The 277,071-nt window shown below is 38.9% G+C and overlaps 4 protein-coding genes and 1 long non-coding RNA gene across 15 annotated transcripts; 1 reads left to right on the forward strand and 4 right to left on the reverse strand.

Annotated features, from left to right (window-relative positions):
• Positions 1 to 38,207: 38,207 nt before the first annotated feature.
• On the reverse strand, positions 38,208 to 73,088 carry LOC109144044. Its single transcript, XR_002044524.1, has 3 exons — positions 72,161 to 73,088; positions 40,117 to 40,195; positions 38,208 to 38,370 (listed from the first exon to the last, which is right to left on the reverse strand). It is a non-coding gene; the product is annotated as an uncharacterized LOC109144044 (long non-coding RNA).
• A 10,949-nt stretch (positions 73,089 to 84,037) lies between these two features.
• Positions 84,038 to 166,362, reverse strand: IPO11 (importin 11). 7 transcript variants are annotated; one of them, XM_039567147.1, is made up of 34 exons: positions 166,262 to 166,362; positions 165,710 to 165,777; positions 161,421 to 161,518; positions 161,186 to 161,324; positions 158,461 to 158,545; positions 158,030 to 158,173; positions 154,577 to 154,677; positions 149,144 to 149,216; positions 145,619 to 145,822; positions 143,870 to 144,002; positions 142,871 to 142,929; positions 142,003 to 142,051; positions 140,723 to 140,793; positions 139,252 to 139,444; positions 138,299 to 138,451; positions 137,991 to 138,034; positions 136,999 to 137,089; positions 135,503 to 135,550; positions 134,821 to 134,926; positions 130,860 to 130,986; positions 129,130 to 129,163; positions 128,932 to 128,972; positions 127,754 to 127,870; positions 126,259 to 126,372; positions 124,955 to 125,070; positions 123,395 to 123,471; positions 118,390 to 118,469; positions 117,713 to 117,793; positions 115,264 to 115,359; positions 113,655 to 113,768; positions 112,650 to 112,771; positions 92,900 to 92,995; positions 89,372 to 89,456; positions 84,038 to 84,352 (listed from the first exon to the last, which is right to left on the reverse strand). In XM_039567147.1, the coding sequence occupies exons 6-34, from the start codon at positions 158,165 to 158,167 to the stop codon at positions 84,188 to 84,190; spliced, it is 2,928 nt and encodes a 975-aa protein (XP_039423081.1). In that variant the 5' UTR covers positions 158,168 to 158,173; positions 158,461 to 158,545; positions 161,186 to 161,324; positions 161,421 to 161,518; positions 165,710 to 165,777; positions 166,262 to 166,362; the 3' UTR covers positions 84,038 to 84,187. The 7 variants fall into 7 exon arrangements, with proteins under 7 accessions (XP_039423081.1, XP_039423084.1, XP_039423083.1 ...); XM_039567150.1 differs by having other exon boundaries at positions 166,278 to 166,292; XM_039567149.1 differs by lacking the exon at positions 166,262 to 166,362 and adding an exon at positions 166,201 to 166,219.
• Positions 99,935 to 103,436, reverse strand: LRRC70 (leucine rich repeat containing 70). Its single transcript, XM_010395314.3, has 2 exons — positions 103,040 to 103,436; positions 99,935 to 102,541 (listed from the first exon to the last, which is right to left on the reverse strand). Exon 2 carries the CDS (start codon positions 102,528 to 102,530, stop codon positions 100,605 to 100,607), a length of 1,926 nt encoding a protein of 641 aa, XP_010393616.2. The 5' UTR covers positions 102,531 to 102,541; positions 103,040 to 103,436; the 3' UTR covers positions 99,935 to 100,604.
• Positions 166,363 to 167,251: 889 nt separating the features above from the next.
• DIMT1 (DIMT1 rRNA methyltransferase and ribosome maturation factor) lies at positions 167,252 to 174,549 on the forward strand. Of its 2 annotated transcripts, XM_039566706.1 has the most exons (12): positions 167,252 to 167,455; positions 167,583 to 167,656; positions 168,094 to 168,180; positions 168,563 to 168,624; positions 168,735 to 168,828; positions 168,929 to 168,978; positions 169,799 to 169,922; positions 170,039 to 170,131; positions 170,852 to 170,916; positions 171,212 to 171,275; positions 171,773 to 171,879; positions 172,585 to 174,549. In XM_039566706.1, the coding sequence occupies exons 1-12, from the start codon at positions 167,401 to 167,403 to the stop codon at positions 172,625 to 172,627; spliced, it is 918 nt and encodes a 305-aa protein (XP_039422640.1). In that variant the 5' UTR covers positions 167,252 to 167,400; the 3' UTR covers positions 172,628 to 174,549. The 2 variants fall into 2 exon arrangements, with proteins under 2 accessions (XP_039422640.1, XP_020439878.1); XM_020584289.2 differs by lacking the exons at positions 167,252 to 167,455; positions 167,583 to 167,656; positions 168,563 to 168,624 and having other exon boundaries at positions 168,093 to 168,180.
• On the reverse strand, positions 174,503 to 231,073 carry KIF2A (kinesin family member 2A). 4 transcript variants are annotated; one of them, XM_039566703.1, is made up of 21 exons: positions 230,820 to 231,073; positions 208,754 to 208,848; positions 207,388 to 207,507; positions 206,728 to 206,782; positions 204,609 to 204,674; positions 203,896 to 203,996; positions 201,391 to 201,486; positions 200,564 to 200,618; positions 197,439 to 197,601; positions 194,027 to 194,117; positions 193,816 to 193,879; positions 193,318 to 193,409; positions 192,938 to 193,080; positions 192,015 to 192,219; positions 188,981 to 189,091; positions 185,306 to 185,373; positions 183,505 to 183,618; positions 182,220 to 182,370; positions 180,237 to 180,338; positions 178,096 to 178,231; positions 174,503 to 176,268 (listed from the first exon to the last, which is right to left on the reverse strand). In XM_039566703.1, exons 1-21 carry the CDS (start codon positions 230,881 to 230,883, stop codon positions 176,183 to 176,185), a joined length of 2,178 nt encoding a protein of 725 aa, XP_039422637.1. In that variant the 5' UTR covers positions 230,884 to 231,073; the 3' UTR covers positions 174,503 to 176,182. The 4 variants fall into 4 exon arrangements, with proteins under 4 accessions (XP_039422637.1, XP_039422636.1, XP_039422639.1 ...); XM_039566702.1 differs by having other exon boundaries at positions 204,552 to 204,674; XM_039566705.1 differs by lacking the exon at positions 183,505 to 183,618.
• Between the last annotated feature and the right edge of the window lie 45,998 nt (positions 231,074 to 277,071).

Consider the following 277,071-nt stretch of genomic DNA (forward strand, 5'->3'; position numbering starts at 1 on the left):
CTCAGTAAATTCACATAGATACATATGGTTTTTTCTTAGAATTCTATAAGCATTTTTACCATAAATTTTTTGAATGGGAGCTTCATTTCAACCTTCCAGACAATAAAATCTTCCTAAAGGACAAACAACTTCCACAAGCCAACACATCTCTGCTGCACGCCACAATTTTCCAGAAGTCTCTGCTCTTTTAATGGCACTAAAGGGCAAAAATAATGACAAGAGAAGGTTCTCAATCATGAGGAGCAAAGCAGTTTTGTGGCAATGTACTCACATTTGTTCACAACAGAACTTATTAAAAAACAAGAATAAACAGTTACAGAGCTAGAGCCAGGTAATATGTATTTTAGTATAAAGTGAACTAAAAGTAACTTGTGTTTCTCCTTCTTTACAAAAATAGATGTAATGGAAAAGTTTCATCATTCTGGAAGCCGTACTTCCAAAACACAAGGCAATATTACTTTAACCATAATAAAATCATGTAATAGCAAAAAACTACAGTCGACTGGGCTTTATCAGCTTTTCTCAAAAGAAGGAGCTCATAAAAATGCAGACTTAATGAAACATACATTTGATCCCCATCATAAGTACCTGGATGAAAAGCAAAAATCACATAGGTAGCATGTATCACTAGCTTTCCACCAGTGTGCAAATACCTAGCTCTCAAGAACACTATTTCATTTCTCCCCCCTTTCCACTGCTATTATCTTCTCTTCTTCTTCTTTCCTTGCAGACTTTTTCATTACTTCATTTTTACAGTCACAACAAAGGTGTAATTTTCACTACTGATGATCTTATTTGCATCGAGTTTATCTGTGCTATAAAAGGATCAACAGAGAAACAGCACCTAGAAGGGCAGTCATTCCTTTAATTTTTCCAAGTGGGTACAACTGAGAAGGACAGAATTCCCTTTCAGGTCCCATCCCTTCATTCATATAGCACTCACTGGTGTAACATATCTAGGATTTACATAAGGAACAGTAATCTCTTCCCTCCAGATTGGTGAGGTGGGAGCAATCTGAAAATCCCTCTCTTGGTTACATCCCACTCAATCATCCCACCCAACATGTTTATCCTTCCTCTTTGCCCTCTGCCTTGCTCTTTTACAGATATTTCATATTTTTAGCTCAGTTCAACTATTCTAACTTTAATTTCTCCCTTTTTCTTTAACTCACAAGTGAGTTTTGAGTCAGCTTTATTCTTTACTCTTGTGCTTACCTTCTGGGCTCTGGAAACTATAGAGGGAAAAAAAGAAAATAAAAACAAGAACCTAACCACCCAGCAGAAATAAATACAGGTTTCTCTAAAAGCCACAGGCACAAACTCACGTTTCTCTAGAAGACATAGCTATGAACTGAGGCAGAAAATGAAGATCAAGGGTAAGGATGAGGGGAATTTGGCTGCAGCACACAATATTCCCCAAAAGATGTTTTTTTCTAACATTTAATTTTGTTTGCTCTTGGCTTATTAGTGTTTAACACAGTCATCCTTCTATAATCCTAGAAAAAACATAAAATATTGTGACAGGCTTTCTTTTTTTTTTTTTGCCTCAGAGTGGCTACAAAACAAAAAGCTTTTTTTGTATTAAAGATATTTATCACAAATCACCAACAGTATTTGAAGTATATTTGCATAAATATTAAGTCTATTTATCTTAAATGATCCTGTATGCAAATATTTTAATTCTAAATATAAATGGATTTTTTTTCTGTGACATAAACATATCCAGTGTGCAACTTCTACATTTATTTAGTCGAATAATAGGTAACCATTTACCATGCTCACCCTTGCAGCATGAATATTGATAAGAAAAAGTTACACTATTTCTGCTGCTTGCTTCATTCCCAACAAATCAGCCTGACATCTCTGTCTTCTCTTAACTTTCTATTGTGAGTTGTTTTAAATAAGCATGAATGAGGTACATGGCAGACAGATAAACCAGTTCTTCACTTCCAAGAGCTGTGTGCAAGCAGATACTGGTAAATGCCTTTTTTTCTATTGAAAGAAAACCCCAAAACAGAGAGAATGAACCAGATTTATAAAGGTTATTTTTTTCCCTTACTTTAAATTACTTGCCTTTTACAAAATGGGGCATCAGAGAGAAAAATTTCTTTTTCCCCACTGAAAGCTCGTGGTTGTACAACAGTGTCACAAACACCACCACTCTGAAGAGCTGAAGGACAGAGGGACAGGATGGGCTTTCAGGTACTTACTCTATCTCCACTGGACTCAGAGGTCTGAATATCTGAACTGTCAGTATTAAACACTCGACAGCTTCCACAATGACCTCTTGTAACTGGATAAAGAAAGCCTGAAATTAACAAGGTATGATGTAACTAGCTGATTTAAAACAATGGGTAAGCAAGTTCGTGAACAACAGCATCCATAAATTTATGTTTACATGGGAAGAGGATCTAGAAAATGTGGAACAGTTTTAAAGACTATTCCTACACAGGGAAATGTCTTACTACACAACCATATAATCAGAAAAATCCTTTCAGGTTCTGCTTTTGCAAACAGATATACAGGGATGATATTTCACATGGGAACACCACAAAACTAGAATTCCTCACTTGCACTAGTGTCAGTAAGGGGTTCCAGGGGCTTTTTGTAATACTATTATAGAATTCATGTTAGGATGCAATTTTCCAGATGAAAGTCACATCTGAGAAAGAAATGGGGGAGAAGAAAGAAATATTATGTCTGCTGAATCATCGTCATCAAAAGAGAAAAATTAACACTCTTTCAAAATGGTCAGACTACTTTCCTATCTAGCTCATCATAACAAGATGACCTTTCATCAACCTCAATAAGGGCTCATTAATCCCATGGACTAGTTTATTGGTATATTGCTCCAGTAAGTGATTAGGCAACAGACGGAAAATAAATAAAATTGTGAAGCTCGATTAATGTGGAATAATTTACAGTAGACTCCATAACTGTAATTCTTTACTGGTTAGAGAGCCAGTGTTGCTAGTAGAGCAACAGCTGAGGGGAAAAACCCTGTCACAAAGAAAGCTTGCTGCAAATTCTACTTTCCCTCAAATATTTACACTTCAGTATCTTTTACATAAGCTCAAATATCCACATATCATAGACAAAATAATTTAAAGGAAATTATTTACTGTTTGAAAGAAAAGCATGAATCTATAATTTAAGGTGGTCCTCTTATGCTGCTCTCATTGAAGAAAAGTTTGTGTTTAGAATATAAGCTTCAAAAAAGCCAACATGATCTCTCCACTGGAGATCCCTTTTCTGCTGCCTAAAATAAAGTGTCCTTTTCCTGGACCATATACGTGGAACATGGATACTTTGTAACATGCTTTAAGAGAAACTGTCTTTGCAACTTCAGCACAGTACAAGAATCTAGAATTGAGCATCGGCATAAGCCAGCAGCACGCTTTGCAACTTTATTCAGAATCTAAACAAATACTGACAAAAAACCTGTTCCGTAAACTATCCAGACCAATTTAATCCCAAAAATTTAGAGTTCCCACAGCACTGGAGCAGGAGAGGAATAATTTCAGAAAGACCCACAGTAACAGACTGCTCCATCTCACCACTGAGATCAAACCCTCTGAAAATTTTCATGTGAGAACAGAATTGGACTTAATATCAAATACATAACTGCAGTGATCATCAAGTGCTCATAAAAGTTCCTTCTCTGTAATGAAATTGCACACTATTTTTGTTCAAGAAGCTAAGAATACCATGCACAACTGAATTTAACTATCACAGTGTTGTGTCAAAGGGACACATGGTATTAATCAGAAATGCATTTTATTTGCAGTTTATAATACTCTGCATTCACCAAAAAAAGATTGCACTTTGGCAAGGTCTTGGAGTGCCATATAAAACTTCCCTTTGCAATATAAAAAATTATAGATCCATTATAATTGGGAAATTAAGGCTGTTTTCTAAATTACTTATTTACATTAAAAAAAAAATCTCCTGGGCTTACCATTTGACTGAGAAGGATCTGTTTAAGTATTAAAAAAAAATGCAAAATAGGTTACTTGCTGGTCACTTTGCATAGGAAAATAAAAATTCAGAGTGAGATTTTGATAATTATGTATAATGTGTGCATGCCTATGTGATTCCCTGAAGTATATTTCTCAATTCTATTAGCAGTAGAACACGTTTGTGTTACCGTAATTTTCTATTTATGTATCCAAGGACTCAACTCTGGCATTTTGCACAATGCAATAAAGAGAATCAATTCAACTGAGGGAAATCAGAAGTTTCAAAAACTGGAATGTAGGAACTATATAAATGTGAGTGAGTCTTACAGAAAAAAGAGCAGTGGCCTTGACATGGTTCCTCTGGATTTCTTCAAAGACCATCCCTGAGATAGATGACTGCTGGCAAGCTCTTTCACAGGCACATGCAAATGGTGATCACTGAAAATGCACAACAGGAACTAGTTGAACTTGGTACACAATGACATTTCTCAGCATAAATTACAAACGGAAGTCTCTCTGGTGAGATTCAGAGCAGTTGTGTTAGTGCCCTAGTAGGAGTTTAACATTCAGTGTGCTGTCCCGAGACCTCCACACAGGCATGCACAGAGTTGCTGTGACAGCAAGTAGCTCTTCTGCAGAGCACAGCAGACTGCAATACAACACCTTGGATGCTCTATGGGGGAACACACACTTCCAGCAGCAACAGTACCTTAGTAGTGAGATGGAGGCCTGTTTGGAGAAACAGGCTGGAGAACAGTCACTCACCAGCATTGCATGCCAGAGGAACACAGCTGTCAGTTCAACAAAATTTAAGAGTAGCTCCTACACAATGTTTTTTTTTTTAATTTGCATTTCTATGTAATGGTAGACAATCATCACCACACAATTTATCATCATTAATCATCACCTCCTTATTTTATGAGAAATCATTGCCTCTTTTTAGGAATCTTCAGAATGGGAGATTGAAGCAACCAGAAACTACAGCTTTAGAGAATGTACTCATCTGGAAAAACAGAAGAGAGAGATTGTTATGAAACGGTCCTCAATACCATTTATTTAGACCTATCTGCTGGATCTGAAGAAACCTAACATGTCCTTCAGCTTTCACAAATTTGCAGGCATTTCTGTATCTCACATTTCAGAGCTCTCCAGAACAACTTTACAAAGAGATGTGTAAGTTGTTCTACCTCTAGAAAATCCAATCCACATGTGATTGTGTATCTGGCTCTTAGGATCCTTCCAGGACCAGCTTCTGAGCCTACAGGTACCTACAAACACACCACTGCACTTTTTCAGGGATGTACTGATCTTCATGATGATGGTTTCTGTGGTGGGGATGGGAAGGGTATGTCACCAAAGAAGGAACGCCCAAAAGCATTTATACTTTCAGGATATTCCTGTGTGACAATCTAACTTGTCTCTAGTTATAAACAGAATTCCGTCTTAATCAACTGATGAATGTAGGTAAGTATCCCTACCTTAACTCCAAGTCTTGCCATAACCCCATTTTTTTTCAGTTTTTATTTAATGCAAAAGACCAATTTTTCAGTTCATTACTGACACTCCTTGTGCTGATACAACCAGTGGAGCAATGACATCCTGTGAGTGGGTGTCAAAAGGCAGAGAAGGCAGAATGAAATCTGCTCCAACCTGCCTTTGTGGTGCCTCCACACCAGTGTCCGTGGCACACTCTGTGGGGTGTTACTGACACCTCTCAGAAATGTCTCAAGATAGCTGATGAGTAGCCCTCTGGAGCTCCAGTTACAGCACCACTGTAAGGGAGTTGAGTGGCACAGCAGCAGCACACAGAGCTGATGCAGAGCTTGGTGCTTGGGCTCGCAGCCCTCATTTGTGTAAGGGCTCAGACACCCACCTAAATCAGTCTCTGTGAACACAGAGGGTGCAGCAGTGTGGCAGTGTGACACCCTCCTTCCTTTGCTGCCCCTGGCTTATGCTGGAGCCACCAGTGGGGGCTGGGATGGCTGCATCCCACTTGTTTTTGGGGACAGATGGCATATAGTAGTCAAGGACTGTCTGAAACTGTGTCCCAGATAACCTGCAGGTGTGCAAATACGAGTGTAAATCAGTCATCTAAACCCTTAAATAGTGGACACTCCAGGGTCCACTGAGCTCTCCTGCATGTAAAGGGCAGGGTCTTCCCTTGAGAGGGGATGCCGTCTCAGGGTTATTGCTTGAGGTTGAGTGATTCCTTGCAGCAGCACATTATCAGTAAGTGATTAACAGCATGCTAAACTTTGATATCTCAAGTAAGCGATACCAAGGAATGATTGTGCACATACAATCCTTTAGACATTAACTGTTGACCAAGTCTAAGTCTGGAGTCAGCGTCACCTAAACTCCTCTCTGAACGGACATTTAGGATGCAAGAGGATCTTGTCTAAACGTCATGACCCAGTGGAAGAATCTCCGTGACAGCTTTGTCAGACCTTGTCCTCTATGCAGTAAAGAGTCAAGCATACTTTGTCATAAAATCTTGTTAATCCACTGTCATATTTGCCACTGAACTTTGTAAACTCACTATTTTATATCAATAAAGTGTATTGTTGCTTCTCTGAGTGAAGTGCACCACTCCATCCATGACACACGGAGAGTAAGAGCTCAGTACAAGGCACCATCATTTCACACAGGTGGATGAAAAGTGTAAATCATATAGGAACCTATAGTAATTTTTTGCATGGTTGAATCCCGAATATGGGGGGAAAGCACTTATTCACAAAAAAGGGTCTTATTCAGAGGTATTTATACTTTTTCAACAGCAATGTGGCACAGGTGGGTATAAAATAGATGCACAACATATTATTTGTAATACTAGTAATCATTATACTCTGAAAAACAGAAAGCAGCAAACAAACATAATGCACTTCAGGATTCCAGACTGAGAAAGGTATGCAGACCAGTGCAGCAGCATTTTAAAGACATCTGTAGCCTGTGTTATCCATCATACAGTCAGTTTAGCCCCATCTCCTGAAATCTATACTGAAAATTATTCCTGTTCCTACTCCTTAGAGAAGTATCCACTCTGGGGTTCTTTGTGGCAGTTTTAGTCTGGTGCTTCTGCAGGACACGGAGCAGATCATACAAAATACGTAGTCAGCCTTATGTTGCATGTTCTGTGTTCAACATACCCAGTTGCAACAGAGGCAGTAGCTGGAGAATCTAAACCACTGTGTCCTCTCTACAGCCTTATCTTTGTGTTGGAGTCTTGAGAAGGACCAATATATATATATGCTTCAACATACGTGACAAATGAGGTGAAGAAAAATTCCTATTAAAAAAACTGTTGCCCTGTGTTGCCCTGGCAGCCAGTCAGGGTAGACTGGGTAGTTTCCGTGATTAGACTGCGAGCAGTTCCCTGCCCCCCGGCCCCCGCGCTTGCTGGTGAAGGCGAGTACCCGAATGCCCGCCAAAAATGCCCGCCAAAAACGGGCCCGCTAGGCCGAGTTTGGGGGAGGAGTTGGCTAGCCGCAACACCACGAGGTCTGGCTTGTCTTTTTGCTTTGGGTCGCTTGAAGGGTCAGCTTGACCCCTTCTGCTCCCGTCTTCGCGCCCTCTTCCCTGTGGTCCTGTTTCCCTGCCCGTGTCTGCTTCGCCCTGCTGTGCCAGTTCTAGGAACTGGCTTGTCGCCGAGAGGACCTCGTGCCCGCAGCCGCCGCCCTCACCCAGCCCGTGGCCGCCGTCCCAGCTGCTGCCTGCGCCCAGTTTCCAGGCGCTGCCCACACCCAACCTGCAGTCGCCGCCGCTTGCGTGTAGCCGTGACCGCCGCCGTGTTCCCCGTGTTGCCGGCGGCAACGAGCCCGAAGCACAGCCCCGCGGCCTGCAGCCACAGCAGCCTCTTCCCCGCCGACAGCAGGGACGCGCAGCCTGCTGCTCTTTAAAAATCGCACCCAGCCTGCCGCTGCAGCTACGCAAACGCACCGCGCTTCGCAACACGCTCCGTCTGCCGAACCGATGTTGACAATAGCCGGGGTTCTGTGGTAACGCTGTCCCCTGCCCTCTTTTTCCCCTCTCTGTCTCTGCTCCTTTTTCCTGTTCCCTCCCCGGTTTTTTTAATAAGAACACCTAGGTCTTTGTTTTTTATTTCAATAAGCGGTTTTCAGATATAATATTGCCATGTTAGTGCTTGATTTTTCGTCAGAAAAATCTATCAAAAGAATCTTTCCCGGCTTCCCCTTTTATAGTGTTTGAGGGACAAGTTTCAAACTCATTCCCCGTGAATGATTTTGGGATTGCAACTGAATCAGGGGGATGGGAAGCAGGAGAATTAGTTTGTCAGGAACAATGCATCCAGCTTGGTCAGCATACCAGGGCAGGAAGAAAAGAGAACTCTGATAAAACCAGGGGGGTCTCAGGCAGACATCCTGCGAACTAGCTCAAACCAGTCTCAAAGGCCAGGGATACAAAAGAGCATGCGTGGGGAAGAAAGATTAAAAGTTCAGGACGAGGAAGACCGTCAGCCTTCCTCCAAAAGACCCCCGAAGACCCCTACCGAGAAAACACCAAACCACACTGCGCAAGCGCAACGCGGATGTAAATGACTTTTGGGTTCATTATAATACGAAGCGAGGCTAGGCGGGGCTAGGTGATGAATATGTATAGGCGTGTTGCGAAACTTAATGAATATGGAACTTGTAACCTGGTAAATACCGAGCTGAATGCAGCTGTCGGCACGCATGGCTTTGGAGGAGCGATCCCCCGTGCGTCCCAGCTGGAAATAAACATACCTACTTTACTACTTATTTAGTAGCGGAGTTCTGTCCGCTCTTCACAACTGCTGTGCAAAATGGGTCAGCTGTAGGAGCCCTTTAACAGGATACTGCTTCTTATATGTTGCATTGGATTTCTTATTCTTCAGATAAATGCCCGCTCTTGACTGTAAGTCTAAAGCAGTGATGAAGACCATGAGCAGAAATGAAATTTGCTGAGTATTATAAAGGGATTATTAATGGAGAGAATGGGATGCAGTCATGCATGGCAATCTAAAGTCTTTCATAATAAAGATCTTTAACTAAGCATAAAAGCCAGAGACTAAAGCCTACTTGATGTGCTAAAATCTTAGTAAAAGAAAGTACTCATCTTCTATTTAATCAAAGAATAATCATGAAACAAAATAATCATCAATGCGGGGAAAAAAGCAGGCCACACTACAAAAGAAAGACTGACTGTAGGACTGAGAAAAGCTTAGGAAATTTTAAACTGGCACTAAAGTTAGAGTCTGCTTTTCATAAATCATGAGTATCAGCAGAGACACGTATTAGAGCAGTATACCTGCTTATTAAGCTACTGGTAAGAACACATTCATTGCTAATCTCAAAATAGAAATACTGTGCATTTTTAAGTTGCAGTATAACATAACACCATAGGAGTACTTCAAGCCTATAACAGCAACAGCAGCTCTTCAAAGCAGACAAGTGATGCCTGCAATAAAAGCTGAAAAAAACAGATATGGTTTTCTCCATCTTGCTTCCTTTAAAGGAGGCAAAATACAGATGTATATCATGTACGTTAGATATATATATATAGAGAGAGAGATATATAATAAATTTAAGTTAAAAAAATTGGAGAGGTAATGCTCTCTTGAGGAATTGTTTTCTTTTTCTGCCGTTTAGTGAGCCTGGAATTAAGTCCTTTTCAAATAGTAGTTAGCCTATGAGTAGCAGTGTTACTGATTCTGAAATACAACTGGTTCTGCCTGTAGCAGAGACCTCTGTAGCCTGCCTATGGGTTCTCATGCTGTATACAGCCTAATTTACATGAGAAAACTGAAAGGGTGACACTATTTATATGTTGCTCCTGCAATGGAATAAAAGAGAAATGAGTGTGTCAGTTAGAAGTACTCAAACAGACCAGAAAAAGTATCTTTAAGTCACTGTTTTATAAATAAGAAAGGGGTTTAAATCAAACCTGAAATCTCATGTGTCTTTCTCTGTCTCTCAAAATTATTTCTCTTACGGCAGCAAACCACTGCCCTGCAGTCAGAATGGCATTTTGCTAACACCATACAAACAGTGAATAAAATGACCTCAGTGAAAACGGGCTAAGAAACAAATGCAGGGTTCTGGAAGAGTACAAAAAAATGATGCACACACCTGTGTCCTATGGTGGAAAATCATGGGCAGGTCAGAAAGCAGACAGCAAGATGATAAAACAGTAGTACAGCAGCCTGGGCTCGTGTGTCCATAGGGGCTGGCAGCACAGCAGGCACTGCTACAGCTGCCATGTTAGGAACAGGGGAACAGCAACCCACAGCAGCAATGCCCGGCAGTGCCAGCCAGCCCATGCAGAGCTTGGCAATGCTGCTATAGCACACAGCTCACAGATCCCATAGAAACCTTCTCCTCAATAAAAAAAAAAGAGGGAAATGAAATAAAAAACATCGCCACTTCAGGATATCAGATTTAAGTACCCTCTGTGTGAATATAAATCTTCAAGAAAAGCTTCTGAGTATTTTTCTTCCATTGCAGAAGGAGACTAGACAAATATTTGTAATTTGCCTGAAAAAACCATGCATCTGATAGGCTATCAGCCAGCTGTTGTTCACAATTTTACAGGAAAATAACCTCCAGGGTTATTTTCCTCACTGTTAGTTTTGACTGCTCACTCCTTGTGTGAGGAAACTCTGGGAAGTTTTAAATGCTCTGCAGTGAATGAACAAGATGACCACTTCTATCATTTCTTGCAACAAAGTTATGGGAGATAAAAGGAAAAATAGGTAGTGAATATTTCTGAAATATTACATATACAGCTTGGCATCCAACAGTGCCCAAGTGATGTGGTGAAGTGGTGGATGGTGAATAGATGCCATGTCCCTCCTGAAAGCGTCCCACAGGGGATCTGCTCAGGGGTGCCACACACACACACTGAGACACACCCAGACACACAGTGCTGTGGAAGTATGCAGCCATACACACTCACACAAAAGTAGGATAGCTCTTCTAGTGCAGCAAGAGACAAAGAGGCAGGAGGGATCCTTTGTATGGAGTTCCAAGGGATTTATTCATGGAGGCATCCACAGACAAAGGACCAAGAACACAGAGCAGTCCAGGGTTTTATATAGGGCTGGTACAAGGGGTGGGCAGAGCATCGGAGCCAACTGACTGAGGGCCAAAGGGTGGAGAGAACATGGGGCGACAGAACAGTAACCAATGGGGAAGGCAAGGAGAAGGACAAGGGAACCAAGAACCAGTGGGGTACCAAGCAAGGGAGAACTTTCCAGAACATGAATTTATAGGGAGTAAAAGGGGTGGTAGGCCAACAGGCCAACCAAAGGAGAATGATCTACATAATAGAACAAGGGACTGTGGGCACTCGCCATGCCCACGAAGGTGTCTTTAGACACCCACCAGCAGACCTCAACTGTCTTTGGGGCCTTGTGGCTCCTTGGTCACTCCTGTGGTGGCCTCAACCACCACAACACCCAAGTGACTATAATCCATAAAAGTTTCTCAGTAAGTGGAAAATGAAGATTCATCTCAACCCAGGAAGAGGAAGCAAACTGAAGGTCTTTACTGTTGGTTTTCTCTGCTTGTTAGCTATTTCAAGCAATTTGTCCTTGGCTGTGCGACCTCAGAAGGTGTTCACGCTTCACAGTTCCCAATTGCAGGAACACATTTTTCCTTTCAGTCTTTCAGATTTTTTAATGTAGGGTTCATTTTTTTAATCTCACAGTGTCTTCCAGTGACAGAACATATATCTTTTAGAGTGAAGAACTGTTTTTATTCTAGGTTGGATTTCAAATCCTATTGCCACAGGATGATGTCTCCTGCTGCACTGAGCCACTTGTTTTCACTGTGGGTCTGCTCCCATCCTGTATGAAAATGCAAATAGCAGTGGGTCAGTGCAGATGGAGATATCATCCCATTCCTTTATATCAAAGTGTAAAAAATAAAAGATATATTCAGGTCACGATGGAGGAGAAATACCTTTCTTAATGCTTCCTGTCTGAAGACTTAGAGACCACTACAAAACAACACAACTTTCATAGGGATCTATTCATACCAATACTATGTAGAAATATTCACATACTCAGTTCATCTTGACACTGAAGTTACTTGAGAATGCTTCTATTCCCAGCTATGAAGATGGTTAAGAAACTGGAGAGTTCTTCAGTGCAGAGCCTCATGTACTTTCTTAACTGCAATACACAGAAGAAATGCTATGCATGTTAGGGACACAGACTCTCACTAGCGCTTTTCCACACAGCACTCCAATAAGTTGCAGGCCCTGCAGCAGGCCTCCTATGCAGCAAGTGAAAGTATTTTTTCATAAGACAAACCTTAGCAAAATAGCCCACTAACATTCTTTGTGCAAAACATGCAAGATGCTTTTATACGAGCACCTAATATATACTTAATAGAGTTGGAAATTACCTCCACACAAAGAGCGAATCATGTAAACAAGAACACAGTAATTGATGGATTCATGTGGCATTACCTTCAGCAATCACCTACGTGTTGGACAGTGTTTGCCCAAGTGACCCAGTAAGTCCATACTAAAAAGGGAAGTGAACTTTTCACCTTTTACAACATATTGCCTCCCAAAGATTAGATTTCCCCATCAGTTACTTCAATACAGAAGACGAGATAGAAGGTGCATTCCCTTCTGTTCCATTAGGAGGTCTGTAAGTTTGGATAATGTGTTATTTCATTTATGAGGAAAACAGCATAATATCTACAAGGAGCTCGACAGTCATAAGTTTTCAGATCAGACAGGCTTATAGGGAACTTTGCCTCTGACAAAGTATCAATTGATAAGTCATGTCTGTATACAAAAGAAAGACTTGTTTAAGGCTGAAAAGCATATATGCCTCGGGTTGGTGACTCATTACTCCCTCCATTTTGTAACTATAGAGTAAAACCAGAGGAGCATATAAAGGATGTCTTCCTAGAAATATTTTCACTTAGAAAAGTTAGAAGAGCATTGGTAAATAATTGTTAAATAATCTCAACTCTGAAATGCAACTTAAACACACTAATTATTTGATAAATATTGGATTATTTAAGCATTTGAATATTGATATAGTTAAAGTACACAGTTTAGCACAAATTTGGAGAGCAGAAACACATGGCTGAAATGTTCTGTAATAGTGTAAAAGCAGTAAAAATCTAGATATTATAGAAACTAAATAAAATTTTATACTCTTTGATGAAAACATAATAGAACCTTTCATATCCCATCAGGATTGATCTTCAGTACTGTCAGTAAAACATTTTCCCTGAATATATTGTTGTAAAATCACAAGATTCTCCTCAAGAATGTCAAAGACTTACACCTTAAAGCTGAAATTACCTTTTTGTCAATAGAAAATAATTTGTAAGCATTTCATATGATAGGCTTTCTTATAGAAGAGGGCACCTAAGACTTCTTCTCATACTTTTTTCTGCTGGAGTTACTTATGTCAGGTGCTTCAGTAGAAGGCAGGACACTTCTACAGCCCTCTCCAGAGAGGGATGCTGTACCGTAAAAGAAAATAATGTCTTCCAGACTGTCTGATGATTAGCTTAGGTCATGAAGCTTTTTGCTTCTGTAGTGCTGGAAAGATAGGTTCATCTTTAGGAGAAAATTAACTTATTCCTAGGTTCTGTATCTGCAATTTTTTATGGGAAATATTGAAGACTCTTATTTTCATTATAGCAGGGTACCCAGACAGGGAACTTCTCAGCAGCAGTAAAATCCAAACATGTCTTCTTTAGTACACTCTTTCCACCCATAAAAACACACCATACAGGAACAGGTGCAGTTTAGAGCACAGACTAGCATTCATTTTATGTGTTCTTCTCCCCAGCCTCTCCTTTTGCAGAAACATAATAGTAATGCAATGTGGTTTCCAAATAATTTCTAACATGTATGGCACGATATTATCTATAGCACTGCTCATTAAATAACTTCACAGTTTTGACTCAGCACACAAAATTAAATTCTAAGAAATAAAAATAAAAAGAATTAAGCAGTGTATAAAAGTTCTCACAGTGACCAAAAAGCACCCTCTACTTAAAGTTGCATTTGCATGTTACTGAGCATCTCCATTCCTTACAAAAACTCCCTATTAGTTCAAAATCAGAAAAAGAAACTCACTTTCTAGAACCAATAACACTCTTTTACACCTTAGCTCCTGGAGAATGACCATCCCTACTATGCAGCTTCACCTGGTGAAGGCTCTTTAAACCACTTGCACCCTGCACTAATAAATAACTCACAGCAGACAGTGACACTGCCAGGAGTAGCCTCCAGGCCAATGCCGTTGCAAGGGACCAAATGGGTTGGTATGTCAGTGATCAATAGTACAGCCAGAAATCCACAGCTTTTCAGCCTCTTACTCTAAAAATCCTGGAGAAGTCAGAAAAACAAAAGCTTTGAAAAGGCTGATCTTCTTTCCTGTTCCCCATTAATGTATGCAATCTGGAATGTATTATCCACCCACAGTTCCTGCTCCATACAGAAATCCATGGGATCAAGTAGATAAATTGGCATATGGGTACTGAAAGAGACTTCTTTATTTCTTAAGAGCTGCATGTGGCAAGTGACAGGATGTAAATGTGGATACAAGCGTGTAAAATATGACAAAAACCAATTCCTCTCCTGACCTCAGCACTTAAAACACTTAGAGCTTCAGTACAAAAAATGTGTTCATTGCAAGGTAAGTGTGCTGCGCAGTGTACAGAGAAAGGAGATGGGGGAGGCACTTCAGCCAGAAGGCACTGGTACTGGAGACCATCAGCAGCTGTGGCAGAAGGGTGCTTTACTTGGGCTGGTGTTAAAGGCTGCCTCCAAGCTACCATGGACATCGTGTCTGCTCACGAGGGCCTCTGAATCCTGTTGTTGTTTGAATACATAGCAAGGAGCTTCCTGCTTTCCTTCCTTCCTTCCTTCCCTGCTTTACTTGCTGTCTGACATAATATACATCTGTTCAGAAGATTATTTTGGGAGCAATGCCAGTGGTACTGCTGTACTCAGTTGAGGTTGTTCTAAACCAACACCATCACAACTCCACACCTCTAGAACTGACATAAAATAGCAGATTTCTGCTATTTTCTCTCATAAATGTTTTCTCGTAAAGTGCAGAGTATGTATGATGTTTACACTGTTCCCCTGGTGTGCATACAATGCTATGGGAAAAAAAGTCTGCAGACACTATGCATTTTCACTTTTACTCTTCTAAATAATTCCCTCTCATTGTATCTGGGCACTTCTGCAACACAATACTTACTGTGAGTGTTGCTTAAGGTTCTATACTATGGCAAAATCATGTTCGTGTTTAATGCCTGCTAAATTAAGAATCCTATTCCAAAGTTGGTATAATGCATACACAGGCATCCTCTCACTAGTAATTGCAAAGGATTTTATTCTTGTTTGGTTGATTGCTAGGTTGCTTGCCTCGCTTTTTAAACACAGCCAAAGGGAATTAAAGGACTGTTCTATAACAAATTTCAAACCATGAGTATTCAGCAGAGAAATATGTATTTTAAAACATTTATATCCTGGATTAACCAGGGGAAAATCTTACCTCTTTCAAGAATAAGAGTACTTCTCAAATATTTATCCGCTGCCACTGCAGAGCTGGTTAGCAGCAAACTTTTGCAGAGTTTAATTCCTTTCTTAGCGAGATAATACCACAGTTTTTGAGCTTGAAAGAGAAATGTTAAATTAAACTGGTTTAATGTCATAGGTTAGCAAGCATAGTCCCAGAAGGGATGTCCTTGCTAAGGGGTGCTTACAGTTTCCTCTGGGAACTGACAGAACCTATCAGCTGGCCAGTTTGAATATGGACAATTCTCTAAGCCACTTAAAGTTGTGACCACCTCTGTGATCCACATTTAAGAATAGGCAAACTCCCCCTCCAAGCTCTCTCTCATTTCCAGTGCTGGGACAGGTGGCTGCAGGCCCCGTGTGGGGGCCAGCGGGCCCGGCCAGGCCCTGCTCGGGCCAGGCCGGGCCGGGCCACGGCCATCCTGGAGCCGATGGACCTGTTCCAGCCATGGACCCCCCCCACTGCCTTGCCGTGGGCAGCCGGAGCGGCTCGGCTCTCCCCCCTCTCCACTGCGATAAGAAAAATTCAACATTCCAGCTGCAAAGCTGCAAGGCCAAGGTGAGATTAACCCTTTTATTGCTGTGAAGAGCTGAAAACCTGAGGGAAGAGAGAGAGGAGATGCTTAAAGCTGAAATTCTGTTGTGAAGCTATGATATATCAGAGTATCCTGTTGTAATTTCATGAAGATATGGGGGGTGGAGTGTTCAACTCGTAAGCAAAAGCACCTGCGCTGAGATAGGCAGATGCTGACGCAGCTGTAATTTCATGAGAAGTTTGGACAGGGAGAGATGAACCAGATGAGGACTTTTGCTCCAAATGGGAAAGGAGAAAACCTCAGTTCCTAGAGATGCTCCCAGAGATAGTCCTAAAGATGAAGATGATGAAGACCCTTTGCTCCCAGGGAAGGAGAAGGGCCTCTGTTTTTGTTTCTGAACAGCTCAACCTTAAAATTGTACCCCAAAAAACTTCAAGAGTGGACCCTTGAAAGCAGTTGTGGGAAAAGCTGCAAGTCGGGGGAAAGGACTCACACGCAGGCAGAGAGACTCCTCTTCCTGAATGGACTGAACGATATTTGGAAGTGGGCGGCTGTCTCGTTGTGATAATGTTTTCATAGCATGAGCAAGAAGAGACTTCTCTTTCTAAATGGACTAAACAAGGTTATTATGGAAGTGGTAAACAGACTGAACATCTTAAGGGTTGTCTTTTCACATTGTCAGTGGGAGAAGGGAGGAAGGTGGGGGGAGGAGGAGAGTTCTGAAGGTGGTATAATTTTTTTTTTTCTTCTTTTAGGTCTGTTAATAAACTTCTTTATATTCTTTCAAGTTTGGTGCCTGCTTTGCATTTCTCCTAATTCTTATCTCACAGCAGATAAACAGTAATGAGTATTTTGGACCAAACCACTACATTTAATTACATTCCTTTTGAAAGGTTAATTTTTATTCTTAATGCAATTAAGTGCATTTTTGGAAAGAAAGCATCTCGGCACATGCAAGATGATGATGTGATCCGAGACAGCCAGCATGGCCTTACTAAGAGCAGATCATTCCTGACCAGTCTAGTGGCCTTTTATGATGGAGTGACTGCAACAGTCTACAAGGGAATACTGACCAGTGTCATCTATCTAGACTTCTGTCAGGCCTTTGAGAGGGTCCCATACAACATGCCTATCTCCAAATTGGAGAGACATGGATTTGAAGGGTGGACTTTTCAGTGGATAAGGAATTGGATGGATGGATGCAGCCAGAGAGTTGCAGTCAATGGCTCTATGTCCAGGTGGAGGCCAGTGATGAGTGGTGTCCCTCAGGGCTGTCTTGAGGCTTGGGCTCTTCAGTATCTTTATCAGTGACAGAGACAGTGGGACCGAGTGCACCCTCAGTACGTTTGCAGGTGACAGGAAGCTGAGCAGTGCAGGTGACACAACGGAAGGATGGGATGCCATCCAGGGGCACCTGGACAAGCTTGAGAAATGGATCCATGAGAAATTCATAAAGTTCAACAAGGCCAAAGCAAAGCTCTGCACCTGGGTCAAGACAATCCCAGCAGACATGAGTACAGAACTGGAGACAAACTCACTGAGAAGGTGTATTGGGTTGAACCTGAGTTGATGGACAGTCTTTTAGACCAATGACGCTTCTCGCAATTTACTTATTTAAACCGCACGGAAAGTTGGGACTCCTCCTTTTGCCGGAGCTCACCTGCTGGAAGGTGGGGGGCCTCCGAGCCTCCAGGCCCCGCCGGGCCAGGCTGGGGCCACTGCCCCTTCCCCCTTTTCCCAACGCTGCGGCACGGACCCTGGGTTGCTGGGGGGGACTGTCCCAGAGCCACAGGCAGCTCAAACCAGCCATGGACTGCTCACAGCTAAACCCATCCAGCACGGCTTCTGGGGACAGGCGGGTCCCTCTCCTCTCCATGCAGAGCTGGCGGAGTCAATGGGAGCCGGCAGAGCCTCCTGTCTGCTGCCAGCACACTTCGTGCTGAACTGGACACCACGCAGCCAGCAGCACAAAGGGAGCGAGGCTTTCTCCACCATAGAGCCCGAACAAGAACACTCTTCAACATGGCGGCTTCAGAGCCAGAGAGAAAGAGAAGTGAGTCACGTGGGACGGAGCTGAGCATGGCAACGGGAGAAAAGAGGGCGGTGCCGCGATTCTCGAGCGTAGCTTAAAAAACCTTCTTGCATGCCATGGTAAGAAACTGTAATACCACAAACTGTTTGTCTCTTTAATCCATTTGAAGAACATGGGGGGATGGAGAATCCTCATGTGGCCTGTGAAGATTGTGAAGAGTGCCTATGCCAGGCTATATAGAAGTAGTAAGAGGCTGTTAGAGACTTGTGGCGAAGAAAAGCCTTTGTGTACAGGCCAAAATAACTTATCCTTAAAAAGATGTGATGGCCCATGTTTTGCAGAGTGAAGGAACTGTGAGATTTTTCATGGGAGAGATGTTCTACACACAGCAGATTGATTGTTTCCGGGTGGGTCTGCTGTTAGTAGCAGTTTGGGAACCACGTGCAACTGAAAAAAACCCCTTTTTTCCTTAAGCATAAGAGAGAGACTTTTCAAGAACTGGAACACTGACTAACATCCCATGTTCTGTTATCCTTGTGCGAGCTGGGTAAAAGGAGAGAAGTGCTGGAGGGGGGGCGGGGGGGAGAGGATTTGCTTTAATTTTTTTTTGTTATTTTCTCTTTACTTTTAATTCTATTAGTAATAAAACTCTTTCATTGTACTGCAACTGTTTAAGGTTTGTGCCTGCTTTGCTTTTCTTCTAATTCTTCTCTCATGGAAGGAAAATAAGTAAGTAAAGAATATTTTGAACCAAAACCACTACAGTTAATTGGTGTTTCTGCCTGGTTTCGAACTCAACCCGCTACAGAAGGACTTGGAGGTTCTCATGACTGAAAAGCTGGACATGACCCAGCAATACCTTCGCAGCCCAGAAAGCCAAACATGTCCTGGGCCGCATCCAAAGCAGCGCGGCCAGCAGGGCCAGGGAGGGGATTCTGCCCCTCTGCTGTGCTCTGCTGAGACCCCACCTGCAGCGCTGCATCCAGCTCTGGAGTTCCAGCACAGGAAGGACATGGACCTGTTGGAACACAGCCAGAGGAGGCCAGAAAAATTATCTAAGGGCTGAAGCACCTCTCCTGTGAGGACAGGCTGAGAGAGTTGGGGCTGTTCAGCCTGGAGAATAGAAGGCTTTGTAGAGACATTACAGCACCTTCCAATACCTAATGGGCACCTACAAGAATGCTTCTCAAGAGCATAGGGGCAAGTGTTAGGACAAGGAGGAAGGGCCTTTTAAGCTAAAGGAGGGTAACTTTAGATTAGCCATAGGGCAGGAACTCTTTACTGTGAGGATGCTGAGGCACTGTAACAAGCTGTGGGCGCCCCATCCTTGAAGGTGTTCAACACCAGGTTGGATCAGGCTTTGAGCAACCTGATCTAGAGGGAGGTGTTCCTGCCCATGGCATGGGGATTGGAACCACGTGATCTTTGAAGTCCCTTACAACCCAAACCATTCTAGGATTCTATGGATTTGACGGTTTTCACATGAAAAGAAGCCTCTTTACGATACAGGAGCTTATGAAGTTTCTTTCCTGACTCTTTTTCATATCATAAGTTTTTGTATAAGCCAAACTAAAGATAATATTGAGCTCTTATTGGGCTTCTTAAATAACTAGTCTGTACATGCCATCTGCCATAACATTATTATAGAAGGCTATTCTATAAACTTAGCCAACCAATTTACATTTTTTCTCTCGTGTACCTCTTCCAGACTTTAAACCAAATAATTCCCTGTTTTAGAAACTCCATCTGCCATCTTCTATCATCTCTTCTTTTACAACCCTCTTCAAAATGCTCTTACTTAATCAGACCTGAAAATGCCAGTCTGCCCTTTTAAGATATAGTACGGCAATTTATTTTTGCTAAACACATAAAGTATGTATCGCTCATCTATGCCAAAAGGTGAAGTTGCTCATGGCCACTTTCTCACATTCTAGTAGACTTCTAAATATTTTTTTAATTCTCTCATTTTCTGTTCACTTTTATCATGGAATGAACTTTTTTGAAGTTTAATTATCTGAAAAAGTATTTGCTAGAACCAAACATTGGTTTGCACAAGACCTGAATAAAATATTGCCTTTGTCAGAAAGAACTAATAGAATAACTCGGATTTTCAAAGACAAATATTTGCATTATTATGGTGTTTAGTCTATAAAAGCCCACACGTTTTTGTGCTCTTCCATCAGAACCATTTGAAATTTGCTTGTTTCAGATCTGAAGGGGCGTTGCATGGAAAAGTTAAGCCAATTTTTTTTCAGCACTACCATCAATGTCCAAAGGATACTCCCTCTCCCAACATCCCTGCTTTTATCACAACATTGCTGAGAGACTGCTAGTTTACGTACAAAAATATAAAATTTAAAAAACAAATTAGAAAGACATAAGATTAAATATTACTGCTTGTGGCAGTTTGACACTGGTTAAGTGCCAAGCACCATGAAAGACTATTCACTTTTTTGCCTCTGCTGTAGCTGAGCAGAGGAGGGGAACTTAAAACTTCATTTTCATGAGGTAAAGTAAGGATTGTTGAGGAAGAAGGAAAACTTCAAGCCAAAACAGGTCCAAACTCAAACAATATGAAGAAGATTTGTTAGTGAAGTAAAAACAGCAATGAGAAACCAAGGCAAACTTTCATAACACCTTTCTTCCCCAATCCTCCCTCTTTCCACTAACCACGCAAGGAAATGAACATGGGGTTTTGGTCAGTATTTAATTTCTTAAGTCTTTCTTTACGTTTAAGGAAAAGAGTTTCTTCTGATGTGCCACGGGATCCTTCCCACAGGAAATAGTTCTCTGTGAACTTTTCTAATGTGGTTTCAACTTTCACAAGCAACACCCCACCCAAATCTGCTGCAGTGAAAATCCCTCCCATGAATCTTGCAGTCTTCCCCCAACTGCCAGTGTGGGTCATAACAGTACATGGGGTATAGTCTTTTAAGGATGAGCTGTTCTAGCCTGGAAGCAAAGGTTCTCTTCTTCAATCTTTAATCTTCTCTCAGCATCTGTGTGCTCTAGGGTGAGCCCTCCTCTTCACGGGCTGCACATGAATCTCTGCACCCCTCCATGTACTTCAATGAATTATAGGGAAAACAATTTGCTGTGTTATAGTCCTCACCAGGGCTTGCAGGAGAATTTCAGGTCTGGTGCTGGGAGGGCCTCTGCCCTCTCCCTTCCCCCACTGACTTCAGTGCTGCCATGTTGGTTTTCCCTCACATGATCTCACTTTTCCTTTTTGTCTGATTTGGAAGAAAGTTAGTGTCTGTAAGTTGCAGCTGAGAAGTTGATCTTCATCGGGGAAAGAGTTGCCCTGTCTCTCGCTGCTGGCTACGTGGTGTTTCTTGCTTGGTTCGGCGCAGGCTGCTCTGGCCTCAAGGGCCTTGGCAGCTTCAGAAGAATCTTGGTTGTGTGGTCCCAGCCTCAAGGTGGGGATTTTCTGGCTGCATGGCTGCTCATGGAGCCGGGGTGGCTCCTCGCAGCGGCCTAGCCCTGGCCACCATGCCAGGAGGACCAAGGGTCCTTCTCCAGGAAGGGGCCCAGCCTCGTTTCGCCACCCCTCACAGGGGAACAAGAGAAATAGGAGCTTCTCATGGTCTCTTCTTTCCTAAATATGTACATCACAGAGGCATTTCCAACTTGTCCAAGTGGTCTCGCAACCTGCCCATCAGCTATTGGCTCTGTGCTGGTCACAGAAGTCTCGAGCAGATGTTTTTCCTCTTTTTTTCCTTTGTTGCCACAAAAATTTAGAAATCAAGTTTTGCTAAACCACCACACTGCGTACGCATTTTCTGTTCCTTGGTCAAGCTGGCAGCTGAACACATCTGCTGCTCACTGCATACTTTGTAACATGCCTATGCAAACGCTACTGCAGCTCTTGACCTTTAAGGACTTTGTGGCATCTTTATATATTTTTCTGCATTTACTAACCAAAATCCAGTGTAATTTGCTTCTATACAGGCATGCTGCGTTTCTCCAGAAAGTGAAACCTCCATAACAGCCACTCCAAAGAACTGGGGAGAAGAAACATGCCTATTACCTACTCATCTCTGAGCACCACCTTAGCAGAGCTACTGCATACGCTAGCCTAGAGCAAAGCACTCACTCAACAACTTGAGTAGATATGCTCATCTCATACAGTCAAGGATCCACACAAATCCTGTATGGTGCCATGAGCCTTGTTTGGTCTTACTTAACACACTAGAAGTTATGCTTTAGTTGGAGACTATTTTCTGGGAGGCTGAACCAAGCGGGATCCAACATGGATAATATTGAGGTTACTCTCTGCCCAAAAACTACATCTTTAACATTATACACTTTTCATCATATTGCATGCATAATGAAAAATGCAGGGGGACCCCAGACGTGATTTTCTGCTTTCCTTGCCCTAAAGGACACATTTAAGGAGGATTTACACACACATGCCTTCATGAGATGCTGAAGACTTTCGTGCAGTAGAGATGATTTCTAACAGAGACATAACACAGAAGAGACAGTGGGAACAATTTTACCCTCCTCTACATTTAAAGTTCAAAAGCATTTTCTCATTCATAAATTTCAGCTGCTTTCCCTATAAGTCAATGAAAATGCAAGGACTCAGTGCTTGCTCAAGTTTCCATCCAGTGTCCAGAATTCATGGCTGCATATACTGTTGGCTTTGTTTTCCTAAGGAAAACCCCAGGCTTTTACATTTTTTGTTTGAACTGAAGATCACAGAAAGCCAAAAAAACTGCACTGTTATAGGTGTAAAAACTGAAGTGCACGTGGAGACTGACTCTTTTGCACTTCATAGTATGGAAGTGGTAACTATTCCTTATTTTTCTGAGTCAGCATCCAGTATATGCAGTGTAACACAGACAGAGTTACATCAAGCTACAATACAAAGTAAACATAGCTTCATGGTTCAGCAGTACTTTTCCATTGGCTATTTTTATATTGAGAATCACATGTAGGCTGCAAAGTTATAAATTAAAACATACACATTGCAAAATTGTCTATTCGACGCTTAATTCAAAGGTAACACCATTCACACCTCTCCCTGTCTCACACAACTGTTATTTTGACAGAGATACACCAGACCACACAGGAAACACACAATTTCCCCATCCAGTCTTCCACATGATGCCTGGCCACTTTGTTGACTTGTGCAGCATTAGGTTAAGCACAGACAAAGTATTTGGCTTTTACCAAGAAACAGGACAAGTTCCCAAAGCTATTATCCCAAGTATCTCCACTTGATAGCTCTGTAGGTTTTCTGACTGGGTTAATACAAAACAAATTCGTCCCATCATCAGGGATCATTAATAAAAAAGTAATGTATGAATCACCAGACATGATGCAAAGTTTATAAGGTGAGCAACTTTATGATTTCCCTAGCTTTAATCACAAAATTTGTACAGAGGCACAGTGAAAATGAATAATGAGCTGCCACTAATTATCTGAGATCTTACATGTCTGTCTGTGTAAAAAAAATCCTGAAAGAGGAAGATGAAGAAAAAGTACTTGTAAAACAAAGAAAGAAATACAGGAACAAAAGCATAAATGCAAAACCATTTAAAATTTTACAGAATTAGGAAAATTTTAACAAATAAGAAATCTGCAGGCCATGAGGAAGAAAGGATGTAATAGTCTCTCTAAGGAACAGATAAAAAATGCCAACTATCCAAAATGAAGAGAAAACCATGCAAAGTAGCTGCAGAAAGGAGTTTATTGGGAAAATTCACAACATTGACTAAAAGACATCCTAAGCATTGTAGAAGATAAAAAGAATATCTTCCCATCCTGAGCAATACAAATGGAGAGAAAAAGGAGCAGATGTGCCTTTTTTGTTCTTAGTACAAAGTTAAATTGTGCAAGATACTGATGAGCATTTTACATTGCTATTTCTCCTTCTGTAGTTTTACATGTTGAGCTTTTGAAACTGGACAGCAATTATTTTCTTCTTCCATTTTATAATGGAAAATGTGTAAACTGCAAAATTGATTAAAACATTCTTAGAGCTTCAGTCTCACAAACTGCAGTACAGACTAAGAAAAAACCCCTTGCTCCTGTAGCATCAATGCTGCAGATATCTGAAGAACCTGTTTTTACCAAAAGTTGGTGTTCTGCCTGAAGTTATACAGCAGAGTTAGGAGCGTGTATACGTGAATCACCAGTAATAAGCTTTGCTGCCCTTTTCTTCTGGGCAAGTGAGAAAACCGAAGAGTTCGTATCAGTGCATGTGTATGCCTGAGTTTCTGAAAGGCCAGTGCTGGTTCTTGGTACAAAACAGATAGTTTTCCTGTTTTCACTGGACACAGAGACCAGCAGGTTCCTTAAAGGGACTATTTGTAAATTAAAATATAATTTACTCTACAGGGCTCAGCATTTGTAATACACACAGAAAAATGTTGCATTGCATAATCCCTTAATATAACTAACGTTCCTTAATACTAAAATGCTCTTAAGATAGACCAATTGCCATATTAAATAGCTGGGTTTCTTGAACAAAATGTGGCATTAGTTGTTTACTTGCATTAATCCAAAGGGAAAACTGAGAAACACCCCCTAAAAGTGAAAATTCCATTCCCTATAATATTTCATTAGGAGGACTCCTCAGACATCAAATGCAATTTCCTGCACTTACCCTGAGGCAGTATGATCTGCGTTATTTGACCTGTGACAATGGCTTGCATCCCAATTTATTTTAGGGTTTTTTTATATCAAGATGAAGTTTGACCCATTCATTGTGTCTGTGCCACCTGGGATATGTTCTCTACTTTCACAGTCAGCCTCAGGGCGAGTGAATTGCAGCAATCTCTTCTGAAACCTATTGTCCTTTTGGGAGAAAGGAAGACAAGTTTTGTAGCAAGCTGCAGGTCAGATGTGACACTTCTGGCAGCTGCATCTTGGCCTCACATTGCACAAATGTGACAAATGGGGTTGTGTATCTTCTAAAAAAGCTTTTGACCTTGCCCAGGTCACCAACAATTGTGGTTACACCTAGGAGATATACTAGTGAGCAGTGAAGCACAGTAAGACACTGAGGAATCAGATCATGAGGAACACGTTTCAGAGAATGCATGCATTTCCACAATGCATGCTAACCTCAACACCACAGTCATGTATGAGAGCTAAATATTTACAATTTATGCAGCAGATTTAAGGCTTTTTATTACTGAAGTATTTTTAAACTTTATCCTTCCTTCATTAAGTGGATTTAAAATCTGAAATACAAAATTTAAAAGTTCAATATAAAAAGGATTTTGAAAGTTTTTGTGCAGCATTAGCTGAACAGTGTTTTGTTCCCTCACGTCAGAAGAGGCCTAAAGCAGCTCATAGCAACCAATCCCTCAATTACAAAGGGCTTTGTCAAACTATGCATGTCACAAGGTACACGAGTACTCAGAGATTATGGAGTAATAGCATCTCAGTCCAATGGTAATGAAAAAATGTGCCTGTTCAGAGGATGTGTTCAGGCATTGTGCCCTCCAGCAGCAGCAGCAGCTGAACCGGCCAATTCAAGACAGAAGAAGGTGGGCCAGATCTTTCTTATCTCATTTCTGTACATTCAGCTCACAGCCTGCTCCCTGCACACACCTGCTTTGGCAACCTCTCAGAGAGCCCATTTTAAACATCTACCCAACCCCCCTCCCTGCTCAATGCAGTGCTTCTCCCAGAAGTTCAGTGTGTTAAAACAGTTATTAGAGATTAAAAACCTGTCCAAAAGTTCAGTTTTAAATGTTTGAAAGCTCTCCTGGAGATGAGCGGCAAGCCCATTTTGAGACTGTAAGGAATGTGCAAAACTAGGGGAGACATTGGGAAGTGAGAATGGAACAGCCTGGAGACACACTGGATATGCACAAAGGTGCCAAGAGGTGCCAGTGGGACATAAGCCTTTAACTCATGAATTAAGAGTAAGTCAAAGCTAGCAAATGTCATGCGGGACCAATAAAGAGCAGACAGAAGAGTGGATTCACCCCTCAGCAGAGATCTGGCACTATGTGTGCTTGGGTATTTGTCAGGTGCCTTTCCAGAGAAAGCTGCTATGACAAAGCATCATCCACAGTGTTATCTACAGCAGTCTCCTCTGCATGTCTGCTGAACCCTCACTGTGTAGAATATAAGGAAGAGAATAGCCCAAATTAAACAAGCAGGCAGTTCTCCCTTACCAGTTTGAATAAATGACAGCTCTGCCTAGCTATATCAGAACCCAAATCTATATTAAATTCTTACCAATATCTTTTAGAGCAGCAGTTTCATTTACTGAAAAAGAGGGAGGAAATCAAAGGAGAAAATTAATTATACAGACTGTAAGGTTTGCATTCACACTGCAAAGAGCAAAGTACCCCAGCCAAACAGTTGTCAGGCAATGCAGGAGAAACATGGGATGTTGCAAGATAGTTTGCAGGTGAAGAATATGTCAGAGCAGCTCAGGATGCAGTAACAACCCAACTCATGCAGATGAAGAGAGCAGTGCAAACTGGCCAGTATAAGCAATCTGAGGTCAAAAGGAAAATCTTCATCGCTTTGTTTTTCAGTGTTTTCTACTCATTCAGACACAAGGCCAGTATTTCACAAGGAAGCAGGACTTGTTTGGGGAATATGTAGACAAAAAAAAAAAAAAATTCTAATATAAGCTGAAAAGTGTGTTCTTATTTTGCTCCTAGTAGTGAATGACAACTCACAACCTGAAAAATGGTCATACGAGATGCAAAATCATGATCCCTGATATTTCACCTGCTTCAACTCAAGCCAGATCTACTAGAGCAGGCAGCTTAGGGCAGGTTTCCACAAACCTTCTTGTTGGGGTTTTAGTTTAGTCCTAGGGTTTTTTTTCTGTTAAAGGAATTTTCCCCCATACATGTTGCTAGGGGAACAAGTGGCCGAGTAGTTAAGTAAAACAAAGGACCTGGCTGCTCTTTTTGTTTCACCTGGGTGTGTGGGCAGTCAGTCTCGGAGTTCGGAGAGAGAGAGAGAAGCTGCTTGTTCTTTTGGCTGTTTTTCTTTCTGCTGGAGCAGCCCCAGGACCCCAAGCCTGCCTTCCCTGCCCCGCTGGGAGCCGGGCTGTGGCCGTCCTGCCCCACCGCTGCTTTGAGCCTTTGCTATGTTGTAGCCCTGCTTGCCCTGCCTGCCCCAGCCCCCGGGGAGGGGTCTCCATTTGGATACATCTCGTCTGCCATCCGGGATTTGTGCTTTCCCTGCCGTTCCAGCCTGCTGTTCCCAAGGGTCCGGCCGGACACCGGGATCGGCTGCCCAGGGGTTTGTGAAGCCTTTGTCCCATCCCTTCCCGGGATCCCAGGGCACCGGTGCCGCGTGCTCCCCAAGCTCGCTCCGGAGCGCCCCCTGCAGCCGCGGGGGAACCATCGCACCTGCCCTGCTCACCGGGAGCCGCCAGCGCCCCTGCCGGCTGCGAGCGGAACTGCACCCGAGGGGAAAGGGCCCGACAGCCGAGAAGGCTGGGACTGGGTTTGTGATTGTTCGCTGTTACTGCCGTAGTTATTGTTGTTTGTTTGACTGGTTATACACATATAGATATATAATAGTAAAGAACTGTTATTCCTATTTCCCACATCTTTGCCTAAAAAGCCCCCTTGATTTCAAAATTATAATAACTCGGAAGGAAGGGGTTTGCATCTGCCACTCCAAGGGAGACTTCTGCCTTCCTTAGCAGACACCTGTCTTTCAAACCAAGACACTTCTAAATTAAATGTAAAAAATCTTTGAATGAAATGCAAAATGAATGTTCAATATGTCTGATGAAATAATATTATCTGTATTGATTTGAAAAATATTTGTTTGGAAGTTTCTAAATGTTCATTAAAATTATAAATCTGGATTGCCCAGTTTGAAATTAAAATTAAAACAGCTTTAAAGAATTTCCATTTTTATCAGTTTACATCATTTCTTTGCCCACTATATTATGACACAATGGTTAGAACCTTTTATTTTTTGGTTAATGTTTGCTATCTGTTTTTAATTTTAAGGTTAATTTCTATAAAACTTTGAGACACTACAGCAAACAAAGGAGGAACGAAGATCCAAATGAAAAAAGTATATAATTAGCAGGTAGCAGCAGCTCTAGGTAACTTTTACAAGACTGAAATCAGAGCAGGTAATGATTATATGCCAGCATGGTAATAACATAACATAAAAGAAGGCTTTTGTATAGGCTTAACATCCTTCCAATAATAAAAATTAACACTTTACACAGAATAGAAAATGGAGAAAACTTTAGTGTATCTTCTTTTATTTCAAAATGTTTCTGTTTGGAATTTTTTGTGAATTTCCCAGAAACTCACAAAACACTACAGTTCAAGTGCTGGAGTTTGAACAAAATAACATACTTGTCCAAAATCAACCACCCTGTTACTTCATAAATAACCTAAGATCATCAAAGAACATCCATGTTTCTTCAGTATTTTGTTTTCTCTTTGTAAAGCATGTAAAGCAAAGCCAGTTGAGAGAAAAGTTCACATTATTTCTTTCCATAAAATATTAATTCTAAGATGTCCAGGAGAAGGAACAAGAGAAAATGTTTAATTCATTGCAAAACTACGTATCAGAAGCATTTCTAGCTTAGAAAATGCATCTACAGTTTTAAACAACATCAATCCTGTCTGGAAAGTAAGGAAGCAGATACTTATGCAAGTAGTTTTCGCTTTTAATGAGATGTAATACACAATATTGATGTAATACACAATATTGAAATATTGAAAGACATGATAATCCAGACATACTGGTTTATCTATATCACTTAAATTTACTACTTCATTCTACTTGAATCTATTTCTCTGACTTCAAAAGCTGAAAATAGGGTTTATATTTGCAACCGACTTTCAGGAGGGCTTAAGACAGTGGAAATAATAGCTATGACCTGTATAAGTAACAGTAGGGCTTCTCCTCAAGTGACAGGATGCACCAGAGCAATCTGTGAGAGAGCACATGAAACTAGGCACAACTGGAGCTCTCTTTCCATTTCACTTCTTGACTAAAACTCCCAGACTATATTTCCACTGTCATAGTTTCCTTCTATTCAACATGATACCACAAAGCCACCTTTCCCCTTACTAGTCTTATTACAAGGGAAAATCATGATTACTTAGTTACATGATTTAGTTTTACGTTAAGTTTAAAATTCTGTTTTTGTTAGTACATGTTGCAACCTCATTGGTGACAAGACTGGATTCCTGTATGCATTTTTTGCCAGATCACTGTACTGATGACATCATCTAATCTTCTCCCTATAATATTTTTTAAGATTATCATGGTAGATGGACTATTTTTTTTATTTGGTCACATGAGAGAAGACATGATCTTCTGAGAAAATCTCTCAGAAAACAGAGAAGCTCTGTTTTTCTCCTAGGTTTTGTCTTCCTACATTAATATTTAGGTAATAGTAAGATAGTTTTTTAGACTGACAGTTCAGCTGCACTCAGCGATAAACTTCTATTTCAATTTTATATGTGAAAATTTGTGCTTTTCCCTATATCAGAAAAATTTTGCTAAAAATAGATGGTTAAATACCTGCTCAGTTCCAGCTTCTCACTTATGTCTCTAATGATACTTTGATACTACATTTATCCAGTAAATGGATGTGTTCTATATGCAAAGCTGTAAAATAATCCTACCCATTCCAAATGAATTATAAAAATAGATTTCCCCAAACATTTTTTTCATAAATCGAACTGAGAAGTTTTGTGTTGATGACTTCATTCTAGTTATTTTCAATCCTCTAGCAGAAAAAAAAAGGTCTGAAAAGACTTTCAAGTTTAAAAAATTATACTGGAATTCAATTTAACTATAACATACTGCATGAAACCATGATAAGGGAAGGATCCTGTTAAAAAAGAAGAAATTCACTTGTCTGCTTTTTGGTCCCATCTGTTGGGGTTTTAGGAGCTCTCTTGGTTTTTTTTTTCTGTTAAAGGAATTTTCCCCATTCATGTTGCTAGGGGAGCAAATGGCTGTGTATTTAAGAAAAACAAAAGAGCTGGCTATTTTTTTTGTTTCACCTGGGTGTGTGGTCAGTCGGTCTCTGGCATTTCGGACAGAGAGGGAGGCTGCTTTCTTCGGCCACTTTTCCTTCTGCTGGAGAAGCCCTGGGATCCCGGGGTGCGCCTTCCCTGCTCCGCTGGAAGCCGGGCTGTGGCCGCCCTGCCCCGCGGTTGATTTGAGCCTTTGCTACGTTGTAGCCCTGCTCACCTTGCCTGCCCAGACCTCCGGGGGGTTCCCCATTGGATACACCTCATCTGCAACCCAGGATTTGTGCTTCCCCTGCCGTTCCAGCCTGCTGTTCCCGAGGGTCCGGCCGGACACCGGGATCGGCTGCCCAGGGGTTTGTGAAGCCTTTGTTCCATCCCTTCCCGGGATCCCAGGCCGCCAGTGCCGCGTGCTCCCCGAGCTCGCTCTGGAGCGCCCCCTGCAGCCGCGGGGAACCATCGCACCTGCCCTGCTCACCGGGAGCCGCCAGCGCCCCTGCCGGCTGCGAGCGGAACTGCACCCGAGGGGAAAGGGCCTGACAGCCGAGAGGGCTGGGACTGGGTTTGTGATTGTTTGCTGTTACTGCCATAGTTATTGTTGTTTGTTTGACTGGTTATACACATATAGATATATAATAGTAAAGAACTATTATTCCTATTTCCCACATCTTTGCCTAAAAGCCCCTTGATTTTAAAATTATAATAACTCAGAGGGAAGGGGGGTCGCATCTGCCATTTCAAGGGGGGCTCCTGCCTTCCTTAGCAGACACTGGTCTTTCAAACCAAGACACCATCTTTCACAGAGGGTGAGGTGGGTCTTCACATTAGCAGCAAGCGAGGAAAACATCGCTAGTTGAGGGGGACCATTTCATCAAACAGAAGTGGACAAAGGAGAAACTGCCCCACTCAAGACACATGGGCACAGCACCCCCTGCTCTCTTGCAGCACTGGCATTGGTAATGCACACAGCCGGCCTGCTCCACCAGAAGTCCCTGCCCCAGAGCCTCACATCCCCCACACATGGACCTTCTTCCTTACACTCTTTCCCCTCTACGTATTTCAGAATTCTTGTCACAGAACCTTAGAGTATGGGTTTCTGAGAAACAGGTGTATCTTGGACTCAAATCTTGTGGAGGAAAAAATTAAATGTTTATCCTAGTTTCTGACAGAGAAGCCACCTAAGCAGGACCTCAGAGGGGTGGCAACTGAGCTCTCAGTGGCAGGTGCTCCATGAGGCTGGTCTTGCCTGCCACTTGGGAAGTCAGACCACAAGGATGAAGGAAGTTCTCCTCCTTCTCCCTGAAAGTTGCAACTCTTTGCCAGTGTCCTGGGTTGCAGTGTATTCTATTACCATCCTCATGAGCTGTTGAAACCAGGAGGGGCAGTGTTTCCTTGCCTCCTCCCCCCCAGACTATCTTTCTGTTAATGGCCCATCAATGCCTGGCCTCATGACTCATCATTCCATTGTGAGATGCTCCACCCAGAGGGAGGAACCAAGCATTTCACCCTGGATATAATCTGAGATTCCAAACACCATAGACGCCTTTCCACTGGATTTCCAGAGGACAGGAGCTACATAGCCACTACTGGACCTTCCGAGGAAGAGCAGACCCTTCTACAGGATCACTGCTTTGACAGAACCACATCCATCACTTAAGGAGGACTGCAGCCACCATTTTATGGGACTGCCACCACCACCCTGACTAACAGGGTGTCAGGTTGCATCCTGACTCTGCCAGTTTAAACCAGTGTTTCCTGCCTTTTTTTTGTTTTGTTTTAATTTCCCTATTAAATTGTTATTCTGACTTGGTGCCTCCCACTGGTTTGTTTTCAAACTAGTACATCCAGCAACAACCTGATGCTTCATGGGTTCTCAGCTCCATAGCCTGCAAAGTTCATTTGGAGAAGCAAGGGGTTTGCAAAACAGGCCTCTCACCTACAGAGCTCATCCCTGCTAAGCAGATTTGCTGCAATGCACAAACTGGATAGGTAGCTGAAAGGACAACTGGATTACTGCCAGAAGCTGTGTACCCTAAACTTCAGGTATGTTTCCTTGGTTACAACAGAAGGGGGTTTTTTGCATGTCCTTGAAATCGTCTAACAGTTGCCAACATAGACATTCAGAATGCTTATTAATAATTAGAAAATGTGGCAAGAAAATGTTTGCCATTATTCTCTCCAAGCTGCTTGCCTGTTTTTCCCTTACTGCAGAAGTACACCCTATGGTTCCCTCCAGAGTGGGAGTTATCAGCCAGCCTCATCAACTACCTCCGAAGTCTTGCCATTTCAATTTCCTCTCCTGTTTCTTGATGTACCCTTGCACAGCCACTCAGGGAAACTCTGTGTCTGCAGCCCAAGTCAGCAGCTGCTGTGTGCAGTGGAGATGATAAATCTCAGAGCCAGTACATCAGATTAAAAAGGAACACATGCATGCAAGGGAAATTATTAATTGTCAAGCTGAAGCACTTTCCCTATTCCTCTTAATATCAGTGGCGGGTGTTACAACGTTCTTTGGCAGCTGGCAGTCCACATTGCTGTTTGAAGACATCACTGGACAGTGAGCATAAATGTCCAAAGGCGCAGCTGACTAGTCAGACACATCACTGTACAGTACCAGCAACCTCCACATGGCTGGAAAAACAAGAGTTACTCTACACAAACTCCTACTTTGTAGATCCTACCTGCTTCTTTCCAGTCCCTTCAGAAACATTAGCTGAAGAAGAACAGCACCAAACTTGATGGCAGAGAGGAATAGGAATTGCATTAGTATCTTCTGTGTTGAGTTTACTTTGGAGAAATAAAATTATGTGCTTCTCATGCACACCACCTTTTTATAGTGGCAATTTAGTAAAATGAAGCTTCAAAGGTTCACTTGTATTCAATCCAGTTGGCTTGTAAGAATAAGTTCTTAATTTATGATTCTTTCATTCGACCATTCTGTAAGTTTTCCCTTGTAAATTAATACTGGGCAATGGATGTGTACAGCGTCATTAATAAGTACATGGATGCAGCTTAGAGTTACCATTATTAAGTAGTCAGAGAATAAATAAGAAACACAACAATGCTTCATTTCAACATAATTTTCTTTCCTTGTTTATTGTTTCAATTTTTTTTATTCTCTGCTGGCCCTTTTGCTTTTCATTAGAATATGAAACTATACTTTCACTCTAATTAAGACATTCTAATTTTTTTACTTTAAGTACTGCAATAATTAACTATGAAAACAATTCCATCCAGAATTACATCCTCTGACCATGAAAGATGTTAGGCATATTCTGATAAGTTTACATTCTTGCTGGTATCCTTGACTGCTATCCCACAGCCACAGAAATTAAGCTGACTCCAAACACAAAGAGAAATACACTGTATCTCATGCATAATACATGAATGACATTGTATTGGCTATAGATTTTTCAGTGTTTGTGGAACTGAAATTTTAGCTCGAACTGAATTTACAAAATGATGTTGCCTTATAGGTAGCTAATTGCTTTTACTGAGTCTGACAACTGCTTCCTATCAGCATTAGCTCTATGTTAATTCCAGGAAGCATGAACAAGCCAAAGCAGTTAAATATCTTGAACTTAAGTATGGTACAAAATCCCAGAAAGCAGAAACACTTACTTTCCTTACATCTGGAAATCACAGCTCACATGGCTAGCAGACAGAGGGCCACAGTCCATGCAAACTCTGTTTTCCTTGTGGAGCACAAAGCACTTACACGTCTCTATGATACCTGCCACGTCACCACACACCTCTGCAGCAGGATGGTTCAGTGAGGACAGTGCCACACTTGCACTGTGATGTGCAAGGAACAGCAAGTCCTTGTGAAACTGCACAAATAAATCTGCTCAGTTTCCTTGAAGAGATTTTATTATCCCTGCTGAATGAATTTATTTTTGTTTTGTTTTGCTCTTTAACTTGTGTTTGTCTTGTTTTAGATTAAATAACATCAACAAGAGAGTGTTGCGTGTTAAAATATCAGAACATCCTCACTGATCAAGCCTGCTTGTGTTATGAATGCTAGAGGCTGTGACATCTGCCAGCCAAAGCGTTAAATCCTGCCTGGCTGGCACAGGATTTTTTGCTGCTATTTTTTATCATGATCACACAGCTGCTACCTGCTGTAGCCATACTCTGTATCCCATGTAAAACCATGACAAATTTAAACCAGAACTTTTGGTCTAAACACAGAAATTCTGCCAGGAAGTTTCTTCTAAGCTCAATTCAGGCTGAGTTTATTGTAGCAGAAAGCTATAGTTTGCACTCTATACCGAGAATCAACAGGGAATACAACACAGTATGTGAGTCAAGATAATAATTTGCCTTGTGAACAAGTCTAGTACTTATTATGCAAACATGCAAAAGAATTACTAATGGCAACACAGTTTCATTAGTCTAGCTACAATTGGATTCAGTGTGCAATTTCTAAAACCCTAAAGCCCAAGAGATCGTATCAGGTATGACGAGAGAGTTGAGATTTCATTTGAACTCCAGCTTCCCAATTTGTAGTGTTGCTTTTTTTTTTGGTTTGAAATTTCAAATCCTAATTTTCAAAAATGCTATTTCCAAATACCAATACCATATTTCACCTGAGCAGTGAAATGCTGAATCCTCCCAAGAGCACAGATCAATAAAGTAAAACTACAATGTAATCCCAGAACAGAGGGTTTATCTCTTTTTCTAAATCATTAATTACATTTTGATAGTTGCTATATTTGCTTGTGCACTGTTCATTTTAAGATCCAGGGGGTTTTTAACACATTACTTCATGTGCATTACCATGGATGTATCATATGACTAAACCGCCATGGAAATGGGCCTTGTTATAAATTTTGTGAGTTTTTTGGAAGCCTTACCTGAGGTACTTAAAAAAAAAATACATGCCACTAATAATTCTATTGTCATGCCACTGTAACCCCTAGTCTGAGATTCAGCTACTATGACCTTTGTGGCACAGCTGTTCACCCTTGGCTTAGCTTTATTGAAAAAACAATTATTGAGCTGTGACAGAATATAATAAAGCTAATGACAGGCTTTTGTTACAGTGGGGATTCTGTAACACGATGTATCAAACAAGGAGGCCCGTGGAAAAGAAATATATATATGGACGCATTCTTGGTAGATGTTTCAGAGAGATGTTTATTTCCCCAGCCGCATGGCCGGGGCTCTGCCCAGGAACTGTTCCAGTCACGGGACCAAGGGTCCTTCTGCCCGCGCAGGGAACACAAACCAACCAATGGGAACGAGGCTGAGCAGGGACAGGGAAACCCCGTGTCTGTGCCCTCAGGGCCCCTCTCCCAGGGCTCCATGGCGGGGGTGGGACCCAACATTTCACCCATTTATTTTTAACAAAAGAGATTTAAAACTTAACCTTGAAAACAACTGGATAAACATGACAAGAACAGTTTTAAAACGAAATAAGCCACCCTCCTGAATCTTTAAATGTCCAGACAGATTCTCTGGAACATCTTAAGGCTGATGGAAGGGAGACAGGACTCTCCGGGCATGCTTTGAGGGGAAACTGAGGCAGGAGAGGGTTTAATTTCTTCCTTCCCCTTTTTCATCCCCCACTCAGCATTGGAAAGGGATTTTTGGGGAAACAATTGGCAAAGGCATGGTTTTGTGAGGGAAACCATGGGTGGAAAAACAGATTGGGAATACACTGGAGGTAATAGGATATAGGGTAAAAGGGAAAGGTGGGATTAGGAAAGGGAGACTCTAGGGGGGGCTTATAATGGAGATGTTGTCTAACACGACTACGATTTTTAGCATATATACTGCCTTTTACAGAAACACCATCAGGCCCAGTGACTTCTGATGCTTGTAACGCTTTTCTACCTTGTACAACTTTGAATTCCACCACCTCTTCGTCTCCCAAGCTTGGGATGCATTTTTCAGGGTTATTCTTTTTAATAGCAGTTCTATGCACGAATATGTCTTGCTGGTTGTCACATCTCGTTATAAAACCATGATTTTGTTTAACATTATACCATTTTACTATTCCTAAAACCTTAGCTACAGTGATCTTACCCTTTTTGCGAGTGGCTGCTGTTTTCTGTCTCACTGCGTTTTTGCTTTCTCTTTCGCTTTTGGTCGCTCCCGTGTTGGAGTTGTTGGGGCTGCTCATGCCTGCGTGCTCTTCCCGGGGTCGCATTCGGGGCTGCGTGGGCCGGGCCGGGCCGGGCCACGCCGCTCAGTTCTCCATGTGTCACCTCCTCTGGTGGCAGCTTCACTGCTGCTGCCAGGCGCTGTACCCACGTCTCGGCCGGACCCCTGGGCGACAACCCCCTTGCGCCCTGCTCCAGCACGCATTTCAGCTAGGCGCAGCTCCGCTCCACTGCTGCCAGCGGCTGCCCACGTGCTGCCCCTCTCGGCCGGCCATTCACGGGGCTCGCTCCACCACGTGCTCCACCACCCGCCACACCTCGCTCTGCCGCCGACACTGCAGCTCACGTGGCTCTGCCCACACGTGGGAACTGCCTCGCTGCTGCTCAGAGAGGGCTCGGTCCATGTGGCCTGGGTCGTATGGTCCCTGAGCCAGGCTTCCCTTCACCAAGACACAGCTGACATTGCTCAGCAGTCTTGGTAATTAAATAATATTCACGAAAATATTCTTCCATCAGCATATATTTTGACTCAAAAACTAACTGTGTCCAAACGTTGTTCCAAAAGTCTTTGGTAAGAATTAAATCCCAAGAAACATAGAAAACATTCTTAAACAACCATGAAAGGAAATGTTTCAGTTCCTTTTGAGCTTGAATTAAGCTAAAATTTACAAATTGTTGCTCAAGAATCTTTTCAAGTTTAAGGTAAATGTCCATATGCGGCTCTGAGAGCCAAGAGTCCTTCCATGGTTCCTCCATAGTTTAGATATGGAATAGCAAAACAAAAACAAGAAGAGGAATCCAGAGTTTCTTAACTCACAAATCCGTCGCTGTAAGGATCGGGGATCGTTCTGCTCGCAATTCTCCACCATTTTGTTACAGTGGGGATTCTGTAACACGATGTACCAAACAAGGAGGCCTGTGGGAAAGAAATATACATGGCCCGATTCTTGATAGATGTTTCAGAGATGTTTATTCTGCCGAGGAGCTGTTACAGTCATGGGACCTGAGGGTCCTTGCCCGTGCAGGGGAACACAAAACAACCCATGGGGAACGAGGCTGACCAGGGGCAGGGAAACCCCGTATCTCCCCCCCAGGGCCCCTCTCCCAGGGCTACTTGGCAGGGGGGAGGGACCCCGACAGGCAATGTATGAAACATTAAAAAACATTTAAGAAAGAAAAAAGGACAGAACTTAAGTCAGTATCTCAAGGAGTAAATAGTAAAATGCAACAGGAATAGGATAAAGGAAACAGCATGAAGGAAAAACAAAGCTAAGGTGGAAGTAAGTTAAGCAAGGCTGAGGATCACCATGTTTCAGCGTCGATGAAGACAGACACATCCTCACCTGACTGACAATTGTCCAGATAGCAAAGACCCCCTAGGTGACTGCAGGTGGAAACATTGTGTCTTTGGTCCCAGCTGGAACCAGTGCTAGATAAATATTAAATACTGGCACAAGGTCTCTGGCAGAATTGGTGGTCGTTGTTTTTTCTTCCCAGATGATGATTCTCATATCCTTTTCTTTGGTTCAGCTATAACTATATGCCCTAGGAAAGATCAGGCTTGGTGAGCAGCAGCTGAAGATGCTGGTTGTGGAAGACGTGATCAATGTATTGTCTCTACATTTGCTGATGGTAGGTATCCTACACATCAGCATTGTGCAAAACCCTGAAGACCTGCTGGACTTCTCCATACATTGGGATCAGTAGTATCAGTGTCCAAGTATTTGGGCCTTACTTTGTTTCCATGATTTCTGTGGTTTTTTCCTCTCCCTTTTAGATGGGATCTGTGCATTTCCATCTCCACCATGGGCTGCTGTGACCCTCCACACCTGAAGCTGAACATGAGGAGGATCCAGTTGTAACATCTGGAATTGGATGGGGCTGCCTGACTTCCCCATGTTTGAACCTGCTGTGGATCCAACATGCTTGATGTCTTGTTGCTCCCCAGGGACATTCTGATGACATTTCAAGCTTTTAACTTTCTTTTTCACTGATATTAATTTATGAAATGCAAGCAGCATCAAAGAGTCCATTTTTACTCTGTGAACCACGCAGCATCTGCACTCTGACAGGACAATAATGATAAAGCCATGGATAAATCACATTACATTTGAGACAAGCAAAAGTACCTTATTTCATTTCAACTGATGGAGATTGCAAGGTCCAATCTAGTTTTCTGCTGATGAATATGCAGAATTCCCTTTTGTCTATATTTCAGTTTTTTCTTCATTTTCTTGAGGCCTAAAATGTTAAGTCAGACAAAACTCACGTGAGCTTTGTAAATGTAAACACTTAGTACAGACCTGAGAATTCTTTGCACACACTTGTATCAAAACAAAACTCCAAGGAGGGCTTGAGTCTTGAAAAGCACCCTACAGTAGCAAACAAAAGAGGGTATCCACAGTGAAGGAAAAAATAATTTGTGGAGGATGGTCTGTTATTCTACAAAACACTTTACCAAAAGTTTTATTATAGTATTTAATGTCCTTTGTTTTCTTGTTTCACTTTACCTGCATAACGATCTGAAAATCATCCTTAAATCCAGTAATATCTACAGTAGACTGTTAAAATATCTGTGTTTGAACTATGGAACTCCTAGATTGATAAACACAGCTCTATGTGGGCACTGTCACAAATGAGGAAACTCAGGAGGCAGCTTTCCACCCAGCCACAACTGCATGTGCCTATGCACATGGCCTCACCTGAAAACCCTCCACATTTTCTTTCTTATCTTTCCTTCCTCCAAATCATCTGAGTGCACCACATGATTCCTACAAAATTATCTAACTACTTCATTCTGTGGATCAACAAAGATTCAGAATAAACTTTCTGCTTGTTTAGATTGGTTGTTTTTTTTTTAATATACACCACTATTTCATAGCAAGTATTTCCCATATGATTTGAATAACGTCAGTCCTGGCAAGATCATGTGTTGGTCACATGAGGTCATCATTAATAGTAGGTTAATCAGCTTTCAATTTGCCACATGCAACACCTCCTGTTTCAGTTCCTGTATTTGTTCAATTGTGACAAGTTTTATATATGTAGATATTAAAACTCTGTTTGTAGTTTGTTCCTTTGCCATTTTTCCCCCAATGACAAGACAAATTCCAGTGCTTATAAAACAAGAACAAAAGCCCTTAGTAAAACATTCAGAAATCTATATAAAATTATTGTAACTCAATCCAGGAATTGTTTATGACTACTTCTTGCCTTGGTAATCAAGGACTCTAATTACAAATTTAATATCAAAAGAGTAACTAAAAGAGAGGAAGATGGGGATGGGTGGTTCTGGTGCATTTTCACCATCAGTAAGACTGTCATAGTTCTTTGGGCTTCTCGTTTTATTGGCAAAAGGAACCCCTAGTGCTCTGATTTCACTGATTAGACATTTTTACAAGATAATAATTTGAAAATGATTGATCACTTCATTATCTGATTTTCACTGGTGTTTATAAATTAAACACAAAAATACACTTAAAATAATGACTGTTGCTCTCATTAGGACTTGTATTTCAACTCATTTTCTGATAGTCAGCACAAAGCAAATATTGGCCATGCTTTGGAGTGAAACAAAATTAATGACACATTAGGATCCGATCAAGAAAGTTTCCACATATACATCTCTTTTCCTAATGTGGAAAGCCAAGCATGTAAAGTGTTTTCTATTAATAGATCTGCCCCTTTCCCAGGAGACCACAGCTCTCAGCTTGGGAAGGCAAATAGTACCAGGGTGCCCAGGGACCACAGTGAGACAAAGACTGGATTTCAGCTGAAGGCAATACAAAGAGGAGGAGCAGGAAGAGCTCAGGACTTCTGACCCTCAGAACACTGTCTCTCAGGCTCTCTCCATCATTTTCCATTGCCCTGGGATCTCTACTAAGAAGTAAAGGCACAACTCCTGCAGCAATGAGATTCAGGGGTGCCCAGAGCCTTCCCTTCACTGTGATTACATTACCAGTCATTCTCCGAGCCACCTCATTTTACCTGCTTCAGGTCTTCACTCCCAGATGGATACAGCACAAGCATCAAAGGTTTTTCTCAGCAGGATGCTTTTCTGGAAACACTAAATAAAAGCCCAAACACTTCAACTCATTAATAATTTTGTTACATATATATATAGGAAGAGATTTGTGAAGAAAACAAGACAATAAATTGAGAAGTGCTCTAAGGTGGCACCATTTCATTCATCTATCACTAACGGATTTTTTAAATAGTATCTTATAATTTCCCCAATAAAAAGGAGAACATATATAAAATAGTGATCTCAATTCCCAGCAGCTCCCTAAAGCTTGCTCTCAAATCTTTATTCTCATTTTAAAATCCTAAACCATATTTATGCTGAACACAGAAACATGTAAGTTGTTTTCGCTGACATACATCAGCCGAGCACTAGCCGGATCAAGTCTAAGTATCTCAATTTAGCAGGAATACATGTACTAGAATAACTCTTATAACACATGATAATTAATATTATTATTTTTAAACATCATAATAACATTTAAAATCAAAATCTCAATAAATTTGGGGCAGTAATGAAATAGTAAAACATCAGTTTGCTCTATGATATGGTTGAGAGTCATTAACTTTCACTTGGAAAACAAGGAGACCAGTATAGTTATAACCTACAATCTTTTGATAGCTTTTACCCTTTTTCCGCCTTAAAAACAACAGAGCTAGAACAGACATCACAAGATAGGTTGCCTCAAAAAAGCCCTTGAAAAACTACCAGTCCACAACAAGAGCAACTTCAGCTATCCCTTATCCCCAGCATTTTCTCAAAAGAACAGGCTTTGTGATGTACCCTTAAGAGGTACTATTTTAATGCCTGAAAATAAATGAGCCGCACAGACTGGACAGTGAAGCAGAGATTGCACCTCCTTCTTCTGTGCTGTGCGGTGTTTGCAAACACATGCCATATACTCATTGCTCATGCTATACCAGATAAAAATGAATAGTGATCATGTACCAAGACAACAGTTTAGAGGACATCAGAACCTCCAGCATGACTTGTCACAAGATCAGCAGTGTTTTTTAAAGTGGGTTCATTATTATTCACACACTGTGCCCTTTCAAGGTATTAGCCATTATTCCGGGTATTCTTTTTGGTAAAACAGCACTGTTGCTGACAGCTGGGAGGTTTAATGTCAACTATTTCAGGACTGTAATGCCTGTATATGGGGGTTTAATGCAATCTTGGCATCGATGTAAGTATGGCAACACCCACACTGTCCTAATAACTGTCCGTTAGCATTTCCATAAATTTAAAGATCAGCTGTGAGAATTTTAAGTGAAATTTGACATAAAATTTGGAAGAAATACTCTGTGCAAATTGTAAGTCAGAGAGCTTGATCTTACCTGATTTCAGAAGTTACAGTCTATAGGTGTGTATACCTTTGGTAGATAAGGAGGACATGCTGCCCTCATATCAGTCAGAAAACCGCAGTGCAAACTGAAGCATATGAGATGTACATTAAACACTTGCAAATGTTTATGCACAGTGATTCTTAGTTCTTAAAAACAAAGCCAAGATATTTGTATGGCTGAAATCATGTGAAAAATTTCAGCTCTCCATGAAAGTATGCAGGCTTAACTCCTAGTGTGTTAAATACCATGCACATATAAATGGCACATAGTCTCTAAAACAAAGGTCATAATCTAATAGTCTGATCCACGGTGAGGTGCAATGAAATCCTAGAGGAATTAAGAAAAGAAAAGGTAAAAAAAATGAAAGAACAGCTAAGCACTTCTGAATAGGCAGTGCAGTGTCTGTACTAAGCAATGGCATCACTGTGAAACGTCATTAGATAGCACCCAAGCAGAACTTTTTCTTGTAATTAAATGCAGCTTTCTTCTGTATACTGACTTATACCCATGTTCTTTTGAGGACAGCTGCATTCTGAGACTCTTACAGAGTCTTTCTGTATATTTCTCCACCAAAGACATGTTTTCTATTTCTTGAAGAATTCATTGAATATCATGATGACAGGAGCAACTAGACCATATTCAGCACCTAGGAGTGAAGTTTCAAAGAACTCACCACTTCTTTTTTTTTTTTTTTTTAATGTATACATGAATTTTCATAAAAAGTTTTGGAACGTAACTGCTTTTCTCCTGAAGAGAATTACTCTACTGAAAGGTAGAGTAGTAATTTATTTTAAAAGCAAACACATGGAGATCCTTGGAAAAGTAGAGGCTTGTTTAACAATTCTGTGGTTTTTTTATCACTTAAGATATTGTAATAAGGCTTCTTAACTTCTTCAGAAAAATTAAAGAGAGCCAAATTATTTTCTGGAGTGCAAATCATCTTCTGGAGTGCTGACAACTTCAGCTGTCTACTGATCTCAGCAGCCTTTTAGCTAGCAGTGCCTGCTCTTCACCATGGAGAAAACTCCCTTGTTGGCTCAGCGCGGAGTTCATGCCCTCTCCTTACTCAAATTTCTCAGGTACCTAAATCCAAAATGGAGTTAAAGAAATTCTATCATTGGAAAACTGACTCCTTTGGAAGATAAATGCTTTTTAATGATTAATAAGCTTTAAAAAAGATCTCCAAAAATCAGTGACTGAGTTATGCACACCCCAACCTACAGGCCTAGAGGTGAACTGCACCAAGCACCATCTCATCCTAGCACATTGCTCAGTGTCTCAGGTTTAACATTAGACTGTGTGTGCAGCTACTGCATGAAATGAAACATGTGCCCTCTCAGTTTACCTTTCACAAAGGCTGGACAGAACAGTGACTGCACTGCTCTATCTGCTCTGCAAAAGAGACAGAATTCCTTGGGTTGTTACCCTATTATGTTCTGCAGAAAGTGTCCGATTTAGCAATCAATTTGAAATTAAAATAAGTGAACTAGATCAAGTATAAATAAAATTGCAAAACTGGAAACAAAATTACAGAGCCATTTCTTAAAATTTTCTCACTTATCTCAGCCTGGCTGTTCCTGGCCCAACAGTCAGATGAGTTTAATCTTCTTTACAAGTGAACCCTGAAGGGATATAATTACACCTAATTTGTAATAAATTACAGAAACCTGGGCATTAATTTAATACTGCATCACAATTTTTATTCTTTAACAACTAATTTCCAAGATAATGGTTTTATGGACCTTGGAAAGCAAAGTTGCTCACTTAGCCACCACAAAACTAGATTTTAAGGACTTTTCTTGCAGGATGAAAACAGCTGAGGGAAGGGAGCTTAAACTTCTTCATCCAAGCATGATTTCATCAGAGTCCTGGCAATCCATCAGTTGCACGGCACTGCTGGGCTGCAAGTGCATGAAAGCCAGAAAGCAAGAAAAGTATTAATTTACTCTACAAGCTGATGAAAAAAGAGCTGTTGGCAAACTGATGAACATGAAAAACCAGCTGCAAGAATACTTCCACTTGTAAACAGGAAGTATCTCCTTTCCCCTCAAATACAACAAAGATTTGGCAAAAAGTAATTTTTTCTCTATAAATTTGGTCATGTCACATGGTAGCCATGGTATTCAGAAGTGTCGAGAACTAAATTGTGAGTCACTCTGTACCAATACAAAGTTCTGGAAAAGTATCCAGCTAGGATGTTATTATACCAGGTTCATGTGATTTATGTTTGTGAGGGGTTTTTTTGCTTGTGTTGGATTTTGAGGGTTTTTTGGGTGGGGGTTGTCATTTGTCTGTTGGGGTTTTTTTAAAGCGGATAATGCTACTCCAGTAGTTCCGTAGATGTCCTTTAGAAAATAGTTAACCTCTGTGCTCCTGGCCCTACCAGATCACTTCCAGACAAATTAGGGTTTAGTGACATAGGTGTAAACACCCTCGGGCTTCAAATTTTTGACTTTACCCAGTGCAGAGGAACTCTCTTAAGGAAAAGAGAACTGACTCATTTTTCACCAAAAAAAGGTGAGGTCACAGAGGCTCAGTCTTTGAGGATTTAATCACACACGTTTCCAGACTGAAGAAATACTGAAGCTTTACTTCTTTTATTTTCTTTAGGTGTATTGCAGTGGTGGCAGATCACTTACCTAACAGTGCTTTTCCCACCAAGAGGTCATATACCAATTCAAGTTTTAAAAAGTTCTTGTTCCTTTTTCCATGCCCCATTATTAGGATAATCTTCTTTAATATATTCAGCTACCATATATTTAGAACCTTCATTAAGAGTACTAGTCCATGAAGAGATTTCTATTCAGTACATAGATCATAAGAAAAAGAAACATCAGAGATCATTTTTCAAGCAAGCCAAGGTCTTTAATAATACAGCCAAACAATGCTCTATATACAGTGGAATAATCTTTTCATTATCTTTGTATGAAGGACACTGACATCTTCTCATTTTTCCCAGTGACACGAATCCTGACACCAAAAAATTCTAAAAACTCTCCTTCATATATTCTTCCTTTGATGAAGCATGTCCTTTGAAGCTCTGTTCTGTGAGTGCTTTTGGCTTGTGCTCAGTTCGGCATAATTAACCAATGTATTATACTTGTGTATGCAAATAATCTCACTCAAAGTCAATGAGCCAACTGAAATATCCTCGGCACTTGGGATCAAACCCCTGATTTGGAGGAATGGAGGTAATTAGTGCTTTCTTGACAGGTGTACTTGTGAATGTGAGGTCAGAAGCAATCCCCAAAAGGTTTAAAATTATTACACATCATTATCTGAAGAGTCTGTACCACAAGTAATAACTGTATATTAATAAATTCATTTTTATTTTCTTGTTTGTATTTCTGAACTAGAAGGAACTTGTTATGTATCTCGTTTTCACAACTAAACATTTAGACCTTCAAGTGATCTACAAGGAATTTTTCATTTGTGCCCACATCCTGTCTTGCATTGACTTGCATCTAATTCACTGATTTCAATAAAAGTCTCTAAATCTTAGAAGACATCCCAGAATGACATTTTAATTAGTTTTTGAGGAAGGTTTCATAAATTATGAAATGCCTCTTTTTTTTTTTTTAATTGAATTGTTCTTACTTCCTGACATTTTTAGCAGTGAGAACTGAATAGCTTAATTTGGGCAGAAACATCTAAGTCCTTTACCCTAGAAATTGTTCAAGTTTTGTTTCATTCTTGTCATAATTTCAAGCGTTCATCAAGATGTGCATCTTCCAGCCAGGAAGAATCTGAGTGTCAGAACAAAGAGGTAATAGCCCAAAAAACGGTATTACCAAGAATGTTTGGTTTTCCCCTACAAATTAAAAAGGAGATGAAAATTATGTCACATCAATTACCTTTTTCCTTTCAGGTCATCCTTGAAATAAAGAAGAATAGAATGTGATTCAAGTAAAGCAAGTAAATAAATAATAAATAAAATAATTTCACTTTATAAGTTATACATATTGTCTTGAAACACAATGAGAATTCTTTTCAGCTGATCCATTTCCATACTCATCTGCTTCCTGCTAACAGCTTTTGTAGTGCAACAGTAATGAAGTAAAAACATTGATGGTCATAGATGAATTGGATAAGGAGGACACTTTTTACGCAAAAAAGGTACTCAATAACAAAGACATACACTCATTGTTAGACAGTTTGGATATTTACTGTATGTATTATCATTCTTGTCACATTAGTAACTATAATTTTCAGAGTCACTGCCATGTTTCATATTTGTTTTTAAGATGAAGTATTGTGTACTTTTTTTTGTACAGTATTTTATGTTCTGTACAGTTATTTATGAGACATTCTTACTGCAAAGGCTGATCTTGATCATTTTAATTACCATAGGATTAGTTTGGCAATAACTGAACTGTATGGTATTTGACCACAGGTCCCAAGGGGCGTCTTGGTTCCTTAGGACCCAAACTTGCTCTCTAACCTTGAGATGCTTCGTTTGCAAAAAAAGGATACACAGTGTAAGTAGTCATTCACAACTGAAAATCAGTTGAGGTTTCCTAACCTCTGGTATATTATTACACCACCAATTTTGAACTAACTAGCCACAAAACTTGAAATTTCTGCACTAATGAGGATACAATGTAAAATATTCTCCTATAGTGTAATACACAGATGAAAAGCAAGCCATATCAAAAGGCTGTACAGAAAAAAGAAGGGGAACATTTTTCCAGGAACATGAAAAAAGCCCCAGCCACAGAAGATCTATTTCTTCATAAGAGTACTATGAGAAGAGTTCATTCCTTGTTTGTGTGACCAAAGACCGAAAGCCAGTGAGACCAGTGCAGAGCTTTTACCCTCTCATGGAAACTAAAGGAATTTCTCAACCATAATACCTTCTGGGAAAGAAACCTCTCTGGCTTCAATTTAGGTGGATACTATTGGGGAGTTGGTTACATCCTTATAGGAGTTTCATCTGAACATCCCTGGAGGGGGATTTCCTCCTCCTCAGTCAAAGAGTATTTCTCAGGCGTTTCCCTCACCTGCACTATTTCCACTACAGACTGGCACGGTCGAAAAACATCTAACAACCTGGTGCCACTAGAGAAGGACAGACACTGATTCAACAGTTACCATCTACGTGTTCTGTCCAAGGCATTTTATACCCTAAGCTTAACGCAACCGGGGGCTTGTCAGCACAAGCCCCGGCGAGCCCTCGGGCAGAGGGGATGCAGCGTTGGCCTCCACAGCATCCTCGCTGCACGGCTCAGTGGAATCGGCGTGGGATGGGTGCGTGCCTGGCTCCTCCTCAGAGGAAGCACATTGTCGGGCAGCCGATGATCAGGCTCGCGTTGGCCCGGAGGCAAAGAAGGAGGGAGGGGCTTCTGGTGTGAGTTCCAACAGGTTTATTTGCAGGAGGGACCAGGGACCAGCAAAAGCCCCGAGGAGACGCGGGCTAGCCCCCTTTATGGGGGGGGTGGAGTAAGGCAGGGAGAGGGAAAACAACCAATGGGGTAAAAGCAGAGGGGAGGATACAATTTTTCAGAACAAATGGGGAAAACAGGGAGGCAGGAGTCATAACTAAATTATAACTAAAAATGGGAGAACTTTCTGTAACAGGGGGAGGTAATTTAGGATTGGGAGCCACCCAGGGGCAGGTAACCTAGACCTCAGTGATCTCTTCTGGTGACTGACATTTGATGGTTTCAGCCCGAGAGCAGGCTGAGCCACCCCAACATAAGCTTTTACTTTTCCATAAGTGGGAAACACATATTGACAAAAGATTTTGACTCCTATTTAGAGATTTAAAAACTGAAGTTCGACTATTTAAAGTTAACTGCTCCATTCTCTTTCTGTAGGTAGGGTAGTAAGTTTCTTGGGAAATAATTTTTAAAATCTCCTATACAAAGCAAAACCTAAAAGTGTAATTTTATGTTGGGGTGGTTTTTTATATTATTACTGACCACATCTACAGAGTAGAAATGACCTGGTTTCTTTAGGCCTCCATCAAAAAAACTCACATGAAAAATATTTGGAATTCCATACCTGTTATACAAAAGCAAATGTTTTAAAACAGCTTGAAGGGGATTTTTTGCTGTGTGTCATCATTCTTCAGAGCATGATAGAGCCCAGAACAGTGGTCATAATGTATTTAATAGAAATCTATCAATAATAAATATGGATGGATTATTGAGTTGGTCACAGTGTAATTCATACTTAGCTTTTTAAACAAACCCTTCATGCAAGTAAATGTGTTTCCTTTATATTAAGCAATAGTGTAAAGATTTTCATATACCAGCATGGGGAGCATATGAACAAACAAAAAAAAGGGTTGTACTGAATGCATGTGGCCTACATCGACTTAAACCAGTCACATGCTGTGGACTGTGGCAGGAATATTTCACATTTTATTCAAAGGGAAGCCAGAGGATCATGAACCGAACAGCTGCTGAAGAGAAGCTGTGGAGAAGAAACATAATTTCAAACATGTGACATGCTTCCTAGCTGCAATTTTTTTTTCAGTAGCCACTTCCTATATACAAAAGAATAATCAGAAAGATATGAGTACTGAGTAGCACAGTACATATCAGTGTGGCAGTACCACTCACTATAAAATGTCTCGAAGCTTGCTGTGGACCTTTGCCAGAGTACACTTTATGCACAAAATACTATGCTCTACATTGGAAGGCTTGGTGCTCAAACTAAATATTAACATTTTCTTTGTTTCCCATTGGGATAAATAGATTTCATCTCTTAAACACACCAACTCTTTACACAATTTACATAAATGGGAGAAGAGCAGTCTGGATTATAGCCTCTGCAGTAGTTTTGTCATCTGGCTCAGTTCCAGGCAGGCTTAGATATCACTATTCAATGTAATTATGCATTCAGATAAAGTCAATTTTGCTTAGCCTGATGCAGAGTCTAGCAGCAAGAAAGTTAAGAGAATCATTCCACATAACATTGCTACTAATACATCCATTCTGCAAGACTGAAATGGGATTTAGATGACATACAGGCACTGGCTTGTTCCTCTGGACATGGGTAAATGTCTTTGTGGTGCTGCTGGAAGGAAAAAGCTCACTTACCACAAACAGCCTCAGTGGTATTGTCAGAGACCAAGAACTGCAGTCTGGTGCTGTGACAAGTTGCAGTGTTATATGTTCCCTCTTGCACAACTCAAGCAATGATACAAACCCCAGGCTTTTGATAACATTTTAGTAAAAACTGCCAAAGTACACAGATACTTGGGTGTATAGCATGAATTTGTGGTTATATTGACAGACCTACTTACTCAAATAAGTCATCCTACAGTGTTCTTCTGAAAGCATACATACGGGAAAGCTGATATCCGCCAAATGTTTCAGTCACAGGACGCCACAATAAGCTTTACTACCCATTATCAAACATTGATTCCTTATTAAAACATGCTGTTTAGTGATTTAAATAAGATACATTAATTGTCAGAGTCCTAAGCACTCACTGGTCATTATTGAAGGGCCAATCATCTCAGAAAATGTTACCATTTTCTCAATGATAATCCATTGGCTTAGGCATCCAGCTAAATATCAGCAGCCTGTTTCTACAAATAAGGATTTTTAACTGAAATGGAAATGTAAGTTTCTGAACAAAACAATATTCCCACAGAAAAAAAGAAAAATATTTACTGCTATTTTTTTCTTTCAAGTAACTAATGATTTGTTGTAATACTTTTTTTTTGTTGTTATAAATAAATTAATTCAAAGGTGGAATAAAACAGCTATTCTAAATTACTAAAAAAGGTCTTTGAAAATGAAATGGCATCACAAACAAGTATTGTACATATCATAATTTGATACAGTTGAAGTGAATATGATGGCACAAAAATTTTATTTTCCACTAATAAAAAAGACCAGAGCAAGAATCAAAATGATCACCTGACTGACCAGAAAGAACTGGAAGAACAAGAATCAAGAGGGGACCTACTTTGGTGTGAGCTTCCATTTGCTACTTTAGAGCATTTACAGTGTGGGATTTAAACAATGACGAAAGAATTTCAGCTTTAACTGAGTACCGTAACATCAGTATAATTTACTAATCCTGAATGCTGACATTACTTAATGTCCCTTTCTAACTTCAAGTGTTTATTTCAGTTCTTCAGGACTGGAAGTTTTCTTACTTTCTCTATGTTTTTTCTTTTAATTCAGAGAGGTCAAGTATCTAGAGAAATATCTCTGTGAAAAGGCATCTATATTTCTGGCAAAACACAAAATCAGAAGCAATAAAGCTTTTTCTTTGTTCACAATCTCAACAGCCATCAATCTCTGATTACTATTTAAACATCTCTGTAGGTCTATACTTCTTCTGAACAGCCTCTGCTGAGACCAAACTTTTAGGAGCTTTTATAAATAGTGTAGCTGTGCAATTTTATTTCATTTCCAATAAAAATCCAACCACCTTCAGCTGACTCCCTGGACATACATTATAGACATCAGTTATAAAAACTATATGCTCCACTACAATGTCTGGAATGGATAGCTGGATGCTGGGAATGAATGGCTAAGTGGGAATAAATTATTTAGTAGCCAGTATACAAAACCAAATGGCTGTGATTCATTCCTGTCCTGGGAATGTGAAGAGTATCTTTGAACAAGAAAGCGTTGGGGCAATAGCAAATGGAAATTATATGTCAAATCTGCATGCTTCTTTCTGGTGGTAGCCTTTGTGCCCAGGGACTTTGTCTTTGCATTAGCATTAAAGAAAAAAGATATATTTAGCCTTAAGAATAAGAAACCATAACTCCCCTGTATTACCCAGTGTTGTAGACTAAAGTACTGCACCAAATAGCTAGTAACAGCTAATTCCCCCTAAAGCGTTCTAGGTTCCAACAAGACTATATAAATTCCATATAATCCTTTGCTTGTTTTACATAAGTTTTACATAAGGAAAATATAATTGTTTATCATATGCAAGTCTCTAGGACCAAGGAAACTGGGAATAGGAAAGTAAACTTTCATACATAGAAACCAAAACAGAACTGGAGGGAGCAGCAGGTGAGATCATCCAGGGTGCCAGTAATGCAATAGCAAAGGGCACTCAGGAAATGAGCCTTTGAAAAGAATGCACTTGTATTTAAAATTATACATGTGGGTTTTTTCTAATTACACAGAAACTTTCCGACTGAAAACACACCTCCTTTGTACTGTTCAGTTTTTAATAGCTGCACATTTTAAATCTCCAAAGTCAAAACCATCTCTGTTTAAATTATGTAACCCATTGGTGTAAGATGATTTATCCTAGGTCATAGCTCTACCTCTCATTTTGCTTTTTTTTGTTGTTGCTGTTGTTTTGGGGGATTTTTGTTTGGTTTCTGTTGGGGTTTTTGTTTGTTTTGGGGGGTTTTGTTAGTTGGTTAGTTGTTGGTTGGTTGGTTGGTTGGTTGGTTTAGCTTGGTTACGCAATAGTGATTTTTTTATTGATGTTATTAGTGGTTGGGGGGGAGTTCCTTGTTTTGTTTTTCTGTGGGTTTGGGTTTTTTGAATAATCTAACTTACCCTATGAAATTTGTAGCAACAATTTGAATAAGAATTCTCTACTTGTCAGTTTTCCCTTCAATCTTCTTTCCCTTTGTAAAACACCTCATCCCAGTATTTCAGTGAGGCAGCTCAGATTCAGGGCTCCTTCTGCTAAAAGCTGCCTTTGTTGTGCCTCTGTCAGCTATCTTTGCAGCTGTCCTTCCAACTGCCTGCCACTCAGTCATCTGGTGCAGGAATAACTAGGTGCAAAGTGGGCCCAGAGCACTTGCATCCAGAAACAACTTTTCAGTAGAACCTAGACAGTAACATAAAGCTATGAGGTGTACAAAAAGAAAATTTGACAATGTTTCTTAAAAGGAATTGTCAGAGGATTTCTGGAAAACCATTAGCAACCTCTGACATCTCAGATGCAAACTTTATTACAAAAGATGGCATATTCTGAAAATATACGTCTGTGGGCATTACTTCTGTTTATACCACTGCTGTGCAGCAACTAGGGCATTGCAAGGTCAAAAATATTACTCAGTATAGTAACACATGAAGAAGAACTATTTTATATAAATTTACTATCGTAACAGCTTCCAGTAAGACAGGTCTTAAACATGGAAGCAAACTCCAAGATGCAGCTTTCCCTGCACAAATGTATTTTTCAAAACTAAAATATTAGTCTCTTGTACATTATAGAAGTAGGTCCAGCTCTTAAAAACGAGCCCAAATACCAGGCAGTAGTAGTTTAAAATTACAAACAGCTAATCCACAAGCAACCAAGCTAAAAAGGCTTGCAAATGTTTGCTGTTCCTCAGGAAAGATTGAGGAATATGTATAGCAATATATACCTCTGCTACAAGAAAAGTTGTCATTTTAAAGATGATTTCTGATGTACTAATCCCTTAAAACACTTGACTTTAAAATAGCATGGGAGTCTTTTCAGAGAAGCTAATGTTCCTTAAGTTGGTCCCCTTCTATATAGTCTTTAAAGGCCTAGGAATTTCACCTACTGAGAATTTTATATCATCTGTAGTTTCTAATTCTTAAACGTTAATTAGAAAATACTAGCACTTAGGTACCATTTTCCACTCTGATTTTTAATCTTCTACTGGTGTGCACATAAAGATAGAAAAATAGCTTTCTCTTTTGAACTGCTTTGAAGCATGCTAAGAAAAAGTTCTTCACCCAGAGGGTGGTTGGACACTGGAACAGGCTTCCCAGGGCAGTGGTCACAGCACCAGACTGACAGAGCCAAAGGAGCGTTTGGACTCCTGGGCATGTAGTGTAATTTTTGTGGCATCCTGAGCAGATCCAGGAGTTGGACTCAATGAGTCTTGTGGGTCTCTTACAACTCAGAATATTCTGTGAAGTGGTCAAGACCATCAGAGCTGCTGCTTCCTGAATTACTTATAGCACCTTCAAAGGTGCTCCTTCAAAGTAGGTGTTTTACCCATAATTACTACACTGAATTTTTCAGAAATGGTTCTACAACATTTTGTTTATATGTTCAGTCAACCTAGGTCTGTAAGTGGAATTTGTAATGTCATAGCTCTTAAAACCTATTATTAAAAAAAAAAAAGCAATAGTAAAAAGATACACCCACAATGAAACCAAAATTCATTAGAGAAAACCCTTTTCCTTCTAACTCTTCAGAGCCTTTGAACACTACTCAGAACAAGTAGGCAAAGCAGCCACAGAGCCAATGAATGATTTCTAAGGACAGGTTAAATATCACCCCTTCTTCTCAACCAATCATTACATAGGTGTAGGTGAACATCACCTCTATCCACAACTGACTTATCCTATTCAACAGTCAAACAAAATTTATAGTACATTTTGGCAGAGCTGGATCACTTCACCAAGCCTGATTTCTCAGCACAGAAAAGCATTTAGCTGAAGATATTCACAAAAAGACAGATGGTCTTGCAAACTCTGCCAAGCCAATGGGTCTTACTATTAATAAATCAAATACAGAAATGATGAAAATTAATTTACCTACTGATAATTTTATCTCTTTTAAAGGTGAAGTCTCAGCAACTGCTAATAAATCTACTTATACCAGAGATTTTGTGTTTAATGGGAGGTTCCATACAGTGAAGACAAGTGCTGCATTTCAAAAACTCCCTATGTAAGGAAGGTCCAGTGTGATTCACAAGAACATCAAATTAAATACATGGAGCAGTGACATTTTAACCAGCGTCCATACAGCACAATTTTGAAGTGTGGTCTGTATTGGAAGAACTTGCAATGGAGACAGCTGTGCAGAGCAAATCAAGACAAATGGATGTACAAAACTCTTCAGTGTTTATCCTAAGCACAGTTACTACAAGCACAATCCCTTTGACACCCACAGGCAGGTTACCCATGGCAAGGACAGGCTTCAGCTGCTGTGCCTCATGAATTCTGCTGTGCTGATGGCCAGTCATGGCTCTGGCAGCTGCTGGACAGAGAAGAAGAAAACCTGTGCTGGCTGTATGTAGGAAGATGTCCAGCTCAGTCTTGACCAACCCTTCTCAGCACCACCTTTATGATCTACAGTTGATAAGGGGTCAATAACAGGGGAACATAATGTATAGGTGTTGCACAACAGAAAGGTGTATGAGCAAGTAGGCTTATAGGAGAAACATTAGATCTGCAGTTTGCTCAGTGGCTGTAGAAGAAAACTGGAAGATGAAACCTGGCACTTTGAAAATCAGAAGACTGCTAGGCCAAATTTTCTTTGGGTACTTCAGTGTTCTACTGCCAGGATCTCTGTCAGACTACCAGGGCAGCATTTAGTCCATGATGTCCATTGTTTTCACTTCTCTTTTCTGCACAAATAATTTTATCCTGTTCTGAATTTTTTTTTAATAAATTTTAAAGGTCAGAAAAAAATGTTTATGCACCATAGTATTGACTGAGGAGTTGAAAAATTTATGATCTTCCCATATGGAAGAATTATTTTTTAGATTTTGTATTTTGTTATTTTAAGTGAAATAATTTTCTGCTCTAGATGATGAAACACTGATATTTCCAAGTATTACTTCTACATCTTTAAGTTTTAAAAGGCTACAAATAGGAATAAAGGCTCTGGTAGGTTTGACATCAGCTGAAGAAGAAAAGACAGCTGACTTCCCTTAACAATAGTCACAGCAGATGCAATTTGCAAAAGATGAAAAAATAAGGGTTTCAAAATCTAAGAAGCTAACACCATTAAAGATTTCCAGTTTATATGCTTCCAGAGCTTGTTTTATGTATCTCTAAAGAAGTGTGTCAAAAATGGGGTTAATGTCTTGCAGCTGAATAACTTCTGGTTGCGTCATATTAGATATTTGGTTTTTTGTCTATTCCTCATATAAGCTTGTTTAATTCACAGATGCCATAGACTTTGGATGGAAAATGTCAAAGGGAAACATTTGTATTTTGGTAATACTGAGGATATAAGTTCACAGTGTAGAATATGCTATTACTCATTTGAGATAGATTTTAGGGGAAAGTCTAAAAAGCTTACTTTCCCTAGGGGGTTTTAAAAGATGTGTAGCTGTGTCACTTAGGGAAAAGGTTTAGAGGGGAATACGGTGATGCTGAGTTAATGATTGGACTTGATGATCTCAGAAATCTTTTCCAAATTATTCTATTCTATGATTCAAGAATAGCAGCAGCCAGAGTGGAGGTACCACCATCCTCTCTGGCTACGGGCTCTTGTTCCTTCCACCTCTCCCTACTTTCTCCATCAAGGCAGTGGGTTAGTTCCCAATGCCACCTTCACCCAACCAACATCTCCTCCCTTTTTTCATTCCTGTTTCCCAACAGAGCAAAGCCTAATCTGGGTCTTGTCTTAAAGCAGGAAATTAACAGTGTTGGATCAATCCCTGGACAAAACTCTCCAAGCACAACTGTATCATAATGAAGCTTTACCACTAAAATCCCAGAATTATGACAGTAATATTAATCAATAGTTTTAGTAAATGGTGAGAGAACTTTTAAATAACTTTTTCTTCATCACAGCTGAAGAACTGCTGATGGTTGTCAGGACAGATTAATTTCCTTAGATATACAGTATGGACTACCTCTCAGGTGCCTTATCTATGTTCTTAAGTTACAAGCTTTTCCCATATCAGCAAAATTGATTGCATAGCTACAAATTAAAAAAAAAACTTTCTGAACTAAAATATGTTTACCTAATATTCTACCATAACATCCACTCAGCCTAATTAATTACTTTAGTTCACTTGCATCAATTTTATTTGCATTTGTGTTTTGCAGTGTTAAACATTCACTCAATCCTGCTAATGCAAATGAAATTATGCTAGTAAGGGCTGCCTAATGACCCGTATCTCAGTCTTTACACCCACAACACCAGTAGGATGGCCTGGGGAAAATGTGTTCCTTACCATAAAGGCAAGGTCCTCAGCAGAGCTGCTCAGGGCTGTGCAGGACGAACTCTGAATTTAAGAGCACCATTAAAAGCACAGATTAAGAAGTTAGCCTTTTACACTTCATTAATGGAGAGAAAGGCATCATGTCAAGGAAGCAGAGTCATGACACTTTTGTAGAGGGTAATATGAGGACAGCTGATGGACTCATTGAAACAAAACCCTCATCACAAATTTGTGAACAATTCTTGCTCTCCAAACTAAGCCCAAGTCATGTTTCATAACCGTGTGGTCATTTCCTTCAGCCACAGAGTAGATTTCCATGATCCTTTTCTGCAGTACACCTCTGTGACTTTCTCAAGGACAGTTTCAGAGCCAGCAGGAATGCAGAAGCCCTGTGGTAAGAACTGGCAGTCTTTTGGGTAACATTTACTTGACAGATCTAAACATCAGATTTCTATTATTGCAGCAGAACACAAGCATGACACCAGGGCCTGCTCTTCCACGCACAGTAAAGATGATAACTGCAGGAATGGTGGTGCTACCATCATGCTAAGGATGCACCTGGAGGAGGGCAAGCTGTGCATTTGCTCCCTCAGATGGATAAAGCTGCACTGCTTCTCCCTCACTGTGCAAGTCAGAGAATATGCTGCAGCTGAGAAAGCAATAGAAATTCTACTTTCTACAGTGAATCCATTCTTGCTCAACACTAACATAAAAATAACTGCATGGTGAAGGCTGATCCATGATGAATCACAGAATATTTAGGGTTGAAAGGGATCTCTGGAGATCATCTTGTCCAAATCACTGCCAAGGCAGCGTCACCCAGAGCAGGTGACACAGGAACATGTCCAGCTGGGTTTTGAATTTCTCAAGAGAGGGAGACTCCACAACCTCCCTGGGCAGCCTGTTCCAGTGCTCTGCCACCCTCAACACTAAGAAGTTCTTCCTCAAGATGAGGTGGAACTTCTTGTGTTTTTGTTTATGGCAATTGTTCCTGATCCTGTCACTGGGCACCACTGAAAAGTCTGGTAGCATCCTCTTGGCACCCATCTCTGAGATATTTATATGCATTAATGAGATGCCCTTTCAGTCTTCTCTTTTCCAGACTAAACAGGCCCAGCTCTTCTGTCTCTCCCCATAAGAGAGATGCTCCAGACCCCTCATTATCTTTATGACCCTTCGCTGGACATGTTTCAGAAGCTCCATTTCTCTCTTATACTGAGGAGCCCAGAACTGGACACGGCACTCCAGATGTGGCCTCACCAGGGTCCAGTAGAGGGAGAGGATCAGCTCCCTTGACCTGCTGGCCACACTCTTCCCGACGCACCCCAGGATCCCACTGGGCCTCATGGCCACAAGGACACACTGCTGGCTCATTGTCACCTTGTGATCCCCCAGAACTCCCAGGTCCTTCTCTGCAGAGCTGCTCTTTAGTGGGGCAGCCCCAGCCTGTGCTGGTACTTGGGGTTATTCCTCCCTGGGGCAGGACCCTGCACTTGCCCTTGTTGAACCTCACTGGGGTTCTCTCCATCCAACTCTTCAACCTACCACAGTCCAGCCAAAAGACAGTAAACCCTCTGGTGTATCAGCCACTCCACCAGTTTCAAACCATCAATATGAAATCAACCTTGGCTAAAAAAGAAAAATTTGGAGAAATCTGAGAAACCTGTATGTGCATACATGGACACAAATAATATTGTAAATGTATATATCTTGCCAGTAAAAGATGGTTAAGTGATAAATTGATTCCAGCTAGCACTTGCAAAAGGTTAGATATTCATGTGATTAAATCATGTTTAACTAAATATAAAATTCATTTTAGCCTAATTCTCCAATTGAAAACTGATCATCACAAAGCAAAATGCATACTCATCAGTATGTCTGAAGAATGGGTATGCAAATTTAAGATTTGATGCTCATAGCTTGATAAAAACAAATATTACTGCAGACATACCTTTCAATCATACTGGTTTTCCAAGCACAGCCCACAGTTACCACTAATGGGTAATCTAACCACAGTGCTTGGAGCTGGCAATTTAATACACCCTTACTCATCCTGCTGAGACAGATCAGTAAAGAACATGTTTGTGAGCAGTGAAGGCTCAAGAAATGCCAGACCTCTGAACCAAATATCTCAATCAGAGTCTGGTAGCAAAGCAACAGCAGCCAAAAGTCTACAATCATAGAGATTAGAGCTATAATGCCCTATTCACTCATTCCAGCTAATTCCCCTGAAAACTCAATATCCTTGCCAGCACCTTGCACCATTACCTCTCACTACTTTTATTGTTCAGGTTTTTTCTTCACCTTTGAGGTCAGAAGCACACTAAGGAGTAATGACTTGGAACAGTAAAAACTATTTGTACTTTATCTATAGAGAACTGTCTGCTTTCCCTTATAATCACAATCTCAGTTTATCAGAAAAATGGTAAGGAAATTGACTCAGAACATTTTCATTTTCAGAAATCATTACTATTGTTTATATTTCTGAGCTGAACAAAAAAAAAATCCAAGTTCTTTTGAGTGAAAATGACTTGTTCTGTACTGATGCTTTCTGACCTTTAAACTAATCATTTGTAAAAAAGATAAGGTATATCTGCTCTGGACACTTCTTTCTGTAAGTTGTTCAGATCTGTGGTTTACATATTTAATTTTATTTTCACTTATAAATAACTTAATCTGCATATAAATTACAGGAAAAAGAAGATGGTGAGTTATGTCAGCCAAAATATACCTTCAAAATGAAGGAGCCTAGTGACCTAAAATACCTAACCAATTTGTTATTCAGACAATGCAGATACATTAAAATTATAGAAAACTACACTGAATGTACAGGCTGTTAAGACAGGTATCACAATATTAAGAATTCCCTGGTGGGAAATTTCTAGCTTTGATCTGAACCAATCCTCATAGGAACAAAATGCAATTCTCAGACAAAACAAAAGACACAACTCTAAGCCTAATTTTCCATTTCAAAAGAGTCCTCTGTAAAGTCAACATAACACTTGAAATGCTTAATGAATGCAGATGCTTCATTTCTGAGAGAAAGTTAGAACTGGTACCCAGGGGTACAATGAAGAAACACCACTCTAAGTTGAAATATAGGCTCAATAAGCCCACAAACAAATGGCCGAATACATGTTACTCGTTGCTTCTGAAATATCTTAAATTTCACATTAACAACCAAAAATATTCATCTCTAACAAGAATTGCTGGTTACCTCTCTCCAAAAGCAATGATACAAAAGAATGAAAGCTGGTGTTCTTTAGGGGTCTTTTTTGTGGAAGAGGAGTCAAGTTTTGTTGCACCTAAATTCTTTAAGCACAACATGAATTTCAGATATGTCAGTAGTCAGATGTGTGGAAGAAGAACCAATCTTTGCAACAGACAATTTTTCTGACTGTATTTGGAAGCAAAAGTGGGGACAGGGAGAGCGAATGACTATTCCTGGATATAGGAACAGAAACAGTTTCAGCCCTAAAAGAGAAATTGCCTTTTAGAAGTAAGGAAGTGAACAAGAATACTAACTCTAAGCAGTGTTTTTCTCTCTCAGTGTACCCAGCACAGGGGCCTCCCAACTGCCTCATGGTGACAGCAAAACTGTGCATGGTAATAGTAAAGCAGGAAAAGTCCTGTTCAGTCTGTATTTTTGGACAAGCACTGCCTCCCAGATGTGGTCTCAGCACCAGAGGAAGCTCCTGCACCAATTGCACACCACCCATCCAAAAGCCAAAGTCACCCTTGTTCACTTCTGAGCCAGCTGCTCTGGGAGCTCTCCCTGGCACCAAAGCCATCAGTCCTCACTGCTCCACGGACAACAACACAGCACTTGGAAGAAGGCAAGTCAGTCTGGGATATCAGCTATCTCAGCAGGAGCAGGAAACCCTCTACAGCTTGGGAGCGTTCCTTAGACCATGCTAATCCACAGAGGAAAATTTAGAAGGGATATTAAAAACACAGGGACAAACCCACAGCTGAGGTCTGTCCCACCCCACCTCTTCCTGCTCCCTCCCTTGTACTAGTAGCGCTGCAGGAGCAAAGCCGTTTGCAAAAAAATCCCAAATCACAGAACAATAAAGTGAGCTTTCAGCTGAACCAGGGTGACAATATGGAGGCACAGATAGTATGACAGGATCAGCCTGACACTTTTTCCGTGCTTTCCAGCTTTACAACCTGTTTCCTAGACAACTGCATTGTCGCCTTCACACTTTCTACCTCCGTGCACAGCCCCCTATTCAACATAAAGAAGCCAAAGTATTTGTAAGGAGGTGTACCATCTGCAGTGCTAGTTTCTGTAACATCTAGATTTAGTTTGGCAGTCTTACCCATTCCTTGCCAGCTGCAAACCTAAGTGGGTTTGACAAAATACAACCAGAACTCAGCAGCACAAATGAATACAGGGGAAAACAGAGGACTCACCACTGGCTTGTACAATTCTTGTTCCTAATATTCCTCCTATATTGTGTTGTGTCATCAAATAAACCAGATAATAGAAAAGCATTCAATCTCTATAATTACTTTTTATATACCTTTGACTCATAGAACATTGTTTTTAAAATCAAGACAATTTGAGAGAGAGAAATGTATATATGTGTCTCTATATATGACTCAACCAATTAAATGCTTCTTGCTCTGGCTCTAGGGAGCATAACAACAATTTCTTCAGCTTTAACCTTCAAGGCATTATTTGGTATGAGAAGCATTGTAAGAAAATAAAATTTTATCCAGGCAAAAGCGTTACAGATTGAAGAAGTAACCATGAATGAAAGTTACCACACATCATAAGAGGCAGTGAGAATAATTTGTATTTTAGAAAAAAATGAGGAGAAACCGCACTTACGCATATTTTGTGGCATCCCTGGAAAGTTTTGGTGCTAAATCCTGAGTCCTGCTGACCTAAACTGGTCTGTCACAAAGACAAATGTTCATGATTCAGCTTCCATACTTAAAAAAACCACAAGGTTTTACTCAGTGAGTTTTAAGTAGTTTAGGAAATGAACCCAGACAGAGATCACAAAGTTCGGATGACTATGTAAAATTCACCGCAACCATACTCTCTGGAAAAACAGGACTCAAATCCCAATACAATTTGCTATAACTAAAATTCTTTTTTTTTCTATCGTTACCCAGACACAACTTTAAATTTTCTCCTTTCTCCTATCCCACATTACCTAGAGCAACAGGACATGTATTACAGCTGGTGAGGGGTCAGTAGCTCTGACCGAGGAAGAGGTGACCTGTCCGGAGGGATGGTCCCAAAAGGAATTGCCTTCCCAAGGCCCGGTGTCTTCCCTCAGCTGCTGGCAGGAGGGCCCGTGCAGAAGCTGTCAGCTCTTTAGTGATTGTCAGCTCGTGATTTCAGCTCAGCTCTGCAGGGCAGCCTCCAGGCCAGACCAGAGAGAGATGAGAGGCTCGTGTTGCTGGTTCTGCATGAAGGTAGCTTTATTGTTGGCCCGTACACCTGGTGCGTACTCCGGCGAAGGGGAAGCTAGGGACGAGCCCTCTCTGCCCTCACTGGGACAGAAGGCTAGCTTTTATAGGGATACAGAGGGTGTCAGAGGGTAAAGGCCAATGGGTTACAAAGGATCTGCACAGGGTCTCCCAGAGGATTCTGGGTCTGTCTTTTCTCGCCATGAGTAAAAAGGTTAGCTGCCTTCCCAGGGAGTCCTGCTGGGGATTGTGCAATCTCAGCAGACATCCCCCCAGGGCAGTGGCTGGGCATACCCTACAGACATGTATAATTTTTATCTCCGTTTTAGTATCCTCTTTCTCACTTCAGAAACCCTACCCTACAGACAGAATATAGCATTGCATCGTAACTTCTTTTGCCTGTATTCATCTTTTACTATTTTATCAGCCCAGCTCAATTTTTACTCAATGTGAACATAAAGTTCAACAACAACAAAGCTGATTCTGGTTCCTTCAGACCTTGTATTGCCTTTTGAAATTTAGTGATCCCTGAAGTCCTTTAGTCAAAATGAGGCTATTTTGAAGCAGCATCATCAGCAGTAACTAAATTAATCTCAGAACATGATACAAACTATGCAGTCATTAACACCATTCCCTAGACACTGCAGATGATGAATAGGACTTTCCTGAGGTTTGATGACCAAAAATAGGACGAAGACCCGATTCATTAAGGCTCTATGCCTCCTGTTCTTACCTGCATAACATAAAAACATTCAGAACAAAGCAAAGACACAGAAAATGGTTTAGAAACTTGCAGAAAGCAAAGGCACAGAAAATGGTTTAGAAACTTGCAGAACTACCTCCGGCAAATAAATGCAATACTATAAAAATAGGAGTGTTCATAATAGGTAATTGAGGAACAGCTATGAACCTCCCACTCAACATATGCACAAACAGACACTGTGATAATTATAGAAAAGCTGCAAGTGGTAAGAAGACCAAAGTGTTTACAAAGTTTTTTAAAGGATTGACCCTTAAGAAGAATCATCCCATAAACAGGTGCTAGTGCACCACAAGAGCTGAACTTCCAAATCTCCAAAAACTGTCTTGTTCATCCTTTTTTAAGAATTATATGAATATACTGGCCCAAATAAATAACTGATGGCAAATTCCACCATCTCAAGTGCAATTTTCCATTGATACCTAATTTTTTTGCTTTTAAAAAGGGCATTTTATTTGTCTTGACTTTGTTCATAAGCACATTTAAACTCCAGCATTCCCACCAAAACACCACATCTTCTTTGTATCTACATGAATACTTTGAATTAAGCTTTGTCATCATTACACAGTCTTCTGCAACACCATCATATTGTCACTAAAAGCCTATAAAAAACCTCCCTGTTACTAGACATGAAAATCAGCTTTTGTTCACTGAAGAAGATTAAAACCCTTTTTGAAACCCTTGAAACCCTTCATGCCATTAGACCTGCCATCAGCATACAGATTACTTTTCTCATTTTTACAGTACAATGCCTTGAAAAGAAGAGGATTCAAAGCAAAGGAAACAGAAGAGAAAAAGAAATTAACATGAAGCAGCCAAAGTATAGTAAAGTTGCTGCAGAAATCTCTGTATGCTAACAGAAACTGGGGGGTTTTTTAAGCCTCATGTTTGGCTCAGCAATCAAATACATTTCATCAGTATGAGGTGAATGCCTTAAGGTTTGCGCAGGTTTCAGGGATGCTGACCCCAGGAAATCCCAGTTTCTGCATGAAAGAACCTCAGGTCAACTCAAAACACATTTGTGCTAATGAAGAGAAACTATCACCTTTGCATGTGATTTACTTATTTCACACTCTCCCTTTCTGGGGACCTAAAATGACTAATTCTGATGTAAGCACATCTACTCTAGGGGTATTTATACTTCACAAGACTCACCTCACTCTTTGTGCCTGTAATAAGAATTTAGCAGCTTCACAGGCAATTGCATACATGGAAACTATTCACACCTTTCAAAAGGCTGGCCAGATAAGTCATAGCCAAAAATCAAGTAAACTAAGACAATTCTTGTTTTAATACTGTTAAGCTTATGATGGAAAAAATATTATGCAAAGTAAAACTCTTTCCTGACAAGCCATGTACTGGTTCTAAATCTGTACAAATACACACACATTGTCCCAGGGTTCTGAGTCATGAGTCTCTGAAAATGAAAAACAACTCACTCTCCCTTGCAACAACCTTCTCTTCTCCCCAGTTGTCAGGAACTCCTGAGTGCAGGGGGTGGCAGGGGAAAAAGAACGCCTGACATCTTGGTCTAAAGTGCTTTGCCTAATGAACACCATCTCTCTGATTTGTGACAGCAGTAGACTTAACAGGGATCCAGCCTTCATCCAGGGTTTATCAACAAGGCCGTACAGAACAGATTCCCCCTGAACAGTGCAGACACTCCTGAATGTCCATTGTATTCTGTGGGATGCTACCTTCTATTTTCAGTTTATTGTTTTTAAGTACGTTTTCCAAAAACACATGCAGGTGGTGAAAAGCTTAGTTCACATTGCCTAATGTTTTTTCTGACACAAATATTTTTTCCAGAGAAACATGTCTCCTACTTCCACCCAACACAGCCCCTTATATTTACTTCAACTATATCACCAGAATTACCAGAAGCTTTGTTCTCAACCTAGTTATTGCCTCATTAAAGCTCAGAGGACTGACATTTGCAAGGAGCCTAAGCAAAGTGCTGAAATCTTCTTTTGAAAAACTCAGAGACACATTCTCATTGTGTGTAGAAATATCTTACACCATTATAGCAGACAGCTCAGTATCTCTAAGCCCGTTTTCATCATTTGTTTTCACACACTGTGTGCAAACAGGCCGTGCAAGTGAATGAGATGGGAAATCCTTGATGACAGGAATTAAAGATTAAAAATGAGATTTGTAAATATACTGAGGATTTTAAAAGTTACTATCAAGAACAACTGTCTATTCTTTGTATATTCTGTCCAAAGTTCTAGGATAAACAATGACCCTGCAGTAACTCAGACACTGGAGGAGACCTGGAGCAAGGGGAGTGATAGACTTAGTAATTTGTGTTTCATAGAATCATAGAATGGTCTGGGTTGGATGATGCTTTAAAGATCATATAATTCCAACACCCCTTCCATGGGCAGGGACATCTCCCACTAGACCAGGTTGCTCAAAGCCCCATCCAGCCTGGCTTTGAACACTGCCATGGATGGGGCATCCACAGCTTCTCTGGGCAACCTGTTCCAGCGCCTCACCACGCCTCCAGTAAGGAATTTTTTCATAATATCCAATCTAAGCCTGTCCTCTTTTAGTTGAAAGGATGCCTAGTCCTGTCACTGCCTGCCCCTATTAAAAGTCTCTTTGCAGCTTTTATTGTAGGCCACTTTAGGTACAGAAAGGCTGCTAGAAGGTCTCCCCAGAGCCTTTGTTTTTTCTCTGATTACGTGACTCATCCTACCTCAGGTAATACAATAGTGTTGCAAACATATGTATGCTACAGCATATATGTATAGCCATATCTCCACAGCCCTCCTCTCATTGCTCACAGCAGATGTTTGTATATATATTTGTTATATATTTACATATAACTCCAGTAAAAGGATATATGTGGAACTCACACAGTTCAGTCTTGAAAGAGAAACAAATTTAAAATTGAGTCTCATGCCATTTGTTTGAAATTAAAAACCCAAACTATGATACTTCATGTGAAACACAGAGCTTTCTTTTTGTCCCAAAATATCAATTCCTAAGGTAATTAAATCACTACAGAAAGAAAAGAAAAGAAACAACAAAAACCAAGCTGAAACAGTTGAACAATTGAAGTTATATCAGCTAGTACATCTGACCTTCTAAATAAAATCTAAAAAACCCCAAACCAAAACTAAACCAAGTACATATATTCTGCAATATAATTTGCATAATACTTGCCTTTTTCAAATATTAATTCCAGAAAAAGCAGTCGTTTTGATACTTACAGAGCCAAACCAAACCCCTACCCATGAAATCTTCATGAGACAGTTTTTCATTATGTACTTTTCCCCTATATGAAAAAATTACTAATTTATGACACAAAATATTAGATAGAGGAAAGTATGTATAGGCTTCTAATATTGATGCTTTTCAGAGACTGGTGATGTGTTTGTTTAATTAGCAGAACTTCCACTCTGCCAACAGCCTCTATATTACTGCAGAAGCACAACAGCAGTAGTGCAGTGGAACACATGATATGATGGATTGGTAATATTTGAGGTTAATGGAATTGTCCACATTCAGCTGTCGAGTTGAATAACGAGGCCTGGTAAAGCCTGCTAAGGTAAGCAAATCTGTAAGATTTATCCCCTTTCCTCCTTCCTGAACACCAAAGCAATAACCTCTCAGGTAAAATTTTTATTTTGTATTTGGAAAGATTCCACCTGAAAAAAGAGCATTTATCAGTTACAAGGACAGAAAACTACATTGTTCTGTTAGGGTGTGCATTCATCTGTTATGACAATTAATACAGGATTAGACCTTCTCCTTCTGTGTACTACCATTAAAAACTACTATTATCCCATTTATACTGCTTTTGTTCTTTTTTTCTTCAGGTCCCTCAGCAGAAAGCTTTGCTCAAGTGAGGCTCTCCTGCCACAAGAGAGGTTGTTCTCTGCTTATGCACAGTATCACCAGGCAAACAATATGCTTTCAGCAAATTGTACAGCATCTAGCTAAATCCAGGACAAATGTGTATGTCACCCCCTAAATCAGACACTCTCTCTGTAATTTACAGTCTGGTCAAAATTATAGCAATTTAAACAAAAGAGGAATTTGCCTTAGTACTTCTAGCTTTTTCAGTAGACATCATTAGTGCCACATCATTTAATAGCTCTTGAGTTAACACACTCCAGTTCATTTTTGCTTGTCAGTTTAATGTGATAAAAAGCAAAAATCGGATGAGAAGCAACTGAGTAAGCTGGGGTTGCTTATCCTGTAGAAGAGAAGGCTCAGGAAGGACCTTATTGCCCTCTACAACTGCCCGAAAGGTGGGCGTAGCCAGGTGGGGCTCTTCTCCCAGGTAGCAAAGTGGCAGGACAAAAGGAAATAGCCTCAAGTTGCACCAGGGGAGGTTTAGACTGGATATTTGGAAAAATTTCTTCACAGAAAGGGTTGTCAAGCATTGCCCAGGGAAGTGGTAGTGTCACTGTCCCTAGAAGTGTTCAAAAAACGTGTGGATGTGGCACATGGGGACATGGCTTGGTGGTGACACAATGGTGATATGGCTGGACTTGATGATCTTAGAGGCATTTTCCAACCTAAAGGATTCTATGATTCTATGAAAGCAAGAAGCATCATCAAATAAGAGTCTCATTGTTTTAGTTAGGCTATCTTTCTTGAACAGTAATGACCCTTACTATGAAGTATGACACACAGAAGACCGCAACATACTATTCCCAGGAACAGCTATGAGATCCAAGAAGAATCTGAGGCCAAAGAAAAAGATGAGGAGAGCAGCATTTCTGTCTGCTGTACAGCATCTAGCTAAATCCAGGACAATCACAGTGAGGGTGAACCACATGGTGCACTACTCTGCTTCTGCCTAGCCTGAGGCAGCAGTGCCCAACACATGCCTTTCTGAGAGCAGCAGCAATGAGTAAAATATTCAAAAAAAAAAGCTCCACACAGCACCGGTCTGAGTGAGCATGAAGCAGTGTTCTAATTCTCTGCCCTGTCCATCCAATCCATACTGCTTGTGTTTCTCCAGGAAGGGTGTCCTACCTTAGGAGCTGAGTCATGACTGCTCTTCACAAACCTCCCACTCATCTCAACACCTTCAAGCAGCCACTGTACAGAGCTGGTCTTCTAAATTTCAGTGTGCTTTCTGGGGAAAAGAAATAGATCCCGAACAGAATTGGGCAGATGAAAGGACTATACTACATGTTATCTGGACCCCTATGCCCTACAAGTGCAGGTCAATTGTGGACAAGTTAGACCCCTCAAGGTGCTTTTAACTGGGCTTTAGTGCTGTTGAGACACCCCTGAAACATTCAGGCTGCAGATTAAGAAGGCAGCAGGAATAGAAACACCCTAATTGCCATGCTGTTGACTGAACGTGGTTTGACAAAGTCTTATTAGCTCAAATATGGACTAATTTGAGCATAATTTATAAATTACTGGCTAATTTACGTAAGTATGGCTGCTGCATCAGTGCTGTGAGGAGCCAGAACAGCCCCTGTCTGAGCCTGTGCTAGCAGATCCAAACATGGTGTTCCTGGTCACCTTTCTTCTCTTGGGAATGCTGCATGCAACAGCACAAGGGTATCTGTAGCAAAGCCAGCTCTGGTGCAACAAAGATCATCAGTTTTGGCTCAAGCTAGAGCTGTGTTAATTCTTGCAGAGTCTGTTCATATGAACCAGGTTCTGGGAAAGCACAAAGCAGTGGAGGCTGTGTCCAACATGGACACAGAGATAGCAGAACTCCAGAAATCAAGCCCTAGAAGGACAGCACACTGAGCAGGCCTGCAGAAAAAAGAACAGCCAGCTTTGAGTTGGAGCCTTAACACCCTGCTAAAGCTCCACATGGTATAACCAACATTTCTGCACCATTTCTCACTATGTTCTCCAATAGTAATATTATCCATGCAGTAAACTACAATTATTCTGTTATATGGGCCACCTAAACAAGTTAATGGGAAAAAAATCAAATCCTCACAGCTCTTACCCCAAGAACACACAATTTGCCTATACCTGACCTACGCTTTGTACTTTCACATCATAAAGGACTGGAGAGGAAAGGATGCCCTGGGTTAGGTATCATTTGCCTCTAGTAGAGTACTTAAAAATTTCTTATAAGTAGGAGTGTATGTTAACTTATTAATGTCAGAGCCGTTCACTTTAAATTGTGTCTCTAGAGCCTTGACTAAAATGTATCCTATTTATGGGCACTACAGCTTATATTAGTTACTTTATCCAAATTTACTGCAAAATGAAGTTGAGTTAGAACTTCAATTTAATCTGAAGTTGCACACAAAGTCCCTTGTACTTGCCTGAACTTAAGATTGCTCAGGATTTTATTGCTGTAAGATTTTATTGACTTTGAAGTGCAAACATAACTGTGGGCAAAGGGAAATAATATAGATTTTAATATAATTTCTACCGAAAGAAGTGTTAAAGTAATAACTTCGAGCAAATTTAGTATTTGGTAGACTGACAACTCCAGAGATAAGATTACACAAAAAACCCCACTCTCTGAAGGGGAGGCAGATGTACTTCTGGGGTTTGTTTGTTTGTCTTTTCTTAATCATAACTTCAAAGTCACATTTTACATTGGTGATGCCTACAGTAAGGCTTTACATCTATATTTAGGGTGTGGAAAAATGATCAAGAACAATTGTGTTATTGCCACTTGGTGATTTACCACTGATTTGCTGCTGTTAAGCTCTGAAGATTCAGTCCTATGCATCTTTAGTATGAGTTCATGATGTTTTAAAACAATTCATTGTGTTTCTTATTTAAAACAGGAGGACAACTTACATCAATAGCATACCAGCTCTGCCATGATTTCTACTGCTACTCTAAAATATGGCTGCAAGCAATAAATAGCTTCTTTCTCCAAAGGAGAAGTTCTGGGAAACTTGAACGCCCCAGATGCAAACTTCAGGGGCCTATTTCACCAGGCAAGCTCTGAGAAATATAATAATCCTGGTAACAGTGATAGAAACACAGGTCAGTGCATGCACACTGAACAGATTATTACCCTGACACTGTTACCTGTGTTTTTCCTGTTTTCCATCCATTTGTGTTTATCACTTTCATAATTTAGTATCATTCACTTCTTATCGCTCATGTCAACATCTCTCATGTCAACTCTCATCACCTTTCTCTCTCCATTTCCACTACATTTTTTCTCCTCAACACACTTTTTCTATTCTTTTCCTCCCTAAGGCTGTCCATTTCTCTTCAGCTCCTACTTGAGGGAATCTTGTACTCACCCATTTTCTGTAAGCAGGCAGTTAAAAGTGTCCTACCCCAAAGCTATGCAGAGAAATCACATAGCAGACAATATAACCTGGTTGTGGTCAAACTCTGCTGAGTCACTCACACTAATGTGCAATTCAGACAAAATTAATCTGCATGAGTGACACTGTGAGGTCCATGCTATCATCCCAGTCTCCAGGCCAGGGAGAATTCTTTAAAAAATACAGTAAATACAAAGGCGCACCTGAAATCTAAGAACTGTAGAATTATAGAATGGCTTGGGTTGGAAGGGACATTAAGAATCATCCAGTTCCAACCCCCTTCCATGGGCAGTGACACCTTCCACTAGACCTGGTTACTGAAAGCTCCATCCAACCTGGCCTTGAACACTTCCAGGGATGGGGTATCCACAGTAGCAACCAGGTTGCTACTCTGAGCAACCTGGTTCATCACAGCAAAGAATTTCTTCCTAATATCTTATCTGAACCTACCCTTTTTTTGGTTTAAACATATTTTCCCTTGTCCTTTGACTACATGCCCATGTGTCTTGGGGTGACTGTATGATGTGTATCCCCTATCGCCGCTCTATGCCCAGACACGATTCCTGTGCCTTTCTGTGTCTTTAAAACTAGGTGTGAGAGAAAGAAAAAAAAAAGCCAGATGAACTTTTCAAAGCACTTTGTGCTCCAAGGACACAGAGATAGCTGCTGCTGCTGCTGCTGTCAGAGTGGAAAAAGCACCTTCTGGTTTTTCTCAGCTCTTGGCTCCTTTTCTCAGGAGAGAGACGGAGAGTTAAACTCCTTTGCTTTTCAGCTAGTCTGCAAGCTGAGGCAAGAAAGTTTTTTCCCTGGGACTTTTGCTTCTTCTTCTTCTCTTCTGAGCTGTTCAACAATATCAGAACACACTGGGAGACCCTACACCATTGGCCCAGAGGGGAGCTTACGCTGACCCAGCTCCAAAGAGGAGGAGAGAGACCACGCCCAAAGAAAGGACTCTAAAATCTTAGCAGGTTTCTCTCCACAGCGAGAGGTTTTATTATTTAGCATTATTATTCTTTTCCCGTGTGTCTGTTAAATAAATAGGTTTTTTCCATCACGTTCCTCCAAGAAAATTTTTTTTTCCTGAACCTGGTGGGGGAGGGCTGGCTGTAACCTGCCTTCTATCCAAGGATGTTCAAATTTGGATATTCCTCCAAATTTGTCTCAAACCAAGACACCATGTAAAATGTCTCTCTCCATCTCTCCTGTAGGTTTCCTTCAGATACTGGAAATCTCCAATTAGGTCATCCTGAAGACTTCTCCTTTCCTGGCTAAACAATCCCAATTCTTTCCTCATAGAAGAGACGTTCCATCCCTCTCATCAACTTGGTAGCCTCCCCTCTGGACTTGCTTTAGCAGTTCCATGTCCTTCCTGTGCTGGGACCCCAGGGCTGGATGCAGCACTGCAGGTGGGGTCTCAGCAGAGCAGAGCAGAGGGGCAGAATCCCCTCCCTGGCCCTGCTGGCTGCGCTGCTTTGGATGCAGCCCAGGACACGTTTGGCTCTCTGGGCTGTGAGTGCCCATGGCTGGGTCACGTCCAGCCTCTCACCCACCAGCACCCCCAAGTCCTCTCAGGGATGTTCTCAACCTGTTCATCCCCAGCCTAGATTGATACCAAGGTTTGCTTTGACCTGGTGCAGCACCAGCACTTGGTCTTGTTAAACCTCATGAGGTTCCCATGAGCCACTTCTCCAGCTTGTCCAGGTCCCTCTGGATGGCATCCCATCCTTCAGGAATGTCAACTGTACCACTCAGCTTGGGGCCATCTGCAAATCTGCTGAGGGTGCACTTGACCCCTCTATGCCATTAATGGAGATGTTAAATAACACTGGTCCCAATACGAACCTCTGACTGTCACCACTTGTCCCGGATGTCCATTGGGACTTTGAGCAGTTGGCCACTACCCACTGGATATGACCATCCAATGAATTCCTTATCCACCAAACAGTCCACCTATTGAATTCATCTCTCTCCAACTTAGAGAGAAGGATGTTGTGGAAGACTGTGTCAAAGGCTTTACAGAAGTCCAGATAAATGACATCCATAGCCCTCCCCTTTTCCACTGATGTGGAAAAGTCACTCCATCATAGAAGGGCATTGGGTTGGTCAGGGAGGACTTGCCCTTGGTGAAGCTAAGCTGGATGTCCTGGATCACCTCTTGATTTAAGGCATGTTTCCATGTACGTTAGCGCAGCTTCCAGGAAGATCTGTTCCATGATCTTCCCAGGCACAGAGGTGAGGCTGACAGGTTGGTAGGTCCCAAGGTCCTTTCTACCCTTTTCTAGGATTGGTACCATGTTTCCCTTTTTCCAGTCACCTGGGACTTCATCTGACTGCCATCACTATCTTCTTCAAGTGCCAGCTGAAGCAAACACAGAACACTTCTGAAAGCCTGAGAAAATAAATCTTCTCAATTTCTACCTACCAGTTCAAAGTCTCCCAAGATTTAGGGCCAGCAGAATTCTTGAATGCCACTGGGTTTTATTTAGTTGCAGCTTCTGACTAAGTTGCTTATTCTATATGTCTGTAAAGGTAATGCAACATACTAACAATGGCCTAAGAAATACACATTGAAGGTAACTCTGTTTAAGAAAAAAAAGGCTTTTGAATATGGTAAATAGAATAGGAAAATGCCTAACATAGTGGTCAGTTAGGAGCAGTGTCCTGGTATTTTTCACAATAAATAGTAAAGGAGGTTAAAAATAAAATATAAAAATAGAACAGCCTCTGATATGGTCTGCTAGGTCCAAGTGTTCTGTACCACTCTGATGTTATTTTGAAACAGTGAAGAAGTGACTCAACACAGTAAAACCGGTAAGTTTCTAAAGCCAGTTTCTGTCACCATTTTCCTATTTACAAACTGATTTTACGTGAAGTGCAAATTAAGATAATTCCACTCAATGCCTGTGGGCAATAAGACATTAAAGACTTCATTATGTCTTTGGTGCTTAATTCAGACTTACATGCCTATATATTAAAACAAGAGCCTTGAACTCCAGATATCGTGCTATCATGAAAAACAGTCAACATCCTCATCTCAAATTAAGGTAAATGTCTTCCTTGCTGTTTTACAAATGGTCCAAGCCAACATTGCTGGTTTTTCTTGTAATACAATATGTACATGGCTGGGAATTTGCGATGCTTCCAAACTAATTCAGGATTCATCTGTCTCCAGTTGTGCAAGTTTACGTAAAAAAATGGGACAAAATGGTTCTGTCCTTCATTCTTCAATCTCAGGGCAGATTTTGTGAGCAAATTCAACCTTAAACATTACAAGACTGGATCACTTATTGCACAACTAATTTGCCAGCTGTAGGTCTCAAGGCAGAAAGTCTCTTCAAATTCTGCCTTTCTCCAAATTAGCCCTCCCTTTACAGGAAACCAAAATAAACACAATCTCATCCTTCCCAAAGAGATCCTCACCTCCTTCTGGTCTTGCTCCTGACATATCCTCTTTGTGAAGGTTCAGATATTTCTACTTCCTCATGACAGAGTACCTGTAAGACCTCTCCAGTCTGTGGAAATCCATATCCTCTTCTTATTATGGGTCCATCCAGTCTCCAGTTCTCTGTTCTAGCCCATGAACAATCCTGTTTCTTTTCCACACCAAGTAACATTAGGATCCACTGAGTTTCACCATTTTATCTTCCTTGAGAGAATTTTTCCCGCAAACCAACTCCACAGAAAGAGACTGTCAAATCTTGAGGGATCTTAGCAGTAAATAGAAATACTCAACAAGAGACATGAAGAAAAGGGAGCTGAATTCCTCTCACGGATGCTCACTGACAGCACAAGAGGCAGTAGACAAAAACTGAAATGTGAAATTTCATTTGAACACAAGATATGAGGGTGGTCAAAGAGGCTGCCCAGCAGGCTGTGGAGATCTCATCTGTGGACATACTCAAGAGGCAACTGGACATGGCTCTGGGCAAGCTGCTGCAGCTGACCCTCTTGAGCAGGAGGGTAAACTAGATGACCTCATGAGAATATTCCAACCAGGATGATTCTGTGAAATCTCATTTCCAGCTGTGTGAGCTTGTTCGAATGCTCTCCCTCAACAACGGGACTCTCTAGATTTACATTTCACCAGCCCCAAGCAAAACATGACACACAAGGGCTGACTGAACCATCTGTCATGAGGCAGATCAGCATTTGCCAGCACTACACTTCATCCACCTTTATGTTGCTACTTGCGTTGGTTTTGCATGGCCTGTTTTTTGGTAGCAGGGGAGCCACAGAGGTGGCTTCTGTGAGAAGCTGCTGGAAGCTTCCACTGTGTCCAGGAGAGCCAATCCCTGATGGTTCTGAAGATGGACGTCCTGCTGGCCAAGCCTGGGCCAATTAGAGATGATGGTAACACCTGTGTGATAACATATTTAAGAAGAAATTAAAACAGAAGTAGTTTTTGCACAATTTTTATTCCATCCAGAGAAGAGGAGGTGAGAACATGTGAGGGAAAACAACATGGAGACACCAAGGTCAGTGAAGAAGGAGGGGGAGGAGATGCTCCAGGCGCCGGAGCCCAGGTTCCTCTGCAGGCCGTGGTGCAGACCATGGTGAAGCCGCTGTGCCCCTGCAGCCCATGGGTCCATGGGGAATGCAGAGATCCACCTGCAGCCTGTGGGGGACGTGCCCCTGCCGGAGCAGGTGGATGCCTGGAGGTGGCTGTGATCCAGTGGGAGACCCAGTGGAGAGAGGGCCCTTGCTTCCAGGCTGGAGCAGCCTGTCCTTGCAGGACTGCACCCCGTGGAAAGAGTGACCCATGCTGCAGCAGTTTTGGGAGGACTGTGCTCGTGAGATTGGGGCCATGCTGGAGAAGTTCAGGGAGAACTGTCTCCTGTGGGAGGGACCCCACAGTGTCACAGGGGAAGGACTCCTCTCCCTGAGAAGCGGAAGAAAATCTCGGGTGATGAACTGACCAAACCCCCATGCCCTGTCGTTGGAAAGGAGGGAGGGGATGGGGGAAGAAAAGGTGTCTTTAAGGGCTTATTTTACATCTATTTATCCTCTTCTGAATTTTTATTAATAAACTCACTTTGTATCTCTAAGTTGAGCCTGTTTTGCCCTTGGAGTGTTTTCTCCTGCTACTTAACTCAGGAACCCTTCGTTAAATTTTCCTCTCCTCTGCCCAGCTGCAGCAGGGGAAGGCGAGTGAGCAGCTTTCATGGGTGCCTAGCATTTGCCCAGTGTCAAACCACAACAGTACTCCACCCTGCTCAGTTATGTTCCTTGCCATTTCACAGGCAATTTTTGCCAGTTCACTATTCATCAGTGCTCCAAAACCATCCATAAAGTTTGATAATACTTAGTCCTAATACAGAAGCTTTGTGGAATCTTGCTTTAGCCAGGTTGAAAACTGCTTATTCACTCTCTTGATTTCTGCCTGTTACTTAGATGTTAGCATTTAAAGTCTGACTGCACCACCACCCAGCTTCCCTGAGAGCCTCTGCACTGCAGCCTTCTGAAGGACCAACTCCTCTCATTCAGCCATGCATTTGACACTGTACTTGCAGAATCTCAAGAAAGAGGCTGAAATAAATTTGTTGATTTCTTCACAAGTCCTTCAGGAGGTGGAGGATGAAAAGGAACTTCTGCAGAGCAGAACAATTCCTCAGGAGAGGAAATACATCAAAATGCTTCAACAAATGAGTACAGCTAGCAGCAAAAACCTAGATGAGGACTCCTGGGATCTGGGGTCTATCGGCACATGAGGCATTACAGTAACATTGAATAAAATGCTTCAAAGCTTTAAAGCCAGGTAAGAGAATATGGGACTCTCACCACTTCCTACACCCACAGCCGTTCAATAAACAATCTGCATCTTTTATTCCTGACCAGAGTGCTTGATGGCCAACATACAAGGATTTAATTTATGTATTTAAGAACTGAAAAACACAATTGCTAGTGAAGCAGCAGGCACTTGCTACAGATACATTAAACCAAAAAGCAACACCTGCTAACACAGAGTGTGGGAAAGATACAGGGCAGAGCATTTCAGCAGCTGAACAAGGTGAAAAGCTGTTTGTGCATGTAGTTGTTGCATGTAAACTTCCTTGCATACCTGCCTGAGGTTTAAAGTTGAGTTCGTAAAGCATCAGGGTGAAAGTATAGTTTTTAAAGTCTCTGTTCCTTTGCAAGCTCAGTCAGTGAATCAGGAGTCATTCCCACAATCTAGATGTATGAGAATTTCTAGTTTTTCTCAGTATCCTATAAAAATATCTGCAAGATATCTTTGTCATTTTAGTAAAAAAAAAAACCAACAAAACCAAAACCAAATTGAAACAGTTAATAAATAGATTACTTCCCATTAAAATAAAGACTACTTGGTTTAAAATACTTCTGAAATTACTCATGGTGTAGTTTTGAGACACTGCCATGCAACAAAATAACCAGCTGTACACTTTCTCTGCTCAGAATTTACCTATCAGCAATTTCCATTTTCTCAAAGTGCTAAGTTATTGGATATTGTCTATATCATATGACCAATTCAATTGTTTCCTGAATAACTCATGAAACATTCTTAGTTTAAATCACAACTACCAACCATCAGGCAGGCCCCACAGCCTTCTGTTACTTTCCCTGATTAACACCAAAGATTGTTCTGGTGCAAATATCAGAAAAACAAATGTAACTTTTGGGTCAAATATTCGCTTCACCTAAACATTTTCTGTTGCTTTTTAAATGCTGCTTTAATAATAATTTTTGCTGGTTAAAACTCCAGTGGGAGGGGATGACAACCTGCAATCACAGTCAATATGACTAATTTTTTGTCCTCGTTTTAAGCAGTGTCTCTTCATTAGCACTACACTCCATTATAGAATTGGATAAGCTTTCCAGAGATTAATATAAAACCTGAAAACTGAAAACTTTCCTACTATCTGAATATGCACATTCAGCGAATTGTTTTACCTAAGAATATTAATTGTGAACGTTTTGGACTTTTCACAGGTTTAGAAGTGACAGCTTGACTTCAAAATTGGCTTGTACTTTATTAAAATCAGGTTAAGAAATCTTTAAAAAGAGAAAAATACAGCATTAAACCTTAGGTCAAGTAATATACTTCTGTTGAGCATTTTCCCTTCTTCAGAAAGAGAACAAAAAGTCAACTGCCTGCACAACTCCAGCCCAGGTAAACTTCTTTGCCACCTGCCAATATCCACTGCTTACTTCAGAAATGACACACACCTTGATGTGGGTTGTGATTTTGTTCCCTATAATCAACTTCTGAGAGGCATGCTCTACTTACGTTTATGTATTGCTGGTGGAATTTGTTTGTTTGCAGCAAATTCTTTTACTTCTTTTCACTTCATTTTAGACCAAAACTGATCACCCATTCTGTGTAAATTTGAAAACTCATTCCTTCATGATAAGTATTTTCAAGCATGCAATATAAACTAGTTAGTGCAGTAGTACACACTCAGCCTAACAAACTGCTGCCCTGCCACTGTGAGGAGCAGAGGATGTAACACTTGTAAGCACTTCTTATGAATACCCAATTAAATTTTAAAGGGGGTTTGTGGTGATCTGTTTACTCACTGCTTTTTTAATCCCATATTGCTCCCCCACTCTCCCCTGCTCTAGCCCTGGCCACTCCCTCAGGTTCTCACTATTGGTTCCTGTACCCCAACTCCGCCCAGGGACCGCCCCTGAGCCCCTGACAAAACCCCCCTGCGCCCGGATCATGAGGTCTCTCTGCCTCTGGGGGTCGCTGGGACAAGATGCGACTGTTAAAAGATCCTCTTAAACCCCCATGGAAAGACCCTTCTCACCTCCTTCACCATCACTGGTTGTAAGGCTGACAGCTGCCGGAGCAAAACCGCGGAGCCGTCCAAAATGGACTGCGGGAGGGCAACCATGGTCGCACTGCCCTGAGCAGCTCCGCTGAGCTCTCAGGGAAAGCTGCAGCTCGCTAAACTAAACCTAGCACTACTACAGGGGTTGTCTCCACTTAATTTGATTTCATTTTCCCAAGAGTCAGCAAAATGTGTTATGAACAAGCTATTGAACCTTATGAAATGTTTCTACTGAAGTAGTCAAATCTGATTACCTGGTGATTAGTCATCATTATTAATTGCAGTTAGCAGTAAGCTGGAAATTATGAACATTTTAAAATTAGTAATCATTTACTTGTTGAAGCAGCAGCATTGAAGCAAGACAAGTAAATGAGTCTGAAGAGCCTTCAAAATGTGTATGTGTTACAAAGGTGTTGCTTCTGCTAAATGAAGATGTGCCATGTTCACTGTTCCATATGTGAACTGCAATTTAGGAGCATTACTAGAGTTTGGAATTGAATAAAAACTAAGGAAAAAAGGCAAGCATACTAAACACTATTGAATATTAACTGCAAACCTGGTATCTGCGGTAATATGATGTAAAGAAGTGATTTTATCATTGCTGAATCATCAGAGAAAAGAGCACATCTGTTACAATTTGTAGCTACAAGCTAGGATTCTGCTTAGGACTTTGGCCTTCTCTCCAGATACCCTGGGAGAACATGTCTGAATACCTGATTTTCCCTCCTGCAAATCCTCTAAGGCTTATAATCATGGAATCACAGAATGGTTTGGGTTGGAAGGGACCTTAAAACCACTGTTCCAACCCCTCTGCCATGGGTACAGACACCTTCCACTAGACCAGGGTGCTCAGAGACCCATCTGAAATAGTCTCTAAATTTAGGGGAAATACACTGGAAAAAGCTGATGAGTCATTTGCCTATGCAAAGACCCTGAGGAGAAAGAACTAGACATGAATGGCCTGCACGTGTGTTCGTCCCTGGAATGGTGGAACCCCTTCTCAGTGAAGGAACTGTTGGAATCCTGAGTTCAGAGAATTTCAGTCTTTCAGTGCTGACAGGCAATGATCCTCAGAAGCACACTGCATTTGACATGAGGCCTTGGGAAAGGTTTCCCAAATTGTGTGGTAACACTGAGGTTGTTGCTGTGTAATTAAAGTTATATCACTGGGTAGAATATGTAGAGATGTAGAAAAATTAGGTTTATGGGATTTAGTAACAAGATGGAGGATTTTGGGTGTGGGTTTGTTCTTCTTTCCTCCTTCTTCACAAATCTGGGTGTTCTGGTATTGGTTCAAAAAACCCGCAGTGCAGATCATGAATAATTAGTTATTAGATTATAAGTAAAAATAAATTAGTTTGCATTCCATAATTGGATAGTGTGGACTTTAAATGGCCTTGGAAGTTAGAACTCGGGGCCATTTTCTGTTGGGGCCCTCCCCCCGCCATGTAGCCCTGGCAGAGGGGCCCTGAGGGCACAGACACGGGGTTTCCCTGCCCCTGCTCAGCCTCGTTCCCATTGGTTGGTTTGTGTTCCCTGCGCGGGCAGAAGGACCCTTGGTCCCGTGACTGGAACAGTTCCTGGGCAGAGCCCCGGCCATGCGGCTGGAGAAATAAACATCTCTGAAACATCTAGCAAGAATCTGTCTGTCCATATATATTTCTTTTCCACGGGACTCCTGGTTTGGTATATGCGTGTTGCAGGATCCCCACTGCAACATAATGGTGGAGGAATGTGGGCAGAACGATCCCCGATCCCTAAGCGACTGATTTGTGTGAGTAAACCCTGGAAACTTTTGATTCCTCTTCCTGTTTTTGCTTTGCTATTCCATATCTGGACTATGGAAGAATCGTGAGAAATGTGGCTCTCTGAGCCACAGAAAAAAATGTATCTAGAAGTTAAAGGAATCCTTGAACAACAAAACAAGAAAGTATTGGAACCAGGAGATCTAGAACTTTTTTTTAACTGGCTTTTAAAAATTTCTTCTATATTTCTTGAGACTTACTTTTTGATACTGAACCTCCTGGAACTAGTCAAGAGTGTTTTTGGCACGAGATCTGGGATGAAATAAGGGATCAAATGAAACATGCATTAGTGATTGAACCCTTGCGTGGATCCCTCGTGGTCAGTGAAGCTATTCAGGGGCATTTATATGGTCCCATTACCCCTAAAGCAAAGGATGACCATAGTCCCGCGGCCGAGGCCGCGCGGCCGCCATCCCGGGAGCACATGACTGCAGCCGTGCCAGGGGAGGTACCTGCGCTGGATGTGCCCGGCCCCCTCAGGAGCGCGCGCCTTATCGCGGACCCCATCCCTGTCTCGGGGTCCCCGGCCACGCGACCGCGAGTGAGGGAGCGATGCCGCAGGCACCACGGGTGCCGTGGGCCACGAGGAGCCAGGAACCGGGCATCGGCGTGGCAGGCCGCTCTGAGCACACAGCTCGGAGAGCCCTGCAGAGGGAGAAGCGGCGGTTTCCACAGCGACACGAGAAGCCGCGCAGCGCAGCGCCGAGCAGAAACGGGGCCGCTCTCAAAGCAGCGTGGAGTTGGCGGAGCGGAACCACTCACAGGGCACGGGGCCGGCGGTGATGGCAACGCGGGGCCGCGCATAGCCCGGACACGCGCCGGAGCAGCGCCGCTCGGAGAGCGCGGAGCAGCCGCAACGTGGGGGCCCAGCTGAGACATCGGAGTCAGTGAGGCAGCGGCCACGCGGGACCAGCAGCCACGACGAACATGCAAGCACGTGATAGGAGGAGTTGTAGCCATAAAAATCACAGGAACTGTGAAATGGTACAATGTAAAAAACAACTATGGATTTATAACACGAGATGATACAGGGGAAGATTTATTCATCCATAGAACTGCCATTAAAAGGAATAACCCTAAAAATTACCTGCAAAGTGTAGGAGATGGGGAAGTTGTACAGTTTGATATAGTGCAAGGAAAGAAGGGTTTACAAGCAGCGAATGTTACTGGGCCTGGAGGTATTCCCGTCAAAGGCAGCCGTTATGCACAAAATTATAAACAATATCCATCCCAGCAACTTCCCTACCCGCAACCTACTTTCCCCTTTTACCCTACACCCAATATGAACCCTTTCCTAAGTTCACCCTATCCCCAGTTTATTCCTAATCCGTATGGCTTCCCTATACAATTCCATTTCCCTACAATTCCTTTCCGATGCCGAGGGGGGGATGAAAAGAGGGAGAGAAGAAATTAAACCCTCTCCTGCCTCAGTTTCCCCACAAAGCATGCCCAGAGAGTTCTGTCTCCCTTCTGTCAGCCCTAAGATGTTCCACAGAATCTGTTTGGACATTTAAAGACTCAGGAGGGTGGCTTGTTTTGCCTTGAAACTGTTCTTGTTATGTTTATCCAGTTGTTTTCATTCTCCTTTTATTAAAATAAAACGGGTGAGATGTTGGGGTCTCCTCCCCTGCCATGGAGCCCTGGGAGAGGGGCCCTGGGGGGGAGACACGGGGTTTCCCTGCCCCTGGTCAGCCTCGTTCCCATTGGTTGGTTTGTGTTCCCTGCGTGGGCAGAAGGACCCTTGGTCCCGTGACTGCGGAGTTCCTGAGCACAGCCCCGGCCATGCGGCTGGAGAAATAAACATCTCTGAAACATCTACCACGAATCTGTCCATATATATTTCCTTTCCATGGGACTCCTGGTTTGATAGATGCGTGTTGCAGTATCCCCACTGCAACAATTTTCCACCTTGTTAATTTAAGAGGCACACTCTGTGCAGCTGTGCTAGAGATAAGAAATAATAAACATCAAATCAGAAGAACAACTCAGCGCCTCCTGCGTTTTAATCAGAACTCTGAGTACAAGAACTCACGAAACAGAGGCGAAGAAGAAAAGAAACGAAACGGAGAAAATTAATAGGCACAGTGGGCAGAACGCCTCCTGCCAGTCTGCCAGCTGTGCCGCAAGCAGTCACTTCACTGGTAAGGAGCAGGGTTCTCTCCAGCAGCCCTGCCCACAAGGGCTGCTGGGACAGGCACCCTGCACTCCCTCTGCACCTCCTGGGACACTACCATGGCTGACGTCTCCAGCACACAGCCTGGCCCCTGCACTTGCTCACAAATGATGCAAAATTCTCCACCACTTCACTGCAGGGAGGGTGGGAGGCCATGGACTCACTCCTGGCACAGCAACGAGCACTGCGAGAGCACAAGGCCCTGCCCACACGTTATCTAACCTGAAAACATCCTTGTAAGTTAATCTAATTGTATTTTTTATTAAACAGAAATAAGTTATAGCTTGGATAAGTTTTGTTTCTAAAGCTGAAAAAGATTTAACAGATTGCAATGAGAGCACATGAGTTATTAACACTTCAGTTAGGCCAGAGGCTAAAAATGGTCATCATTGATACACCAAAGCTAACGTTTTGAAGATGGAAGCAGCAGAATTAGTCCTGTCATTTAACTCTTATCAGAAGCAGAAAGTTTGTCCTCACCTTTATCATTGCCTTTTCTGAAAAGTAAACTGATACCATTTGTAAATATTCAGTTGTGCCATAGGAAAAAAAAATACCCCAATTTCAATTACTTTTCTCCTGAAAATTAAAGCCTAGAGAACAAGAGAATCAAAGATCCTTCCTCACGAAATTTCAGGAACTGTATTTTACCACTTCGGTTTAAGGCTAATTGCTATATTTGGTTTCTGTTCTTTCCCTAAAGTTAAAAATTTCAACATCAAAGTCAAAAAGGGCTATAGCTTGCTGCAGTCCAAATCCATACCCTTCCAGTGAAAATTTAATCCTATGTATAAGGGTTTAATATATAATGATAGTATGTAAAAGCTTTTCTGCTGTTTCAAGCTGAAATTTCTCAACTTTGATCTCCACTAGATCGTTGCTGGCTGCAGATGGGCACTTGTTTGGCATTGTGCTCATTGACAATGGTTGTCATATAAACAGTTATGATAATGATGATTGTTTTCAATTATAGTCCCAAGCCTTGTAGGAAAATCTTCCAAGATGAAAAGCCAAACACCTAGTAACAAATTTAACTTGTTCCCTAATGCATATGAAAGTGAACACATGCAGTTATTCAGAGACATTACTCAGAAAGTTAATCACAACTTATCGTGCTGTTATTAGCCAAAAGTATGTCCATCATTCTTGACAGGGTCTCTGCCAACATCGTGCATTAACATAAACTGCAGTTAGCATTCCACCCGGGAGGTAATGGGGGTGGAGTTGCTCCGAGAATGACGCAGGCAGGCAGGTCTGTCTCAGCTGTGCACAGCCGTGATGACAGATCTGACCTCCAGTGAGATGCTGCAGGGGAGCTGGATGGCTTGGCCACACAGCAGAAAGCAGCCTTTAGGCCAGGGCTGGACTAGAGCAGGTAGGACCTGCCTCCCTCTGAAAATCGGGGAGCACCACTCAGCACTGCGCAAGGGATTTTGCAGAATGGTGGTAGGCCAGTACTGCTTCTTGCCAGGATGTGCTTCTGTGTTTCTGTGTTTCTCCAGGTAGTCGTCCCAGGTGGAGTCAAAGCTAGCAAGGGTGACCAGATCTGCACAGGTTTTACATTGAGCCAAAAGCTTAGGGTGTCTGCAGATTAACTGTGCAACAAATCCAAATTTAGTCAGAAGGCACCCGGTTCTGGTAATTGTGTGTACAGCTGAATGGGACCATCAGCACACTGAGTCTCTTCCCTTGCAAGTACCAAATGTAACCAAATAAACATCTTAATTATGAGATTATGTTGGTGGATGATTGAGGAAATGGCATACACATAACACACAAACAAATAGTAGCAATTCTTCTGGCAGTCCTCCCTATGCCAAGGTAAAATGCAGGAAACAATGACTTATCACACAACTTCTGCTGACAGATGCTGGCAGCAGGGGATAGGGGAGGTTTTGCATTCAGAACTGTGAGAGCCCGAACAGCCTTTGACACTAATGCCAAAGGAGGAGAGAAAGATTAGCCTGCCTCTACAAACAGAGGGAAGGTTTCAGAAAAGATTACTCCCCAAAAGGTCAGTAAAAAAAGCCCCAGATTTTTAAAAGCATCTGGTTATCTGGTAAGATAGTCAAAAACTTGTAGGTGTCTTTAAAGAGATAATCCCCTCTGGAAAAAAAAATTGATTCAACAGCTGAATCATCCCTTAGTGAAGCAAAGTTAATTTCAATTTTGAAGGTGGAAGATCAGTACTTAAAAGCAAAAAACCGAAAATGGAAACCAGCATTTTCTTGCCCCTTCCACCTGCAAGGTACAAAAGACAAAGGCACATAGAAAGGAGCAGCTTTAACCTGTGAGTCCTGCAGGTAACTAGTAAGTAATTAAAAGTAAGCCTTATGTTTGCAAATGATTGTTTTAACTGTGACCATTTGGGCTTAAACGTTTTAGCAACAATTCTGAAGTATCCTCATGACATGTCTTTGATGAAAAAACACAAAGAATTGAGATATTGTACATGGTAATTTTAAGTAGTCCAGGTACAGCCACAAATTAATTAGAATTAATTACTCACCTGCCTCCAGTGAGTTTCTCTGTTATGACAGGTAAAAGTGAAATAGGAGGAACTCAAGAAAGTAATTTTTTCATAACAGAAATAAAGAAAACTTGGTGATAAAAATGAAAACTCACATCTTCAGATAGAAAATATACATGGATGTTCTCTAACAGTTCAAATACAATTTAAGTGTTACAATCAAAGTTTCTTTTTCTCTCAGACGATTCAAATGGGAATTATCTTTCTCTCATGAAGGACTGACTATTTCTGCTCACAGTCTTACTGCTTTCCTAAGTCCTTCTGTTTGTATGGTTGAACATACAGTCTAGAAAGAGCAATAGAAAGGGAGAAACCTGCAGATCTACAGCATTAAAGGAATCAGCTCCTGATACTGAATTACAGTGCTGCATTAACAGATGGTTTCCATTAATATACATTAGTAAGTTCCTTCAGACCTCTGACTTTGTGACATACCTTTGTGAAGCAAAAAGACAGTTAAGGGTGTGGTAGCCTGTTAAGCCCCCGATTCTGTGATGCCATGTTCCCCCTGTTGCCTGCCCTAGCCTTGGCCACTCCCTTGGTTTCTCCCTGTTGGCTCCTGTACCCCAACCCCGCCCAGGGACCGCCCCTGGGCCCCTGGCAAAACCATCCCGCGCCCTGACCACAAGGTCTCTCTCTCTGCCTCCAAGGCACAGGGATAAGATGTGAATAAAGCCATCTTACCACCCTCATGGGAGACCTTTCTCTATCTTCTTCATCACCACTGCATTGTAACGCTGCTGGCTGCCAGAGCCAGATCGAGGGGCTGTCCGAAATGGACTCCAGGATGCGACTGGTCGCACGGCCCTAGGAAATCCTTGCTGTGCTCTCAGGGAGCTGCAGCCTGCTAGGCAGAGTCAAGCGGTTACAACATAAGGGTACTAAAAAATGGTACTACCTAGGGCAGCATATATCAAGTTACGAATCATGGAAATGCTAGCTTAATGATAAAACCCTTAATTGACCCTTTATTGTTAAAAAAAACCCCAAAGAGCATAGTTTAATAGCAACAGCAGAAACTTATTTTTATTCTATTGTCACAAGTTATTTTCACCTTTCATCAGACTCATCTATACAAGACAGAAGGCTAGGGTCTTTTCATATTTTTTGAAAGAAAAATTTGACATAGAAAATATTTTTCCTGCTTATTTAGAAGACTTGTAAAAATTCTTGTAGTTGGGCAACTATTTCTGTATCCACAGTTTCCATAAGGGCATGAAAACCTTGTTCTCCCAGTAATTCCTGCTGTGCCTTTAACTTCTCATAGATGAACTGCTGCAATGACACAGTGTGTACCGGGTCCTTCAATGCAAGCTGTGGAAAACATGTAAATGAAAAATATATAATAATGCATTAAAAAATATTCTATGACTAACGCATTTTGATTATAACCACAGCTCAAGAAAGAAATCTGCTTTTATTTTCTTTGTACTTACTTGAGAAACAAGAGGAAAAACTTGTGCAAAACAAAGATCAAATTGATTATTATCAAGGCAAATATCAGTTTAAAACTATTTGAAACCATGTCAAATCATGCGTCTTACACTTTAAGGTTTCACACTTCTACAAGATAAAACAATTTTAAAGCTGCTTTATTAGTTACTGCTCAATGAGGTTCCTGTAATTCCTAAAAATCAGATCAGATCTTACCAAGGACTTTAGTGATGGCATGCACTATGGTCAGTTTTATTTTATTAGAAAACAAAACACTGAAAAAGCTGAACTTGTTTAGACCACATGACAAAATAAAATGTTCATATGTATAAAGAATAGACACACTTCAGTACTGATATCTATAACCTCATCAATCCAGCCGGATTATACAATTTTCTTTTGGAAAGGGAAGGACAGAATATTTGTCACTATTTTCCCACATTAGCTGCCTTTTAATGGAAGTAAAAATAGGTAAAAGAGACTACATTGACAGAGGATGTATTGCAAATGTCAGTGTCAGCAGACACGTGGGACACGTGGGCAGGGCTCAGGATACCGATAGTTATGCCGCATTTGTCCCTCAGTCCACCAGGCTGGATGGAAGGGGATGGGAGATGGGGACACCTGGTACTTCCTGCATCATATAGAAGTAGGATGTTGAAATCAATGGCAATTAATGCAGACCTGTGATCCGTTCATCTTAGTGTCAAACCCAAACAACACTACTGTTTATGCTGGAAGGTCAGGAAACTATTTTGCTGTTTCAAGGTAAAACATGATCATTTTATTACCTATTCTTACCATTGCACTCTTTTCAAAGGGGAAGTAATCACAGTAATAGTTTGGTACTCTGCAGGGGTTTTTTTAGCAAATGTATTTTGAACCTCTAGAATATAATAGACTTTTCTAACAAAATTCCTGCATCACAACTACTCTAACCAAGATTTGTTGAAGTTACTGGCATCCTTTTGTAATTAAAAATAAAAAGATTGCCTTGATCAGGAAAGAATCTACCAGTTTCTGAATGATTTGCATTTGTTCACCTAAAATCGTAATTTAGGACATACAATGCATTTGTAGTTAGTTTCTGTAAGTTCATAGCTCTGAAGAGTCATGTATAAAATTACTCTAAGGAATTTTGCACAGAACAACAGGTATTTAAATACAAGTGTTCTTATCCTTGTGACCCTGACCAAAGCCACTAAATCATACCCTCCACAACTGGAGGGTATGATTGAGTGGGACACGGGAGAGAAAATATAACAAAAGGCTTGTGGGGTGAGATAAGAACACAGAGAGATCACTCACCAGTTTCTCCTATGAGCAAAACAGCCTTGACTCAGGGAAATTAATTTATCACCAATCAGATCAGGGTAGGGTAATGAGAAATGAAACTAAATCTTAAAACACCTTCTTCCCACTCCTCCCTTCTTCCTGGGTTCAACTTTAACACTAAATTCTCTACCTCCTCTGGAGCAGCTTGGGGCTGGACAGGGGAATGGAGACTGCAGTCAGTTTATCACATGTTGTTTGTCATGCTCCTTCCTCTTCACACTCTTACCCTGCTCCATCATGGGGCCCCACCCACAGGAGACAGCCCTCCATGAACTTCTCCAATATGAGTCCATCCATGGGCTGCTGTCCTTCACTAACTAACTAATCCAGTGTGGATCCCTTTTTTTCCACAGGGTGCAGTCCTTCAGGAACAAGCTGCTCCAGCATGGGCTCCTCTCTCCATGTGCCCACAGGTCCTGACAGAAGCCTGCTTCAGTGTGCACTTCCCCCAGGGTCAGACTCCTTTGGGTATCCACCTGCTCCAACACGGGCTGCAGGTGGATTTCTGCTCCCCCACTGACCTCCATGGGCTGCAGGGGCACAGCTTCCTCACCATGGTCTGCACCACAGGCTGCAGGGGAACCTCAGCTCTGGCACCTGGAGCACCTTCTCTCCTTCCTTTCTCGCTGACCTCGGTGTCTGCAGAGTTGTTGCTCTCACATATATTCACTCTGCTCCCTGGCCCTCACCATTCAAAGCAGTAGCACTCTAAACCAGCAGGGACTTCTGTAGTATGATTAATGCTTGCTGCTGGAAGCATCAAGTACTGTCTGTAAACCAAATGTGACTTAGAAGTCTTCAGACCTAATTAAGGAGTTAATACACTAACTTGTTTTCATTCAGATAGTCCCATCAGGATTTCAAGTAAATGAAAGAGTTTCCTGCAACAACAACAAAGTTGATTTTCTTTCGATCTACTTCTCTGGAACTTGTATTCAGAACTAACAAAACAAATGAAATAGTTTGATATAATGAGTTTGCCAACAATATTAGACAGAGAGCTGCAGTCTTCACTGACTAAGCAAACAAAATTTTAAGTTTGGAAGAAGAGTAAGCATAGCGGGCGAAGGACTATATATTAAGTATGTATGCTGAGCTCCTAGGCATGTGGCCATAGTTGTTTTATTGAAATGTGCCTGATTCTGATAAGGCAAAACAAATCTATTTTCCAGTTAAAAAAACACCAGAAAATTCCAACAGCTTCTTAGTCAAAACAGCTACAGACAGGAAATAAAAATTCGGCCAGTAACTACATACTATTGAAATGTGCTTTATGCTGCTCAGTGAAAACCTGGATTTGACTAGCTTTTCATTATCTTTACAGATTGATCTTGAAACTGGATACAGGTGCCCACCTTGGGGCTGGACTAAAGAAACTTCCACCTCACGGGTTGTAAACACTGGCTTGAAGCAAACAGTTGAGAGGTTTTGCTGATTCCCTTTAGGTTGTTCTTGATTTTCTTATCACATTACATTTTCGTTCCCTCTTTTACTTTACCAGCGGTATCTGCTACTATAGTTTTCAGGTGGGTGTGTGGACTGGTGCTCCTACAGAGAGGAAGAAACTTCCATCATACGTAGGTAGGAATGGGCCCAGGTGATGTTTTGTTTTTAATCCAGTTTTTAAAATCAAATGCTAGCTGTGCTTTCGAAGCCATGATTAACAATTCTGATTATTATCTGACACTTCTGCTACTAGTGACCTACCCAAAGGACCTCTACAATTTTGAAATTAATAGCCAAGTGTCACATCTCAATTTCTGCACCATCTACAAAGCTATATACAGAGCTTTTTCAGTTAGGATTCAGAATGAATTTATAGCAAACATTCATAACAACTACAGCCCACTTGCTTTAACAGCTGCAAGAAATTGCATTTGAAAGAATAAGAATATAGTGTATACTAGAGTTAGCTGAAAAAATGACAGTGTAGAAGGCTTAAGTCAGAAATATATCAGGAAAAATTAACTAAATATAAGAACAAGACTAAAATAGACAGTTACTCTTACAAAGGAGGCTTGAAAGGAGAAAAACAAAGGATTTCCATAATGCTTAGGAATCTAGAAAACACAGCAACCATGGAAATAGTTAAAATTTAGACTATGAAATCCAAAACGAAAATGAAGCTTTGATGTTCATGTATGATTATTTATTCTCTGTAAACCTTCCAAGAAAACAAAGGCTGAAAAAAGGTCTTTAAGCCTACTGTTAAAGAGCAGACGAGGAACAAATCACAAGCAATTCCTAAGAGAAAAAAGGTAAGTGATATGCAAAGGAAGATATATGCAAGGGAAGTAAACCAAGACCTTCGTTGTGGTGTTGTTATCAGTTTGGTGAAGCTCCTCCTTATCAAAGCACATTTATCTTCATGCAAATGGCCAATAACTCTGTATCACGTGTGATTCCCAGAACAGTTCCCTCGCTATGACTGTGTTCATTGACAATATATGGTGTGTTGTATCCTTTAATGATACAGGATAATTCAGTGTACCCTGCTTTTCATTTTGCCTGACATACCCACACTGAAGGTAGTCCATAGCAAATCTAACAAGTCTAAATTCCTCAACATATATCCAAAATATTGAAGTTAACCTGCAACTGAAAAATTAACATCTGCAACAAAGCCATTAAAACTTTAGCCAGGCAGCAATGAAGTCTGACTATATTCAAATAAAACTAGGAACAAAAAAGCATTGTAGATTTAAATTTACTTTGCTTTTTAAATCTGATTAACAAACAAAACATCCTTCTCCCTGTTGATATAGAGATATATATTGATCCCTATTGATAATCATATATACATTATATATCTATATTGAGAGATTATTCAAAACCACTAAGTACTATAACTCTGCAACAAACAGCTAGAATTTAAGCCCACAAGCAAGAAGATAATTTAACAGAGTCCAGAGATGCTTTTAAGAGTAACAATTACAGAACTATGTAATACATTTTTAAGGACCACAGAAAATATTTCTGCATTTTGTTTAAATCTGAAATTGCAAGTCACTAGGAATTTCTCTTAAGGCATTTCTAATAGCAGAATAATATGGAAGTATTTTTGCATATTTTTAAATATATAGATATATTTTTTTATATTGCTTTTATAAATATATTCCTATATATTTATTAGTATTTAAAAGAAAAATCTACTAACAAACCACAAGTATACACTGGCTTCTTTGCAAGAGTTCTTTACATTAGAAAAAAATTCTATGCAAGCACATGAATTCTTTTAAATATGAGAAATTTAGCCTGCCATGACATTTCAATAAAGTTTAGCTCTCTGGTTTTTTCAATAAATTCTTTCTATATTGTGTTAGTATTGTAATGTTTAGATTTTGTGAACAGATGGTGTTTATTTTGATAACAGTTACCAAGATGCAAAAGGAAAGCAGAAGCATAAGTGCTGTTGTTGCAAGGTTTGGCATTAAATTTTCTTTTTTTGATCCAAAAGATGAATTTTCCAAGAACAATAGATCAACCAAACCTAAAAACAATTTAGTGTAACATAAGTGAAGCACATAATCAGGTCTATGACTGAATAACAGATCCAAAACTTACCATTTTTTTCCTTTTATCTTGTTCTGTGGGAGGTTCCTCATCTTCTGTAACCTTCGGCTCTTCAAAATGAGACATTAACATGCAGCTAAAAATGGGAATAAGAACTGTTTTAACATATACTACCATTAAAAATAATTTTAAAGCACTTTTGAAAACACAGAACAGATAAGAGAGTTTTCTGAAAGTCAGGCAATCTAATAAAAAGTAATTTTTTTCTGAGAACAGTGAATCTAATGAAGCCTGAATGCATGTTCTCTGTCACCTCTAACCATGTAACAATCTCAGTTATCCTCCATATTGTAGCTTAAGTTGTGGGTTAAAAATGCATTTGTGCACATATAAAACAGACTACATATGGCTTTAAAGAAAATAATATAGAAAAACCTACTATTCCTAGCAAGAATTTTCCCCCCTTTTCAAGAAAGTGCTAGACAAGCACTCTATGCTAAGTCAAAGTGGTACATATACAAAGATTGCAAAGATGTCTCATGGCATTCATGTTTTTCTGTGAGATCTTTAACAAAAGGACCTGGAAACTTACAAGGACAGTGCTATTGGTTCTGCAATAAAATCTGCAGGACACTGAACAAAGGTTTTAAACTCATTTTTTGTTTTGCTTCACCCTCAGTTGGCAAGTACAGCCATATTTTAACTATTATAACTATTATTTTTGAAGTAAGTATAAAACCAGAAAATATGAAGAAAAAGACCCAGTTTGAAAGTCAGAGGTTTTCCTGTCTGTTGAAACAGTCTGAATGGACTTTATAAAGGCACTGACAAAAGCTTTCCTGTAGCAAACATGCCTTTCATTCTCTTTACATGCTCTATGCTGAAAGAATTGACAAATATTCCACCACTTTATCAAATCTTTTCCTGGAATTTCTACCTTAAAAACCAAAAGGATTTAAAAAATACTCAGGCAATGACTACTTGCCACCATGCATCAGGTATGATTTAAGACACGAAGGACACATAATTCACATATTACAAAGCACCAAGACAGATGCAGATTATTGCTCATTTTCAGTCCTGCACATTTTTAATTGCTGCATTCCACTAGCATGTGAAATGCTCCATCAGTTAAGATGAATAACCCATTTTGAAGTTACTAAAATGAAAAAACGGTTGTGATTTTTTTACGTGGTATTACATGATTTTACATGAAAATATTCAGACTTACTCTGTTTACATAGTTAGTTTACCATTAACATGTGTTTAGAGCTGTATGAAACACTTGCCAAAGACCATGGCAAGCAGAGTCAAATGCTAACACAGAAGCCATTTCTAGTAAAGGGATTAGTTATTTCAAAATAATACAGCTAATTGCCTATCTCCTCTGCTCACAAATGGCTGCTTACATCTCAGTTTATTAAAGGAAAAGGAGATAAAAATGTCAACTATCAAAACATACAAGATCGACTTAACTTTTTCAGACCTTCATAAATTTTAGGTACCATAAAATTCAAAACACAAGGAGAGGAGAGAATAAAAGAAGAGATGATGATAAAATTCGGAAAAATCTGGGTATTGGTGAGACAAGACCAGAGCAATGGAATGCTCCCCTTTCCAAAATATATGAGGTTTGTAAAGCTCTCTTGTAATTATCCCTACAATGAGAAACATGAACACTAGGAAACCTGAGTGTAACCCCTTTGTATTGTAAGATAGTATAAACATTTCCATAACCTGATTAAAATCCAATCTAAATCTAAAACATGACAAGACTTTTACCTCTTCCAAAATCTCACTGCTTTAACTACAACAGTTTCTTTAAAATCCCAGTTTAAATGTAGTCATTTAAAGTGGTTAAGCCACTTAAGCCATTGCTGTTGTTTACAATTTTCCCTGTACATGTTTACCCTCTCTTCATCCTTCAGTGGCTGAAGTTCTATATTGCTTCAGCCTTGATCTTCCTGTGTTAAACACACACATCATTAGATTTCCTGCACTACAATAACTAGCTAATATGATAATCAGTGGACTATACATTATCTTTTTTCTGAACCAGTGTGGATTTAAGCCATTCTTCTTCAGTCTGGAGAGCCACAACAATGCACATGATTTCAGATGACTGCTCTCACTTTACTTCCAAATGATGTCAAAATATATTACACAAGTGTCAGACTCTTTCAAACAGCTCTTTCAGTACCTGTCAACATAAGTATGTCCTTGGTTCAGTGTGGCTATATTTTATGAAGTAAAAACAATGCCCAGAGTTCGGAAAAGTAGTGACAAGTTCTACAAGCCTTCAGGCTTAAAATATGAAATAAACTAAGATGAAGTTTATTTATTTCTCAGTGAGAACTCTTTTCAACAAGTGCTGGCAAAGCAACATGTTTAGAAATAAAAGGGACTCTGTAACATTGTCTCCAATGGTAAACAAAACACAGTGCCAGACATTTTGCATATTCCCAGACTTTGGAGTTACATCTTCTTTACTGAGAGTCAAGAGTTTGGTGGGAAGTACTTTGGCAAGCAGTTCTTAGGCACAGTTCAGGCTCAGCGTGAGCGTGGACTGTTCTCAACACACAGCTGTGTGCATACCACCTGTTCAAAGTGGAGAAGAACTTAATACATTGCATTCTGGCTGTTCTGTGCCACCTGGTTTCAGTGGCAGCAAACATCCCCTTAAGCAGTTAATTAACTAGCTCAGATACAGTCTGTTCCTTCAGCATGTAATGATCAGAAAGAAAATGCTTGATTCTTAGCATCAGAGCATCCATAAATTCTATTATTAGCATATACTGTCTGTAAGAATATCCTGCAGGGCATCTGTTTTTAATGTTTTACAACTCTCCATTCTAAAAGTGTATAATCATTACAGAGATAAAAATGACATTAAGATCTCTGTCCAAAAAATATCTTACTATTCATTAGGTTGTTTTTTTTTTCCAGCTTTGATGGACTACCACCAGTAACCAGAGAACCTTCAGGAGATGAATGAGTGCGGTGCTGGGAGGCATAGCACTGTGGACACCCCCAACACCTTCCTGCCACAAGCAAGCTCCTGCTCCTAGCTCGGGAAACTGTCTTTTGAGATATATCCTGTAGCAGCACATGTGTTACATGGAACAACTGGAGAACTGTCCTTGTGGGATATGCTTTCAAGTTCTCCAGGACATGAAATATTGTACACTAGCTAAACTCACATAAGGTTCATGTCATACTCAAAGAAACTCTGAGCTACCTCTGAGCTAGGGTGGTCCCTATCAACACACAAGCTTGTTGTATTGAAATTTTATCAAGTAAGCAAAAAGCAAATCTAAGCATATGAATGTTTTAAGACATCATTTAGTAGATAACTTAATGGACAATATAAAACTATACTGTCATTTTAAGCACTCTTTCCCCATTGCAATTGTTCTCTTTTAAGACCAAAAGTTTCCTGTCTTCCTAAAATACGCACTCTTGAGGAAACAGAACTCTAACAAGCACGTTTTAATTGCCTACAGATTTTTCAAATCAAAACACTTCATATAAAACAGTATTGCTACTGTTAAACCCAACAAAATTAGATGTTCTGCTTACTCTTTGTATGTTCCTGTTTCAGAATCTTCAGTCATAACATCGTGCAGTCCTTCCACTGAAATGTTGATGATACCACAAAATTTATCTTGGATAACACTGTAAAAGAACAAAATTTATTTTGGATAACATTGGGAAAGAACAGGAAAGTGACTTAGCTAAAGGAACTGCACAGGAAATTTGCTCAGCTGTAGAGTACATTTACTGAGAGGTATTTTCCTTGCTTACTGCTTAGCTGAGCATGCTATCAAGCAACTAATTCAGTATTTTTCTTTAATTACAAAAAGGCTTCAAAATACACAAGAAACATTATTCTTAAATATAATAAAATGTAATGTGGCACTGAAAACCTAGAAGTAACTGCAAATGGAATAGAAGAAAATAAACATTAGCACAGGAGTCAAGAACTGAGTGGGAAGGGCATGCTCCTGCCAGCAGGGAAGAGAGTAGTAGCTTCTATTCCCAACACATTTACACATTTTCTACTGTCACTATTCAATGCATAAACCTACACAACCCCTGAGCAATGGCTGCTTGTAAAGAAGATACACTCCCCTATTTACCAGTATTTCTTCACCCTCTTAGGCAGCCAACTCCTCAGAGAGGGTGGAAAAACCCTGCACACACCCAGTTCTACAGGAATGTCACTTTCCTGACTGTACAGAGCAAGATCAGACAGGATTTATCTGTTTAAACACAGGCACCTCCTGCCATTTGACACACAAGGCTATTTAACACTAATGCAAAGGGCTGATACGTATCACTTGGGACTTAAAAGGCATGAGCACCTTTACTCAGCATGACCTGAAGGCCTAGATAGGTCCACAATGCCCAAAATTGCACTAAACATATTTACATTTGCCCCTGCCTCAAGAAAGGATGTGCCTGTAGGGTAAGGGTATAGAAACATGATCTCCCCATGATGGATAAAGTCGGTGCCACCAGGTGCTAGTTAATGGAAAGCAGCCAACTGCTGCTTCTGCTCCATTTCCTGCCGCTGTGGATTTAATGCCAGAGACATGCTATTGTGGAACCTTGGTTCTTGGACTCCTACTCTGGGAACTGCGAAAGGGTAAAGACAAACTGCAAGTGAAAGGATGTTCATCTCAGGAATACCTCTAGCTACATGCAGCAAAGAAAGAGAAAGGACCTAACTGGTGATGGTAAACTACAACTCTTTTCCTGGGACTGCCATTGACTGAAGCACCTTACTGCTCCATTTGGATTTCAGGCTTAATTCTCCCAAAAAGATGCTGCTGCTCCCTAAGAGGCAGATGCAGAAGCAGACACATTCCATTTATTTACAGGCACTGAACACAAAGTTCATATATTGTAGTTTGATTGTAACTGATCATTGTTTTAACACTGACACATCAATTTCTTAATATTCTTCCATTTCCTTTTCTTATTTGGGATGAAAACTGAAGACATGCATAAACTGTAGCTTCTTATACAATAGCAACTGCTTTTGAAAAATTTCTTGTCAGACACACAACAGAATTTTACACATATGACAAACAGTTATATAGCAATAGATGCCTTGGAAAAAGTGCTTATGAAGTTAGAATACAAAGCATAGAAAATATTTCTTTATATTTGTTTTGATAAAATTGTAATTTCACTCATGATCATTTGTTTCAAAGGGATTAGTTTTTTTCTGCTTTTTAAATTCAGCTACTGTTGTATGCCAGGATCTGAAGTGTATTTTGTATCATCAGTCTTGCAACTCCTGATTTCCACAACATGAAAACTGACATAATTTTTACTGCCTGATTGTCAGCTATGTATTTTAAAAGACACTCCTTTGCCAATCACATTCAGAAGAGCAAAGTATAACATGTTGTGAGACTGAATCCCTGTGAGGTTCTGCAGACAGCAAGCAAACAACCTACTGACTTCACAGCACAGCTGAGAAAGCTGAACAGTACCTCAGCTGCCTGCACAATGAACCCTCCAAGACACAGCAGGTTTCTTCACCAAGTCAGAGGTCCTGCCTAGCACACCTCCCATTAAGACTCTTTTGCCTCATCCTCCTCTTTGAAACACATCTCTAGGAAAATGCCATTAACACGGTTAGTGTTTTCCAACATGAGTAAGGTTAATATTTTCCAACAAGCTGCCCTCAGATTCACGTCAATAGTAGACAAGAGCCATTCAACTGAGAACAAATGTGAACATTTCGCACCCTGGAAAAGTAAACTATGCCCCATTCATACGCACTATTTAATAATAGAGGTTGCTGTCCACTACCTGTATTATTTCTTCCTTCCAAGTTTCATGAATCCCAGAATGGTTTGGGTTGAAAGGAACCTCAAAGGTCACCTAGTTCCAACCCTCCTGCCATAGGACCAGGCTGCTCAAAGCTTCAACCTGGCCTTGAACACTTGCAGGGATGGAGCATCCACAGCTTCTCTGGGCAACCTGTTCCAGTGCCTCAGCACCCTCACAGTAAAGAATTTCTTCCTGACATCTAATCAAAACCTACTCTAAGTTTAAAGCCATTCCCCCTTATACTATCACTACAGTTCCTGAAGGAACAGTCCCTCTCTGGCTTCCCTGTAGGCCCCTTCAGATACTGGAAGGCTGTTGTGAGATCTGCACTCAATCTTCTCCTCTCCAGGCTGAACAGCCACAACTTTCTCAGCCTGTCTTCATAGCAGAGGTGCTCCACTCCGCTTATCAACCTTGTGGCCTCAGGACTCGCTCCGGAAGTATCCTGTCCTTCTTATATTGAGGGCCCCAGAGCTGGATGCAGCACTCCAGGTGGGGTCTTGTCAGAGCAGAGCAGAGGGGCAAAAACATTTTTCTTGGTAATCCCTCAAAAGCACATAGGGAAATCATTAATTTCTTGGAAAGGATATTCTTACTTTATGATATAAATGAGAAATAGTATTTCACTTCTTTCTTTAGTGGAAGATTCATGACAGTTTTTCTTTTTTTTACGGAAAACAAAGTATGTAGAACACCTTTCAAACTGCTTGCCTGCAGTTTTCTCCCCTTTCTTTTTTCCCCCTTGCAGGAACCCAGAGTGCAGAGAATATTTCTCTGCTTGTTTTGAAGGGTTTTATCCCACTGAACAACACTGTTTTTGACCTTCGTCCTTGGAAAAAACTGCCTACTCTTAGAGAAGAATTAGAAATTACACTAGTGTAAATTAGGTGATAGGCTACTATGTAAGATTCTCACAGGGTGAAAAATTTAGAGGTTTTGGGTTTGTTAATGTAGTAAATAAATAAAAGCAAAAAACATCAAAATGGAGGATTGTTGTTGTTCTCCAAACCTCCTCCTCCTTCTTCTTCATCTACTCCATACTCTGCCGTAAAAGTGGTTTGGGATGATTGGACAAAGAATTCTGCAGTTCCTGGCTGTGTTACTAAATAATTGGTAGAGAAGTAAAAATAATGTACGTTTTTAGTAACCATTGGTTGATTTACCTTTAAAAAGGCTGTTTAATCTTGATAATTCGGCTTTTCTCCTGCATTCTCTGCTTTGTGCTATGTCTGGATCATGCTAGAGACTGTTTCTCTGGTAAGATTTAATAAACAACTATCAAGAAGTAGCGAAGGCTGAGAGTCCCGTTTGTCTCTCAAACCCCTGGCAAGGACTTTAAAAGATCTCTCCCATCAGGAGAGGCATAATTATGGCATGGTCAGTGTCACCCCTTTAAATGGGACATACAGTTTCTTTCTACCAAAAACCCACTGAAATATTTACCAAGCATGGAGCTATTAAACAGTGCAACTATTTCTAGAAAAGAAGACACATGCATGTGAAAAATAAAGATTCCATAGACTCATGCTTTAAAAAATGAAATCTCAATTAAAGTTCAGTGGCAATATAAAATACATCAGGTCTTATTTTCATAGATGAGAAAGCAAGTCATGCAAGTCAACGTAATACCTTTTCAAAGAGACTAAAATTAGCCTGCTTATTTCAAGAAATAATTAAGAAGTCATATGAGCAGATTCAAAGAAGACAAACGCTGTATTCAGATGAATTTTCAAACAGTTAATATGTTTCATACTAAAATCTTAAACCTGGAGGAAGGCAGCATTTAAGCAGTTCCCCCCTTGAATTGCATATAATCCAGATTAGCAGTGAAACAAACAAAAGCATCAGGCTGTAACTGGTTTTATAACTATGCAGTTTTCCTAAATTATTGGGACAAAGCCTCATTTGGTATGCAGCAAAAATAAAAGACCCACAATTAGGACCTAAAACACTCCATAACCCAGTTTCAAAGATACAATGACTATATTTTCTTTTTATTACAGAAAGGATATTTTATGCTGCCTGTTAATAAAATTCACCTTACCAGTAACAAAAACAAAATTTAGCATTCAGTGCAGCTTCCATATGAATAAACTCAAACCTTCTATTTCAAACTTTGCATACTTTTTAGATAAAAGAATAAAAGCTTTGCATAGGACAACACAGACCACATCTGTTCTGAAAAAAAAGGCAGGATTTTTTTTCATTCTGTCTATAATTTCTAATGCACTCAGCTACATATACAACTTTTTTATTATCCTGAGGTTTTATGTGAAAATTCAAAATTTTACTTCAATTATATAGCTAACTACTGTAGATAAAGCTCTATCACCATGTTAAAACATGTCTTGACAAATTTTTAGTGGTGCCTAAATAAAATGGACCCCCTATCTGCTTTGCACATCCCTCAGAGAGGGAGAAAAAATACTTTTTTGGAGATTAAAAGAAAGAGAAAATGTTTTCTGCTTTTCTACATTCACCAGGATGAAGCAATAAACACCAAGAAGAGTTTCATTTCATATCTTTACTAGTGTACATATTGAGAAAGCTTAATTAATTCTTTATTCTTATCTCAGCCAAGGAAAGAGGTGGAGCGGGACAAATAGAGATTACTTTGCACATACTGTAAGTGACGTAAATGATTATTACACCAACACCCCTTAGGAGCTGCACAGTACTAAGGAACTCCTATAGCAGTAAAGCAGCAGCTAAGACAATCTTTCAAGGGGAGTCCTATGACTGACCATAAACCTGATCTTCATGAAGCACCACTTTGCTTCATGAGGGCAGACTCAACTAAGTCTTCTAATGTATTCCCTAATGATTTTAATAGACATATGAACCACACATATACATGAAAGGGTCAGTTTCCTGGAGTGAACATTTAAATACAAAAGATACTGACTGCTAAAAAAAAAGGCATTTCCCTCACAACTGCATAATAAATCTCTCAGTTCCTTTTCAGTCTGATCCTTGTGTTGGCAAGCTGGATATTAGAGAATGTCTCCACTCCAAAGGATGGCTTTCAACTGCTCCAACTCAGCTTGCACAAACAGCTACAACACCAGTTTCCTTTCATGCTCCATCTACAGATGGTGAGACTCATACTTGGCAAACAACTCCCACAACAGCTTGTCAGTGAAAAAGATGCACCTTCTGAGAGAACCTCTCATGCCTTTCTGTAGGAAACCAGAGCCTAAAATAACAGCTGCTCCCTGCCACATTTCTTTAAGTTTATTCAGTTTCAACCTTTGTGCACACCCAAAACTCCTCTGTAAGAAAGGCATAGCAGCATTTTTAGCAAGAAAAACTTAACTAGTTTCTATTGCATTTGAAGTCCATTATTTCTGAAGGTGCCCATGTAAAATTAAAAATTTAGAAATATAGCACATAAAATTGCTGAACCTACTACTGTGCAACCATTGATTGTGCAGCTGTTACTAAATGAAAACAAAATTAACATTTATCACAAGGAATTATGTAGGACAGACATAAAGTAACAAAAATAGGTTAAAGAGGAAGAGACTGCAGTGGATTAGCCTCTGGAAAAAAGTGCATAGATTACATCCAGTGTTTTCCCTTCTTAAAAGCATTTGCCCATTATATTTAACATCTGATCTTAAGTTAGAAAATTATTTTAAAAAATAGTTTCTACTCAGGTAGTACAAAACAGTTCAAGCTTTTGTCCAAAGTGTTCCCTAGAAGTATTTGATCTATTATACAGTAAATTACAGTTAAATACAGTATTATTTCATTACATTACTAACAAACAACAGTGAAGGCACACTTGCACATTCACACCCATTCAGAGCAGTCAAGATTTATGCATGTCCTGGTAGCAGATAATAAATTTTCCCTTCTGGAAAAGAACTGCAGATGGACAAACAGGATAACTGGGAGCTGCACAGCCTGGATACGCACGAGTTACACGAGCAGGAAAGAGAGGGGATAGAATAAGAATGCTGAGGGCAGTTCTGGCTCAGCTGGAGAACACCACAGGGTCCAGGCTGAAGCCTGGAACAGCAACATTCTTCTACACAACTTAAATCAACACCATGGAGGAAAGTCTGTCAAAGCATTGTTCCCCATTTTTTCTTGAAGAAAATGCTCTAACTGTAAACTGTGTAACTTATAAGCAACACGGCTGAAATCTTAGGGCACACACCTGGAGAAGATAAACAGTATCTACAAAACTAAGTCCCATTAGTTGAAAATTTTACAATATTGGACTATTTGGAACATAGTTTTATGACTTTTAATTCCTGAATAAAGTATTAATTACTGAAGTAACAACCAGGAAAAAAAAAATCGCAGAAATTCGGGTTGAAAATAAAGCTACAACATACTAGACATAACCTGATAATAACAGAACACCAATATTTGAAACAGAAGTAAAAAGTTAAATGCAAACTATATAAGAAAATATCTGTATTTGAAGATGAAGCCTTCACTAAGAACACATACCTTGACCTAACACTTCCAAATATAAACCAAATACGTAAATGTTTTCAGCCATTAATTTAGCATTATGTATTTACAGTGTAGTGTATTTCTTCAATTTGTACCTCTTATCTAGCTAAAACGTCCCTCAAAATATTACTACGTAGATGCCAAAGTATCTTTTATTGACAATAATTAACCAGTGTCTAAGGTAATTATGTCTTAGACATAATAAATTTGGTCATTGAACTTTGGTAAATTTCAACAGAAATTTAGTTTTTCTTAACTCCAGTTTGGGGTATTTCATAAAATGATACAGATACACACTAATAAAAAATATTTTTATTTATATATTTCTATATTTATTTATATTTATATAAATTTATATTTAGTATATTCATTACACAGACTGAACACACAACTTCGTATATTAAAATATGCTATAGGTATTAATAGAATTTGTATAGTTTTAAATTTTTCTCTTACTCAAGAGTTTGAACATGCTAGCTGTAAATGTACTTTTTTCTACTGCGCTTTATTTAATAGAGGAAGAGTACAAACTCTATTACAATAAACACATGAAGCACTGTTTTCTCATTCTCCAAGATTTCTTGGCTTTGTGATCCTACTAAGAACTGATGTCTTGCTTGCTTCACAATAGCTATGGAATTTCTATAGGAATTTACATCATTATTAAGCAAAATAAATTACAGGGTACTTTATACTGCATGTATACTTGAGCCATAGGTGAAAGATTCCTACAAATAGGGACTGAGGTTAATAAACTTATCCATGTCAGATTTAAATGACATATAATGAAATAATCCATAAAGTTGAAAACATTCAGGAAGCAAATGATGATGCAGAACCCAATTGTGCCATTTTCCACAGTTCTATCAAGCAGTTGATTTTAATCAGTGGAAGTATTTTTACAAAATTGAGTTCTTGATTTCTTGACCTTTCATATGACAGTTAACACTAAATCAAATGAGTTAAATTACAATGATGAATGTTCAAACAAGATGACCTGTGCCTGACTTTCTGATGCTGTTCGCTTGAGCAGCCTTATTTGATCCAGTTCTGAATGTCCCACTGATTTCTGAGTTAGGGACTGCACTGAGTCAGTTATGTTGTATCTGCCAGGCTGATAAAAGCCATAATATTCTATACTCTTTTCCCCTGAGTTTTCCAGCACCTTTAGTTTCTGCCTAAACTGAATAATTTTACAGGTTAAGAACAGGATAACAGCACAAGCCAGAATGAAAAAGGCTAGTAAAATGTCAAAAGCTTGATTCAGCTTTTCAACCTGTTGTGTACAAATCAGGGTTGTTTTTAATGATACAGGAGCAGCATCTGTTGTAAATAACTGTTCTCCTTCTACAGTTCTATTAGAAGGTATAATTTCTGCTGGTATTTGCACTGGTAATGTTGATAATACTGTAGTTGCCTGTGATGGAATTTCAACAGCATATTTGTCATAGGGCCATGGGGTAGAAGATGTAGATGTAGCTCTTTCCCAGAAAGTAACATATTTAGTTTCTGCACTGACAAACTGTTCCAGTGTGTTGTGCCTGTTGCCTTTATGCCAGGCCATCATCACAGCGGTAGTGCTGTGACGCACCCCGAAGGATCCCAGACTCGGGGTAGAGCCCAAGCCGGCTGTGGGGCCAATGCAGTTTGAAAACCGAGCCCACTTCATATAATGCAAAGGTCTCCCACGCATACTCTGGGGATTCTGACAGTGGATTTTTGCAGAAACAAGAGATGATGCTAGCCAATTAAGTAACCCAAGCATTTTGCAGCTGCAGTTCCAAGGATTAGAACTTACCTGTAGATGAGTTAAAGATACTAAGGGCTTGAGCACTTCAGGTTGTAACTCTGTGATATTATTAAATGCTAAACTGAGTACTTTAAGTGACTGCCCCATTTTTTTAAAGGTACCATTGCTAATAGTGGCTATTTTATTTCTGTCTAGCTGTAGATACATTAAATTGTTCAATAAAGTAAAAGTGCTGGAATTTATATTTTCTAAATCATTATAACTTAAGATTAGCTGGCTAAGGTTGTTTAATCCAAAAAATCCATTTACAGCAATACATTTTAGCTTGACATTTTTCAAAGACAGATATCTAAGCTTGTTAAGTCCCTTAAATGCAAAAGGCTGAATTGATCCAATGGGATTGTGAGACAAAGAAAGTCTTTCAAGATTTTTGAGCCTTCCAATAGCATTTGATGGCACAAGTGTTAAGTTGTTACCTTCAAGAAACAAATATGCAAGATTTTCAAGATGATGAAATGCTGAATCTGATATCCATGAAATCTTATTATTGGCTAGGTTTAGTGTTTGGAGTCTTATCATTCCCAAGAAAGTCCCACTTCCAAGGACACTGAGACGATTTCTTTGAAGTGTTAAATACCTAACAGAAAGGAGATCACTAAATAATCCTCTGGGAAGAAAAGCTATTTGATTATTCTGAAGGTATAAACAATGAAGATTGGAAAGGCCTTCAAAGATTCCTGGATCCAGGTGTTTAATATTATTGTTATTTAGATGCAAGTAGCACAGTTTGGGGACTTCCATAAAAGCTTTTGGGTGTACATACAAAATACTGGAGTTATCCATGTAGAGTGCAGCAAGCTTCTGAAGGCCTCTTAGTCCATTTGGAGTGACATGTGATATATTATTTCCACTGAGATAAACAAGAATTGTTGTTTCTGGAAGGTTCCAAGGGATGCTTGAAAGCCCTGCATTACGACAGCTAACTTGTCTCCCTGTGCAGAGCTGACAAGCAGATGGACAGCCAAAAGCCTCCTTCTGAAGCAGCAACAAAAGAAAACAATTAAATATATACAGGAATGCTCCTGGGCAGGGTGGAGAACTTTGCAGAACACACATATCCCTGTCTTTGGCCTTCTTACTCATCTCTGACTTCACTATTAGAGATAAAAAGAAGTATATAAATATTATTAATTCAAATATATTCATTATATTTATTAATTACTATTAATTATTTAAATCTATGTGTACAGTTTTTAAAATATTAGCATTGCTCTCAAGATTGGTATTTTACATATTATCCTTTCATGCCAAAAAGCAGTTTAAAACTTAAACTTACTAACTGAACTACACAGAAAAAACTTTTCCAAGTAAATAGACAATTAAATAAATGTACTGCCAACATAGCCAGAAAATATTTAATTGGCTGCAGCATAAAAGCATCTAAGCTGTCAAAATAACAGCTTCTATTAAATTAAAAATACTATTTATCAACTATTTCTTATAGTTAACCATCACTAAGAAATGTTTCAAAAGCATTCAGGTAGAAATGCCAACTGTAAACAAGTTAGCTTTCACTGGCAGCTCACTGACAATTTGAATTTTACTTTTATAAAGCTGAGTTACATTTAAAATAAATAAAAGCAATTCCTTACCCCAAATCTGAAGTTCATTGTTTCCGTTATTTTGCTGTTGGCAGTCCACTGGACTAAGTTATAAGCTGACTGACTACACTTATCTGTGAAACCTTTGGAAAGGCAGTATTGCTGCGTACTACAGCACTCACATTTTTGCCCCAGGGTTTGCAGCAGTTTGCTCAGGAAACTAAGAAAGAAGTGCCTAAAGTCAGGTTGCCATGGATACAGGAAACCCTGGGACAGGAAGCCATTTTATCTGTGCTTCAGAAGTATTGTTGGAAAGGAAATCTCAATGATTTGTTTCTAGAAAACCAAGAACTATCTTAGTCTGTAACTGCTAGGTTTTGTTGTTTGGTTTGATTTTTTTTTTTTTAAACTGATTTAACTAGGAGAGCTCGAAGGAGTTTTATCTTAGTTAGGTATAACTTTCAGAATAAAGCACAACTATTTGTAACAGCACTATTGCATTACCTGCAACTCCCTTATCTTTCAGCCAGAATCTGAAACCCTTTATTAAGTCAGTAGCAACATGTACACTGTTCTCTGCCTACAGAGCCAAACTGCTGCCACACGCACACACATTCCAGTGGTCCAGCTAAGAGGGAAAAGAGACACTCTGGAGGGAAGAGCCCAGTGCCTCCTGTCCCCTGGCAAGGCACACCCTGCCAGCAATCCCAGAGAAACCTGTGAAATCTTAGAATATGAGACCCATATGATGTGGTACTAAACTGCTATGCACTTGTGTTATTTCCAACTTGACCCAAGCACTATGTTAAGTCTCACTTTAGGCCACCCTTTTAAAAGCAAATTTATCCACAGAGGACTATGGGACGGTTTCTGATTCTGAGAGCCACACCTTCAGTGCACAGCTTTCGTTTCCTGCAGTGTCCCCTTTGCAGAAAAACGCTACACAAGCTATAAATATCCCTCTTGCCTAAGCTCCAGAGATTACACCCTCAGTTTACCCATCACAGGGAAGAAACACTCACAAAGTCCAGTCACATCATCAAAGGAGGAAGGGGGACATTAAGCCTACAAATAGCAACGTAACTGTAATCCCATTATTTTACTTCAACGAGACCTTCTGCTCAGCAAAAGAAAGATGACAAAGCCCATCAGTAGCCATAGCCAAAAAAGAGCCACAACACAGCAGGAGAATCAGTGATCTCACACAGGAAGCATGAGTTCACGTACGGGGTGAAATGTAACCCAAATGCTTTTGCCTATATAATCCAATCTGAAATGCAGGAAACACATGAGAAAGGGACGCAGAATAGACATGGACATGCTTTTGTAGAAGCTTTCTTGCAAGTATCTTGTCTAAAATAAGAAATTAGCAAGTAAAATTGGTCTATGGGCCATTTCAGACAAAGCCCGTATCAGTTACAACCCAGAAATAGAACTGTATTTGTTTATTTTTTTCTGAGACCAGTAGATCAATAGGAAAACTAATTGCTCTTTAGACTTGAATATTTATTGTCATGCTTACATTTTTCACAGTATTTAACATAATTGTTGACACAGAGAAAAGTAAAATAAGATGTCATGTCATTTACCTAATGGGAAAACACTGTATAGTTCCCAGGAAGATTGGTGAAGTATCCTGGATGTGGGGGACAGAAGAGTAACTGAAAAGGATTATCCAGATCAAATGGAGTCAGATGAGGGGATAATCAGAGATTGACCAAAAATAGAAAGTGACTTCAAACGCTTATTATCTTCTACCTAAGCTTCACTACCTATAGTCTATTTATACGGATACCTATATGTGTAAAAAAACCCAAAAAACCCCCAAAAAATTATTCTTCCAAGGTGCGCTATATGAAACAACCCTTTACAGCTAAGTAAGTCAAATTAAAAAAAAAAAATTTAAAAGGCAAATGTTCATAGAGCTCTCTTTTTGCAAAATGTCAGAAGCACCACATTTTGAAAAACAAAAGGAATTAGTGAAGCTCTATGGTACATCAGCATGAAAATTTAGAGGAACCAGTAGAGCAGTGGCCACATAAAAGAAAGCTGATAACCAGTGAATGTCTCTGTGGTCTTGTACTGAAAGTACCTTATGAATAATGACAAAATTTTTGTTTGAACCATAGCTCCACTGTCGTTCTGAGCACATCGCTGACCCTTCTGCTGTTGAATCCCATGCCCAAAATGGGGGAAAAAAATGTCCTAATCAAGATCATGGCTTCTTCCATTCTGCACTAGGAAATCTAGAGAAAGTCCTGGTTTACACTTTGTAAATACTGCACCTGAAGGCCTGCAGGTCTGACTGCAATGTAATTTAGAGATACTATTTTGTTAATACTACATATTGTTAAAGTATCTGAAAGCAGTATCTGTTAAGAACAAGATGCAAAATTATGTGCCACATAACTGATACCATTTTGGGGAAAATCATAAAAAAGGCTGGGATACACGTATAACTTGGATCAGCATTTCTCAAACTGGCTTGTACTTAAACAATAAAATTCATTACTTTTTGAAAATTGTATGAAAAAACCCAGGAAACACAACAAGCTTAGGCAGCTCTCATAGTAGTACATTTTATTCACTGACAATTTTGTTCTGCAGTGAGAGAACTGCTAGGTTTGTACCTGAATACAGCTTCACATGGTTAACAGAGAATATTATTTTTGAACCCACAAGTGAATTTTATCTTAATATACTAATATTGTTGAAGTTACTAATGCTATTGGCTTTTTAACAAAAAAATCTCGTTCAACAGTGATTCCTTATAAATACAAGCATGAAGCTTGAGTAACAGCAATTTGTCAAATTGTGCATAAAATTATGGGTTCAAAGTAATTGAAAGAACATACAAGCACTCCACCCAAGTTATATTAAAGCCAATATAATGAATATTAGGTAGCACAAAATAATCATCCAAATCCCATTTACGTATAGCAGAAAACATGCAAAAAGTTCAAAAACCAGGTTAAAAGTCAATTTCTGAGAAGGGATTTCATGCTCATAATAACTACAAAATTATGGTAAAGCTCATGAATGAGGACAACCAATTTTTAGCACTGTAGTTATTCTTTTAAGCTTGCAAGAGTGAATCTATCTATTGTGCCCTCCCATTGTATATTTAGCAATTATCTCCTCTTGCAGGTCTTACTTTTATTCCCCACAGGTAGGCTATTGTACAACTTTATTTTTCAAATACCTACTTCCTTCTGCCCACACTATCTCTAGATACGAATACAAATCAAAGTAATTCTGGTACTAAACTACTGCTTGGGTAGCATAGACATCAACATTTAATTAACATCCAGTAGGCAGGTGAACTGTTGACACCTTATTAACTTATCAGATCCCAAAACACTTTTCAGTTTCTCATTATCTAGTTTATCTAAAAATTTATGATTGTTTCCAGTATTGCAGATTGCTTCTAGTATTTAATATTTCTGTTTAAATAAGAACCCTGACTTGCTGCTCTGTTTCCTGAAAATTTCTCTTCCACAGCATGAAAACTACAGAATTATTTTTCCCATTAAGGATATGAAAAGAAGTTTCCAGTCTATAAATCTAATTTGACCTTGGACTCCAGTAAAATAATATGACAGAAAGCTCTCGTGAAACTAAAAGCTCACTTTGAGAAATTGTTAGAATTAATTTCTTCTCTTTATTCAGAAAACTAAGTCTTCTATGGAGCAACCACTAAGTTTGTGAACAAAACAGTAACATAAAGAAGGTTGGCCATGAATGTAACCCACAGATGTGATATGCTGACAATAACACTATAGCTTTAGCCTTTACTATTCACGGCAACATTTAGCAAAATCTGTTTGAAGTATAAAAGCATTAGTGTACTCAATATGAAAGCAATTCAAACCAACAGGTCCAAAGAACTCAAAGTAATTTCCTAAATTTCAACTTCCAGAAATTTAATCAAAACTAAACCCAATTGCAAAACCACGCTCTGCCTGCTAGTTTAGGAGACAGGATGGGCATACACTTGGCATTAGCAACTGATAGCTCCAGATATTTAACAAAAAGAGAAAATTTCAACAATTCCTAACAACTACTACAGAGACTACCCACACACAAAATACAAAAGCTGTTTCTTAAAAGTACAAGCTTTCTTTATACTTAGGCACTTTTTTAATATCAAAACTTGATGCTTTGTTTTAAACCCTCACTTTCTCATTAAATTGTCTGAATATGAAACATTATTGTTTCAAGACAGTACTTATTTGCAGAAGTTCTTGTAGAGACATGGGTTGTAGTGTTTATCACTTCTGGTATCTTATCATAATAGTCTGGCACTGTTAAAGAAAGTCACTGAAAAATCTCAGCTGCTCTCTGGCAGTCTCAAATTTCACAGAGTATAGCACAGAGAGATAAGCAGAGATACCAAAACAGCTCAGAACAAACCCAGCTGCAAAAACAGCTGTAAATCTATGCTTTGGGTGTTTTTTTTTTTTTTACTTTTGTTAAAATCTTGTGATTTTTACACATTTTTAGCAGTATGCTATACTTCAGTCACTACTTACTCAATATTTAATTTGCAAACATGTAAATCATACATTGCAAAGAGTTTGAAGAAAGCTAGTTAGTCTGTTATCTTTCACTGTCTTTTATATAATTAAAATGTTAAATTTTAGGGTAAATCATAATTAAAATAGTTTTAGGATAGACTTCTGAAATTTTTTATATAGGCCATAAACAAAAACCAGATAGCAGCAGCCACCAAACCCTTATGACTGCAGTTTAGTTTTTTGCAACAGTTTAGTTGCAATTAGTGACATAATTCTTTGCCATGACTTGGTACAATTTTCCTTGAAATCAAGGCTTAAGGGTCTTAGAGGAAAAGATAATGTGCTCCTGACCAGACCATATTAGCAATCAAGTGTAGGAGAAAAAATGATGGACACTGTGAACAAGAAGTTTAATGAGTGCATCCTTTTGCCAGTGCCATAATGTGACATGCAATTAAAGAAGTTGGCAGTGCTCCATGTAACCTTCTGAATTATGCAGACTCTGATAGTCAGACTAAGACCAAAGCCACAATTTTCACTCTTATCATTAAAACTGCACTGATACCTGTCAGGCAAGCTAAATAAATCCAAGGCCAAACAGTGATGACAATTGCAAAATCATAATTTAAAGAGCTCCTTTAAATGCTAACAGTCTATTAGAGGCGTGGGTGAGCGTACCTTTAACTAGAGGGATTAAAAAAATGGAGAGGAAGATAAAATAGCTTCAGAGTATCATCCCTATAAAGAAAGGAGGATGTACAAGTAATTATGTAAGAAATTCTGACTTTATAAATGAGGACATAACTATCCTAAGGAGAATATGACATTTTATTAGGCACTTTCTTGCCATCTACTAACATTACATATAGACAACTTTTTGAGAGGAAAATTAAAATTTCTAACTAATTTTAACAAATGACAGAGGCAAAACTCTATAATAACCTAATGAAGATTTATAATTGCATACTGCAAGTACCTACACTCACAAAATGCCAGTTATCTAACTGGCAGAACTCATACTGGCTGACATATCAGACTTGATACACAATGAGAAAAAGCAGACATTCATTTACATAAAAATTAGAAACCTGGAGCACCTCTTAACCCTTTCCCCACAATACATAAACATATTTGACTCAAAGGGGTAAAATAAAAACTGCCACTACTCATGTAGCAGAAATCAAAATGAAGAAAGATAAATTAAAATACTTTGTATTTTAGAGTCTCCTCTACTTTAGAGTGGTACCACTCTACACAGGTAGGTCCACCAAAAATGAACCTATCCTCAAGGACCAAAATTAGTGGCCTATTTTGGAAAGGACTGACTTTGAATAAAAGGAAACTTGGCAACCTCCCATTCAAGAGTGACAGACATAGCAGAAATAACACTCACCTGCAGAAGGGGAGTGCTTAGCTTTCAGCATGGTGTCAAATGCTACCTGTGGGTACAGTTAGGTACCACCCCAAACCAAGCTGATCATTGACACTATAATCTTTCCAAAATCTCTTTCCGTTTCTTTATTAGAAAATAAAGGTTCCTATCACTCTTTAGCATCCTTCAGTGTTGTTTGTGTTCTACTAAAATACACACAACTGTAGGAATAAAAAAGATACCTACTTAGCCAAATAAATCATTAAAAGCTTTCAATATCACCAAAGAAGGACATTCCAAAACACTAGTACTGACATTATACTGCAGTAAGCAAGCTAATTATTTCCATATATATACATGTAGGAGAAGGGAACATAATACAATTTTAACCACTTTCGCATCAGGAACTACAAAGGATGCTGAAAATCTCAAAATGCAGAACCCTAGATAGTGGTGGGGGCCCCACACATTTTCCACAATAAATAGGAGGTAGAATGCTGCTATTGACCATATTCACTAGGCACTATTTTAGGGACCAGGGGCACATCTAATAAAACTCAATTCAGTCTTGAAGAGCACTCCTGAAGCTGAATGTTCACAAGCAAGCCATTAAAATTGTAGACAAGCTTGAGTATGACTTAACTAGACCAGGAAATCATGACATTTGTGAATTTACTCATCCATGTTGCTGTCACATTGCATGTCTAACACTCTAGCTCAGATACAATTTTCCTCCAAAAAACTTCAAGTCCTCACGTGTTTTTCCAAAAGCCATTCCTGGTAGAGCTACTGTGTTGTCTATCCACACTTTCCTCATGTACTGAACATGGAGACGCTGTAACTCCACAAGTGCATCCTTACTGCCTGAATATTACTGCACCCTACTGTTATATACAACAGAGTAAAGGCAAAGGTCTTTAACCTATTTTTTGAAATAGTAAGATTTTTTTAAATAAATGAATGAAAACAGACATGGATGGATATGAGTGACAAACAGGCAGTAAGAATACAAAATGTGGAAAATACTGCCAATGCATATATCTGTTAAACACAAAAAAGTGCTAACATCGATTGACCGCACTTGGATAGCAAATGCAGACAGTTAGGCATCATTTAATTTGGGGAAACCCCTAAGTAATACCAGGAAATTACCATTAAGTGAAAAGGTGCTGCAACACACTAAACAGGAAAGCAGCAGTTATTGTTCTTTTTTTAATATGCATTTCTAACCACTGACACAATGTGCAGCTGTGGGAAGATAAACAGGATGCTAGATCGAAGGACATGCATACATGATTAAAATGCAGCACTACTGTTGGTACCAAAAGCATGTCATTGCATCTGTCTCTGGATGGTATTGCCTACATGAGAAAATTACAGTGTGGCTAATAATTTGTCACTTTATAACCTGCTTAGTCAAACTAGTCAGCCCAAGAGCCACTGTGAACAATTGCTCTGCAGTGAATCCTGTATTATCTGCTCTAAAATCCTTCACTCATGACACTGTCAAAGATGCTGTACTTGAAACAGAAAATTATTTGTGTCATACTGGTTTTAAATTAATAACGATGGAAGTTTTACCTTCCCCTAAAATGCAGAAAATCCCAAGTTCCACATATTTATAATTATAAACATGATCACTACCTAGAGAAATACCTAATATCTATGAAGTAATACTATAGAGTTTAGATGGAGAATAAAAAAGGTCACTGTTTAATACTTCCCCTAACATTTTATCCATAAAACAACTCTGAGGGAAGAATGAAAACACATGTTACCTTCATTTCCCCTCCCACTATTTTTGTCTGCTCCCTCTCTTTCCTCCCAAAAATAAACCAGTGCTTCAGCTATAGGCTAGAGGAAGCAACTGGCAAAAGGAGGAAAATTCTCACAAAGTGCTAGACACAGCACAGATGCCTGTTTTCCTTACAGCAGAACTTTGAAAGTCTGAGCTTGCTACTGGTACCAATCTTGACCATCACAGAGCAGAAAGCTGAGGGAAGAATCTCACCCTCACCTTGGCCTTCCCAAGACAGCCCATCATTCTCAGGAGACAAAATTCTGTTCTGCCTCTGCAGCTGAGAAATCTTGAACTTACTTTTGATATCCAAAGCAAAACCTAATCCGGAACTTGCTTAGTGAGGCATTCCAACAGGAATAATTACTTTAGCTCTTCTTGAAAACACTTATATGAATCAAAACATTTTGTTTAAATACTATATTATATTTAAAACATTTTTGCTTCAACTGTGCAAATGGACTTGCACAAGAAGCCTACAGATACAGGATGCAGCAAGTATAATCCCTGTGATACAGCAAAACCAGAGTGACTCACATTGTTCTAGTAAAAGAAACAATCAATTGGCAGAATCCATTTCACACACTCTGTCTGAAGGTAGGTTTGGCAGTCTATCAATTGTATAAGTGAAATTTTCATAGCTTTGACATAAATATGTCCACTAAAGAGAGGCTTTTTATTTAAGAAGCAGCTTTCTTAAATGATTTGAGTAACTGGAAAATAAAGCTGTCATTTGCAGAAGGTTTTATGATGTTAAGGACTGCCAGAAATAATTGGCTTTTACAGCAGGAAATCTGGAGCAGCTGAAGGTAGTCCAAAACAACATGGTTATCTAAAGGAATTTCTTTTTTTCCTTCCTCTTTAAAAGAAACTTCACAGGAAGACAGATATAGTTCAGCACCTTAAATTTTAGCTAACACCTCTTTAAACACATTTCAAATATACTTATAGACAACATAATACTGTTACATTTACTGGGAAAAGCCTCTCATAAAGCAACTGCTTGGTTCACCTTTAGCTAGGTGGTTACCCTGATTATCTACCTGACAAAAAAAGGGAAAATTTCTGTGCATATAAAAAGCAATGAAGTCTCTAAGTTACACGTAAGTGTTCCTTCATTTTTTTTAGATAGTGACTACATAGTCTACAGGTTTGACAGCTATTACATATTCTACAGATACTAACATAGCTTTTAGGATTTGGGAGCAATATCTAAATTCCCAACAGACAACACTTAAAGATTGCTCAGGAAACCCAGCAGACTAAAGGTAAACTCATGCAGTTTTGTCTTCCTGAATGTCAAACAGTTAAAAATAATCTAAAGGTAACTATGGACTGAACTCTCACTTAAACATGTGTTATACATGAATTCTAGTAATGACAACTTACAAGTCAGTGTATTCAGCATTTGCATTTAAAACTTTCCTTTTCTATGTACATCCAGCAATGATGATGGCTACTGAAAGGACAACAGTAACATCTGCTTGCTAAAAAATCTACAGTGCAAAAACTGTTTCACAGCAACTGTTCCTTTTAACGTCATGAAGGGGAAAACCAGGATCAAAGTTCAGATCACCCACAACAGGAAAGAAAACTGAACATTGTTCCCTGGAAGGGACACCAAAATACTAACATGCCAACTAAAGCAACTACTTAATCACAGATGAGAGAAGCAGATAGTTCAGAGTTAATGAGAATCGACAATAAATCTGCAGTGCTAGTTCCTCACTTTTACTAAATGACATTTCCTATAAAATAGAAGAAAGGTTACTATAATGCTATGAAACCAAATAAGAAGATAATATAATGTAATATGGAAATTCCATCTTTTTAAGTTTCTCTCGGAGGGAAAGAAAAAAGAATAAATAGAACTACTCATATTGGAATACTTAGCTGCAGAATTGTGAAATACTTTAAAAACCATACCAAGGGCCTTTGAAGCATTCTTATTTAAGGCATTGTACATTTGCTTACCTATTCAATGATGGCAGAAGAGAAAGCAATGCTAAAGCAGAAAGTTTTCTTCTTTCTGGCTGAGTGATGTTATCCATCCGATCAACCCACATTTCAATCATGTTACCAAGAATTTGGTCCACCTGCAACAGGAAGCACAACGTTCCTTTTCAGTTACGAGTACATGAGCATGTTTAGGAAATAATTTATTTTAATTTTTCTACCAATTGAATACATTATTTAGTCTTGGAAAGACACTATACAGTTGTATATCTGACAGAAGTAGCAAGTGACAGGTACTTTTTAAATTTTCTATGACAATGCTTCCAGGCGCTGAACCCTCCATACCATTAGTTGTAACCTAGATGTTTGAACTGCATTTCATTTATGGAGAGGGAACTAATTCAGGACAGTGAATTATTCAGTTTTCCCCTAACAGTCTCATACAAAGCACATGGACTTATTCTGTTTTACTTACACAGTGACAAGTTTAAAAAGAAAAAAAAAAAGACTTGTCATTATCTGTTTGAAAACTGTATTATACCCCAGAAAAGAAAATTATTAAAATTTCACTTAAAGACATAATGCAACACTTGTAGCAAAAGAACCTCAGTAACTTCAGCAGGGAAACTGTAGTACAATTAACCTGATACTCTAGAAACTTAAGGGAGAATGATTAGACCATTCTCCACCCTGCAAGACCCATCAAGATGGCACAGGGAAAGAAATTCTCACCCTACAATTGCATGTGAACTAAGGGGGTTTACACTGTGCGATGCAACAGGAAGAGAATTTAGGGACTATATAAAAATTTTAACGGGATGTTTTAAGTAATTACAGGAACATGTAAAAGTTGTTACAGGGTGTTCAGGGAAAAGAGAACAGGAAGGGGAAGAGCCCCTTTTCAAGGAGCTTGGATAATCGAGGCAAAAGTTTCTTCAGGTCAAAAGAAGGCAAAACTTCCCTATGTAATACAGCTGAAATACTGAGATAGAAAAAACCCAAAAGGATAAAAAAGGACCTTACCTCCTGACCCAATTCACATGCCATCTGGCTCAAAAGTAATGAAAAAAACCTTGCATTTTGTAGTAGAACTCTACCCATGATCCCCAAATAAGTAGACATCACCACTGGGTATCTCTGAAACAAAAATGAACCAAAACAAAAGTTGCTTAGTTTAACTAAAAGAAAGTATTTGACACACAGTGCAGCAATACATGGAAAATACTTGTATGCAGCCCTTATGTCTTTTACTGTATTTTAAATTATAAATTGCAATTTAAGAGCCTCTAGGAACAGAAAACTGAGTGAGCAATCTTTACAGAGTTCTCAGTTCTTACAATATCAAAACCATGGCAATTTCAAAGTAGATTTTGTCCAAACAGTCAAGAATACTTGCAAGCTGATTTCACTTTAAATTTTAAAACATGTATCTTAAGGAAATAACAGTTTATACTGTTAAAAAATTACTTTTGAAGTTGATTATTTCAGTAACATTAAGAACAATTAGTATTACTGAAGTCATTACTTTTTCCAGATAGAAACTATAATACATTTGCCAATAACTAATCTGTAGGTGTCTTAAAAATAACTGGATACAGTAATAAGTTCATTAGTTTATTATATTTGGTTATTACTTTTAAAAGAAGCTATAGATTTTTTCATATTAAATTCAGCCCATAAGAATATAACTGTATTTTGTAGAATAGCCTACTTAAAAAACAAAATGCCAACATCTACCTGAAAATGCTAACCCAAATTAATACATTTTGAATAAGGTATAGTGAATTTATTAGTCTTAAATCAGAAGACATTTTAATAATCCACTCACTATCTTTGTGCTTTGTACAGCAAAAAGTACTTTGCTACATAGTATTACTTGGCTAAAGTTTGGAAATCTTATTTAACTCAATAATTGGAACCACATATTGATATTTGAAAGTCTTCAACTGGAAAAAAACAAAGGTTTTGATCAAAGAAGCCAAAAAACATGAAGAATTCCACCCACTCATTCCTGCTAGAACTGAAAGGTTCAACACAGTTAAAGCATATTGGATTTTACTCAGTTTCATCCAACATGGAAGTTTGTTAAATACACAGAGAGAAAAGGGAGAAGTTAAGACATCTAAGCCAGCAAAATCTTAAAACCTCTATTTCACACAAAGCATTCTCACATCCTTCAGCTCTTCATATTAGATATGCCAATTAGGAATAGAAGGTCAAGTTGATCCTCTCCTGGTCCAGTTTGTTTTTCTCTGGTCCAGGTACACTTAAAAAGGAATAGTATGTATCTTTTAAAAAAACACAACAAAAAACTCCAACACCTAGTAAGGATTAAACTAGGCATAGAGTTACAGCCCTTAAAAGTGTTAATAGTGAAGGAACGACAGAACAGCAGAATAAAATTTGTGCTGTTTTATTAAAATAAACACTACATGACAAAACAAGTGACAGGTATGTTGGTTTTTATCTTGTGCTACTGTGTTACTTTGGCAGACTTTTAAAATAGATGTCAAAAATCTATCAGATGCTCTTAAGAGAAAATGCAACATCAGTATGAAAAGACTGGGCCAGATAATGGAAGGAAATGTCATTTTCAAAAGGACAAGTAGAGAGTAGTTAAAGCAACTCTTACCTCCCCATCTATAATCCCCCTGAATACTGATGGCAGAAGGGGTTGAAACATTTGAGGACCCAACACAGGGTTGACTTTTAAGACATTTTCTACAACCTTAAGAACAAAAGAAAAGTAGACAATTAGTAAAGTACATTCATAAATGTTAACTGAAGCTTTAAAACTATGTGTACTGGTATATACATATATAGGATGTTTACTGTTAAATACCAGCAAACCCCAGATTTCTGAAACTATATTCTAGTATTCTGCAAACCTGATCTGCATAAACACACATGGTGAAAGCTGACATGCCAATAAAACCCATCTAGCCAAGCACCCCACAAGCCTCCCCACAGCCCAGGCAAAGTTGATGAGATGGTTTGGAAGAAGGGACCTTGTTCATGCTCCAGGAAAAGCAGCAGACTGAGGTGGTTGACAGGGCAAAGTACCAGCAGTTCAGGGCTTACTTCCATAGCTTTGTCTTGTCGCTTTTCTGAGAAACCACTGGTTAGGACCTACCAGCTCTTTGCAGGTGTGCTCTCAGAGGTGCTATTCTGTGTACCCTGCTCTGGTTCCCAATGTATAAACTCTTTACTCTTTGTTTTTCAGCTCCTTTCCCCCACCATGTGCTGTTCCCTGAAATAACTTGTTTCCTGCCTTCTTCAGTTTTCCTTTTGCCCAGATGTTTGCGCTCTCCCCTCGTACCAAGATGGAGATGGGAAGAGGCTGTGAGAATAATGGGCTGAGAGCTGCTCACTCCTACTTCCAGGAAAAGACAGAGACCACACATGTATAAAAACACTGATGTATTTATAAAGCACATAAAGGTGTCATAAAGGTACCTCACTCAAATATTCTTAGTCTCCATTGACTTCCACCTCAGAGGAATTTCCACAAAGACCTACTCTTCTGTGCTCTTGTCCAATCTCTCCTAAATATTTTTTCTCCTTCTTGAACCTTGTTTCTACTAGTTTAATTTAATTTAATTTCTATTTTTTGCCTTGAGAAAGGTGTTAAGCAGTTGACCCTTTTCAGTGCCTCTCAATTTTGTAGACCTTTAATATGCAGAGGTATAAAAGAAGCTTACTATGTACAGAGGTAAACGTAACTTTTCCCCGACTCATCTTTCTGGGTACAGGAAGTTTTGGCCAACTCATTTGTTCCTTGCACAGTCTTTTCAAACCTTTTATTGTCTGTGTCAGATAATTAGCAAACCAAGTCACATCGGGCCCCAGCAATCTTGCAATAAATAGTCTTATCAGTCCAAATTAGTATTTTTAAACTTTATTAATTTATTTACTGTTCTAATGCCTACTTTCAATCCAGCTAAAGCTGTTTGTAGGAAACTATTACAGAAAACACCCCTGGGTGTTTCTGTTCCCAATGCTTATCTTAGATAATTTTTTTGTTTGTTTAACAAATCAGCATAGTGAAGCCTGACAAAACTTTTGCTTTTTCTAAATAGATTTACAAGGATTACAGCTCACTTATCCCTCTGGAATCAAGAGGGCATACTAGGAAATTGTTCAGTTTACTAGACAAATCTTGCAGTTAATGCAAGACCACACTGAGACCCAAGTGAATGAATAAATGATTCTGTATTAGCAGCATAATTCCATTTTAGAAATCTGATTAAAAGCTGCTGCATAAAACATTTGCCCAGCTATAGACTTTAAATAATACCATTGATAGCCTGGAACTGACATTTTAAGTTTCAGAACTAGAGTCCTTACGCTCCTCACAACAGTAACTACAAACAGGGAAGGCTATCAACTTCACCAGCTGTTTTCTGTCCTGGATTCTGCAAGCAGCTGTGTGACCCACCAAAGAGACAGGTGGGATCCTATTTATATCCTTCATTGCATTTACAATTAATTGAATTCCAGTCCAAGTTTTCATAAGCAACACAGAGCCCCCTGTTAGTGTAACCACTGGAAATGTAAGTAGTAGTAGTACACTATAGCTACTACTCAAGTTATCTTTCAATGTATATTCCAACTTTTTTTCCTGAAATTCTTCAAAAGACACATTCAAAGTACTGTTATTAATATTTCAAAAGCTTATGAGTTCCACAACACCATCAGAAGGCTACATGAAAATATAACTTTGAAAAACCTTGAGCAACTCCATTTAAGCAGTTCTGGCTACTCTAACAGCAACTTATGCCAAAGGCAAACAAAACAAAGACTGTTTGCACTCTGTGTCAGGTACAAATGCAAGTATGGGACGCAAAGGAATTTCATGGAGACCACATACACACAGCATTCAGTAAAGATTGGAAAAGTTTGCTCTATATTCACTAGGTCTCTACACACATGCACAGACTTTAATAAATAGTTAAACCACCACTGACTCCAATGTCAAGTTCTGCTAAATGCATTGGTTTCCTCTACATGCTCTACATTCTACTTGAAAATATTACATGTACAGAGCTGAGTATCTGGATATTATTTTCATTATACTCCACCTTTAAAACTTGAACTTGACCTTCAGTAGTTATGTCCTTCAAAAGCTCACAAAATGACCGGCATAAGTCAGCAGCATACATCTGAAATAAAACGAAAAAGAAGGTATTATGCCAAGCATTTTATATATTTGTATGTATTTAAAAACTCAATTCCTTATAGTTTACATATGTCCAAAGACCCAGTTTCTCTTCAAAGATTGTATCTGCTAAAATTTTCATCATTCCTAAACTAATTAAAATCTAATCTAAGCATTTTGTTGAGTTTTTAACATTGCAGGACTTTTAAACAATCAATCTCAAAGACTTTTCTAATGAAGAAGGTGTGACAACAAGGCATAATATCTCTAGTTCAACTCTCGCTAGAATCTATACTCATAATTTTAATCTGGTAGGATAATTAGAGTAACTGTTATTACCCAACACAGGACCTTTTCAGATACCAAACTACTAAATCAATCTGCAAAGCATTAATTCTAAATAATAGTATTTCTCAAATCTGATTTGAGCGTCCACTGTGCACCATAAAGAGCTAACATTAGAACACTGTATTTGTATACCCATAAATGAATAAGACTATAAATGTTTGTGTGTATGGTTTGTTCCAAGATGAGAGAAAAACCAGTTTGCCAGTAAGGAACTGAGGTGGTAATATGAATCTTTATATAATGGTAACATACCTGCAAAAATTCAGATGATGAAAGGAAAATATAAGCATTGATGATCTTAAAGCAATTTTTGAGGTTTTCTGAACTCAGCTCTGGAAAAAACAGAAATCACAATTCAGAACGTGATCACCAAACTGAAGTATAACCAAGATGATTTGCTTCTAAAAGTATTTCTCCTCTCACAGCTTATAGTGCCAGATGCCAACAAGTAGAAAAAAGATCTTAGATCCAGCGCCAATCAGGTTCCCTCTTCCTGCAGAGACAGTTACAGAAGTGGGATGACAACAGCTCTCGTGCTCAAATGGAGGCACAAGAAATCCTATGACCTCAAAAGCCAATGATAATTAAAAACAAAAAGCAAACAAACGAAAGTCAGGTTTTGGATGTAATACCGGGGGTAAGAAGACATTAAAGACAGAATAAATGAAACACATACTTTAGAGACTTGCGATTACTGATAAATGATCTCTCTTACATTGAGTCAGTAAATGCTGAGCAGAAAAAATGAAATAAAGATTGCAGTTCTCCTTGTCTGACCCAGATGCCACATCAAATGGCACTGAGCTGACAAACACTGAGCTGTGGGGCATAGCTCCGTTATTTCAGTGATGAGAGCATCCCCATCTCAGAGACACATACACACAGAAGATGATGTACAGTAGCAGCTTGAAGAGAGAAAAAAAGATATATCCTCAGGCACTACCTGTAAGACTGTTTAAGAAAAAAAAACAATCACTCTGAAACATGTATAAGCAGAAGTCACAGCAAAACGAAAAATTTCAAAAGTTTCACATGGATATTGATACTAGTGCAGAAAGTCCATATTGTCTAAAAACAAGGCAAAAGAGACCAAAAAACATCAAAGGGATAAATTTTCTTAAAACCAGTTTGGGAGACAAACTACTCTTGGTAAAGGAAGTGGACCTCAGCTCCATCATCTTTAAAATATCTAATAAAATCATCATGGTGAGGAAACAGGAAAACTCTTTTATATGAATTTTAAATAAAATACCTTTACCAGATGGAATCAGTGTCTGGCTAAGACTTCGTATGTTTCCCGTGGCTTAGATGAAAGCAGCCTGTATGAAAGTGTGGCTTACACCTAGTGATATTTATATATAAAAACTTCTACCATAAAAAGTATCAGATAACAGAATACCATGAGCATGGCTGCTTTTCCATTATAACATCTGTAAAGTTCTGGGGAGGTTCAGCAGATTTTCTTTTTTTCCCCACCCATTAGGTAGAACATTCTATGTTCTACCTAACAAAAAGAACATTAACTAATGTTCTTCCATTTGACATGGCCGTAGGACAGCTTTGCGTTCATGAGTACATTCATATGTCAGTACTCAGACAGGTCACTTCTTGTTATTATTTATTTTGAGTATTTATGTCTCTTGACTTGAAAAGATATCACCTATCAATCCAATACGCTCATCAAAAGATTCCAATATATCTATGAGTTTAGCTTTAGTAGCATATTAGAGTTACACACTGCGTTCTCCTTAGAGGTCTGCATTTGTGGTTTTTTCTTTACTGCACACAACCATATTTGAAGTTTCAGACGCTGAAGCAAGTAGACCAGTTGTAAATAAGTGGTCATAAAAACATGAAGTACTACTAAGTTTTCCATTACTTTCTGTTCTGTGATTCTGTGATAACTGATGAAAGGTAATAAAGTATGTGTAGCAAAAATTGTACTTCAGGTCAAAAGGAAAAAACAGGTATGACAGATGCAATGGAAATGACAGAACTTCTCTCACTCATCTGTAGCTCAATGTTTACCAAAATTTTCTGGAAAGATCTCATGTTCAACTAACTACATTTAAAAAGTTAATTATACATCAATTCTCTTGCCAGGTTTTTTGGATCAGAGGAGTTAGTCCAGTTCCAGTAATCTGGTTTTTGCCAGTACCTTTAAAAATACAGCCCATGCACATTAAACCTGATGCTTCTTGGAACAGGTATGTCTAGATTTCGACAATATTCTCAACCTGAAATTGTATCAGATTCAGCTGCCATTTTCAGCAGCCTCAGTGCAGAAATGCTTCTCCATTCCACATTATTCAATACATTGCAAGATGTGTATTAAAGAGACTCTGCAACCCCTCTGTAGGGCAATTACATTTCAACAGAATTTAAACAGTAGCAGCAGTGCTGAACTGAAAATCAAGTATGACAATTATGCTGTGAATAATGATTGTACATCAGTGATAGCACCATAATCTTTGAAGGTCGGTCACTTATGCAAGTGAAATCAAGCCTTCATATCAAATGCAACATTCTGCTCCTGAAGGCAAATCTAACTGATCTGTATAACTCCTCTGACATCCACTTCCAACAGCAGTAGTACCCTGAAATGCGTACAAAATGATGTTTTCATAAGGACAATTATATCTGGAAAGGAAAAACTACATATTATTTTCAGATTAGTTAAAAAAGGAAAATTAGAAATATTTATATACTTTTTCCCTTTCAGTTCAAAAATCTCACAAATGAATTCTCTCCCTGCCTTCCAGCTCTTCTAGTTCATCCATGTTGAGCTCTGACATTTTTTCTGAATGACTTACATGCTGATGTAGAAGTTAAACATACCAGAAAAATAATTACATTAAGGTCTATTACAGTAATTCCATTCAGTAAAAATAAATTCAGAAAACAAAGGTCAGAAGGTAAACATTCCTTACATTGTATTTTCAAGAACTAGTTTCTGGAGCATCTTGTCTCTACTTCTCCACCCTTCTTCAAAAGACATAAGCATGGTAACTATCTATTTAGAACTTCCCTTCACCTTATGTGTCCTTTGACTTTTACTTTGATGACTACAGACTGAATTGAAAACCAGTCTCTGAGAAATTATCTTTTTTGCCTTATCTCAGACAGTTAAGTCACACAAGACTTTGCAATTTTGACTTCCCTGTTAAAACACCTTGTTCTGACAGCTACATCATCATGCTAAGAAGGACAGGAAGAGTCTGACTTTAAGTGCTGAAGTTTCAGGTGAGTACTGCTACTTGTATACTGGAAAAACTCTGCTATCGGTTTAAGACTGAACAGTTATTTAATTAACTGTGCTAGTTATTTAATTAACTAGCACAGTTGATCATCACTGATCAATATATTTTCTTTTGCAAGATGCCACACCTTTAACTGTACTGTTGCACTTGATTTAAGTGAAGAATCTCTTTTTCAAGCATTGTGAATTAAGTAGCTGCTTGAGGGCAGTATTATACTGGTTTTCTAACTACCATGTTTTAAAATAAGGTTAGCACTAATCCAAAATTCCAGCTCTATTTAAGCATCACAATACCATGGCTGTGTTACGTGGAGGCTGTCTAGTCAGATTCTCCTGATGTCAACAGACAGAATTTGTAGGCGAAGAGCATATCAGAATGGTTTCCACTTCCTGGCAAAATGTGCTGGGAAAAAAATCATTTTGGTCTACAGCAATCAAAATTTTTGACGAACTCAACACTCAGAAAAGAAGTTTCTTAGAAAAATGCTCAGGAAATAAAGCAGTACAGAAGCCCACAGGACGAAATCACTCTGTGATTACACATCAGCTGCTGTGTTTTTGCCACTCACTCCCAACCCTGATAAAAAAACCTTTGACATAAGCATGTTTGAAGGCTTGTCCTAAGGAAAGCCCACCCAGCTTAACTGTACTGCTTACTGTACCAGCATCATACAGCTTTCATTTTTCAGAATAAATAACATTTATTTAAAAACATTGGGTTTTTTTCCCAAAGGAGAGCATCACTATTCTCCAGGATTCACTCATAAATTAAGGAAGTTACTACAAGTATAGAATATTCCTGAATAGCTCCACCTTTCGTTAGCAGAGTATGCCACGGTTGCCATTCCTACTCATCTCTACTCTGAAAAGTATCACATGAGAACTGGGGAGAAAACATCTGTAGCAACAGACACACCACAAATACAGAGTATTTCTGAATTTAACTCAAGCAGATTAGCAGTGTGACAAACTATGAAAATCACAGCCATTCATGCAGTGCATGCTTCCTGTAGCAGATACTACCTCTGACTGACACACAACAGGAAGGCGGAACAGTAGGTGTGTAGTTACAGATGATGGCAACAGTAAGTACTCAGCAGCTACAGAATTTTGGAGGTAGCTCTGGAGTATTTAACTATAAAACCACTACTTAACAGAGCAGTTTTGTCATTAGAGATCCTGTATACAAGGAGAAATAACAGAAGACATCACCTTGCACCTGCCTACCGTGATGTAACTTTCTACTAACCTTTAGTCAGAATAAAATAGTAAGTGCTGAAAACAATTATCAATTTAAAGGCTAACTTCTGTAATTCTATGACCACATTTCCCTAAAAAAATTAACCAGTTTGCTCTATTAGCTTTGCAACCTACAAAAGCACAGCTAAAGATCTAAACACAAACATAGTAACATAATAAAATTAAACTACAGACTTTTTATACTCCTTTTAATTATGAAGCAAAAGCACTTGAAATATCAGTATTTCCTAAGCACTGAATCTTAATTCTCATTATTAAGTTTATATTTTGCCAACAAACCGCTGCTTTTAATTTTAGTGCTTCACCCAAATGTTTATAGACATATTTAGGTAGTTTGAAAACATCCTACATTGTTATTAACTGAATAAGGGAAAAGCTAATAACTTCATATTGGTTGTAAACAGATCAGGCAAGTATCCCATATAATCAATATCAGTAACACTTGGCACATTTGGTGTTAAAGTTCAGAAACTTCTTAAAATACCCTCTGAAATGATAAACTGAAATTTGTCTTATCTTTTGGGTACAGCAGCTCCAATTTATTAAAAAATAGAGAACTGGGTAAGTAGATGATAAATATTAAAAAAGAGGAGAAAGTCAGACAATAGAAACCTGTTCCTGTATTTTTGTTACAATTTTGCAAGCTCCCATAGTACTTGCAGCCACAGGAGCATTGCTTAGTGCATGAACAACAAGCAGCAGGAAAAAACTCTGAAATTTTATTGGTAAAAGACTTACCAAGAAGGGCAGACATATTCTGAAATATTCTCAGGAGTTCTGGTGTAAGACATGGACTATTCTCCAAAGTTACTAACCTACAACCAGATTAAGCCAAATATTTCAGATGATGTACAAGTAACATTGAGCAATCATTTTGACAGATGTAAACATTTTAACTTCCAGAAACCATCTATATTATCAACAACGTGTAACAATTACCAGAAGCATACTTCAAGCAGAGCAATAGTCCTTACAACACGCTCATCAGTATACGCACAGGTCTTGCCAAGGTAGGAAAATAAAGACAACATAAGCTCTGAAATGCAACAGTGAGAATGTCTAAGTAGCCAGCCAAGGAACTCAGAGAAGGTGGGTAGAAAGGTGCAAGGACAACACATGTGTTCTACACCTCAAAGGAGAAGATGTGCTAGACCAGCTCACACTTTTACGGGTTTTTTTATGCCTGAAATGATGCACTGATTACCATACATTGTTTATAACAATTTAAAATTCCTGAGGTTTGAAAACAGTAGTTATAAATTAAGCTTGCATTTAAAGGCACAGCAGCAAATTCCAGTTTTTTTCCTAGATCTTATGGGACTACCATATTTAAAGAATATATCTGGTCATGTGGAATGGCTGTTTTCCTGCTCTTGGCTGAAGAAGCCATTAGAGTCTCAACTGTTTCTGCCAGCTCCATCCAGATTTCTCTGATGCTCTTGGACATCTAAAAATACTCTTCTGCACAGACATCAGAAGAGCAACCTCAAGATCAGTATTACTAAGAATATATAAAGGTTCTGAACTGATACATGTAGAAGGCCCCTATCCTAAATTTTGAGAAGCTCTTGCACTTTAACTTGCTGCCACCAGCATTATAAATTTCAGTTTTGCTGTACATAAGAACATATCATTTGTAGGTTAAGTATTTGTAATTGAAAATCACAATTTAGATCTCATTTGCTACAATTTAGATCAAAGGAATTGCTTACTATTTTAAGACAAACTATGAATTCCAATTCTTCAGAAGTATGTGCTGACTTAGGTCCAGGTAACTGTTCTCCCCTCTTGCAGCATCGGCTGCACCAGAAACAAATAAATCAGGCTCATGGCAAACTGAGGAGACTGTCACTTCTTATTTTATGTTCACTCACCAAATAGTCTGAGATATAGAAGGTAACTTCTACATTTTATCCTTGTACTTTTGACAATTCCTGTAACTAGCTCTGAGATCCATTGGCTCACTGTTCTTCTGAAGTCAAGCACACCAAATTGTTAGTTTAGCACGCACATTATAGTGAATCTAGACTTTTTGTCTTGCTGTTCATTATCACTACAGAATGGTATCTTCAGTATCAACTGCCTGAAAATTAATTATAAAGGAAACACAACTAAAAATAGCTGAGTATATAAATTCCCTAATCTCCTGTCTTCTGAGAAAAGGCGTGATACAGGTGATGTCAAGGTAAGGTAACAAGAATATATCAGTTTTAATATTCAAAGCTTTTGACAATTTTTTCTTCTGGGGATACAAAAATAACTGTTTCAAAACTAGAATCAGATAGAAAACATTCTTACCACAGCTCTAAACCATCTTCCAGAAGATAGACATGTGGAGGCTGAGAAACATCTGTACTCAGTTGGATAACTGGAAGTAGAAAGGGATAAAGATTTTTGCTGTCTGCTCCCAGTCCCTACAAAATAAGTAAGAAATATAAAGTATGTTAAAAACCTTAAATCAAGCATTTCAAAATCAGCATGGAAAAGATCTACAATGCTGTTATATTCACTCGTAAACATGCATTCAAGAAATCAGAGGTTGAACTTGCTTCCATTTCGTACAACAATAAAATAGTCTGTTATTCCTAAGCGTATTTATCAATAGTCTGCAAGAAAAAATGATAAACATACATTCCTAAAAACATTCTCTCTTGGAAGAGTCACAAGTCTAACAAATACCAAGTGACTAAAAGCTGAATGTTTTACAGATCAAGAAAGTAATTACTCTTTGGTTCTTATCATTTACAAAATAGTTTACATATTCTAATAATCAGGAGAAGTGTTTGTTTTTATAGCTACACAAAGATTCACAGACTTATGACACTGATTTAGTTTTTAAATGATCCATGAGACTTCTGAACAATGAAGAGTAAATTGGGAACTACTGCCAATTACTGAACAGCATTACAAAATACTGTAATATTACTGCTTAAGAGAACTGAGGCTAGTGGAATGCTGAATTTGCATAATTCCTGTATTTTGATAATGGAAAATTTTTAATTATTTGATGTTTCTAAGTTGCAGCTTCTCTGTGGATTTATCTACTTACTTAAAGAAACATGCCTTAAAAGAAAAAGATTCTTCTATAAATTTGCCTCATCTTTTTGTGTCTACCTAGACCAAGAGATGAACCTTTAGTAAAAAAATACTGATATTTCAGGCTCCACAGGGGACAGAAACAAGAATTTCCACAATTTGTTTATGGTAAAAACGTGTTTCCTCTTCACTTAAAGTTATGCCACTTTTTAAAGAACCTTTATTTCTCCTTTTGTAATAATATTTGTCATTTCCCATTCATTTTCTCTCCGCTGTTAACCTCTACAATACCATCCTCTTAGGTATTTCCACAATATCAAGACTGCACCCATATTAAGTCTGTTCCTGTACAGACACTGTCCTAGGAGCACTTCTCTTGGTCTCTGCTAGTCCTACTATATCTTCTTTGACATGCAGCAGGGGTTGGAAAGGTTGGGTGGCACAGAATCCGTATTAAAGAGGTAGTGAATAGCATGGATTCTGCAGGCAATATAGCCGCATACTGTTTTATCATCAAGAAAGAACTGTAGCAGATACTAACAACTTTTATGTGACTGATTCTTTACCTGGATGAGATGGATTAGGGTGGTTAGAATGGCACATCGTAGCATATTGTGCTCCTCACTCTGCTTCCAAAGGAGTGGTAAATACTGAACCAAACATCCTACATATGGTCGTATCTAAAGTTCAGAATACAAATTGGTTTCTTAGTTGTGAAACAAGAATAATAATTTATCCCAAGCATAGTTTTTGAAAAATGTAGGAGCTGCTTTTGTCACAGTAGAAATACAGTTTGCTTAAATCTTACTAAAACACCATATTCTTTACTTTGTGACTGAATTAACTTCTGACTACAGAGTACTTTGAAAAGAACATATTACTTATGGTGACATTTGTGCATGGCAATCAAGCTTATGTAGTAAATGGGACACTAAAAATATCTAAAACTTGATACGCAGAGATATTTTCATATTAATACATTCTTCACTTAGACAGGATTCTTAAACAACATCATACTTTAAGACCAGAAACAGTCCCAGTAAAACCAAAAAAAAAAAAAAAAAAAAAAAAAAGCTGAATAACCTCTGAAGTTACCTATCCTTTGAGCAGGATTTAGACTGTGTAACTTCCAGAGATTTGTCCTAGCCTACATTTTTTATTATTATGCTCTTCAGTACTAAAACGTTAATCTATTTGTCTTCTAAAGTATTTAATTAGTAATTAACCTAAACATATTCAAGGGTTCTTTCTCAACTTGTCTTTAATGCTGCTTCTCTAGATGATCTAAACTGCAGGGAAATCTGCCGTCATGCTGACTTTTCCTGCAAGGGACAATTATGAAAGCTTCATCTGGCTCTCAGACAGAACTATTTGTAGAAAGACGAGGATAAGCTCAAAAACATGCATTATCTCTGTCCTTAATACAGTAATACTGGAAAAAAAAAAACAAACCAAACCCACCACAACAAAACCTGAGACAAAAGCAGTCAGCTATTCAGTTTAATTCTGCAAAACTATCTTCAAATTCTTTATGTAAAAGCTGAAGCACATACTTTAACACTAAAGTACTGAATTTTCATAATGTGAATTTGAAACCTATCATGCAGTTAAGGAGAGTGCTGTAGAGGCAACTCTGACCCAGACCAGTACTAACAAGAAATTACAAATTTAACTGTACACTCCACAGGAGTGCAAAGCATTTTTCCCAAAAAACATCTTTTTTAATATGTAAGATAGATTAAAATATTAGTTCAGATATGAGACAATTAAAATAAATCACAAATAAATAAATAAAATTACAAGAAATGCCACAAGATGTGAAAATCCTTCTGTACTCCAAAAGCTGATTCAATACAAAAAATACATAGTAACTTAGGAAAAGTAAGTTAACATTTTACATGAAAGATAAATGAGACTTGAAAAGAGAACCAAGTAATGCCAACAGCGCAGGCATCTCTGACAACAATAACCAGTCTATTAATTGATGACATTTTCCTTCCACATCAAGTTCTCCTCTGTGTTCTTAGGACAAAGCTAAAACTGAAATATATATTTAAATACCTGCATATTGACTCTTTCAATCACACAAGACAGAACATGAAGAACATGCATTTTGGTGTCACACTGTGTTACTTCCTGAAGCAGCTGAAAGAGCAGTGTAAACATGGACTCTAGGTACTAAAAGAAAAATAAAGAAATGCAGATTAGACCGTCAAAAATACAACTGGTGACATGAACTTGTAATTTTCCTGTATCCTTAAAACTCTACGACATCCATAAACTTTGAAAAACACTTACAAAGCATGCAAAATGTTACTCTTTCACTTGGAAAAAAGCACATTAGCCAATCACTGCCTAAGCAAGGCAAAAATATTCAGATATGCTCTTACACAACAGTTCAAACACGATCAGTTTGAACGTATACGACTTTCGTGTTTTGATAAGTGTAAACATGATTTCACAGGTAAAATTGGCTGTCTCTCCAGAAGGAGCACTTTGTTGGAGTCAAAGCAAAGGTACAGTCTTCCAGCTTTTGGGGCAGTAGATAAAAGTTAAATATTGAACTGAAAAAGACATGTTAAAAAAATCCCAGTGTTTACAGTCTACATGCACTCTGCATTTTTGTTTTCTTTGTTCTCAAGCGAGTTGAAATTAACATGGAAGTCATAATAAAATAAGAAAAAACTAAATTTGAGTGATGAAAATAAAACTTTGATCTATTTATCTCTTTTCACTGTTTACTTAATGACAACAGTAATGACCACAGTAAAGAACACAAATACAGGAGAACCAGAAAGTAGCGCCTTTTTAAGGCACTACTTTAACCACACACTTGTATTTAATATTTTTAAGAAGCAGCAGGTTGGAAAGAACTGCATGAAACGGGCATGTGGAAAGCCACAGTGGTGTGGAGATGTGTTTGTTAGATACAGTTTTAATATTTTCTTATCATAAAGAAACTTACTATCTGGCAACACCCAGTATAGAGTACTAAACCCACTGCTATGAAGTTGTAACAGCCATAGTATTAAAATGTTCTGAACTTTGTATCTACACATTAGCAACCTTAACAGCAGCAGTACGAGTATATATTTTGGTCTATGAAGAGTGAACATACAATATAAACATGCACACACATCAATTACTAGACAGTGTAGCTCAAAATGAAACGGGAAAGTATTTTTTCCTGCTTTTCTCTATGGATTTATCAACTCTTCAGAATATATAAATGTTCTTACTGGTAAGAACTGGTCAGTTCTGAACTCAAAGTCATCTACAGGTAAACAAACATTAAGGAAAAATAATACGGATTGCAGATGGATACCAAGACTCAAATGAGCAAAAATATAATGTGAAGAATTTGGTAGTAAGTTTAAAATTGTTTTTCAGTAACTCAGAATTAAGAACTAATCAAACAGCTTTTCAAATAAGGATATTTAACTTCAGCGTCGTAGCTGTCTCAATACGGACCTGAAAGACAAAAGTCAAGAAGCATCATGCATACGTCCATTAAGCATTTTGATTATCCACACAGTATCTGACAATATCAAATCAGCTGATGTTTTTGCAATTGAATCATTCTCTGTGTCCTATCATCCTCTAAGAAATGCAGTTAGTTCATTTTCATTCACTTTTATTTTAGTACCCTTTACATTTTATTTGTCATTGCTAAAGTGGTAGAAATTGAAAAACCTACTCAGGCGAAACCTTCAAGGACAAGAAGTAATTAAACACGAAGATATCTATCTAGACTGTGATAAAACTCTTGCAATAGAGGAGTTTAACTTGGAATTATCTCATGGCTTGCTGTCAACCAAGAAGCACAGAATCAAATAAACTCAGCAAATTACACTGTTCTTCCTGTAGATGCTTAGAAATGCCTTAGAAAGCATTCAGTAAAAACATCTGACACAGAAACACAACCTACTCTGCTACAGCTGTCTGGAATCACAGAAATTATTGTTATGACTGGCAATTACTAACTAATACATACCTACCAAACTAGCAAAGTTTATTTTTTGGGTTTTTTTGTGGGCTGCTAACCCTGTTTGTTCAGAAATAAAAACAAAATAAACAACAGCAAAACCAGCATCTCAACTTCATCTCACCTGTTGGCAAACTGAAGTTGTAGCTTAAAACCACAGACTTGTACTCAAGCAATTTAGCAACCAATGCCTTTTATCATATCCTGCTAGCAAGTAATTTTAACGCCTAAATAACCATAGAATCACAGAATTGTTACAGATGCAAAAGACCTTTAGGATCATCTAGTCCAACTGTCAAACCAGCACCACCATCACTAAACCATGTTCCTAACTGCCATATCCACACATTATTGAAACATTTCCAGGTGAATCCACCTCTTCCAATGCCTGACAACTCTTTCAGCGAAGAAATTTTTCCTAATGTCCAACCTGAACCTCCCTCGATGCAGCTTGAGGCCAATTCTCCTTGTCCTGTCAATGGTTGCCTGGGAGAAGAGACTGACCCCCACCTGGCTAGAGCCTCCTTTCAGGCAGGTGTAGAGCGATAAGGTCTGCCCTGAGCCTCCTTTACTCGAGACAAAACAACCCCAGCTCCCTCACCTGCATCCGCAGCCTGTGGCACTGCCTGGGGTTGTTGTGACCCAAGAGCAGGACCCGGCACTGGGCCTTGTTGAACCTCACACCATCGGCCTCAGCCCATGATCCAGCCTGGCCAGATCCCTCTGCAGAGCCTTCCTGCCCTCCAGCAGTTCAGCACTCCCACCCAGCTTGGTGTAATCTGCAAACTCACTCAATCAATGCTGTATAGTGAAGGGACTAGTCACAGAATAACTCTGTTCTAACTACATAAAGTATCCATTCATTTATAAACTACTGCAAGATATTCAATAATTTTATTCCTACAAAAACAGATTGTTGTTCTCAGAATTCATTTTCCCACCAAAGTCATCACTTGACTGAACATCTTCAGGGCTCATTTAATGTCTTTGACATTACTGTTCAGTATCTCCACAATTAAACATCACCACATCTTCCCAATGGTTAATCTTTTGCAAGACACAACAGACTTTAAGGCATGATGATATGAAATTCTCAATCAAGTTTACACAAAGTAAGGTATTTCTGTTTCATCTGTGATTACAACAAATGTGTAATCCAAAAGATTAGTTATTTATACTTACCACTAAGTCACGGTCTTGAAGCAAGTTACAAATTGCTTCATATAAAACAGGTCTCAAGTCTGATTTGAATTTTACAGAAATCCACTGTCCAATCAGCCATATTACTCGTCGGCGTATTGGTTTATACCTTTAAAAGTAGGAGGAAAAAAAATTGCACCCGTGAACTCATTGCACTAGTTATAATAGAATATTTTGATGAAAAAGATATCCAAGAATCATGATGCAAATATTATTGCCCAAAACAATTAAAAGACTTAGTTTGTCAGGATCAACTTCAGAGCAAAAACCTTTTCCATTAAAATTCTTCACAAGAAGGGCTCAGGAAAAGCCAACTTAGTCTGAAAAAGATAATTTTCATCCTAAATGACTGCATCTTGAATGTCTCCCTAAAGATACAGTTCATTCTGCATACAGCACACCAATTTAAAAAAAATAAAAATAAATGTTAAATTTATTATGGCAATCATGGTATCTACTGCTTTCACTATAGTTCCCAGCAATTCCCTTGACATTCTATTTATGCTCAAAAATTTTAAGTCAGATACAATTTAAAAATGCAAACTTAAGGACTGCACTACAGCAACTGTCAGAGTAGTTCACTTCATCAGTCTAAAACTATTCTAAGAACAGACATTACCTAATCTTGCACTACTGCCATGACAAGGGCACAAATCAAACAGCTTTAGAGTCAATGGAAAGAACAAACCAGAACAACGATTGAGAAAAACATTTCACAGAGCTGCTATTTTTCCCCAATGATCAAATAACTCAGATTTATATGTTTAACTTGCAGATATGTGAAGTTAAGAAAGATGAACCATATTTATAGAATTTTAACTAATATATTGTTACTGTAAATGTATTTTTCATTTGATTCATTTGAATGTCTTGTTAGCCATCAAGATGCCATATAAACTGAAGTTGACATTTCTCTACATTTAGTAAGTATGTTTTATTAAACATTCCCATAACTATGAGACTATAAACAAAGAACATTTTCAGAGAACATGAAAGTTGTGGAAATAGCATATATAAAGCAATTCATTAGACTGGAACACTAATCTAACAAGGAATAACATCCAGGGTTGCTCAATGTTTACTGAGTGGCAGTAAAACATCAATAACGCATGCTGAAGCATGACTTACACAATACATTGCCTCATTAATAAATCCTTTGATTTGTTCAAGAAGCTGTGATGATACAACTTTTTCTACTCTTAGAAGGCCTGTATCTGACACACAAACTCGTAAACATTAGTAAACAGAGTATTAAAAAAACTAAGTGATTTTCTTGAGATTGGAGTTGGACAGTTTTCAAACCACTATCAAATCAAAGTTATAAATGACATGATCTAAGTACATAACTGTCTGCTGACAGCAAAGATTTTCAGGTCTGCTGGTATCTATTGTGTGATCCATACGTCCTACCTGCATCTCTATATTACTTCTCTCTCTGTCTCCATGATAGAGAAAATACAAAATGTTTTTGAGATTTTTTGGGGTAGGTGTGTGTTTGGGTTTTGTCTGGGTTGAGATTTTTTGTTGGGGGGGGTGGTTGTGGGTTTGCTTTTTAATACTTAAGTTTCTAGGAACTCTTCTGCTCATAGGTGCTCATTTTTGAGGTCCTACTTTTTCTACAGTCACTATTTCTGGGAAAAGCTCGCCTCAGAACATTAGCTTTCACAGAAAGAGCACACACTGACTAAACACAGGTCTACCACTAAGCCTGGTGGACCTAAAGCTCACATGGGAAAAGTGACCATATTCCAAAATAAGGCAGTCTGGACTGCATAAGACATTCAAGTCAAAACTATTTTACTTTGTCTCTCAGCAGAAAATGTTGCTTTACAAATGAGTTACCACAAAAAAGAATGTATTCAGTAAACTACTTTCATATTAAGGAAAAGTTTCTCATTAATGAGTACTAAACTAAGGATCACGGCAAGCTATAAATTTGGCAATGCACTGTTTCTAAAAATCTTTTAGAATTTTTTTTATTAATTCCATATTTCTTCTACTGCTGTGGTCATGGTTGATGGGTTTACTATCAACAGGTAATGAAACACTCAGAGAAAACAAAACACTGCAAACTCCACGCTCATTGCTGACAACAGACAGGTTTGTGCTTCCAAACATCAACTAGTTCTTGAACAAGCATGAGTCACCATGGGACATTCTGTGGGACAGCAGGTCATACCCTTCAACCCACTCTATCTGAACTGCATACGTATTCCAAAGCTGCTGGTAAAGCAGCACTCCATTCAAACCACTGCCTCCCCTTATTGCCATGGTGGTCTCCAATGATGAAGCAATTAAAAGCAGTTCAAGCAAAAAGGGCTTCAAAATTCCAGACAATTTCTGCTACAAGCTTCTGCCCCACAGGAATTTCATCCTGGGATATCGCAAATGCCAACCAAATGGTTATACCAGCTCTCTTTCTGAACTGTAATATAACTGTATCAACAACACAAAACTTGTCACAACACAAAGTAAGTTTTACTTATGCCATATGGGTGAATAGCATAAAAATGCCTTAGCCAGCATGTGCTGCAAAGTTCATGGCAGCTTTATTTAGAGACTGCTTCTGGTGGAGCACAACAGCAAATGAACAATCTTATACAAGATCTCCCATTTTTTCCTGCTCTTCTGACATTTAGCTTAACCACTAGAATACTTGGCCACTTGTAAATAGTAAGTGAAATCTTAGTTTAAAAAATAGTTTAATGAGAAAAAGAATAAAAGCATTAGGAGACAGCAGGTAAACAACTGTGGCAATCATTCTTTGACACTAACATAAGGTTATACATCCAAAAGTAAGTAATCAATTTTTTTAGAAGTATACTGTAGTGAAAGGAAGCATTTTAATATTTTAACAGGATCTTCCACTCTACACGAACTCTCTATGTAAATAGAGCATTTGGAAATAAAAGAGCTGACTAGTGACCCATTACAGAAATAATTTACAATTTATAGTAGCTCCTAAGGGTATAAGGAAACAAATTAGTTGATGTTTCACATAAAGATTGTCACTGGTAAGATGAACTGCAAATGTAGAAGAAAAACATAGTTACAGTCTTCAAAGGACATTCGGGTCAGCGCTAATAACTGTGCTGAGAAAAACAGGACATACTTATTTAGAGTCACTGGCTGATTTGAACTTGTCTGATAAGGATCAGCATGCACAATAGTGGTCACTGTCCTTCCCCTGGGGAAAGAGTGAGTTTGAGGAAAAGGGAGGAACAGTGTCTTCCAGATAGCTACAAAGAGCGACAGCTCAGTCTGTACTGAGATGCCAAAAATGATCTTTCAAAGTACCCGATGATATTTGCTAAATAAGAGGTACTCATGTGAAGGCCATCCAAGTGAGGGTGACCTTGGTGAGAAGGAAACACCACAGCAGATGGACTGTAAAAAACTCTTCATGTAGAACAAGCCCGCAATCATTCACTCTTTACAACACAACCCAAATCCTTATTTCCCCTATTTATTGCAGCAAAATTAACAGAACAGAATTACAGAGGGCTTGTATTTAAACTAAAAGAGAAGAACGAATCGCTATTTTATAAAACTACAGTTTTATAGGGACTATTTCCACAGATTTCAGTTGGACTTGCTGCCTAGAGGACTCTAGGGTCTCCGGAGGTCTCATTTCTTTAAATGAGAGAAGGTGGTTATCCTTAGAAGGTTTTGTCAACTCTAATGTATGCAAGAAGACAGACAATGTACTTTTACAGAACCCTGGAAGTATCCACCACACAGTAATTTAAACATGAACTATCAAGAACACTCTTCTGTGACTGTATCAGTTATCTGTATGCATTTCATACCTCTACTCATTTAGTGGATATGTTTCAAGGTTGAGTATTTTTCAACTCAGCAATTATTAGACATTATATCTTATCAGATTTGTATCAACAGTTTGTATTTAAATGATGAAGGCATAACAAACCAAGATGTTTACCTGTCATGAGAAACTTGTAGTTCTGCTAATAGTTGATTTTTAAACCATTGATCAAAATCCACACTATCAAATAGTTCATAAGCAGCCAGTCCAACCGCATTATACACTGGGGAAAAACAATAGTTATGCTTATTGTTTGCTTAAATGTTAATCTTTTAATACTAAATAATCAGATTAATTTAATATTCAAACCACATTTTGGTAACCTGAACATAATAAAGCAAACAAAACTAAAGCATATCTTTCTTTACAAAGTTTTATCAGACCATGGTGAAAAGGAGCTCTGGTGGAAATAGTAGAAGAAAGACACTATAGAAGAAAGGTTAGATTCTTGAAAAGAGCTAGAAGCCAAAAGAACAATAAGGATCTTATTCTATCATCAAGGATGGTTCCATAAGAAACAATTATTATGTTTTGCCATAAGATCTCCTCACTTGTAAAATGGACAGAGCATCTCCATGAAAGCACTGAAAGTCATTTACTTGGCAGAGCAGAAAGAACAGTTCAGTAAAGGACATTGCTTGCTCCAGAAAAAAGCCAAAAAGCAGTGTATTTTTACATACACATTTTCAAAGGTCAAGACCAACATCAATCAGAGGAGAATTCATGCAAATTTTAAGAAGTCAAACACATACACAAAAGTGGCTCTGTTACTTCAAAGATAAAGTAAAATTTAATTTACCAGCATCTTTGATCAGTATAGCATTGGTATTTTCCATGTTGGTAGATCCTACAAGCCAAAGTTAAATAAAAAAGTGTCACTAAAACAAGGAATGCAAGAAACTTGCATTTAAAGCACTTAAATGCTTCAAGAAAGTAAGACACGAATTAAGACTGCTTTCACTGCTTTTATTTCGTTTACAAGTTCAGTCATTTCACTTTTGATACTTTGTTCAGTGAATACACCAAAAGCAAATCTCTGCTTTCCTACCCTATTTTTGACTTACTTCTTTGGAGATGAACATTTTTAATAGCAACATAAACATAAGTCAGAAGCAAGTATTTTAAATGAACAGACTCAAAATCTGTAAATTGCAGACAACTGTCAACCACATAGTACTACATCCAAGAGGGTCCTAGACCTAGTTCCCTTATTTTTTATATAAGCATGCCTATAAGTAAATATTTTCCAAAGTTTTAAGAATTAATGGATTCTTCATATCATCTAGTACTTCAACAGTAAATCTCAATTTGAAGAGCAGAAGAAAGCTGCTATGGGCCCCAGGAGAGTTAAAAAAGTATGGATATACCTTTTATCATGGTAGTATTAACTCATGTAATTTTTGGAAAACAAAACACATTACCTATCAACCCTATGATAAGGAATCTTTTACTACTCCCCATATTACAGCACAACGAGCCATCTCAAAACCTATGTACACAAAGCAATTTATGAAGAGATTCTGTAAACTCAGAAAATCAGTATTTATTTTATTTTGATAAAATTTAATGATCCTTTCTGATAACCTCGAATACAAATTATTGTAAGTCAACTAAGGCACAACTAGGGGAAACAACCTGAGTTGAAATGACAGGGAAAAAAAAAGCCACTCCCACTTATTATCTTTCCTGGCCATTATAAAACTTAGTCTGGGGACAAAGAATCATAAAGTAAAACAAAGAAAATATGAATCATTCCCCAACCTATGAATAATTCAGTCTTCATACAGAAACCCCATGAATTTTTAAAGCAGCTTCTTCAGATTTGGAAAGTCCTCTAGACTCTCCAAAGTGACAGTATAACAAACTTTTTATTTTGAAGTTTTTTCTCCCCCCAAGATTTTGGCAGAGACAAAGCATGAACTGCCTTGCAATATTTGAATAAGAAGTTCCCAACAAAAAACAACCCAAAGAATTCATTCCGCTTGTGGATCACTGTCAAGAAAGTCTGAAACCTCATGAAATTAGAAATGCCACATTTGTGAATCCTCTAAAACATTTATGATGAAAAGCAGAGAGCCTTTAGGACTTTCTCCTCCTAGATACACAATGCATTTCGTTATGGTAAGTTTAGAAGTAATTTTAAAATATTAAGATGTACTTTCAAAAATACAGAGAGAATGCACTATACAATATTAGATATTACAAGGTCAAATTGTTTAATAGTTGACAAGAGTGTGTTATGAATGTAAACAATTCTACATTTTTTATGTCCTTCGTTTTTTTTAAAGAACTTACCTTGTAGACTGTGAACCATTTCCAGAAGAACTGGAGTAAGAGTTTGATTATATTCATGAAAAATATCAATAAAAAGAACTTCTGTGCACGGCTGAAAAATTAAAAGATCTGGTTAGAATCTATTAAAGGCAATTAAAATACATTTTATGCTAAAATTTTCAGTGCTGTATACCTCACACTGAAGGTCTTAATTTAAAACACAATATATTGTAGCAAAATTAGTCCTGTAAGAAATACCACTCTTTCTACAATACATTGTGCTTTAACTCCAGCAAGAGTTTGATGGCTACATCTGTATCAACCAGTTTTGTGGCAGAACAATGAATCTGTGGAGTGAAACAGCTGGTGCTGTGCAGCCAGTGACCACACTGTAGGTGTGTCACAGGTTGTTTTTGTATTGGCTTATTGGCTCTAGGTCAGTGACTTGGACTGAACACCCTTTTACAAGTGGAACATACAAGATGTACCACGCTGGATATTTTAGTTTTAAAATAAAAGTAATCCAGCAGAAAAACCTTGAGATCTCTCTGCAAAGGAAACCACAGCAGTTACAATTGGGAGATACACTACAAGAGCATATTTCTGATCTGAACTGAATTAACTACTATAATAACTAATTAATGAATAAAATTAACTAATAAAGATGCACCTGGAACTTCCTTCACTCATCATGTCTACTGTCTACTAACAAAGTCATAAGTGGTTACATCAGTTACCAGTTTAAAAGAGACAGCTTCTGCTGACTTTAACCAGATGTTACATAATTCAAATGTTGAAGCAAACTCCTTTATCCTCCCTCTTAAAATATGAAGTGCATAGATTCCCGTGTATTTCAGCAAGTTTGAACACTGATAAAAGAATGAAGTTAAACTTGACTAAATCTAAAGAAACTTAAGGATTTTTTTGAAAAATATTACCCATCTGGGTTACAAGACTATCAAGAATTGCATTCAGGAATGTTTAATCGGTTTCTTTCAAACTGAAACACTTACTCTGAGACTGTACTTCCAAGAATCTCCTCCAGTCTCCTCTACAGCTATTATTTCACAAAGGGAAAAAAAAAAGTATTATTTCAACTAAGGCTCAAACAAAGTTTAGCATTTGGATATGAGGATATCATAGACTACTGAGAAATCTCTTGTTATGAAAAGAATGTCTAGCGGGAATATTTGTCCATGTAAGACTGCAGGAAATAAAATGGCCAATATTGCAGCAGGCAATTTGTAGAGACCATGTGGATATGAAGCACATATACAAATATCTAATTAAACTACAACCAACTGTATAGCATGTTTCTTACTGAAGCTTTCTGGATCCTCTTCCCACATGGTCAATTCTTCCTTTGTCAGCAGGAAATAGTGAGTGACTAGTCTCCTACATATTTCCATTAATGTCGGGTATGTGAAAAAAGCTGTCTTTATCTTATGTGCTTCAAGAGTTTCAGGACTGCTGTCTGAAATAAAACATGAAGATTTCAGATTACAATTAAGTGGCTTAATGATCAAAGACTAATCAAGTAAAATTAAAAAGAAATCAATAAATAAAAAATTTCTATCCTCTGAGGAAAAACAAAAAAAGTGTATTTTCATGGCAGATTTTAACTGACTTTCAGGTGGTAAGCAGGTTTTTAAGCAAGTTATCTATTCTGACACATACCAGTATGTTTATGAAACTTTTTTTCAAATTCATAAAGAGAATGCTAATTGTTATCTAGTCACTGCCACATGTAAAACTAATGTGAAAGGCTGCGGTATTTTTTTAATTCGTACGTATAGCAGTGTATGAAGTTCCAAAATTAAACACAGTCCTACCAAGCAGAACATATGAACTTCTTTATATTCAACTGCATCTCCAATCCACTGTGTTTCTGTGTTTCACTGTACTGGTATCAGTTAATTACAGAAAACACACCATTTTGTCAACCATACCTCACGGGAAAGATGCAACAAACTAGTTGATGAAAATAAACCAAACTCTATACCTCAATACGTTTTAAAATTAGCTCAGTGGAAACTAAAACAATCAAAAAAGAAAAGATATTTGTGCTCCTTTTGCATCTAAAATTCTTTTGGCACATCATTATCTATGTACATTAATACTATAAAAATTACAATAACAATTGTCAATATAGAGACAGAATCATAAATAGTTCAATAATTATTAAAACATTAATAAAGGAGTTAAATTGTTGGGAATAGCTAGCAAAATGTTTCTCAAGACATAAAAAATTATTTTAGTAAATAGTAGCAGTACCTTCAATATTTTTGGATGGCTTGTATGCATAATTTTTTACAATCATCTTAATGAGATTCATGCATTGTACAATGAACTGCTCAAACACAACTCCTTCACCAGCTTCTGTGAAAACATAGCTTACAGAGAACTCCAGTGATCTCTGAATCAAAGCAGTGAATGAGAAAGGATGTTGATCCAGGAAGTCCAGAAGCTTAAAATAAAAAAGAAAGTAGAAAAAAAGAAATCAAAATACTTTTAGTGAAGTCTTATTAAATGCTTTAGTAAACTAGCTATCAAAAACAGATGCCAATTTATATAAAATTATAGAAAACTGAACACAGACAGGAAATTAGGAAGACATCAGTATCAATTGTTAATGAAGCATTATTTAACAGCTAAATTCTTGATTTGCGTTCAAACTTTTTTTTTTAAGTATGAGGAACAATATCCATTTTCAAATGGACCAGCTTGCTAGTAGTAAATAAAGTATAATCAGCCATACTTAAAACAGTGAATATTTCAGCAGGTAATTCATCCCTATTAGAATCAGTGTAAGTAAAAGAGGTATGAGGGATATATAACTTCCTCTCGCCCAACACCAACACTGCAGTACAAGTATTTGCTTCCTCAACTTAGCTTTTCCATTTAATGGTCTAAAATACACTGGTGGATTCCTTTAATCTCTTTTAGTACTGCAAAAATGCCTAAACCTATATTCTTGCATCTGAATTTCTAGAGGTGGTAGATTACCTATTAATTGAGTTTACTTTCTCTTCAGGTTTGTGAAAAAATATGCACATTTGCAATGTAAGTACTATGACAAAGACCAAAAATAATGTGTCAGAGGACATAGAATAGAATGTGAAAACAATGGGAACTCTGTAGGTTTGGTTAACTTAAAAAAATAAACCAAAAAAACCAAAAAACCAGACCAAGTGTCAACATTAAAATTACCTTCCAATACAATATGCATATAACAGTTACACAGAACCAGCTGACAAGTCCAAGTGTATTACATGATACAAGTCTCAGAAGGCAAGATAGTTTTTTGTTCATTTTCTTTCAATTAACTAGTGTGGACAGTAATTCCATAGACCTAACAAAGCCTTGGAAATAGTGATCTAACTACCTATAAAAAATAAAATGTAAAGCCTATCTCTTCTTTATTCCTTAATACTATTACCATTGCTTTACCAATACTTCCGGAACTCTTCTTTAAACAAATCCTTGCTAAATAATTTACTTATTGGAATGCACTTAATTTTGTTTGAGCTAAGAAAATGTATTCTTCACTGCTGCAACCTACATCAGCATGAGTAAACAGACACCCTTTTCTTCAAAAATACATCTGTTAAAAAAGTTTTAAGTTGCAGTACCTTCCATTTCTTTGAAACGTCAGAAATGTATTCACTTTAAGGCACGTGTCTGGATAAGGACTGCTCCTCCAGAACTACAAACTATACAGTAACTGGAAGGAGATCTTACTTACCACTTTAGTGAACAGAATTATGGTCTTTTCTAGACGATCTCTGCATATGCTTTCTGCTCTTATACTTCTACCTGGTAAATCAGACATTTAACAACTATAAATTTTCAGACTTTCATTTTCTTTCCGGATAGCTAAATTTTAAAAAATTAACACTGGAAAAGAACTTATTTTTACTGTAGTTAAGAGATTATGTCAGCAGAAAAAAGTTCTAGGGCAGAATAAATTCAAAGTCAAATTCAAGGTAATGATTACTGGGAATAAAAAAATCTTAAAACATTTCTCTCAGCTGTAGTGAAATTCACTGCATGCAATCAGGCTACAACAATTGTGACATCATTACAGAAATTCAATGACAAACAACTGTTTAAATAATGCAAGCAATTGCCAGTATACACAAAAAATAAGTATGCATTGAAAATATAAAAATGTCCTTTTAATAAAACTATTACTGCATAATATTATGTGCTTTCCTAGAAACTGCACCTTAAAGAATAACTTATTATGGACACTAGAAAACATTCTGAATTAGAAAAAAAAACAGATAAAACTTTCACTAAAAAAAGGAAAAACCAAAAATGGGCATATTGAAGGAGTACAGGCAGAAACACGATACAATAAATGTAAACACTAATCCTGCAAGGTAGCTGTACCTGCTTTTGCAAAACAACTTACTGATTAGAAAAGTGGAAATTGAAAGGTTCAGCTCAGTTCTTGTCTTAGGACAAAGAAACCCCACAGTCCTCATATTCTAGGGGACTACAATAACCACCAAACTTCAGCACAGGACGGCCTTCAATTCCTTCTATTGAAACTATGCACCTTTCTTGTCAAAAATGAAAGGACAGCCAGAAGGAGCCTGACTGTAGTATAGTAAAAGTGGCAAATGGTGGCAGTTTCCATCTCTTCTAAAAATGAGGCTCAAAGCCCAGATCAGCCATCTTATTGAAGTACAGGCTCCTGAAAAAAGGAACTTCACCAAAATATCAAAATACGCATAACTTATTTTAAAAAGATTCTTTCTATTCAGTTTAGATATCTATTCTCATAAGAAGTGTTGTTGAAGTATGACACCAAATACAATTGTGGTGATTTTACTCTGGATACCAAAAGACACTTTTACTGAATTCTTCTTTGATAGTTTCAGCAGCATTTAAAGTAGCTTCGACTTATACAAAAATACGTTGCACCTAAATGATTACTGATGATGCACTAGGCTGTATATTTTCACCCAGCTTCTAATCTTTAACAGTGAAGACAAAGAAAAATATTCAGATACTTACTGCACTCCAGAAACTGTTTCAGCCGTTCAAATATGGCATGTAGAAAACCCTAAAAAAAAAAAAGTGTCTTTTAAAGATGAAGTCTATTCTGCACTAGTTATGTCAGACTGAAGTCGGTTCAGGTGTGTAACCAGCTCAGACATGACCTCATAACTTTTAACTGAACTCTTTGATTATTTTGAACAATATCCTTGTGAAATTAATAATTAGCTAGCAAGCAGACTGCATAGATGATCCAAACTGTCCTTATTAGTATTACATAAACAGCACAGCAACTCTAGTAATAGGAAGGATAGGCAACTACAGACATATCCTTTAAAATATGCTTATCCAGTTCTACCCTCTTCTCAACTTCCCAGCAGAGGACATAGGCTGTAGGTACTCAATTCCTCCAGCAAAACAGGCAGCACTTGCAGTTAAGGAAGGTGCTCAGGTTTCTTTCTCAGACCCTACCCTCTCCATGGGCTGCATACCACAGGCTTTTATCTCAATCAAACTAATTTTATCAGAAGAATATGATAGGACAAGTATGGCATCACATTTATCACTAAACAAAATGCTTTTAACTGGAGGGAAGATAGCACATGTAAGACATCTTTCAGTAAGCAACAAGCGTCACCATCATGTGGTGTGTAAATTAGAAAAGGTGTCGTCTTTTTTTAAACATTAGTGTCCTAGCATTTAGAATCTATTTAGGATCTGACAGCTCTAGACTATTGGTAGGACAACTTTGAGAGAATGTTGCTTGATCTTCCTTTGCATAATAAAAATGTGTGCCTTTCAACGATTTTCAAACATAGCTCTAAGAAAACCGGAAATCAACACAAAAGACTTCTAATCAAGAACGAGAAATGCACATGTCACTTACCATCACCTCTGCATTCCAATGAGGTTCTACAAAGCCATGGACCGTTAGTTTTCGAAGAACTAGGAAAAAGAAATTACTTGTGTAGCTATTTATCAGCTCTTGTTTCAACAAATTTCAGAACACAATTACAATTCCACTTGCCATGCCTTTCTTTCAACTCAAAGCTTTAAAAAACACACATAATTTTAGGTCCCTGGATGCCTCATCCATACCTAACATTCACCTTTGTTGAAATTACTTTAAAATACATCTTGTGTAAAATCATGAAGAGAACTCCAAGAATTACTCAGTCAGGAAGAATTCTGCCAAAACTCTAAGTATTCAACTCCTGAATGATTCTGCAGTAGGAAAAGGGCCAAGTACAGTCAAGTAAGGCCCCTAAGACACTTGGGAATTCTCTCAGGTTTATCACTGCCAATAACCCAGAAAAGCTGCATGCTGCATCCTCTGAAACAATTCAGGACATGTATTATCTACATTGCAAGCATTGCACACAAAAATGTCAGTTGTTCAAAGCGGCAAAATAGTCAGGATACGCGTTTACTCCACTCACAAGCCTTTGAGCATCAAACTAAAATACAAACTGACTGCTAAGGCTAGCTTTTCACTGGACACAGGTGGAACCTAATGGAATGAAACTTGTAGCTCAGCTTCCTCAATTCAGTGCTAAAGACATAAAAGCCTACATTACAACACATGTAAGAAAACATCCTGTTATGCCCTCCACTTTCCAACCTCCTAGACATTGACTGCTTACAACATGCACAGTGGAATGCACAGTTTCTCACATACTGAGAAACAAGACTACTCTCTCTCCCCCTTCTGTATGATTAATCCTCCTTCTGCCTTACAGTACAGGTAAAATAAACCAAGAATATAGTTACTCCCAATGGGCATGGCTTTGTTAGAGAATGGGAACTATTTACCAAAGAATTTCTACACATTCTACAATGTGAAGAAAATTGATTCCTTACACTTAACATCATTCTATATTATTACCTTTCAATGACAACAAGGTCCTTTCAAGTGAATTTGCAGCTGCAGCTTCATCCCCTGCACAAATTTGCTGTAGGAATGTATCTGTATGATGATTCCACAAGGAACACGCAAAGCTATAAATACTTGATGTAAGCTGCAAAAAGGAAGATGAAGAATATATTTTGTTTCCTGAATTTTGCTATAGCATAATAAATCCCTACATTTCAAAGGCTGGTTTTGACTATTAAAATATTTAATCCAGCTTCTTCTATCACGGGCCACAATGTTTAATTTGTTTCTTTTTGTACTGAGTTGTACTAATCTAAAGATGTTTTCCAGAAAAACACCTTGCCTTAATTTGAAGATGTTACGATACACTCACTGGTTTCCGTGACTACTTGGGTCTATGACTCTTACCTTAAAGAAAACTATTTCCTTTCTTACCTGATTTTCTGTAAACACAGCTGCTGGTATAATATGGTATAATGCTTCAAAAAATTATCAGTTTTCCTCATCACCTCTTCTCCCACAAGACAAGTTGTCAATCTTACAGTTAAATTAATGTCTGAATCAACTTACTCTGGGACACACTTAGCAGTTACAGGTGCAATAGTACTGAACAATGCATACTCCAGAACTAACTTTACTTTGTTGATAGCTGCAAACACTGATTTTTTCCCTCAATTCTTTTAAAATACAGAATGACAAATAGTTTCTAATCAGGCAGAACTGAACAAATCTGAAACTTAATTCACATTACAGTTCACAGACAGTGCTTAGCTGACAAAGATATCTGAATTACAACCATAAGATAAAGTTTTTCTCACTCAGTTAGGTAGCACTTGACAGCTTCATAATTACGGAAATCTGCAGCTAGTCTGCTACACCTTACATCAATGGAGTCACAAGCACGTGACCTGTTTATTTAGTTGCTTTGACTGAGTAAAGGTAAGTAAAGGTCCTATTTACAAGTCAGTCTTCAATACCTCAGACTCCTGACGGTTAAAATTTGATCTTATTGTTACACAGATAAATAGCTAAACCTCTGTAAACAGTCTTCATTTTCTGTGCTCACTAATATTTCAGAAATTGAAGGGTAACATGTTTGACAAAAAAGTTTAACTCACTAAATTCAGTTAGCTGTGCTACATTGTTGTCCAACTCCAAATGTGTTTGAACATGCATGGCCTACAGCCGAAGTTAAATCTGTGTTCTAATCAGTGGATTTTTACAGTGGAGAATGTAAACTGAATGACACAAGATTTGGCATTTGCATTCACATCTTGCCTTTTAATTAACCTGAAGAAGTGGCCTACAAAAACCTCAAACATATTCCTGCTGATGATAAAAAAACCAAAGTATGGTAATATGGAAGTCTAAATCCCAGTATTTCTTAAAGACTATACTGAATTATGAATCCAGAACACACTTGAAAAAACCTCAAAAAATTCCTAGAAAAGTAAGATCATGTATGTCATAAGGCTGATATGCAAATACTGTTCCGTAGACGAAACTCTGCTTCTTTACAAAAATTAACAACATTCAAGCTGTATGCAAAATTAATAAAGATCTCAAGCAGCTCACCCAGAAACTGACTTCCAGTTATTCCACAGTATACATATACCCACAAAATGAGATAACTTTTGTTTCAAGGGCAAACATTAAAGTCCACAAACATGCCATTAATGCCCTGCCAGCTAAACTCAGGAAGAAGCAAGCATGTACAATACATGATTTGCATGCTCTACAATACTGCATTACATCACTTACATCATAGAAAAGCTTCCTGTCTGCAGCAAGCCGTTTGGATGCCAGGGTCTTGGTAACATGGTAGAACGTAAGTAGCGCTCTGTGTTGTTGAAGATCATCCTGCACCTTCACAGATTCTACAAGAGTGGGGATAAGTTCTGGCCATTGCCTTGGGCAGTCCACTCTGGCAACTTTAGCAATCAGTACAGAGATCTGAGTTGCTATCTGCAAAAAAACACAGACACCACAAAATCGAAAGGCATTTAGGAAATGAATAATGAAGAGATCAACAGCCAAATAAAACCTGAATCAAAAAAGACTAGGATGGATTGCTAGATTTTTCTGTGCTTTTTCTCAAGCTATTTTTACATTTGCTGAATGCAAATAAATTTGGAGAAAAAAAATTGTATTTAATGTTTGTAGCAAGTATTTACATAAAATACTGAACTTGACACCTGGTTTAAATTTTACATAAAGACCAGTAACTGTATTTATTCTAGAAGACACATAAATGAAGACACAAATATTTGGGAGCCACTTTTTACTTAATGATCTTTTCTATCACTTTCCATGAACATACACTGTTGAATACATATCACCCTTAATTCTACTCTACCTGACTTTTAGACAGAGCCATTCCCAGCCCCAGGCACATGTATGTGTAAGTCTAAACCCCATCCCAGTAGATGGGACTGAGACTCTTTCTTGCTCCAGATCTTCACACCATAGGCCAAGGACACCTGCACCACTTGTACCATCTGACTTTGGTTGTTGGGCCCAAATCCCACGCACACCAGTCTTGCCAGCAGGTGGAACCTGGTCCTTGCAGCACACATGAAGGATGAACAGAGTGAGATTACACAGCAAGATGGGTGAGGGATGCAATCAGAACACAGGACAGGCAGTGGTCATCAGGTGCAGGGTTTGTTCAGACACAGGTACAGACCACTCATGGTTTACATAAGACTGGCCTTTCTTATGCCCTCTTTCTGTCTATTCCACACTTGGCTGCTGTGCAACTCCCTACCCCTAAACATTCCTTAATATATTTTGTATGGTCCCTCAAAACCCCACCTCAAATATCCAAAAATTTCACATTATTGTTTTCCCTGTTCTTATCCCATTCTAATTGAAAAGGTCCTTGACTGGATTACTGAAGCAGATACTCTCTCCTTCGACACACTAGTACAAGCACACTTCCAGCCTGGGGAAGAAGTCAAGTTCTTAGGCCCCCAGAAGGAATCCAAGTGATTTACAGGCCTAAGAGGGATAGCTATGCCCTTCTCCTTCTTTACGGTTTCCTGAGATGTTTCATCTGAAGTCTGACAACCCCACCAAGTTTTCTGTACTATTTATTCCTACCATGCTCCTTAGGGAGAAGAATTGCTTCAGGAAAATGACATCAACATTCTCAAGGACAAACTGGGAGTCTTACTTATTACCAGATCAAATTATGTCAATTGGCAGGGGGAGCAAATAAATTCCTCTTCCTATGATCACATAGCAAGAAGCAACCTCCCAGGAAGGCCAAAAGTACTTTTATCTTGAGGACTGGCTTTTTAATTGGGAGAAAAAAAAATTGGTGTCATGCATTTGAGGAAGTATTTTGTTCCACTGTTCCCTCCATATGGTAAATATCTTCAGAAGGCATGGAAATATGCTCTCAGCAGATGGTATATTCTCTTTTTCATCTTCACCTCCCCTGGAAGTCAAGTTGTATCATCACATCTCCATACTATGCCTATTTCTCACTTTTTTGTGTTGTTTTTCTTTCTATACAAGAGTCATAATTTTTCTGCCTTCAGTGATGCAAAAAGCACAAGCTGATAGCAACTGTGTTATGAACTATCTATGACTGGAAAAGTGCAGTTATCAGGAGCACAGGATATCAAAACTCAGACGTATCAAGCAGTCTGGGAACTAAATGAAAGGTTCCTCTGAAAGGACACCTCAGGATACCTACAACATAGATTGGGGAACAAGAAGAAAGAAAGGGAGCTGGACTCTGTTAACATATTTCAATATTGCACATAATTATTCAGGCAATTATTTAGACTGCTGCCATAAAACCAAACAAAATTCTCTGCATCCTAAAAAAATGACATCCCAAAAAATATCATAAGGACACACAAATGAAAGCATGAAGCCACTGGTCTTTAAAACGTCAGTTAGAAAGGTTCCAATCTCAACTGCAACTATGGTCTGAGAACTGCCAAGCCGGCATTTTTAGCTATAAAACATGCTGTGCTATTATCTTAGCAGGCAAACTGATGAAATGCTAATGAAGGTATGGAAAAACTATTAATAAAAAGTTCGAATTGTTTTACAAACAATGTAGTTAATATTACGATTTTATAACTGATTTACCTATTTATACATGCAAAAAACATACAAACTCTTGAAAATTAAATATTTACTTAGCAGAAGCATAAAGTACACATGCTTTATGGTTCAGCTTGACCTACTTCATAGCTCTTCTTGGTTAAAACACAGAAGTGAATAATATTTGGTGGTATAGTTTACATTGAAACTATATGTGCAGAACAAATTTTAAAATGCTTTATACGTATCTGCTTTTTTAAAAATTGCATTTGCTATGAAAACTTTTAATTCTAGTCAAAACTGTCATTTCACAGTAGGCTTCTACAGAGACAAAATTACTCTAATTTTGATAAATTGCTCTAATACTAGAAGTTACATTAATCCTGTCAAGAAATCCTAAAAAGTTAAAACTGAACTGTCTACAGAACAGAAGTTTATTTGCCATACCTTTTCTTTCTAATCTTTATCTTATGCCAATCATTTCTGTATTTTCTTGACAAAGTTATTTAAGATCTAGCTCAAAATATTAGCAAATACTTCCTTGCAGAATCTTATACGGTGAAGAAGTTAGCAGAAGACTGATTTATCCAGTATGGGCATATTCTGTGCCCCGAACATTAGTTCTATACTCAATATAATAATAAATTCTTATTCGAATCAAAATCATGGCTTACAATTAGTCACTTTATGTAAGAAAGGACACTATTACACTGAAGCTTTATTAAGCTTATTTAAATTCACTAATGCTGTAACCAGACATGCAACAGCAATACTGCTTAGGTGGGTTTATGCAGCAGCAACCTCCACAGCTCATTCCTGCTATGCCACCATCACACTTCCTTGTATGGCCACAGTGGGAGTCAGGTCAGAGAACAGACTCAGCTGAAAAGACCAAAAATCACTCAGGGGAATGTTATTTTTGCGCTACATCGATTCCCTGAACCATTTCACCAAATGGTTGCATAAACAGCAAGGGACAACAAACTGCCACTGCAACACCAAAAGAAAGAAACCACAGAGACAAAACATGTTTCCAACCAAAGTGATTCTATAATTCAATGAATTATGATCTATGGTAAAAGATCTCACTTTAAGATCTGTCTGGAAAGCAATACTTTATTATGCAACTTTATTATTATAATTAAATACTTTGTAAAGAAAGAAATCAAGCTCTCTGTCAAAACAAGCAGCTCTTGGGAGAGTGAAAAACAATCAACTGCTGACCTGATTCACTGGCTCATTAAAGTTGGTGATAAGTCCAGCACGCAATGAAGTTTTTTCTTCTTCAGAAAGAGCACTGTCAAGATATATTTATTACAATATTATTTATTTTCAATTAAAAAACTACTATCAATTCATATGTAACTATCAAAAACACTATCAAAACTAATAAAATAACATCCTTTGCTCTTCCATAACCTCAAGTATCTTTAAAAAGAGAGGGAACAGTGAAAGAAATACTTTTAAGGCATTTTAATCTCAGGTTTTGAGACCTGAGGTGACCTTTGTAAAGATAAATCACAAAAGAGAGTTCACAGAGTCAGATACGCAGATACAGAGTGAAAAAACTTAAAACTGTACAAATTACAAACTGATTGCTCTTACACAATTACTATACAGTTATAACTGTCAGAACTGATGATTTGAACATGAATTTGCCCATGTATACTAATGGACAACGGCCAAAAAATGTCCAGAATAAGGCTATCACCATATCAGATGAGAGCTCGTTTTGTAAAAGCAGTAAGTATTTTCTATTACAAATCTTTTTCTACAAGCAAATCATATAGTTACACTTAAAAGTACAGATCCTTTGAAAATTACAACTTTGTGTGAAAAGTACATGGATACAGTCTCCATAAAATGCAGGGGAAAATAGCGAGCAGGGCAAATTCTAAGCCATAAAGGTTAATTTTCATTCAAGTGCAGCATTGTGGTATCTTAACTTTAAGTGACCTCTATCAGTTTAAGACTGCAAGTTGTAGTATGATATCGCTCCTGTATTACTTCAGACTTTAAATGATTCATGCAATTTTCTTATAATTTTTTGGCAGGAAACATAACACACTGCTTTGAAAAACACTTCGTTGGTATTTACAGCGTATACTATCGGGGGAAAAAAAACCAAAACCAAACCAAACAAAAAGCCCCAACTTTTTCATTTACTGATAGTACCTAGAAAGCTGTTTCTTCTTCATAAAAATCCTTTAAACTATCATCCAAGGTTGTTCAGATGCAACAGTTTCACCTAACATTGCAATGACTTAGAAGCATACATGCAGACATCACATCTCAATGCAGACTAGTGCCTGGAAATTAGGATTAAACACACCAACACAACCACTTCCTCTTGCCTGACCTCAGGCACTGGTATTAACCAGCTAGTTTTATATACTGAGGTGTAAAATTATGTCTAAAGCTCCCTAAAGCATAGGTTTTGCACTCATCTAGACAAATACTAATCTCAAAAGAACTAAAAAATCGAGGCAGGATTTGCCATAAAATTTGCAAAACTATTCTAGTTTTCACTTTCCCTTCACACCTGCACAAAACACAAGTACTCGCTATTTCCTAGTACAAAAGGGCGGCAATTCATTGTTTCACTGGCGACTCAGAACTGTACACTAGGTCTTATTTTCAACGGTAATTATAGCATTCAGAAGCCATGATTTTATTTTTTGTTTTTTAAAATCAAGACTTAGGCTTTAAGGTTTTTTTCCTGCATAGAATTAAATTAAGCCTAAAAACATTTTGGTTAAAATTTACAAATATATTTGCAACAGGAAACGTTTCTCTGCAGGTAACTATTTAATTTATTAATCTAAAGCCAGGAGATGACATTTCAGGAGAATAAATTTTTGCAGGGTTTTTTTTAATATGAAAATGGAGTATATAATTTCCACACATACAGGCATATTCTAAGTGGTTTCTAAAACTTAAAAGTTCTTATTAATACAATTTAAAAAATTATTCTCAATTAAATGTAGATTGTATAATACTTCACTTTCAGAGATAATAGAAAGCACCTAAAACCTGGTTTGTAAAGAAAAAAATATCCTATTTAACTATATTACTCCGTTTACTCTTTTTATGGGCTCACAAGACCCCTGGCCTTAATTACTTTCTCATATTAAACTCATATGCACAGTCCAAGAGGAGCAAGAATTTAGTTCATCACTTACTGTAAATAAAAACACTGTAATTAAGCTTTTGCCATTGCAGACAAAGAAAAGATATAGATTCATGAGGATGAACGCCTCAAATACATAACCTCGTGATAAGCAAAACTGGAAAACAGTAATGGCAAACAAAAAATCTAAAATCTATGCCGATGCAAGTGCCACACAGCACTGCGTGACAGGGTCCATAAGGGTTTGCCGGACCGCGGGGGGAGGAATTCACCGTTTAAATAACACGACAGTGACATCTGCCGGGGAACAGGGACACCCTCAGCCCCTGAAGGAGACAGACCGGCACCACTGTCCTCAGCATCCCAAAGCATTGCAAGAAAGCCAATTCCACAATCCCGTATTTAAAAGTTATAGGCAGGCGAGAAGTTGGGAAGACTGTGTCTCACTCAGCAAGTTATTTCCCTTCAGCATTGAATTAATTATATGTGCCCAATAATTAAAACAACTTCATCTAGACATAAACTTCTCAGTACTATCTACTTTGCTGTAGTCTTTCACAATTTGCAATTCAACATTACTTTGATCTTTCTCTGTGTTTGTGGTATGGAGAAATATATATCCAAATACTTAAAAAATAATTTTGGACCTTTTTTTAAAAAGTCTGATATTTCATATTTGGATTTCTGGCTTATGAGGAGTTATCACTCAAGCAAAAACATGTATTGGAAAGTACTGTTAAAGTTGCTAACATGGTACTCAAATAAGGGAACAAAGTCCACAAGAGACAGGATACAAAAGTAATTGTCTGTAACATCAAAACCATGTTCAACTCTTGAATTCAAGACAAATAATTTTTGAAGAAAATAAAAACACATACAAAATCATCCTGTGAAACCACCTCAGGAGGCTGAAAACAAATTTCAGAAAGAGGCCAAATTGTGCCTGAAAAGAGACTATGACAACTCTAGGGTCTTCTCCACAACTACATGAAAAGCTGCCTGAAAAAGCACGAGGGAGAAAGTTCACGGGCTCATCTTCAAAATCACTCTCACTGAAAAATGCTCTTTTAAGTCTCATCTGTAGATCAAAACATGCTTTGATGTACTCCTACGGATGGAGAGGGGACAGCTGCTGAAATGGGACACAAGATGAAAGACAAAAATTTTGCAAGAACAAAAATGCAGCCTCTACAATGAAGCCTTCAAAAATCATGACATTCAAAGTATGATTGGTTCACAATACAATCGAGAATTCACAGTTCAAATCAAAATTTCTCAAAATGGTCTCAACATGTTCTAAGAGAAACATGATTGGGGTAAGTGCTGACAAAATGTCACATCTAAGAAATTTAGAAAGAAAAACAGAAATGGGGGAACAGTTGAACACAGGCTAAAAATTTACTAGGTGTTTACTCCATGGAATCCTTAACAGCAGCCAACAATTTTTAAAATTTATTTTATACTTTAACTGCATTAAATTAGTGGCAGAAAAATCAGAAATGGGGCAAAATAGTGTTGCACTGGAAATTTAATATAGATTTAACCCACTGAATCTTTAATAGCCAAGAAAAACTTAATTTTTAAATTACATTTCCTTTAAAACTACAGGAAAACTACATTACAAGATTGTTATTTTTTACCTCAAACAGTAAAATTTTAGTCTTTAGTTCTGCAAGAAATAAACCCTGCTTTTTTCACCAGAAATGCTACTAGTGTCTAAAAATATTAACAAATTGAAACAATATTTAACTTCTTCCAACAGTTCTTGCTAAGTACCAGTATTGTAAGCAGAATCCTGTTAACCAGAAATGTCAAAGATATACGCCATCCTTCATGAAAAAAATGGTATTTTCCTTTCACATAAAAAAGAATCCAAATGCTTGCAGATGTTTTGCCATTATATACTAATTTACACATACAAATCCTGTAGTGCTCTATGCAATAATGAAGGAGTACTATTTAAATATGCTGTGGATACAGAATTTTGTAATTTTTCCATCTTTTGGTAGATCTTTGGAAAAGCTTACAATGTAAGGCAAAATACATTGAACTATCTCAAACAATGAAAATCATACTTTGTACCATACCACTAACTTAGATTTGTGATTGTCTTGGGGTGATTTTATGATGTGTATCCCATATCGCTGCCTATGCCCAGAAATTAATTCCTGTGCCTTTTTATGCCTCTAAACTGAGCCTGAGAGGGGGAAGGAAAACTGAGCAAAACTTTCTCAAAGCAGTTTGCAGCTTGTTCAAGGTCACACACAGATAGCAAATTTTTTTCCCAGCTGTGGAAGGGGGAAGGGGAGGGAGGAAGCACCCAGCTTGCTGCTCCTGGGACTGTTTTTTGGCCAGTGGTTCAGCTGCTTTTTCTCCAGAGAGAGACTGAGAGTTGAATTTTTCCTTCTCTGTAATTTCGGATTTTTCCCCTTTTCTACTGGACTGCCTGATTGCTGTAACATCAGAGCACATCGGGAGGACTTTCCACCGGGCACAGAGGGCCTGGCCCTGGCCCAAGCCCCAGCTCCGAGGAGACCTAAGGGAGGACTCGAACACTTTCCCAGGTTTTTCCTCCACAGCAAGAGATCTCATTATTTAGCATTATTTTCCTTTTCCTGTGTGTTTGTTAAATAAATAGTTTTATCTCCTTCACTTTCCTTCGAGGAAATTTTTTTTTTTCCCAAAGCTGGTGGGGGAGGGGTGGTTGTGCTTTCCCTCAGAGGATATATTTCTAAATTTGGCCAAACCAGAACAGTGATCCAGAAAAACTGTACCTAGAATTCCATCTAATACCCATAATCTGACAGTGGCAGTCCCACCTATCTCACTAGCATTTAAGAAAGCCTGAACACTTCCAGAGACACTGAACACTTGCAAGCTTTTATGAGTTCTGGAATTGAAATTCTTCGTGAAAGCACACCTGTTTTTAAAAGGAAAAAAAAAAAGTCCTTCACACAAAAGATTGAGATGTAATTCTAGGTGTTACATATTAAAATTGCACTTTTTGTAATTTTTAAGTAATTACATGGTGCTCATGAAAACTGCTTATATCTCTCATCTTCTTTGGAGAGCTTTTTCTCCTGCGTTATCAGAACAACAAAAAAATGAAGACCAGAACTTGTTAGTACGGTAACTACTGCCTCTTTCCCAAGTACACATTCAAAACAAATCAGCTTAAACAAAATGGAATATCTCACTCACTCTCTAAGAGATTGACTATCTTTAACATCTGTCACTGTCAGTAAATCCAGGTGTTAATGTTGGAACACTTATTGCATCACTTCAAAATCTTTTACCTAGGAAACAGCCTTCTAACTCTGTTTTCAAAAGTAAATCATGAACAGAGTCATAAGAAGCAATATAAAGACAAAATGTTTTATCAGTGAGTCCTGAAGTTGAAGGATGCTGTCACTTTCACCATAAATTCTAAAGTAACTTCTGTGAACTAAGGATCTGCTGTTTTTCCAGTCCGGCAGCCATAACAAAGCCAACTTTAAGACAGTTAAGTGGAAGAACCCAAAACTTACTGTGGTGCGACCCGTCTCCAGTAGCGATCAATTCCATTTTTAAAGTACAGCACAGCTAACCACCTTACATTCACATCCAGGCTATGATTTGTAAAAATATTCTGTTCACAAAAAAAAAAAAAAAAAAAAAAAAAAGAAGAGAGGAAAGAAAAGATTAAGTCAAAAACTGCTTAAGACACCACAAGCAAGACAGAAATTGTATCAACACATGACCTGGTATATGTAGAAATACACACACCTCTGTGCTATGAGTGTACATAAAATGTCTTAATCATCATTTGACAGACAAATGAAACACTGTGTTAAACATATACTTTTAGAGATTAAAAAAAGGTTTATCACTAGCACAAATTTTGATTTATTAAAAAAAAATCCAACTTATATGGCAAATGTATTGCTAATCTTGTCTGGCAGAGAAGGAAATATAAGGGTAATAATTACTAGAACCAGACAGTTATTACACTCTTTAATGACATAGGTCTCAGAAGTCTGTGGCACTGCAGAATACAGGAAAATTCCTTATTCTAGTCAGAATCCAGTCTTCAGGTTATTTCTTCATTACCTTGTCATATGCCAAGAACCATCCTGTCTACCAATACTGTGTAAAACAGTGACCTGGTAGGACTGCAATTCCCAAATTTGACTATGCTTATTCTAGGAAATCAGTTTCTACCAATAAAAAGCTATGTATCTATAGATACATACATACATATGCTTTTATGTATCTGTATATACAGACAAACATAGAGGAGTTACTTTGTACAGTAATGTCATAAAATTAACCAACCAAGAAAAGCTAAATTAAAGGTAGGTTGTTGAATCTCAACATGGGTACTACCCTGAACAGCAGCTTTCCTGTTTTCTACTGCATCAGATGGATCCTTCTCAAGAGGGTGAGACATTATTACTCCCTCCTTGAGGGAGCAAGTATGTGTGAGCTCAGTGTTCTTACTATACAGTACACTGCAGAAAGAGTACACCACTTGTACTCATTGCTCTTAGAAGTCCAGTGTGAAGGGACGTGAAAAATGCAGGGATTCTGGTCAAAAGCATCTGTTACCTTTGGGCGCCATGCCTGTAGACTTATAAACAAACCTTTCAAATAACACAGCACTGTAGAAACCTGGGATCTTATTTTCACGATGAATTTAAAATGTAACTTTCTCTCAAAATCTATTTCTATTAATAGTAACAGCTTTCTAGAGGTAACAGCCAACCTGAAAAAAACCCTAACACACTCCAACCACTAGAAAGCAAACAGACTTACATGCCAACAATGATATCGACTTCCAAAACTAGCAAACTGTAGAAAAATATCAGAAAGATGGTAGCCCACCAATAAACACAACGCAACATGAAAATGATCCCTATGTAATATGCCCTTCTTCCCCAAAGCTTATTCAGGAAGACAGACTGAATCTCTAGAAGACTTGACCTCTCCCCAATGCAACTTAAGCATATCAAAATACAAAGAGCTAACTTCAAACATCACTTCCGCATGATAAAAAAACATTTCAAAATAAATGAAACATAGAAAACCCAAACTACTCATACTGAAACTTCCATTGATCTTACAAACAACTATTCCTCTCCTTGCTAAAATATTTATTAGAAGAAAAGCTGCCGCAGATAAAAAACCCCTTAAAACTAGACAGGGCCTCGATAAAAAATGCGAAAAAGAAGACCAAAGTATCTACATAAAAACAAGTAGAACTTATTTGCATATTCAGCATCTTCACATGAACTTCCTAAAATTTGAAGTATTTAATATAACACAGTAATGCTGTCACAGAAATAACAGGAATTAAGCCAATGTACGAACTGATACAACTTGTACAGAGGTTTTTTTCAAAACCACCCAATTTATCTCTGAATCGAAAGAGAGAAACATAATACCTTCAAAAGAGAAACATAGAAAGTAATGATAGCAATTCCACTAGGTACTAAAAATGGTAGGATGAAAGATGCATGTCTCACGTTTCCTTATAATTTTCTCTACTCTGAGTGTCCCAGAAGCAAGTGTATATCACAGTAAGTAATTATATTATTTGCCACATCCCACAGATATCAGCTGTCTTACCCACTCGCCATTTACAATTACCTGTTTCCCTGCACCCTTCTCTTCTCCACCAAGAAGGTGCCAACTATTTTCTCTCCCAGACAGCCCACCTGTCATGATCATGTTAAACAAAGAAGGAGACACTTTACTTCTTTTTTGTTTGGAAGACTATGTTGATATTTCACATTTAAAGAAAGGCTGACATGGCCCCAACAAATCCACGTAACCACATAAAAGGAATTATCAGCATCTGATCCTCTTTGATAAGCATTTAAACCTCTGCATTTTTAGCCCTCATATTTAAAATTCACTCATATAAATTCCAGTTACACGTGTGAGTGCTCAACTTGTCTACACCTTAAGGTGTCAGCTCTCACAGCAAATATTCAGAGAAAAAGAAATGTCACCAGTGGCAATTTCTGCTGTTTTCTATCAAGATCATTTACTACCACAGCAACACTATGGCAAAGGCAGTGGGTAAAAGGCAATTTGACAGCTCAAAAGTTTTATCTTCTTCTACTCCTTTCCCTACATCATCTGGCTTGCCTTCAACTTTCCAAACAAATGAAAGAGAGGATCTACAGAGAACAGAACATGTCACTCTACGAATCATTCAATCTATGCACTGAGGGCAGACATTTCTAGAAAAAGCATTTTATTTGTGTTTTTAAGACTATTATAAACATATGCACAGATATTGAGAATAACAATACTGTCAGCTTTAAGTGTCTTTACCGAAACAGTGGTTTCCTTTTTGACTGTGTTGTCATCATTCTGACCATATCAATGCATCCATTTCACCAACAGTTAAAATACTTTTGGAAGTACTCACCTTCCCCATTCCAGGATCTTACTACCACAGCCATGTCAGCTAATCTGCCTGAGAGTTTCTCTCCAGTAACAAAAAGGAAAGCAACCCCAGAGAGGTATAAAACAGCACAATGGAAAGCATGAGGGAACTTCTATTAAAATGTTCGTAAAGCATCACCTCCACAAAAAAGAAAAGGTGATTGCTGCCTTGGTATATAGAAGGGTCCCTGCCTCCTGAGGCAGTAAAGGCAATTCCTTTTATAACGGCCATCTTGGCCTTCTACCATATACAACTCACAACAGGCCAATAAAAGATTTAGCACCACAGCCCACTCATACTGCTAGAGGTTGGATTTCCACCTTCTGAATGGCTGGGAAAAGAGCTTGCTTTGAGACATAGTGATGACAATGCCTACCACTGTCATATCCTACCTATCATATCCTTCAGCATAAGGATGCTAGTGGCTGGACCATGAAAACTCAGGGCTTCCCTCAACCAGAGGTCATGGTTCAACTATGTTCTAGAGAGCAGTACTTGAAATTATTCAAAGTTTACTTAGACGCACGTTTCCACTGTATCTTACCAACAAGACTGAATAAAAACCTGGCTGTGTCTCCCACTGCTTCAGTTGTTCCTCAGCCGGCTTCAACACTGCAGTATCTTGGCTAGTAGCTTGAGTCAGGACTTGCAAAACAACAGTGCTAGCACTGTTGAGATCCATGAAAATCTGAAAACATTTAAAAAGGAGAAAAAACACTTAAGGAGAAAAAACCAGCGAATATAGACAGGTATTTTCCATTCATATTATCTGAACACCCTACACTCATTTTTCATTAGACTACACACTGTAAAGATAGCATGACACCCACTCACAGGCAGTGCTGAGGTACAGGGATAGAACTATTTGCTTTCAGAAATCTCTCAGCAAAAGGAGCAAGCATTAAATCTATCATTACAAGCATATTTACTAGATTTGAGGAACTGCAGGAAGTATTTTGATTGTAAAACAGTTACCTCTCTTGTGAAGCAGAGCAACTAAGAGCAAAACTGCAACTAGAGATGATTATTCAGCTGTAAGCAGAGTAAACCATCGGGTTGTCTGAAAGGCAAAGATGCAGATTATTAACAGTTTTGCATTTTATTTTTCCCTCAAGAGAGAAAATTACACATTTAGATAATTAAATTCTGTAATTCAAATTCATTGAAACAACTTGTATCAATTAAAAAAGAAAGAATTAAGTCTCACAATTAATCCTATATGAAACAGAATTTTTCTCAACATATTTGGTTTCCTTCTTATTTAGCACACAAATACTAACCACTGAACTATGAATGTGTACTACCAAATTTCCAATGTATATACATCCTTATACACTCTTGTACTCTATGAAGACAAAACAAAACACTGCTCTCCAGATGACAGAGATTACATTTATAATGACCACAGAAACAACGGCACAAGAAGAAAAAGACACATATATAAAAGAAACTATGAAGTCTGTCTTCTGCTTATAAAAAAGACTGTTTAAAGCCTATGCTAACTTTTAACAACACATACACAGTTAAATATTCATATACTTAAGTTTTCTAAATAAACAACAAAGAACAGCTTCTCTTCAAAGAGAAAAGAGGAGGAGGTTCAGGTGGCGCATCAAGAATTTCTTCACGGAAAGGATTGTTAAGCGTTGGAATGAGCTGCCCAGGGAAGTCGTGGAGTTGTCATCCCTGGAAATGACTGGATGTCGAACTTAGTGCTGTGGTGTAGATGACAAGATGGTGATTGGTCAAAGGCTGAACTCCATCTTGGAGGTCTTTTCCAACCTAAATGACTCTACGACTTACTTTTATTTAATGGGGAAAAAAAGGTTTATTTCTCTCTCCTCAGGAAGAAGATCAAGATTAAAATTTTTACAGTAATGGTAAGGAAGTGGGAGAAACGAGATTTATTCTGATATAGGTTTAAAATTTTGATTTTTTTAAAGAAATCACCTTAACAACAAAACCAACCAAAATATTGAAGACCTTTAATACCGGTAATAGCAATGCACAATTCAAAAAAATTAAACACCCCTAAAAAAAAATTCTTCATCTCCAAATCTCCGATCATCCTCAACAAAAGCTGACTAAAATTTGAAGGTCCTAAGGTTAAAGAAAGGCTATTTACAAACCCATGAAACACAAAATCACCTCTCTCTTTACAGGAAAATTGAACAGGTGACTCCATCTCTGCTTTACACTTCCCATGTGAAGAATCTTTTAATCTTTCTGCTTTAACCACTTGTGCAGAGGTTTTGGTAGCAGAAGCAGGGGGGAGCGGTGCTACAGGGATGTCTTCTGTGAACAGCTGCAAGAAGCCTTCCCCATGTCTGACAGAGGCAGTGCCAGATGGCTCCAAGACACACCTGCCACTGACCAAGGCTGAACCCATCAGCAAGAGTGGTAGCACCTCTGGGATAACGTGCTTAAGAAGGGGGAGGAAAAACCCGAAGGCTTTTGCTTCTATTGAGAACTTATATACTTCATCTAGAACAGTCCCCATTAGAAAACATTTAAGTTAGTAGAATGCAAGCACAAAAAATAGGTGACTTTTTTTTGCAGTTTCTTATTTCAAAATGATTAGCCAGCAGTTCTAAAGACAACAACAAACAACAACAAAAATCAAAGTAAATATTCTCTTTCTTTTAGTTAATGTTTCTCATTCTTGAAAAGGTTTGTATTTGCATGTAAAAACTGGAGCAGCTACTGTTGCTCCAAAAAAACCTCAAGAAAAATCAAACTAAGCTTAGTGGGTCAGAACAAAAATTAATTTAACCCAATGTTCTTTCTCTGTCAAAACCACAGCAGATACCCAGGTCAGGACATTTCCAAGCAATTCTAGCCCATCATCCAGACAACTCTGGTTCGAGGATTTTCTATTAAGAGGCAGGGAATTTAACAGCTGTCAAGATTTAGTCTTCGATGAATTTGCACAGTTGCTTTTTGATCCCATGCAAACAACAGTCCTCACACAATACTGGATGAGGCTGTCACAAGCCAAATAGCAAAACTGAACTAAAAACTAATAACCTCCCTGAAGATGAGTCAACTTTTAGATAAAGTTTATAAATACTGTAAAATATTTAAGTAAGTGGTATATTCTGTATGATTTGGATAGCAAAAAATTAACTGGAAAACAGCTAATAAATGTGTAGCAAATACAAATGGCAGAAATGCAAAAAAGGTAACAATGCTTCATTATGACTGGGATTTTGCAAAGTCAATTGCACATCTATCATTAGAACAGAAAGCTGTCTATTGCTTCTACTTTCAAAAAATTCCTCTGAACAGTTTGTTTTATTATAGAAAGTCGCTAGTCTTACATGTACAATTAATTTCTATTTTTAAAAAAACAGAAAAAAAATAAAAATAAAAAAATTTCAAAAACCTATTTTGAATCAATCCCTACTGCACAAAACTCAAATTTGCAATTCAACCTAGCTACAAATAAGTTAAGCTAAAACGAAGAGCTATGGTCACCAAAATAAATAATGTAACCCTCTGCTTCTCCCTGTACCCCTTAAATACCTGAAGATGGAAGGACTGGGAAAAACGCAGGTTTTGGTTGGATCAAGATTTCCAATAATTTTCACACCACATTGCTAGACAGGTAAACATGCTAGGCATAAAAAAGCAGACAGAACAGCAAGCAGCTTTTATATCATGCTCGTCAAAATGTGATGTAAACTTAGAACAAACTTACACATTGTGACTGAGCCATAATTGCCCACCAAAGGGCAAAAGGCAGGGACGGGATACTGGAGGCACACACAACAAAAAAACCCAAACAAGCCAAGAAGTCAAGCCATCTGAGCACGCTGTTCCACGGACACCAGAGGACACTATGGGAGCAAGGAGGAATACGTGACTTTCAACTATGTCAAGCCATTACAGACTCAGGTCCTAGCACATAATCTCAACTCTGACAAAGTCCTTACCTTCCCTTCTCATGATTTCTATGGGGAAGTTACTCTCTGCATGCTCCCTCTAAAGACGATTGACTCAAGGAGGGCACTAGCTCCTATCTCAGCAGGACCTGCTCAAAATACAGTTTTAATTACTGTCATGTACAGATGCATGTGTGAAATTTATTCCTGCAGACAGACATAGCTGTACTTCAGGAGTTTAAAGCCAGATCTATCTCTCCAATCTTAGCTTGTTGTGATCCCCTCACACTGCCCTCATTTTTTTCTTTTTTAACCGATGAACCAGGGCTCTTCAGACCTAATTTACGCAGAGGATATACAGATGCTCTTAGACTCCACAGAACTGCAACGGCTATGAATATGGGCTCTAATATATGGGATAGAGACGATCTTCACCTCTTATATATCTGACTTCGCTGTTGCACAGGAAAGGCAAAGGGACATAGGTTACCCCATAGATTGGTTAAATGACAGGGACAAGGACTTTCTCCATAGCTTATGGGGACTTCTACAGCTTTACTCACTACTGAGCTATTTTTTCAAGACTGTCCTAGAGATGAAACTGAGGATGTGAGTATTAATTTAATTTAATTAATTAAGCTGTTGTCTTTTGGGTACTTTCAGAGACATGATGCATGTATAGAATTTTTGGCAGTCTGTCAACCTTATAAACAACAAACTCTAGAAGGAAGGCAAGGTCTGCATTCGTGTCACAACAGCCAGAATTTCCACGTTTGATTACTGAGTAAAGGTATCAATTCCCTTTTTTACTTACTAATGTCAGACTGCGTCTTCACAACAAACACTGAACAATATCAGGAATGTTGGCTGCTTTCTCCTGTTTTTATGTGGTCCACATCCATTGCTACGATAACCAAACTGCACACATTCATTTTGGAAGGAAGGAAATCCCTTTCACCAGAAAGTGTTCAATGCTGTCAGCTGCAAACCCTGGCATGACTATATTGTCATGCTAGAATTCCGGCTTGCAAAAGGATAAAGAGAATATCCACACAGAACAAGAAAAAGCTGCTCTCCAAGATCCCACTGGATACAACAGTACTGAACTAGACAATGGCATACTCTCAAGTCTCAGCTGGCAGGAAAAAAAACCAAACACAGTTGCACCTAGAATATAAACACATCAAATGCCACCCCTTAGCACAATGAGTTAGTGGCTTCAGCGACCACAAATACCAATACCAGTTCCTCATCATTATCATCCAATGTTCTGCACTTCCCTTCCCACTTTCAAACTCCTTTATCTCCTTTAAGTGGCAAAAACCCAAGTCTCATTTCTGTTCTATTCTTTACTCTTTAATTCCCTTTCTAAGGAGGTATCTGCAAACATGTTTTACTTCCAAGAATATTTCAAGTGTCTTAAATGTTCTAGTTTTATACTAGCCATGTCTTAAATGTTCTAGTTTTATACTAGCCGTGCCAGTTTAATGTTTTTCCTGACCAGTCAATGCTTTTCATACAGACAAAGAAGTTTCTAGGTACTTTTCCCATCACACTAAAATACATCCTAATTTTAAAATCGCATCAGCTATTGATGCCTTTTCCCTGCTCCTACAACTAAGAGCCAGAGATGGCTAAGGGATAAAAGGGTTTTTACCTCAGTATTTAATAAGGATCCCAACAGTGCAACAGTTCATCAAGGTGGAATACGCCAAAATGCACACCCACGTATATTGTGTATACAATTTTATAGACCTTACAAATTAGCATATCTGACGAAGATACCCCAATGAGAGGCTTAAATGGATGGAGTGACATCTCCCTATTCTAAAGCATCTCCCCCCAGATGGGCTTAATCCTAGTTTACAGAATATGTTCTAGAGACGGCCTTGGTTTCTCAAGATAGCGTAAGGCTTTCCAGCCTCCAACTACGAGGCCTTCAGGGTGTTTGGTCTTCTGGCCTAGCAGAATACCAGGACTATGCTAAGATATCAGGCTTAAAGAATTACAAATATGCATGTTAAGAATACTGAGGATACATAAAGGTATATAAAAATAAAAGGCAAAAAATCATCATGGCATCACTATGAAAAGAAATTGGTGACTGCTAAACATCTGAAGGGGTACAAAACGAAGGATTTCACCACTAAACGTCTCCATACTTCACTTTTTCTGAGAGAATGCGGTATAACAACTCACTCCTATCCAGACAATTAATTCTGTGTATTTTTGTTCTCTTTTGTTAAGAATTCAATAAATTCTTTCCCACTGTAAGAAGACGCAAGAATAAATTCAGTTAAGATTTCACGAAATCAGGAGACAAAGCAGTAAACTTATTACACAAAATACAGTGTGCTCTCCCTGATCATAGTGCAAACACATGCTGGGCTACTTCAAGAGCACAAATGGCTCTGTGGATGTCATTATCTTTCTTCACACAGTGTCTGAGACTGCTTCTAGAACACCATTTCCAGCATGGTTCTCACAGTTCCCCCTTTCCTCAGTTCAAGAAGGAAAAAACTGGAGAGACACCAGAGCTACTAGGACAGTCTGTGGTCTAAAGCAAATTAACTGTGAGGAGAGTTTGAGGACTTGCTTAAGACAGTGGAACCTGAGGACACTTAAAACTAACTCCCTGAACTTCAGCGCTTACAAAGAGGACTTCCTGCATCTTACCAGCAGATTATACAACTAATGAACAACACCCTGCTACACCCGGCAGCTTAGAAGGCTCAAGTAGAAACTTACGACTGTCTTTTACAGCACATTTGTTTCAAGGAAAACAGGAAAAACAAAGGTTCCATGCTGAAAAGCCACAAGAACTCCCGAAATGAGTAACACAAATGCTGGCATTCACAGTCACACAGATTTGATACGTTAACAAGTATACTGTCACCTTCAGGAAAAGTTGGTAGTTACACTGATGTCTCTCCAACCCTGTACAAGCTTTTCCATGAATCTCTTTTCTAGCATTCCAGTATCTGTATCAATCATGCCACATGCTAGTACTCCTTCTGAGGAGTGAACCCAAATGAACTAATACTATCCTGGTTATTGAAGGTACAACTTAAACTCACTAACAACTACAGCAATCGTCAAAACCATCACAATGACTAATGCTAAATGTCACAAAGATTTTTCAAAACCTACATATTAATTTTACTTCATGTAATTGAACCAGGCTATCTATAGTTTGCCCAATTTAAGCCACAGTAAAGAAGACAAATAAAAATGTCTGAGCAGGAAAGAGTCAGAGGTGGTTTTTTCCCATACTGTTAGTGACAGAAATCAAGGAGTATAATTTCCAAAATTTCATTTTTACAAGAATTTAACATTGAAACTAAAACCTAAAAAGCATGCAGAAGACATGAAGAATACAATGAACAATGAGGAACATGGTAACACAAGACAGCAGCAAGGACGGCTGACAACGTTAAGGAAAGTTGATCAGATTATGTTAAAAATTGTGAGGAGAAGAATGACCTTTCACATTAAACAAAAACCACCAAAGTGACCAAAAATTCCCAACAGAAAAAACAGGCAGTAAAGAAATGAGTGAGACAATTCCAAGGATTAACTCAGAAAATACTCTGTCACTTTCAGGGTTCAGTACTGATGACATAGGAAAAGCCAAATGGATACAGAGACAACGTACGGATATTTTTAAAGTTTAATAGTAAATTTCTAGGATGACCAATACTACAAGGTCGATCTCATTCCCTTGACTTCTTAATTTACCTAATTTAACAGATTTTCAAAAAGACCTGACAGACCACTTAAGAACAAATTAGTGCCCAACAGCTGAGACGGAAATGCAAGTTGCAGTCAGCCCTCACGCTCTGGAACAGGTTTAAACCTTTTCATTTTAACTACAGTTAAACCCCACTTCTGATGATACAGTTTCAAAATGTTATGGGTAAAGGATGGGTGACAAAAACCTTTATTTTATCATTTATAAGCATTACAGTAAATGGCCTTGATGAGGACAGTACAAAGAAACAATGAGAGAAGAAAAACAGAGAGCAGTGACAAACTTGGTGTTGCCATGAAGTTTCAAGAAACCAAACTCCGTAAGTAACACACTATTTGCAAAATCTGAGGTGTATCTTATATATTATGAATATAATTTTAATTTGGCAGCATTTTGCTGATGTGTTCTGTGGGCTAATTTAAAACCCATGTTAAATACGTTACAGACATGACTTCATGTATGAGACATGGGAAGCAAGGCACATGGAAGCTTAAGTGGGAAGCAGCATCACTATTGCATTTAGGGCCTCGTTCTTTTATTTTACACACACTGCTGTCTTCTAAGGCAACAAACTGGAGAAAAAACTCACCACTGCTGCACTGAGCCTGCCTCTGATTAAGGGAAGACTGCTCTGCAGAAAAACTGCTGTTCTTCAGCCTGCAGGAAGAAAACAACCACCTATAATAAAGGCCAAAACACGCCCCTTCCCGCAAAACACAAGTTGTCAGGTTAATGCCTCATCTTCCTCCCATGCCTTCCCATGAATTCTATCCCGACTAAAAACTGTTTCAAGGAGAAAGCGGGAAACTCTTCCCAGGAATTAGGTAACAGTTATTTCCTTCCAGCTCCGAGCAGGCTCTTTGCCACTGCCGGTATAACAGGTAAGGAAGGCCGCGCTGCCTTAACCCCGGGGGCGGCGCCCCGGAGCCGGCACCGTGGCGGGCACTCCACGCCGGAGCCGCGCCGGCTCGGGCAGCGCAAACGGGGGCAAGAGCCACCGGAGCAGCAGCCGAGGCGAGCGCGTAGGAACAGCGCCGCCCGCAGCGACACAACCCCGGGGCTCCGTGCCCCGAGCGCTACCTCGCTGGAAGCCGCAGCCGCCTTTCCCCCTCTCCCCGTCCCTTCCCGGCCTCCCACGAACCGGGACCAGCGAATACCGCGGCGGCACCACCGCCTCCCCGGCGCGCGGCCCTGACGTCACTGCCCCGCGACACCCGAACGGTGCCCGCGCCGCGCAGCCGGCAAAGGCGGGGCGGGGGCGGGGCCTTGGCGGGACGGGGCGGGGCGCCCGGCGCGCGCTGCTTGCTGACGTCATGGGGCGGCTGCGCGCGTGCGGGACGTTCTCGCGTGGGTTGGGTGTTCCCGCCGCGGGTTCTGCCGCGCTTCGCTGAGGCGCTCTGTGGGCGGGCTGGGCGGCTGCTGCGGCGCGGGGTGCGCCTCACGGCCCACATGGGTGGTATTGGTGTCAGTGCATAACGCCAAAAAAATATAAGAAACTCAATCAAAAAATACAAAAACAACGTAAAAAAGAAAGTATGTCTTATTGGCGTGCCAGCGGTTGGGAATGATTGCACCGGCACTGCGGCTCTGGACCACGAGCGGACAGGCGCTTTGTGCAGAGTCGGGGGCTTAAAGCGCCCCGTTACCTTATCGGCAGAAACTGATGAGGGTCGCCCTGAAAAATCTCTTTTCCTTTTCATTTTCTTTCCTTTTTTCCCTCTTTTTTCTTTCTCTTTTTTTCTTTCTTTCTCTCTCTAACCCTTTCTTCTTCTCTTTTTTCCTTCCTTCGTCTCTCTTCCCCTCTTTCATTCATCTCTCGTTTTCTCCACCCTACCCTTTTCCCAAAATCACTGACGTGTGCTTGTGGAGTAGGTCCGGGTACTAACACACCCATTTCTACGCCGTGTGTAATTGAAGGCTTTTGTGAACCTGCTGACTTTTGCCGTCCTTGTCGACCACTGGCACTTCTGACTCACGGCTGCTCCCTTTCCCACGAAGGGTGGGACGGAGCCGCTGTTCCCGGGAGGACCGAGCACGCGGGCCGGAACGCGCCGTTCGTGCTGCGCCGCGGCGGTCCGCCGGCCCGCCAGGCGGCGCTCTCCCGCCCGCCGGCCGCACGCGGGGCCGCTCGCCAGCTGTGGTGCCGCGTAGCACGTGGGGCGCGGGACCGGGGCTAGCCGAGCGGGGCCGAACCCAGCCGGGCCGGACCGAGAGGGACCGGACCGGGCCGAGCCGGGCCGAGCCGAGCGGGCCTGAAGGGATCCAAGCGGAGCCGCCGCCATGCCCAAGGCGCGGGCCGGGAAGCGCCCGGAGCGCCGGGAGGGCCGCGCCGGCGGTAAGTGTGGACCGGGCCGGGCGGGCGGGCGGCAGGGTCCCGAGAGCCGAGCTCGCACCCGAGCGGGGGCCGGCGGGATGCTGGCGGATCGCGGCTGCCCACGGTAACACGCCGGTCTCTGCCCTAGGCATCCTCTTCAACACCGGGGCCGGGCAGCACATCCTGAAGAACCCGCTCGTCGTGAACAGCATCATCGATAAGGTGGGAGCGGCGGCGGGCCCGGGGAGCCGGGGCTGGCGCGAGGTGCCGGGAAAGCGCGGCCGGGGCGCGGCCCCCCGCCCTGGCTCCGGCCTTCCCCGGGCTGCGGGAGGACGCGCTGCGGAACCGCGGCTATTGCCATCGTGCTGCGTGTTTGTGTGTGTGTGTGGTGGGCTTTCTGTTTGTTTCTCTCTAACGTGGCTGCTCGCTGGTTCTTTACGTGTGGCCAGCGATCCCGCATAAACCAGTGCCAGGACATTCTTGTTCTCCCCATTTGCCAGTCGTTCCTTTCTAAACGACTCTCACGCCCCCTTGATAGCAAATTCCATTTTCCCCCTTGATAGCAAATTCCTTGATAGCAAATTCCACTTTCATTCTGCAGTTAACTGATTGCACGAAATCGGTGCTAGGGAAGTTCCCAAAATGCTGTTTGTCCTTAGGCTGCCCTGCGCCGCACGGATGTCATTCTGGAAGTGGGCCCGGGAACCGGGAATCTAACAGTAAAGATGCTGGAGAAAGTCAAAAAAGTAAGTGCAAATTCCCCCACATACACCATCTTCCCAAGCTCTGGCCACGCTGTGGCTTAGACTATGGCAAACGGGAGGGTCTTCATAGGTGTGATGCACGTAAGTAGAATTACTCCATTGATATTTTTCTTAGCATTTGAATAATCCCAGTAAGTTTTTAGCTGATCACATAAATTTTGTGTGGTTTTATCAAAGTACATTGCTGTTATCCATTTGTGTGGTAAAGCTTGTGTATATTTTGAGAGAGAGGAAGGTGCATAGCCTAATAGGGATTTCTAAAGGATTCTTTAAACCCATAGCAATAGATACAGTGTTGGGGCTTTTATGATTAAATTCCAGTTAGGAGGAGTTGCATAGAGTTGCAAATATATACTTTTTTCAGGTCATTGCATGTGAAATTGACCCTAGACTTGTTGGTGAGCTTCAGAAGAGAGTCCAGGGCACGTAAGTATCAATTGTGGAAACAGGGAGCACTTAAAGCAGTGGTGCTACTTTAGCAAAAAATTTTTGAATGTCCTTATCTGAGGATAACCACAATGTATCTTTTCCCCCAGGTGTCTAGCAAACAAACTTGAAATCAAGGTTGGAGATATCTTGAAAACAGACTTACCATTCTTTGATGCATGTGTGGCTAACTTGCCTTACCAGGTATGGGCCAAACAACATACTGTACAACAACATAACAAATGTTCTTTTTAAATGCTAATTTCCCAGAAATTACACTAACATTATTAATTTTTTTGCTCAGATTTCTTCACCTTTTGTTTTCAAGTTATTGCTTCACAGACCTTTTTTCAGGTAAGTGGAAGAAGAGAGTTCTGTATTACCTGGTAGGAATGAAAATAGTTTTAAAAATATTTTCAAATCCAATATTTTTTTAGTTTCTAAAATAGCGGTTTGATGGATCAGAGCTGCACCAAAATTTTTCTCTATTACATATCCTGACCATGCTTGGAAATTAAGTTTATGGCGATGTATTGAGCATAAAGAGGATATTTAAACTTGGCAACAGTGAGTGCCCAGCAGATAAAAACAGGACTTATGCCTTTTCCGTACTACAACTAATTATTATTGCGGGGATAAGCAGGGCATCAAAGCATTTCAAATACCTTCCTACCTAGAAAAAAGTTAGGGTGGAAAGGGTAGAATCAATGCCAAGTTACTTTCTTGTTGTCTGGTCTAAAAATGTAACTGCCCTGTCTCTGTGTCAGACATCAGTATGTCAGCAGCTCTTGATTTCTCTAAGATGAATGTTGGTGACATTACTGGTAAATTTTTGGAAAGTTTGGATTTGAAGAACTCACCATAGAGTTATTCAAAATGGTTTGTTACAGTCAAGCAACTCCGAGACTACACTGTCTCTTTGATCCTGATCCATTTAGCAGTATGAATAATCGAATTATGTAACAGCTTTAAGGATACTTAGATGGCTTCCCCAAGTTTTGTGATGGGTTCTGGGTTTTTCTCAACACGCTCTAATCAAAGCGGAGTTTGTTTATTATAAACTTTTACTCTTCTAAGTGCTGGGACAAATTGTGTGGTTTTCAAGTGTGTTAGTTGGCTTCTGATGTAAAAATTGATTACTTAGAATTGATTTTCTCATTCCTGTTACTCTCAGGTGTGCAATACTTATGTTTCAAAGGGAATTTGCACTTCGTTTGGTTGCAAAACCAGGAAGTAAACTGTACTGCAGACTCTCTATTAATACTCAGTTATTAGCTCGAGTGGACCATCTGATGAAGGTACGTCATTCTGCGTTTAGGTAACTCAGTTATCAAAGGCAGAAGAAGAGTGTTTCAAGGCATGTGAGGAACTTGCTGCTTATTCACACAGCTGCCTGACTCCTCTTGACTAACAGGTTGGAAAGAACAACTTCAGGCCTCCTCCCAAAGTGGAATCCAGTGTTGTCAGAATAGAGCCAAAGAATCCCCCACCACCTATCAACTTCCAGGTGAGCAGTGTATACTCAACATAACATGCTAGTGATAATACTTCGTTTCATTTTTCTTTCCACTTACTAATCAATTCCATGTGCTGATTCTAGTACAAACTACCAGCTATTCACTGGAGTTCCCAAAATACTTATTCCTCTGTTGATCAGGCTTATGTTAGGACATTAACAGAACATGCCACCGTCAACTTTGTGCAGCTTTGTGTACAGTATTTCTCATAAGACCAAGGTCAGTTGGAGAGCTGCTAGTAAGGTCTCGATTTCGTCATTATGTCTCCTAGAGATGTTTCTGGCTGATGATTTTGCAGGTTTTGGTCAAAGGAATATCCATGAGATTTATCTTCCAATGAGTTTGTGTAATCTCAGAAGACAAATGTTACAGAAGAGTATTCTTAATTTTTAAAACACTTCAAGACCATTTCAGCCTTGCCCAAGGTTAGCCAGATTTTCTTCAAGTATCTGCCTTCTCTGCATGTAAGACCTGGCCTATAGCACCTAGACATAAAACAGTACAATTCAAAGGGTTTTGGGGGCAAAGTATTTTCTCCTCCTTTTGTATTGCTTTGTCCAAGACAGGACTGGTTTTGTGTTGTTTAGAAAGACATTTTCATGAAGGATTTTCCTTTGTGTCCAGTATTGTTCTGAAGTTGTCAGTAGTGACTGTTCTTGTTTGTAGTAACTGTATGTTACTTTCTAAAATTCTGAAATTGTTGATTTCAGGAGTGGGATGGTCTGGTAAGGATAGCCTTTGTTAGGAAAAACAAGACACTCTCTGCAGCATTTAAGTAAGTATCTTCTATCAAAGGAAATATTTTTGAAGTTTGAAAGCCTATTCAGTAAACCATTTCTTTTGTGCAAATGCTTAGCAGTGTTACATGCATACCAGCACAGTCAGGGATAAACCATAATGGAAGATTTATGCTGATGTCGCAGACTTTTTCTTTTGGAAGAAAACTAGGCAGCTGTTTAAAAAGAACAGCTCTGTGTAGTCGTTACAGTTTTTTGTAGTAGACTTTAACAACCAATCAAGTGAACAATAGTTACAGCTCAGTTTTCATGCTAAACATGTATTTCTTTCAGGTCAAGTGCTGTAGAGCAGTTGCTGGATCATAATTACCGAATTCATTGTTCCTTACATAATACAGTAAGTTTCTTCTACATCTATTACATTCTATTTCTGTGTAGTGTGGCCTACATACTGACTTCTATAAGAGTAAAAAATTAACATTGAAAAGCTTAATGTATTAAAGTTTTCCAAAAGGGTTTGAAGGTAGGAGGAACTTGCCTCTTCTCTTACAGAAAAATCTAAAAAGGCCATTAAATCATAGTGAGAAAGCTTAAAATTGAGTATGTTATTAAAATATTGTCCATATATATATGTCTCAAGGTCTTCTACTAATTTAATGAAACATTTTGTGTCTGCTTTGCAATACTGTTGCAATTTATATATATAGTCAATGAACTGAGATTAAAAAATTCATATACAATAGAATAATACAGTAATCCATAATAGAAAAAGTATAACTTACTTTTTATCACTTGAAACAAGAACTATTCTAAGAGCAGGAAAGAAATTACTTAAATGAACCTTTCTCTGTGTTATGAGCATAAAATAATCTCTATCCCATTTTTCATTGACAGGAAATCCCTGAAAACTTCAAAATTGCCGAGAAAATACAGACAGTCCTAAAAGATACGGGTTACTCTGAAAAACGAGCCCGTTCAATGGATATAGATGATTTCATTCGGTATTTTTTTCTCTTATGCCTTCCTTTTTAAGCTTCTATCTGCATGTGTACCTACATAGCACAGATTAGTATTGGGCTGCACAGGAATAGTAGGGTTTCCCTCTCAGTACCAGACACTCCTTGCTTCCAATCCTGAACACGAGCAAACACTTAGTATTTTAAATGCTGCTAATAATATTGAGGAACAACTAGCTAAGAATCCCTGTTTCAGGTGTTCGTCTACTAGACCCTTTTCTGTCTCCTTTAAAAATGGCCATAGTGTAAATTGGTTATTAAAACTTTCCTGGAGTCTTAGACAGCCTCTGTCTTGAGGATTAGGTCATAGTTTATAGCATAATTTTAAACTTGAGCAATTAACTGCTACATTCCACTCTTCTGGTGGCATCATGAATCCTCTCTTAATTTGAGATAAAAGTTCCTAGGTGTTTCTCTTTGGGAGAACTAAGACAGGTACTGCTCTCTGAAGAAACACAGTGAACCTGGTAGGATCCAACATAAGTAACTGCACTGAAAATAAACCTGCATCTCTAAAATGGCAAATTTGATAATAACTTCTAGTTTCAGATTTGTAAAAATTCTTTCTTTGCAGTTGATCAGTGATGGCTGCTTTCATGCTATTTTCTTTGCCAGCCAGCACATGTTAGAAATGCCTCAAGCTGAAGTTTAAATTGCTAGAATTGTAATATACATATTTCACTCTTTCAGATTACTACATGGCTTCAATTCAGAAGGCATCCATTTTTCATAGATCCTGCTAGAAGAATGAAAGATGCTGTATTTTTTCACCAAAGTTTTACTCAAGCCAGAGTGAGAGCAGTGGGACAAGCTCTTCTCAAACAAGCAATGAACAGAATACAGCATATGTGCTTGGACTTGCAATAAAATGTTCGATGCAGTTTTATCACAGACAGTAGGCAAGAAGCTGCTGCTCAGTATTTTAAAAGCAGTAAATTCTTTCAGAGCTGAAGTGAGGTGCTGGACTACCTCACGACAGTGTTTTTCTAAGTATACCCCAAACATGGATTGATGATAATTGAAATCTGTGCTCTCTGATCACAGACTTCACCTCAGTATATTCACGCACAGTACTCGACAGTACAACCCATAAGGGGTCTGGACAGCAAAAAGAAAGGTGTAGTAATTCCTTTTTTATGGTATCAGTTGTTTGTGTGTTTGTTTTAACATGTATTTAAACACTTCATTTTGATTTGAGATGCCTGTCTCCCATCCCTGTGGTAAATACCAGCACTCCAAGCCTGTTAGTAATCTGCTTCTCTTAGAGAATCCCAGTGAGTGTTTCTCAGAAAACAAAAGAATTTACCTTGTGGGCTTGATACCACTTAGAGAATTGCCTTTAACCTCTCCTCCACTGTAGGAACTGGAAAAAAACCACCAATGGGCCAGGGCTCAAACACAGACAGAAGGGTTGGGTTTTTTGTTAACTAAGTTCAAGTAGCTATTTTTTAAGATAACTACTTCACCCTTAAGGCAGGCAGAAGTTTTAGCATGAATCATAGCTTTCAGTGACATTTACAGCAATGCATGCAAATTAGCAAAACCTCCTCTAAGAAAATCTTCATTTATCCGCATCATTGAATCAGTAAGTTTGGAAAAGATGTTTTAAGACTTGAGTGCAGCTAGCAGCCCCACTGACGTCCTGTGTCAATTTTTTAAAAGTCATTGATTCAGAAGCATGTATAGAAATCCGCACTCAAATTTACAGGCATCCTGAAGCATTGACTTCATAAACTGAATTGCACATTTATTTCACAATTTAATAATTCAATAATTCTAATGCTGCTTCACTTCATGCAGAACCAAATGATGAGTCAGGTAAATAGCCACAAGGACTAATACAGAAGGAACAAGTGCTGAAGATACGTGTCACACTTCCTAAATGCTTTTGTTTTACAGGAGAGGAATTAAGGATAAGCTTGTTCCAATCCTGTTCAAATAATTTTAGTCCATTATGGCAATGGGCTGCAGGAATTCAAGTGCCACAACCAGTCCTATCAATTTTTCTTGATTCTCACTGCTTCAGTATCAGTGTAGCTCTGACTTGGAGCAGCCTCTGGCACAAAGATTGGCAGTAGACACAGTTTCAGCTTGCATGTGCTACTTGCCAGGACACATGTAATTTACAGGGCTTTGTAAAAAGGTGCTGAAAGATGACTCTCCTTTTTGGACTCAAAATAAGCCACAGCCTGGTTGTGATGCTAGGCGTGCATGAGTGAATAGTATGGAAGCCACTGTTACTCCTGTAGGATGCCTCAGCTTTTTAGAAAATAAGAATTCTCCAGAGCAGCTTCAGAGAAAACCTCTGACATTATATGATAACTTGTACTAGCACCTGATACCACAATCTGCTGCCTTCCATTCAATTGTTTTTTTCTTTTAGCTGTGATGGGTGATGATCTCGAAAAAATGTTCAGGAAGAGGTGTGATTTTTTTTTTTAACATCTGCTGCAAAACTGAAGTCAGGACGGTGGTCTGGGGAACTTCTTTCTACATAACAAACCTGCACAGAAGAGTTGGCTTCATTTTGAAGTTAGAGGCCTTTTCAAAAATATAATGCGCTTATAAATTGAAACCCTTCCCAAAGCATAACAAAAATTCTCAGATGTAATTCATTTAATAGCTTAATTTATTAAACACATTATGTAAAATCTACATTGTTTCAGTTTTCATGTTTACACACAGGAAGATTTTTTTTATTTTTAACCATGATGCGACAAGAGCTTCCCATAGCCTACCTTTCTATGGGAGATACAAACATTAAACACTACAAGAAGTTCTGGCTCATTTAACTCTCTTCATTGCCTTCCCTTTTTTTCTCCCCCCCAGGCCTGGCACAAACAAACAGGCTTGTATTCCAAAAGTAATTTTTAAACATTTCCAAGGGCAAGTCTGCTGATACAAACTCCTGGAAAGAGGGAGAACTCCTAGAGAGGTCTACTGTTCTTCATTTGACAAGAAGTTCTTACATGAAAGGTCAATCTTTTTTGGATACTGACTTGCAAAAATAACTTGAGTGCCACCACCTAAAAAGTGCTGATACACATGGCGCCATTTGTGAGAATTCAGGTACCTGTGGGATTTCTATTAGCGCTAGGTAGAGGTATTGTGCAAAATCGTCAAATGATGCAATTTCACCCCACTTTTCAGCTGCTGGCACTGTACAAAGGGAAAAATAGGTATTAGCTACTCCTTAAAGCAACAGAACTACTCAAACTACCTGCAAACTACGGTTAATGTACATGTAAGTTTGTCATGCATCAAAATCCAAGTTTTAAAACAGTATGTGAAAGGCCAGTATGGATGTATTTTATCCCCAAAGTTTGATAGTTAACTTATCCATACATAGCATTATCACACCATACCACATATCATATTATCTCCATTATCCTAAGATACAACTCTCCTCAGTACTTAAAACATTACCTTTTAATATACATCAACTAATTTATATTTTTGTCAGGTTTTGTTGATTTGTTGGTTTTTTTTGGTTTTTTCTTTTTTTGTTACAGATAAAATGTTAGAATTATATAACCATTCTTTATGGTATTGAAATAAATCAAGATTCCAGATTTTTACAAGGAAAATGGAATGTCCAGCTGTTCGTCCACTCTTAAAATGCAGTTCCTCTTAAAATGATATGGCACATCCTATGAAATGAAACTAGTCACCAAAAAATAAGTCTTGAAACACATCAAGAATGTACACACACTAAAGTAACTTATATCGACAAATAAGGAATGTATTTTTTTAAGGCTGTGCTTCAAAAAGAGGATGTTTAGGGTTAAATAGCCTTCATCAAGGCACAGAATGGGAAAAGTAAGCACAGCTGTCTGTGGAAGAGGAGTTACGTAAAACCACTAGTGAGGTGTCCATGCACGCCACAATTTTAAACTGCACAGCTGGTCTTTGTCATAAAACTGAACATGGTCAGAAGGAAGTGCTGTGACTTTTAAATGGCCACAGTTTTACTTTATTAAAAATATGGCAATTAATTCCAAACATTTCACTATTTGAATAAATGAAATATTTAAAACAAAGTGCTTCACAGATCTGAACCCTGCATGGTTGTGCTGTCTGGTCTAGAAGCATTTTGTAGACATCATAGGAGCATTTCACATAAAACTGAAAATGTCATTCAAGTGAATAAGAAACAGGACATTTCCACAAACATTTCTAACATTTTTACACTTTCAAGTAGTTGAGTTCTCTCGGCCACTAGGTTTTGTAACAAATGTGTGCTACAGCAGTACGGGTTCGTGGATTCCTTTAGCAGCAGAGGCCCTTTTCAAAGGGCACGTGGTCTTTTCGGGTTGATCTGTTTACTGGCCTGTTCCTCTTCTTGTAGAGCTGCCCGGAAAGATTTCACTTTGTCTTTAACAAAAAAAGAAAAGAAAGAGTACTTGTGTTTGTGCTCAACAGATCTTGAAACTAAGCCCTGATCCTCCACATCCCAGCCCTAATGCACAACAAAGAACATTCCTCCACAAAAATAGCTGACACTACAAACTACAAGAGGATTGCAGTAAGCTTACATTCAAAACCATACAAACAAGTTGCTTAGCAACTTAGTCTCTTCTTGGATACTACCTGTGTCTCTAGTCAGGATAGGTTTGTAAATGGCACAACTGTATTCCCAGCATGTAAACTGTTCATACTTCCATTCTCCTCCTCTTTTAGAGAGTCTAGGGAGATACACACCACCTATTACCCTTTCCTTCCCAGCACCTTCCAAATCACTCTTAGGGCCATAAAAAATCGTATTTAGTGTACAATCTGCCATTTCTGTACATTCTAAGACCCAGAAGAGTAAATTCTAGTTCCTTCTGTTTTCTTATGAATGTGAAAAACATTTGTGAATAAGTTTTGGAACTCATTCACCATAAATAGTTAAAAGCATTGTTCACTGGTTTCATTATAATTCAATAAGAATGGGAGAAATCTTAGAAAGGAAGTGTGGCATCCTCATACTTCTATTCCCTTCCCTTCCATTTCTCAGAAAGATGCCCAAGAATGCAAAGAAGGAAACCAAAATGATGGCAAAAATATGTCAGTCCCACAGTGACAGAAGTAAAGGCTGAACAATTTAGTGACCATTATGTGTCATGAGCAGAACACAGAAGATACCGAGAGAGAATTTTTGACTTGACGCGTGTTCCGTCCTGTAAAACTACAGTTGTATTAAGCTGGCTGTAAGGATGCAAGATCTCCTAGCATTTTCACCTCCAGGAGCCTTTTCAAATCTACTAAGTTTTTGAAGAACAGGTAGTCACCAAAACTGCATTTTTTCATTGCTGGTGTCTCAAATTGTCATCTTCTGAAGAGAAAGCCATCATCATAAAAACAAAAGGAACCTCCAACTCCTAGCTAAGTGTAACTGGCATGCCTAGGAGGCAAGTAGTCTGATCTGCTTGATGTATTCTGAGCAGATACTCAGACTGAGTAAAAAGTGAGATTTTAACTTACAGTGTTCTAACACAGATCAAGAAAATTCTTCCATCAGTCTCCAAACCTACCCTTGAACTTTTGCCAGTATAGCAGTATGTCTCCTGGAGTCTTAACAGTTAACAAAAAATGAAAAGGAGAATTCATCTCCAGGATGTACCCACCTGACAAGCTGATTTTAGAAGACAAGTGGAACAGTTAATTTTGGGCACTAAGAATTAGCTGCAGTTTGTTTCTCAACAAAGACAGGCTGACAAAATTCAAGCAAAGGCTGTTGAAAAAAAAAAGTAAACTAATGCCCCCACAAACTAACAACTAAGATACTCAGAGCTTGATGCTGCTCTTAAGCACAGTCTTAAAAATGACAGCAGGCTCCCTATTACACTACACAACGCAACAGCAGGGACTGGGAATTCCTACTACTTTTTCCTCATCTTTGGTTGGCCTTCTATTCTTATTCTATACAGTTCATTTGGATTTTCTTACCTTCCTTTAGTGCTCTGGAAAAAAAGAAAAGTTGCAGGATTGAGTTTGTACTTCCTGGAGATAAAGCATAGACTCTTCTTTTATATTAGGATGGACTGATCATAGATGTGAACTTATTCTTAGACTACGGAATAAATGTTCCTTCCACTGAAGGCCAGCATAAGCAGGGAAAAAAGACCCTAGAATAGAACCTTTTTTCCCCTTGTTCTTACTGAAAGTTTCCATGGCATATGCTAATAATGCACAGAGAAGTGATTAGAAACAACTTACCTCTAAGTTCGGTCAGAATATCAATTTTCTGATCTAGAATTGCTTCAAGTTGGGTAGCGTAAGAATCCACATCATAGTCTACTTCTTCTGTCATCTCAAGAAGGAGTTTTTCAACTTCCAACCATCTAATGGACTCCTAGATAAAAATTTAAAAATACAACAAAATACATCAACAAAGTTTTAAGACAAAGAGCTGAGTCAGACTTTTTCTCACAATGATCACACATTTTACTGTCTAGTCACCTCAATAAAACAGAATTCAATCCAAAAATGAAACCTTATTCCTAATTCATCAAAACTGCATGTTTTCTACATCATTTTTTAATTTCAGCTGTCACATCAGCAACAGGTAAACCCCAGGTACCCAGTCCTCTTCAAATTCAGAATATTAGGTGGTTGTAAAACTAAGAAATTTAGGGAACAGAACTTTGTCATGTTTGTGTCTCCTTAGACAAGAGTCAAACTTTGAAGTCAGGCTTTAAGTATGGGCTGCTTACCACTGTAGTCACACAGTCATTACTACACTCAAGGAGCCAATATAATTCTGTCCTGTTTTCAGAGAAGCTGTATAAAAGAATACCTATTTTAAACTCACTATTGTATGACCTAAATCCACACACGAATACAATAAAGGTTGGTTAAATCACCTCATCTTTGTACTCTGAACATTGCAAAATGTTAAAAAAAAAAAATCTTGTAGCAAAGAAGAATGCAGCCAGGAGTTTAAACCTTACAGAACCATGCAAAACTGTGATCAGGATAACTGATTCCACTGGAAATGCTTTGGTTTAAAAAAATAAAGCAGCTGACAGTTCTAGGCATACTGGAAAACTTGGTCTGACATACTAAAATGAAGTCTTTTCCTCTGTGGTCCATAGCTCAAGCAAAATTGAAAATGTAGTCCAAACCCCTTGTTTGTTTTTTTGGCTTTCAGGACAGATGGAGCTTACACTGGGGTAAGATTCATCTCATCTAACAGAACCTTGTACATCGAAGACAAAGCCTCCTGAACATGTAGAGCACAGTTAGCTGTGTTGGTTTATTTCAGCCAGTTTTGTTAGGAAAGAATGTTGTATATCAGCTGCTTCCAGGAGAGCACTGACAGAAGATGGCTGGTACAGCTGTTGGATTTTGTATCACGGCAGCCCACCTACACACAAAGCATAAACTAAAAAGCCATGCTGTGAACAAAGGGATCTGAGGCTTGGATACATTTCCTCCCAGGGACTGCCAGAAGGAGCGGTAATCTCCAGCAGAAGGCCAGATGGACACACAGAGGCAATTACATCTTAGACTAATGCAGCTTGTCTCTCCAGAAGCTGCATTAGAACACAGCCACAGCATATGGCACATGACTTTCACACTTCTGTATGTTTTACTTCAGGGCTAATGTTCCATAATAACTAGATCTCTACATCCACTGTAAGATGTTTTAGTTAGCATCTTGCTGTATTATGGACACACATCAATGTTCCACTAAGCTAGATACCTCAGCTGAGGAGATATGTGTATACCCTACAGGTTTGATGGTCTGCTGCTCTCTAGGAACAGACCTAAAGGCTTTAAGGTTATGAACAGAAGCAATCCACAAGTAACTCATACTTATAGCCACTATTTATTTTGTGGATGTAAAAGGTTCCATAGCACTGACCAGCACTACATGGGCAGTATTCCTTCCAAAAGCCCTGACTAATAGCTAGTGAAATCTTTACATAGCTGTAACATGGAAGCAAACAGGCAGTTTGAAAAACATGTGTCTGTTCTGGATCTCAGAGGGAGATGTCACAAAAGGATACTCAGATTCAGACACAGTATTTGGAGGGACATGACCAAGCAGAAATGGTGGTGACAGAGACATTATTGTTAATTGCCAGCCCAGCAAAGGAAAATTTTACTAAAATTCTGGAATGATACAGAAATATACTTCTCTTTCATCATGGGGACAAAGATCAGTTGTTACGGGATCCGTTCCTACTTGTTTGACACAATCAGCTTAACATAATAAATCAATTTAGGAATCTTTGACAGACAGAATGGCTCCTACAGATCAGATGCTCCTCCATCTTCATGTGTATGCACTTTTCATTGGAAAACCTGAAATCCTGAATTTGGATAAAACAAAGTGGAGCTCAATCTTTTACCTGGAAGACAGTCCTGTGGTCTTCTACAACTTGCTCTTCCATTTCTACCATTTGTGACACAGCTTCATGGAAAGTAAACAACTGAGGAGAAACTTCCTCTTCCTAGAAACAGCAGTTAACCTTGTTAGCCTGGAAAGAACTGTGGCTACAGAAATATACTGAATGTCACCCATTTCATCACAGAACATAGAAAAAAATATGCAGAAGGCAAAACCTGTCAAAGACAGAATTTAATACTTCTAAGTATCAAGAAAATCTCCAGCAATGAACAGATGGGGCAATAAATCCAAAATATTTACAGAGTTAAATTTAATTAATGTTCACCAAAATTTCCAGTCACTAATCCTAGCAAATACTGGAAATCAGAATATTCCACATTAAAACAAAACAATTTAAAATAAGGGGAAGAGGAAGTCACAACGGAAGAATTATAATTTATAATAGATTTTAATACTCTCAGAAAATTTCGGGTTTCTGTCAGGGCATTTTGCTGTGCATGCTACAACAGACAGGCAACAGTTTTCAAAAAAAGAGAACAATTACATTCAATACATTTCAGGAATTCAAAATTAAATTAAACCTTTGGAAAAAAAAGTTAAATAAATGTGAAGGCAAAAATCTAAAATGTAAATAGTGATTGATAAATTAGAAGAATGCACACATGAATTTACAAACTAGGACAAAGAAGGCTTCTTTAGAAATGAATAGTTAACAATAGAAGAGGAAAGTACTAGGTAGGCTGTAATTAATGTTTAGCATGACAGTGTAGTTCCTTATACAATGCCTTTGAAGTATTTCTTAAAACATTAAGACTTAAATTCATTCAACATGAGCAATGAACAAGTGTGATATGAAAGGATATCTGGTGATAGGAAGGACTGTCCAATGGGAAAATCTAGGAATCACTAGCGTGTTCTTAGGAAACAGAGTCCTGGAGAGAGTCTTGTGAAAAATGTCAGGATTGTAAGAATTTTTCCTTTCTATTTTTCTTTCCTATTTTCATTGGCATGGTCATCAAGTTTTAATCCCTTCTGAATATTTAAAGAACCAGGACTAAAGCTGATAATCAGCAATGAGGGAGAATGCCCTTTAGAAGACACCTCTCAGCTCCCTAGTCCTCCAGCCCAGGGAGACATACTCAAACATCACATGTCTGTCTTCTCAAACAGTGCACTGGGGTTTCACCCTACGAAAACCAGGATGCCAGGAGGAGGAATGATGGCTAGCCAGATTTCTACATGCAGGGAAAGGCAAATTCAACTGAAATGGGGTTTGCATGCAGCAAAAATAATGCTCAAAACCACAAAGAGTATTAAATAAAACAGATGATTTCCAACTGCCTAAAAAAATGTGATGCTATCATGGAAAAATGCATACTACAGTTCATCACCACAGCCTATCACGGTATCCTGCAGTGGCAGGGAGGAGAAGAGAAATCTGGCAGGCAGGAATTGTGCAGCAAGATTGATTTATTTAATTATTTTACAAACTCTTTTATAGACTTTTTTCTTCATAGTCTAATTGGTCAAAGGACCAGCCACCCCTTGGGGTGATTGGCTAAAATCCTAAACCATCATTGTCAAAATATTTTTCTACTGTACCATAAACAAAGCTTTGCAAAGTCGCAGGTGTTCATGGTTTATAGAACTCTACTGATATCTCCTGTGAGAGAGAAAAGTATCCCACGGGACTGGAAAGAAGCAAGAAAAATTCTTGCTAGCAGCAATATTTGTATCCACAACAGCCTACCTAGATATTAAAAGCCCTAATCAGAAAGGAAGATAAAGAAACCTTCAAGAAACATTTTTGGGTTTAATTTTTCTTTTGTATGGAAATGAACATAATACCATGAAGAGAAAAGGTGAAGAGGTATGCTGTATGTATTTAAGCTCTTACTAACAGGCTATAAATACACATTAATCTGGGTTTGTTCTGCCACTGTATGTCATAATCTCTTTCCATGTAATTCTGTAAACCACTCACATTTTGTTCACACAGCAGTTTGAGATCATCTCTCTGAGGAGAGCTTCCCACACCCCACTGTGTCTCCAAGTCGTCCATCTGATTGGGAGCATGGTGTATAATGGAACGAATATCTCCTGCGGCACTAGGATCAACCGTCAGCTCTTTTACCCTATGGGCAGAAAATGTTCCATTTGAAAATTAGTAACCTCCTGTGCAACAGAGTCACAACCAAAAATAAAACTCTACGGGTTTATGCGCAATTAATTCATTTAATAAGGAAGATGATGATGTCAGCTTCACAAATTTAATGTACTTTCCCTGACAAAAAGATGTTAGTCCAGTTCCTAAAAGGTATGGATCCTGGTATTTTTACTACTTGCAATTTAAGTGAATTTAAGTAAATCTAGAAGTATTTTCTGACTGAAATCTTACTTCCTGTTAACAGTTAGGAGGGCAAAAATTTCAAACCCCTCAACATTAACTCTTTAAGAATGAGTGATATTTCAAAGAAAAGGTCATTTAGCACCCTAGACCTGACAATCTTTCTTTTTCTGCATACACTTTGAAAAGTACTTTTAAAATGTTAGCCAACCAGCTCTGCACTAGGTGTTATAAGCAAATCACCCAAAAAATTCTGAAGAAAATAATAACTTGCAACCAAATATTTTCAGAGACTAAATAGATCCTTTCATTAATTTCAAAGGTGAAAATATTTTAATAAAATGGTAGGCTCTTGCAGCATGTAAGTAGTTAAAAGATTGATGATGATTCTGTCAAAAAAAAACCATTTAAAAGCAAGTTTATGAAAGATGCATGAAAGTCTGAAAGCAAGTTTTAGAACGTATTCTTAATTTCTTTAATGGGAAAAATGTTTTTCCAAGTAGCACTTATTTACTATAATGGAAAATATTTTTCATTTATCTTCAGAGTGCTGAAAAGTTTTAAAAACATATATATATATATGTAAGAAAATGTTCTCTTTCAGAGATATTCAAATTACCCTAAACCTAGAATTCTTAGATTTGGTCCACTAAATGTACAAAGATGACATCACCATTTCTATTTTTTTTAAATGTATGAAGGAAACTAGCAAGCCTGGATACAGAATATGGATGTTTAAGGAGGGTAAACAAAATACTGGGAAGATGATTGCAGATCATGCAGAACCATCACCTGCCAAACTAAAATAAAAACAAAGTATGTGTGACTCAAGGCAAGGGGACTAATGAAAGGTTGGTCTGTAAAATTACATAGCAAAAAAGAAAACTTAAAAATATAGTTCCATGTATAGAATGAAGTAGACCTTGTGTTTGAAGGAGAAAAGTCGTCATACTCATAGGAAGGAGAGAGATCAGAGCGACTGCCACTACCCTGTGAGAAGGGAATGTCCGAAGGACTAATTCCAAATTCCTTTACTCTGCAGCAGCAAAATACAGTGGCAAATTAAAAGAAAATGTTCTCATAAACACAGTTAAAATGACAACTCTTTGTTTAGCATACTTCTTTAATAGTTTAACTACAAAATTATTTTTATAACACAAGTGTGTTGACATATTTAAACTCTGCAAACAGTTCAGATCACTAACAAAACTGAGCAAAAGCAGTGCTGCTAATTTGCAGGGGACTATAACAGCAGTGTTTTGAGAAAAGTAATTCCAGATTTTCATTTGTACAGTTAATATTATTTGGTCTACACTCAATATTCCACTAAATGGCTCCTTTTAAAATATCTAATCACTACAGCTACAAATGTGTAAATTCTGTTTCACCTCCTCTTGTCACTGCCCACACACTAGTGTCCAGCACCGAAAAACTAACTGTACTATGAAAATGATGTATTGTTAGGGGGGAAAAAAAAAAAACTACACAAAACATATGAAGCAACATTACAGTGGCAGGTATATACTCCGTAACAACAAGCAATTTTAACACTAAGGGAAGGAAACACTTTCAGTACAACTATTAAGCACAGTAGAAAGAGGTGCTTAATTTGTTTTGTAGTGACTTCTCATGGAGTCACTTCAGCAACCCAAATTCTGTAAGGGGTAGAAGTTCCAACAAGTCTTGAATGTGCAAGGTCCTCCATCATATTACTCTAAGCAGAGGAGTAGATGCCTCCTTCTCTTCAGGGAGGAAATGACACAGACTGGTCCAAGCCAGGCAGGTTTACTACTAACTCCAGACATAGGGACACTTGGAGATTGACAGGAGCAGGCAGTAAGCCTTCCTAGCAAGCCTTTGTGCCTAGCCAAGCAGAAGCAGTTGTGGTCCTGTCTGACCTCTCACTGGGGCAAGCAGGCCCCCAGATGGTGGCCTCTTCTGGCAAAGCCAGGGCTTCTGATGGCCCAGAGGCCATCTGCCACCTTTGTCCTTTGCAGCAAAGTGTGGCGTGTCTCTGGGTCACAGGACTGGCTGCAGGGACACACAGGACCTGATCGCCCCATCTCCATAGACTTTAAATGCAGGAGAACTGCAGCAGGTGAGGGTTCCTTGCACACTCACTGCAGAGAGTTGAACACTTTCTTAGAGCAATACAGGTCTCAAGTGATGCATCTGCCCCTGGAGGTGCTAATTTCTCTAAAGTGACCATAAAACCTGTTGGATTTTCTGCTTCTTTACTTAGGGTTCTCAGATATTTGCCTGAATTTGGGAAGCATGAAATTTTATATGTATATATAATACGGATTGTACAACTGCACACAATTCCACCAAAGGGATGGAAAAAAAATCACATCACAGGAAAGTATTTTAGCCAACACCCCAGGGAATTGTCATAAACAGCAACTTATCCCTAAGAGATGGTCCCTTCAAAGCAAGGGCAAAACTAATAGTAGCATCTTCCACATACCTTGCAACCCACATTATCCATCTTTGGATAATGGCACAGATGCAGATTCAATAGAGTATTTTCTAATGGTTGTACAAAGTGATAATTTAAGTTAAATGTGAACCTGGATCAATAATTTGGTTTTAATCTTATTAAGAAACACAACTACAATCAAATTATTCAAGTAGCTAAAATAATCATACATCATGGAACAACACTGTTTCAAATGTCAGTCATCAATATATAGTATAGATTTAAGAAATAACATTTTTCATACCTATTTGCGTATCTCAATGTATTGAGAGTGTTTTCACATGATGCCATTCCTGGAGAAATTGTAGCAATCTGGAGAAAACAAGCCACACGTTAGTAAATCACTTTGTACAGACGAAAGGGTAGATGAATTTAAATATATATATTTTTTAATCTCCAGTTTAATTTCTGAACTTCTACAAAGAATGTCTACTATGTATAGCTGTCCTTATACAACATCATCTAAGGGACACAGATGTCCAGTCAAAGCTTCAATTTAATTTTTTTAACCGTACAAGGAATATCAAGAATTCATAGAAATTCAATTTCCCCAACCATATTGGTAACGTACTGTGTAAATGCAAAATTTTAACTGAAAAAATAAACTCCTCAAAAATGGAAATATGCAACTCAATAGACCCTAAGTCTAGTATATCCTACAAACAATTACGCCATTATTTTTTAATGTATCTTTTTAGGCTGTCCTCTGTTCAAGGAGATTCTATGCTGATTTTGGCCACATCAGAAACTGTACTTAATAATAGTAAAGGTAAGCTTGAGTTTAACTATTTTCCTAAGTAGAGATGTATTTTTTCTCAATTAGAAATTATCTGTAAGCAATACTTGATGGCAAACCTTTTATGAGACCTATCTGGAATCTGAAGGTCTTTCTTTTTCCAGTCAAATGAAATACTCTGAAGATAGCACCACCTTTCCTGAAATCAGCAAAATTAAAACAGTGATTGGGAAAACTGGGATCACTATTTGTCCTAGTTTCTCTCAGTAGTCCAATTTTTCCACTTGTGTTCTTTTCTGAAGAGTCATAAAGGCTCTACCCAGAACAAACACCTCTATGATCCTACACACTAACATTTTTGTGGCATCACAGACTCAGAAGACTGAAACTGATGGTGATTAAATAATCCCAGTCTTCTCTTTCATCCTGCTGCTGACATTCCTGTATAAAAGTACAGCCAGTCATCCTGAGAGGAATTTCTCCTTCTGGGGAGAAAGGAAAAATATGTGGCGGAAGTGGGTTAGAAAGTATAGAGCCTGTTACCACACAGTCCTATGTTTAAACCTCTAATACTGGTATGCATCAGTTACTAAGGAAAACAACAAGCTTATATTTAAGATCACACAACTGCATGTCTCTTGTTCTGGGTGTTAATTAACAAAACCTAGGAGTTCCCTTCCATACTCACATAACGTGAAAAATGCATACATCTCTTCCACCAGTTCAGTGTTCAGAGCATGCCACAGACAGGGATGTTTAGAATAATGGCATTTGTCTTCCCAAGGCATTGTTACATGTGATACAGCCTGGGGACAGCTGAACTGTCCCAACAGTTGGAAGTGGTGAATGAATTTCATGTTTTCCTTTGCTTTATGTGTGTGGCTTTTGCTTTACCTATTTACTACCACTGTGCTGTAACACTAGCAGACTGCTTCAACATTTTAAAGAGCACAAGGTGCAGCTGCTCTAGGGAAGTGCCATTGCAGGTGCCCTGGTCTGTGTGGATACCCTGTTCAGGGCACATGAACTTGTGCACAAGTCTTGGTGTACGACCTCTCCTCATGCCCCAACAAGCCCAGTCCAGGCAGGACAGAAGGACTTTCTTGTTCCTAATTCCAAATGAGAATGGAAAAAGCTGCACTATTTATGGACAGGAGTATCCATAGACCTGTAATAACCATTCTTCCTATTTTGACTGTGTCTACACTGCTTATAAGCCATCACAGTGGGATCAATGGCCCTGTTGGGACACGGAAGTCTGCAGGTTCCTACTCCCATCCTGGAGGGCCGAGGGGTCTGACTTCAGCTATGACTGCAGCACATCAAGGATGCAACATGTCAAAGAGTAGCACTGGTTAAAAAATGAGACTATTCTGTGTAGTCACATTGCAACTTTCAAATGATGATACATTATCCTACCATGCAACTGTCCAAAAACAACTCAAAATGGTTTCTCAAACTATCTAAAAAAGAAAAGACTAAAACGACAACGACTGATAAAATTTAAAAAAACTTATTTATGCTGACTGTAAGTCTCTGGATTTGTTTTGAAGGAAGCAAATCCTAGTCCTAACTGTCCACATTATGAAGTTATTTTCAAAATATTTTTCTGACATTTGAAAAAACAAAATTTCCAAATCATCGTTTAATGTTATATACAGAGAGAATACTCCATCCCTAAATATGTAACTTTTACAATTGCAATATACCCAGAAACAATAAAAGGAAGAGTCACATAAAAATGAGTTTTACTCAAATATCCTGCTTACAGATTCACATCAGAAAGCAAGTGGAAAACATGCAACAGGTATTTTATTATTTCAGGAATCTTTTAGTAAGTTAAAAATCACAAGATTTTACTACATCATTTTATACACATTCCGTATTAAAAAGCACCACATAGTTACAAAATGCCTTATTCAAAAAGCACATTTGAACATTGGATCAAATTGTCTTTTGACAAATTCCTTAATAATAACCCCAGTTGTTGGCTGGGGTTAAACCACAACAATATCTTAAGATGAAACTGCTGATTAAATTCTTAATTAAAAAATTCATGTAAACAAACGCTAAAACCAGAATGTCACAAGTGGTCTTAATACTAAGAAAAATAGCAGAAAAATGAATTTGAAAGCAGTATCTTATCATCAAAGGGGTTTCTTAAGCTTAATTGAAAAGAGACTGTAGCTATGTGAATGAGAAAATAAAAAAAATAATTCAAGCATATTTCCACTTTCAGAGGGGATTCTTTTTATTAATTAAGAACTTCATGAAATACTCACAAATGGTATTTATTCCATGTGCAGAGAGTAACTTCCAACAGGCTAATTTTTCAAACCTTCAGCAGTGTGGATACACCTGCTAGAATCGCACCATCTAGCTATCTAATCCTGCATAGGATTTATGAAGTTATAGAGTCATACAATGATTTGAGTTGGAATAGACCTCTAGAGGTCATTTAGTTCAACCCCCATGCAGTGAGCAGGGACATCTTCAGCTTGGTCAGGTATGTCTCAATGGAAAAAAAAAATATCCTGTCATTTCATTAGAAAACTGGAGTAAAAAAGGTTCATAAAATGCTATTTTACCACCATTTTCAAATTAGAACCATACCTAACACCTAAAGGGAAGATTAAGCTGCCCTAAGACCATGGTTTTCACACTGCGGTCTGCAGACTTCTCTAGCCTCTTGACTAATTAATTCAAAGAAGCTTGTGAAAAGTAACCAAAACAAACAAGCCTAGTAATCAGTATGCACTGCAGAGCGTTCACATTCTCATAAGGAGAAATGTTAAGGATGCACAAATAAAACAACTGGACATCAGGACTTTTATCTGTCTTTTCCCTCATCTGTCACAAGAATTCTGGTTTTCAGACTGGTGCAAATGCACATTTACAGCTATTCAACATTTATGCATTTTAAGTATCTCTAAGGATTGTGACTAGACCACTTCCCTGAGCAGCGTGTTCCAATGCTTGACAAACCCTTTGGTGAAGAAATTTCTCCTAATATTCAATCCAAACCATTGAGAAATGTCTCTATTGAAATCCCCCTCCACATACAATGTCAATTAGTGAATAAATTTAAGTCCAACACACTGCCAGTAGCAAGCAACCAATTTTAAACATAAAAGCCTAAATTTGCAGTGTCTTTTCTCTTTGTAATAAACCAAGTCAACTTACCATACAGGTACGTGAGTTTTCTCCAATGAATGAATCTCTTAGCACCTGAGTAAGTTTACTTGCTCTGAAGGGTGTGTGAGGTTTATTTCGGCCTAAGGCTCTTATGCACTCCTAAAAGAACAAAAAGGTTCTTCATCATGGGTTAAATAAACATAATAAAAATGCAATTCAGAATCAGAAAATACATGCCTTATATTTGATGGTCTCCCCCAAAAATATCATTAAAATTTACCACTGAAGCTTGGATTCAATAAGTGTTAGGCTTCTACCTCTCATTAAGCTCAGTAGAGAGGAAGGAATTTAAAAAGGATTAGAAGCCTAAAAACTGTCTCGATGCCATCCAAATTGCTTACATCTATTGTATCCAACAATAAAACTAAACAGTGTTGATGTGAAATGTTCAGGCTTACAATTATTCCTGATTATCAGCTACAAAAGCCTGAATGACATACAACCTCTGCCAGCAGCAGCAGTATGGACAGGGACATGGGTTAACTGCATCAGTTAAAAGCAGCGGCTTTGATTCTGACTCTACCACTGTCTTTCTTTACAGCTTAGAAGAAAACAAACTTTCTGAAAGCTTCCACAAGTCACAAACCAAGCAGGCACAGCTCTCTACTGGAAGCAAGCTCTCTACTTAGCATTGGAAGACACTTGAAAACGTAAGGTAGTTCCCTGTTCTAAAATACTCTTTATGTGAAGAAACAGGGATAAGATCTTCTCTTCCATTCACAGAGGCAAGAGGCTACACTAATATTTGCAATTGATTTGGTTCCAATGAGCAATACTGTATAGATATAATTACTACAGAAGTTACAGCAGCAACGAAGTACAACAGTGCAAACCAAGATACCATTAATCTAACCATCAGTTCTGTCCACTCAGCACTCTAAGATTGTCTAATAAGCCAAGAAATTTTAGTTTTAAATTTTGTTGTCATCATAATATTTTGACTGTTAATTCCAGATTCTGCCTTTGCCTTAACAGACATCTCTTCAGATGGAAGGCTTCCTTGGTGCACTTCTAACAAATCTACACACAGAACTTCTACAACCAACCACACTTCAAATGTTTTTCAAATTAGAGCTTTGCTTTTAGCTGCACTAATAGATGGAATGGCCTCGGTGTTACATGAATAATTCTACAGAAATTCAACTAATGCTCCAGCTGCAGACACGTCCTATGTTGAATTACTGATATGGCAATCAGCAAGTTTAATTAAGATATTTTAATTTACTATAATGGTTTTTAGTTTGCTTACTCCTGAAAAATTAGAATTGGGTTATCTCCTTATTAGTAAAAGATTATAGAAAGACACCAGCAACTTCTAAATTTGAAACAGTTTTAAACTACTTTTGGTTTTCATTACAGCTCTGAAAACCAGGTAACAAAATGACCACACTACTTCCATGTAAAGACATTAGACAAACAACTTCCCGTGCCAAAATCCTGAACAGGTTAACACAGGACTGATATACAGATGGAAAGAGCAAATCTCGGATTAGCAACAAAGGCCATTTTGTCAGAACATACAAGTTTAATTGGAACTTGAAAATAACTTCATGGCTCCTGAATACAAATGGAAAAGGCTGTGTAATGCTTTTGGCAAGAGATGAAAAATGGAAAACATATCACTGAGAAACTTCTATCTTTTTGTACCACCTTTTAGACCTCTGAAAGACCTCAATTTCTTTTTATTTCCCCCTCCCCCATACAATTTGGATGAAAATCACTGGTACAGCAGCAGCAGAACCTTTTGCTATAATCAAAAAGACAAGTTGTATAAAAATTAACCAAATATGTTGTATGAGCACTATCCAGAATAAAATAAATAAACTCGAAAAAAAACCAAAAACCAAACCCCCAAAACAAGATAGCTTTATTCAATTACATTTGGAAACTAGTAGTAACATCAACCCAATGGTCCCTGCATTGCTTTCTTTGATGCTAAATCAGAATAGGCCACAGTTTTGGAACTGCTGCTTCCAGTTTTTCAACATGCCATACAAATTTGTAATGACACATTATACATCACTATTTTGTGGTGTGTTGTGAGATCTGTTTAGTCAGATGCCAGTTTTCTCCCAAGTTTATATTGGGAATAAAAAAGTAACCACAGTGATCTTGGGGTTCAGATTTTTTATATAAAACCAGTGTTGGTGCTGAGAGTAGTAAACCTAAGCAAAACTAACCAAAACCAGAAATAAATTCTCAGACATTCACAATTACTGTTTCTCCAGTTTGAAATCAAAAAATTACTTTCCCTATTCAGACGGAACCTTTTCTAAGCACCATAAAACATCATACAAAAAAGGCAGATGAATATTTAAGTAGTATTTCTTAGCTCTGTTTATATGTCCTGGACTGATGTATGAAAATCTGTAAAGTGACTGTGTCAGACAATTTGCTATGAAGAAGAGTTGTCAAAAATGGATTTCACCTTTCAAGGTTTATTTTAATTATTTGCTAGTTTTTCTGGACATGTTGCTGTTGCTATGCTATAGTCAATATATTAACAGCAGTAAATATGTTGTCAGTGTAGTTTTATTTTTTATTTAAAAGGGAAATAAATAGTGAGATCAGTAAGAATATTTCCTGTTAGTACTTCATATTTTGAGTACCTAAGTAACTAATTTGCTTTCCTATTTCAGATATATATCAGAAATGTCTGCAAATTCAACCACTGGGGACTTGTGAAGTTGTTTTATTTGGGGTATTTTCTGTTTCGTTTGTTTGGGGGTTTTGTTCTGTTTTTCAGTTGGTTGGTTGGTTGGTTGGTTATGGTGGGGTGTTTTGATTTTATTTTACAAAAACTACATGTAAGGTGATAGCTCAATGTTTCTGCATTGTTTCTACTTGGGACTTACTAAGTGTTCCCTCAGGGATGGAGAGGAAAAATCAATACACTGTTTTATCTGTCATATCAGTAGACAATGTAGACAAGCAAAGCCAGCAAAAACACTAATTTTACTTGTCACTGCTATTATATGTAGGCTTCCACCTACTCAAGGGCAATAGAAACATTATCAGTTACCTTGAGTGCTAAAAGGCTCTTGTTAATTTCTGCACCTTCCAGTCGAGTCTGCCTATCTGCACTCGAAGTATCTGCTCCTCTTTCATTGCCAGCCAAATCAATCAGAGAAAATTTACCATGCAATTTCCCTTTCCTTCTGAGAATAATCTGAAACACTGCATGGCTTCGAGATGAGTGTGCATTTGCAGATGTCTGGCCAGATGTCCTTTAAACAAGAGAAGAGCAGGGAAAGATATTAACCACTGGAGGACCATACATATTAAACACTAACCTCACAATGACAGGTTTTTCAGGCCAGGTTCCTGTATTTTCTTACATGTTGACAGCACGTCTAACACTCTTGTGGACACTAGACATAGAACCCTAATAATTGGATATACATAGTACAATTATGCCTCTTTTTCCATCTCTTTGAAAGAAATGGAAGGTTAGTAACATTTTGCCTGCCTTTTAAAATTTTATCTTCATATATTTCAGATTATCAGAGAATTTACACAAAAAATGCTGATGGCACTTTTATCTGATCATGCAGCAGTCCATGCTCAAGGCTAATTTTAAAAACAATGAAGCTGAAGTCTTAAAAAAAAAAAAAAGTGCTTAACCTCTGCCAGTACACATCAAGGCCTTCAAGGCCTTTTACAGATGAAGAACCTGGCAGCAGTCCAGTTTTCAAATGATGTGAATTTAAGTCAGTAAGCTGCTTACATAATGCATGCAATTCACATCCTCCTGAAAAATCAGTTATTTCTCTTTAGGAGACAGAGAACTCTAAATGTTTCCATTTAAAACACAGGTAGATTCCTTATTGCAGACATCATCAAAAAATCCATTGCATATTAAATACCAAACAAAGATACTCCCAAAAAATCTTGTTGTGATTTTTTAACGTACAATGAAAAACTGGTGTAAGCTATGGAAGATACCTGCAGCTGTTTCCCACTTCAATAAGCTTCAACACGTCTTCAACACATTTGACTTCCCGCTCCTGTAATCCCACCACCTGGACTTGCTGTTTACCATCTTCTAACACTCTTAATTTTGTCTTCCTGTTCAACAAGTCAAAAACCTTAGGGAAGGAGGAAAACAGAATAGTTAAAAGAGCAGTTTTTAAAAAAATCTCGGTTTCAAATTCCATTTCAAATAATGCAAAACATTCCATGGAAATACACGATTGGAAGGGAAATGTAAAGAATTCTTTGAAATTCAGCTTTTAATACAAAGAGGAAAAAAAAAATCTTTTATGTGACAAGCTCAAAATCTTATGTATAAGAAATTCCCTCTTAGAAAAAGACCAAGTACTGACCTTACCACTGTAGATCTCAAAAAATGTTGCATATACTTGAAGTTCTAACTTCTTATAGTTTGGCTTCTTTAGCATTAGAAAGACATCTCGAGCTGTGAATACATTTCCAGAATAAAAAGTAATCTCATCATGTGTTTTCATTTAGTGAAGATTCATTCATGTGTAACAGTCTGTTTTACAGCATCTCATATTTTCCAAGAATAACAGATAGGGTCAGTCAACCAAGTCTAAAACAACACAGTCTAAATTGCCACATTACACTGGAAGATGCAGAAGACACCAAAATTATAAACTTACATCATCTGTTACTGCATTTTTGTTAAGTAATCTATATTTACATTATTGTGCAAAGGATACACATCTAGGAACAACTTTTGATGTTATCAAGGCTCCACTGTAATGTAAAGTAGGTAAACTGTTATATTTGTATGACAAAGAGTAGAAAATTTATAGATCTCAACTGATCTGCCCGAAGCCAACTGATCAATGAAGTCTCACCTGCAAGTGCATATATGCCTTTAGAACAATCTTGGTTCTTTCCTGAAAAGTCGCCACCCATAGTCTAAATTAAATAAAATAAAAACAAAGGAGAAAAGGAAAGCACCATAAAAATGACAGAACTGTAGTTTACGTATTTCTGTTTTATTAGAACTCATTTAAGTATGTCATTTACAAAAAAAGAGTATTGCTGACTTGTAGAACTACTTACATGGGTTTTTCCACTGCCTGTTTGTCCATATGCAAAACAAGTGGCCATTCCCCTTTCAAATATGGTCTCCACTAATGGTCGAGCTGTAAACCTTAAATGCAAAAAAATCTGTACTTAAGAAACTGAAGTACTTTAAGATGCCACTACCACAATGAAAATTAAAATGATAAGGCCAAAAGTTACAAAATAGATACTTTATATCCTATACTTTGAGAGGTCAAAGGACATTCTTACTTTACTTTCTGAAGTAAGGAGACTACCAGCTCTAAGGTATTAGAATTTTCCAAACCATCATAAGCTACAAGATCTCTCTCATTCATTTTGCAACAGTATTACTCTTCTTTAAACCCCAAAACAATGATTTCCTTTTTTTAATAATCCAACACCCCACAGTTTACTAAATGGAGTCTGGAGCTCCCTAAAGATGCCAGAATAAGATATTGAAGTATGACAGTGTAGCAGATAGGAGTTTTGTCAATACTAAAATTCTGCTGTAGGTTTTTTTTTTCTCCCCAAATCAACTTCCAAGATTAAATTTGAAAGACAAGCAGCCAAAACAACATTGCTCATCTCAAATTGAGAACATGCATACATTAAAAAAGGGCTCAAGATAATGGATAACCAAGCTCTTAAGAATGAAAAAATCCAGTTATCCCTGAGGCACTATTTGCTGTGTCAAAAATATTTTCTGAAGTATCATTTCTTTTTTTAGAGAATTAATTTTTACTTTAAGAAACAAAGAGTTATTGTTCCTACTTCAGCTGCTTATCACCATTATTTCCCTGTACACTCCAAAGGGTAAACTAATGGAGAGTTACACATAGAGAAAGTCTCTCTGCAAAACTCTTTCCAAACTTTTTCCAGTTGTTTACACATAAATTACCTATAAGTGACCAACAAAAGAAAAAATTAATTACAGAAACACTGAGATGCTCCAACCTTCTTTCACCCTGCTTTCAAACACAACATCACTTACAAAAATAATATGGGCTAGACTGAGCCATTCAGCAGCAACCCAGGGTTATGTAAAGAATCTATGTTAGCTGAATCGTGAATTTTCATCAAGAATATACTAGATGATTCCTGAACAGCCTTAGTCTTTCTTTCTTTGCTTCTTCTAAGTATGTACGTCCTGTCTTCCCAAGAGGATATTCCCATATTTTGATGTTTGTTCTTTCCATACATAAAAATTTTAAAATTGACAGTCTATCCATCTTAGAAGCACACTCCATTACTTCTGTTTGATTGAATTTCAAACTATTTATTTTACTGATTTATTAAAAAGGGACTTAAAGGTATCTATTTTAAAGTAAGACAAAATATAAACATATCTAAAAAAGTTTTGGTAAAGGATTCACAACTCCAAATGAGTATGTCGAAAGAGTCCAACTTTACTTTTACCAGAAATTTTATTTGTAATCTTGGTCCTTCAGAAATATAAACTGGTTCTCCTTTAAAAGTCCCAAGGCATACCCATTCCAACTAGTGAGTGTTCTTTAATATTAACAAAAATTTGCAACTCAGGGCTGTGCCTCATGGATTAAAAATACTTAAAATACAGGTTAAGCAAAATAATAACAGTAGTAATAATGGTATTAATGGCAGTAGTAGTAGTAATAATAGAGCAGTATTTTTCTACCTTGGACTGAACAACATTTTTTCAGTATAGACATACAGTAAATTTAGCATATTGGAGAAAACTGGAGCATCGTGACACAACATTTTTTTCCTCAGTATGACCCTGAGGCTCTGGTGAGAGCACAGCATGATACGCATCTTGCTCTTACTTCTATTATTACAGGAGACCTTAAAGCAGACTACCCTTCAAGAAAAAATCATTATTATGCCATATAAGGGAGAGGGAGAAAGACTAGAGATTCACTGTTTCAGTATGAATACAATGATCTTAAAATATATTGCTATATTGCCATTAATATATTACTTAACTAATAAAAAAAGCTGAAAAAACTCAGCACAAAAATACAACACTGTATACCAAAGCCACCTCTCACATTTAAACATTATGTTCACACAGATAAATAAAGAAAGGAGGGAGATTAGAAGAATGGATTGTCAAGCAAGAGAATTATTTCATGCATCATGAATCAGCAAGCTCTCCCACAGCTCTTCAGTATCAAGGAAAGGAAAGATGCTACTAGCAGACAACCAGCAGAGACAGAAATCTCCAAGGACACAGCTTTGCTGTTTAGAACTCTTTTGTTAGTGTTAGGTTTATAAGATTTTCCTTTCACCCCCTTCTCTAATTATAACAAGCATAAGACAGAAGTTTTTATTTTCACAACTTTTTAAGAATTCTTTTACTATGATTTTTTTGTTATCCACTATCAATAAGGTCATGATCCTAACTTTCACTTACTTCCTAGTTCTGGATTAAAAACAAGAATTAAGATATTTCTCTGTCAATACTCTTTAAGACTATGGGAAGCAGTTCCCAAGCATAAGAAAAATTATCTTCACCAAATTTCTTTTTATTATCAATATTCCCTGCAAAAAGCTTCACAGTATTTAGATGCATACCAAGATTTTGACCAAGATTATGTCACAGTGTCTAACCCTGCCGTTGTACCTCAACCGTATGTACTTCATTTAGTTACTTGTTCAAGGGAAATAGTTAAATCTAAACATGCTTTTAAAAATGCTGTGTGAATTATTCTGTACCAACAGTGGAAATGAAACAGAAGAGCAAAGAACAAAATGGAGATCCAATTACCTTGGGCCTAAAAGTGGATATGTGTCTGTTGCTGTTGGTTTTTAAATTAGGAAGATTTGGCATTTTCAGCAAGATAACTTAGCTCCATACACTTCCATGTTATATCAGCCAGATTGCTTCCAGAAGGTAAGTTAGCTCAGGTACCTCGGCAATACTGCAATATAAACTCACTCACTTTATTTGAACTCTTTTCTCACCCTCTACTGATTTGTTTCCATCTCTTAATTATCCTATATTCAAACTGCAAGCTCTTTGGTGCTAGGGCTCTCCTTTTCTTCCAGGTTTCCTGATGACCAAAAGCCACGACTCAGGCTTCTCAGGTGCTGCACACACACTAAATAAGACAATAACCCGGAAGCAGATGGAGAACTCATTATGTGGCTCACGTAATCAGCAGCTGAGGAGGCAGGCAATACTTGCAAGAGCCTGGAAAGCAGCAGGGCTTGGAGAAGGATTGGGAGCAGGACTGAGGTCACAGAGGTGGAGATGACATTGCAGGCGAAGAATTAGGGATAAAGAGTTAAAACAAAAGTAAACAGGTAAAAGAATGGAGGTAGCAATATACCATCTGGTAACACAGATAGTAAGAAGAAAGTCTATGACCAAGGTTAAGTGTGACAGTTATTAGCATGGAAAAAACACGACAAAAAAGATTCACCAAATAAAAGCATATACACATACCTGTAAACCATTTCATTAGGAGCCGTGTCATCAAAGGCATAATCAAAACGAAAAGTTTGGTTTTCTAGGTACCTTGTCAAATCCACCTTTTGTTTTGGTTCATGTACCATCACAACATCTTTACTAGGAATTGTTATTACATCAAGGTCTTTCATTAAAGTTTCTATAAAATAAGTGAAATATATATTTAACTAACAACACATCATTATTTTTACATTATCCCCTTGTTTACACTCTTATCTCAGATAACACAGCTCCTCCAAGTAACAACACTGCAATGGATTAGGGCTTCTGATGCCTAGATAGTAATCTGCTACGGAAGAGATTTCATTTTGGAAGTCTATTCATCCTATCCTACCAATTGATAGAAATTAAAGAGAGGTAAAAACTGTTTAGAAAGACTATGATCATTAACTACAGCACTATCATTGTAACACATTATGTCTTCTATAACACTTTTCATGGATTTGAGGTCTTATTACTCAGCGACTATAAAGTCTTACAGCTTACTGTAAGAATCCTTTGAGTTTTTATAAATACCTTCTGTAGTGGAGAAACTAGATGCCAGTACTATACTGCTTCGACTGAAAACACAATGAAATTACCATTCTTATGATAATATGTTTTATTTTAAATTTTTATCTATATATTTTCTTTAAATTTCGCTTTCATTCCTCACAGACATCTTAATTTGTGTACTCCTCCTGGAACCTACAGTACATATCTTTAATATATAATTCCTCTAAAGTAAAATCCTTTCTGAAGATTACCTTGTAAGCAGAAAAAGCTGAAAATTATAATGATCCTTCCTACCTCTGTGACTTCAACAGTGAAATCTCAGATTGTAATTACTATACAGCACTGCAATTTACTGCTAATTGTTGTATGATATATGAGTCAGCAAAACACAGAACCCAGTGATCCATAATATGCACAAAAGTAAAGATCCTTTGTGTGTACAGTTGGGATTCACTAATGTGTCCTACTTGCATTTCTATGTAAAATTTCTTAAGGCATGCAGTTCAAGAATTTGATGTGACTTTATACAACCAGATAGAAACCTTTTCACAAGTTAACATCCTGATCAAACAGTACAATGGTTACCATTGCATTACATTACACACCAATGGAAACACACATTCCAGTCACAGTATAATCAATTTTTCAACTGCACTGCAGTAAAATAAAATGCAATTATTCTGCAGTAATCACAGACAAAAAGTAAGGAACAGTGACAAAAAGAAATGTATGATGGACAATTCTTTGCAGCAAAAACTTTTTAGTTTAACCAGTCAGAAAAGGATTTTTCTTTAACAATTGTTTGGAATAAGACATTTACTTCCTGCCAGCTATTTGGTATGAGAACCTGCATTCCTTGCTGATGAAAATTAGGAATAGTGTCTCTGAAACCCACCACACGTTTCACAATTATAAATTCATGTCACTGAACTAAAATCTTAAGGTGTCACTCTGAACACCTACTTCCTGCAAAGTCAATCTGCAGAAAAATTGGTGCTGAGAACACCTAATGTTTTTGGTCATAATTCTGCATTTGTGAGATGACAAAACAAATTAATTTTATTTCTTTTATTCATAGGGCAACAGTCTAGTATCCTTAATTCTTTTATACTTTTCTATGATTTTATGAGAAATACTGTTTCTTATGAACTGAGATTGTATCATGTGGGTACTAGATTATCATCCCCTCCATAGATTATTTAGTTAACACCTTTTTTACTGCAGTTTATTCTTAAAAATGCAAAATGGCTTTAGTATCAACCTCATTTTTACTTAGATATTCATCTTTCTACAAACACCTCTGATCTACTTTTTTAATAGCTCCCAACCACTAATACCTAAGATATGCCACTTTCACAAAATCCAATCCTACTTCTGAATCCCAATTAATGTCCCATAACAATTTGTTTTCATTTACTGCAAGTTCACTTTGTCCACCTTCAGCACAGGTAGAAAGTGACACTTTTCCCAACAGTAAAAGTAAAAATGAAAAAAAAAAACAGAAGTAGCAATGTGAAGGAGAAAAATAAGACAAAACCTAACTATATACTGGTATCAACATATGTATGGGAAAAGGGAAAACATTTTTCCCATTTTCCTCTGGATACGCTTCAGATAATCCTAAATGTGTAGTTTTGACAGTATAAAAACAATAAATGGCATCCCAAGTTGCCTCAGCATCAGACTGATGCTCTTTTGAGTCCTTCAGCTGAACAGAATATAAGAGAAAGAGAAGGAGAGAAACATCTTGGAACACTGGATTCACATGGGCTGCAATTCAGTAGCCATTTGTGTTCCTAAATTCCCACTGACAGTAAAGGACTTCCTAGGAAGACTGGGATTTAACTGGAGTTGAAAGCTGAACAGCTTTTTGTTGTTTGGTTTTGGTTTTTTTTGAATACAGACTCCAGTCTGATGAGCACGCAGTAAGAAAAATAGTTCTAACACTCATCACATTAAAAAAAAAGTCATTCAGGAGTTCTCGTAGTACCTAACAGTTCTTTAGTGGCATTTGATACGCTCTAGGGTAACTTTGCCAGCCCAGAGCAGCAACTCCAGGGTGTACAAGTTTTCTGTTTGTCTGTAATCCATTAGCCCTGTGAGGATGTCTTGAACATGTTTAGGCATGACCTACCATGTCATAAGACACTTCCTTAATGTCTGATTCAAGACCACTTGAAAGTATAAAAATATATGTACAAAAACATGTATGAAAGTTTTCACTGTGTAACTCTCTTCTCAGGAGATCACTTGAAGGATACTTTAAAATAACAGTGATCCTAACACAATGTAAGACTACTGAAGGAATTAGAGTAGAATTCATTTCCAGATCAACTAAATACATCCTAGATGACCTTGGGAAAAAACCGCACTCTCCCTGTGCCTTAGCTCCTAATACATAAAATTGTGGCAGTTAAACTACTTTTCTCCCCATCGCTATGCAGGTTATGATGAGTCTATAAATTTTCTAGGTCCGTCACAATATTGTCTTATATATAAGAGTTTCACCTTTGATCAGTATTTCTTGAGTTGTTTAACACAAAAAATGTTACTACCAGAACCAGCTTTTCAGATAAACAAAACAACAAAACCTTCAGTGATCATACCTTTTTTATTGAGCGGTCGTTTTCGTACACAAACACAAATCCTGTGCTCATCAATCTGCAAAGGAAAGTCATTTAGTGAACTATACCCCAATTCCAGTTACAAAATATTTAACTTTGACTTCTCTTTTTGAGTTAAATAACCAATCATTTAAACAAAGAGAAATTTCTAAGACAGTGAGTCATGTGAGCATGTAAAAGCCCCTTGTGTCTGCACAGTAGCCTAGAACCCAAAAGGGAGAACCAGACATTAGAAAACCCTCTGCAGACAGTGATCTAATCCTACAGAGCAACAGGTGGTATTGGACTATTGCAAGCAAATCCAGCTTTAACAGGGTAGATATGCTATTGACAGAAATTGTCACATTCTCTGATTTCCATAGAATCTGACAGTCTTCATCATTTAAGGATTCTTCTCCTCAGACTTGTCTGTAAACCAGAAGACCACATCACCTTTAAAGATCAAATATTAATCATCATGCTGAAAAGGGCTTTTCAAAAAAGTTTCATGGTTTTGTGTGCACATCCCCCAGTATCCCAGGAAAATTTTATCATACAAAGGCTGAGTAACTACTTAGTACATATTGGCATTATTTAATAGTAAAAAGATACTTAAACAACAGTAGTTCAGTAAATTAGGACTTCCAAAACCTACTCATTTCAATGTCAACAAATTTCTGAAAAAATAAACTCATGTTATACTGAATACTAATGTATATTAAAATACCTACTTTTCACATTAATAGACAGAAGTATACATTGAAAAAAGATGAAAACATACAGCAAAAACACAGAAGGGTATCACATTTCCGTGTTGCTGGCATACTTACAGGATCTGCAGTTGTCAGTGGTCTGTAATCCAAACTTCCCCTGAAATCTCTTATCATACACATAATTTCATAATTTGGGTTTGTTGCATCAACATCCTAAGAAAAAGCAACAGAATTTCTATTATACTTTTTGTTTCCAGAAAAAGCCTAAATTAATAATCTGTAAGAAAAATACACATTAACTGAAATCTTACTTTTTCTGCAAAACATCAGAAATGTCTCTTGCAAGTTTAACATAAGGTTAATGCCTTTTTCCACTCTGATGTAGTTAATTTACTGACAATAAAGGAAACAGCTAAATCCTTCCAATGTCATGCTCTTGGTTGGCATATAATAGAAAATACTTTTTAATTGAGGACTCACTAATAGTCTACTCAAGAAAGAGAAATTACTGCTGCCTTTGCCAGAACTTCATACTGAAGAAACATACAGTCAACACCTAATCAGATATGGCACTCTGACAGACGCACAGATACTCCACTACACAGGTACAACACACACCACAGAGGACAGTGCAGGAGCCCTAGCTGCTCTAAACACAATCTTGCTGGATACAAATCAGTTAAAGTAGCTTGGTCCTAACTATTGGTTCTGTGTTAATTTATACAGATACTTGGATGCATTACAAATTCTTCCAAGGGTGGTCCCAGATCCCCAGCAAAGCAGAAGCAATCCCAAGGATACTCAATAGGCTCCATCCAGGCTGTGAGGATTTTGGATGAGATAGAGTTAATTTTCTCCATAGAAGGATGTGGTATACAGCACTGTTTTGGATTTGTGCTGGAAACAGGGTTGATAATACATGGATGTTTTAGCTATTCCTGAGCAGCATTTACACAGCAAAGTCCTTTCTTGGTCCTCACCCGACCCCACCAGCAAGGTGGCCAACACAGCCAGGACAGCTGACCCCACAACACAGGCTCAGAACACAACCCATGCTTAAACCTGGAGCCATCAGTACCAGAGTGAAATGACATGTAAGAGGCCATGCATAGAGCACCACTAAGCTGAGCCTGAGCCTACCCTGTTCTCTGAAGAACTGATTTAACAACTTCCCATCACTTCTCCTTGCAAATACATGTTCTGCAACACTTCAGGACATGCTGCTGATGCCAAACACAGCCAACTCTGGTGCTCACACCCTACTATGTTTTGCATGGCTACCCCCACACGATACAAAACTTCTGAATCACAGCTGGCTGTGAACACAGTGTAGGCACTCTCAGAAAGCACTGGATTGGGGTTACTAAGCTGAAAGGGAGCCAGCTCATTCTTTGTACTTGTGACACAGCCAATCCTCACCTCAGAAAAAACTGCCCTGGTAATCAGAAGCTGACTGTACCTTGATGTCATTCACTCTGACTACAGTGAACTAAAAACTGCTGACAGTAAGTCTTCACAAAATGTTTCTTTGTAACATTCAGAAAAGAGTATTGCTTATCACAGAGAAAGCATTTACCTAATATTCTTCAAGCCCTGTTTAAAGGTCTTGCATACTAGAAGTCAGAGCTTGGTGAATTATTGCTGCATTTCACAACAACCTATCCATACAGAAGTTTAAGACTCAGATGCAAAAGGAGTGTTCACAGGAGAAATAAAAAGAAAATTTTACAACTAACACCATTTCCAAGTATTTTAATACATAAAGCCTAAAATGGTCATTCCTTACCCATGAAGACATATTAATGTTTTGTGTAAACGATGTAAATTATAAAACACAAATTCAACATAGGTGATTTTAGATCAACTTGGAAACATCATTAAACCATGAAAAGTAAATTGTATGAATGATTTACTTGATCATGGTAATGCTCATGTCAGCAGCAGATTGGTACTATGTCTTTAGAGACTAACACATAAGCACAGGGCTGCCAACAAGATTACACTCCTAGTTTTGCTAAAGCTTTTACACCATTGTGACAGAAAGTCATTTAATATTAAGACATTTTTCTCAAAGGATTAGCAACTTCATTTCTTTCATACAAGTTTTAAACAACTGTCTGACAAGCTGCTTGCATGATGAAATTATAAATATATAGACTAGTTTAAGGAAAGAAACATTAAAAGTCACTGTTAAAACTTGACCCTCAAGTAGATCTATAAAGCATCAAAGATCATAAAGAACAATTTATCATAATCTCATATTACCTCCTGTAGAATAACAGACCTCTCTAAAAGTCAAAAGGTTGGTTACTGTCAAAAATATATTTTCCCTAAGAAATAGCTATCATCAGTATTTGTTCTCTGAAGAACATGCAGCAAGACAGCAATTAAAAGCAATGATTTCTGTAGGAAGAAAAAGAGGGAGAAAACCATCTAAAGTAGTAGTTATGAGAGCAAGGCTACCAAACACCAAAATATTTGTCAAACCTGTATACAGAATGAAAATATTTAATTTCAAGATTATCACAATTCATAAAAATTCTTGAACACTGAAAAAAGCACAATGATTTTGCAAACTTCTCTTGCTGACATGTGATTTCCAGTTGAGCTAAAAATACTAACCTGAGCTCTTTTTTCTCTAAGTTCCTGCTGCTGTAACCTTCTTTTTTCACGCTTCTCTTGCAATTTTTCTACCTCTTTTACACAGTTAGATTTTCTACGTGCTTAAAGAAAAAGACGCAATTTTAAAATATTTTCTGTATTTACACTGTAAACTTGAATTTAATTAATGTATCAATAATTAGAATGCATCAACTATCAACTATATCTTCAAGCAAATCTGTATTAGTATAGAATCATTACGGCATTTAAATTTCTAAAATGTGTAAAATTTATTAGAAAAAATGTCATGAGAATGGGACAATAATTACACAAACAAAAATATATGACCTTGAAAATATATTTGGACAGATACATGTGATCTCTTGGTTTGAAATAAAAGTAAGCCCAGGCAAAATTTTTAAAAAAATTAAAAAAACAAAAAAAGAAGATAAACACACCACTATGGTTAAAAGAAAATAAAGGAAAAACAAATTCCAAATACTAGTACAATTATGACAAAAATGAATTTGTTTAGCCACAGCTTTCTGTTAAAGCTCCTCAAGGAAGCTGACAACTGAGTGTGTAGACTAGTTGTCATTTATGGATAACAACATAATCCAAGAGAATGTACATGTAATGCCCAGAATGAACGAGTCCTTGATACACGGTTTACATACAAGGGGGTCCAAATTCCTTTTTTGCAGCTTGAACTGGAGATATATCTGAAACAGTACCATTCTGTTGAGAGGAGGAAGACTGCTCGGGAAGCTGAGTAGGTCGTGCACGCGCAGAACCAACCACTGCAAAGGAGAAGCACAAAGCTCATCTGGACATGGAGGACTAACCTTTCCACACGTTTATGAAATGCTTTGTTAAGATGAGTTGAAATGAGGCCCCTTTCCAGACACAACAATTTACTGTGGATGAGGAGGAGCTGTACTCACAGAAAGTCTATTAATAAAAACATCTGGTATACAGCCTTTTATCCTAATGCTGTACACTAGCACAACATAGTTATTAAGTGCCAATGCTGCACATGCATATTTTTAAATGCTGCAGAATTAGTACAACTTACTGTGTCCACAGAATGAAGTGTTTACTTGGAGATATACAGTCCTGAAGCATAAAATGCTTCAATTTTATTTATATTGTAGTTACACCCAAAAAAGTAGTAAGAAAAGAAGCCCCACTGTTTCAAATTCACTAGATTCTACAAAATGCTCCAACCCCATTGAGCCTACAATCTCTGGAGGAGCAAAGCACTAGAAATTAAAGCCAGTGAAGTGCAGCACAATCTGTAAGCAGAAGAAACAAGCCTTTTTGCCTCTGTACTGGAAGGCATACAGATACAATCAATATGTCTAAACTTATGCATTGATTCTATATGCTAAGATGATTCTATGCTAAGAATGCCAGTTTCTGAAGAAGCTGTGATGTCTTTTTCCAGTGAATGCAGTGGGAGTGGTGAGCATGCAAGCCTCTGTGATTCAGATGAATGATTTAAATTGTTTTTCAAGTAGTTGCTTCGATCAGCTCTGCTTCAGCTGGCCCATTTCTTGCACACACTTCTAATAGAGTGTGTCAGAAGAGTGCAAAAGTGAAGGTATCAGCTCTGATCAGCAGCTAGAGATGACACTCCAAGTGAAGGTCAGCTCACTGTACAACATGGAAACAACTACAGAAACTGGTTTTGAACAGGACAGACAAGACAAATGCCCAGATCATTCCACCTATCATAGGAGATCTACCTTATAGCACAAACTGACTACACAAAATAAGACAGTGTGCTGAGAAAAGCTGAATTGTAAGGCCAAAAAAGAAAAATATTTAGGCCAACAGTGAATAGTAAGAGGCATGGTACTTATTGAAATACAAGTTACAGGGTTATTTCATACCAAACAGATAATTTACTACAAATGACAAAATGTATGGATGTGGGACAGTCCATCAGTAAGACATCTCATATTTAAACCATACCAGGTCAGGGAAAAAAACCAAACCACTCTTGTATTTTCAATCTCCTTAATATCCCCAGAGCCAAATGGCAGAAGGGCAAAAGTGGTCCCAATCAGAAGAGTCTGATCACATGCAAAGATATGCAAGCCCACTTGTTTTCCAAGTTTAAACAGATGGACTGGAATCTAGTCTGGAGTAACATTAGTAGATTAATGTTTGGAAGAAGAGTCATCATCATCATCACCATCACCAGTACAAGTTAATTAAGCTGAACATAGGAGAGAAAATGAAAACAATAAGCAGTAACTATTCTTTCACATGCTATAGATGCATTACATCCGTATTCATCCAATACATACTTTTCACCTATCCTCCTGTGGTATTTCAGCAATTTTTTTCAGTTTTTTTCACTGTTAACTGTAGAGTGATGAAAAATCTGTAGGACTTAAGTATTCTTTGAATGACTGTTTACACACAGGCTGTTACAAAACAACAGCCTGTTTACAAAAAAAGTTAAAAAATTGAAAATGTTAAGAATTTAAAGTGCACTACTTTGTGTATACTGAAACATTCAAATAAGCTGAGGACACTTATATGAAAAGTCCCTGCATGTTTTAATGCTGCATAATTATCTTCAAATTTTTGCACCTTCAGGTAATTCAGCTTAACTTTCATAATGCTATATTGCTTAAACTTGCACATAAATATTATTTGTACTGTATGAATTCCTAAGTATACATAGGAATAATTCTAGGAATTATATACCATGTCTTTTACATGTCACAGGCATACATACCAAACGAGAAATGTAAAACTATTAAAGAATACTGGATAAACAGGAGGTTAAAATGTTACCATATTTTTTACCTCATTGAAATGGAAAGAGATAACTTTTACCTCTATTATCTCTGGCAGGAGGGTCATTCTTAGAAGGTAACACAGTTCGTCGACTCTATAAAGAAAGAAGTCTCTCTTACTTATCACCATATTACTGAAAACATAAACGGCAGCCCTACCGCTGCTTCTTTCCAGTGAATGAAAATAACACGACACGAACAATAGAGATCTTATTGCTGCCAAATTGCACCATGAAAAATAGTTGTTTCGATGAGCTCTGCTTCAGCTGACCCATTTCCTGCACACACTTCTAACAGAGTGTGTCAGAAGAGTACAAAAGTGAAAGTACCAGCTTTGATCAGATGACACTCCAAGTGAAGGCCAGCTCACTGTACAACATGGAAACAACTACAGAAAAAACTTTCTGTAAAAGTGAAGGGGTGAAGGCTGATTGAACTGTATGTACTGTTTCAGAAAACTCCAAAACCTTTTATATATATTTTTCATTAAGACATTTAGTTATAAAAATATTAGTTCCCAACTCCCTCTCTGCCAAACCTGTTCTTAAAAAAATTTAGAAATCCCTATTCACTACAGGAAAAAGAAAGGAACACAGTTATCAAACAGTACCACAGACACGAAAGTTACAAATTCGAGCAGAACACCATGTATAGAGCTACTGTACAGTTATCATGAACATGTTGCATAGATATTACCAACCTTCACAATTTTGTTTACTTTGGCTGATGAAGCAGGTGGTGGTAGTGTTTCTGGACCAGGTTCAATATCTTCATCAGGTGCAAGATCTGGGTTAAGTGAAAATATGCTCTCTAAATCAATCTGTGAAAAAGAGCATAAAACACATTAATGACTCTTAACATAAATCCTCTCTATATCTCCTGTTATGTTTGACAATAAACAGTTAATATATTTAGTGGTTTTGCCCCACAATTTGTTCATTCTAAGACCTGAATTATTTTCTGTTCACTAAAAACAGACTAATTTTTGGTCTTTGTATTATTTGAAAACACATCATTCAGTAGAAGGATGAATTAAAAATGACCAATAGATAGTATAATTTTGTAAAGTGATCAAACTAAGAGGAAAGTAGCTAGTATTATTATGGTAATTTGACAATTACTGCAAAATATGTAAGACATTCCATAACAGAAGAAGAAGGAGATTTCAGTTATCTTTAATTTCCCAGACAGTGCAAAAGAAACAAATTACAAAGACAAAAAAAAAATCAAACCATAGCTGAAACCATGTTAAATTTATCATGCTTCTTTTTTTCAGGTATTATTAAGTGTAATTCAAACTGCTATAAAATGTAAGGGAGGAGGGGCAAGATCTTAAAAATATGATTTTGTAAAAATGTTGAAGAGTTTTGGTCACTATAGACTTCTGTTTCTCTTGGCTGGACCTTTCAAAGACCTCTGTACTGTATAGATTCTGGGTGTCTTCAGCTGATGGAATCACCAGGACTTCCTCATGGCTTTTTTTTCTTTTTCCTGTGTTTTCACAAAACCAGTAAAGTGTAAAGCGTAATTATTTCTGACATGCTTCTCCAAACCGAAACTGGCTAACACGGTCCAAAATTTAAAGGAAGATGGAGCAGGAAAGTGTTACACAAAAAGACACAGTTTCATAAGGAAAGCAAGGCTGGAAAATTGTTGCCAAGAATAACTGAATAAACAAACAAACTGGTAGTTAAATTCCTCAAGAATACAAACACAAGACGATGTCTAGTTTAGCTCTCCTCCCAGTTTCCTGTCTGAACTGTGTGTCATTCTCCCTCCTAAAAATTTGATTTTTCTAGTTGTAAAAATAGGATAACAAAGTCAGCCTTTGTAACCTGGTTCAAAATCAACAGATGATAAGAACAGCTTAAAAGCTATGACACAGAGCTCAGGTACAAAGAAAACAGAATTTACTCAACACTTCCTGTTCAAGACAGTCTGTAACCAAAGAATCATCAAGTAAATTAAGATTTATGTCTCATTTTTGTTTCCAGCGCAAATTCCAAAGTAATATTCACGTAGATTATTACACATTTTTTAAAAAAATTGTAAATAAATAAGTTTACCTCTTTCCCTTTAGTATCTCCATTTTCAATCCATTCAACAGTTACACTTTCATTATCTTCATTTAGGGATGTTACCATAGCTTGGTGAATTCGGCCTAGAAAGCAAATACAAGTGATCGTTTATTAACTGGTAGAAAAAATTTCCAGAACTTATTTTCATCCCTGCACTGAGACATAACAGAGAGAGGTAGGAAGAAGATGGTTGAAAAAAATGAGGTGATAAATAGAAGGTGATTGTAGGTCACACACTGTGAAGTGGCTCAGACCTGACCCACCAGTGGAGGCTCTAATACGACAGTCAGCATCCAAGTGAAAAGCACAATGAACAGAAAATGGAGTGGTAAGTAAACAGAACACCTCAGGAAAGCCACACCACTTAGACTCTCTCTCCTTGAGAGCAGAAAACTCCAATACCAGAAGATACCCACAGGTGCTAAAGGCCCCTGAAGTGCATTTCACAAAGGCTTGTTTGTCTCCCCTTCTAGGCTGACACAACATTACACATCTCAACACAGAAATTAAGGCCTTTGAAATTGTGTTCTGATACATATTTTTTAAAGGCACCAGTCAGGTGGTAGTCCAACTAAAATAAACTGCCTGGAACAACACAAACCATTATTTTAGAAGAGCTACGTACACTGACTGCTGAGCTTGAGTTAAGGTGCTTTTGCATTGACTTCTCCAATGAAAGACCCAAAGGAAGCAAGCCCCCACAGAGTAAAATAAAACTAGTAAATCTTCAGTAGGAATAAGGATTTTTCTTCTAAAATATGTAGTACACCGCAATTTTTGTGTGTCCTATGCACAGTGAAAAGAGCAACTGGAAGAGCAGGATAGCCATGCACCGACACAAAAGGATCAAGATCCAAGTGTCACACTGATTTCACATCCATGCTTTACCCTAAAGTACCAAGAACTGAGGTTTCTAAAGAACACGAGTCCAAAGCAACTTCTCCTCTCACACCCTGCTGTAATGAGGGTCCATACTATGGAGAAGCAATCCCTTACTCCACCTGCCACAAGCTGCCGCCTAGGACTACATGCAATTCCCAAAGCATGAGTGATCATCCTGGAGCAGTTGTGCAAATGCTGCTGCTGGGCATCTGCTCAGGGTGAAATACAGCACAATCAGCACACATGCTTCAGTCTGGGCCTTCTCTGCCTTGTACTTACTCTTCTTTTCTAAAGCTATTGGCCCCACAAATCCCTTTTAGTTTTCTGCTCCACTGATTGTTTCAACTTTTTGTTTTAGCCACTTTAGTCACAATTTGACAGTTTTCCAAAAACAACAACAACAAAAAACCAACAAAAAAAACCCAACCAAACAAAAAAAGGGTTTTTACAGTCTAAGCTTTCTAGGGCCTGCAGAGGGACAGAAAGAAAGAAAGACCTTGAGTGATATCCCAGATTAACTCAGCTAACAGTGAGACTAACAAATGTATACCATTAATATTTCTTTTATTACAAAGGCTGCCTAAACATTCACATCTAGTTAAGACTCAGAAAGAAGAGAGTCTATGGGGAAGTGTCATGGAAGATAACAGCAAATCCCTGTACTGTCACACGGTGTGTGGAGGAAGAGCCTAGCTGCAGCTTAGGCGAGGCATAGTGCTCAGGGAACTCACGGAGCAGCCAGCAGCCCTGGGCAGCATTGCAGCACTCGCCTTGCTGGCAACACACATCATACATGCATTTACAGCCTCCACGCTTCTGGCCCAGAGCATAACAGTTGCTCCCACACTAAAGAAGGTTAAGTAGTTTTTTAACATTCTAAGTAAAAAGCCTCCCCTTTTGCTTCACTTGGTTTCTGTCCTCTGGCATTCTCTTGTTTTTATTTCCCTGACCCATGCTTTTTCTGAACAAATCCTTCCCTTTGTGCTTCCTGAGCACCATTCTCGCTACCCTCAATACTCCTCTCCATTAATATTTCAGCATTTAATAACCTCTCAGGACTTAATTTTGTGCAAGAACGCTGTTGTAGAACTGTTTCAATGAGCTATATGGTCCTTCAGCAAAGTAGCAACAGAAGCTGCTGTCTTCCTGTAGCAATGTCACTCCTGCCTCTTCTGCAAAGTGTGCTGAGACCAGGCCACACGGACACAAAAGCTCGGGGAACTGGGAATTTAAGCTTACATTGGTATGATCTTCTGCTGCTGTTTTAAGGCTTGGCCCAGCTGTCAATTCAGAATCAAGAGAAAAACAGTGTATGGAAAACATCTGTTTAGTAAAACATATTCTATACAATATTACAATAATACTTTGTTCATTACCAAATTTTAAAAGTTTTGCAGAAAACCACTATTCACAGCTGAAACCTGTGACACTGTATTAGTCACAGAGCCATCATGTAAGTCCTACTACCTGTTTCTGTGCTCTGTTACTTTTGACAGAGAACAAGTAATATTTAAAAAAGGTTTCATCTATGCCATAACAAGTGAAAAGAGATCAAAGCAGGCTGATGAATGAACAAAAAATACCCCACACTCTAACAAACACAGTAAGCCAGCATGCCTTAACAAAAGAATCACAATAAATCTTCCCTCTCTGTGCCAGATTTCATCCCTTCCCTGGCCAAGAAAGTCAGGGCTGAATAAAAAACACAAAACCCCACATACTAACAAAAATAAAAGTTATGTCCATTTTCCAAATACTCTGAGCTTAAACAGAAAATGTTCACTACAGTGTTTAAACTGGCAAGGTACTCATACTATTTGTTCCCAAAAATTCTTTGTGTTACTAAAAGTTTACATGCTACTGAAGTGCCAGATAGAGCATTTACATTTTTACAATTGCCTCTTGCTCTCTGGAAACAGTATTCCATTATATTTTTCTAGTACACAGCTGAATACAGCAGCTGGGAAATTCAGGAATGCCAACAACCAATTAGGCTGGCATAAACCTCGTCTAGCATATAAAGCAAGACTAAGCTACAAATGCTGAAGTGTAAGAGCCAATCTGCCAAGAATGTTTCAATGCAATGACCTTAATTTCTGGTGCACTTTCTAGAGCTGTATCAAAATTTGACATGTAAGCATGTCCATGTAAACATGAACCAGCTTTATAAGATGAAGAAGTAACAAGTGATTCAAGACCATCTTCACACACCTTAAAACCAGAAGAAGTAGAGCTGATACAACTCTTCACTTGGCATTTCCTTAATTTCTAGTGCCTCTCCTCACATGATTAGAATTCAGATCACAAGCAACATTTTTTTTCTGAGAAGTTGTTCCATTTCTGTAGGGCTCCCAGAGAAGCAGTCACAGCACCAAGCCTGAGTTCAAGATGTGTTTGGACAACAACTTCTAGGCACATGTTGTGGCTCTTGTCCTGTCCAGGGCCAGGAGTTGGACTTAGTGATCCTGACAGGTCCCTTCTAACTCAGCATATTCTGTGACTCTATGGGGCTAAAACTAATGGAGAAATTATTTGAAAAAGCTATTATTTGGGTAAGTATGTTCTGTCATATAGCACATGACATCTGACTAATCTCCTACTGACCAGAAAATACTGCTGCATAAAAAATGCTGCTGCCAATATGAGAGAAAAGTGTGTGACACAATACCTTAAATACACAGACATTACAATATCAACTCACCATTCCCTTTCTCTCTAGTCACCTGATGAACATTTGACAAACAGAAGGAAGCAAGCATACTGATCTGATCTACAGACATATGATACAAATATCCTCTACTGTAAAAGTTCTTAGGGCAGCTAGTGGTGCACAAAAAGGTTCAGGAACAGCAATGCAAGCAAATAACCAGGGCTAATCAAACATTTTTATTAACCCCTAGCCTAGGTAGCAGTGCCAACTCATTGCAAATACCAAATGTACTTAGATCCTTACCTCTAAGCAAAGAGAACATTTTCTACCTGCCAAACTTCTCCAAACCACAATTTTGAAGCAGTGATCAATCAAAAAAAGCAGTGATCAATCAAAAGCAGTGATCAATACTAAACCCATGGCCCTTTCATCTTCCTACTACTTTTCAGAAACATAAGTTATCAGTGTGAAATACGAGTTGGTGTCTAAATTACAGTCTGGACTACAGCAGTGGCTGATATGTGACAAACTCCTTTGAATTCTCCCAAGTGACTCAAGACATGGAGCTGGACCGCATTCTTCCCCACCCTTCCACATAATTGAGGTGTGCCTGCCCCAAAAGATATAGTACTCACACATCTCATGCAAAAGCTTTATGAAATCTTAGAAATAGCTTTGAGCCATAATAATTAAAAATTTACACTCAGGCTCTGGATTGGGCTATGGAGAAGAGAGGTTTAAAATTTCCACTATGATCCTCTCATTCCACCCCCAAAGCAGTAGGAGGACCCTACCCAGCAGTGTTACATTATGACCATCATACAGTTTAAGCCTTGTTAGCCCAAACCCAGGCAACTATTTTGAGCAGGACCAGGCTACAGCAGTGTCAACAGACCTAACCTTGGCTCACGGCTTGCTCATGTTACATCCCTTGTACTTGCCACATCTTCAGCACCACAAATGTGTTACATTAGCTCTGGCAGTCACCATCAACCAAGCACTTAGCTCTTTTAAGGGCATTAACACAACATGTTCTTAGGTGAATGTAAAAATATACTACAATTTCACACCTACTACAGTCTTGCTGAGGACGACCACTGCAACAGATGCTACTCACGCCTTAGAAGATTATAATACACATTTGTGAAATAGCCATGATTTTCCTATTCATGTTCATGAGTGACTAATGTGAATGTTACCTCATCCAGAGACACCTGGACAGGACTGACCTTCACCCTCTGTCAACTGATAGTCAAAAATTAATATTGTCAAGAACACTGTTTTCTTCACTCTTTCTTAAGTAATACAAACTCCAAGTTACATATATAAAAAGAAATATGTTTCAGAGAAGCAGGAAGCTGCAAATTCAGAAGCAGCACTTACCAGACAGAATTACTGTCCATAAAATTACCTTCTGTGCTACAGGTTCCAGTCCTGGCAGCTCTGGGGCTTTCCTGCTCTCACAGAGCTCAAGGAGGTAGAAAAAAAAAATCACCAAATAATGCCTGTAGCGAACTTCAAGGAAAAAATCCCAAATAAAAAGAGAACTCCTGGCTTGGTGTCTCCATCAGCGTCAACTACGGGGATGTCCCTATTCAGACTAATCATTGTTTGTCATGGTCCTCCCCACACTACACAGACAGTCCTGCTGCTCATCCTCCAAGGAAAAAACAGCAGTAACTGCTGACTGATGTTACTTCCTCCACAACACCAAATGTATTTGATTTTATTTTGTTTCAACATTTCATTTATCCACAAACCAGTGGATATAGTCTTTTATTTTCATTGTATCTACCACTGCAACACCACTTTCATTTTCCTTAATCTTGTATCTACCAGTGTTACACAACTTCTGTTTTACTTAATCATAGAGATTTATTTCAGCTTTGCCAGCCCTCCCTATTGTCTTGTCTGTTACCTTAGTTAGAGTTATCACACTGTCAAATGGACATCAAACATGCACAGTCCCTCCAATATCTCTAAAGCAGTTATTAAATACTAAAAATAACACATAGTTTATTAAATATATATTTTAGTATTTATTTTTGTGAATGATCCCTAGCTGCTACCAACTCATTTTGTTGTATTATCAAAATTATCACAACAATACCCAGGTCCTTCATATGACACATATGTTACAACCCCATCTTATCATCTCTGTAAAGATCTACAATGTAACAGACAGGGATTTTGAGAACAGAAAGCAGTATTACCCAAATCAAGTTTCCCATTTCTACCTGTATGTTCCAGCTTTGAATTAAAATCCAACTTAATCTACTCTTGCCCCTACATAAAAAGCTACCAAACTCAAATATATCCCAAGCTAGATATGTAGGTAATTTCTGTGCAAGTACCAATCAAACATAGTGCTTTAGAAAAATAGAGTTCACAGATATTACTGACAGTCCACAAAGAAATAAGGAGGGGAGAAATAAACAACACACAGACATGTCAATGAGCTGTGTACAATATTTAGCTTCAAAATACAAATAGTACACTTAATGTCCCTCATACAGCAAACAGGATATAAGTGACTTTTTGGTTCCCCTTCCATCCAACACCAAAAAGCCGCTCCACTCTGAACGACTAAATTACAGCTCACTGTGCTCAACCTAGCTGAACTTGTTAGCTGTCCATACTGAAGCACCTTCTCTAAAGAAGTTACTAAGAGCTGCATCCTCACATTTTTGTCTGTTGTGATTTTTTCTTCTCTAATAATTCTCTATCTCCAGTCTTGCCATGTTGTGATTTGGTGGGTTTTTCTGCTGATGTTTCATTTTGCAAGCTGATCTCTAAAATTTCCCTTTACATTCAAAACAAGTTTTCTGTGGTTTCCCCAGTTAGAGGAACACTTTGCTTTTTGCTTCCCTTCAAGGCAGGTCCAATCTCCTTTGGGGGTGGGGTGTTAATATCCTTTTAAGCAGATTTTCCAAGGGCATTATTTTACATTAATAAGCTCTGCTTAAAACATCTTGTCTTTATTTGCTTTCAGAAGCTTCAGCTGCCAGTGTAATCAATGGCAGTCATACCGCTGGCTTCACAAGAGGTTTTCAATACCATCTCACCGTGGTAACATTGGGAAGTTTATGCTACATATTGCCTCTGGAGGTGTCAGTGTCAGAGCAGAAGAGGATACATGTTACCAAAGCAGCTGAATTACAACAAAGTGTCTCATTGTGATGCCAACAGATGCACTGATATCTTGACATTTACCGGCAAGTTACCTCAACTGTACCATGCCAGTCATCCTATCATTTTTAAGAGTGTATGAGCTCTCAACTTATTAATTTACCCACAGAGAAAAGTATTTGGAAGGGAGCACCTTCTAGTCATATCTAATACATGATGTTGTAAGTCCCCTTGAAAATTTTAAATAAACTGAAAATATTTCACTTTCATGTATGTTATTAAGTGGTCTGCCTCTGCTATTCACTCAAAAAGCTGCGCTAGCGCCTTGCTGTCAATATATACAAACTTTTTAAAAGATTGCATGTGTTCACAGTAATTTAGTACTCTATGCTCTCCTTTATGGCTTGTACAAACACACCTGTACAAGAATTATCTCTACCTGTTACAGTCCATTAAGAGCATCTGCTTTTCCAACACCATCAACCAGGAAGTGAAATATCCCAGGGAAGCTCCAGATCACTTTCCACAGGAGCACTCATTGCCAAGTAACAGTAATTCTGAAATAGCACTTTACCCTCTCCACACTTTGTGACTAGCTAGAATATCAAGGTTTTATGCCTGTCATTTACAGTTTATGATCTCCTAATCTATAGCAAAAGCACATTCACTTTGTGCCACTTCTACCCCAGTTATTTTGCTCCACACCTCTTAATCTTCCAGCACAACTTATATCTCCAGATAGATGATAATCACACTCTAACAAAGTAATGAAGTCTCCCAAAAGCAGTGTTACTTTCTGCGTTAAGACCAGGAATTAATAACTTTAATGAATGGGAAAAACTAGCCAGCCAGTCCCAAAACTGATTCCAGAAGGTATGTTGTTAGTTAAAATTACCAGGTAAACTATCATCACCTGTCTTAAGCACATGACCTTTCTTGTGTTAAACTTCATCTGAATCATTTCCCATACTCCACAAAACAGTTTATTAAATTCAGAGAAACTTCAGCCTAACCTTCACAAAATGGCTGATACTGGCAATACTGCACAAAGCCCCTCTCATCCTGATGCCCCGCCACGGCCAATCTCAGCGCCAGGTTTCAATATCATGTTAACTTGCTTCATCTCTATCACACTAGTTCAGGACACAGAGACTAGAAGCACTTCAGCATCTGTCCTCCACTGTTTGCTACTACTTTTAGTCAAGGCACTGTACATTCCTAGAATGCTTCAATTAGATGTTATTTTTCCATTTATTTTAGGATGAGCTGTAATCTCCTCTGAAATTAATATTAATGTGATGGCAAATTGCTCCATGGCCTAAAATCTTTTTATTCATTTATGCTGGTTTTGTTGTTGGGGTACCACGACAGTCTGTTCTCTTTGTGATGAGGAGGGGAAGGAACTCCTACAAGGATCTAGCATTTGCTGACAAGGTAGACTGTGTCATGAGCCATGGCATAACCCATGACCAACAGTTTCATTCTCAAGCATCAGGCAGTACTAGGATGTAACAGAAAATGTCCTGGAAATCCCTTCTGCGCCTTTTTTTCAGACCTCACTATGGACAGAAACCCTAAGACAACTGGTATGGGATTGGTTCATGTTCACAACTGCCCTGCAACAGCATCTTTCATGGCATATTGCTTGGATATGAGCACTTTAGTGCTCAGTCCAAGTCCCTCAGCTGTGCCTGTGGTAGCACGTAGCCCACTGCTGCAGCAGGCGCAGAGAGGTCTCATACCATATGTTTTGCAGGGCACTGGGGGGGGTCTAGCACCACAGTCTGAACACCCCTTGCCAGAGTGCATCATGCACCTATCTTGAATGTACCCTTCAGTTACATTTCATCCAAAAGGAACTTGGTGTGCTCCCTGGCTACTTTAACAACGAACTAAAGCACACCAGAAGGAAGTTAAGTGATGATCAGAAGACATGTGTCCAAAGTCCATTTTCTATATGAACTGAAATCCTCGTTACAGATGCACCCCTGTGGACCCAAATGGCACATCTAGAGCATCAAGACCCCTTAATTCACCTTGACCTAAACAAAAATGAGAAAATTGCATTGCAATCTCCCACTATAATGCTTTTAAGAGCATGAATAGGTGCATGTGCTGCATATCCACATACATGCACAAGAATATGAAAGTATGATGCTTACTAAAATAAAGGACTGTCCAAGAAGTGACAGACAAAATGATGCGATTCAGGCCTCTCCTCGAGAACCAGTCACAGGAGTTCAAGTTTTCTGTAGGAGGCAGGTCATCTGGTTCACTCCAGATGGGAGCCCGGAAGTGAACTAGCACATATGCACTGAGAATTATCATGGTACCAGGACACTAGACTAAAATCAGGTGCAAGATAAATTCACAGTCAAAACAGTACAAATTGTGAAATATTTTAACCCTCTGTATGAGAAGATTGCATGCAAACAAGTACTAATGAAGTAGAGCATTGGGAAAGAGAAGCATGTTTTCTTTTATTATATAGGCCTTTCAAAACATTAGCTACAAACTTAGAGAACGTCTTGAGACTAGTGTTTAGTAACACTCTGTATTACACTGAATTTTCCATCTGATCCTTTGACAAAACAGCTTTTTGGGTAGTTATATGTCATGACACCAAAAGAGCCTCCCAAAAATAAAGGAGTACAGAAAAAAAGTGGCAGATGAGCTTCAACATTAAAACAAAGGAAAGACAACACATCCAGAGAAAATGAATCTTAATTACGGCTTTACAATGCTGAATCTGAAATCTCTGATCAAGAGATCCTTAAGTTGACACAGCTCTCTAAAAACATCATTGCCTAACCATGAACCTGCAATGACAAAAAAAAGCTGTTGAAACTTAAAAGCCAGTATCCTTTTCAAGCTATAAGTAAAACTTTGGTACACCCACATCTCAAGTACTGTGGCACAAGTCTTCACACCTCAAAAAAGATGTAGTGGAATAAGAGAAGACAACTAAGAAGACAAAGAGAATGAGGATGTTAAGCAGGTAAAGACCGTTCACTGTTAAGGAGAAGACTGAGGGTGGACTTAGTTAAACTTTACATCCATAGAGGACAAAATGAATGAAAACTATTATTGACGAAATTCTGCAAGACTAAAGCTGGGAGCAGTCTCTTAAGGCACAGGTTACATACAGATGAAAGTGGTAATGTACCTCTGTATGCAGAAAGCAAGGAACTTCTAAATCTTGTGTCTGCAAGAGGCAGACAGTGTAAGTTTGGTCACAAACGTATTCAGTAAATTCACAGATGACTGGTCTATAAATCGCTAGGACTAGGCAAAGTCGTACTTCTAACATCCTAGATATAATTCTGGACAGTGGGGGAAGACAAAGACTTTGGACAAAGACGAGACTGATGTGCTTCCCCTAAATAGCCTCTAGTTGCTGGGCTAGATGAACCACCCATCTGATCCACTAGGGTACTTCATACAGAAGTGGTGAGCTTACTGAAGTATTGTAAGTAGTAAGGAGACTGAGGAACCTCCAAAAAAAGCAAAAACACTTCAGCAGATTTAAAAAAAAAAAACAAAAAACCCCCCAACTTTCTCCAATGTCAGTAAAAGTCTTATAAGGAGAGTAGGTAAAAAGTTTTCATTCATATTTCATACAGTAAAAATTTTGTCATATATTCCCACAGCAATACCTCTTCTAAAGTGTAAAAAAAACTCCAAAATGAAACAATAATAAACTACCCATTTTCAAAATTCCTGCGAGGTTTTCCAGCACCTGCTGGTCCCTTCCACAGCCCATATGAATCCCCTTCAGTTGTTGTATTTAAGAAAGATTAAGCAATCAGAGATGCAAACTTTATTCAAGTAAGAACAAGACATCAATGTATAAAATGATCATATTTGCTGTCCTTCAGCAAATTTTTCTTTTACTGATGCAGCATAAGTGAAGGTTCCATTCAATTCCTGGTAACATTTGCTCCTGTCCCATGAGTTCATAATGTGTAAACAAGTCGCAGGAATAGTTCAGTATCTTATATATATTTTTTAATAGTTTTGTAAAACTGAATATAATTTGACATCTTTTTTGTATTTAGTCAGCAGTTCCTTGGAGACCTTTAGAACAACTTTGCAGGCAGCTTCTGTAAACTTCTAAAACTGCTTCTCAAAATTACTCTCAGAATACTTCTTCACATATTTTTGCAGATCCAGGACCTATGTGTTCAGGATAAATTTCACTGCATTTATTAGATTTATTATTTATTAGATTCAGCTCAAGTATGTCCTTATATGGCGGCTGGGATAGAGTTATCTTTCTTCCTAGCAGCCAGTATACTGCTGCATTTTTGGTCTAGTAAGAGGGTTGAAAACACACTTAGGCTTTGGTTGTTAATACTTAGTGCTTACCCCAAATCAAGGACATTTTAGTGTCCCATGCTCTGCCAGTGAGCAGGTGCACAAGAGCGTGGGAGGAAGCATAAGCAGGAGAGTTGACCAGAACTAGCCAAAGGGATATTCTTTGTTTTTACAACGGCATGTAGTGATAGGACTAGGGTAACAGCCTTAGACTCACAGAGAGTAGGTTTGACTGGCTATTTAGAAAAAATTCTTTGTTGTGAGGGTGGTGAGGCACAGGAACAGGTTCTCAAGAGAAGCTGTGGATCCCTGGAAGCTTTCAAGGTCAGACTGGATAGGGCTCTGAGCAACTAGGTCTAGTGGAAGGCATCCCTGCCCACAGCAGGGGTGATGAGGTAGGGGAAGCGGATGATTTCTTGGGTCCTTTTCAACCCAAATCATTCTATAATCCTGTCACTCCATATTTACAATGTCATGCCCAGTACATAAACCAGGGCAAGTCACCTGGGAGGGCCCAACTTGCTGCATGGGGACAGACTGGGCATTGGTGAGCAGGTGGTGAGACCTTGTTCTGTGCATCACTTGCCTTTTTTGGGGCTTTATTTCTCTCTCTCCTACTGCTGTCTCCCTTTCATTACAAGTATGTTACTGTTTTTACCACTACTACTACTACTACTAGGGGTAGTAGTAGTGTTCAACCATTAAACTGGTTTTTTTTTTTCAACCTCCAAGTTTTACCTTTTTCTTTTTTTTTTTCTAATTCTTCTCCCCATCCCACCAGGGATGGAAGTCTGTGGACGGAGCAAGCAGCTCCGTGGTACTTAGTTGCTATCTGGGATTAAACCTAGACAGTCATTTGTGGCTACAATATGCTGCTGGTCAAGAATTTCTCTTGCTTCTTTCCAGTCCCATGAGATATTTTTCTCTCTCATGGAAGATACGAGTAGAGCTCTATAAACTATGAACACCTGTGACCGTGAAGAGCTTTGTTTATAGTACAGTAGAAAAATACTTTGATAATGGATGTTTTAGGAGTTTAGCCAAACACCCCAAGGGGTGGCTGATCCTTTCACCAATTAGACTATGAAGGAAAAAGTCTATAAAAGAGTTTGTAAAATAATTAAATAAATCAATCTTGCTGCACAATGCCTGCCTGTTGGATCTCTCTTCTCCTCCCCACCACTGCGGGACACCGTGATAGTCTTTCAAACAGCATTTGGATTTAGTGGTTGTTGAAATTTGCTTAGTAACAGGATTTAAGATTGTGGTGGATTAAAATAGTGTGGTGAATATAATCTGCAAAAGATTGACATGACTTGGCCAGTCTTCTCCCTCCCTTCCCTCCTTTTTCACATTGGTTGCTGTTTGAATAAATGGCAGAGACATCCTTTTCATGATTTTCTCTACTTTCTCTGAAGCTGACCATACCTGTCTAAAAACAATAGCTTCTTGCATCACACAGAAAATTTTTACCAGCACCTTCTACAGATATTTTCAAATGGTAACCTTTGCTTTTCATGACCCATCCTGTCAAACAGAGGTTTGTTGGAGCTTTTTTTTCTCTTTACTTTACAAAATTATATTTAGGAAGAACATGTACCATTACTTAATTCATTACAGAGCTGCCAACTGTTGTTCCAGGTTAAAAGTGAGAAGACTTTATTCTCACACAAATTTAAAGCTTGTATTTTATCTTAGCAAGGTTCTGAAACTTCAAACCAACAAGAAAACTTTAAGTAGTCTTTTAATTCTTCTGTGCTTGATGAAAGCTTATTGTAACTTAAAAATCATCTGGTCGTGATTAAAATATTGACATTATTCATCACCACCTGAATTCCTATTGTACTAAAATGCCAAAATTTACACTGAAGTTCAGATCATAAAAATACAGAAGTACAACAACATATAACCCAAAGCAGGATTAGAAATTTTGAGTATTCAAAAACCTAAGTGTTCATATGCTTTTCAAGCTGATTTTACTTCACTGACCTCTTCCTAGAGCCAGAGACACTCATTAGCACATCACTATGCATTCCTGCATCTCTATAGACGAAACACTTCTACAGATCAGTTGTGCAAACTACACCAGTTGGAAATACTCCTCAAACTCTGTATGTAGTTTAGCCACAGAATAAAAGTAATACATTTTAGTGACTACAAAATGTGCAGCCCTGTGCAACAAAATTTCTAGAGCCAAACTCTGCAAGGGCATAAGTATGCAACACACCTTGCTTCTAAAGAGAAAGTTTTAAACAAACCCCACTATCCACCTCCCTCCACCCACACATTCAGTGTACTCATCCACTGAAGACAGCTCTTAAATAAACAATTCTGTCAATAACAGAAAAGACTAAAAATACACTTCTAATACCTGGAATTACACAGATCTTTGAGTGCCTGATGGGAGCCAAGAGAACATCAAACTTAGAAAACTCGGCAAAGCTGCAATGAGATTTCCAATAACTCGTAAGTAAGTAACATTCTACTAAGTTAACAGCATTACTACACACTCTAAAAAATTAAAACAAAGTAAAAGACTTTTTGTTATCTGCAAGTTACTTTGTTATTGGTTGGGACAAGACAATTAGTTTCACATGGTGTTGGTGTTACATCAGTGGCAGAAACTGCAGCAGACTGGCCCCTTAGCAAGCCTGGGAATCCCAAAAGCAGCTTATGCCTGATGGAACCAAGAACTGCCACTAAATAAAAACTAAGCTACTCTGAAAGCATATTTATTTGAATAAAGCAAAATAAAAAACTCTACTACCACACTCAAGCCTTTAAAGCAACTAAATCCCCCATTCTTCTTCCAAGAGTCAAAATACAGTATCAGATCCAGGGTTGCTAAACAAGACCCAATTAAAAAAAAAAAAAAAAAAAAAAAGACAAAAGAAAAAAAAAGATCAAGTGGCTCAATTAAATTAAATCTAATTGGTAATTCCCATTTTCGAAAACAATCATTAAAAGTTTTGGTTAGACACAGTTTTACAGAGTTGTCTTTTAGAGCCACTCCTTATCCACTCCTTTTAAGCAATTCTAAAATTAACTTGGGATCTTAGCAACAAGAAATAACTGAATTTAGACTGTAATAGTAGAGTTATCAGAAGTCTTCTAGGCATGTGCTGCTCAATGGTTCAGTGCACTACACACATTTTTAAAAAAACTTATAAACATAGTCTGATAAATTCATACTTTTTTCCAGGAAAGGTAAATCTAATGTATTTTTACACACAGCTTTACTGCCTTTTGTCTAACAAATGTAAAACCTAGTTTTACATATTTAGCAATGACCAAATTCAAATGCAGCAAAATTAGCTTCGCAGAACACTTTTTAATAATGAAATGGCAATGCCATCTTTTTAACACCCTCCCTGAGAACTACTACCTGTGGCTGCCCGATTTCCCTAGAGCAATTACCAGGCATGGAGAAGAGCGGTACAAGTAATCATCAAGCCTCCTGTTCTACCTCCATGGGGGACTGCATGCCAGGAAAGCATTTAACGGTGGTAGATGAATTCACTGACTTCTAGCATATCAATGGTATGTGAACGCTCTAAAGTCACAATTGACCTCATCATGATACCTTCTGGGGCTATGAACAAAGCATGTTTCCAGGTTATCAGACACAGTCAACACTGTCTCATGGCTAAACACTTAGTACAGAATTCAAAGCATCCCTTTACAGCAGTCAAAGGTGTAGGAAAGTCATGTCAATCGATCTCTGTATTTGGAACACTATAGAAAAATACAGACTGTTTCATTCTTTGAGTGAAAATAAAAAAAATTGTACCCAAAAGCAATATAAAACTGTAAATGTTTTTAGGAAAGGAACTAGGGCAGGAAAAGAAAACAGCACATGAGCCTGTACATACACAATACAAACAGGTTTGAGGATATAGCTAATAGCAGTTTTAGACAATCTGTATCTAAACAATGTATCTAAATCATAGTTTTAGTTCCCTGCCCTCCTTTCCTCACACATTTAACACAAAGCTAAGCCAATGCAGCAGGCAGAGCAAAGCAGTCTAAAGTTAAACATCCTAATAGTCAAAACTAACTGTAGCTAATGTAATTATGAAAAGCGTCTAACAGTCTTACATAAGTAAGGAAACATCTGCCCAAACCCAAGAAAAATTACTCCGAACACCATAGCTAGGAGTACTTGGTTTCATGTCTATATTCAGTGCATTACTGAGAACGATTTAAATAAAACCCCAAATACCGAGTCACAATAAAACCTAAAGGTTTGGAACATACGACTACAAGCAAATATTTTAAAAGGTTGTTAGACGGAATTTCAAAAACATAAAAAGACTTCTGAAAAGACATGCGCTGTAAATCTGGAAAACATACGTAAGCTTTCAAGCAATGAAAAAGAACTGTTCATGTATTTGAAAGCTTTTTTGTGTTTTAGAAATAGATAAAGAGATATAACAAAGAATGTATTGCAGTTACACAAAAATCTTCTATCCTACACCTGGAAATACACACTGAAAGCATATACACCTCCAAATAGCTTTATCTATGCTACAGAGGTGTAACGAGAAATTTACTATTAAAATCCCATGTCTTCTTAAAAACTCTTCAATTTTAAATTACAAACACCTTCATGCCTGATCATATATTATATTTTATATACATTCTCACTACTGGACAATGTAAAGACTGCTTAACAGTCCTTACTGTGAAATTCTGTATCTTACTTCTTGTATCACATTAGAAATTTAACTTAATTCTGAAGTTAACATAAACCTTCTATGTATCAAAAGTAACAGAATTCTTTTCCTCTCTGGAATAGACATAATGTGAACAATTATAGGGAACACATTTTAGTGCTCACCATGGGTTGACCACAGCATTCTCTTCTTGATCCTAAATCCTGTCATACAGTATGGTGAGGAAGACAAGATAACCCAACAAAATATAAGACAGGAAGAAAAGTTGGGGAAAAAAAAAATTGCCCTTCATGATACAAGCAATAAATGTTTACAAAGAAAGAACTCAAACAGTAATAGAGCAATGAAGTTAATTTACTCCATTTACTGTTACTTATTCCTCAAGCACAAAAAAACAAAACATAAAAAGAAAACCAAACCAAACCGAATCAAAAAAAAAAAACACTTTAGTACACTCCACAAGTCAGGACAATAAATATGCTACAGATTTTGTGCTCTGAGAAAAGACTTCACCTGGTAAATACTTCACACTCATTTCTCTACCTTGTTCCACAGTAAGTGGATGTATGAAAAAAAACCTCAAAAGGCTAGTTTATCTCCTACAGCAAACAGAAAGAGATACTACTGCAATGACATTACTCTTCAGTCAAGCATGACTTCTTCCCCATGATTTATTGTCTCGTCCCACCTCAACAGGGGGAAAAGTGATGCTTGGTGCCATAGCAGTGCACCAAAATCTTCCATTCATAAAGCCACAAGAAGAAAAGATGAGTGCGGATACAATATTGCTCCTAGCAAGAATTTTCTTGCTTCTTTCCAGTCCCGTGAGATACTTTTCTCTCTTGCAGAAGACGTTAGGGGAGTTCTATAAACCAAGAACACCTGTGACCTTGCAGAGCTTTGTTTATGGTACAGTAGAAAAATATTTTGACAATGGATGTTTTAGGATTTTAGCCAATCCCCCCCAAGGGGTGGCTGATCCTTTGACCAACTAGACCATGAAGAAAAAAGTCTTATTAAAGAGTTGTAAAATAATTAAATGAAAGAATCTTGCTGCCTGTTGGATCTCTCTTCTCCTCCCTACCACTGCAGGACTCAGTGATAGACAAGCAACACTGGGCCCAGCAACAGGCCACCATAGAGCGTGGGTGCAAAGAACAATAATTCTACCTATTAAATAGAAACAAAGAACAGATTCCTCCACAACATGATTACTGGGGGAAAAACATGCAATACAAGCTCTGTGATCCTAGTTGCCATGTACAGTTCTAGGGGCATTACTGCCAGTAAATAATGCTGTATTAAACACTTATGGAACAAAGATAAGAAGATTTTCTTAAGATTAGGACTCAACTATTGTTATTCATCTTGCAAAAAAGCTATTTCCACACAACACAAAAGGCCTATATAAACATCTGAGAATCTGTGAGTTACAGTGAAAATTCATGGCTTAATGAAAGCAGAACGCTTAAAAAGTTATTTCCAAAAGGACACAGAAAATTTAATATATCCTCTTGGTCAACTCTTCAGAGGGAACAATCACCAAAAACTTTGGATGTAACAATGATAACGTACACTGGATAAGCCTAAATGTTGGACCCATTAGCTGGACCAGCAACAGCAGACTTGAAACCCTTGGTGTGTTCTGGCTATTATGGAAGCACAAAGATACATTGTGTCTGTGCGGCTTACATAGGGATTAGGTAATTGAGTCAAATGATTTAAATGTGGTAACAAAAAACTCTTAATCATAGGGAACAAATAGATGTACGTCACCAAAGGAAAGAGTAAAAGCACATTACCATTTAAATCTATCCTCAAGAGCTTGTAAAATAGGGTGACTACCCAAACCTGAACAGAAATTTTATAGCATCATTAAACCTTCTATCCTGCTATAAAATCATTCTTACTATTGGGAGTTGTACATAAATAAAGATACAGGGTTACCCAGAAGACAGAGGATGCTACAGACCTCTCAACTCTGAGAAACGAGTTTCACAGAAACTGGGTTTTAAAGAAACAAAGTATAGCCCTGACTGTTGCCAAAATGTAGTCTCATTTGTATCTGAAGGTGAAAACAGTTACCATGATGTTTTAGCAAGACTAAGGAGAGAGGAGCTCTCAGTAGATTTTGGACAGAATGGATTATTCTCTACCACGACCAGTTCCAGCTGCTCTAGACACAAATGAAGAAAATGCTTAACTAGGCAGTTAAAAACAACACAGCCACGGGCAAGATTTCTTCCTACGTCACATCAGTAGGACGTTATCTAAACTACAGACTCAGGAAGAACAGAAACTACTGTTCACTGTTGCTGGCGTATTTTTTGTTTTTATTGTAAAACTGGATATCCCTATCATCCTTCTTAAAATTCTGCTATGCATCTAGATTCAATCTCCTCTGGTAACAAGCTCCATGTGATAACTGTACCTAGTCCTTTCTCCTTTTAAAAATGTCAAGTTTTCATTTTCAAACATTGACAGCTCTCCTATTCTTGCATTATGAAAAAAAGGGGCATAAAATCATGATCTTTTTTACACCAGTTGATGGTTAATCCTTAAAAATTCAGGGTTTTTCCTTTCCTGAAAGTTCAGTCAGATCTTAAGTCACTCTCCTGATTACAAGAGTGTCCCTTCTCCTCATGCCTCTACATTATTTCTGACACAGTGATGTCAGAATTTTACTTGCCTCTTCCTCCCTCCTTCCCACCCTACTTTCAAAATGAGCAAATATATAATTAATTTCTCTGTCTTTCTAGGTAGTATTTCAGATATGCAAAGATGGAAAGAACAGGAACAGTCTGAGGAGGAAATGGACAGAAAAAGAAAAAGAAATTAATCAACCTACTAAAGAGCTGCAGAGTAGAAGTGATTTATCTTATTTCAGCAAAAGACTGCATTTATGGAGACAAAACGTGAAAGATTCTTTCTCCAAGTAGTTATACTGGTCTTTGTCATAATTAATGGAATAATGCACAAGAAAGTGTAGATACAGGTATAAGTTCACACATAAAGTGGCAGGCTATTATTTTTTGTGTAAAGGGAATTCATCAACTGACAAATGCCCATCTGTAGACCTGAACAAGGGACATCTTCTGGACAAGATCATTACAGTGAGTCTGGCAGGTACCTTCTGGTTTCCTCCTCACTGCCCTAAGCTTCCATGTGATAAGGCACATTTTTCAAATGTGGAAATGCAGCCCACCCTTAACAATTTGCAACCTAAACCAAAGTTGTTCTTTCCCATTTCCAAGACAGACTACCAAGGCATATTCAAGCAATATACATAAATTAAACCAAGCAGTAAATTTCAGTATCAGAAGTTACTATAAAAACCTGAACTAGCTAACCACTTAGTACCTCTTACAATACATGAACATAACTAGTTATTCCAGTTGTAACTGGAAATACTATCTGCAGCTATGGTACATATAGGCAACAGTTATAACAATGTTTACCCACTGAGAAAAAACAGCAAGCAGCTCTGCAACATCTGTCCTTGAAAATGCTGGGGTTTATCCAAACTTGTTTTTATGTGGTTTTGGCCATAACTTCTAACAATGCCTTTCTTTTGTACAACATTTATTTTCTATTCAGTCCTATAATAAATCTCTCACTTCAGGCTAATTAGAACTTGTCAAAATGACAGAATATGTGACTTTTCTTTCCAGAATGTTCTGGTCTTACTTGTAACAATCATGATTCACCAAACAAATGCATTTCTTTTAGCTTTCCTTTTTACTTAAAAAAATAGTTCTCTGGAATTAATAAAACTCTGTATTCAGAAGTTAAGATGGTAGATAGATGAAAAAACCTGCATACTTTTTCACTGACCCCACTAATGAAGTAAAACTGCTCTTTTTTGGATTCAGCAAACAACCAGGTAAGTAAGAAAAACTTAAACAATTACTATATCTAACTCTCAAAATAATATTTAGTTTTAAAAAAGACACATCACTACAGATAAGACAATATGTAAAAAGAAAAGCCCACATGAACACATTCCTCTCTCCAAAAGTTTCCTAAACAGTTTTAATGGTGCTTTCTCAGCCAAGGGCAGCTGATATGATAGACAGCCCTGATTCTTCCTAGGATACAGCTCTGGGGAGAGCAGATCCAGAATATCACATGTAAAGACCTCCATGTCATCCTGACTACGTAGTTCCTACATACTGATACTGCTGGGGTCACAGATCCCTCTATAAGCTACTGGAACACACTAATTGTGCAGAAAACTAGCACATCCAGAAGTCTTCTACTGTGTTTAGTGAATCAAATCATCAATTAACATATTAAATAATCAGAAGAAAAAAATCATTAGACACACTGGATGGGAGAAAGCCTGTAGGAACAACTCAGCTGACAGAGGCACAGGCAGCAAGACCCTCCCCTTGTCAACAGGAACAAGATCAATTTCCACTGCTGTGGAACCACAGCTGAGGTTAGAAAACTACCTTCTATGAGGCAATGCAATCTAGTGCTGGCTGTCCTTCCATACCTCTCACAAAATGCTCCCTTCCAGATACCTAGGACAGTTTCTCCTGCAGTTTAATGGGAAGAGAATGACAGCTGCAGTAGCCTGAGCCAGAACAGGACCTCTCCTTCAGTCCCAAAATAAAACAAGGATGCTTCACAATAACCAGGACCCACCACTTAGTTATGATACTTCAGTCTTGTTCACACAAGGCCCTACTTAACACAAACCCTCAAAACCCTACAGTTTGAGCAACTGCTGTGAAGACATATCCCTAGTATATATTACTGATGTTTAATATACTTAATGTGCTGCATTGCCTTTTTCAGTGATACAGCAAAATACATAAACCACTAATAGCAAGGAAAATAAATATTGTTACATTCGAGAGTTACCAAACTCACTTCTGATATTAAAAAGTGTGCAGAACCCTATAGAAGGGAAAACAAGAGCAACAAAGCATTTTCGTGCCTTAACTTCCAAAGGCATACAAACCAAACAGCAAAGTTTCTTAGGAGTTCACACAGACATCAGAAAAAGTTTTACAGGTTGCTACTGTGAGGCTTTCTGAAATGCCAGACAGAGACCCACAGGAGTTATGCAAATAATTGCCAGACCAATCAGATTCTTCACGCGGCAGACAAGCCATTCAGCACAAATTGAGGGGTTGGGTGTAATCCAGTGTCCAGCCAACACCAACCATTATTTTATTGTACGGTTGAATTGCAGATGGGACACAAGAAAGACAAGCCACATAAGGCTTGTTGGTTGCTTTTTTCCTGCCTCATGACAAAAACATGCTAGCTTCAGAGCCTTTGACTTCCACATCTCTCTTCCCTTAGAAACATCTGCTTATTCCAAGCTCCTGGATCCCAGCAAAAAAAAAAAAAAAAAAAAACCACAACAACAAAAATTTTCAAGAAAATCCCTCAGAACCCCACCCCAGTTTAGCAGGTTTCACAGACCTCACAGAGGCTGAGAAAAGACTACACATTCCCACTCAAATCCAAGAGCTGAAGTGATGAGTGACCTGCCATTGATTCAGTCAACTTCCCATTTCAGATGTCTCCTAACATACAGAACCACTGAATTGTTGGGACTGGAAGGGACCTCTGCAGATCATCTAGTCCAACCCTTCTGCCAAAGCAGGGTCACCTAGAGCAAGTTACACAAGAACATGTCCAGGTGGGCTTTGAGTATCTCCAGAGACAAATATGAAGAGCTGGCGCCCTAAACCTGTCATGCACGCCTCCTTGATTCACATGGATTTCCAGATAGCATCACACATCCTCCCAGCAGGAGAAGCTGGGCAAGACGAGAAACACTGGATCCCCAACAGAAAAATTACAACTCACGAGCATAAACAGCAAGTACTCTTCTTACATTTTAATCACAAAGAACATCTAAAATAATAACATCGTGCTTTCTGCCAAGTGATGGAAATGTCCAAAAGCATTCCTGTCAGGGCATTACCGTTGTGTCCATTCTCAGAGCACCGGAGGAGACAAGAAGTTACCTTTTTCATATGAAAGGCTTTTCCTCCCTCCCTCCCTCTCTCCATCACCTCATCCCGCCCCCCCGCCCCCCGAAGGCCCTCCTACCTTCCTGCCAAAAGCTCCCCGGCTCCCCTCCCACCGACCCACGCCCCAAACCCCACCCCACCCACGCACCCCCGGCCACCCCGCACGTCTCGGTGCCCGCCCCACCGGCGGGTCCCCCTCGGGTCCCCCCGAGCCCCCCCCGGCCCCGCCCGTGCCCCCGTGACAACCGCAGCGCGCGCCGGGCGTGGCCCCGCCCCGGCCCCGCGCACACAATGGGCCCCGGCGCGCGCGGCCCCGCCCGGCCGGGATGCGGGGAGCACGGGGCGGGGGGGGGGGGGGGGAGGGTGCTCGCGGCCACCGCCCCCCCCGCCCCCGGCCCGCTCACCATCGCTGCGCTTGATCTCCACGTAGATCCCTATCTGGATCTTGCCGAAGTTGGCCGCTGCCATCGCTTCATGGGGCGCACGGGGGAGATCGGAGGCGTTGCCGGCTGGGCACACCGGGTGCAGGGAGGGGGAGGCCGTGCACGGCGGCAGCGGCGGCGGCTCTGGGCGGGCGCGACGGGCGGCCGGGGAGGAGGCGGGGGGGGAGCGGAGAAAAGGCGCCGGCCGGATACAACAGGCGCTGTGGGCGCTGCTGCGCCTGCGCGGCCGCCGCGGCGTCACGGCAGCACCGGCTCGCGGGAGGGGGCGGGGACGCCGCGCGGCCACCGCCCCGCGCGCCCCGCCCCGCGCGGCTCCGCCCCTCGCCCTGGGCGCGCGCAGAGGGCGCGGGCGGCGCGGGAGGCTCCGGCCGGGCTCGCCTCGGGGCCTGCCCTGGCCTGCGGCACCAGATGGTGGCCGAGCTGCTCTGGAGCGCTAATGTAATAGCTTTATCTACCTGCTGCCTGCTCCTGCGGCTCCCGTGTACACAGCAGAGCTGCTTAGGAGCAGCCGTCCTGCTCCCCAGCCTGCCAGCACTTCTTGTGTCCAAGGAAAGCACGTCGTTCCTGGGTAGGTCCTGTACGGGGCTAAGCGTTGGACTCGATGATCCTTGTGGATCCCTTCCAACTCAGCATACTCTCTGATGCTGTGAAGGCCACCCCGTCAACAGCCTCCATCCATTTAGGGAGCCTCCAGGGAAGCTGGAGAAGGGCTTTTTGTCGGGAACTGTAGTGATAGGACAAGGAATAATGGGCACAAATTGAAAGAGGGGAAATTTAGGTTAGATGTTAGAAAGAAATTCTTTGTGAGAGTGGTGAGACATTGGAACAGTTACCCAGGGAGGTTGTAGGTGAAGTCCCAACCCAGTCAGTGTTCAAGGCCACGTTGAAAAAGTCCTCGAGCAACCTGGTCTAGTGGGATGTCTCTGCCCCATGGAAGAGGATCTGGGACCAGATGATCTTTAAGGTTCATTCCAACTCCTTAACATTCTACAATTCTACGACCTTTGCCTCATGCCCTGTGTCTTTATACAGCTTAAATAAAAATAAAACACACTTCATCTTCCACATTTCCCTATTGTGACTTCTGCATCCCAGGCAAGCCACTGTGTTGCACATTGCCCCTTGGGTTTCTCCTCCGAGGGCAGTTCCACATATGATGAATCTGCCACCAGTTTAAAATTGTCCTTCCTGCACAGCTTCTGGTGACCTTGAACATCATCACAATAAACTCCTTAATTACTTGCCAAACAAAAGCCAGTCTAGTAAAAATAATCCCCCAATCCACACATCAAAGGGTGATACGAAATGGCAGCTGACACCCTGCCACCCCACTGAGAGCTATGCCCTCCCAGTCAGCCTGCCACACTCCTTGCCTCACCTCTTCCCGCAGCCCCCACTGACAGTTCCATACTGAAATCAGTATCACACCTGGAAAGTCAGAGTCAAGAAATCAGAGCTCCCGATTCCTACAGCCTTTGTTCATGTAGAGTAGCAGCTGTGGTGGTACAACTTCCCCCACCACACTATGATCTCAGAAATACTCATTAGGCCTTGATGAACAGCACCTGAGCTAAGCTGTTCTTGAGCTTATCAGAAACACTGTCTGCCCTCAGGAACTTACCTTGTCTAATGAGCTCCTGTGTTTTAATCAATAAGCTTGGAAACTTATTTTTATTGCCTGAAAAACAACCCAAGTCAAACAACACTTTTGTCATTGAACTTTCAAGGAAAGTTACAGATCTGAATTGTGGCCAGGATGGAAAATTGCTATGACTAAAGCTCACTCTCTAGTGACCCTATACACAGTGGTCATGAAACCCTTTGTGCTCACCTGCACTGTTTTATTTCTGATTGGTTTGATTAAACCTTCCCTGATGTTTTTATATAATGTGAAATTAAAACCATTCCGATTCTCTGGTCAGATGTAGAGTAATGGAAAAGTGCCTCATTCGAAATAGTTAAATATGAAACAATACATTATTTTTCGTATTATTTGCTTTGTGTTACTCCATAAATGTTAACATGTGAATGGTAAACTATGTATGCTTTTCTGGAAAATTATTTGACTCCTGTCATTGCAGAAATAGATGACTGAGGTAACAAAGCCGTATCCTAGAAAAATATACACAACTTTAAGTGTTTACAAAATTGGGTTCTACTCTAAAATAAAATAGGTCTTAAGCACACATAGATCTGGACATAACCCTGAAATCTCTGAAACACTTTGACCTTAGTCCAGCAAATAATTTTTAAATATTCTAAACTTTAAACACATACTTGAATTTGACTTATGAAGACCCACAATTACTGTTTTGCTGTATACACTGTGTTAACTGAGATTTTTTTGTTATTGTCATGAAATACACATAGAGGCTTTCATAGAGCAAGTCAGCAATGTCCAGAAAACTGCTAGTTTGTGCCTGGAAAATGAACAGGGCTAATAGTAAATAAATTCAAAATATTTTAAATATATGAAAAAGCATTATAGGAAGTTTTCCTGTGGAATTAAAGATCCCTAACTGGTTGGGGTTGTAAGAATGTATTCTTTTTATTATTTTTTTTAAGAAAAAGCTTCCTAAACTTATTCCTGAGTACCAGGTCTTTCTTACCTAGTATACTAAATACATAGCTCTTCCAAATTGCCATTAATATTAATGTATATTCAATCCAGTGTTAAATAGAAGAATGAAAGCTTTGAGTTCCAAAATCTAGTTATGCATTTTTAATTGAGGTACAGGAAAATTTTATTGTATAGAATATAGCATTTTATGGGCCCCCAATGTAGAATTACTCTGATCATTTTTTAGAAGGCATATTTATGGCTTCTAAAGTAATGTTTACAAAATTCCAAGAGCCATATGTGTCTACTTTTTATGCATCAATAGCATCAGTACATATTGCTCTTGCCAATACAGAAAAATAATACAGTTACTGAACCTTTGTCATTCACTTCAAAACTTTGACTGCTGTTGGACTAGTCATCCAAAATAGTGGAAAACGATCATGCACCAGTTATGTTTCAACTGTTAGCAGGAATTCTTCAGTCTTTAACAAACACTAGCATCTGCTTGCATTTCACACAGACACAATTAAAATTTTTAATTTGCTGTATTTCAATATAAAAATTGCTTGATAACGTAGAAATCATTTATTATTAAGTATTTTAACTATTTCACAGCATATGAACAAATAAGATTTATCACAGTACACATTTATAATCATACTGATACGAAATTATTTCTTTTTAAAGCTCAACTCTGAAAATATTTTTCTGTTTCCATTAATGCATCTGGTACCAAATGTGTATGCAGGGCAGACAGCAGTCACATTAAAGGAATGTGTGGTCACTGGTAAGATTAAAAAAATAAGTCAAAATATTTATTATATAGAAACAAATTTTAAAAGGAGACATTATACAACTGTATCTTCTCAGGTCATCATGAGAACCTGTTCCAAAAAAAATATGCAAATTTAATAATAATAGATTATTTCTTCCACTTAAGGATAAGAAAATATGCAAGAAGAGCCTGAAGTAGTTTGCCCAGTTGCCCGCTTAGACAGATAGACTCTTCTTGTCCACTCTCACCTTGGTGAAAACAGTTCAGCTGAGCTGTCTCACAGATCCCTTCCTGCTCTTTTTTCCTTTTAAGCATCTCTTCATCTGTATTGTATCACTGTTTAAAACTACCCCCTGATGGACACAGCACTTCCTGAGTAATTGCACTATACAATAGTACCAGAAAGTAATAAGGAGAGAACTGCCTTACTTGATGATAAAATACTTCAATGTATTTCCTGCTGCATTATTATTTATAAAGATCTGATTTTCATGTAACTAATATTCATAATTTTGCATATCTGCCTTATCTGAGAGTCAGAATGTTTTCAACTGGGCACTCAAAGTTTAATAACTAACCTTTTGTCTTCCACACATGCATTCTAGATTCCATTGTTTTAAATGTCTACAAATCTGCTTGTTATCCTCAACAAGTTAACAAATTACTCATTTGAGTAACAATGCTTTTGGGATTATAATTAACTAATTATGTATTAGAAACAACACAGATGATTAGATTTTCAGATTTAAACAAATATTTCTAAGCATAATAGCTTTCTCTGCATTGAGAATGTAGGTGCTGAAACCATTGTTGTAAAGCTCAAACATGCTTGTCACATGTCTAATTTAACAGAGCTGTCAGTAAACTACCCAAGATCACTGATCTCTGCTCTTGCAAACACCATCACTCCACACGTGCAAAGACCAACACTCCACAAGTTTTAGTACACTTCTACTGGTTTGAATGGTCAGCCAAAAGTGTGGAGAAAAGTAATCACTGAGCAAAGTTGTCCCCAAAGCAAATGCAACTATAGAAATAAAATTATTATTTCACTTACTGCATTATTATTCCAGACTGAGCTGCACTCTAAAGAGCTTCTGCATGCAGAAAATCAGAACATTGCTGAGTACTAGATAAAGGAATCAAGAAGTGAAAAAAGTGTAAATGTATTTCAATCTCTTCAAACTAGGAGACATGAGAGGAAAAAAGTGCTTTTAGGAAAAGCATACCTCCCTCTCTTAGCATGCCCTTCACTCCAGCTCTGCATTTGTAGTAGTGGTGGCAAGATCTTTTACTCTTCCCTGTATTCATAGCTACTTGTGCACTTGGTGGGATTAGTTATAATATGTCCCTAAGGTGAAAATGACAGTACGAGAAAAAACTACACTAGTTCAAAAGTCACAGAATAATAGAGGAAGCACAGAAGAATAAGAAAGCTGGGTGTACTTATTGCAGAAGACAGCAATGTGGTCATAATGGCTGTGGCATACATTACATATCCTCTTACTCATTCCATATGCTGCTGCTGAGTGTTTGGCCCAAGGGAGCTATGTATTTGAGGTTGTAAATCATTATGCTTCCCTACTGATTGTACTACAGACAGGCAGAATTCCTACTAGATAGCAAACTGCTTTGGAAAAAAACTTAGGAGAGGATGAACATCTGTCCAAGCTTCTTGCTGCCTACAGGTTAGCCCAGAGCAACTATACTGTGGATATTTGTATTAAGTCTTCACCCTCCTCTTCCTTTTTCATTTTCTCCCTTTTGCACTCCCCTCCAGGTCTTCATGGGAAATCTCGGAGGGATTGTGGTAAAACAGGGTTCCAGTCAGGCAATTTGAGTGAGTGATAAACACACATTTCTTACATCCTTCTACTATATAATTTAACTCTTCTGTCAGAAGGAAATACCCTGTTACATCTTACCTGTGAAACTAACTTTAACATGTATGCATCTATTTTACAGCTTAATCTAATATTTTCATCCCATCTTTGCACCATTGGTAAGGCTTCTGCAACAAATCATGTACAACTATTCTGCCTTGTAAAAACTGAGGGATTTCTTTACTTGTCCTTAAACGTTATTCTATAGCTGTCTGTAAGTTTTTGCACTAGTAGCACACAATGTTAGCAAAACCACATATTCATGCATGAGGTATTTTTGTCTTAACACACAGCACTTTACTGCATTGTTATGTTGAAATTTGAATTAATGTAGGTTGTCAATGTGCTTGTTTTGTGGTTTCACCCCTTTTTGATGTCCTTTCATACATCCAGTGTAACATTTGTGTAACTAGCTAGAACTTCATGGCGTAATAGTGTGTCAACATCTAAACACTGGGCTTCGTAATATGCCTGGAGGACTCAGAGCTCTATCCTGAAAATGCCTGTTCCTCAACATTCAAGTGAAAAAAGTGCAAAAAGGGCAATTTGCAGTTCCTCAATCGTATGATAGTCAGGGCCTAAATTCAAGCTAAAAATACATTTATTCTAAAGGAAGACAGGCAGTGGATTTGGTTACACAAATCCTGGAAGGCAGAAACATTGAAATGAGTATGACGGCACAGCAATCCCAAGGTTTCTTCCAAGCACTAGCATAGACCTCTGACAGTAGATGTCCTTCTACTAGTACCCTGACTGTGCAACTGGAGTACGTTTGTAACTATAATGATGTATAATTTTATGAAGTAAAAATCATGATAAAACTCTTTTTAAAATCAAAGTAATAAAAACAAAGCTTTTCATCCATACTTTCCTGCAGAACAGTCAGGTGTGTTTTTGTTCCCTGTGTTTTTTTGTATAGCAAACTATCATCAAGCCTTCTAAGAAAAAGAAAAAACAGTAAAAGTTGCTTTATTAAAAAAAATCACTGCTACATAAAATTATTTTCTTAAAATGCATTTGTTGTCTAATAATTTGACAGATTCATTGGATAAAATAATAAATTTGCATGCAAGTGGATTCATGCATGTTTTCTTCCTCATTAATATCAGAGAAAAAATAAAATTGAAAGGATTTATTAACTTTTATGCCGTTGCAAGTTTCACTTCATTTCCTGTATACGCATCTTGGAAACTAGAGAGAAACGATACGTGCAGACTATTCTGATCAATTGTGCATTTGACAAATTAAGTTGCATGTATGTATCAAAATGAAGACTTTTAGGAGTATTGTAACTAATGTTATTTGTGTTTAGGGAGGTCTTATAATTTATAAGCACAGCAAGCATAATGTTTCTGTCCTCAAAGTTTAAAAAAATCTTAGACATTGTAACTACTTATTGCAACAATCACAAGAGCTGAAAGTTATTAATGTCCCACATTTTTTTGTAAAATAACCCATGTGTTATTTTTTATATTAAAGGGTTATAGTCAAATTGTGTTCCTTTTTCTTGGGTTTCAGAAATGCTGAAACTTATAAAATTGAACAACCCTATTGCCTTCCAGTCCCTGGGCAAATGTCTTACCACTTCTTACTTTGCCAAAGCAATGAGAATGAAATGTTATGATTTGAAGGACTTACTGTAATAAATTCCCAGTCAAAGCAGATGTTTAGCTCAGTATAGTTGTGGCTGAACTGCTACTTTGAGATCATTTGAAATCAAGGATTCCTTTAGATTCAGTGTGTAGGAGGACAACTCTGAAAGAACACAGGCATTTTGTGGCAATGCAATCCTACCCATTTTTAAGAAATAAATTGTACTGAAATGGATTCTGCTGCACAGACACCTCCCAGGATCAAAACATAAATGGGGAGAAGCTGCACTTTTGTGTGGAAGGACTCCAACAGGCATCAGTGCTTAGGCAACTCCTTTTCTGCTCGGATGAGGGGGTGGAGGGTCTCCATCTCTCTCAAGCTGGAGGCATAAAAGCTGTCGTACTGAGTTGTGGACAGAGGCACCTTCGAAGAAGATCCAGTGGCTGAAAGGCCTGGTGTGGCTACAGTCACAGACAGCTGCTGGTGGCACAGGAGAGCAGTTATTTGAAAATAACAGCATGCCTCAATACACTGTGAATCTGGTGTAAAGTTTTTTCACCTAAATATTCATAATTGAGTTCAAATGTTTCCAAGCTCACTACATCAAGTGCATGACATACTCAGAAGATTTTTGGGTCCACCTAATGAAACATCTTTAAATATATTTAAGCTTTTTATACTTGTACTAAGTAGTATACAGATAGTGAAAATAGACTGGGGAGAAAACTGCTTTTTATGTTTAGCTCTGAAAGTGGGTAGGAAATGTTTTGAAGTTGTGCTCTTCTTTAAGCTTAAAGAAATATATTCGTATTAAGTTCTGGTTACTAAACTTCCGATATATACTTTTAAAGTGCCATAAAGCATCAGCTGAGTCACAAAGCTTACCCTAAGAAAGATCCTTTCTTATTTTTCTTATTTCCTCTGACCAAAAGTGTAGTGGTTTGGTCCAAAATACTCATTACTGTTTATCTTCTGTGAGATAAGAATTAGGAGAAATGCAAAACAGGCACCAAACTTGAAAGAATATAAAGAAGTTTATTAACAGACCTAAAAGAAGAAAAAAAAAAAAAATTATACCACCTTCAGAACTCTCCTCCTCCCCCCACCTTCCTCCCTTCTCCCACTGACAATGTTCAAAGACAACCCTTCAGATGTTCAGTCTGTTTACCACTTCCATAATAACCTTGTTCAGTCCATTTAGAAAGAGAAGTCTCTTCTTGCTCATGCTATGAAAACATTATCACAACGAGACAGCCGCCCACTTCCAAATATTGTTCAGTCCATTTAGGAAGAGGAGTCTCTCTGCCTGCGTGTGAGTCCTTTCCCCCGACTTGCAGCTTTTCCCGCAACTGCTTTCGAGGGTCCACTCTTGAAGTTTTTTGGGGTACAATTTTAAGGTTGAGCCGTTCAGAAACAAAAACAGAGGCCCTTCTCCTTCCCTGGGAGCAAAGGGTCTTCATCATTTTCATCGTTAGGACTATCTCTGGGAGCATCTCTAGGAACTGAGGTTTTCTCCTTTCACATTTGGAGCAAAAGTCCTCATCGCTTCCATCTCTCCCTGTCCAAACTTCTCATGAAATTACAGCTGCGTCAGCATCTGCCTATCTCAGCGCAGGTGCTTTTGCTTACGAGTTGAACACTCCACCCCCCATATCTTCATGAAATTACAACAGGATACTCTGCTATATCATAGCTTCACAACAGAATTTCAGCTTTAAGCATCTCCTCTCTCTCTTCCCTCAGGTTTTCAGCTCTTCACAGCAATAAAAAGGGTTAATCTCACCTCGGCCTTGCAGCTTTGCAGCTGGAATGTTGAATTTTTCTTATCGCAGTGGAGAGGGGGGAGAGCCGAGCCGCTCCGGCTGCCCACGGCAAGGCAGTGGGGGGGGTTCCATGGCTGGAACAGGTCCATCGGCTCCAGGATGGCCGTGGCCCGGCCCGGCCTGGCCCAAGCAGGGCCTGGGCCGGGCCCGCTGGCCCCCACACGGGGCCTGCAGCCACCTGTCCCAGCACCAGAAACGAGAGAGAGCTTGGAGGGGGAGTTTGTCTATTCTTAAATGTGGATCACAGAGGTTGTCACAACTTTAAGTGGCTTAGAGAATTGTCCATATCCAAACTGGCCAGCTGATAGGTTCTATCAGTTCCCAGAGGAAACTGTAAGCACCCCTTAGCAAGGACGTCCCTTCCGGGACTATGCTTGCTAACCTATGACACAAAGGTACAACTGAATTTCTCCTTTTTAGTGCAGCATGGATGAAAATCCACGCAAATGGCAGAAAAGGTTCTGAAAGATAAGCAATTTTCATTTTATCTCCTTTGGACTTGCTAACAATGATGCTCTGTAGAGTGCCCTCAAAAGCTCATTCACAGGATTTTTTTTTCCAAGTTTCATTTTAAAAGAGACATTTTTTCTTCTTCTTAACATGCTGTTAAGAAGATATATTGGGCATGTGGAAGAAAGTTACAATTCCCAAAAATTAATATATCAGCATGATTAAATGTCTTAATCAAAATATCAAACTCACAAATGAGAGGTAAAATATTGAAATGTGTGATAAGAGTGCCTTGAAAATTCCCATGATATATAAAATAACCATGCTTAATACAACCTGGTGTCAAGGTTGCAGAAACAGTGGTCAGTTCAGACTGGATGTGTTCTTGAAGAATAGCATGGGGTACATTGTAGATTAAAAAAATCCCTTTCTCCTTAAGTGTAGTTAACCCCTGAATCAGATTATATGAAGTGTTTGTCATAATTCTCCAGTGAAGGTGATTCAAGAAGAGGTTAAGTATCTCTTAGAGATGGTATATACCCTGTCTCTGAGCAGGAGGATGGGCTAGATGACCTCTTTCAGATCCTTGCAACCTTACGTTTGTATTGTAATCATGACAAATCCTTTTTCTCCCGCTTAAAACTTCTCTCCTACCTGGATTAACAGATTTCATTTGAACTTCATGGCTGTTATAATTTTAGCAGCAAGTTTAATGCTGTGTATTCAACCACCACTCAGATGATTTACTGGGTAGCTTGAGCATGCAGCTCAGGAGTTTGGAGAAAGAATCCCTGCCTTTCAATATGCTGGCAGAAGAGGTGGAGGGTTTTTTTCTGTATAATTACATACAAAACCATCTAAGTGCCCTTCAGTAGCATTAAAATGAACTTACTTAGTAATTACTGAGGTTGTTAGAGTTACTAGCAATTTTCATTTCTGATTCTGAGGTTATAACCTCCTCTAAGGAAATCAGAAACAACAGACAAAACCAGGCGAACCCAGGTAATTCCAGAATATGCAGTACATGTACACCTGTATCAGAAACTTCCCAGACGAGTTGGTTTCTGTTGCTCAGATGTCAACAGCCATCAATACAAAGCAAATAGAAAAGTAACAAGACCTAGTTAGGATGAGAATAAAATCCCTGTCTTGTAACTTTCCTGTCTTCATAATTTACAATTTTTTAATATTAATCTCCTTCTGAAATAAAAAGAGGTTTAGACAAACAGGTGATTTTTGCACAAATTTTTCATCCTCAGAGTAAAATAAATTAGTGAAATACTGCAACATATTGAGAAACTCTGAAATGGGGGACATACAGGTTTCCATTCTACAGGTTACAATCCATGAAGTTGCCATACATTTTAGAGAATGGTGTTTAATTCACAGTGGCTAATTTATAGAAACTGCAACTTTTTCCCCCTCAGCTGTGATTTCTTATTTTAATTAAATATCTGAAGAATTTGATTTCATAGGTCTTATGGAGACAAGTGTAGGTACTAAACACTCTAAAAATGAGGTATTGTAGTTAGGTGCTCAATTTATGTACCCCAGAGATAAAAGATCATCTCATAACTTCATTCTGTGACTATCTTATAGATTGTCACATATTTATTAAGTCATCTTCCCATGATTTCCCAGTGTTCACCAAATAAGAGGCAAACAGAATGACTCTGAGTGGTGCTGGCACTTAGCAGACCCAAGGTGAACAACGTACAGCTCTTTTTGCATGAAGTTTTACTGTGTTCACAGAAATGTTTTTAATTTGTCATAATCCTCTTTAGTGACGTGTCACTGCACACACAAGTGTAAAGTATTCACATTAGAATAATTGGTAAAGAAAACTTGCATCACTACAAAATACCTGCCACAGTGGAAGACTGTGATAATAATTGTGTAAGACTGTGGGAAAGGCTTACTTTGAATAAGCAACAAAATGGCATATTGAAGCAAATTGTGTGAAAAGGATGGCTCAGCAGTACCTTATGTAGGTGTTGCTTTTTTCAACCTGGAAATGAAACTCAAGATAAATTTAGTATAAGAGGTAAAATAAAAGTGGGTCTTTATTGAAGACCTTCAGGGGCAGTTATGGAAAGATATCCTCAAAAGCTCAACCACACGGAGTGAATACAGTTTTTATAGGTTTAGCAAATTAGCAGAATTGACAAAAAGTACCAGTTAGGAGGACAAGTCATGAGGCAATTCCTCCCTGGGTAGAGCCCCTTCTAAGTCTTGTTCTCCTTGGTACTGGGAGTACTTGTTTATGAAAATGTGTCTCAAAGACCTTGTTCTCAGCCTTGGTTCCCAGGAAAACGAAGGTAGGATAGGGGCCTTGTAACCCCGGGGCTTGGAGCTCTGGAATTTGTCTTCCTGCCTAGGGAAAGGGCATGAAAAAGTACTGGGAAAACTAGCTAGAATACAGTAATAGGCTACAGAGCTCTAAATATATGTGTGAAGAATGCAGACAACATATAAAAGAAAAAAAGGCAAAATATAAGACAGCATCACAGGAAGCTGCCTAGTAGATAAGTCTAAATATTGTTGCTGTGTAGAAAAAGAGTTCTCACTAGGCCTGGCTAAAATATTTTATTAAGACATTCTTGGGATTAAGGCATCCTCTATAAGCTGATTTTTACGTAGACCAATGACACTTAGACACCCTTGCTGGTGTTAGGATACCAGGAATGTGCAGAGTTATGCCCCTGCCCCAAACAAGACCATCAACATTCAGCAGACCTCGATGAAGCCAAAGAGAAGACCATTAACCCTAGTGTTATCTCTGATGTCCTATTTCTACTAGAAAAGCTTGTCTTTCCAACCTACACTGATATTTAAGAAAACAAAGCTAATTATTGAATTTGTTTCTATGGTCCAAATTTGATTCTTGTATCCCAGGAAACTGGAGGCATGAGGAGCCCTTCAATCCAAATACACTGAGTAAGAAAAAAATACAAGTACATGCAGAAGGTCAGCATTTCACATATTCCCTATTCTGTGGGGTTTTTTTTTTTCCAAGGGCTGAACAAACATAGCAGTCCACCTAACAGCTGATATGTCTTTTGGTGTGGAATTGGTGCTACATATGAAGCTGTATGTTAAAGACCAATCATCCTAGTGACAATATAGCCTATTATTGCTGCACAATCAGTAATAGATATGGTAGAGTGGAGTACTATTTGCTTAGATAAATACTCACATATCATAGTCCAGTGCTTCACTAAGGAATCTCACTAGTCCAAGTGGACAAACATAGTACCTGTTGGCTCAAGGATGTGGTTTATTACCTGAGAGCTTTTCCACATTTTTATCTCATCTTTTGCCGTTTACAAAGCTCAGCAGTTTGCACTGAGTAATATTATATCATTTAGGTAAGATAAGATCCTTCCTTTTAATGAAATTCCATCAACACTTCAAAGATTTCTCCAAAAAATATATTTCTGTCAGATTGTAATTTCAGACATTCTTTCTTAACCACTTTGTGGATATAAATCTTCAGTTTGATTTTCATCTGAGCTTTTTCTTTGTGGCTTTCGTTTTTCTCTCTGCTTCTAGAGTACGTCAACAGGAATGCAAATGATAACACTTTTCTGCAGAAGATGTAGATTTTAACCAGATAAAAAATAATGTGATTTCTCCCTTGTAAGAAACCATCTGGTCTTGCCAAAGATATATATGATTCTATGACATGTTGCTCCCCAGCTTTTAGATCTGTACTTAGTATTTTTATAAATCATACCTATCCAAAGAAAAGTGCAAACATTTATCAAACAAAGCTGCTGGTATTGGACAGGAGAATAAATGTTCTATGGAATACCAGTAATAAAATTATTATTAGAGATTAACGGCATGCTTGTAACAGATGAAAACATATGATCAGAAATTCAGTACATATGAATTCTCAGCTCTTACTTTCTTGTCTGTCACCTTACAAGGCCCTTGCATTGTGAAGTGCAGCAGGCTCACCCTCATCCTGAAGTGCCCTGAAGTACCCTGTCCAGAAGTCAACCCAATCATTTTCTGTGATGCCCATGAGGAGCAACTCTGCGTTTTCATTGTACCCTCCTTTATAGTCTGTAATTATTCCACATGCATTTAGAGCCTTCTCTCTCCCTGAAAAACTGTAACTGAGATATGGCAACCTGTCCTTTTAATAACTTACTATGCCACCTTATCACCTTTCCAGGCAATTTTGCATTAATTAAGGAAATAAAAGTCACTTACAAAACATGCTTTATCCAGGAGCCCCACTGGGGTGACTAGTGTACATAATGTGCATACTGCTGTGGGCCAGCTCAGAGTTTCCAACTTCAGCAGCAGAGCTCCTCTTTCCAACACTTACTGGGTGCCTTTGAATCCCTGTTTGCACAATGGGCATGTGCACAGTGAAACTTGTTCTGGGGGAGCTGCAGCACTGTCTGTCTCCTCTCTTCATAGAATTGTACAATATTCGAGTTGTGAGGGACCTTTAAAGGTCAACTAGTCCAACCCCTCTTCAATGAGCAGGGAGCTCTTCAATTAGATCAGGTTGCTCAGAGCCTGGTCCAGGCTGATCTTGAATAAGCCCAAGGGATGGGGTATCTTCCACCAGTCTGAGAAACCTGTTCCAGTGTTTCACCACACTCATGGTAAAAAAATCTTTCCTTATATTTAGTCTGAATCTGCCCTCTCTAAGTACTAGGACAATATGGTCTCCCCAGAACCTTCTATTCTCCAGGCTGAACAACCCCAGCTCTCAGCTTTTCTTCGTAGGACATGTGCTCCATCCTTCTGGTCATCCTTATAGCCCTGCTCTGTAACAACTGCAACAGGTCCATGTCCTTCCTGTGCTGGGACCCCAGAGCTGGATGCAGCACTGCAGGTGAGGTCTCAGCAGAGCAGAGCAGAGGGGCAGAATCCCCTCCCTGGCCCTGCTGGCTGCGCTGCTTTGGATGCAGCCCAGGACACGTTTGGCTCTCTGGGCTGTGAGTGCCCATGGCTGGGTCACGTCCAGCCTCTCACCCACCAGCCCCCCCAAGTCCTTCTGGGCAGGGCTGCTCTTGATCTGTTCAACCCCAGACTGTGTTGATACCAGGGGTTGCCCTAACCCAGATACAGCACCTTGCACTTGTTCTTATGGGACCTCATGAAGTTCACATAGGTCCACTTCTCAAGCTCTTCCAGGTCACTCTGAGCGGCATCATGTTTCATCCTCTATGATGAGGCTCCAGCCACTGCTGAGACAAGCCCCTTTGAAAATCCTGGTGGTAATGCTTGTCAAAATCCACTGTGATAATTGTAATAAATACTTTCCTAAAACTCCAATGTCATAATGTTCTTCAGTAACTTCCTTTATAAAGACCAGAGCAATGATTTATATTTCCTGTCATTTCAGAATTTTTCCATCTCAAACCTAGCTAATCAAAGCAAAAATTGTTTTTATTAGCTTCAGCTAGGCTACCATCAAATACGTTTTTTGGAATGGGAGTCTTCCTGGATAATCACTAACACGACAATGAAAGCCATAGCCACATATCACATTCAAAATGAAGATGTCTTGTCCCCAGGATCAATAAAAATTTTAAAGCCTGGTTTCCTGTATGATTGCACATTTCTGAAATATCCTAGATTGGTTCCTAAAACATGCATGTGGAGAAACATATTTCTAGTATTTCTCATAGATTCTCTTGAATTAGACTGGAAATTGCTCATGGTATAAGTAATCATACACAGAAAGCAATGCCAGCTTTGCAGCCATATGTGGAATTTTCCTGATAATATTTTTGAAACTGGGTCACTTTTATGCGAAGTGCTAAATATTTAAATTCAAACTTAATCCTTGAAGTGTGCTAATTCTGTCTTTTTAAGAATTTGATAGTATTTGCAAGGCAAAGTCTAAGGATTATTAAAGCTAAAAACTACCAGAATTAAGAAAAAAAGAAAATAGATCCCTTAATATAAAAATAAACGGAATTTTGGCAAACCTAATAGCATCTTTTTACTCCAGTATAGAGTTACACTCAGTCCATACCAATAGGTTCATATTTGAAATCAACAGTGAATTCCATTCATAAGGAGAGATGAAGGATAAATTGATACTGTACTTCAATTGCCCAGGTTAAAACAGTAACATATTCATAAATAAGCGTTCCTTAAAAATCATATTTTTTACACTGAAAGGAAGTGTTTATATCAGTTAGATTAGATTTGACTTCAGAATATTACAAAATCTGAAATCATAGTAATTGAGGATTTATCTCTTGTGCTGCTCCTGACTGTGAATGCCAGTTCTCCTTTCACTTGGCAAAAATATTTGGCAGCAGTGTAACTTAGGAAGTCATGGCATCTTCCAAGAGATGATTCAGAGAACCTCAAGACAATCCACTTAGTAGTTAATATTTTAGAAAAAGATTTGAGAGGTTTATTCTTTCTCATAAGAAAAAGCTGTTGAATTTTAAAGCTGATAAAAAGTAGGGTATCATCTTGGATACATGAAAAGAAATCCTCTTTTATAGATGGAGAAGAAACTGTTATTGCCTTGTAGCTTAAAGTTATTCTGAACATTCTTGTGCCCTAGATTTTTCCTCAACACTCAGTGCATGTTTTGAGATTAAAGTTGTTTTTTCTGATAATCAGAAATAATGAATGTAACTGCAGTAACTTCATACAATGCAATTCTATGAGTTTCAGCAGTCCTTTGGCACTCCAAACACTCAAATTATTAAAAGATGTAGGAAAAAATACCATGAAGGGTATAGACAAAGATTCCTTTCTTCCCTTTGCATTTTACTTGATAACTGGCTACATAGGCTTAGTTTTGTTTACTTCCCTACAGGAACAGTGTGTGTATACGAAGTGTAATTATTGGTACCTGGAAATTAGTCACTGCTATAGGACCCTCTGTGGGACTTGGTCACGGGACCCCCGGTGACACAAACCAACCAATGGGGAATGAGGCTGACCAAGGGCAGGGAGACCCCATGTCTCCCCCCCAGGGCCTATCTCCCAGGGCTACATGGCAAGGGAGGAGACCCCAACACTCTGTGGGACTTGTTCCAGCAGTGACACCTAGAGTCCCGTGCTAACTGTCTATTCTTATGAAAGTCATCATAAGATTTTCAGCTCAGGATGGCATGGTGAGTGGGGAGCCTTCTGGGCTGGGTGGTTACGCCAGCAGTGTTTCCAGAAGGCACACTGGAGAACATCCTGGTGAGCACCTGGGAGAACAAACCCCAGTATGTCAGGGTTTGGCAGTGAACTCAGCTCACAGCCATCCTCTCTGAGTTAGAGGGACTGTGTTTAGACTGCTCCCTTGCTGCAGGATAAGACTAGTCTCAAGGCAAGCTTCTTCATGGAGACACTTACTCTAGAGTCCCTCAGGACATCCCCATTTTTGTGGCGCTATGGGGATCATGTTATATAAAATGATCACTCTACCAGTGTGGTGGTGCATCCTCTGCCCACCCGCTCCCCTCCCCCTGCCCTCCTTTCCAGGCTACAGTGTGATCTGAGAAAATTCTTGTTAGGCCTCGTCCTTGGAAACACCACCTGGGCTCAGCTCTTCCTGAGCTTATCAAAAAACATTGTCTTCTCTCAGGAGCTCCTAACAAGCTTCTGTTTTTCTCGTGACCAGCCTTGGAAAGTATTTCTCTGGCCTGAATGGCATAACATTCCTATTCTCACACTTTGAAAGAAAGTGCGGACCCAAACTGTAGCCAGGAGGAAACATTGTTCTGACTAAAGCCCACTCTATTGCAACCCTATAAACAGCAGTCCAAAGTGGGACCTGTTGAGCTCTCCTGGACCGCAGTGGGCCTGCAACCAGCATCTCCCTCTGAGGGGGACGCCTCTCAGAGCCAGCAAACCCTCAGGTTTGCTCTACCTGGAGGATCCCCGAACCATGACATGTCCTGGGCCAATACCCTCACTGATACCCCATTTTTTGCCCATTAGGAGATGCAAAAGCATCCAAAGTGAGTATTTTCACTGACCTCTGAGGGAGATTTTTCCACAGGTACCTTATCTTGCACTGACTCTTTCTGTCTGCGTGCATACCCTTTGCACACATGCTATAGCAAATCTGGAAGTTATGTTATAGTTGTAATTTAGGCTAAATGCTGTTAAGTGTTATTTCTCTGTTAGATTGTTACGGTTAAGATATAAATTAAGGTATAAGTTAAGTTAAAGTACTGTTAAGTTTAAGTGTTGTTAAGCTTTAGGCTTTTCATCCTTGTTTACACTATCTTTACACATAGACACACACATATCTAGGTAGTTTCAATTAATTTCTGTTTTGATTTCCTGGATTTTGTTTGGTTTTGTTGTTGCTTGCTTTCCCTCTTGTGCCTTAGTTGCTCTTTGTAAGTAGAGTAAATCTTGTCATTGAATCTCTTGTGCTTTATATTTTAATATTAAATCTGACTTTTGCTCACACCCTTGCTAGTGATTTTTTGAGCGATCCCCAGCACACTCATTTGGGACAACTAGAAAAGGTGCATTGACTTTTAATACACGCAAACCAGCACTGCTGATCCTGTCTATTTTATGCATGAATGCTGTCTATTTTAAAGGTCTTTATGCTCACTAATACCTAAAATCTGTACCGTTTATTTATGGTTCTTATTTATTCAATGTTTTATAAAAATACACGCAAACTTGGCCAACGCATTACACGTGTAAAATGCAGTCATGCTTGTATGCCACTGTCACAACTCACCAGATACAATCCAAGTTCCAGTCGCTACTTTTTCAACAAATTTGCATAAAAAATATATAATATATTTAGTAGGTGTTTCATTTAACACAGGATGTGATTCTTTAAACCAAGTGACAATTATATCACAATAATAAATGGATTACACAGAAGCGTTCATTAAAAGAAAAAGGTAATCTCTTCCTAAATTCCTTTTTTACTGATATTTGACAGATTTGGAGCATGTCTTTGGAGTACACATACCATTAATGTTTTAAGAAAGCTTTTGATATTCTGTGATGCTGAGAGCTTTCCTATTACTTTGAGAACAGCCTAATGATACTAAGATATGTGGTGTTCTAACAGCCCTGTACACAGGTCATGGGTCTTTGTGTCTTCACGTTGACTGCAGAGAGGGCATGTCACAGCCTCGACAATTTTTTTGCAGATAGACCTTTCAACAGAGTAACAATTCTACTGTGGCTGAAGTAGATTTCTAATTATCTTCTCTGAGGAATGAATTGACGTCAGCAGTAGGGACTGTCAGTATTGCCTACCTCAAACATAGCATTAAGATCATTCTTTTCTATAGAGATATTCAAGGAAGCTGTGATGCTTTCATAAATTCTAAAAATGAGGGTTTGTGTTCTGTTCTCATCAGTACAAATCCCACTCTGTTGTGCTGGTAGGTTAATACTTACCAGTGAACATTACCAGTGTAACCAAGTACAGAATCTGACACAAAATCCATAGAGCCATTGTATTGTTAGGGTCTGTTGAAGATCTGGTCTGCTGTATGTAAAAGGAGAGTTGGACAGATATTTATTAAGTATTTCAAGTTTGGCACTTAAGCCACTGTCTCGGTTTTGAAAGACAGGTGTCTGCTAAGGAAGGCAGAAGCCCCCCCTTGAAGTGGCAGATATAACCCCTTTTCCCTCTAAGTTATTATATTTTGAAATCAAGGGCCTTTAGGCGAAGATGTGGGAAATAGGAATAACAGTTCTTTACTATATATATATATATATATATATATGTATATAACCAGTCAAACAGAACAACAACAACTATGGCAGTAACAGCAATCACAAACCCAGTCCCAGCCCTCTCGGCTGTCAGGCCCTTTCCCCTCGGGTGCAGTTCCGCTCGCAGCCGGCAGGGGCGCTGGCGGCTCCCGGTGAGCAGGGCAGGTGCGATGGTTCCCCCGCGGCTGCAGGGGGCGCTCCGGAGTGAGCTCAGGGAGCATGCGGCACTGGTGCCCTGGGATCCCGGGAAGGGATGGGACAAAGGCTTCACAAACCCCTGGGCAGCCGATCCCGGACTCTCAGGAACAGCAGGCTGGAACGGCAGGCTAGAACGGCAGGCTGGAGCGGCAGGGACGAATGCAAATCCCGGGTGGCAGGCGAGATGTATCCAGATGGGAGAACCCCACGGAGGCCCAGGCAGGCAGGGCGAGCAGGGCTACAGCGTAGCGAAAAGCTCGAAGCAGCAGCGGGGCAGGGCAGCCACAGCTCGGTCTCCAGCAGGGCAGGGAAAGCGGCTTTTGGGGTCCCGGCGTTGTTTCCAGCAGGAAGAAAGAACGGCCAAAAAGAAAGAAGCAGCAGCTCCTTTCTCTGCAGCTTCTCTCTCCGGACGCTCAGAGCGAACTGCCCCCACACCCAGGTGTAGACAAAGGAGTAGCCAGGCCCGCCCCACTCCCCTTTTTGTCTTTCTGAAGTACAGCTATTTGTCCCCTAGCAACATGCATATGGGAAAAAATTCCTTTAACAGGAAAAAAACTAAGACTAAACTGAAACCCCAACATTATCCACCCCGAATTTTTTCCCATACTAACATGTTACATGAAACTTAACTTTTTTTTTTTTTTTTTAACCATATAAATCTATGCATCACCCAGATTATATACAAATATACATGCTGATACTGATACAAGTACAGAGCCATGGGTAGTTCACCCTAAAACAAGGTCCCCTTGAGGTAAGCATCAGGTCTCTCCATGCTTTTGCATCACCCACCAGGTGCAACCTGGTCCCTGAGCAAAAACAACCCCACGGATGGGTTTGTCTTTGCTCAAGGCAGACTTTACCCAAACAGTTTTTCCAAGCATACCTCTCATGTGCACCACTGGAACCTTATCTCCATCTGTTGTTTGTAGGGGTTCGGATTGGGCAGGGCCTGCTCGGCTGGTGGAGCCTCGAGTGTTAACTAACCAGGTGGCTCTTGCTAAATGCATCTCCCAGTTTTTGAAAGTCCCCCCACCCAGTGCCTTCAAGGTGGTTTTAAGCAGTCCATTACACCGCTCAACCTTCCCAGCTGCTGATGCATGGTAAGGGATGTGGTACACCCACTCAATGCCATGTTCTCTAGCCCAGGTGTTTATAAGGCTGTTCTTGAAATGAGTCCCATTGTCAGACTCGATTCTCTCAGGGGTGCCATGCCTCCAAAGGACTTGCTTTTCCAGGCCCAGGATGGTGTTCCGGGCAGTAGCGTGAGGCACAGGGTAGGTCTCCAGCCACCCAGTGGTGGCTTCTACCATTGTGAGCACATAGCGCTTGCCTTGGCGGGTTTGAGGCAGTGTGATGTAATCAATCTGCCAGGCCTCCCCATACTTGTATTTGGACCATCGCCCGCCATACCACAGAGGTTTCACCCGCTTGGCCTGCTCGATCACAGCGCATGTCTCACAATCATGGATAACCTGGGAGATACTGTCCATGGTTAGATCCACCCCTCGGTCTCGTGCCCACTTATAGGTGGCATCTCTGCCCTGATGGCCTGAGGCATCATGGGCCCATCGAGCTAGGAACAGTTCTCCTTTATGTTGCCAATCCAAGTCTATCTGGGACACCTCTATTTTCGCAGCCTGATCTACCTGTTTGTTGTTACGTTGTTCTTCATTAGCCCGGCTCTTGGGGATGTGAGCATCTACATGACGGACCTTCACGGATAGCTTCTCTACCCGAGTGGCAATGTCTTTCCACTCTTCAGCAGCCCAGATTGGTTTTCCTCTGCGCTGCCAGTTTGCCTTATTCCACCTTTCCAGCCAACCCCACAGAGCATTGGCTACCATCCATGAATCAGTGTAGAGGTAGAGCTTTGGCCACTTCTCTCTTTCAGCTATGTCCAGAGCTAATTGGACAGCTTTGAGCTCAGCAAATTGGCTCGATCCACCTTCTCCTTCAGTAGCCTGTGCAACTTGTCGTGTGGGGCTCCATACAGCGGCTTTCCATTTCCGGCTAGCGCCTACAATTCGGCAGGAACCATCAGTGAAGAGGGCGTATTGTCTTTCACTCTCTGGTAGCTCGTTATATGGTGGGGCTTCTTCGGCACGTGTCACCTGCTCCTCTTCTTCTTCAGAAGATAACCCAAAAGTCTCACCTTCCGGCCAGTTCGTAATTATTTCCAAGATCCCAGGGCGACTTGGGTTTCCAATTCGGGCGCGCTGCGTGATGAGGGCAATCCATTTGCTCCAAGCGTCGGTGGCGTGATGCGTGGAGGGAACCTTTCCTTTGAACATCCACCCCAGCACCGGTAGTCGGGGTGCCAGGAGGAGTTGTGCCTCTGTGCCGATTACTTCTGAGGCAGCCTGGACTCCTTCATAAGCTGCCAGGATTTCCTTCTCTGTGGGAGTGTAGTTGGCTTCAGATCCTCTGTAGCTTCGGCTCCAGAATCCCAGTGGTTGGCCCCGAGTCTCACCAGGCACCTTCTGCCAGAGGCTCCAGGACAGGCCATTGTTACCGGCTGCAGAGTAGAGCACGTTCTTCACCTCTGGTCCTGTCCTGACTGGGCCAAGGGCTACGGCGTGAGCAATTTCCTGTTTGATCTGGTGCAAGGCTTGCTGCTGTTCAGGGCCCCAGTGGAAATCATTCTTCTTGCGGGTAACCAGGTAGAGAGGACTCACGATCTGGCTGTACTCGGGAATGTGCATCCTCCAGAAACCTATAGCGCCTAGGAAAGCTTGTGTTTCCTTCTTGTTGGTCGGCGGAGACATTGCTGTGATCTTATTGATGACCTCATGGGAATCTGACGTCGTCCATCTTGCCACTTTACTCCCAGGAACTGGATCTCTCGGGCAGGTCCCTTGACCTTGCTCTTCTTGATGGCAAAACCAGCTTGCAGGAGAATTTGAATTATTCTCTCTCCTTTCTCAAACACTTCGGTTGCGGTGTTCCCCCACACAATGATGTCATCAATGTACTGCAGATGTTCTGGAGCCTCACCCTTTTCTAGTGCAGTCTGGATCAGTCCATGACAGATGGTGGGACTGTGCTTCCACCCCTGGGGCAGTCGGTTCCAGGTGTACTGCACGCCCCTCCAGGTGAAGGCAAACTGAGGCCTGCACTCTGCTGCCAGAGGAATGGAGAAGAATGCATTGGCAATGTCAATAGTGGCGTACCACTTCGCTGCTTTGGACTCCAGCTCGTACTGGAGCTCCAACATGTCCGGCACGGCAGCGCTCAATGGTGGAGTCACTTCATTCAGGGCACGATAGTCCACAGTCAATCTCCATTCCCCGTCAGACTTGCGCACAGGCCAGATGGGGCTGTTGAAGGGTGAGTGGGTCTTGCTGACCACCCCTTGACTCTCCAGCTCGCGGATCATCTTGTGGATGGGGATCACAGCATCTCGATTTGTCCGATACTGCCGGCGGTGCACTGTCGAGGTGGCAATTGGCACTCGTTGCTCTTCCACTTTCAGGAGCCCAACTGCAGAAGGATTCTCTGATAGTCCAGGCAGGGTGTTCAATTGCCTAATGCCCTCTGCCTCCACAGCAGCAATCCCAAATGCCCACCTGAGTCCTTTTGGGTCTTTGTAGTAGCCATTCCGGAGGAAGTCTATGCCCAGAATACACGGGGCCTCTGGGCCGGTCACAATCGGATGCTTTTGCCACTCCTTCCCAGTCAGGCTCACCTCAGCTTCCAAAAGGGTCAACTGCTGTGATCCCCTGGTCACCCCAGCGATGGATACAGGTTCTGCCCCCACATGTCCCGATGGCATTAAAGTACATTGTGCCCCAGTATCAACCAATGCATCATATTTTTGTGGCTCTGATGTGCCAGGCCATCGGATCCACACCGTCCAGAAAACTCGGTTCTCCCGTGCCTCTTCCTGGCTAGAGGCAGGGCCCCTCTAGCCCTGGTTATCATTCTTTCCCTGGGCATACATGCTCGAGGTACCTTCAAGGGGATCCGACATATCATCCTCCCTTCTGTAATGCCTGGCAGCTCGGTCACGGGAGGCTGAGGCTACCTTCACCTTAGCGGAACCCCCTCGGTTAGTGCCTCCCTCCTTGAGTTCACGCACCCGCGCTGCCAGGGCAGAGGTGGGTTTCCCATCCCACCTTCTCATGTCTTCTCCATGCTCACACAGGAAAAACCACAGCTCAGCTCGTGGGGTGTACCCTCTCTCTCTAGCAGGGGGACGACGGGGCTCTGACTTGGGGGCCTGTGACTCGCACTGGTGCCACACTGACCCTCCTCATCTCCTCCCTCATCTCCTCCCTCATCTCCTCCCTCATTTCCTTCCTCATCTCCTTCATCTCCTCTTTGAGGTCCTGGACCACAGCAGAGACATGAGCTTTCAGCGGGCCATTGATCATGCTGTCATAATGCCTGAGCCTGTTGGCAACAGAGCCCACTGTTTCTCGGGTATTGTCAGCATCAATCGTTGCAATGAAGGTGGTGTATTGTGATGGCCCTAGCCTTGCCAGGTTCCACATCATCTGTCCTGTGCACCTGACCTTATCGGGGTCATTATCATGCTGTCCATCCTTCCCAAAGAGTACCTCTAATATTGCCACCTCTCTTAGCTGTTGGATCCCTTGCTCGAGTGTCTTCCACTGCATTCTATGATGATACTCCTGCATTCTTTCTTTGTGAATGAACCTTTCTCTCACACTCATTAAGAGCCGCTCCCAAAGAGAGAGAGGCCCTGGCTCCCTCACAAAATATCTGGTCCACACCTGGGTCCTGGGTCAACGATCCCAGATACCTTGCCTCACCACTATCCAGTTGCACACTTGTGCCCATAAGGTCCCAAACCCGAAGCAGCCAGGTGGTATAAGGCTCACGCCCCCTTCGCACAATGTCGTTTCGCATAGCACGGAGACTGTCGTGCGACAGGGACTCAGTGATGACTTCTGGCTCTGGCTCTCCTGCTGATTGTGAGGGCCCTGGTTGCCCATCATCATTAACTCGTCGTACTGATTTGGTCTTATACTTCCTCCTTTGCACAGGGGCGACTGCTGCTGGCTGTGGTTGTCCTTGTGGTTCAGCTGAAGCCTGGACGGTTGTAACATCCGTGGGTTCCACTGCTGCACCATCGGACTCACCCTCTTTGGGGCAGGGAGAGGGTTTTTCACTAGCTGAGGAGGTGTATTCCCTTAGCAATTGGCATATCTCCTGGCGCACCTGGCCCATCTCCTGGCACATCTCCTTGCGCACCTGGCCCATCTCCTGGCATATCTCCTGGCGCACCTGACCCATCTCTTGGCACATCTCCTGCATCCCTTTTGCCAGTACCCCCACCCAGTTTGGGTAGTCCATTTCTGAGGTGGACTGTTGGGCAGTATCAGTCTGTGGGGCGGGATCTCTAGTGTCTGGGGCTGTGGCAGGCTCTGGCTCTGGGGTAGGATCTCTAGTGTCTGGGGCCGTGTCAGGCTCTGGGGCAGGATCAGGCTCTGGGGTAGGAACTCTACTCTCTGGGGCCATGTCAGGTTCTGGGGCAGGATCTCTAGTCTCTGGGGCTGGTGTCCGGGTAGATAGCCAAGCCAATCTCAACTTATCCTTGAATGCTAAATAGAGTAGGCCTATCAGCAGCAGATGGTTAGTATTCAGAGGGAATTTAAACCCTTCGAAAATTGATGGGGTGGGCCCAAAGAACTGGTTGAGGGGTTGGGAGAAAACTTCCCCGGTGTCATTTCCTCACAGAAGGTACCATTGTTAACATAACCCCAAAAACATGTGCTCAGTGTGTGATAGCTGTTTATCCATGTGCCCACATTCCGGAGGAAGTTAAAAACCCATGAATTCCTCACCTTCTCGACCCATAACGCAAGCTGGATAACAGCAATGGTAGCCTTAGTCAGAGGACCCATATTCAAGTAAGGAGCTGCAAAGGGGAAGAATATAGCCACGGCTACATGCCACCCAAACCAGGGTAAACTAGACCACATAGTGCTGCCTAACAAGGTTCCAATATCCAGCACACAAAATGAAGTTATCGAGGAACTGTTATTCCTTTTTCACCTCTATCTCTTAATGCCCTCAGGCCCCACATTGGGCGCCAAGAACTTGTTTGGCATTCGCTTCTTTTCTGGAAGACAAGGCTGACTAATAGTGCAACTGTATTCATAGCTTTTAGTAGAGTTTTTGGAGAGTGACTGGCTGAAAAGTTTTTTGCATCTTTTAGAAGACAGCTTTAAGAGATATCAATGTGTTCTGGGAGAAAATCAGATAACTTATCTGTATATTTCCTATGCCAAAGCAGAATAATAGTTGTAGCAAGATTTGTAGGAAGTGGTAGCATTTTTAGTTTGGTTTTGCATTATAGATACTTTTTATTGATTTCTCTTCATGTTACTCAAGGCTTATGGAGACCTGATGAGGCTGACAGCTGGTCTGGGGGCCTCACAGAATCAGACCGGAATTTGGTCAGAATTTACCTGTGAGAATTTTACAGTGGAAATTTTGCAGCTTCAGTGAAATCCACAGAGAAGGCCAAGAAGATAATCAATGAGAGAAGATGTTCTGGACACAAGGAGTGGATGTTCTTGTTAATGGGATATTGAGAGCGTACAAGGAAGAACTTTTGGATAATATGTAGCAACTATACCTTTGCTTGTATAGCTGATTGTTTTATAGTCTGAATGGTCATTGTTTGTTAGACAGCCTTGTCATTGTTTGCTAAGCAGCCAATCTTAATAGGCCACAGCAATTGTGAAGAGGTGTAAGAATAGCAGTAGAGAAAATAAAAACTTCTATGACTTTGGATTACAACAAGCGTGTGCTGTTATGTCTGTCTCGACAAAGCCACATCGACCAAATAAATCTTCCTTAGGGCACTTCAGTAATTTTATAAAGATATTTCTTCTTTGGTTTTGACTTTGAAAATGCAAAATATTTTATCACAAGTGCAGAGGGAAGCAGAGTGGTTCTATGAGCTCCTTGGTATTTAGGAGAAGCATGTGGGAAAATGTGTCTTGCTTCCTCATATGTGGTAATGATGTCTTAGTGATGGCAAAATATTTCTTTCATCCTTCATTGCCTTTTGCTCATAATTTTTATCCCCATGTCCCATAAAAATCTATAAATATATCATGGACTGTAATTACCTCTGAAGCATGCACTAGGTGACTTCTAACTTCTGATGTGATGCTTCTAGAGGTTTACTTTTAACTCATTGTAAGGGACATAGCCACATTGATAAGTCACTAGTGTTCAGAAACCTCAATTCACAAAAATTAAAATAATAATGCCATTAATGTTTTCAAACACTTTCTTTTCTTCCCGACACCACTAAGCATCAATTCCCTTTGGGAATGAACTTCCTTCCTTCTTCTTTTGGTGATGTGAGAAATATCCTCTGAAAAGCAGCAGGTGTTCCACTGCTCATTCTGTATAAATACCATGTTAGCTCATTCTGGAGAAAGATATGTACTTTATTTACTTTACTTTTATTTTCAAAATAGGCCTCAGTCATAGGTTTTAAAATTCTAAAAAGTTTGCCTTCTCTAAATAGGGTGTGTTGGGGCCCTCCCCCTGCCATTTAGTCCTGGGAGAGGGGCCTTGGGGGGGAGGCACAGGGTTTCCCTAGCCCCTGGTCAACCTCGTTCCCCATTGGTTGTTTTGTGTTCCCCTGCACGGGCAAGGACCCTTGGGTCCTGTGATTGTAGCAGCTCCTCGGCAGATCCTCAGCCATGCGGCTGGAGAAATAAACATCTCTCTGAAACATCTCTCAAGAATTGGTCCATATATAGTTATTTTCCACGGGCCTCGTTGTTTGATACGCGTGTTGCAGTATCCGCACTGTAACAAATGGTAGCGAAATGCTGGCAAGACACCGATCCCTAAGGACAGAAAATTCGTGAGTAAAAACCACTCTAGATCTCTCCCTTCCCGCCTTGGTTTGGATATTCTCTCTAAATTATGGAGGAACCGTGGAAAGACTCTTGGCTCTCCGTGCCGCATATGGATATTTATCTTAAACTTGAAAAGTTTCTTGAACAATGATTTGTAAATTTTAGCTTAATTCAAGCTCAAAAGGAACTGAAACACTTCCTGGCATGGTTGTTTAAGAACTTTTTCTATGTTTCTTGGGATGTGACTCTTACCAAAGACTTTTGGAAGACCGTTTGGACACAGTTAACTTTTGAGTCAAAATATATGCCGATGGGAGAATATTTTCGTGAATATTATTTAATTACCGAGACTGTTGAGCAATGTCAGCTCTGTCTTGGCGAAGGGAAGCCTGCTTCAGGGACCGTGCGAACCAGGCCACGTGGACTGAGCGCTCTCCGAGCAACAGCGAGGCAGTTCCCACATGCGGGTGGAGCAGCGCGAGCTGCAGTGTCGGCAGCGGAGCAAGGTGCGGCGGGAGCGGCGCGACCCGGCGGTGTCTGCCAGGCCCCGCGCAGCGTGTGGTGGAGCAAGCCCCGTGAACACCTGACCGAGAGGGGTTGCGCACGGGTGGCGGCTGGCGGCGGTGGCAGTGGAGCGGAGCTGCGCCCAGCCGAAACACGTGCTGGAGCAGGGCACGGGGGGGTCATCGCTCGGGGGTCTGGCTGAGACGTGGGCGCGGCCCCAAGCAGCAGCAGCACAGCTGAGAGCAGAGGTGGCATTGCGCAGGGAGCTGAGCGGCCCCGAATGTGACCCCGGGAAGAGCGTGCAGGCACGAGCAGCCCCAACAGTCCCAGCAGCCCTGGCAATTCCAACACGTGAGAGAGTAAAACAAAAGAGAAAGCAAAAACGCAGCGAGACAGAAAACAGCAACCATTCGGAAAAAGGAAAAAATCACCGTAGCTAAGGTTTTAGGAATAGTAAAATGGTATAATGTTAAACAAAATTATGGTTTTATAACAAGATGTGACAACCAGCAAGTCATATTTATTCATAGAACTGCTATCAAAAAGAATAACCCTGAAAAATGCATCCCAAGCTTGGGAGCTGGAGAGGTGGTGGAGTTCAAAATTGCGCAAGGTAGAAAAGGGCTACAAGCAGCAGAGGTCACTGGGCCTGATGGTATTTCTGTAAAAGCCAGTATATATGCTAAAAATCGCAGTCATGTTAGACAATATCTCCATTATAAGCCCCCCCTACAGGCTCCCCTTCCTAATTCCACCTTTCCCTTTTGTCCTATATCCTATTACCCCCAGTGTATTCCCAATCTGTTTTTTCACACATGGTTTCCCTCACAAAACCATGCCTTTGCCAATTGTTTCCCCAAATATGCCTTTCCAATGCCGAGTGGGGGATGAAGAGGGGTAGGGAAGAAATTAACTAGTGTTGTTTAGCGTTCCAACAAGAACAAATGGAAGAAACCCTCTCCTGCCTCAGTTTCCCCACAAAGCATGCTCGGAGAGTCCTGTCTCCCTTCTGTCAGCCTTAAGATGTTCCAGAGAATCTGTCTGGACATTTAAAGACTCAGGAGGGTGGCTTGTTTTGTTTTGAAACTGTCCTTGTTATCTCATGTTTATCCAGTTTTCAATGTTAAGTTTTAAATCTCTTTTTGTTAAAAATAAACGGGTGAAATGTTGGGGCCCTCCCCCTGCCATGTAGCCCTGGGAGAGGGGCCCTGAGGGGACACACGGGGTTTCCCTGCCCCTGCTCAGCCTCGTTCCCCATTGGTTGTTTTGTGTTCCCCTGCGCGGGCAAGGACCCTCGGGTCCCGTGATTGCCTCAGTTCCTCGGCAGATCCTCAGCCATGCGGCTGGAGAAATAAACATCTCTCTGAAACATCTATCAAGAATTGGTCCATATATAGTTATTTTCCACAGGCCTCGTTGTTTGATATGCGTGTTGCAGTATCCACACTGTAACAAGGGTGGGTAGTCACAGAGAGAGAAATGCAGAGATTGAAAGTGGAGACTTCTGACTACAAAGTTTGCACCTCACAAGCAGATGAATGTAAAGGAGAGAGGGATGCTGAATAGTCCAAGAGCCAGGATACAATCTGGAGAAAGGCAAGTGTTAAGGCAATGTGTTCCTCAGAAATTCAGAAAGCTGCAGGTTTGGATTGCAGCTCAAACAAGGAAAGTCTTTTTCCAGGTCCCAAAATGGAAACAAATGATTTGACAACATACTCCAGAGGAGACAGGAAGAGGAAAACAGACTGAATATAAAGATGACAGATCTGTGCTCATTCTTCATTCGTGAAAACTGCTGGGGAGTAGAGAAGGAGTGTGGTTCTAGGTCCTGGTCTTTCTACAGCCTCACTGTGAGGAGATCAAGAAGCAAGAATATAAACAGTTCTCATTCTTCTGGGCCATAGAAGAGAAGTAAAAGGCCATATAGGGCCTCTTCATCCATACATGTAAAGAAAATAAAAATGGGAAGCAGTCTTTGCAAAACATTAGTTCCATATCCTAGTAAAAGAGACTGGTCTTTGAAATACATGCAAGAGAACACCCACATGGAGTAGATTATATTTTTTATGAAAAGGAAGTAATGGTTGAGACTGTGAAGGTTTTAGATGTTAGGAATTGAGAAGATAGCAAGCCAACACTCGTAACTGTGTATTTAGCAAAGCAGAGGATATCCCAACTCTAAAGAAAACCACCATAGTGTAAAAGTGTTTATAAACACATTTAAAACGGGTAATTTTCAGAAAATATTTTATCACAAACCAACAAGCTGTACAAGATGCACGAATGGGAGAGCTTTATGCTTGCCTCAAAGATCTTGTTTGTGGATTTTGTGTTCAAGAACAGGGAAATACTTGACACTTTATAAACTAAAGTCCTTTCTGCTTTAGTAGCCTATTCACCCTTAAGGGGCAGAAGAATAGAGTATTCTGAAATTAGTAGTACATAATCCGCTTGTTATACTATGTGAAGCATGGACAGAGAACACTTCAGTGTCTCCCGAAAATGAGTTTGAAGGGTCCATGTTCTTCACTATTTAAAAACATTTTGCATCTATTTTTTTGCTCAAGTATCCTTGTTAGATTCCAAATGGTGCTTTTGTAAACTATCTCTTAATGGTTCTTTTCTTCCTGTGGGCTCTTCCTAAAATCTTTCTGTCTCAACAGCCCTTTTATTTTTGTTTGTTTGCGTGTTTGTTTGGGTTTTTTCAGCCACTTGTAAATACACAATTAGATATAAAAAAAGTCTCCAGTAGGTAAAACCGTTTCATTAATGATAGAAATAAATCTAGTGAGAAAATATGCCAATAAGATGATGAACAAAGAAATTTCTTTTTAATTTGTACACCGTTTCAGAAATTTACAATACAGTTAGCTCAATAAGACACAAATAAAAATCTTGTATAATATGTTGATTCCTCTTAAAAAATAGATGAAAAGAGGGAAATATTTACCTTTGGGGTTTTTTACATGCTCGCTCAGAACTGATGGTACAAACAGAATGACAGCTCATTCCAAGTGACCGATCTTGGTACTCTCTTGTGTTTAAATCATGTGTTCGGAAAAAAAGTCCTAGAAGCCTTAGCATCTCTCAGTACCCCTTCAGTGTCCTCTAAATAGCTTCTCTTTCCCTCCTTTCCCCGCCAAGAGCAATGGCTTCATTTCTACCCCTGTCTGGAAATACTAAAATAAAAAAAAGTGGTTTAGGAAGGAAAAAGAAAAAGAAACCACCACAATATTCTATTTTACTGAAATACCTCATATAATAATCAGTATTTTAGATACCAGACTAGCATGTACAGAGAGATTTTTGGATCCATAACACTTTCCCACCTCTTCAGAAAAAAATTTGAAGACCAATTTCCCTGACACCTTATCAGTTGCTGAAATTCCCAGGATTCTTTTCAAGCTGCATTGTTGCTGTTTAGAAGTAAATCTAAATATTTAAAATCACAACGTCTGGGAATCAGGATGTTATCAAGTCAATAATTTTCCATGGTTTATATTTCCTGGCAGATAGTGCACTCCACTGTGAGACAGCATAGACTTCATGAGATTATCCTTGAATATATAAGCAATCAGGTAATGCATACAGTTTATCGAAAGCTGGTCAAACAAACAGGGTATTAAAGAGGAGTATATGTTATAATTTAATATAATGACATGCCTCAATAGTTGTTGGACGGGAAGTGAAAGAAGCAGTGCTGTTAAACCCCAAAGCATCCCATTATTGGACAATAATATGTAAGTGGAATGCATTATTATGATTATAAATAGGTCATTTCTAAAGGAAACACACTCAATGCAGACGGGAATAACAAATCATGTGTAAAAAGAAATGACCTTTAAGGGAACAAAGAACAGTAAATAGAAGAGACTGCATGAGGCTTCTCTCTTCTGAGAAAAGGAACAGCCCTTGTTTGTCAGGGTGGTGCTGGAGAAGTTACATGTCTCCTGCCTGCTAGTTTGACTGCATCCACTTGGCTGCAATTTGCAGTGCATGCAGAATGTCCATGGAATGTGAAGGTTAGGAAGGGCATATGAAAGGACTGAATATCCAATTATTGCCTCTAGCTGTTTATCACTGCTGAGTCTAAAAAGAGAATGGACGGGATTTAAAGCAATGTAAGAGAATCCAAGGCACCCTCAAACCCATTAGCCGAGATAATAAACATGATTCATAAATAGGGCTGTGCACATCATCTTTCAGAGAGAGGTTTAAGCAGTTGTTTTGGGGATATTCAGACTCAGGAAGTAAAAGAAAGATGATTTTACTCCACCAAAATAGCTGGAATTATGAACTGGTAGTGTATGTTAGGATATAAACTGAAAGTTATTTTATTTTTCCCTGACATTCTCAATCCAAAGTCATATTCTGTTACAGCGGGGATTCTGTAACATGATGTATCAAACCAGGAGTCCCATGGAAAAGAAATATATATGGACTGATTCTTGGTAGATGTTTCAGAGAGATGTTTATTTCCCCAGCCACATGGCCGGGATCTGCCGGGGAACTCCTCTAGTCCCGGGACCGAGGGTCCTTGCCCATGCAGGGAAACACAAAACAACCAATGGGGAACGAGGCTGAGCAGGGGCAGGGAAACCCCGTCTCTGTCGCCTCAGGGCCCCTCTCCCAGGGCTACATGGCAGGGGGAGGAGACCCCGACAATATTCTCACTTAGTGATACATGTTGGGAATGGTAGCTACCAATATCACCAAAAATGAAGATCTAAAGACCTTCTCCATTCAACAGGAAATTGCAACATTCTGTATAGAAATGTTTCTAAACAAACAGAAAGCCATTAAACCCCAAGAAGGATTTGGTAGGAAATGTAGGATGAGAATGCAGAATAAGAGTGAATTTATGAAGATTTATCATTTGCTTTCAGATTAGTCTTTCATTTAACATTCAGTGAGTCAGTGTATGAATGCTGCCTGAAAAACTGAATTTAAACAAGAATTTGGTCTTAATGCAGAAATTAGTACCGTAACCAGCCACAAAATGAATGTTGACTGATCACTCCGCCACTGAATACATCTTCCAAAAGGGCTTATCTGCATATGTTTTATCTCAAAAGTTGCACAAAAGACATCCTTCTCGAAATAGGGCCAGTCTGAAATCAGCACATCAAAAATTCAGTGACATGTAGCCACTCTGAATTCTAGGCTTGGAACTGCAATTACAGTGCCAGTAAAGAGACCAGAAAGCTTTTGGCAAGAGCTTTCCAGTTTTGGCTCATATGCAAAATCTATAAAACATTCTTTGAGTTGAAATGTTTAGAGAAAATGTCACATTTTTCTACAGTGGATTTTTTTTAAAAAAATTATATTCTTTTTGTATGAAATCACATGTGTAATAATGCATTTATTCAACTATATATATTCTCATCGGAAGTGATCCAAAGGGTTCAGCTTTCATTTTTTCCTAATACTCCTCCCCACAGAAAATAGCATGTTGTAATTATGGTATTAATTCAATACATTCCATTTTTATTTTAAATTTCAAATCATTATTTGAAAAAAATCATTAAAGAATATTGAACTCAGGAAAGCCTGGGTTTATTGCCCTGGAAGCTGATATTCTCTAGAAAGAAAGCAGCCTTTGAGTCAGCAATGGCAGACCAAAGATTCATCACAGCTGTGAACATCCTTTAACCTCATTGTGAACATTTCTGGTTTATATCCACCTTAATCTGTCAGGTTGTGACCAAGAAAAAGGATGCCAATATTATTAATTGTTTCTGAACTGACAACATTATTGCAATTGAAGAGGCCTGTTTATGTGAGCCACTAAGTAGTGCGTGAAACAGGGTATGAGTTATCTTCAGCCTTGGAATTTCCACATCAGTTTTGATTATCTCCATAAATGCAGTCCACAGTTAAATGCTCTGGTAGCTTTATTTTTCTTTCTGCTTCTGTTATATAGCTTTTCTATATTCTTATTTCTTGGACTGAAAGCAACAGCAGTTGGAAGTTTCCTTGTATAAGAAACCCTTGACTCTCTCCGTGGAAATTAATTACAAAGGGTACTTAATACTATAAAAACAGAATGAAGAGACATATGTACAAGGACTATACTGCTAAATATTCAAGCTCTCATATCCATTCATAACAACTAATGCCACAGAGAAAGACGTTGCAGTTTCAGACCTAGAATTTCCTGTAGCAAAGATGTTGACAGATGGATTTGTAAGCCTGAAACACATGAAAGCAGTGAATAAAAATCAAACGTGTAGAGGAGGTATAATGTGAATTCATTGCCTCTACACAAGAGATCATTCAATAGGGTTAAAATTAAATATTTTTTCACCATATGAATACTGTGAAACCCACTGCCACTAGATGTTACAAAGATCAAGAATTCAGAAAAATTAAGAAAGGAATCAAACTTTTTAAGTAGAGCAGTCCAGTCCAGTGCCAGACTAATTAGCTATAAGCATGTGATACAATGAGTGTTAAACTTTACACTTTGAGATAAAAGCAGTCTTGATTCTGTTATTAATTAGGAAGAGATTTAGGGTATGAGGCAGATTACTTTTATGAGCTTGCTGCAGGATTTTTAAAACTCCCTCTGGAGTACTAAGTGTTTCCAAATCATATACTATAACAGGGGGACCTTATTCTGACCCAGGATAGCAAGTCACATGTTTTTATCTACCTAAGTAAACTTTTTGTTTAAAAAAAGAAGTCCATAATATTACTGTATTTGGCCTTTAAGTTTAAATGAAATGTAGGAATTCTTATTAAGAATGGCCCAGATGCAGAAAATAGAATAATTTGATTTTTAGGAAGTTCCAATTTTATAATCTCAAAGTAAAAAAATATTTACCTACAGATATATTCATTAATTTATCAATGTTTTCAAGCAAAAATCCCATTTATTCATGAAAAAATTAAACCAACCCCAAACACTCAATTGCTGACTTTTCTATTATTCCTTTGATTTTAACTCTATGAATCTTGTAAGCAGGTCGTTAAGATAATGGCACTAATCATACTCATCTGAATATGTGTTGTCCTCTTTGATGTGCCTAGCAATATGCTGCTCTGTATGAAATTAAATAGTAGCACTAACTCCCACAATAAGAAGAAAAAAGTGAGTGTATGAGAAATATTTCCTTAATAGCTATAACTGTTTGTGAAAGCTAAAATTTCCCCAGTAAGTTATAAAAAGGTCACAGCTCCCCTCATTTATTTAATACCATGGATACAGCCATACAGTCAGGAGTTTGCCTGCAGTCAAAGCTAATTATTACCACTATATTACATAATTTTTCCTATATGGTATGTAGATGGGTAAATGCATTGTAAACAACCATCAAGCTCCAGGATGATCATAGCATGAGTGAGGAAATGAGCAGCTACCTTTCAGATCTCATTTTCAGAAGCTGCTGTAAATTAAGATCAGGAGAAATAACGCTTCTGAATCTTTGAACTCAGCTATTACACTTTTGTTGTCTTTACTAATTTCAAAAGTAAACCTGACTCATCGTTCCTATTACAGAGGTATCATTACATGATCGAAGGTTAATGACTTTCAGGGTCTCAGGACTCATACAAGTTCTCCTTAATGACAGGATTCAGAATCTGTCCATGGGCCCACCAGACAGCACTTCCAACGGAGAGCAAAGCCCTCTGACAACCAACAAACAAGTATTCATTTATTTTGATCTGTAGCCATTATTTTTATACCTTCACAATAGTGCTTTAGAAAGACTTTTTCAGTTATACCATAGAAATATTTTTTCTTCAAAAAACTGAGTGCCATGGCTGTATTTAGCAATTCACATTAATAGTTGCTTACTTCAAGCACTTAAACCATTATTTCTTATTGATTTCTGTAGTATTTCTCACATGCTTTAGGTTAAGCTCCAGCTTAAGTGCTTTTATAGATAAGAAAAAAACTGCTCAGTGTCCTACATGACTGAAGAGTAAATTTTAGGCAAGGAAAGAGCTTGGTAATCTTTCCTCTCTAGACTTCAAAATATGTTTTGTTAGGGAATGACTGTGGTTTCTTGTACAATTTCAAAGTATGCAGTATTATTTCCTTTTTTGTTGTTGTTGTTGTGGAAATGTTCCGGCCCTATTTCTTTTATCATATTCTTTCACTAATATTTCATTAGAAATTACTTTGTGTGCTGCTGAAACCTTTCTATCACATGGTGAAACGTTTCTATCACATGGTCCTTCTGCATGCCCACATAGTTCAAAAAGATACTTTCAGATTTTGCTTTAAAATAGAATTCGAGTAATTTAAGAGAGTTTCATTTCCCTGAATTGCATCCTTCATCCATAATAAATAGTATAGTGTAACTCCAAAAGTAAATCTGATAATTATTTTACAATGCAAAATTTGGTATTTTGCAAAAATTTTACATTTGTGCCAGCCTTTCATTGTTTTTTTCCCAAGTGACAGTAAAATAATTCAAAATCTTGGCTTTTCATATAAATTGAAATAATTCTTTTTTCATTGCCTTGTTTAGGAACAGAGGTTGCAATTAAGAGAATTAATGATTGTTCTATCAAGCTGTCATGCTCATATAGGCTATTGACATCCTTAGGTAACTTCTAAATGGAGAAGGATAATGCGGGAGAGTTTCCTTCCGAATTTGAGTATGGTGACTTTATTAATTGCCACACTGTTGTTTGAAGGAATCTGAAAGAACATCTGAAAATTTCTCCCTGGTAGTTAAAGTGGCCCTTAGGACTTATGATTAGAGAACTATTCTCAACTGGTAGTGTGAATGCCATGATTATCCAAAGTAGTCAAAAAAGTGGAGGATCTCCAAAGTGGTATCCTATGCAGAAAACAACAGATGGTCCAAATTACTGAACTATTCTCTTCTTCCATAATTGTCCTAGTCTCTGAAATACACCACCTAAAATCATATTGCCCCATCCATGGAAACATTCAAGGTGAGGTTGGATGGGCTTCTGAGCAACTTTATCTCGTTAAAGATGTCCCATGGGGGCTGGACTGCACAGTTCTTAAAGATTCCTTCTGAACCAACTATTCCATGATATAGATGTATAGATATTCTATGATATAGACTGATTGCATACTGAGAGCCAGATTGGTCAATGCATTTTATCCCTTTATTCTGCCTGCTGCCTTTATTGGCTCAGTGTAGTTGGGAAATGCCTTCTGGCTCTGCTGCATTCCGTTATTGTAGGCCTACGAATGTCCAAAATCACCCTAGGAAAATTTTAGGAAACTTACATATTTTGCTTATCTATTGCTTGTTTTTCCTTTCATCCTTTATAGCTTCTGCAAAGTTAGAAATTTTGGGCAGGAAAATTTCAACAAATAGGCTTCTTGCTTGGAAGGATGTGTAGTATTAATATTGCACTTCAGTCCTTTGAAATGTTTTCTAAAAGCAATGGCTATTTCAATCAAAGTTATTTTACTTCAGACACACAAAATTAGATTATTACAAGTCCTTTATACAAATCTCTTTACTGCAGGTCTTTTTTAGAGCGCTGTTATAAGTGTGTTCCTGTGAGTGTAAGAAATCACATTAGTTTTCCAAGCTTTTCCTCTAAAATAGTACTTTCTTCTGGATCTACATTTTAATGTTAGTTCCTTGCTGGCACATTGATAATAACTTTTCCATCTGATTATATGGCAATAATATCCATAGTTTTTACTTATTAGCTAGATTTAGCAGTAGATCAGAAATATTTCAGTCAAGATCTTCTGTGGAAGCTAAAAGATTCATTACAGATTTGTCATTCTAAAGTTTAGTTTTGATAATATATTAATGTACATATTTTAATGTACTCTAAAATTGTGTACTTTTTTGTAAAGCCCTTCCTCCTAATTTCACCAGAATTCTATACCTCATATCAGTGGATCTTCTGTTAATGCTAGTTTAATGGTAATCTGTAATCAATGCATTATTGCTGGTACAAATTATTGGAAATATGGGGGGGGTTACATTTTTATTTGAGTCTTTTTTGTTATATTAAATATGTAATAAGTTTTGAACAAATGGAGTACCCAACAAAAAGATTATTAAATGTGTAAGGCAAGGCTGAGTATTTTGAGATTTTTTTTGAGATTGATTGAGACTGAGAAAAAAAACCAAATGGAGATTGCAGCATATGAGAATAAAAAAAATACAGGTATTTAAAGAGGAAAATATTTACTATCTTTATCTCTAAATCTGGCATTATACATTTAAGAAATTGAAGAACATGGTTATTCTTAGAAGAAAATCAGATTTTTTGAGGTTATGAACAAGTAACATAAAGTACAAGCGAGAACTTCCAGTAGCTCCTGCTGGAACCACTGGTACTGATTTTATTCCATCCAATCTGATGGTGGAACATCTGTTCCACATTTCCCCTTTCCATTTCCTCCTATCTTGCCCCAGTCACTACTGCAGATGTGGTGATAATATTCTAAACATTGCCCATTATATGGGGCAAACTCTTTACTCTGCCTTATGGTAGTGTTGGGAGAGTAAACAGTAACAGAAATATATTTCACAAAGACAAAAAAGTTTCTATGTTAGATCACTTTAGATGACAAATTCTAAAAGGTTTAAATATGTTTTTATGCTTGTGACATTCTATTGGTGCACAATATCACTGGAATGCAGTGAAAACCAAGAGTACACCTGAAAATCATAGCAGTACTGAGGATATTGACTTAAGTGTGGAAACTGTAATGGAAATGTGATTTTGCATGTTGTTTGTCAATATAAGTACACTTTGTACTTTCTTCACTTACTGTATTGAAAATTGTTATCAAGTTAATAAAAGATTTCCAGTTACCAAGAGGTTTGTAGCTTAACTGCCTGGATGAAAACAGGTAAGAATTGGCAACCATTGGTAACTATCCAAGGTCCCAAGCATGGTAGAAAATGCCCCCTCTGCCAAGTCTTTAAAAGGTTACGTGCTGTGTAACTATGTACTGTGTCCATGCACGTGTTCCTTATGCCTGTATATCTGAAGTTCAAATAGAAAAATACCTACAGAGATATAAAGTTACTGCACTTTGCCCACATTGACGTGAGCTTGATAAAGGCTGGTGTTCCTGTGCTATTTGTGTTTTTAAAAGCCTATGCACATAAATATATAGTGGATTAATAAAATAATATTTAGGATTTGAGCCTTAACAATGATTTCATTGTATCCTGTAGATACAAAAAGTAAAAACAACCAATGTCTACAATGCAGCTATGAGGTAGAATCAATGCTTCACTGCTATTTGCCTGTAATTGGCTTTGAGCATCACAATGCAAGTGTAATTGGGTCTGTAGTTGTATTCTTCAAGGATTCTGTGCTATTTCTACTTGAACCCATTTTTGATATGGTTCAGCTCAGCAGTGCCAGCTACCTCTTGTTATGCAGTTGAAAAACTGTGGCCATTAAAAATAGGATATGGTGTGATTTTGTTTTGCAGCACTGCATGGAAAATCAGTTGCTGTTCACAACAGCTCTGTGGTTGGTTGATTTAAAGCAGGAGGGCGACTTCAAATTGACAAGCAGACAGTTCATGAAAAAGGATATTGTATCTTTAAGGCTTTCTGACTGATTGTGTTTAACTGCGCTACTCAGCAGGCAGTAATTAGGCAGTAGCTTTGCTGAGAAACTTAAAGCAGAGGCTGTGTTGCCTGTGCTCTTAATTTAAAAAAATAAAAATAAAAGAAAGAAAAAAAAATGAATTTGAACAAATGGGATTTTTACTGGTTTTTAGCCAGTATGGGAGCAAACAGAAAGCAGACCCCTAGAGGCTCCTAAGTTATCTTCCCATGCAGATAGTCTCTAGGGAGCTGTGGTGCTTGAGAAAGGAGGCAATGAGAACCATTATAGAAGCACATGACACTATTGCTGAAGATCAGAGTGGTATTGGAATAAAGAGAAGCTGCTGATACAAAATGACATGACTGCTGCATCTTCTGGACCAGTTCACAATTTTGATTGGAATGTAGCTCGAACGTATCATGAATGTGATTAATAAATAAAAGTATATAATAATGATGATGGCTGAACTGGTGCTTCCCCAGACTGCTGCAGAGCAGGAGAGAGTGGGAATCTAAGATAAAAGCCAGTAAACGAAATATGTAGTTAATGCTAGTGCCTAAGGACAGTTTGATTTGAAAATGCTATTGTAGTTTTGTGGAGTGGACACTGCAGTGCACAGTTTGCAAACCACTAAATGCAGGAATGGATTGTCAACCTTCTCCTCTTGAGTGTTACAGTAAAGTAACAAATTGTGGAGGTGAGTAAGAGAAAGTTATGATTTTGTCACAAATAACGTAGGAATTTCATGGAAGCACTCTTTGCTGTCACACCTCTGTTTTCTATTGTGGCTATTTTGATGGTTATGCCTGGATATACAATCCTTTATGAGCAATTGGCTTTCAGAAGATGGAGGGTTCTATTGCCATTGATATATACTGCAACCTCTTTAATTATATTTTTAAAAATGTAGTTCATTTGTTTATGTGATGGCATTATGCTGCTGGAAAATGAAGTTAACCATTAAGAACCTAAATTAAGCCTGTATTTTGATTTGGCATCAGGTAGTAGATATTGTAAAAGGGTCACATTTTAAGTGTGATGAGTTCTATTTTTACTGCAGAGTCTCAGTTTCTTTACGAGGTCCAGCAAAAGTCTTTTGAAGACCATGGCTCTGATTCTGACTAGAACTGCTCTCTATAGTTCTGACATTGGTTCTGATAACTTCGAGTGATTAAAGTCAGTCTTCTTCAACAAACTCTCTGGTTTGACAAATCTTTTTTATTTTATCTTTTGTTCACATGTTAACAAAAAAGTAAATTAGCATGTAAGTTGGCAAGAATGCTGCACTTGGCAACATGCATTTTCACAAGACCATTGTCCTGAGGTTTGTAGTTTTTTAAAAAGGTTCGATCTGAGTAAATTAAGAAAGCTTATCAGAATTCTCTGACTGAATGTTAATAAGAGCCAGAACAGCTTTCCAATTACAGCTGGGCTTGCAACAGCAAGAGGGATTCAATGCCACTGCCTAAAATTCACCCATCTTTATTTTCTGTTTTCAAGGTCAATCCATTTTGTGTACTTCATAGATGCTCTTTGAAACTGGGATATCAAGAACATCAGGGATTAAATTTCCAAAGTATTTTTTTCTAAGTGACAATGAATCTAACTCACTGTCAGTTAATGCCAGGTGTTTTTTCCCCTAGTATTAAGTTCTTCAAAACTGTAGCTGTATAGGACACTATTCACCGGGGCTTAACATAGGGAGGAAAATGATTACTTTAAGTCAAGTAAAATGAATAATTCATTATATCATATTTTTTAATTCTGGTGTTAAGCATAAAAACAGTGGTTTGTTTTTTAGCAAAAGGTTTTTGTAGAATTTCAGATAGCATATAATACAAAACAATAACTGCATACCTAATGTGAAAAGCCTACAGGCAAAAAAGGTCCTGCTTGGTGCTTTTAGCTTTTTCTGGGGTGTTTCAATATCCACATTTCAAGGCAATGCCTACGAATGTCCATCTTCCCTTGGAATCTTCTGGGGCCAATGAAGAGTCTGTCTTTTAATCTGATTGTAAGATATTCCCCCAGCTCTTTACCACAAATTTGAAAATCAATTTTTATATCTTGCTAAAACTATGGACCTCTCATTTATTTCTATGGTTATTCTACCGAGAACAAACAGCTCAAAGCGAAGAGCCTTTCTGTGTTTTTGTTACAACTCTCCTCTCTCTCCCATCTATTTTGCGCGTGCACCTGGACACAGATGCATACAGTGTACATATACATGTATATACATGTTTGCATGTACATACATCACTACATATGCAGTATTTATATAGGTAAGAATACAGCAGCTGGAATTTGTAGACATGGTTATGTGACATGCATGTTTTTCTAAAGTCATCAGAGACTCATAGAATGGTTACATGCCTTTTCTGACCTGGATGGTTTTTGGCTTTGTCTTGAAGATTTTTGAGTGGCGTGTGTCATCTACTATTATTTGTTTAAATTTGTCACCTGGTAAACCCTCTGTTTTTTGAGATGGGAAACCACACTGATGGAAATTTGGTTTTGCACAAGTTGTTTCACAGTCGCCAAATCAGTTCAGCTTTAACAATGCCCTTATACGGGCTGATTTTTATGATATATTCCAGGCTGAAATAATTGTGTACCTGGATATCTGCTTCTGCCTTTTCCAGCACCTTTTTGAGGACAGCTCCGGGGCACTCAGTGGGGGGCAGGGCAGGATCCTACAAAGGTGTGCACACGTTCCTCTTGTGGGAAAGGACAGACTTTACCAGTGAATTTCAAAGCTGTTTAATTAAGCATTCCTCCTTTCTAAGAATAATAGCTTTTAATGGCCTATATTTCCTACAGCAGCAAACATATAATCTCTGTAAGGTAACAAAAATATCTGCTAGTCATAATGCAAACCCTGCAAGGGCATTTTAACCAGTTTTTAAATTAAAATAGCAAACTGCTGATTAATCATAATGATCAGTCAACTCCAAACTAGATTAAGAAACTTGAATACTCTGAGAATAATATATGGGTACCAATTTCAAAGTGTGGTACAAATATAGCCATTTGGGATTAATGTATATTTCTCAAAATGTAGGAGAATGAATTGAATTCATTTTATGGTGTTCATGGCTTTTAAAAATGATTTTAGTGAATTACTATAGAAACTGTATCTTATTCTTTTAATTAATCATTTATTTAAATAAATGTTTTCATCCAAGATACTGAAGAACATTATAAACATGCTCAGGCAAAAGGTAATAGGTTTGGAGTTTAATTGTAATGTTCTGTTAAGCTTTTTAATGGAAAACCTGATGACCCAATTATACAGCAAAAGTGGAAAATCAGAACACAGTATCTGGATTTGAATATAAAAATGCTGAGATGCATAATACATAGGAGTTTGATATCTATTCTACTTCTTGTCAAGAAGGTATAAAATTATCAAGAATTAACAGAGAGCAGAAATCAGATGCTGCTGGAAAAGAGCTAGGAATTCTGGAGAGGAATATAAATTATCGTTTAACTTGGAATAGTATCCTGCCTTTCCATGCAATGCAGAATCAGTATTTTCTTTGATTTTCCTGAACTGACATCCCATTCTTTCTGTACTATCACTATTCATAGTGGCATTAGCAAGATCTTCCCAGGGTTAATTCTTCCCACTATTGAAAGTCAGTCACAGAATTAGGTAGTTTAAGAAGAGATTTTCCAAGATACCTGTAGCTCAGTCAGAAGCTAAGCTTTTTTTTTTTACCTTGAAAATCTTCCCTTTCCATCTAAGCTGTGGTTCCCAAACTGAGGTCCTAACAGGATATTGATGAGGCTGGAAGAATAAAAAAGTGGTCCAAAGAACCACAGTATTTTAATAGTTATTTAAAAAGTAAAGCTAATAATGTGCCAGCCTTCACTTGAACCTACAATAGTTCCAAAAATCTAGTAAGACAAAAAGTTTGAGGATGACTGCAAAGTTCAGTTATTTTGTCTTCTAAAAGAATTTAAAAAACAAGTAAAATCTTCTATATTCAGTGTGTCACAGAAAACACAGAAAAATAGTATTTCATTCAGTAAGTGGTACTTTTGGTCCCTAATGTTGAAAGAAAATTTAATGAAAATGGGACTTCGAAGATGTAATTATTCATGAAAAATGAAGTTGTTATGCAAAGTACTTAAGAAAAGTACCTCAGGTGCTTATTACCTGAGGTAAATATGCAGACATGTGAGACCACGAAATTATCAACTTAATGCTTCAAAAGAGATGACTTTGAAGGTATCTGACCTGCTACCAAACTGTACCAAACAGGAGGCTGGGGCACAGATCTTTATTAGCCTGCTGGTGTTTACTTTTTAGCTATCCAAGCCTTACTTTTCTCAGTGCCTCTACCCATAGAAATGTTAGCCACTAAGTAAAAGTGAATGCCAAGCATACCACAACTACAGCTAGCCTCTGGAGTGCCAATTGGTTGCTTTATTTTACTTGAATAGTGTACCAAAATCTGTATCATATTTGCTATATTATCAGCACAAACCCCATTAATTTATATCTAGCCTCACATGATCTTCATTTCTTGCAAATTTCATGGGGCTATGATAGACCATGGACATGCCAATATTGATTTCATCTTCATTATTGTCTACATCATCAAGTGCAGATGCTCAAAAATTCATTAGCTCAACAATTCAGGTTGTGGCAGGATTCTTGAGGAACTAATGCTGTGGCAGCAGCTGACTGTTGGATTTCCCCTGGGAGAAGCTGACAGAGTCAACTTGTGACCTTCAAATCTATAACTATTCTTAAAAGCCAAGCAGTTCTTCTGGTGGTTCAGAAATTAAGTGTCTTTTACATATCTTTTTGTATGCAAGTTATGTAAAAAGAGGTATCTGGAGAATTGGTTGCTCTAGATTTGGTTCTCATAATTCAAAGAGGACTAGCTGCAAATGTGGAGACTGAAGGCAAAGTGACAGTGGCAAAGCAGTGAAAGAGTTCAAGATCTTTACGGAAAGGAGACACATGACCCTGTAATATAAAAGTAATGCATTTCAAACAGGGAGCCCTTAATAGTTTCAGAGAAAGATAAGGAGTACAGATAAACAAAGTAAATAAATTCTCTACGGAAATAAATTCCTATTTAAAAATTAATATTAATTACTCCAATACAGAGGAACAATGGAACTACACTAAGAGACCAATCTCGTAAAATCATCAGCTCTTTAGTAAAAGTCTAAAATAAAGAATCTAGAAAGTATGAAGTAGTTCAAATGACTACAGATGAATATGAAAAAATAGCAGAAGGTATTGAGACAAAATTGGAAGTGCCAAGACACAAACCAAGTAACTTTGACAGGATGCATTAAAGGTGAAAAAAAAATCAAGTTATAGTAGAAGCAAGACAAGGAAAATTAAGACCATTACTTGGTAGACATTGAAACTAGTATACATAACTCATTTCTGCTTATACCTACACTATAAATTCTGTGAGCAGTCAGGAAGTTAGTACTACCAACACCAAGGAAAGTTGTGAAATTTCAGGTTAAGACTACCATTTAGAAAAATACAAAGGTAACACAGACATTTTCAAATGCCTGGGCTTAATGAAATTCCTACTATACATGTACATGTACTAAAGCAACACTGGAGTATTTTCAGAGGTGATATTTCAGAAGAATTGAGAAGAGCATCCGCAAAGACTATGACAACAAGGTAAAAAGCGAGTCAAGAAACTGTACACTAACCAGCTCTACTTCACTTTTCTGTGAGAGATGGTCTCAGATAATGAAACAAATTTTTTATAGGCACCTCGAAGTATATAAAAAGGTGTACAGTCAGCATGGTTCAAAGACAAACCATGTCACACCTGTTCAGCTGTGATACAGTACTAGGTGGGGTACTGCATACAAGAGAAACAGCAGACATTACTGGTCTTAAATAAATGCTGTCTCACACAAGTATCTCATAAGGAAGCTAGATGAAACTCTTTGACTCCAGATATGTGCAAAACGGATCTAAAAATTATATTGAGTATTTACTAGTTTGATACTACTTCACATTTTCATTATTAATCTGGAAGATGCATAATATAGCGTTTTGCTTATTAAATTTACAGGGAACACTACTGTGGGAGTGGCTGCAAGCATGCCAGAGGATGGAATTAGAACTTAAATTGATCTGAAGAAATCAGCTGGAAAAAAATGGACCCAATTCAGTAAGCAGAAATACATGTATCTGCTCTTAGATGTGATGAACTGAAAAGGAAATTGGAAACAATAGACTAGGTTTCAGATGTGTAGAAAAAAGCTGGGAGACATAATGGGTCACAAATTGAGTACGAGTCACCAGTGTCATGATACAGTGAAAAAAGCAAATACTGTGAGAGTGTATATAGTGGCAAAATAAAGAGAGTTAAGTGGGAAACATAGTCAATAATTAATCAGCTGAATAAGAGCATTCATTTTTAATAAATATTTAGAAGGATGCATAGAAGTATCATGCTGCATTCTGTATATCTAATAATTTGCTAAATATGAAATTCAAAGCACCTTAGGTAATAAACTTCAAATAGTACAATGTGTCAAATAAGCACAGCATCGTGCTGGTTTATTTCTAATTCTGCTTGGCGCTGAAAAATTTTCCTGAAAATTGTTCAATCCTCTCAGTTGTTACTGACTTAGCATTTGGCATCTTAAAACTAATTTTTTTTTACCTCATACACAGTAGGGCCATACAATGCTGTCTCTCGGCCTTTGGCTACCAGCACAGAATGGAGCTCTCTTTTTGCTCTTTATTGGTTCATAAGGCCAAAGTAAGAAAAATAAAATTAAGTAGATAGACTATCTTATGCTGAGAAAAAAGATCAGTAGACCTGCTTATTAAGTTTTGAAATATGTGCTTGCTTTTTACTTTGAGAATGTAAATCTAATAAATCAATGTTCCATGCAAAATTTTGACAATTTTTTTTTTTAAAGGTAGACAATTTTCATTAAACTAAATGTTTTAGTGGAATAACTAGAACAAAAATCCCTTAACCAGGCCAATTTTCATGCTTGAAGACAAGTAAGTACTCAAGTGCCCTGTTGAACAGGAAGACCATTACTGCGAGAAGAGCAGTAAAATCTTAAACTGAACTTTATGAATGGAGTCCTGGCGAAGAATGCTAAATTAGCAAATGTAAATACAATGTCACATGACTTTAAAGAATATTGTTGGGTTCTGTGACTGGCTCTGTCACAGATTTACATGACAATATACACGTCACTTAATCTCCTTTAGTTTCCCCCATGTACAATAACATCAGCTCTGGGGGTGTTGTGAGACTTAGTTAATTGCACAGAACTTATTTAAAGATCCTTCAGTGAAAAGTTGTATTGATACTTTCAGAAACATAACC

The sequence above is a fragment of the Corvus cornix genome, chromosome Z, assembly GCF_000738735.6.
Source record: "Corvus cornix cornix isolate S_Up_H32 chromosome Z, ASM73873v5, whole genome shotgun sequence".
NCBI classification, from domain to species: domain Eukaryota; kingdom Metazoa; phylum Chordata; class Aves; order Passeriformes; family Corvidae; genus Corvus; species Corvus cornix.

Bases quoted from the DNA above. Each gene is read 5' to 3' on its own strand.
- LRRC70 (XM_010395314.3), bottom strand. From the start codon at position 102,530: ATGAGTAAGAAGGCCAAAGACAGGGATATGTGTGTTCTGCAAAGTTCT.
- IPO11 (XM_039567144.1), bottom strand. From the start codon at position 158,167: ATGGATCTCAACAGTGCTAGCACTGTTGTTTTGCAAGTCCTGACTCAA. The intron at 135,551-136,998 runs GTAAGTTCTTTA...TTTGGCTTGTAG, and splicing joins AATGGTTCACAGTCTACAAG to GATCTACCAACATGGAAAAT. The intron at 128,973-129,129 runs ATATCCTTATTT...ATGTTTGTTTAC, and splicing joins AGCTACGACGCTGAAGTTAA to CTGTAGATGACTTTGAGTTC.
- DIMT1 (XM_039566706.1), top strand. From the start codon at position 167,401: ATGCCCAAGGCGCGGGCCGGGAAGCGCCCGGAGCGCCGGGAGGGCCGC. The intron at 167,657-168,093 runs GTGGGAGCGGCG...GTTTGTCCTTAG, and splicing joins TGAACAGCATCATCGATAAG to GCTGCCCTGCGCCGCACGGA. The intron at 168,181-168,562 runs GTAAGTGCAAAT...TACTTTTTTCAG, and splicing joins TGCTGGAGAAAGTCAAAAAA to GTCATTGCATGTGAAATTGA.
- KIF2A (XM_039566702.1), bottom strand. From the start codon at position 230,883: ATGGCAGCGGCCAACTTCGGCAAGATCCAGATAGGGATCTACGTGGAG. The intron at 206,783-207,387 runs GTTGGTAATATC...CTTTCTTTATAG, and splicing joins AAGTAAACAAAATTGTGAAG to AGTCGACGAACTGTGTTACC. The intron at 193,880-194,026 runs GTAAGTAGTTCT...TATTTAATTTAG, and splicing joins CAGGCAGTGGAAAAACCCAT to ACTATGGGTGGCGACTTTTC.